The 211,630-nt window shown below is 46.0% G+C and overlaps 1 protein-coding gene across 2 annotated transcripts; it reads right to left on the bottom strand.

Annotated features, from left to right (window-relative positions):
* Nucleotides 1-15,288: 15,288 nt before the first annotated feature.
* LOC141092522 (T-kininogen 1-like) lies at nt 15,289-185,446 on the bottom strand. 2 transcript variants are annotated; one of them, XM_073578743.1, is made up of 10 exons: nt 185,125-185,446; nt 176,489-176,596; nt 137,086-137,173; nt 109,740-109,918; nt 95,005-95,115; nt 76,567-76,651; nt 67,776-67,921; nt 55,610-55,717; nt 44,623-44,715; nt 15,289-15,857 (listed from the first exon to the last, which is right to left on the bottom strand). In XM_073578743.1, the coding sequence occupies exons 1-10, from the start codon at nt 185,308-185,310 to the stop codon at nt 15,399-15,401; spliced, it is 1,563 nt and encodes a 520-aa protein (XP_073434844.1). In that variant the 5' UTR covers nt 185,311-185,446; the 3' UTR covers nt 15,289-15,398. The 2 variants fall into 2 exon arrangements, with proteins under 2 accessions (XP_073434844.1, XP_073434846.1); XM_073578745.1 differs by lacking the exon at nt 44,623-44,715.
* Between the last annotated feature and the right edge of the window lie 26,184 nt (nt 185,447-211,630).

Raw genomic sequence — 211,630 nt, 5'->3', positions numbered from 1 at the left:
GTCCCTATGTGCATACACTCTCCCCCCCCCAGGAATTCTAATTCCCTATATTACATCATGCAGTATAAATCCCTTCTTTTGATTTCTCATAGTGTATGGACCACTGTCCTCTGGCTTGTGTTGACGATACTGTGCACCTAACAGGGTGACGGTATTGGATATCATATGAGGCTGTATTGTCAGCGTATGTTCTGCTGATTATAAGTAGGGTACATCTTTTTGGTATGCTCCGTGAGTGGACGTCACCGGAAGTGGGGCATTTCTTTGGTGTGCTCCAGAGGCTACATTTGGCAGCGTATGTTCCCCTGACTGGATGTGGGGCACATCTTTTTGGTGTGCTCCGCTGGTGGATTCACCAGAAATGGGGCACATCTTCTTGGTGCGCCATGGAGGCTACACTTGTCAGCGCATGTTTCGCTGACCGGAAGTGGGGCATATCTCCTTGGTGAGCTCCGCTAGTAGACGTCACAGGAAGTGGGGCAGAGCTGTCTTGGGTGGTCCGTCGGTGGACATCACCGGAAGTGGGGCATACCTCTGGTGTGCTCCGTGTGTGGACGTCACTGGAGGCGGAGCTTGCACCTTAGGGGGCGTTCACTTTTGCTGGCGTGCGTTCCACAGGTCGGAAGTGAAAGTGATCAATGTTGGACGACCGGATGCCAGCAGAGCATGACCATTCATACTGATATGGGGAGTGAATATGTGTGCTGCACATGAGGTAATTGATTGCGGCAACAGGTGATAATGATTCTGTGTTATCTCACATGAAGCGATAATATAAATATGCCCTCTTTTCTCCACTCTCTGCAGACAGCATTGAGAGTAGGAGGATTCATGTCTCTCGAGTTATAGCACTATGGCACTTTATAACAAGTTAGTCCCCTGAAGAGTTACTTCGATGAAACGCGTTGGGACACCCCCCTAAGGGAAAGTGCAGGGCATGTGCAATATAGGGTGAGCTGTGGACTGCCCTTGTCAGGGCAGGAGTTTGGGGATCAGATAATGGTTAGCCCTTTAGGGATTTGACAGGGTAATGTCTTCCCATCGCTACCTTCCTGTGATTACACAGAGAATCCTTGGAGACTCTCGGCCCTTCATTTAATCTGGTGAGATTGTTCCTTTTTTCACTCATATCTCATATATTGTCATTTTTGTGGCCATAAATATATGTTTTTTCTTGGTCTAGGTATGAATATGTGTGTGCAATTGGCTACGGCATTGTGTGCTGATCTGTTAATTAATGCTGTATCCTTTGGATAAATTGTTGCCTGTTATATACCATTAGGTAACATTTTACATTCTGTTTGATGCATTTAGGTGGTTTCCTTTTTCTTGAGGGTTCAACCACCAACTTAGCATTTTTATTGATATCGTAACCCCTTTCTTTCATGTGACGTACTATCCCGTCCATGTGCCCTGGGACTTAATTCCCAGGGACGGGATAGTATGTCACAGCGATCAGCGGCGCCCACGTGGTGAGCGCCGCTGATCGCGGCCGGGTGTCAGCTGATTATCACAGCTGACACCCGGCACAATGTGTCCGCCCCCGACACGTTAACCCCTTGCACACCGCGATCAAACACGATCGCGGTGTACCGGGGTTAAAGGGTAGCATCGGCAGGGAGGGGGCTCCCTCCGTGCTTCCCTGAGCCCCCACAGCAGCGGAATGTGCAGCGCTGCTGCAGGGGGCTCCATCCCTGCAGGTCCCCGAATCCAAGATGGCGACGGGGACCTTCGGGGGCCTGCAGGGAGCTGGCTTCCTCATGCCTGCAAAGCGCAGGCAAGGAGGAAGCCTTGTGCAGTGCCTGTGACAGATCGCTGATCTGTCACAGTGATCTGTGATGTGACAGATCAGCGACCTGTCACAGGACAGTGATGTCCCACCAGGGACAATGTAAAAAAGTAAAAAAAAAAAGTGTAAAAATAATTTTAAAAATATCGCTAAATAAATTAAAAAAAATAAATATTCCCTAATAAATTCATTTTTTGGAAATAAAAAAAAAAACAATAAAAGTACACATATTTGGTATCGCCGTGTCCGTAACGACCCGCCCTATAAAACTGTCCCATTAGTTAACCCCTTTAGCGAACCCCTAAAAAAATAAAAATAAAAAAAGCAAAAAATAATGATTTATTATCATACCGCCGAACAAAAAGTGCAATAACGCGCGATCAAAAATACGCATATAAATATGCATGGTACTGCTGAAAACGTCATCTTGTCCCGCAAAAAACAAGCCTCCACACAGCATCATCAGTGAAAAAATAAAAAATTATAGCTCGCAGAATAAAGCGATGCAAAAATAATTATTTTTTATATAAAATTGTTTTCATTGCATAAAAGCGCCAAAACATAAAAAAAGACCAAAATGAGGTATCGCTGTAACCTTACTGACCCGAAGAATAAAAGGGCTTTATCAATTTTACCGCACGCGGAACGGTGTAAACACCCCCCCCAAAAGAAATTCATGAAACGCTGGTTTTTGTTCATTCTGCGTCCCAAAAATCGGAATAAAAAGCGATCAAAAGATGTCACGTGCCCGAACATGATACCAATAAAAGTGTCAACTCGTCCCGCAAAAAATAAGACCTCACATGACTCAGTGGGTCAAAATATGGAAAAATTATAGCTCTCAATATGTGGTGATGCAAAAACTATTTTTACAATAAAAAGCGTCTTTTAGTGTGTGACAGCTGCCAAACATAAAAACCCGCCATAAATAGTAAATCAAATCCCCCCGTTATCACCCCCTTAGTTAGGGAAAAATAATAAAATTAAAAAATTTCCATTTTCCCATTAGGGCTAGGGTTATGGTTAGGGCTAGGGTTAGGGCTAGGGCTAGGGCTGAGATTAGGGTTAGGGGTGTGTTGGGGTTAGGGATGGAGTTAGAATTGTGGGGTTTCCACTGTTTGGGCACATCAGGTGCTCTCCAAATGCAACATGGCGTCTGATCTCAATTCCAGCCAATTCTGCGTTGAAAAAGTCAAATGGTGCTCCTTCCCTTCCAAGCTCTGCCATGCGCCCAAACAGTATTTTACCCCCACATATAGGGTATCAGCGTACTCAGGACAAACTGCAAAACAACTTTTGGGGTCCAATTTCTCATGTTACCCTTAGGAAAATAAAAAATTGGGGGCAAAAATACCATTTTTGTGGAAAAAAATGTTTTTTTTATTTTCACGCCCGGGCGTTATAAACTTCTGTGAAGCACTTGGGGGTTCAAAGTGCTCACCACACATTTAGATACATTCCGTGGGGGGTCTAGTTTCCAAAATGGGGTCACATGTGGGGAGTTTCAATAGTTTAGATACATCAGGGGCTCTCCAAACACACATGACACCCGCAGACCATTCCATCAAAGTCTGCATTCCGAAATGTCACTACTTCCCTTCCGAGCCCCGACGTGTGCCCATACAGTAGTTTTCTCCCACATATGAGGTATCAGCGTACTCAGGACAAATTGGACAACAACTTTTGGGGTCCAATTTCTCCTGTTACCCTTGGGAAAATAAAAAAATTGGGGACTAAATGATCATGTTTGTTGAAAAAATATGATTTTTTTTATTTTCATGCCCGGGCATTATAAACTTCTGTGAAGCCCTTGGGGGTTCAAAGTGCTCACCACACATCTAGATAAATTCCTTAGGGGGTCTAGTTTCCAAAATGGTGTCACTTATGTGGGGTTTCCACTGTTTAGGTACATTCGGGGCTCTCCAAAGGCAACATGACACCCGCAGAGCATTCCATCAAAGTCTGCATTCCAAAACGTCACTACTTCCCTTCCGAGCCCCGACGTGTGCCCATACAGTAGTTTTCTCCCACATTTGGGGTTTCAGCGTACTCAGAACAAATTGGACAACAACTTTTGGGGTCCAATTTCCCCTGGTACCCTTGGGAAAATAAAAAAATGGGGACTAAAAGATCATGTTTGTTGAAAAAATACGATTTTTTTATTTTCACGCCCGGTCGTTATAAACTTCGGTGAAGCACTGGGGGGGTTCAAAGTGCTCACCACACATCTAGATAAGTTCCTTAGGGGGTCTAGTTTCCAAAATGGGGCCACTTGTGGGGGGTTTCCACTGTTTAGGTACATCAGGGGCTCTCCAAAAGCAACATGACACCCGCAGACCATTCCATCAAAGTCTGCATTCCAAAACGTCACTACTTCCCTTCCGAGCCCCGACGTGTGCCCATACAGTAGTTTTCTCCCACATATGGGGTATCAGCGTACTCAGGACAAATTGGACAACAACATTTGGGGTCCAATTTCTCCTGTAACCCTTGGGAAAATAAAAAAAATGGTGACTAAATGATCATGTTTGTGGAAAAAATACGATTTTTTTATTTTCACGCTCGGGCGTTATAAACTTCTGTGAAGCACTGGGGGGGGTTCAAAGTGCTCACCACACATCTAGATAAGTTCCTTGGGGGGGTCTAGTTTCCAAAATGGTGTAATTTCTGGGGGGTTTTCACTGTTTTGGTACATCAGGGGCTTTCCAAACGCGACATGGTGTCCGATCTCCATTCCAGCCAAAAACGTCAAATGGCGCTGCTTCCCTTCCGAGCTCTGCCATGCGCCCACATAGTGGTCTACCCCCACATGTGGGGTATCAGCGAACTCAGGACAAATTGCACAATAACTTTTAGGGTCCTGTTACCCTTGGGAAAATAAAAATTGGGGGTGAAAAGATCATTTTTGTGGAAAAAATATGATTTTTTAATTGTACCGCTGTATGTTATAACCTTCTGTGAAGCTCTTGTTGGTTCAAAGTTCTCACCACATATCTAGATAAGTTCCTTTGGGGGTCTAGTTTCCAAAATGGTGTCATTTGTGGGGGGTTAACTCTGTTTTGGTACATCAGGGGTTTTCGAATCGCGACATGGTGTCCGATCTCAATTCCAGCCAAAAAGTCAAATGGCGCTGCTACCCTTCTGAGCTCTGCCATGCGCCCAAATAGTCGTTTACACCCACATATGGGGTATCAGCGTACTCAGGACAAATTGCACAATAACTTTTAGGGTCCTGTTACCCTTGGGAAAATAAAAATTGGGGGTGAAAAGATCATTTTTGTGGAAAAAATATGATTTTTTTATTGTACCGCTGTACGTTCTAAACTTCTGTGAAGCCCTTGTTGGTTCAAAGTTCTCACCACATATCTAGATAAGTTCCTTGGGGGCTCTAGTTTCCAAAATGGGGTCACTTGTGGGGGGTTTCCACTGTTTAGGTACATCAGGGGCTCTCCAAATGTGACATGGCGTCCGATCTGAATTCTAGCCAATTTTGCATTGGAAAAGTCAAACGGCGCTCCTTCCCTTCTGAGCTCTGCCATGCGCCGAAACAGTGGTTCCCCCCACATATCAGGTATCGGCATACTCAGGACAAACTGCACAATAACTTTTGCAGTCCAACTTCTGTTACCCTTGGTAAAATAAAAACAATTGAACCTGAAGTATTTTTTTTGTGAAAAAAAATTAAATGTTCATTTTTTTAAATATTCAAAAAATTCCTGTGAAGCACCTGAAGGGTTAATAAACTTCTTGAAAGTGGTTTTGAGCACCATAAGGGTTGCAGTTTTTTGAACGGTGTCACTTTTGGGTATTTTCTATCATATAGACTGCTCAAAGTGGCTTCAAATGTGATGTGGTTCATAAAAATAAAATGGTGTTGCAAAAATGAGAAATCGCTGGTCAACTTTTAACCCTTATAACTTCCTAAGAAAAAAAAATTTGGGTTACAAAATTGTGCTGATGTAAAGTAAACATGTGGGAAATGTTACTTATTAAGTTTTTTTGTGTGTCGTATCTCTGTGATTTAAGGGCATAAAAATTCAAAGTTGGAAAATTGCGAAATGTTCAAAATTTTTGTTTTTTTCACAAATAAACGCAAGTTATATGAATGAAATTTTACCACTAGCATGAAGTACAATATGTCATGAGAAAACAATGTCAGAATCACCAGGATCCATGGAAGCGTAACAGAGTTATTACCTCATAAAGGGACGGTGGTCAGAATTGTAAAAATTGGCCAGGTCATGAACGTGCAAACCACCCTTGGGGGTTAAGGGGTTAAATCACATTTGGGTGACACATATTATTTAGTCCTTTTAATTTACATATTAAAAGTTACGTTTTCATTTCACCAATTAGAAAAATTACTTATAAATTTACGGTAGAAATTAGCAAAACCCAAATACTTCTGGAGAGTCTTCAAAGAAGTGGGCTGAACCCAATCATAAATGGCCTGTACCTTGGCCGGGTCCATTTCAATAGCCGACGGGGACAAAATGATTCCCAAAAATGAAATCCTCTGTACACCAAAGAGGCACTTCAATCCCTTAACATACGGGGAATTTTCACTCAAAATCCGGAACACAGTCCAGACATGTTCCACATGAGAATCCCAGTCACTGGAAAAGATCAAAATATCCAGATAAATGATCAAAAACTTATCCACAAAGTCCCGGAAAATATCGTTCATAAAAGATTGGAAAGACAGAAGGGGCATTAGTGAGCCCAAAAGGCGTCACCAGGTACTCAAAATTTCCCTCCCAAGTATTAAACGCCGTCTTCCATTCATCCCCGTGCTTGATGCGAATAAGATTATATGCCCCCCTGAGGTCAAGCTTGGTAAATCAACAGGCACTTTTAACTCTGGAAAATAAATCAGAAAACAGGGGTAACGGGTACTGACATTTAACATTGATTTTGTTAAGGGAACAATAGTCAATACAAGGCCTTAATGAAGCATCTTTCTTGGCTACAAAAAAAATCCCAGCACCTAAAGGTGAAGAGGATGGTCTAATATGACCCTTCTCCAATGACTCCTTGATATAAGATCGCATAGCATCATGTTCGGGTACCGATAAGTTGAAAAGCAGACCCTTGGGAAATTTACACCCGATCAGTAACTCAATTGCACATAACTCCTCTGAGGAGGCAAATACGCCCACTTAGGCCGGTTTCACATTCGCGCTTTTTAAGCGCACGCACGGCCGGGGGTAGCTCCGCCCCCGAGCCGGCTCTCTGCCCGGCGTGCCCGCCCCTTCCTTGTAGCGCCGCCTCCTAGCGGACAGCGGCGCCTGCGATCGGCGCACCCTATCTTTAGCATAGGGTGCGCAGATCGTGCGCAGGCCGTGCGCTAGTTGCGCTTTGACCTGCGCTGCGCACTTTTGACGGTGCGCCGTGCGCGCCAAAATCAAACTTTTCGGATTTTGGCGCGCACGGCGCACCGTCAAAAGTGCGCAGCGCAGGTCAAAGCGCAACTAGCGCACGGCCTGCGCACGATCTGCGCACCCTATGCTAAAGATAGGGTGCGCCGATCGCAGGCGCCGCTGTGCGCTAGGAGGAGGCGCTACAAGGAAGGGGAGGGCACGCCGGGCAGAGAGCCGGCTCGGGGGCGGAGCTACCCCCGGCCGTGCGTGCGCTTAAAAAGCGCGAATGTGAAACCAGCCTAACTCTCACTAAATACATCAGAAAAATCATCCAAAATAATCAGGAATATTATGAGACTGAGGAGAGGTGGAGAAAACAGGAGTGTCACTAAGAACACACTGACAACCCCAACTCACCACAGACACAGATTTCCAATCCAAAACAGGATTATGAGTTTGCAACCAGGGAAAACCCAGAACAATAGTATCATGCAAATTGTGCACCACCAAAAATTTACAATTTTCTTGGTGGTCCGGAGCGACACGCATTATCACCTGGGTCCAAAACTGGGGTTTATTCTCCGCCAAAGGAGTAGCATCAATACCCCTCAAAGGGATAGGAGTCCGCATGGGTATCATGGGAAAACCACAACATTTAGCAAAAGTCGAAATCCATCAGATTCAAAGTTGCTCCTGAATCTACAAAAGCCTTAGCGGAAAATGTAGACAAAGAGCAGATCAGAGTAATTGCCAAAAGGAACTTAGGCTGTACACTGCCCACGGCAAATGTGTGAGCAAAACATTTTTCTCATTTAGGGCAGACAGAAATAGTATGAGAGGCGTCTCCACAGAAAAAACATAACTTATTACGCCTTCTAAACTCCTGACGTTGCGCCCTAGACGAAACCCTATCACATTGCATGGGTTCAGACGTTCATTCAAAAGGCGGCAACGCCTCTCATGTAGTTCTACGTTCACATAAACGCCGATCAACTTGAATGGCTAATGACATAAAATAGTCAAGACCAGAGGGAACAGGAAATCCCACCATAACATCTTTTACGGTTTCTGCCAAACCCTTCTGAAAGAGAGCTGCTAGGGCATCGTCACTCCATTTAGTAAGGACCACCCATTTTCGGAATTTTTGACAGTATAACTCTGCAGAATCCTGATCCTGGTTCAATGCCAATAAGGTTTTCTCAGCTTGATCAATAGCATTAGGTTCATCATACAACAACCCCAAGGCTTGAAAAAATGCATCCACATTAGTCAGAATAGGATCTCCAGGTGTCAGAGAAAAAGCCCAATCCTGGGGATCGCCGCGCAGCAAGGAGATGACAATTTTAACCTGCTGCACAGAGCTCCCCAATGAGTTAGGCTTCAAGGCAAGAAATAGTTTACAATTATTCTTAAAATTCAAAAATTTAGACCGATCCCCAGAAAACACATCAGGAGTAGGGATTTTTGGTTCACAGCAGATGATTGAGCGAGATAGGCGGCAATTCCCCGCACTTCAGCAGTGAGCTGCTCAACACGATCAGACAATTGCTTAATCTCCATTAAAGAAAAAATCCTCCTACGGCCCCAGAGAAAAAGAGGAAAAAATATATAAAAAAATTCTGACACTTTTTTTTTTTTACAATTCTTTCCTTCTTTTGAGTACCCTAGAGTCTGCGGTTAGGCTGGTGATTCGGTTATGATTGGGTCACCGAGGAGGAGAGCAAGACCAGGCTAAGCCACAGAAAACCAGAGAGGTTGGTAACTAAGCGGATTGCAGACCCCTGATCCTATCCACACAACTAGCAGTAGCTGTGGAGCGTGCCTACGATGATCCTATATGCCTCGGCACAGCTGGAGAGCTAAATAAACCTAAAGCAAGAATGGGGAAATCTAAACTGCCCCAGAGCAGACCCCAAAGGAATAGATAGCCCCCAAACATATATTGTCGGTGAGACAAGATGAAAACACAAACGCAGGTAGGAAAATAGTCTGAGCAAACGATGGGGCCCACACTGACTAGACAGGACAGGAAAGGAAAGACACTCTGCAATCACGCAAAAAAAGTCCAACACGTCTGATAGAAAAATACTGAAGTCGCACGACTTCGCCCACTATATCAGCTGTTATGAATGGGTCACCGAGGAGAAAAACTAAACAAGCTAAGTCACAGAAAACCAGAGAGGTTGGTAACTATGCAGATTGCAGACCCCTGATCTTAACCACACAACTAGCAGCAGCTGTGGAGCGTTCCTACGATGAATCTAGATGCCTCGTCAAAGCCGGAGGACTAAATAAGCCTAAAGCAAGAAAAGGGGAAAACTAACTGCCCCAGAGCAGCAGACCCCAAAGGAATAGACAGCCCCCACACATGTATTGACGGTGAAACAAGATGAAAACACAAACATAGGCAGGAAAATAGGCTGAGCAAACGATGGGGCCCAAACTAACTAGAAAGGACAGGAAAGGAAAGACACTGTCTGCAATCTGCCCAAAAAAACCTACAAAAATAATGTCCAACACTTCTGATAATAAAATTAACCCTGAAGTCACTAGACTTCTCCCACTATATCAGCACTCTGAAATATTCTGAGACAGAGCAAAAAAGAGGCCAATCTAATAAGGGACAAAAAGCAAATTGGCAAATACAGATAAATAAGAGTGGAAATTCAGCACAGCCCCAGCTGGGGCTGGCTGACCACACAAAAAACTGAATAGACCAACAAAATCAAGTGTGAACATTAGCAGAAACACTTAGCTTGAGATGACTGGAACAGAGCTGAAAACCAAGACCTGAAAAGCCAGAAGGAATCACCAGCACCAGAATAGGGCGTCGGCTGTCTTAAATCCAGTCTGAGATTCCAGAGATCCAATCGTTATCCTCATCATTAGGTGGCAGATCTCTACTAATTAAATCAACCTCACTACCTCCTGTTACCACCAGAGGGAGCCCGGAAGGAGAACTCACAACTGGTAGACCAGAAAATGAGTTCACAACAATCAGCACTCTGGTATATTCTGAAAGCAGAGCAAAAAGAGGCCAATCTAATAAGGGACAAAAACAAACTGGCACAAGCAGTAACATATGGATGGTGATCCATCACAGCCCCAGCCGGAGCTGGCTGACCCACACAAAACTGAAAGAGACAAAACCAGAGCAAATGTGAACAATAGCAAAAGAACAATTAGCTGAGCATGCAGGGACTGAGCTGGAAACTAAGACCTTAGGAGGCAGGAAAAAATCACCAGCAGGGATAGAGGGAGTCGGTTGTCTTAAATCCAGTCTGAAACCCCAGATCTCCAATCGTCCTCCTCATTATCAGGTGGCAAGCCTCTGTTAATCAGATCAGCTCCATTACCTCCAGTAACCACCAGAGGGAGCCCAGAAAGAGAACTCGCAACTCCTCTGTCAACATGACCAGCTCCACTATCTTCAGTAGTAACCAGAGGTAGGCCAGAAAGCAAATTCACAACAGTCGTGGTTTATGCTGTATGCTAGAGTGCACACCGTGTCAACGTGTATGAAGGCAGAACAGGCTCTCTATGCATGTGCTGTAACAGTGACACAGCTGCGAAACATGCAGCTGCAGCGCTGATCAGCTGTTCAGCCGGTGCGATCCAAGAAACCCGGTCCCCGTTGCAAGTGCTATAGCTTGCCGAATAAGTGGGGAACCAAAGATATTTGCCCAACTCTAATCCTGACTTCCTCTGCACTGACACCAAGGGGAACGCCACCATCACCATCACTTGAAAGGGAATAGTAATTGCGAAGTTGACCCCTGCACACTCACAGCTGTGCGCTTATCCATTGAATCAGTGCTGCAGGCGCTGGGCACTGCCACCACCACTATTGACACCCAGTATCTGACTCTCTGCCCAATTTACTGGGTTCCCTTTTGCACTGCACAGTAATCAACATGCATATTTGTTGTGAGTTCATTTTCCCCTTCACCGTCGATGTCTGATGAACTCCCTCTTCTGGTGAAGGAAGGTATTGAGGCTGATTACCAAACACCTGATCTGGTAGCTGATGACTGGGTAACAGGAACTTCTGACTGGATATAAGGCAGCCGACGCCCTTCTGAGTCGCTGGTGATTTCTCTGCTGGATTCTTGGAGACCAGTCTGATTCCTGCTTCCTAAAGATAAGTTTTTGCTCTGCTATTGAACTTATTAGTTTTGTTTTGTTTACCTTGTTTTTTGGAGTACAGCCATCCCCGGTCGGGGGTGTGCTGAGTTCCATTTTTGTCTCTGATCAGTTTGTCTCTTTGCTCTGTCTTCAGAATTTACCTGAGTGCTGATATAGTCATTTTGAAGTCCTAGCGACTTCAGGGCCTGTTTTTCCTATCAGACGGTTGGGACATTTTTTGGTAGGGTTTTTTACAGATTGCAGACAGCAGCTTTTCTATCCTGTCCTTTTTAGTTAGCTTGGGCCCCATCGTTTGCTCAACCTATCTTTCTATCTGTGTTAGTGTTTTCATCTTGCTTCACCATCATTATATGTTGGGGGCTGCCTATTGCTTTGGGGTCTGCTCTGGGGCAGTTTAGATTTCCCCTTTCTTTAGGCCTATTTAGTTCTCCGGCTGTGATCGAGGGGTCTAGGGCATCGTAGGAACCCCCCACGGCTACTGTTAGTTGTTGTGGATAGGATCAGGGGTCTGCAATCCGATAGCTACCAACCTCTCCAGTTTTCTGGACTTAGCTTGTATTTTTGTCTTTTCCTTTTTCCTCCTTCGGTGACTCATTCATAACACATATTGTCACCCTAGATGTGACAGAGTGTACTCTTCTGGGGATTAGGAGTTTGAGGAAGCTGGTAAGCTTGATACTAGTGCACATACGAAGAAAGTGGTCACACAATGAAATTTACTGAGTGCAAGAAAATGAGGCAGAGCCAAAACCATAGTTGACCACAACTGTGCCGCTAACTATAGACCTGTCTCTAATCTTCCCTTCATCTCTAAACTCCTGGAATGCCTGGTTCACGCCCGACTTATCTGCTATCTCTCAGATAACTCTCTCCTCGACTCTCTACAATCCGTTTTCCGCTCTCTTCACACTACTGAAACTGCCCTCACTAAAGTCTCTAATGATCTTCTAACAGCTAAATCTATTGGTAACTACTCCATGCTAATTCTCTTGGATCTCTCTGCAGCATCCGACACTGTGGATCAACAGTTAGTCCTCACTATGCTCCGTTCCATCGGCCTCAAGGACACCGTTCTCTCCTGGTTCTCCTCCTAGCTCTCTAACTGCTCCTTTACTGTATCTTTTTCTGGCTCCTCCTCCTCTCATCTTCCCCTTACTGTTGGGGTTCCTCAAGGATCTGTTCTAGGCCCCCTCCTCTTCTCTTTGTATACTGCCCCTATTGGTAAAGCAATCGGTAGATTTGGGTTCCAGTACCATCTCTATGCTGATGACACCCAATTATACACTTCTTCTCCTGACATCACACCTGCCTTTTTGGAAAACACCAGCGATTGTCTTACCGCTGTCTCTATCATCATGTCCTCCCTCTATCTGAAACGGAACCTGTCAAAAACTGAACTCTTCGTGTTTCCTCCCTCTACTAACCTACCTATGCCCGACATTGCCATTTCCGTGTGTGGTTCCACCATTACCCCCCAGCAACATGCCCGCTGTCTTGGGGGTCGTACTTGATTCCGAGCTTTCATTCACCCCCCACATCCGATCACTGGCTCGCTCTTGTTATCTGCACCTCAAAAACATTTCTAGAATTCGACCCTTTCTTACTTTCGACTCTCCAAAAACTATTACTGTTTCTCTTATTCATTCTCGTCTGGGCTATTGTAACTCTCTACTAATCGGTCTCCCTCTTACCAAACCCTCTCCTCTCCAATCCATCCTGAATGCTGCAGCTAGGATCATATTCCTCACCAATCGTTATACCAATGCCTCTACCTTGTGCCAGTCCTTACACTGGTTACCCATCAAATCCAGAATTCAGTATAAACTTATTACCCTCACCCACAAAGCACTCCATGGCTCAGCACCACCCTACATCTCCTCCCTCGTCTCAGCTTACCACCCTACCCATACCCTCCGTTCTGCTAATGACCTGAGGTTAACATCTTCAATAATCAGGACCTCCCACTCCCGTCTCCAAGACTTTTCACTTTCTACGCCCATTCTTTGGAATGCACTACCCAGATTAATACGATTAATCCCCCACCCCCACAGTTTTAAGCGTGCCCTAAAAACGCATTTGTTCAGACTGGCCTATCGCCTCAATGCATTGTGTGGCTCATTTAAAATTTTTTACTATAACCAGATTCCACGCATCATGTTCTCACATGCTTAATGCATTTAATAGCCCTCTGTGTCTGTACTGTTACATATTTAGACTTTTAACTGGTTCATGCAGCAACAGGAACACCCGATTCTTACACTATGGTTGGTCCAAACAATAAAAGCAATTGTTACCATCCACCTTTCGTGTCTCCCCTTTTTCCTTATAGATTGTAAGCTTGCGAGCAGGGACCTCATTCCTCTTGGCATCTGTTTTGATCTATGTGTTTATTGGTATGCTGTAATGTCTATTGTCTGTAGAAATCCCCTGTATAATGTAAAGTGCTGGGGAATATGTTGACGCTATAGAAATAAAATGATTATTATTATTATTATTATTATTAATAACTGTTAATATGAATGTAATGTGTGGGTTCACATTCAAACTGTGGTCATTAACAGAAAAATGTAGTTTTATGATGTAAAATTTGCCACAGCAAATACACTACCTTATATATTGCAGTATTTTTCTTGCCATATTTCTTTTTGATGTGACTATAGGAGAACCTGGAGAGCAGTAAAGGTACAAAATCAGAATCTGAAAGAGTAGTCAGGGAATGGGCCATGGTCTATAACTGGAAAAATCACTAAAACAACTGTGGATGGAGCCTGAAATACAGCAGGGCAGTAAAGGTGAAAAAAAAAAAAATCAGAGAACAGTTCAAGGTCTTTAATAGGAAAAAGCACTAGGACAGTAGGAGCTGAAATCTAAATATGTAAACCAGGCAAGTAGAACTAAATTAGTATGGTGAGGTGCTGTCCTATTTGCCTAGACAAGCAGCTGATGACTCAAGGTGGACAGCATATGCACCCATACTGCTAGACTGGATGGCATGCCAAGTCCCCGCCAACCTAGTCTCAGTGGCTGGATGTAAATTGCACCGACCAGATATTCTAGTCTCAACATCTCCCCCATCACCAGTGCCACCCACAGAATGAATGTGGCAGCTCCTATGGCAAATTTTGCGGGAGCAAGTCTAGGAGGAGATATGATACCACTATTATACCTGCAGCGCTACAAATGGGGATACTTGTCATCAAACTTTGCAGATGACTAGTTATGGGTGGAAGAAGTGTTTATTGTGGTCTGGGCCAAATGAAGAAAATTAAAAAAAATTAAATGACTTCAATCAGAGAAGATGTCACCTCTGAGTCTTTGGTACTTGTAACAGCTGTGTATTTTGCATACAGCTGTATCTGATCCATCTATAGACAGTGGCCTTTAAAACTTTGGCAAAGCCCCTGATAACTTATACATAATTCTCCCCTGATCTCTTCCGTACCATGTAGATATCATGACCCTACAAAGTTATCATGGAAAATCTAAGGTATTCTTATTGTTTAAGTCATCTGTTTGACTTCACAGGGTATTAAAAATGGTCCAATTTATCCCCTATTCTTGAATTGTGAAAATAGGAACTCTGTATGCTATAAATTAAAAAATACTGGATAGGAACTTGCTAGACTTGTACCAAAATGCAACATACATGCAATAATTATTACAGTCAAAATGCTTCACCAACGGCAGCGTTCACACAGGCTTCAGTCACATCAGCATTGTTTAATTCTGTTTGACATCATACATGAACAAAAAAATTAATGGCAGTGGCAAATTCTTGCATGCCAGACGCTGTTGGACATTACATGACGAGGATTGATTATTCTTTGGTCTGCTAGGTTAGCGTCATGAGGGCAGGCATTTTACCAGACAAAATAGTGCAGCATTTGTCAAGCATTTTTTGTTAGACCTGCGACAAACTCGCCAAAACGAATGCAAGCAGTTCCTAATACCAAGCAAATTAAGTGCTATGTCACTCAAGAAACATTTGACAAGTTTCTTTATAATTTGCAGGATTTTATTTTTTAACTATACCAGCAAAATTTAAAGGCGGCAATAATACAGGTAACATTTTTTTGTTGTTTGCATACTGCATTGTTACTAATTCAGCTTAAAAGGTCTTCATCGTTAAAGGGTAGAACTTGTTTAGGAGCTAGAGGCTCATTAATTTTTCTTTCTTGATCTGATGAAGGTGTTGAGTCACCAAAAGCAAGCAAAAGATCATCATTGCTAAATGTTTTTGCTGTAGGGTTGCCAGTAATCGGGCTTGGGTACCACACTCTTCCAGGACATCTTGGGACAATATCAGTAGGCAAATTTCCAGGCTTTTGAGTGGCAGGTATTGTTTGTTGCAGAGGAGCTTGAGTAACTTCATTTTTGCTGTTTTCTTCTGAAGAGTCTTGAAATGTGTGCTTATTTTTTCCTTTCTTGCATTTTTCTCCATGTTTGTTCCCTTTATTATTATGCTCATGTTGTCTTTGTGGATTAGATCTTTCATCATTCTCTATGGGGTTAGTTTTGCGACTCATACGTAGAGGAGACAGGCCACCAATGCGTACGGCTAACTGGAAAGCAAGTGGAAAATTTAAAATTAAATTTTTTAATCTATTTTATATCTTTAGTTTCAAAACAGGCAGCCAATTTATTAACCAGAGTATCAGTGCCGGAAAATTGAAAGCGACTTTAACCCCTTTCCGACATTAGGCATAATAGTACATCCATGCCGGACTCTCCCTGTTTGTTGCGGGCTGTGGCGCTGAGCCCGCACCTTTCCGGGCACATGACTGCTGATCTATACAGCTGACATGCGCCCGCATCCACCCCTACGTGAAGCGCGTAACTAATCCCGCCCATCGATGACCCCATCACATGATCGCGGGTCAGCGATAGGTCAGCATGACAACAAGAGGTCTGCAGCAGTTGTCATTGCCTGATTGCTATGAGCGCCGCCCCGTGGCCGGCGCTCAGAGCAAGTGAGCATTTCTGCTACAAACAGGCGATCTGATTATCGCCTGTGTGTAGCAGAAGTGATCAAAGTATTGCATCTTCTAGTCTCCCATGGAGACTATTGAAGCACGCAAAAAAAAAAAAGTTTGTAAAGATATGAAAAAATATGAAAAAAAAAAAAAATTCAAATCACCCCCATTTTATCCCATTCAAAATAAAACAATAAAAAAATCAAAAACAAATATACGCATATTTGGTATCGCCGCATTCAGAATCGCCCGATCTATCAATATAAAAAAAGAATTAACCCGATCACTAAACGGCGTAGCAAGAAAATTTTTTAAAAAGAAGCCAGAATTACGTTTTTTTGGTCGCCGCTGCATTTCAATAAAATGCAATAATGGGTGATAAAAAAATTGTTTCTACACCAAAATGGTATCAATGAAAACATCAGATCAGTTCAAGTCTATGGGTGTGTGTGAAACAAGTCCGCAATTGGAAGTCATCTGAGTCCAAGCCAATTACCGCGGACACATGCAATGGAGAAGATAGAGAAATTAATGTTTAACACGTTTCCTGCAGCGGTGCTCCAGGTGCGCCGAACGTCTGTGGAGAAAATCCAATCTACCCGAAGATTTCATCCATTTTAAGTTTATGCTTAGAACATACAACACTGCCCTTCACCTCTCCAAACAAACCTATTTCAACACCCTCATCACCTCACTGTCCAATAACCCGAAACGTCTCTTTGACACTTTTCATTCTCTACTCAATCCAAGAGTACAGGCCCCAACCACGGAGCTCCAAGCTGACGATCTGGCCAATTACTTCAAAGAAAAAATTGACCAGATCCGACAGGAAATTATCTCCCAATCACCTCATACCATGCACCGTCCTCCCTCTCCCACTGCATCTAACTCACTCTCTGATTTTGAACCAGTCACAGAAGAAGAAGTAAGCAGGCTCCTTGCATCTTCTCACCCAACTACTTGCACCAGTGACCCATTTCCGTCACAGCTCCTCCAGTCCCTTTCCCCTGCTGTCACCCCTCACCTAACTAAAATATTTAACCTCTCTCTCTCTTCTTGTATTTTTCCCTTCTCATTTAAGCATGCCATCATACATCCACTACTTAAAAAACCATCCCTCGACCAAAACTGTGCCGCTAACTATAGACCTGTCTCTAATCTTCCCTTCATCTCTAAACTCCTGGAACGCCTGGTCCACTCCCGTCTTATCCGCTATCTCTCAGAAAACTCTCTTCTCGACCCTCTCCAATCCGGTTTCCGCTCTTTACACTCCACTGAAACTGCCCTCACTAAAGTCTCTAATGATCTGCTAACAGCTAAATCAAATGGTCATTACTAGAGTTGAGCGATACCGTCCGATACTTCAAAGTATCGGATCGGAATGGATCGGCCGATCTTTAAAAAAAGTATCGGTATCGCCGATTCCGATACCGGAAGTCCCATTCAAGTCTATGGGACTTCCGGTATCGGAATAAGAAAAACCCTGTTTTTGCCTTGTACAGCCTCTCTGGGGTCTGTACGGGCCTTTCGGGGGGCTGTGCCGGCCTGCCAGGGGGTCTGTGCAGGCTCCGGTGGTCTGTGCCGGCCTGCCGGGGGGCTGTGCCGGCCTGCCGGTGGTCTGTGCAGGCTCCGGTGGGCTGTGCCGGCCTGCCGGGGGGCTGTGCCGGCCTGCCGGGGGGCTGTGCAGGCTCCGGGGGGCTGTGCCGGCCTGCCGGGGGGCTGTGCCGGCCTGCCGGTGGTCTGTGCAGGCTCCGGGGGGCTGTGCCGGCCTGCCGGGGGGCTGTGCCGGCCTGCCGGTGGTCTGTGCAGGCTTCGGGGGTCTGTGCAGGCATCGTCCGATGGGACTACAAGTCCCATCGGGCGATGCCTGCTACCATGACAGTGATTGACACATTAGCCAATGATGGGACAGTAGTAGTCCCATCATCCGGCTAATGTGTTGAATGTAAAAAAAAAAAAAAAAAAAAAAAAATTACATGCTACATACATGCTACATACATACAACATGCATACTACATACATGCTACATTCATACTACATACTACATACATGCTACATTCATACTACATAAATACTGCATGCAACATACATACTACATATATATTACATACATACTACATGCATGCTACATACATACTGCATGCTACATACATACTACATGCTACATACATACCACATATATACTACATACATACTACATGCATGCTACATACATACCACATACATACTACATACATACTACATGCATGCTACATGCATGCTACATGCTACATACATACTACATACATGCTACATGCATGCTACATACATACTACATGCTACATACATACTACATATATACTACATGCATGCTACATACTACATGCTACATACATACTACATATATACTACATGCATGCTACATACATACTACATGCATGCTACATACATACTACATGCTACATACATACCACATACATACTACATATATACTACATGAGAAACTGGGTCTGAGCAGAAAAAGTAAATTAATGTGCATGCAAAATGTGATTGCATATGAACACATGACCTTTACACAGAGAAAACCAAAAAGCAAAACACAAAACAAATATCCTGGAATATCCCACGCAGCAATGGCATAAAGTGAGACTAGGGACTTTTTTTTTTTTTAAGTGGCGGAGGAATACAGTGCGGAAGGATACCTACCTTCCGTCATTGGATTCCTGCAGCCCGTAGAGAACGGCAGCATCATCTGATGCTGCAGTTCTCTACCCAAGATCGTCGTGGGACACACTCGTGGACTGCTTCGGATCGTGGGTGAGTATTTTTGTGGTTTGTTATGTTAATATTTATTCCGGAAAAGACAATGGCTTCGGGGAACAATGTGACAAGTATTGGTAAGTATGTTACTCTATGTTATATGTACTGTATGTCTATGTATGTATTGTATGAATGTATTGTATGTATGTAGTATATATGTGGTATGTATGTAGCATGTAGTATGTATGTAGTATGTATGTAGCATGCATGTAGCATGCAGTATGTATGTAGCATGCATGTAGTATATATGTAGTATGTATGTAGCATGCATGTAGTATATATGTAGTATGTATGTAGCATGTATGTAGTATGTATGTAGTATGTATGTAGCATGTAGCATGTATGTAGTATATATGTGGTATGTATGTAGCATGTATGTAGTATATATGTGGTATGTATGTAGCATGTATGTAGTATGTATGTGGTATGTATGTAGCATGTATGTAGTATGTATGTAGTATGTATGTAGCATGCATGTAGTATGTATGTAGTATGTATGTAGCATGCATGTAGCATGCAGTATGTATGTAGCATGCATGTAGTATATATGTAGTATGTATGTAGCATGCATGTAGTATATATGTAGTATGTATGTAGCATGTATGTAGTATGTATGTAGTATGTATGTAGCATGTAGCATGTATGTAGTATATATGTGGTATGTATGTAGCATGTATGTAGTATGTATGTAGCATGCATGTAGTATGTATGTAGTATGTATGTAGCATGTATGTAGCATGTATGTAGTATGTATGTAGTATATATGTAGTATGTATGTAGTATATATGTAGTATGTATGTAGCATGTAGTATGTATGTAGCATGCATGTAGTATATATGTAGTATGTATGTAGCATGTAGTATGTATGTAGCATGCATGTAGTATATATGTAGTATGTATGTAGCATGTAGTATGTATGTAGCATGTAGTATGTATGTAGCATGCATGTAGTATGTATGTAGTATGTATGTAGTATTTTTTTTTTTTTATTTTTTTTTAACATTTAACACATTAGCCGGATGATGGGACTACTACTGTCCCATCATTGGCTAATGTGTCAATCACTGTCATGGTAGCAGGCATCGCCAGATGGGACTTGTAGTCCCATCGGACGATGCTTGCACAGACCCCCGGACATCAGCACAGCCCCCCGGCAGGCCGGCACAGCCCCCCGGCAGGCCGGTACAGACCCCCACAGGGTGCACAGACCACCGGCAGGCCGGCACAGCCCCCCGGCAGGCCGGTACAGACCCCCACAGGGTGCACAGACCACCGGCAGGCCGGCACAGCCCCCCGGCAGGCCGGTACAGACCCCCACAGGGTGCACAGACCACCGGCAGGCCGGCACAGCCCCCCGGCAGGCCGGTACAGACCCCGGGCAGTCCACACACCCACCCCGGCAGGCCGGCAGAGACCCCCGGCAGGCCCGAAATGACGGCGCATCATGATGCGCACACACCGCGCATCATGATGACGTCAGGCTGTCAATCAACTTTGAACTTCCGATTCCGATGCCGAATTCCGATATTGAAAAAATATCGGAAGTCGGTATCGGAATTCCGATACAGCAAGTATCGGCCGATACCCGATACTTGCGGTATCGGAATGCTCAACACTAGTCATTACTCCATGCTAATTCTCTTGGATCTCTCTGCAGCATTCGACACTGTGGATCATCAGCTCCTCCTCACTATGCTCCGTTCCATTGGCCTCAAGGATACCGTTCTCTCCTGGTTCTCCTCCTATCTCTCCGACCGCTCCTTTACTGTATCTTTTGCCGGTTCCTCCTCCTCTCATTTTCCCCTTACTGTTGGGGTCCCCCAAGGATCGGTTCTAGGTCCCCTCCTCTTCTCCTTGTACACTGCCCCTATTGGTCAAACAATCAGTAGATTTGGTTTCCAGTACCATCTCTATGCTGATGACACCCAATTATACGCTTCTTCTCCTGACATCACGCCAGCCTTTCTAGAAAACACCGGCGATTGTCTAAACGCTGTGTCTAATATCATGTCCTCACTATATCTGAAACTGAACCTGTCAAAGACTGAACTCCTGGTGTTTCCTCCCTCTACTAATGTACCTATACCCGACATTGCCATTTCTGTGTGTGGTTCCACTATTACTCCCCAGCAACAGGCCCGCTGTCTTGGGGTCATACTTGATTCCGAGCTTTCCTTTGCCCCCCACATTCGATCACTGGCTCGCTCTTGTCATCTGCACCTCAAAAACATTTCTAGAATTCGACCTTTTCTTACCTTTGACTCTGCAAAAACTCTTACTGTTTCTCTTATTCATTCTCGTCTTGACTATTGTAACTCTCTTCTAATCGGTCTCCCTCTTACCAAACTCTCCCCCCTCCAATCTGTCTTGAATGCTGCAGCCAGGATCATATTCCTCACCAATCGTTACACTGATGCCTCTACCTTGTGCCAGTCATTACACTGGCTACCCATCCACTCCAGAATTCAGTATAAACTTATTACCCTCACTCACAAAGCCCTCCATGGCTCAGCACCACCCTACATCTCCTCCCTTGTTTCAGTATACCACCCTACCCGCGCCCTCCGTTCTGCTGATGACCTGAGATTAGCATCCTCAATAGTCAGAACCTCCCACTCCCGTCTCCAAGACTTTACACGTGCCGCACCAATTCTTTGGAATGCACTTCCCAGGTCAATACGATTAGTCCCCAATCCCCACAATTTTAAGCGTGTCCTGAAAACGCATTTATTCAGACTGGCCTACCACCCCAACACATTAACCTAATCTATCCCTGTGTGGCAGAGCCAAAAGTTTTACCATAACCAGGTTCCCCGCATCATGTTCCCACATGCTTTATGCCTCTATTAGCCCTCTGTGTCTGTACTGTTACACACTTAACATTATGACTGGTCCATACAATTCAGGGTAACTGTTACCACCCACCTTTCGTGTCTCCCTCTTTCCTCATAGACTGTAAGCTTGCGAGCAGGGCCCTCTTTCCTCTTGGTATGTGTTATAATCTACTGTATGTGATTATTGTTATGCTGTAATGTCTATTGTCTGTACAAATCCCCTCTGAAATGTAAAGTGCTGCGGAATATGTCGGCGCTATAAAAATAAAATTTATTATTATTATTATTATAATTTATTATTATAATGTTTACATCTTCCCCGCACCTGTGCTGTGATTCTCTCAAGCGAGAGAATCAGATCCCACTAAAGTGACACTCGGATCAAACTGACCAAGTATGATGTGTCCCCCACCATGTTTCACAGTTGGGAAGGTATTCTTGGGGTTGTACTAATCCTTCTTCCTCCAAATACGGTAAGTGGAATTGATGCAAAAAAGTTCTATTTTGGTCTCTTCAGACCACATGACCTTCTTCCTCTGGATCGTTAGATGGTCATTGGTGAACTTCAAGCAGGCCTGGACATGTGCTGGCGTGAGCAGAGGGACCTTGCGTACCCTGAAGGATTTTAATCCATGATGGTGTAGTGTGTTACTAATGGTAATTTTTGAGACTGTGGACCCAGCTTTCTTTGGTCATTTACCAAGTCCTTCCATGTATTTCTGGGCTGATTCCTGACCTTTATCAAAATTATCCTTACCCAACGAGGCGAGATCTTACATGGAGCCCAGACCGAGGAAGACTGACAGTCATCTTGTGTTTCTTCCATTTTCTAATAATTATGAAAACAGTTGTTACCTTCTCATCAAGCTGTTTGCCTATTGTCCTGTTGCCCATTTCAGCCTTGTGCAGGTCTACAATTTTGTCCCTGATGTCTTTAGACAGCTCTTTAGACATGGCCATGGATGAGAGGTTGGAGTGTGATTGATTGAGTGTGTGGACTGGTGTCTTATACAGGTAACAAGTTCAAACAGGTGCAATTAATAGAGGTGGGAGTGCAGAGTAGGAGTGCTTCTTAAAGAAAAAACTAACAGGTCTATGACAGACAGAATTCTTGCTGGTTGGAAGGTGATCAAATACTTATTTAATGCAATAAAAAGCAATTGAATTATTTAAAAATTATGCAATATGATTTTTTGTTTTTTATTTTAAAAATTGCAGACCTCTCCATTCTTTGTAGGTGGGAAAATGTGCAAAATCGGCACTGTATTAAATACCTTTTTTCCCCTCTGTATACTATATATACATACAGGCTCGTACACACATATACTGCATTATATAAACACACAGACACATTATTCTTTTGCATGTTTGTCCAACTTAAATGTTTCAGATCTTCAAGCAAATTTAAATATTAAACAAAGATAACACATATAAACACAAAATGCAGTTTTTAAATGAAGGTTTTTATTATTAATGGAAAAAGAAATCGAAACCTAATTGCCACCCCCCTAAACCATAAATTAACTGTGGGTTATCACATCTTTGGGAAGCCGAGTTCAAACTCCCTAGCCACACCCAGACCTGATTACTGCCACACCTGTACTCAATCAAGAAATCATTTAACCCCTTAACGACCAGGGGTATTTTTGGTTTTACATTTTCATTTTTCCCTCCCCTTCTTTCCAGAGCCATAACTTTTTTAATTTTCCGTTTATATGGCCATGTGAGGGCTTATTTTTTGCGGGACGAGTTGTACTTTTAAATGACATCATTGGTTTTACCATATCGTGTACTTGAAAATGGGAAAAAAATTCCAAGTGCGGTGAAATTGCAAAAAAAGTGCAATCCCACACTTGTTTTTTGCTTGGATTGTTTGTTAGGTTCACTAGATGCTAAATCTGACCTGCCAATTACGAGTTCATAGACACTAAACATGTCTATGTCCTCTTTTATCTAAGTGGTGAAAAAAAATTCCAAAGTTTGCTAAAAAAAAAAAAAAAAAAAAAAAATTGCGCAATTTTCCGAGACCCGTAGCGTCTCCATTTTTCATGATCTGGGGTCGGGTGAGGGCTTATTTTTTCCGTGCCGGACTGACGTTTTTAATAACACCACACTTGTGCAGATATGTTCTTTTGATCGCCCGTTATTGCATTTTAATGCAATGTCTTGGTGACCAAAAAAACGTAATTCTGGCGTTTTGAATTTTTTTCTCGCTCCGCCGTTTAGCGATCGGGTTAATGCTTTTTTTTATTGATAGATTGGGCGATTCTGAACGCGGCAATACCTAATATGTGTATGTGGGATTTTTTTTTACTGTTTTATTTTGATTGGGGCGAAAGGGGGGTGATTTGAACTTTTAGTTTTTTTTAATTTTTTTTATTTTTAAACATTTTTTTTTTTTACTTTTGGCATGCTTCAATAGCCTCCATAGGAGGCTAGAAGCATGTGCAACCCGATTGGCTCTGCTACATATGGGCGATGAGCAGATCGCCCATATGTAGCAGATTTACTGCTGTGCTTTCAGCGCCGACCACCGGGTGGCGCTGAAAGCCTTATGCCTGGAACAACCATAGAGGTCTCATAGAGACCTCTGGTTGTCCAGGCAACTTGACGCCGACCCCGACACGTGACGGGGGTCGGCGATGACGTCATTTCCGGCCCGGCGGCCGGAAATTCTATTTAAATGCCCGCTGTCAGCTTTGACAGCGGCATTTAACTAGTTAATAGGCGCGGGCGGACGGCGATTCCGCTCGCGCCGATTGCGGGCACATGTCAGCTGTTCATAACAGCTGACATGTCCCGGCTTTGATGTGGGCTCAGCGCCGGAGCCCTCATCAAAGCAGGGGAAATGTCTGATGACGGACTGTGTCCGTCATTGGACATTAAATAGAACCTTCCTGGCAAAGTGAAGTCCAAAGAAATTCTGGAACAAATGTGAAAACAAAGTAATTATCAAGCCATTTCTAAAGCTTTGGGACTCCAGCAGACCACAAAGAGAGCCATTATCCAGAAGAGGGAAAAACATGCAAAAACATGTAAAGAGTGGCTGGCTGACCAGAATTAACCCAAGAACGCAGCGATGACTCATCCAAAAGGTCACAAAAGATGCCACAATAACATCCAAAGAACTGCAGGCCTCACTTGCCTTAGTTAAGGTCAGTGTTCATTGTGGCACCCCTGAGGGTTCAGTCTCCACAGAGGTACTGCACTTCACCCAGAGGTGTGGTACCCCATTACCAGGTAAGGAGGGGGCACCTCACAGGACTCTAACACCTGCACCCAACACACACCCTTTAGCAGCAGGGCACCCTGGATGTACTCTACGGGAGGAGGATCTCAACCCTGCCTGGGTAGTAAAGGATGTTGGGAGGTGGGTGGAGATTGTAGGTTCAGAGCGGTAGAGTAGGGTTTTAGTTAGAGCAGTCTTCCCGTAGGGGAGGAAGTGGACAGACGTGAGTGAAGCAGCTCGTGCACCTTAGCCACAAGCCACAGTTATCTTCACCAGAAAGGCAGCCATAAGGGAGCAAGGGAACGCAAAGAGGACATTACCTCACAAGGTCCGCGGCTGCTGGCCTGGGACACTGACTGCAGCGCTGGTTACTTCTGGCCAGAAACCACAGGTGGCATGTTGAACACTTTATTACAAACTCTTTCTTTTTCCCCTGTAAATATTCCCCTTTTATTGGAAGACCAGGGCCACGGACTGGGTCACCGCTGCTGTGACACTGCCACTTTAAGAAGCATCCCGGTACAGTTTCCCCACCGCCCGGACGGGCGCACCATAGCGACATCACAATAAGAAAGAAACTGGGCAAAAATTGCCTGCATGCCAGAGTTCTAAGATGAAAACCACTGCTGAGCAACATGAATAAAGGCTTGTCTCAGTTTTGCCAGAAAACATCTTGATGATCCTCAAGACTTTTGGGAGAATACTCTGTGGACTGATGAGACAGAAATATAACTTTTTGGAAGGTGTATGTCCTATTACATCTGGTGTCGAAGTAACATCATTTCTGAAAAGGAACATGATAACAACAGTCAAATATTGTGGTGGTAGTGTGATGATCAGGGGCTGTTTTGCTGCTTCAGGACCTGGAAGACTTGCTGTGGTAGATGGAACCATGTATTCTGCTGTCTACCAAAAAAATTCCTGAAGGAGAATGTCCAGCCATCTGTTTGCGACCTCAAGCTGAAGCACACTAGAGTTATGCAGCAGTACAAGGATCCAAAAGACACCAGCAAGTCCACCTCTGCATGGCTTAAGAAAAAGAAAAATAAGACTTTGGAGTGGCCTAGTCAAAGTCCTGATCTTAATCCGATTGACTTGCTGAGGCATGACCTTAAAGGCAATTCATGGTCAGAAACCCATCAATATTACCGAATTACAACAATTCTGCAAAGATGAGTGGGCCGAATGCCTCCAGAAAGTTGTAAAAGACTCATTGACAGTTTTCACAAACACTTGATTGCAGTTGTTGCTGCCAAGGGTGACACAACCAATTATTAGGTTTAGGGGCAATCACTTTTTCATACAGGGCCTTCTAGGTTTTGATTTCTTTTTCCTTTAATAATAAAGATCTTTATTTAAAAACTGCATCTTGTGTTTACTTGTGTTATCTTTGTCTAATACTGAAATTTCTTTGGTGATCTGAAACATTTAAGTGTGACAAACATGCAAAAGAATAGGAAATCAAGAAGGGGAAAACACTTTCACACAACTGTACACATGCACATACACATATACTATGTATACAAATACTCATACACACATATACTATGTATACACACAAGCATATACACACATATACTACAGTATATATTCACAGGTATTCACACATACTGTATATACACAGCCAGGTGGGCTATGTGACATCGGCGGCCGTGCCCGCCGATGCCCCTTTAGCGACGGCGCCCGCCGCAGCTCCCTCTCACCTGCGCCCTCCGGTTCGCGCGTTCCTCCGCGCTGCTTGCCGCTCTGCTGCGGGTGACCGCGGCGGCCTTAGGCCGCGCACGCGCGTTCCCCCGGCTTCTTCCGTTGGCAGGGGGCGTCGCTAGGGGAGGGTCTGTAGGGCGCACTTCCGGTCGCCGCATATATCAGGCGTCCGCTCTATTCTGAGGGCGCCTGATGATTGTTGTGACTCGCTGCACCCATCGGCCCTACCTTCTTCTGTGTACCCTGCCTACCCTTGCTGTTCCTTTGTCTGCCCTGTTCCTGGTCCGTGTCTGTCTGCCTGCCTCCTTCCTGTGGTCCTCGCTGTACCTTTCCTGTGGGCTCCCAGCCTCTTTCTACTGCCTCCACTTCGCTACTCCTGCTCTGTCTGCCAGTCCTCCGAGTCGTCCCTGCTGGCTCCGGCTGTCGCGGTTCCGCCCCCTGCGGTCTTGCCCCTAACGATCCCTGTATAGGGGTCGGTCTTCACCAGGCGTGCTCGGCCCAGGGGCTCCGGATCCGTGATCCAGAGGGTCCACTCTTGGACGTAATAGCCAGAGGCGTCACAGTATCATCAGGCCATGGATCCCGCCGGTGCCGCAGCCGCCACACAAAAGGAATTGCTGTTCCTTCGTGAAAATCAGAACCGGATAATGTCCTTTATGAAGTCTATGGACACCCGGTTGTCCGCCCTGCAGACCTCTGACCCCGGGCACGCTCCTCTCTTAGTCAGCCTTCAACAGGAGCTCGCGCAGCAGCGCGACGCCCAATCCCACATCTTGGGTTACATGGCATCCGTGGATGACCGATTGCTGGCCCTGCAATCCTCTGCTGCCGCTGCAACTTCCTCCCCGGATGTAGCCCCTACTCCGGCTCCCCGTCTGGGTAAACCCCCCAGGTACGGTGGAGATCCCAAGTTATGCCGGGGTTTTTTAAATCAATGCAGGCTACATTTTGAGCTTGCCCCCCTTCAGTATCCTACTGACCGCGCCAAGGTGGCATTCGTTGTGTCCCATCTTGAGGGTGAGGCTCTGTCCTGGGTGAACCCCTTGTGGGAGAGAGATGACCCCGTAGTGCTAAATTTACAGACCTTCTTAGAAACCTTTCGCAAGGTGTTCGATGAACCGGGTCGCTTAGCATCCTCCACTGAGGCCCTTTTTAACCTCCGCCAGGGTTCCCTCACAGTGGGGCAATACGCCATCCGCTTCCGGACCCTCTCTTCTGAGTTAGGATGGAACAATGAGGCTCTAGTGGGAGCCTTTTGGAGAGGCCTCTCCAGCAAGATCAAGGATGAGCTTGCCGGGCGAGACACCCCCACCACTCTGGAGGACCTTATTTCGCTGGCCACTCGCATAGACCTACGCTTTCAGGAGCGCGCTAGAGAGGCAGTCGGAGAGAGAAGGTCCTTTAGGTTGTATCAGGCTCCTGTCCCCCGTTTCCCTGTATCTCCTGTTAGCGCCGCTCCTGAACCTATGCAGGTTGATCGGGTCAGACTGTCCGAGCAACGCCGCAGGGAGAGGATGACCAAGGGCCTCTGCCTGTACTGTGGAGGGGCCAACCATTTCGTGCGTTCCTGTCCAGAGAAGCCAGAGCGGTCGGGAAATGCCTCCACCTAGGTCAGGTAAGAGAGGACCCCCTAGGTGATCAAAATTCCTCTCTTCCCCTTACTCTTTCAGCTTTGCTAATTACAGGTCGGGGGCGTGGGTCTGTGGAGGCGTATGTGGACTCGGGTGCTGCCGGTAATTTCATCCGCCAGGAGGAGGTTGACAAATTCCAGATTCCGGTGTTGGTATTGAAGAACCCTCGCGCTATTTCCTCCGTTGATGGTAAACCCTTACCCGGACTCATCACCATGATTACCGTCGAAGTAGATCTTCAAATCGGAGCTCTCCACCTCGAAAAGATAGCCTTTTATGTCCTGCCACAATTAGCCCATGCGGTTCTCCTAGGACTGCCCTGGCTCAGACGGCACGAACCTGTGATTGACTGGCGCTCTGGGGAAGTTCTCCGTTGGGGGCACTCCTGCCAGGAGCACTGCCTACGGGCCCTCACGCGTCCTCGTCCATGCTCGAAGCCCGCCGACCTCCCGGGCTTACCCGCACCCTATCACACGTTTGCCGACGTGTTCAGCAAGAAGGAGGCGGATTCCTTACCCCCTCATCGCTCCTATGACTGCCCCATCGACCTAGTTCCTGGTGCCACTCCTCCCAGAGGGAGAACATATCCTTTGTCCCCAGCAGAGACCTCGGCTATGTCGGAATATATACAGGAAAATCTGGCCAAGGGATTCATCCGAAAGTCCTCGTCCCCTGCGGGCGCAGGTTTCTTCTTCGTCCGGAAGAAAGATGGGTCCCTGCGACCCTGTATTGACTACCGGGGCCTGAACAACATCACGGTCAAAAACCGGTACCCGCTCCCGCTGATTCCTGAACTCTTCGACCGCCTGAGGGGGGCCAGAATCTTCACGAAGTTGGATCTGCGGGGAGCTTACAACTTAATCCGAATCCGAGCGGGGGACGAGTGGAAGACGGCCTTCAATACCCGGGACGGCCATTATGAATACTTGGTCATGCCGTTCGGTCTCTGCAACGCTCCAGCGGTGTTTCAGGAATTCGTAAATGAGGTGTTCCGAGACCTACTCTATTCCTGCGTAGTGGTATATCTGGACGATATCCTCGTTTTCTCGACCGACCTCTCCTCCCACCGGAGAAGTGTACGCATGGTCCTGCAGCGCCTTCGAGAAAATCGTCTTTACGCCAAGATCGAGAAGTGCCTCTTCGAGCAAACAGCGTTACCCTTCTTGGGGTACATCATCACGGATTCCGGTCTTAAGATGGATCCGGACAAGCTGTCCGCGGTACTCCAGTGGCCTCGTCCGGTTGGCATAAAGGCCATCCAGCGTTTCCTCGGCTTCGCTAATTATTACCGGCAGTTTATACCCCACTTCTCTACAGTCACCAAGCCCATTGCGGTCCTGACCCGTAAGGGGACGAAGCCTAACGTCTGGCCCTCTGAAGCCGAGGACGCCTTTCTTGCCCTGAAACGCTCGTTTGCTTCTGCTCCGATTTTACACCGTCCTGTGGCCAGTAGGCCCTTCATTCTGGAAGTTGATGCCTCCTCCACTGGAGCTGGGGCGGTTCTCTCCCAACAGGCTCCATCTGGACGTCTTGTCCCCTGCGGGTTCTTCTCCAAAACCTTTTCTCCGGCGGAGTGCAACTACTCCATTGGGGACCGGGAATTATTGGCCATTAAAATGGCGCTGGAGGAATGGCGATATCTGCTCGAGGGGGCAGTGCACCCCTTTACTATCTTCACGGACCACAAGAACCTGGCCTACCTGCAATCTGCCCAGAGACTCAACTCCAGACAAGCCAGGTGGGCTCTGTACTTTTCCCGTTTTGAGTTCAAGCTCCATTTCCGGCCCGGCAGTAAGAACATCAAAGCCGATGCGCTTTCCAGGTCTTTGCAGCCTCCGGAGAGGGAGGAGGATCCATCGTATGTCATCGAGCCGGCTAAAGTTATCTCCGTGGCCCCCGTGAGTTTCTCTAACCCTCCGCCTGGCAAGACCTTCGTCCCTCCAAACAAACGCCTGGAAGTACTGCGCTGGGGACATTCTTCCAAGGTTGCTGGGCACGTTGGGATTAAGAAAACTCTTTTGCTTCTTTCCCGGTATTACTGGTGGCCCTCTCTCCACCAGGATGCTAAGGACTTTGTAGCCTCCTGCAGGTCTTGTGCTCAGAACAAGGTTCCAAGGACTCTCCCCTCCGGCCTCCTTCATCCGTTGCCTGTCCCAGAGGCTCCTTGGCAGCAAATCGCCATGGATTTCGTGACTGATCTCCCTCGCTCGGCTGGGTGTACTACCATCTTAGTCGTCGCTGACCGCTTTTCCAAGATGGCCCACTTTATTCCCTTGGTCGGACTGCCATCTGCCCCAAAGTTGGCCGAAATCTTTATCCACCACGTGTTCAGGCTCCATGGCCTCCTTCTGCGAATCGTGACCGATCGAGGGGTCCAGTTTACTTCCCGATTCTGGAGGGCCCTCTGTCGGCTCCTGGGCACGTCTCTCGACTTCTCTTCAGCGTATCATCCTCAAACCAACGGCCAAGTGGAACGGATTAACCAAATTCTGACCACCTACCTACGCCACTTTTCTAACGCCCATCAGAATAATTGGGTCTCTCTTCTACCTTGGGCAGAATTCGCTCATAATAATCATTCCAGCGAATCAACGTCCAAGACACCGTTCTTTGTGGTAACTGGGCTAAATCCTGGGGTTCCATTGCCCTTTTCCGCATCGTCTGGAGTTCCTGCAGCAGACACTCTCGCCAAGGAGTTTTCGCAAATTTGGAAGGAGACCAGAGAGGCGCTCGAGCTAGCCAACGTCCGAATTAAGAAACACGCGGACAAAAGACGAAGGGATCTACCCCCGTACCAGCCCGGGGACAAAGTCTGGCTTTCTACCAAACATATCCGCCTGAAAGTCCCTGCTTACAAATTAAGTCCTCGGTACATCGGGCCTTTTGAAGTACTTGGGCGCATTAACAAGGTAGCCTACAAATTGAGGTTGCCGGCATCACTCCGGGTCCCTAACGCCTTCCATATCTCGCTCCTTAAACCTGTGGTCTTGAATCGGTTCCAACCAACCTCCATGTCCCCTCCCTCGCCAATTTGTTCTGACAATGTCTTTGAAGTAAAGGACATCCTGGCTATGAAAAGGGTCAAAGGTAAGACTCTTTTTCTTATCGACTGGAAGGGTTTTGGCCCAGAGGAGAGGTCCTGGGAGCCCCGAGAGAATGTCGATGCCCCCCTTATCATGAAAAGATTTCTAACCAACCTCAGAAGGAGAGGGCATATGGGAGGGGGTACTGTGACATCGGCGGCCGTGCCCGCCGATGCCCCTTTAGCGACGGCGCCCGCCGCAGCTCCCTCTCACCTGCGCCCTCCGGTTCGCGCGTTCCTCCGCGCTGCTTGCCGCTCTGCTGCGGGTGACCGCGGCGGCCTTAGGCCGCGCACGCGCGTTCCCCCGGCTTCTTCCGTTGGCAGGGGGCGTCGCTAGGGGAGGGTCTGTAGGGCGCACTTCCGGTCGCCGCATATATCAGGCGTCCGCTCTATTCTGAGGGCGCCTGATGATTGTTGTGACTCGCTGCACCCATCGGCCCTACCTTCTTCTGTGTACCCTGCCTACCCTTGCTGTTCCTTTGTCTGCCCTGTTCCTGGTCCGTGTCTGTCTGCCTGCCTCCTTCCTGTGGTCCTCGCTGTACCTTTCCTGTGGGCTCCCAGCCTCTTTCTACTGCCTCCACTTCGCTACTCCTGCTCTGTCTGCCAGTCCTCCGAGTCGTCCCTGCTGGCTCCGGCTGTCGCGGTTCCGCCCCCTGCGGTCTTGCCCCTAACGATCCCTGTATAGGGGTCGGTCTTCACCAGGCGTGCTCGGCCCAGGGGCTCCGGATCCGTGATCCAGAGGGTCCACTCTTGGACGTAATAGCCAGAGGCGTCACAGGCTAACCATAATTATTGTATGGACTTGTTGCTTTATGTTTTATTTTGTGCCAGACAAGGGCTGAATTTGAGTTTCCTGTGTTGTAGTTTATGTGGACTGAAATAAACCATCTGGACTTGAGATAGAAATGGTTCCTGTGATACCTCAAATCGCTCCCAAGTGAGTAGCATAGTTACACACTGAATACTACAGTTGTGCTCAAAAGTTTACATACCCCGGCAGAAATTTTTGCTTTCTTGGCCTTTTTTCAGAGCGTATGAATGATAACATCAAAACTTTTTCTCCACTCATGGTTAGTGGTTGGGTGAAGCCATTTATTGTTACACTACTGTGTTTTCTCTTTTTAAATCATAATGACAACCCAAAATATCCAAATGACCCTGATCAAAAGTTCACATACCCCATTTCTTAATACAGTGCATTGCCCCCTCTATCATCAATGACAGCTTGAAATTCTTTTGTGGTAGTTGTGGATGAGGTTCTTTATTTTCTCAGATGGTAAATCTGCCCATTCTTCTTGGCAAAAAGCCTCCAGTTCTTGTAAATTCCTAGGCTGTCTAGCATGAACTGCACACTTGAGATCTCCCCAGAGTGGCTCAATGATATTGAGGTCAAGAGACTGAGATGGCCACTTGGTAGTGGAATGAGGTATCACAGGAACTGTTTTCTATTTAAAAGTCCAGCTGGTTTATTTCACTCCTCATAAACCGCATCACATGAAAACTTAAATACAGCCCTTGTCTGGCACAAAGTGAAACACAAAGTAAAAAGTCTATACAATAATGCAAGTTTGCCTGCTGCAGTTAGAGTTCAGCTGTTTAGTTCTTAAGCAAAGACAAAAAATCCTGGAAGTCTATACACCTCGACACACTGATCATGTGTAAACAGGCCCCATTTTACAATGTGAACCACACCCAGCGGTGAGCAGCTGTCCTGCCCAACTCTTCACTGCTCACATTAAACCCAGCCCTGTAACGGTCGATTAACCACTCTTAGCACTATGTATACTAGATCATTACTCCAGGTTTACATCACAGAGGACATCCACCTCTGTGATACATATCTATGATGCACTGTGTCTGGCAGCCACCTTACAATATACACAGGCTCATATACACACATATAAAATATATACATATGCACTATATACACACAGTAATATAGATTTATAAGTTATATATATATATATACACATACACATACACACACATAAACATACATATACACTGGCACATACACACATATGCTAATTATACATACAGGCACATATACAGTCATATGTTAAAGTTTGGAGTTTGGGCACCCCTATTAATGTTAACCTTTCTTCTTTATAACAATTTTGGTTTTTGCAACAGCTATTTCAGTTTCATATATCTAATAACTGATGGACTCAGTTATATTTCTGGATTCAAATGAGGTTTATTGTACTAACAGAAAATGTGCAATCTGCATTTAAACTAAATTTGACCGGTGCAAAAGTATGGGCACCTCAACATAAAAGTGACATTAATATTTCGTAGATCCTCCTTTTGCAAAAATAACAGCCTCTAGTCGCTTCCTGTAGCTATTAATGAGTTCCTGGATCCTGAATGAAGGTATTTGTGACCATTCCTGTTTACAAAACAATTCCAGTTCAGTTAAGTTTGATGGTCGCCGAGCATGGACAACCCGCTTCAAATCATCCCACAGATGTTCAATGATATTCAGGTCTGGGGACTGGGATGGCCATTCCAGAACATTGTAATTGTTCCTCTGCATGAATGCCTGAGTAGATTTGGAGCGGTGTTTTGGATCATTGTCTTGCTGAAATATCCATCCCCTGCTTAACTTCAACTTTGTCACTGATTCTTGCACATTATTGTCAAGAATCTGCTGATACTGAGTTGAATCCATGCGACCCTCAACTTTAACAAGATTCCCGATGCCGGCATTGGCCACACAGCCCCAAAGCATGATGGAACCTCCACCAAATTTTACTGTGGGTAGCAAGTGTTTTTCTTGGAATGCTGTGTTTTTTAGCCTCCATGCCTAACACCTTTTTGTATGACCAAACAACTCAATCTTTGTTTCATCAGTCCACAGGACCTTCTTCCAAAATGTAACTGGCTTCTCCAAGTGTGCTTTTGCATACCTCAGGCGACTCTGTTTGTGGCGTGCTTGCAGAAGCGGCTTCTTTCGCATCACTCTAGCATACAGCTTCTCCTTGTGCAAAGTGCGCTGTATTGTTGACCGATGCACAGTGACACCATCTGCAGCAAGATGATGCTGCAGGTCTTTGGAGGTGGTCTGTGGATTGTCCTTGACTGTTCTCACCATTCTTCTCTGCGTTTCTGATATTTTTTCTTGGCCTGCCACTTCTGGGTTTAACAAGAACTGTACCTGTGTTCTTCCATTTCCTTACTATGTTCCTCACAATGGAAACTAACAGGTTAAATCTCTGAGACAACTTTTTGTATCCTTCCCCTGAAAAGCTATGTTGAATAATCTTTGCTTTCAGATCATTTGAGAGTTGTTTTGAGGAGCCCATGATGCCACTCTTCATAGGAGAATCAAATAGGAGAACTACTTGCAAGTGGCCACCTTAAATACCTTTTCTCATGATTTGATACACCTGGCTATGAAGTTCAAAGCTCAATGAGGTTACAAAACCAATTTAGTGCTTCAGGAAGTCAGTGAAAAGTAGTTAGGAGTGTTCAAATCAAGAAAATGACAGGGTGCCCATATTTTTGCATCGGTCAAATTTTGTTTAAATGCAGATTGCACATTTTCTGTTAGTACAATAAACCTCATTTGAATCCAGAAATATAACTGAGTCCATCAGTTATTAGATATATGAAACTGAAATAGCTGTTGCAAAAACCAAAATTGTTTTAAAGAAAAAAGGTTAACATTAATTGGGGTGCCCAAACTTTAACATATGACTGTATATATATAGCAGCACTGTGGCTCAGTGGATAGCACTGCAACCTTGCAGCGCTGGAGTCCTGGGTTTGAATCCCACCAAGGACAACATCTGCAAGAAGTTTGTATGTTCTCCCTGTGTTTTCGTGGGTTTCCTCCGGGTTCTCCGGTTTCCTCCCACATTCCAAAGACATACTGATAGGGAATTTAGATTGTGAGCCCCATTGGGGACAGTGATGATAATGTGTGCAAACTGTAAAGCGCTGCGGAATATGTTAGTGCTATATAAAAATAAAAATTATTATTATATATATATATACACATACACAGGCTCATGTACACAGTCGCATACAATTGTAGGGATGTGACTCGCTCAGGTGCAGCGGGAGACAATTATGAGGCAGGTTTTCCCAAAGTCCATGTGGTTTATTAACTTCATAAACCCACAAGGCAGCGTAACACTGAAATGTAACCTTCACTTCAGGCAATGGAACAGAAATGTCCGTGGCTTCAGACTCGGACTGAGAGTCTCAGCACATGCTGGGAGCTGTAGTCCTCCCCATATACACTCTCTGTAGTGTCCCACCTGGACACATGGAAGTCTGTCCATACTCAGACAGACTCCCTCCACTCTCTCACATGTGCCAAACACCTAAATTACATAGCCCTGTAACCACACCCACAGGTGATCACATGGCTATGACATCACTAAAGGTTGTATTGCACATACAGGCTTCCCTGACACAGTGTAACAGAAAGATCAGCAGTACCTCTGCTGATCAATACACCCTGGATCCTGCATCCCAAGGCCACCCACCTTGAGACCCATAATGGTCATTTAGGACCCTGCTCCTGTTACCACACTGAATGTGCCTGTACACCCGTCCTGGGACACCCTCACAGCGCCCCCTAGCTGACATAGTGGTCACTACACCACATACCTCCCCCCTCTGTTCAAACTTGTGGGGTTGAACACATGACATCACCCAGGTATCTTGAGACCTGGCACCCATGTCACCGTGCCCTACAAGTCGAGAGGACCATCTCCATCTGTTTCTGTAGTCAAACTGCCTCATATTCACGTTAGGCCTCCCCCGCCCCCAGCGGTCAGTATCTCGGCCTTGGGCTTTGGCCTTCCCGTCAACGTCCGTCAGTGTGATCAGACACTCTTTAGTCTCCACCTGTTTGCATTGCGCTCCGTCACCCGACCTTTCTCTCACTGGCCGGCTCTCCCAGTTCACACGGTCATGAGTCCCACGTCCAGCTGGGCCAACTGGCTGGTCTGAGTCTGACCCTCTGTCACTATGTCCACCACCGGGTCTCGTGCCTATGTTACTACGATTAGAACGGCCACTTGCGGACTCTCGACGTTCTTGCCTTCGACTACCTGTCCTTTCATTCCTTGGAGGATCCCTTCGGGTCCTTACACCTTGGGTTGGAGGTGGATGCCACCTGACATTCTCTATCTGCTCATTCATCTGCAGCCGATCCTGTCTTAGCTGCTCAATCTCCTTCAGGTACGCTACCCGATATTCCAGGAGCATGCGAAGCGTCTCAATGCTTTCCACCGAACCAACCACAATGACAGGAACCATGTCATCTTCAACAGCGACTTGGATTTCACCAGCAGGTGGGATCCTCACTCTCTTCACACTGGATCGATTCACCATCTCCTGAATCACCTTTCCAAGTCTGCCAACGACTTTCCCTACCAGATTTCTGGGTACCGGAATTATGTCTTCCACAAAGCCCAGCCGACTTTGAGCTTCCCTTGCAAGCTCCAGACGTCGAGCAGCTTTCCTATTATGCTCCACGAGCATCTGTTTCGTGCGGAGACATTGTAGGTGCATCTCCTTCAGGACAGCCACCCTTCTCTCTGTGTCTTCCGTTTCTGCCAGTATCACCAACTGGTCTGTTTCTGGTGCCCAGCTCACACTATAGGCCTTTACTGCCTTTTTAAAGGTCTCATGGACACCTTCGCTGGCACACGCTTCTCGCACGTTTTCGGGTACCTCCATCACGCACTTGAAGGTCATGGACTTGCTCTCATCCTGGACAGATGGCTCTGGGTTCCCCACGGACACTTCCCTCAAGGTATCTGCCAAGACCGGGTGACTGTCTTGTGCAGCTCTTGGCTCACCATCTTCCTGAGATTTACAGTCTTCAGGACCCTTTTCCAAGATGGGCTTTGGCAGTTCTGCCTTGCTATCAGTCGGGCACGGCCGCTGTACGTCTTCGTCCATCCACTTCTCCTGCAGAAGACCTTTTACTACTCCACTGAGTTCTTGCAGAACTTTATCTCGCTCCTCTGCCAGGTAGCGACGCTCATCCTCTCTCCTGAGAATCTCCTGTTGATGCTTCTCTTGGGCCTCTCTGAGCACCTCCATATCTTCCAACAGGGTCTTGTTCATGGTTTTACAAGCGGACAGGTGACCTCTGAGCTCAGAGACTTCCTTCTCCAGCTCATCCACTCTGTGCTCAGCTGCTTGCCTTAGGACTCTTTCCTGTTCGACATGTTCTGTTACAGTCTCCTTTATCAGCTGTATCTCACGATCTTGTTCTCTTTTGTCCATCACGTGTCGCACCACTACCTCTTTAATTATATCGTTAAAGGGTACCACTGGGTCAGTCACCCCAGTCGAGTGAACCCTCCAGTTACCGTCCAGCACCAATGTGTCTAGTCCAGTCGTCTCATCCCCCAGCCCACCATCTGTCTTATCACGAGACGTCAGGTCCGTCAGTTGGGCAGATGTACTTCTTCCTCTGGTCAGTTCTACCTCTGACCTGTCCATGTCAGGAGCCGTCACTGTCTCCGTGTCCGCTGGCCCCACAGTCGAAGCATCTCCATCATCCGACCAAATGTCATCAAACAAAAGAAAGTCCCGGCCCCTCTCCCAGGCATAGACTAAGTCCCGTGGTATCCCTCTACCTTGGCACTCACCACCTTTGGTCCCCTCAAACACTACTCTGTCTACTGCGTAGTTCACCGTGACCCCGTGTTTACAGCGAACCCTGATGTTTTTCTCGGTCAGAGAGAAAACGAGAGGAGTTCCTGTCAGAGTCACCTGACTCTCTGATTCCAGCCCACCAAAGGCTCCTTCCCGGTGCAGCATCACTGTACACACCTGTGGCCCATCATTACTCCCCGGAAAGGATATTCCACATTCTGAAAAAGACCTGCACATACACTGCGGTACTCCAGACATACCTACTGAGTCACCCAGTGCAGTCACTTCTTCACACTTGGCCCCTTTCTGGACCACCACCCCGCTTTGGGTTGCCACCCCAATTTTGGTCACCGCCCCCTTTTGGAACTCCACCCCTTTTTGGGTTACCACTCCAATTTGGGTCACTGCCCCCTTTTGGGACTCCACCCCTTTTTGGGTTACCACTCCAATTTGGGTCACCGCCCCCTTTTGGGACTCCACCCCTTTTTGGGTTACCACTCCCTTTTGGGTCACCGCCCCCTTTTGGGTTACCACTCCCTTTTGGGTCACCGCCCCCTTTTGGGACTCCACCCCTTTTTGGGTTACCACTCCCTTTTGGGATTTCCCCATGTCCGTCCTGCAGAACCTCTTAGGCCACAGTTCACACCACACAGTTTGTCTCTCACGATACCAGACAAGTCCTTGCTGGCACCACCACAGCTTCTGCTGTCACAAACCACCGGCACCTCCAGCTGCCGTTCACACACACACAGTGGCTGGTGTCACTGCAGCTCCTGCTGCGCCATCTTCGTGGACCCGCCGATCCACCGGAAGCCGCTTGTCACCTTCGTAACCCCGCCGGGTTACTGAAAGCCGCTTGTCACAAAGATAAAAAAGCCACAAAAGTGCGCCCATAGGGCCTTACCAGTGCAGGTATAATGGGTTATGCAGCAATAATACAGGGTACTCACCCTTAATAGTTGTGTAAAGCCACAACTACTGTATCCGCTTAGTCACATGCAATAAAGCTGCAGCAGGATGGTGTAGACAGACAGCGTCTGCTGCCAATGCTCCCAGGGCAGATCCCAAAAAAGGAAAAACACCAGGACCCTGTGCTGCGAGACCTTCGTGACCCCACTGAGCCACAGCAAGCACCTTCAGGTTTTGCAGAGGAAAAGAAAAAAAAAACAAAAACACATGCACAGTCTCTCTTGTCCTGTCCGTGTGCTGTTCAGGACGTACCGTCTCCGCCTGAGACCATCCAACACACAGGCGCACACCGGGTGCTATTCAGGGAGCAGCCCTACTCCCAGGGTTTCCCAACACACCGGTCTCACCAGGTCCAGGGGCTCAGCGAGTGCTCTTCAGGACATCCGTCTCCACCTGAGACTGCCCAACACACGCCTCACCAGGTCCAAGGTCATAGCACGTGCTTCAGGGCTCTTCCCAACACTGACCCTCCAGGACCTTGCTCACTGACCCCTCCAGGAACACAGTCTCTCACTGACCCTGGTCAGTGCAACACAGACTCCTGTCTGTTACCTGTGTCGGCCACACAGGTTCTCGGACGCCTCTTCTCCTCAGAGGTATCCCACAAATATTAATAGTCACTTTCTCTGACCTCGGTCAGTATTACTCACGGTTGTCAGACCGTCTGCTCTCCTGGCTCAGAATCGCCAGCATTGCCACACGTGCTTCTGGGAATCGCTGCCCGCGTTCTCCACCAATTGTAGGGATGTGACTCGCTCAGGTGCAGCGGGAGACAATTATGAGGCAGGTTTTCCCAAAGTCCATGTGGTTTATTAACTTCATAAACCCACAAGGCAGCGTAACACTGAAATGTAACCTTCACTTCAGGCAAAGGAACAGAAATGTCCGTGGCTTCAGACTCGGACTGAGAGTCTCAGCACATGCTGGGAGCTGTAGTCCTCCCCATATACACTCTCTGTAGTGTCCCACCTGGACACATGGAAGTCTGTCCATACTCAGACATACTCCCTCCACTCTCTCACATGTGCCAAACACCTCAATTACATAGCCCTGTAACCACACCCACAGGTGATCACATGGCTATGACATCACTAAAGGTTGTATTGCACATACAGGCTTCCCTGACACAGTGTAACAGAAAGATCAGCAGTACCTCTGCTGATCAATACACCCTGGATCCTGCATCCCAAGGCCACCCACCTTGAGACCCATAATGGTCATTTAGGACCCTGCTCCTGTTACCACACTGAATGTGCCTGTACACCCGTCCTGGGACACCCACACAGCGCCCCCTAGCTGACATAGTGGTCACTACACCACACAATATATATGCGCATAGACACATACACTCACTGGCCACTTTATTAGGTACACCTGTCCAACTGTGTGTTAAGACTTAATTTCTAATCAGCCAATCACATGGCGGCAACTCAGTGCATTTAGGCATGTAGACATGGTCAAGACAATCTCCTGCAGTTCAAACCGAGCATCAGTATGGGGAAGAAAGGTGATTTGAGTGCCTTTGAACGTGGCAAGATTGTTGGTGCCAGAAGGGCTGGTCTGAGTATTTCAGAAACTGCTGATCTACTGGGATTTTCACGCACAACCATCTCTAGGGTTTACAGAGAATGGTCCGAAAAAGAAAAAAAATCCAGTGAGCGGCAGTTCTGTGGCCGGAAATGCCTTGTTGATGCCAGAGGTCAGAGGAGAATGGGCATACTGGTTCGAGCTGATAGAAAGGCAACAGTGACTCAAATTGCCACCCGTTACAACCAAGGTAGGCAGAAGAGCATCTCTGAACGCACAGTGCGTCGAACTTTGAGGCAGATGGGCTACAGCAGCAGAAGACCACACTGGGTACCACTCCTCTCAGCTAAGAACAGGCATCTGATGGCTACTTTCAGCAGGATAATGCGCCATGTCATAAAGCTCGAATCATCTCAGATTGGTTTCTTGAACATGACAATGAGTTCACTGTACTCAAATGGCCTCCTCAGTCACCAGATCTCAATCCAATAGAGCATCTTTGGGATGTGGTGGAACGGGAGATTCGCATCAGGGATGTGCAGCCGACAAATCTGCGCCAACTGTGTGATGCCATCATGTCAATATGGTCCAAAATCTCTGAGGAATGATTCCAGCACCTTGTTGAATCTCTGCCACGAAGAATTGAGGCAGTTCTGAAGGCAAAAGGGGGTCCAACCCGTTACTAGCATGGTGTACCTAATAAAGTGGCCAGTGAGTGTATATATATATACACACATACAGATATATGCTATGTATATACACAGAAATATTCATATACAGTGGGTACGGAAAGTATTCAGTCCCCTTTAAATTTTTCACTCTTTGTTTCATTGCAGCCATTTGGTAAATTCAAAAAAGTTCATTTTTTTCTCATTAATGTACACTCTGCACCCCATCTTGACTGAAAAAAAAACGGAAATGTAGAAATTTTTGCAAATTTATTAAAAAAGAAAAACTGAAATATCACATGGTCATAAGTATTCAGACCCTATGCTCAGTATTGAGTAGTAGTAGTAGTATTTTGAGCTAATACAGCCATGAGCCTTCTTGGGAATGAGGCAACAAGTTTTTCACACCTGGATTTGGGGATCTTCTGCCATTCTTCCTTGCAGATCCTTTCCAGTTCTGTCAGGTTGGATGATGAAAGTCGGTGGACAGCCATTTTCAGGTCTCTCCAGAGATGCTCATTTGAGTTGAGGTCAGGGCTTTGGCTGGGCCAGTCAAGAATGGTCACAGAGTTGTTCTGAAGCCACCCTTTTGTTATTTTAGCTGTGTGTTTAGAGTCATTGTCTTGTTGGAAGGTGAACCTTCAGCCAAGTCTGAGGTCCAGAGCACTCTGGAAGAGGTTTTCATCCAGGATATCTCTGCAATTGGCAGCACTCATGTTTTTTTCAATTGCAACCAGTTGTCCTATCCCTGCAGCTGAAAAACACCCCCATAGCATGATGATGCCACCACCATGTTTCACTGTTGGGATTGTATTGGGCAGGTGATGAGCAGTGCCTGGTTTTCTCCATGCATACTGCTTAGAATTAGCACCAAAAAGCTCTATCTTTGTCTCATCAGACCAGAGAATCTTATTTCTTATAGTCTGAGAGTTCTTTATGCGTTTTTTAGCAAACTCTATTCGGGCTTTCATATATCTGGCACTGAGGAGAGGCTTCCATCGGGCCACTCTGCCATAAAGACCCAACTGGTGGAGGGCTGCAGTGATAGATGACTTTGTGGAACTTTCTCTCATCTCCCTACTGCATCTGTGGAGCTCAGCCACAGTTATCTTCTGGTTTTTCTTTACCTCTCTCACCAAGGCTCTTCTCCCACAATTGCTCAGTTTGGCTGGACAGCCAGGTCTAGGAAGACTTCTGGTGGTCCCAAACTACTTCCATTTAAGGATTATGGAGGCCACTGTGCTCTTCGGAACCTTGAGTACTGCAGAAATGCTTCTGTAACCTTGGCCAGATCTGTGCTTTGCTACAATTCTGTCTCTGAACTCCTTGACCAGTTCCTTTAACCTCATAATTCTCATTTGGTATGACATGCACTGTGAGCTGTTAGGTCTTAAGGCCCCGTCACACACACAGCGAGATCGCCAGCGAGATCGCTGATTTTGTGACGCCACAGCGATCTCGCCAGCAATATCGCTATGTGTGGCATGGTTCAGCGACCGGCCCCACTGCCGGGTATCGCTGATCGCGCTCCAATGTCCTGGGCCGTTTTTGATGATTGGTCTCCCACTGGCCAGCGCGCATCGCTGCGTGTGGCAGCGAGAGACCAGCGATCAGCGACGCTGGGAGCTGGTTTCCAATGTAAACAGTGGGTATCTAAGAGCCGCACGGCTCTTAGTTACCTGCTGCTTACCTTGGAAATCAGCGTGCATGCTGGTTTCCAGGGTTAACGGCGGGTATCTAAGAGCCGCGCGGCTCTTAGATACCCGCTGTTTACCCTGGAAACCAGTTGCTTGCTGGTCCTGATCGCTGGTGGGTCTGTCTATGTGACAGCTCACCAGCGATCAGCTAACTATGTCCCAGCGATCCAATCCACGTCGGATCGTTGGTGGGATCGCTGGGACATTGATAGGTGTAACGGGGCCCTTATATAGACAGGTGTGTGCCTTTACAAGTCAAGTCCAGTCAGTTTAATTAAACACAGCTGGACTTAAATATGAGTGTCTGTGCAAAGGACACAGGCTTATGCACAAATACAGTATACACAGGTTCATATACACGGACACATATACCACATATACACAGGCACATACACACATACTGTATATACACAGGCTCATATATACTGTACATATATACAGTACAAGCACATGTTTTATGTTGAAACAAACAGATTCAAGAAGTATAATTAATTACATGTTTCATCATAAGCTGCAGAAAACTCCCTGTAGTTTGTGTCTTGTACCTCCTCTCCTGCTATGTTCTGTGTGGCCAGGAGGAGTGGACTGGATGTGGAGCTGTACCACCAACATTTTCCTGCTGTCCTGCTATCAGTGGCTGCAGTTACTGCAGCCTTCATTCTCTCCTGACCACTGAGTCCCGGTCATCTTCTCCCCTGTGTCACCCAGGGGTAGGGGCGGAGTTTATGCAGAGCTACAAGGGAGCATTTCAACAGGAATTACCTCTCACTGCTTCCATGGTCCATCAGGATATTCAACAGCTTCCGATAAGCCAATCTGACCATGTCCAATATGTATTTCAGAACTTGTGTGTCACATGGTGACAAGGGACTTTGGGCATCTACCCAATCACTCAAACTAGTGGTGCCTTAGTCTACTATCCCTGTCCTTTTGGTTATCCAGGATGCTGGAAACGCCGAGGTCTCATACCTAACTATGCTCCTAACTTAACCTTCATGGACTGAAGTGCATAAAAAAGACTAACCAAACAGATAGGGATAAAAGAAAACTACAATGATACAAATACACACAAAGCAACAGAGTGGGAAAAAGGGGAGGTATAGGAAAGGGAAACCAAATGTGAGAAGATGAGGATAAACACACAAACTAACTCCATGCACAGTCTCCAGAAAAACTTCACCTGCCAACTCCAAACACTGAACTTTCTCTTTCACCCCTAAACTAGGAAGTAGAACTATCACTGGCAACTCCCAAGTGCCAGTGCAGAACAGCTGAGACAATTCAGGATGGAGAACTCCAGGACATCAACTGAACTGAATAACCCTTGCCATGACCGAGTAAAGAAAACCTGCACTGTTTAATAGGATGGTGAAGCAGTTCTAATAAGTGCAGTAGTTTGTGTATTCCGACGTCATTATCTTCTGGTCCCTCTCTGTTGCGGTATCCCAGTGACATCATAACCCTTTTCTGGTTGACAGGGCCTCCTCTCCCTTTCGGCCCAGATCTTCAAACTTTCAAGACCTTCAGTAAGAAAATTAGCTGGCAATCAATGTTAAAGAAAAATTAATCAAGAAATAATAAACTTACTAGTTGGGATTCTTCTTTTTTACAATGAGGATCTGAATGAACTTTAACTGTCTTATCTGTAACTTTTATTTTAGTTTCACAAATCAGTTGAGGCTAGAAGTAAGCAAAAAAGAATATTAGGAAGTAACAGGTATTAATAAGTAGGTTTTTATGTTTATTTGTACAGCGACATGAAGTAATCCATGTAAAACTGGGAAGGTAGTAACAGAGAGATAACACCTATCCATATGTCCTATATGGGCTAGAACAGAGAGCTAATCTGTAAGTGCTCATGCACATGACTGTAACAATCGGACGAGTGCCATCTTTTGTTTTGCCGAATAGCACTCATCCCCCATGTTATTCTATGGGGCTGTGCAGATGTCTGTCCAAGGAAAAAAAAATCACAGTAAGCAGAAACTCATTCATGTCTATGGGTCCATGGAAAAAATTAGACTGCATTCGGGTGACACCAGAGTGTGGTCCGATTTTTATGGATTGACAGAATGGAGAAGATGGAGAATGTTTTTTATTCTCCAAATCTGAGAAAATTGGATTACACTCTGCTCAAACACTGATCAGATTTTGATCAAAGTGTGATTAGCATAATCGGACCGATTTTCTCTGATCGAAGAAAAACGGTCGTGTGACCCTAACCCAAGAGTGATTCTGGTGAACACCATTTGAATGACAGTTGCAGGGGAAATTTATAGACAGAATTGTTTTTCCTAGTAATGACTGCTGATCATGTGCCATAATAGTGCAATCTGATGTAATGATCGTCATCAATTGAAACAGTGAAATTGATGTCATTTGTGGGGGCGGTGCTGGTAGCTAGTTTTCCTGCACGTTGGATCATCTTTTTACAACGTTCACTGGCAGTGCATTCTCTTGTAGGCTCATTACTTCTGATTAGAGGCTATGAGCGAGTGCACAGTAGCAAAAATCTAATAAGCATATATTCTGCTTCATGGCCAAACAGTAAGTGTGTGGGCGCTCAGACTGCCAACCCATGGAGTCTGTTGACTGTTACTCACGTTTAGTGATGTTCGCAGATAGTTTAAACTCGACTGAAAAGAGCACGTTTGAAGAGTCCAGTAGAAGGTTTATTCTCGGCTGAATCCTTGCATAATGCATGTTACAGTAGGTAAAACGAGATTTTCCTTTTACAGAGCTGTATAAACGTGTGTCTCCAAGATGGAGAAGACTCAAAAATGGAGAAAGGAGGGGTTACAGAAATGAGAGTCACATGCAAGGGGGGAGGAGAAAACCTCTAAAAGGAACAGATCTATATACAGCAATGGAAACAACAATATGGTAAAATACAGTACTGTCTGATGATTCAAAATCATGGGACATGACACGCCCCGTCTGAAATCATTAGATTTCATGATGATTCAACTTGACATGACATGTTACGATGATGATCAACGGCGTCCTAGACGCCTGGAAGACAAAAAAAGAAGAAACACAACATGCAAATAAACTGTAACAGTTGTAAGTCCAATTCTTGGTTGATGACGTGAAGTCCTCAACGGATGGATAGTCCAAGTCCATAGGAGAACCTATCTTCAGATTGGGAAAGCCGCAACGTGCCAACACTTCCACCAACCCAAACAATCCAAAGATGAAGTTCAAGTTCTTGACAGTTAAGGGTGTATGTCGGTATGCTCTCCATCGTGAGCTGTGTCCAGTAGAAATATCTTTTATGTGATGTCCTCCTTTGGTAGAAGCAGTACAAGTTCGGTGACTGGGCGAAGGAGAAGTCGTGATGAACCACCTTTTTTTACCTTGACTTCCATCTTTCGGGTCTTTCCATCCTCACTGGGCATAGCCTTGGTGATAAGACCCATTGGCCAGTTGTTGCGATGAGCTTCTTTGTCTTTTAGGAGGACGAGGTCTCCTTCTTGGAGGTTAGGTTTTGCTGTCTGCCATTTGTGACGGCTCTGGAGCAGATGCAGGTATTCCGTCTTCCAATGGTGCCAAAACTCATTAGACAGGTGTTGTACCTACTTCCACTGACGTCTGTACATGTCCTTGTGGTTGAAATTTCCAGGAGGAATTGTGGCGGTTCCAATTTTCTGTGCAAGAAGAGTTGCTGGTGTAAGGATCATTGGGGCATCAGGGTCTGACTATACCGGCACCAGCGGTCTGGCATTTATTATTGCAGACACTTCCGCGAGGAAGGTGACCAAGACTTCATGGGTCCAGCAGTATTAAATCAAGAATTCTTTGTGCAATTCCAATCATGCGCTCCCAGGATCCTCCCATATGCGATGAATGTGGAGGGTTGAACACCCAAGCGCACCCATTGTCGGTTAAGAAATGATCAAGCTGAAGTTCTTTGTAGGCTCCTATGAGACTATTGTTCAGGTTGAGTTCGGTGAGGAGCATGTTATTGAGAGAAATACCTTCATACTGGGCACTGGAGTCAAACACCACTCTGATTTGATTGGGTTTGCGAGGATGGTAGACACCAAAGAATGGAAGATACCAGCATTCTTCTCCTTCCTTTAGTTGTGGAGCAGGCTCTGCATGATCTCTATCAAAGATATTCTGCATGAAGTCGAGGAAATGTTTTTCCATCTCTGGTTTCTTTTTTAAAGTTCGTTTTAAAGATGCAAGTCTTGCAGTTGCTTGCTGCAGATTGTTTGGCAAACTTGTCCTTGGAGAACGAAAGGGTAAGGGTGCTGTCCAGTTGTTTGAGTCATCCTGGGTGAATTCCTTGTTCATGACCTTAATGAATTCTTTGTCCTCTCTTGCTGGTGCCAACTTGTTAGTTTCATTTGTAGAATCAAACACTGTTGACTTGAAGTTTTCGTCACAGGACCAGAATATATTCATGTTGTCATAGGTTTCTAGCTGCCGCTTACAGTCACTCAGTGTTTCTTTCACCCAGTAGTGATGTGGGCATGGTTGACAATATGTACTGTGACCATTTGGCAAGATATGAGTCTTACATGAGCAAATCTTTGTAGTCCTCTTCATCTTGTCTATACAGACGTTGCCTATGATAACCTAGCCTAGATCAAAGCGTTGAGCAAATGGAGCATCATGTGGTCCATTGATCTGCTGACGTACCTTATGCAGTCGGAGAATGTCTCTACCGAGCAGGATCAGGATATCTGCACTGTTGTCAAGAGCTGGTATCTTGTTGGCTATCGTCATTAGATGAGGGTGATGAAGAACAACCTCTGGCGTTGGAATCTCCTCTCTATTGGATGGTATCTGGTTGCACTCGACGAGTGTAGGCAGAGGTATCTCTACGTTGTTCTCAAGTGAAGATACTATAAGTCCATTGGCTCTTCTCCCAGAGACCTCTGTGACACCACTGCAAGTACCCAAGGTGTAGGGGTAAGCATTTCCTTTTAAATCAAACAAATCAAAGAGCTCTGACCTTGCAAGTGATCAGTTGCTTTGATCGTCCAGGATGGCGTACACCCTTGTGCTCTTTTCGGGCTGACCCTTAGGATATATGTTCACCAGGCATATCTTTGCACATGACTTGTCCCAGAGGTCTTCTCCGTAAACTTCTGTGCATGAAGATGATACCTTGGTCGTACTTGCTTGCTCTGTTTCCTCCACCCCATAACTTGTGGTGGGTATGGAAGGTGTGAACTGAGCAGAGGTAGGCTGGGATGTATGGAGTGCTTGCACGTGGTCCTCACTGTCACACTCCAAACACTTAATAGGAATTTTACAGTCATTAGCAAAGTGTTCAGTAGAAGCACAACATCTGTAACATACACCAAATGTCTTTAGAAGTTCCTTGCGCTCGTGGAGCGGCTTCTTTCTGAAGCCCATGCACTTCTTTAGGGGATGTGGCTTCTTATGAATGGGACACATACGATTAAGATCTTCAACCTTGTCCCCTGTGTTGCTCTGGTTTGGAGCTGATGTAGGTGTGGGAAGGATGTCGGTCTTTTTCGCTGGCACTGGGTCTCCTTGGCTTTTCAGGTTAGTACGTGGACCCTCATAATTAGGAGGAGTTGGACCGGGTCCGCTGGGTTCTACATAGAAAAAACTCGGGTCGGTCTTACACTCTGCGATTTCCTTGATAAATTCACAGAAGTAAGAAAATGGAGGAAAGGAGACTTGATTGGCTTTTTTGTACTTTGATCCAATAGTGGCCCACTTCTCTTGCATATTGTATGGCAGCTTTGAAACTATTGAGTTAACGCCCCGAGCGGTATCCAGGTAGCTAAGACCAGGTAGGTGCGTGTCTGCCTTGGCTAAGTGGAGCTCTAGGAGTAGGTCACTGAGCTCTAGGAATTTTGAGCTGTCCTTGCCAGATATTTTGGGGAAATCCTGTAGACGCTTAAACAGTGCATTCTCTATGGCTTCAGGACTGCCAAAGCTACGTTCTAGTCTTTCCCATGCAGCCATGAGACCAGCTGCTGAATTACTGATGTGGACGGATCTGAGCCTCTTAACCCGCTCCGTGGATTGAGGTCCGAGCCACCTGATTAGCAGATCCAGCTCTTCAGCAGCAGTGATGCCAAGGTCACTAATTGCGGCTTTAAAGGTATATTTCCAACCAATTCTCAGGCTGGTCGTCGAACCTTGTGAGACCGGTGTTGGTGAGTTCTCGGCGTATCATTAGCCTCGCAAAATCGGCCATGTCTGTTCTTTCTGACTTTGGAGTAACATTTGCCGGCTGAGTGATGCTGTTAGCGTGGGTCTTAGCTTCTTGGTTCAAGAACATGGAAAGATACGGAGTGGCGTAGGCGTTTAGACCAGCAACTGGTTTGTGGCATATGATCTCTGTTGTATGCGGGACTGGAACCACACAGTTATCAGGAGCACAGTGCCTTGTCGGCATGTTAGGTTGCATGTAGACGTTGGCGTATGGCACTGGCTGAGGTGTAGGGTCAGGCCGTGTACTGACACATGAAGAAGGTTCGGGTTTGAATATTTGTGGATCATTTGACTGACCGTGAAAGCTAGAATCTGCAGACGGATCAACGTCCTGATGCTCTAGAGAGAGATGGGTGCTGACGGGAATGTTGTTGGTGGTCAGGGGTTCATTGGTTTGGCTCAGCACGTAATTTCTTGTGCGCTTAAGTGGGTCTTCCATGTCGAGATCGTACAAATTGATGCTGCCTCCTTGACTCCCACCCAGAAGACCTTTAGCTTTGCCACGGCTGCTGCATGTTCGTATTCCTTCTGCAGGACTTCTATTTCCGCCTTCTCGCATGCATATTCGGTATCCATCTCTGCTTTCTTGCGTGCGGATTCAGCTTCCATCTCTGCTTTCTTGCATGCGGATTCAGCTTCCATCTCTGCTTTCTTGCGTGCAGATACTGTTTCCTTCTCTGCCTTCTTTTGGGCGAAAATGGCTTGCACTTTCAAAGATTCTGCTTCGGCACGGGCTTTTATGAACTGCTCACTGAGGGTTGAGTACCTTGATGAGCTTGACTTGATTGAGTGCTTTGAGCTCCTAGCAGACCTGGATCTGTGCGATGTCACTTCTGACATTTGTGGGATTTTTGCTTCTGTTTTGTTCACAATGTCGCACACGGTGCTATCTCGTTCGGCATTGAGCTGTTGGAAGACCTCGCATTCTTTTAGCGATTCTGGCGTATTTAATTTCCGTAGCGTTGAGATGTATTTTCTGCAAGTGTCTTTGTAAGCCTGGTATGCAGAGTACAATTGTTCAAGGGCTCCCTCTGCTGGTAACTCATGAGAGGCATATTGGGAGATGCTGTTAATGTGACTCTGCAGTCTTTGCCATAAGACGGATATATTACAAGAAAGTTCATGTTTAATGACTTCAAGGTTCTCTATAGCTTTCAGTGACGGCTTAGTAGAGCGCCTTGGTCTGTTAGTGGCCGAGTCCTCATATTCAGATATTGCAGACTTTCCTTCAGCCTTTGTAACTCACAGGCAGATGGGATCTGTGTAATATGATCTGCTACAGTCTCTACAGGGTGAAGGCTGGGGGAGGGGCTGTGCTGCACACAGGCTAATGGAATCTATATGGTGTAAGCCGATCTTCTAATGCCTGTTCTGACTTGTAGAAGCTGGAGACCATTAAGTAAGTGTGTGGGCGCTCTGACTGCCAACACATGGAGTCTGTTGACCGTTACTCACGTTTAGTGATGTCCGCAGATAGTTTAAACTTGCCTGAAAAGAGCACGTTTGAAGAGTCCAGTAGAAGGTTTATTTTCGGCTGAATCCTTGCATAATGCACGTTACAGTAGGTAAAAAGAGATTTTCCTTGTACAGAGCTGTATAAACGTGTGTCTCCAAGATGGAGAAGACTCAAAAATGGAGAAGAAGGGAGGGGTTACAAAAATGAGAGTCACAGGTGAGGGGGGAGGAGAAAACCTCTAAAAGGAACAGGTCTATATACAGCAATGGAAACAACAATATGGTAAAATGCAGTACTGTCTGATGATTCAAAATCATGGGACATGACAGCATATGTCAGAATTGACAAGCGAGGCATGCTCAGTAGAGCAGGGACTAGCCCAGCCCATGAAATGGAGATCACTGATTATGCTTCATTTCAGGGAGGCCACAGCCTCTTCCCCTGATGGTGACTGATTTGATTATCCCAGCATGAGCTGACATACTCAAATATAGCATCATCCAAGAGGAATTAGTAAAAAAAAAGCAAACAATTAGAGTAGTGACTGGTATGGATTTTTTAAATAAAGTGTATTTGTAAAGAGATTAGATTATGACATTAAATAGATAGGCATTTAGGATTAAAATGAATTTTAGTTCCGGACTACCACATGAATGTTTCTGGATATTGAGATAGCTTACTAATCTTTCAGTGCTGCTTAAAGGGAGTCTGTCACCCCCAAAATGCAATTTATTGTACTTATAGTCTCCAGAAAAAGTGCTACCCAAATTGAATCCCCTGCCCTGCACTTCCGCATTAACACTACAGGGGCCAAAGAGGCGTACACACACAATGTCAGTGCAGGTGTGCTGTGATCTCTCTCGTCTGTAATGGCTACTTGCTGCACACAGTATAACACTGTAGCAAGTGGCCACTGCATACTGGAGAAAGGGATAAGATCATGCCTGCATTTACATTGCGTGTGGGCACTCGGCTCCTGAGTTTCAATATGGACGTTAAGGGTATGTGCACACGCTGCGGATTCTGCTGCGTTTCCGCAGCGTTTTTGGCTCTGCAGAAACGCAGCAGATTCTGCTGCGTTGTACAGTACCTTTATTTCCTATGGAAATAAAAAAAAGCTGTGCACATGCTGCGTTTTTTTCCGCGCGGTTTTGCTGCGGTTTACAATCCGCAGCATGTCAATTGTTTGGTGCAGAAACGCTGCGGTTTTACACCTCATCCATTATGAGGTGTAAAACCGCAGGGCAAAACCGCAGAAAAAACGCAGATAATCCGCAGATAAACCGCAGAAAAACCGCAGCACTTTGTCCTGCGGATTTCCTGCGGTTTTCTCTACAAAATCCGCAGAGACTAAAAACTACGTGTGCACATACCCTAAAGGCCGAGGATTCAATTTGGGCTTATGAGTGGTGTTTATCAAGTAAAGAGTATGGGTGCAGCATGTTGATTGAAAGGGTGAACAGTACACTGAAACCTGGGCCATGCCATTGTTGGGCACCGAGGGACCCTATTAAATATATGAAATAAAACCATTTTTCTGTCCAAATAAAGAAATAAAATCTATTCTGTAGCTATCTATTCTGACAGACTGCTTTCTTTTTAACAGTTCGGTAAGGGGTGCTGATAGGCCTGTATGTCTTGGTTCTCTGGGTTCTCGGATTAGGAGATTTTAGGGTTAACTCAGATGGCCTCTTTTGGGGTCCTGGGAGGCTTCTTATAGCCTCATTGTGGGGCCATCCTTTGTCGTTTATACTCTGACCCTTGGCTGAGTGTGTCTGACCCTGTTGTGCTTGTGCTTCGCACCTGAATTATCGTGTGTCTGTCTGGTTTTGATCTGGTTCTGATCTGGTTCTGTCCCTGTTGAGGTTTTCTGTCTGCTGCCCTTGTACTGTTGTTTGCCCAGCTCAGTTTTCTTACTTATTGGCTACGTCCTGACTATTCTTTGATTATTCCCTCTGTACTGCGCCACTCTCTCCGTGTATGACCATTTGGCTGTCTGACCTGATATTTATCTCTCATACCCATGCCACATACATGCACTGCTGCCGGCTCCCAGTGGTGCCTTTCGGTAGCTCCACCCCCTGGCTGACAGGCAGTCACGTGCCGCAGGTCCTGCTGGTGTGCTACACTCCTCAGCATCTCTCTCCTCTTCGGCTCCGGCTGACTGCGCTCGTCCTGGGCGACTGATCCACGGCCCATTGTGCCTCTGGGTGAGTTAACATTACCCCTCCGTTCCCTAAACCTCTGTCTGTATCTCTGCACTATCACAGCAGGCGTCACTACTGTAACGTCCGTGACGCTGTATTGTATCCTGGTCTGCAGCTTACAAAACAAACACTGACACACCCAAATCTCAGCTCAAAGTTTAAATATGAATCATGGACATGGACTACTTCCAAAACCCAGAGTGGTTGGAGAGATTTGCGCCACTACAAAACCTGCAAATCTTTTAAAAAATAAAAGCCCATGTTGAGTTTTCCTAAAATCTGACTCTCTTTTATTCTGCATTCTAACCACAGATGTAGTCGTGTAGCTAGTCACTGATGCAGCGCTCACAGCAGCTCATTCAAAGGTGGTTCTCAGCCTGGACAGTCGCAATCTTGGCACCGTCCAGGTTTAAAACTGTTTATTCCCTAGACATGGATGACGGCTTAGGACAGAACGACGGACAGATAAGGGATATTGTTCTTTATTTTTGTTTTATTACAGAAGACGATGGCTTCAGTGGAATGAGTGTAAGGCGAGTATAACTGTGTTTGTTATTTTTAAATAAAAATGGAAAAGTGTAGTTTGTTTTATTTCAAATAAAGGACTTAATTCCGGCTTTGTCTTTACCATACAACTATAGGATTAGTAATGAATAAATGTCTTATAGACTCATCTCCGTTACGAATCCATGACATCAACCCCACAAATATGAACCCCGCTTACCACCGTTACAGGGCAAGTGGGAAGAGCCTGGCAAAGCACCAGAATTGGTGCATTTAATAGATGTGCCTTTTCTGGTAAGCTGCAGGTTGCTATCTTTAGGGGGGCCAATATCCATGGCCCCTCACCAGCCTGAGAATACCAGCCCTCAGCTGTCTACTTTAGCAAAGCTGGTTGTCAAAAATGGGGGGAACCCCACACCTTTTTTTAAATTATTAATTTAAATAATTAAAAAAAAAAAGAGTATAGGGATCCCTCTGGTCTAGATAATCATCCTTGCTGAAGCTGACAGCTGAGGGTTGCATCCCCCAGTTGTGAGTTTTGCCTGGCAGGTTATCAAAAATACAGGGGAACCCATGCCGTTTTTTAAAAAAATATTTATTTACAACGTGGGCACTGGCTGATGAATACTTCCATCAGCCACCGCCTGCTCTCGCTGTTTTTAGTGGCAGCAGGCGTTGTTTGATGGGAGCAGTAGTCCCATCATCTGATAACAATGACCGGAGGTAAACTTTATACCTCCGATCACAACTGTTGGCTCACGCTGTCTTTTGACAGTATGAGAACCACGGCTGACTGTCCGGCAGAGATGATTTTACTGCTGATCAGAAGTGGTGTTTGCTGTGCTGTCATGTACATGACAGCATGGCAAATACTGGATGTTTGGCCCCCTATTCAAGTGAATGGGGTCTGGGTTCGGGTCTGCATACTGTTCTGGTACCCGAACCCTAGCTTTTTGTAACTGGCCAAACCCGCCGGACCCAAACATCCAGGTATCAGCACATCTCTTCCAGTGAGTAGTGACCAGCATCAAACTGGTCTATTTAAAGGGAACCTGTCACCTGTTTTGGCCATTATAAGATGCGGCCACTGCCTTTCAGGGCTTATCTACAGTATTCTATAATGCTGTAGATAAGCCCCCTCCAACCTGAAAGATAAGAAAAATAGGTTTTATTATACTCACCTGTGGGGAGGTCCGGTCCGATGGATGTCGCAGGTCCAGGTCCGGTGCCTCTCATCTTCTTGTGACATCGTCCTCCTGCTTGCTTCATTGCTCCCAGCATCCCACTTCTGTGCAGGCGTACTTCTCTGCCCTGTTGAGGGCAGAGCAAAGTACAGTACTGCAGTGTGCAGGCGCCGGGAAAGGTCAGAGAGGCCCTGCGCTTGCACTCTTCAGGACATTCCTCTGTCCTCAACAGGGCAGAGAAGTACTCCTGTGCAGAAGTGCAATGCCGGGAGCGATGAAACAAGCAGGAGGGCGGCGTTGCAAGAAGATGGGAGGCGCCGGACCCGGACCTGTACCCATCATACTGGACCACATCGGACCGCCCACAGGCGAGTGTAATAAAACGTATTTTTCTTATCTTGCAGGTCAGACCGGGGGCTTATCTACGGCATTATAGAATGCTGTAGATAAACCCTGAAAGGCATCGGCCGTATCTTATAGAGGCCAAAACAGGTGACAGGTGCAATTTAAATTATTCCAATTATTCCTTCTTTTTGGGATGGTTATTGATTGTGCAGTGAGAATTTCATTTAGCAAAATCTCCCCTCCTTCTTGGACATTTCTGAAGTTTAGGACATCTAGCCATGGACCTTTCTTACTCTCTTTCTGCGTCCATTAAAATCTGCCTTTCTGAAGTCCAACCTGAAAGTCTGAGTCCTCATAGGTCTTCCTCATTTTGTAATCCAAGACTTGAGGATCGCATTATTGCTACCTCCTAAATTTCCAACCACCTTTACTTCTTCAACCATTTCCTCCCTGTTGGTAATTATGTTTTTTTTAACACCACCATATATGCCCATTTTGTAAAAGTTTTTTTTGGAAGTGTCCAACTGTTTTAATAACATATATGATATATATTACCAAATATGTAATTAATTCATTACAAAAGCATTTTTTTGTCATCAGCTGTAAGCCAAATTGCAATGGGTTAAGTTACTTTTAAAGAATCTGCGTAAATGAATATTTACAAGTTAACTTACAGAGAAGTGGGTAAAGGCACATTCGTCTCCCAAAATGGAATAGTCAGTCTTGGAACAATTAGTTGCTTTTATTGTAAAAGTGACCATGTATAATTCTCCTTTAAAACCCTAGAGAGTAAACAATACATTTAGTTAAATTAACATAACAATATATTTTTACTAACAGTTTTTCAATATCATTACCGTATGTTTACAGATGCACCTAGAATAAAACACTTTTATCTGATTGTGTTTATAATATCCATTTTGTTCCATATGCTATTAATTCAAATCACAACTCCAAATCTAGTGCTGAGTCCCTCTCGTACCGTCTCCCTTCTCCATAATATTCATATTTATCACAAAGTCTCAGGTTTGCCTTCTGGTTATAACCTACCGTATAAATCATTTTTTTTTTATTTGATTTTTTTAAAAGTTTTTTTGTCTATTTTTTTTAATTCTCAATGTCATTATCTATATTTAAAAAAATCCTAAAATCTTTAATATTTCCCACTGTTCACTTATCCTCATAAACTTTGTTTAAAGAAATGAAACATAGTCCCTATAAGAAGGGAAAGTAATACTACTTATCATTATGACTCTTATTTTTTGGCACTGGCTTCAGAGGTGCTGAGCAGCTCCTTGTGCATCAAGTATGTGCTGTTGAAGTGCCTGCCCTCCCATGCTGGGGGTGCAAGTCAGATTCTCTGTACATGACTGGGCAAACCCTGTGTTAAAGACTAATGAGGGCACCAAGTGGAGACTCCTGAGTGTAATCAGAAGCTGTGGCAGGAGATTGTAGAAGAGGAAACATTTCTTTAGGGCTGACGTTCATGGCTGGATAAAGTGTGGCAGTCACTGTGGCAGCCATAACCAGGAAACAGCCGCGATTATAATTAAAACCTGTTGGATAGCCACTGAGATGGTCTATTGGAGAGTCGTTGTGACAGCATGCAAAGAAAAAAAAAACTGTGTGATCCCAGGTTACAGGGCGGAGTGTAACCCGGATGAATTTTAGAGTGTGGCTTATTCAAGCCTTTTCTTTATTGAAGCAAGCTAGTCAGTGTCTGGGGTCATTGGCGATGGGCTGGGTTTATTGTTGCCAATGCAAGAGAAAAGAAATGTCAAGAAGCCAAGAATGGTTAACAAGGTTTTCAATCTGGACAGCTGGTTGCCATGATTTTGGAAGTTGCAAGATAGAGCCCATCATTAGAGGTGCTGCTGGATCTGTAGATTGCTCTGATTACAGATATGCTATCCTGTGCATGCTGCAGTAAAGGATTAAGCCTCATTGAGAAACCACCACAAATAACGTGCCTCTTTTGCTGGGAAATAGTCACCTTCACTGAATCCTGCATCTTTGTTCCCTTTAGGGTATGTTTCCACGTTCAGGAAACACTGCGGACTGGACGCTGCGTACTGTAATACATTCTATGACATTCACTAGTGCGCATGTTCCTGGTGTGGTCGCGCTTTCAACATCACGTCCGGTATCTGTGGATGACGAGTGCGGTTCACTGAGACCACGTGTGTCTCCTGGGAGCCACATCACCATCTTGACACCGGTCCTGTTGCTAGACGCCGCTTCCACGCGCCGGCCACATGCACCGATGATAGTGAACCGGGGCAGCATACATAAGAAGCTCAGGAGGGACACTCATTACACCAGGACCCCATAAGGAAGCTACCGCGAAACGCACGTAGGGGTGCGTGTTCGCACATGGACACCAGCACGGGTAAGGGATAAAGCCCTTTATGCAACTTCCCTATCTCCCTTTGGTTTTCCCCTCCTGTATCCTCACTATGGCAAGCTATGTTCATGGGGTTTATTATTGTGATACCATGTATGGGTGGGAGTAATGGGAACAGGTGCTCACATTGTGTCCTCCATTAGTTTGGGTTATTGTTTGTACTGGCAATATGGACATATCGACATTGTTTGGACATGTGTGGGACCTATAGGGCATACTAGGTGACCTTATTTGTTGTGAGTTCATTTTCCCCTTCACCGTTGATGTCTGATGAACTCTCTCTGCTGGTGAAGAGAGGTAGTGAAATTGATTGTGTTGATAAGAACCTGTCATCTGAACAGGTGGAGACTGATTGGACACCCGGAATCACTGAGTGGATATAAGGCAGCCGACGCCCTACAGGGGTGCTGGTGATCCTTTCTGCTCTGAGCTCTTGCAACCAGTTAGTCCTGTCTACTGAAAGCTAAGTTTTTTGCTCTCTTATTTTTCCATGAGATTTTGTCTGTTTGCCTAGTGTTTTGTGTTCAGCCTGCCTTTGTTGGGACGGGCTGAGCTCCATATTTGTCTCTGATCAGTTTATCTCTTTGCTCTGTTTTCAGAATATACCTGAGTGCTGATATAGTGATTTTGAAGTCTAGCGACTTCAGGGCCTTTTTCCCTATCAGACGGTTGGGACATTTTTGGTAGGGTTTTTTGCGGATTGCAGCCAGCATCTTTTCTGTCCTTTCCTATTTAGTTAGTTGGGCCCCATCGTTTGCTCAACCTGTCTTTCTGTCTGTGTTTGTGTTTTCATCTGCTTTTCACCGACAATACATGTTGGGGGCTGTCTATTGCTTTGGGGTCTGCTCTGGGGCAGTTTAGAATTCCCCTTTCTTTCTTTAGGCTTATTTAGTTCTCCGGCTGTGAACGAGGGGTCTAGGGCACCATAGGAACCCCCCACGGCTACTGTTAGTTGTGGTGAATAGGATCAGGGGTCTGCAATCTGATAGCTACCAACCTCTCCGGTTTTCTGGGCTTAGCTTGTGTTTTTGTTTTTTCCTCCTTCGGTGACTCATTCATAACAGAATCACCAGCCATACCGCAGATTCTAGGGTACTCAATAGCAGGAAAGAATTGTAAAAAGAAAAAAAAAGTGTCAGAATTTTTTTTTTTGTGTGTAGATTTTTTCCTCTATGTCTTTGAGGCCGTAGGGGGAATTTTTTCTTCTCAATGGAGATGAAGCAATTGTCTGATCGTGTGGAGCAGCTCGCTGCTGAAGTGTGGGGAATTTCCGCCTATCTTGCTCATTCACATGTTGCTGAGCCAAAGATCCCTACTCCTGAGGTGTTTTTTTGGGATCGGTCTAAATTTTTGAATTTTAAGAATAATTGTAAATTATTTTTTGCCTTGAAGCCTAACTCATCAGGGAGCTCCGCACAGCAGGTTAAAATTGTCATCTCCTTGCTGCGCAGCGATCCTCAGGATTGGGCGTTTTCTTTGAAACCTGATGATCCTATTCTAACTAATGTGAACGCATTTTTTCAAGCCTTGGGGCTGTTGTACGATGAACCTAATGCTATTGATCAGGCTGAAAAGGCCCTGTTGGCATTGAGCCAGGGTCAGGATTCTGCAGAGTTGTACTGTCAAAAATTCCGAAAGTGGGCGGTCCTTACTACCTGGAATGATGGTGCCTTGGCAGCTCTCTTTCGGAAGGGTTTGTCAGAAACCGTAAAAGATACTATAGTGGGATTTCCTGTACCCTCTGGTCTTGACGATTCTATGTCATTAGCCATTCAGGTTGATCGGCGTTTGCGTGAATGCAAAACTGCACAAGAGGTGTTGCCACCTGTTGAACAAATGTCTGAACCTATGCAATGTGATAGAGTTTGGTCTATGGCGCAACGTCAGGAGTTCAGAAGGCGTAATAAGCTGTGTTTTTTCTGTGGAGATGCCTCGCATATTATTTCTGTCTGCCCCAAACGAGATAAACATTTTGCACACACATTTGCTGTGGGTGGTGTTCAACCTAAGTTTCTTCTGGCAATTACTCTGATCTGCTCCCTGTCCACATTTTCCGCTAAGGCTTTTGTGGATTCGGGAGCAGCTCTGAACCTGATGGACTTGGATTTTGCTAAACATTGTGGATTTCCTATGACACCTCTGCGGACGCCTATCCCTTTGAGGGGTATTGATGCTACTTCTATGGCGGAGAATAAACCTCAGTTTTGGACCCAGGTGGTAATGCGGATCGCCCCAGACCATCAAGAAAATTGCAGATTTTTGGTGTTGCATAATCTGCATGATACCATTGTTCTGGGGTTTCCCTGGTTGCAAATCCATAATCCAGTTTTGGATTGGAAATCTGTGTCTGTGGTGAGTTGGGGTTGTCGGTGTGCCCTTAGTGACGCTCCTGTTTTCTCCACCTCTCCCCAGTCGCATGATGTTCCTGACTATTTGGCTGATTTTTATGATGTATTTAGTGAGAATGAGTCTGCGTCTTTGCCTCCTCATAGGAGTTATGACAGTGCAATTGAGCTGAGCCCTGGGTGTAAATTTCCCAAGGGTCGACTTTTCAATTTATCTGTACCCGAGCATGAGGCTATGCGATCCTATATTAAGGAGTCGTTGGAGAAGGGTCATATTAGACCATCCTCTTCACCCTTAGGTGCTGGTTTTTTTTCGTGGCCAAGAAGGGTGGTTCATTAAGGCCTTGTATTGACTATCGTTCCCTCAACAAAATTACTGTTAAATATCAGTATCCGTTACCACTGATTTCCGATCTATTGTCTAGAGTTAAAGGTGCTTGCTGGTTTACCAAGCTTGACCTCAGGGGGGCGTATAATCTTATTCGCATTAAGCATAGGGATGAATGGAAGACGGCGTTTAATACTTGGGAGGGAAATTTTGAGTACCTGGTGATGCCTTTTGGGCTCACTAATGCCCCTTCTGTCTTCCAGTGCTTCATGAATGATATTTTCCGAGACTTTGTGGATAAATTTTTGATCATCTATCTGGATGATATTTTGATCTTTTCCAAGGATTGGGACTCTCATGTGGAACATGTTCGGACTGTGTTCCGGATTTTGAGAGAGAATTCCCTGTATGTCAAGGGATCGAAATGCCTTTTTGGGGTACAGAGGATTTCATTTTTGGGATTTATTTTGTCTCCGTCAGCTATTGAAATGGCCAAGGTACAGGCCATTTATGATTGGGTTCAGCTCACTTTTTTGAAGGCTCTCCAGAAGTTTTTGGGTTTTGCTAATTTTTATCGTAAATTTATAGCTAATTTTTCTGGTATTGCCAAACCACTGACTGATTTAACTAAGAAAGGTGCTGATGTGCTGAATTGGTCTCCGGAGGCTGTTTCTTCCTTTCAGGAGCTGAAGCGAAGGTTCACTTCTGCTCCGGTTTTGCGGCAACCTGATGTCTCACTCCCGTTTCAGGTAGAGGTGGACGCTTCTGAGATTGGTGCAGGAGCTGTTTTGTCCCAAAAAGATCCGGTAACATCTAAAATGAATCCCTGTTCTTTATTTTCCTGAAAGTTCTCCCCATCTGAACGTAACTATGATGTGGGGAATCGGGAACTGTTAGCCATGAAATGGGCATTTGAGGAGTGGAGACATTGGTTGGAGGGAGCTAGACATCAAGTCGTGGTCCTTACTGACCACAAGAATTTGATTTACCTGGAGTCGGCCAAACGCTTGAATCCTAGACAGGCTAGGTGGGCCTTGTTTTTCACACGTTTTGATTTTGTGGTCTCTTTTCTTCCAGGCACTAAGATTGTCAAGGCAGACGCCCTCTCTAGGAGTTTCTTTGCTGATTCTCCTGTTGTGACCAAGCCTGCTACCATCTTAGGTGAGGGGGTAGTTCTTTCTGCCATCTCGCCCGATTTGAGACATGCTCTGGAAGAGTTTCAGGAGGACAAACCTGAGCGTTGTCCCACTGGAAAATTGTATGTTCCTGACCAGTGGAGGAAGAGAGTGATGTCTGAAGTTCATTGCTCTGCATTGGCTGGTCATCCAGGTATTTTTGGTACTAGAGATTTGGTGAGTCGGTCTTTTTGGTGGCCCGCCTTGTCTCGTGATGTCAGGAGTTTTGTGCAGTCCTGTGGGACTTGCTCCCGGTCTAAACCTTGTTCTCGCTCTAGTGGGTTGTTGATGCCTTTGCCGGTGCCCAGGAGGCCATGGACCCATATTTCAATGGATTTTATCTCTGATATGCCTGTCTGTCAGAGAATGACTGTTATTTGGGTGATTTGTGATAGATTCTCTAAGATGGTCCATCTTGTACCACTCCCGAAGTTGCCATCTTCCTCAGAGTTGGTGCCCTTGTTTTTGCAACAGGTGGTTCGCTTGCACGGGATTCCTGAGAACATTGTATCTGACAGAGGAGTTCAGTTTATTTCTAGATTTTGGAAGACTTACTGTTCCAAGCTGGGAATTCAGTTGTCCTTCTCCTCTGCGTTTCACCCTCAGACCAATGGGCAGACGGAGAGAACAAACCAGACTTTGGAGTCGTATTTGAGATGTTTTATTTCTGCTGATCAGGATGATTGGGTTTCATTTTTGCCCTTGGCCGAATTTGCTTTAAATAATAGAGCTAGGTCTGCCACTTTGATGTCACCTTTTTTTTGTAACTTTGGGTTTCATCCTCGATTCTCTTCAGGGCAGGTGGAGTCTTCTGCCTGCCCAGGTGTTGACACTGTGGTGGAGAGAATGCACCAGATCTGGGACCAAGTGGTGGATAGGTTGTCTCTCTCCCAGGAAAAGGCCCAGCGGTTTTCCAACCGTCATAGGACCATTGGTCCCCAGTTTAAGGTGGGTGATATGGTTTGGTTGTCATCAAAGAATATCTCTATGAAGGTGGCTTTTCCAAAGTTTAAACCTAGATTTATTGGACCTTACAAGATTTTGGAGATTCTTAATCCTGTCTCTTTTCGATTGGCTCTTCCTGTTACATTTAAGATCCATAACGTGTTTCATAAGTCTCTGTTAAAGAGGTTTGTTGAGCCAGTAGTTCCTGTGGTGGCACCTCCTGACCCTGTATTGGTGGAAGGTAATGTGGAATATGAGGTTGAGAAGATACTGGATTCTCGCCTGGCTAGACAAAGACTCCAGTATTTGGTTAAATGGAAGGGTTATGGCCAGGAGGATAATTCTTGGGTCCCTGAATCCGATATTCATGCCGAAAGATTGGTTCGTGCTTTTCATCGGGCCCATCCTGATCGTCCTGGTGGCGTGGATGAGGGTTCGGTGACCCCTCCTCAAGGGGGAGGTACTGTTGTGAGTTCATTTTCCCCTTCACCGTTGATGTCTGATGAACACCCTCTGCTGGTGAAGAGAGGTAGTGAAATTGATTGTGTTGATAAGAACCTGTCATCTGAACAGGTGGAGCCTGATTGGACACCCGGAATCACTGAGTGGATATAAGGCAGCCGACGCCCTACAGGGGTGCTGGTGATCCTTTCTGCTCTGAGCTCTTGCAACCAGTTAGTCCTGTCTACTGAAAGCTAAGTTTTTTGCTCTCTTATTTTTCCATGAGATTTTGTCTGTTTGCTTAGTGTTTTGTGTTCAGCCTGCCTTTGTTGGGACGGGCTGAGCTCCATTTTTGTCTCTGATCAGTTTATCTCTTTGCTCTGTTTTCAGAATATACCTGAGTGCTGATATAGTGAGCTGTCTATTGCTTTGGGGTCTGCTCTGGGGCAGTTTAGATTTCCCCTTTCTTTCTTTAGGCTTATTTAGTTCTCTGGCTGTGAACGAGGGGTCTAGGGCACCGTAGGAACCCCCCACGGCTACTGTTAGTTGTGGTGAATAGGATCAGGGGTCTGCAATCCGATAGCTACCAACCTCTCCGGTTTTCTGGACTTAGCTTGTATTTTTGTTTTTTCCTCCTTCGGTGACTCATTCATAACACTTATCCTGTGTACAGTGCTCATGATGTGGCACGCTGTTTTCTACTTTGGTGCTTTCTGACCCGTGTCAAATAGCTCTGTGTTTGTTTGTGATCTTTTGTAATAATTGTGACCGTAAATGTTCCTAAATATTTGTATCATTAAAAGCAGTTTTATATTGATAGCTTTGGATTGACTTATTATGGTTTATATGCTCCATTTTTTCTTTGTGTTTAATATGGTTAGTACCTAGCAGCACCCACTTTTGCAAGTATCACAGCTTGTAAACACTTTTTTGCAGCCAGCCAAGAGTCTTTCAATTCTTGTTTGAGGGCTTTTCATCCATTCCTTCCTGCTTGGAAAATTCATCCATTTCTGTGAAATTCCTAGGTCGTCTTGCATGCACTGCTATTTTCAGGTCTAGCCACAGATTTTCAATGATTTTCATATCAAGCGACTGTGAGGGCCATTGTAAAACTTTCAGCTTGCGCCTTTTGAGGTAGTCTATTGTGAATTTTGATGTGTGTTTAGGATCATTATCCATTTGTAGAAGTCAAACTCTTTCAACTTCAGCTTTTTACAGATGGTGTTATGTTTGCATCAAGAATTTGTTGAAATTTAATTGAATCCATTCTTCCCTCTACCTGTGAAATGTTTCCCATGCTATTGGCTGCAACTCAACCCCAAAGCATGATTGATCCACCCCGATGCCTAATGGTTGGTGAGATGTTATTTTTCTGAAATTCTGTGCCTTTTTTTTCTTCATACATACCTTTGATCATTGTGGCCAAAGAGTTCTATTTTGACCTCATTGGTTCACAGGACTTGTTTCCAAAATGCTTCAGACTTGTTTATATGTTATTTTGCATACTTCTGGGGCTGAATTTTATGGTGAGAACACAGGAGAGGTTTTCTTCTGATGACTCGCCCATGAAGGCCATATTTGGGCAGGTGTCTCTGAACAGTAGTACAATGTACCACAACTTCAGAGTCTACTAAATTTTTCTGAAGGTTTTTTTAGTCAAGCTGGTGTTCTGATTTTTCTCTCTAGCAATCCTATCAGCACATCTCACTGAAATTTTTCTTGGTCTTCCAGACCTTATCTTGACCTCCACTGTTCCTGATAACTGCCATTTCTTAATTACATTTCAAACTGTGGAAAGGGCAATTGAAAATGCTCTGCTATCTATTTATAACCTTCTCCTGCTTTGTGGCTCCAAGTAGAAGATGGCCTACTGTATAGAAAGGTGCAGTTGGTATGGCAGTTGGGGATCACCTGGCAAGTGGTGCTCCCAGAGAAGATGACCGACAGTAGAGGAAGCCCGTCAACAATATCAGAGCTGCAAACTGACTAAGCCCCTGGAACAGAGAGCCCCCACACAGACCATCGTGACTTCTGCCCCCTTGGAGTTATTGATTATTGATTACTTGACTGTAAGTCCAGTCCATCTCAGGTATGAACATTGTCTGGTGATGACCGACCACTTTACCAAGTTTGCTGTGGTGACTCCAACCTGGGATCAGTGTTATGATTGGGTCACTGAGGAAGAAAGCAAGACCTAGCTAAGCCACAGAAAACCAAAGAGGTTGGTAACTAAGCAGATTGTAGACCTCTGATCCTATCCACACAACTAGCAGTAGCCGTGGAGCGTACCTACGATGATCCTAGATGCCTCGACACAGCTAGAGAACTAAATAAGCCTAAAGCAAGAAAGGGGAAATCTAAACTGCAGACCCCAAAGGAATAGATAGCCCCCAAACATATATTGTCGGTGAGACAAGATGAAAACACAAATGCAGGTAGGAAAATAGCCTGAGCAAACGATGGGGACCACACTAACTAGACAGGACAGGAAGGGAAAGACTCTGTCTGCAATCACGCAAAAAACCCTGCAAAAAATGCCCAACACGTCTGTTAGAAAAATACTGAAGTCACTAGACTTCGCCCACTATATCAGCACTCTGGTATATTCTGAAAACAGAGCAAAAAGAGGCCAATCTAATAAAGGACAAAAACAAACTGGCACAAACAGTAACATAAGGATGGAAATTCAGCACAGCCCAGCTGGGGCTGGCTAACCACACAAAACTGAAATAGACAAAACCAAATCAAATGTGAACAATAGCAAAAGAACACTTAGCTTGAGCATGCAGGTACTGAGCTGGAAACTAAGACCTCAGGAGGCAGGAAAAAATCACCAGCAGGGATAGAGAAGTCGGCTGTCTTAAATCCAGTCAGAAACTCCAGATCTCCAGTCATCCTCTCATTATCAGGTGGCAGTCCTTTGTTAATTAGATCAGCTCCGTTACCTCCAGTAGCCACCAGAGGGAGCCCGGGAAGAGAACTCGCGACCCCTCTATCAATATAACCAGCTCCACTACCTTCACTAGTAACCAGAGGTAGGTCAGAAAGCGAATTCACAACAGATTAGACTGCCGAGTCCACCACACAGGCTATCTGTCAAGACTTCATCCGAGTGTATGGTTGCCCGAAGAGGATTCATTCTGACCAAGGTACATGTTTTCAAGGCCGAGTGATGGAGGAGTTACATTGTCTGTACCAGATTGAAAAAAGTCATGGATGATGCCTTATCATCCTTAAGGGAATAGAGCATGTGAACGCTTCAAATCGGACACTAATCCAGATGCTGAGAACATTGGAGGAAGACCGGAAGGTATGATGGCCTGAGTATGTAGCTGAATTGGTCTGGGTGTACAACAACTGAATGCACAGCACAACCGGATACACTCCGTATACCCTGCTGTTCAGACGGAAAGGATGGGAGATTACAGAACTGGAACTGGATCCAGAAGAGGACTGTCATGGTCAGGACAGGGTTAATGTCCTGCTCTCTCAGGGTTAAACCTTTGCTGGCCTCTCTTTGGATCTGGGAGGGGTATTTATACCCACTTCAGACTAGGATCCCTGTCAGCTATACTTTCGGTTTAGTCTGTATGTTTGACCCCTTGAGTGTGTGTGCACGGTTGCTTCAGTTTACTTGCTGTCTATGCAGGACACTGCTTGTTTGATATCTTGGTTTTCTGACACCTGGCTTCCCCTTTGACAATCCTTGGTCTTCCCCTTTGGCACCTCGTGATTTCCTGGTTTTGATCTCAGCTGGTTTGACTACTCTCCTGTATTTATCGTCTCCTCTGCACCCCAGCGTCTGGCTCTGCCCCCAATCACCTCCTACTATGTCACATGGTTCAGGTCCTGTTTGTACCTGGTGTGCTTCCTGTCGTTCTGCTCTTAGTTCCCTGGCTGCAGTGTGCAGGATTCGCTGCAGCAGTTACCCTGTCATGTGGTTCAGGTCCTGTTTGTCCTCGGTGAGTTCTCTGCGGCTCTGCTCCCGACTCCCTCGCTGCAGCATGCAGTCATCTCCGCAGCAGCTATACCTGGGAGTCATGACAAGGACTACCCATGGACTAGGTTGTCTTCCTGGGTATGAGAACATCGACATCGGCTGCAGACTCTTCATCGACTGGTGCAGACCAAGTTCCGGGAACTCGAGCACCACCAAGCGCCACCCCTTCGCGGGACAGGACTTAAGGCAGGAGATCATGTGCTTGTCCGAGACAATTGGCCTCGAGGCAAGTTGGAACATCGATAGGAAAAGACCCCATATCGGGTGAAGCGTTGAGTTGGAACTGATGGTGCCAGTGTATGAAGTTCATCCCGAAGGGGAAGAAGGGCGACTACTTGAGTAATCCACCATTGCATGTTGCATCCCTGTCTGTCTCGGGACCCTGTTGAGGAGGAGAGGGAGTCAAGCCCCACTGGATCACTTGCGACGGAGGACCTTAAAGACATGATAAGTTCGATTACTGGACTGTTGTTACAATTTTCCCTTTTCAATTTAACTGTTTTCTCCCTACAAGGAGTTCCTCTATTGTTCTAATTAAATTGTTAACCTGTTAACCCTTGCTCTGCCTCCCTTGTGCCACTGCATCCCGCAACCTGCTTACACATGCACAGTACTACCACAGATATGGGTTGCGGTGTACACAGAACGACTTTTTGCAGCGTGCACATTCAGAATCTGTCCCTCACTCCAATTGCGTCCTATCCCTACACTAATAAGAGCAGAATGGCGGCGGCACTCGTGATCCAATCTTTATATAGGCCGGGTTACATGCTGCGTTGGCCAATAACTGTGATGGCTGCGGAAGTGCCCACAGTCTAAAAGCATGTTGATTGACTGTGCTGCAGTTTTTCAACAAGCTTTATTAGACTGGCAAACCCGAACAGGAAAACAGACATACAGTAAAAAGTCCATGTTTGGAGTTTTGAAATGGGCACTAGGTGTCTGGTATGGACCCCGAACTTTCCAGGTAGGGTTCGCTTATTCCTAATTAAGAACCATGTGTGCATCTCTTTTTTGCACACTTCATGCTTGCAGGCTTGGTTCAAAGCTGACATATAAAAATGCCAGATTTGATAAATTTATGGATGTTTTGAAGTCCTGAACAGGGGATAGCCCTTATCGATGTTCATATGTTATTACAGAACATATGGAAAAGGAATGCCAACAAAATAAAAGATGAAACTCAATATATCTACACTGACCTTTTTCATCACACTATCAACAAAGGAGACACCATAAAGTTCTGTGTGGTTGCTGTTGACATTGTATTCATCCATGACTTGTACTAATAATGTCCATAACTCGGGGTCCTCAGAATCCACCACCACCGGGCAATTAATACAGACCCCTGTGGATAAAAATTACATAACTAACATTTGAAAGTTAACCCACAACTCAAAATATAATTTCACAAGGAATTAGATGAAGAAAACACCTCTGTATTTAAGATGACCTGTCACCAGGTCAATTATGGCCAATTTTTGCTCTTATTTTTGTCCTGCACCCCTAAGTATTCAATTTTATTTATTTTTTTAAATCCTCCATACGACTATAGAGATATGGAGGACATATACATTTTTATGCTATTTATAAGGGTTTTACAGTGAACAAAGTACTGTACATTTTAATCACTAGATCTTGAAATAATAATAAGTTTCACAATTGGATGTATTAAAAAAATGGTCCTGTGCTGAGTTAATATTATAAATGTGCCCCTGCTACGTACTGTGTAATAGCTGTGTCTCAGGGTGCAGGAACACGGTTAGATATAACACAGTTCCTGGACAGGGAAGGACGCAAAAGAGAGTATACAGACATTACAGCATGGGATCGAAGCTGCTGGTTTCTATAAAGTAAAACATTTCCCTTGATGTTTAAAAACTTGTTTTACCTCACAGAAAGAATCTCCTTTGATCGCCTCCTGTTCTGTCTGTATACTCTTTTGTTTCCTCCCCTGCCCAGGAGTTGTGGTATATCCATCCATGTTCCTGCTTGGCCAGACATGGTCATTACACAGAGGCTCATTTATATGATTATCTTGGAGCAGGAACATTTTTTAACACATCCAATTGTGGAACTTATTTTTACGTAAAGATTTAATAATTAAAATGTACCGCCGTTAAGGGGGCGTTGCTCACAGGTTTCTCTTGGGGTATGTTTTAGGGTTGCTCTGGGTTATTACAATGTGAGCACTGCCCCCTTAGTAAAGAACATAAAAATTATAATATTGGAAACATTAAATAAAAAGGCTCATATCTCCAAACCCATATGGCACATTATTTATTTTTGTTAAATGATATAGTACTCAGAGTAGACTCATGAATAAAACAGGAAAAAGTGGAAAAAAGCACAGAGATTTTAGAGTTATAAAAATACATTTTGCCTTGATTGCTTCTGTAGGGGTTCAAGAAAGTGTTAGACTGTTTTGAAATGTCACAATATTAAAAGGGGCTGCCCCATTCCAAATATTATTAGCCAATAAGCTCAGTATATAAAATAGCAAACTAAGCTTTTACTCATCTGACACAGTGATTGGTTGCAGCACTGTAGACATTACGCTACGGCTGCTGCCGTTCTACAAAGACTGGAGCAAAGATGCATCAGTGGACCCAGGAAGGCTGACTATAACTCATTTTGTTATTTTATATGTCACAAAGTTTCTGGGCTAATAATATTTAAAACCAGCACAGCTCCTTTAATTAAAACTACATATTGCAATAGTAAGTATTTTTTAATTGATTTGTATAAGGCCTCTTTCACACATCAGGTTTTCGCCGTCAGGCGCAATCCGGCTCTTTTGACAAAAACCGTATCCGGCGAAATGCAATGCCGGATCCGGTTTCCCCCCCATTGACTTGCATTAGCGCCGGATCGCGCCGGATGGCCATGCGTTTTGTCCGGTTTTCGCCAGATCCGGCAATGTGTCGCAATCCGGCATCTGGAAAAAATGGCTACTGTAACGTTTTTTGTCTCCGGCGAAAAAGCTGGACCCACCGGATCCGGCGCGTCCGGCTTTTTCACACAATGAAAGTCTATGAGCGCCGCAATGTGCCGGATCCGTTTTTTTGGGTCTGAGCATGCTCAGTAGCTCTGCCCACAGCACACATATATAAAACCATGACAGCCACACCCAACATGCCACCCAGGACAGGAACCAGGCGCAGGAGAAGGCACGAGAGAACTTCACCACCATCAGCACCACCACCACCCCAAATGGAGCAAAGCGACCATGCTGAACAACCGGAGGGGAATCCACCAGCAGATGAGAGACGGTAATTATCAAATCCCCCATTCCTCAAAACTAGGGCCATGGAATATCAAGATATTCATTGGCCCTTTGTTTCTCTTTATTCAACAGCCACCCAAGAGATGCAGCAGCAGCAGCAGCAGCAGCAGCAGCACTGGCAGCAGCAGCACCACCCACAGGCATGGAGTCTGGCCAGCAGGAGGACACCACATCTTCTTCTGGGAGCACTCCCTCGCATCGTCAGCGTTTGATGGTAAGTTTTTATTTCCAAAATCCATCATCTCTGCAATATATGTCTATTCATTGGCTTTTATTTCAAAACAGGAATCACAAGCTGAAGAGGAGCTCCCAGAAGAAGAAGGAAGGGGTGGACAGACACCTGGAGTGGGCTCACAACTGGTAAGTTTTTTTCATCAAGCGCAGAAACACAATATCACACTACACACAACACATAGAAAACAATGTACCGCAGACATCACACAGCAAACAAATATGCCAACATCCAAACACATAAATTTTTTTCTTTTCTTCTCTAGTCTTCCCAATCTGGTGCTCGGCCAAGAGGTCCTCGCAGTGCCTCCCAGGGTCGTCGGCGACAGCAACGCGGCTGTCACCAGCGTGTAAGTATAATATTTAAGTTAAATTTTGGTACACTTTTTATTTCATGTCTTAAAGTGTGGTGCCTAATTTTGCTATTTTTCTCTTTTACTTTAACAGCCTTCACAGCGTGCTCCCGACTCTGACGGTGAGGATGGAGGAATTGATGTTGACCAGCTAATTGATCTCGTCAGAGAAAGGGAGCCGCTATGGAATATGGCTGACCGCCGCCATGCTGACCTGATAGTTACCCGACGGCTCTGGGAGGAAATCTGTTCGCTCCTTGTGGACCGCTGGGAGGACCTCGATGCTCGGGCCCAGATTAAAGAGCGTAAGTATATACAGTACCGGTTGCTTGATGTAAACCAGTGTTTCCCGAACTCCGGTCCTCGTGGTCCCCACGGATCATGTGTTCAGGATTACTGTTTACTATGGAAATCCTGAAAACATGACCCCTGGGGACCATGAGGACTGGAGTTTGGGAAACACTGATGTTGTATACTAACCACTTTGTCCTTTCTCGTTTCAGGGGAGAGAATTGTGAAGCGGTGGCGGTCTGTGAGGGATTGTTTCAAGAAGGAGTTCAATAAAGAGATGCGGGCCCCGAGTGGATCTGGAGGACGCAGGAGCAAGTACAAGTACGCACGAGCCCTGTCGTTCCTCCGGGATACAATGGTCACCAGAAGGTAAATATTACACACCACATGTAAAAAAAAAATGTTTAGCTGTAAAATTTTTTGTTTCAGCCAGGGCCATGCCATGTCACTATTTTAATTGTTTTTTTTTTCTCTTTATTCCACTGCATGGTGAGCAGCACTCGGGAGCCTGCACGGTTGAACCCTTCTGAGGCGATCCCTGAGGAGACCGGCACCGAGGGACACTTCGACCGCCCCGGTACATCTGCACCTTCCCAGCCTTCCCACACATTAGACCCATCTGTCCCATCCACCAGCGCAGGAGCATCGTGGCCGATAACATTACATGGATCTGCTGGTGAGGAGATCGCTTTCCCTTTACCCCACCCTTCTGCCCCTGCCACCTCTAGTACACCTGCGGGTACTGGGCGGCAGCGGCAGAGGGGTCAGGAAAAGACTTATGCGCCAGAGTTCTTGCATCTGAATGCATCTTTCCAGAACTGTCTAAAAGTCTTGTCAGAGCAAATCTCCGCAGGCTTTCAGCAGATCAACTCCAGCATTCTGGAGGTGAAGACACTTCTGCAAACCATGCATTCAGAAGCAAGATCTTCGCCAAACCACACCTTTTTCAGGTCTTTTGTGGAGCGCATGGAAACGCTCTCTCCTAGCCAGCTAATGCTTGTAATGCATTCGTGCCACGGGCTCTCCAGCACGTTACCTCCCAACCTCCTCCTCCCACCCCAGTAGTTACTCCACCTGCACCCCCTCCAGCCACTTTCCCTCCTCCCCTCCTATTACATACCAGCCACCTCCCCAGTACCAGCAACCTCCCCATTACCAGACATCTCCCCACTTCCAGCAACCTGACCTGTACCAAACTCCTTCCCCGTACCAAACTCCTTCCCCATACCACTTTCCATCCACATCATCTGCTCCTACAGTCCCTGCCCAACCCTCCACTCCACCACCCACCACCTCTTCTGCCTCCCACATGTCCACCCATTCTCTAGCTTTTTCCACACCTTCACCTCTAACTGTTCCTTCCCCACCACGATCCCAGTCCTCTTTCCACACTCCCAGTGTCGAAGTGTCCCACAGCCCCTCCAGCAGTATTTCCACCCCACACTACCCAAATTTATAAAAATGTGTGTTTTTAAATAAATGACCAATTTTCTGGTTTAAAAGGTTTATTAAAAAAGTTTTTAAATTTCAAAAAGTATTCTAAAAAAAAAAATTTTCAATTAAAGTTTAATTATTGTTTTACACTGGTTGTCTGTCATTTCTTTCTGCGGCGAAATATGGTAAAAAAAAAGGTTAAGTACAGGGTATTTAAAAGGTTAAAAGGTTTTCAAAACCAGGTATATAACTGTAGGTAAAAGGTAAATAAATTTTACCTTTTTGCCACAGTTGTGTTCCTGGTTGTGTTTGAAGCAAAGTATTTCACCAAAAAAGTTGTGTATCTTGTTGGTGACTTCCTAACAATGTACACAACTTTTGTTAAAAGGTGAAATACTTTGCATAAAACACAACCAGGTACACACCTGTGGAATAAAGGTAAAAATAGTTAAACCAGGACAAGATAGCCAACTTTGGTTGGCAAAGGTATATACTGTTGGTACAGAAGGTACACAAGTTTGGTTAGGGCACAAATCTTTCATACTCTGTCATCTTGCCAGTCTATTCTGCCTTGAGGCGACATAAAGGATTGTGCAAAATTGCCCCTCATTACTGAAACCGTCACAGAACTTCTAGTGGTAATGTTCTGGTAATCTTGCAAGGTGGTTTCTTCAGAGGTGTCCTCAATGGAAATGGGTTCCTTGCAGATAACAAAATTGTGGAGTACCACGCAAGCTTTGATCACCTCGTCAACAGTTTCTGTCTTGAGGTTGATCGCAGTCAATAGGACCCGCCATTTGGCTGTCAGAATACCAACGGTACATTCAACCATTCTTCTTGCTCTTGTGAGGCGGTAATTAAAAATGCGTTTTGTTCTTGACAATCCTCTGCTACCGTACGGTTTCAAGGGGTGTTCTGACAGCTGGAAGGCTTCATCCCCTACACAGACAAATGGCATAGGTGGACCAGATGCTTGTGGCAGCGGTCTAGGGGATGGGAACTGGAAGGTGTTTCCATACAGTTTACGCCCCATGGCAGACAGTTTGAAAACTTGAGAGTCATTTGAGCGGCCATAGGCCCCAATATCAACAGCAATAAATTTGTATTCCACGTCAGCAATGGCCATGAGGACAACTGAAAAATATTTCTTGTAATTGAAATATTCCGATCCCGGTCCGGCTGGCTTTACAATGCGGATATGTTTCCCGTCCACAGCGCCCAAGCAGTTCGGAAACTGACATATCTGTAGAAACTTTTCTGAAATTTCAATCCACCTCTCTGTTGTGGGCTCTGGTAAAAACTCTTCAGCTAAGGAGTCCCACAGTGCACGGCATGTGTACTTCACTATTCCAGATATGGTGGAAATCCCGAGTCTGTACTGGAAATGCAGTGACGAAAGGGATTCTCCAGTTGCAAGAAATCTGTGGGGAATTAAAAAACAATCAATTAGGTTAAAATACCAGCATTACATACGAAAACTAAGCTATAACACATGGAGATACAAACTACCACCAACAAGATTGCAGTGAAAGTGTGCGCTGATGCGAGCATATCCAATAAATGTGGCTTACCTTAAAGTCACCATCAGACGCTCTGCGGGTGAAACAGAGAAGTGGCAATAGGTGTCCGATTTTCTTATGAGGTGTGCAATGCGCTCCACCAAGTAATCAAAATTCTCCATTTTCGTCCGAACATATCCAAAAAATTTCTCCGGGTTTCGTCTAAGGTCCATGCAGAGTGTAGAATAGATCCCACGCGTCATTCTCTTGGCTGTGATGGGGTGGATCCACAAACGTCGTCTACGATGCCTGATGCGCTGCTGTCTCGCTCTCTCATTCTCCAGAACAATCACCCTCAAACGATTCGCCTCCGCTGTAAAATCCGCCAAATTCTTCAAAATATTTCCAAGCACAACATCCATCTTTGCCAGTCACTTGCTCTTCTCTCCAACCTGCACTTTCTCCTCTACAACCTGTCAAAGAAGGGCTGTAGGAACACGGTATATATAGTTTTCCAGTAGCCAATCCCGTTCGGAAGGCCACAAGGGGCCTTTTTAAAAACCGGAACCGGCGTAATCCGTCAAAAAACGGATCGAAAATCAGATGAACCGGATGAGATGGATCCGGTTTTGGCTGTCATGCGCAAGACGGATCCGGCAGATAACCGGATCCGTCACATCCGGTTTTACAAAACATTTGCCGGATCCGGCGCTCCGGCACGACGCCGGAACGCGCCTGACGGCGAAAACCTGATCTGTGAAAGTAGCCTAAGAGGTCAAAATCACATAACATATACAATCCAAAGATTTGTCTCTGTGAAGAATACAAACAAGCTATCAAGACAATGACCAGTTTTTCAAATCGAGTATAAAAAAACAAGCCTACACCCTTCCTTCCCTCCTTTCCCCTCTCAGAACAAAGGAACAAAAGAAATATCATCTCTATGTTGAAATTGATTAAGAGAAATTGTTAAATGAACATGTTCTGAGAGCTTGCAATATCATCAAAAGTCAACCCAGAGTATGCATTGAAAACAAGACTGCATGGTTTGTCTCATAGTCAATGGATAGATAGCAATAAACTTTCCTCTATCATTGAACAAGTATTTCATTCTTATACTCGCAAGATTTCTATCTAATTCATCTTAAAAATAAACTACAGTATATTGTGATTTTAATTAGGGAAAATGATGATGGTAAGTCTTGAGTCCAACAATACCAAATTCTCTTGTGGGCAGCTGCCATTCGTGTGTATAAGTTGCACCTATCTTGTTGGTTTACTAATAATAATCTTTATTTTTATATAGCGCTAACATATTCCGCAGCGCTTTACAGTTTGCACACATTATCATCGCTGTTCCCGATGGGACTCACAATCTAGATTCCCTATCAGTATGTCTTTGGAATGTGGGAGGAAACCAGAGTACCTGGAAAAATCCCACGCAAACACGGGGAGAACATGCAAACTCCTTGCAGATGTTGTCCTTGGTGGGATTTAAACCCAGGACTCCAGCTCTGCAAGGCTGCAGTGCTATCCACTGAGCCACCATGCTGCCCACAATGAGTTAGAAGGTTTAATTAGAACATTAGCAGAGATATTCTAATATCATGCCTAATTTTAATATGAAAAGCATAACAAAAAGATTAAAAAAACCCCTTTAACTACAAATGCAGTCCATCAATAAATGAATCGCACCAACAAGAGCACAACTCGGACTTTGGATGTTCCTGTCTTGTGCCACTGTCTAGAGATACTGCTTACTTCCTTACTCGTAAGGAAACAACCACAACCAAGGGTTGAATACATGGCTCAATTTTTATCTGTACATCTATCTAGATGTTATGGGCTCACTTGATGAGGTGGATTTTTAAGCTGTAGGTCATAGAGAGCAAGACAGACCAAAGGCAATGATGCAGGAGAAAAGGACAGCATGAGGATCATAGAGAACCAGGACAGCAAAGTAGGCAGAACAGCAGGTGGACAAGTGAAGCTAGAAGCATTACATGCTGCTGGAGTGCAGGCTTACACAGGAATATTAGAGAAGTACATGCTGTCCTGTACTTGCAGCAGAGATATAGTTAATAACAGAGACATATGACATATGCAATCAGTAACTTTTAGCAGGAATATAATTAATAGCAGGGATATATGCTATCAGGAACTTGTAGAAGAGATATGGTTAACAGCAAAGATGTATACAATCAAATACCTTGTGATTGAAATGCGGTTACTCACTGGAACACAAGATCTGAGAATATGGGGGCAGCATAGAAGTAGCAGAGACAACAAGTTATAATCAGGTACCTTGCTTGCAAAGCTAAAGGTGTAAACAGCTTCAATATTAGCAGAGATAAGTTCATTATTTGGTAGCTTCTAGCAGCAGAGTTGTAGAGTGCAATAGCATCAGGATTCATAGGACTGAGCTAGGAAGTAGTTGCTGATTCGACACCTGGTTGGAGTTGAGTGAAGTGGATGATGAAGAATATTTATCTAAGGCCGGGGTCACACTTGCGAGAAACTCGCACGAGTCTCGGCACCGGAGTGTGCGGCTGCATGTATTTCTATGCAGCTGAGCGCTCCAGTCCAAGTTCCGGCAGAGTCGGATATTGAGACTCGTGCGAGTTTCTCGCAAGTGTGACCCCGGCCTAAACCACATTGTAGCTTGGAGCGATGCTTCCTGATTACTCAGGCAGCTGGCATCTGTCTGATACAGCCTTTACAGAGCTAGTGTGATGCTGTCAGACATTTTTGATGGGTTACCAGAATGACCTAATGGGGTTTAGTGAATAGGGAGCTGGCCATAGGAAAAGGGAGCAAAGCCTGGCTTTCGAGCCAGGACAGGTGAGTAACACTATTTATGTTAAAAATGGCATTAGACTAATCAATACTTCACTCTTACCAGTGTCTGATTTGCATTCCAGGAAAGGATAATTAACATTGCCATCTGGAGTTACATGCACATGGGCAGTGCATTCAAAGCATTCCTGAAGAAAAAAAACAATTGAAATTATACTTCCCTAATGTAAATACACAAATATCATTAGTCATGAATGAAAATTGATCTTTCGTGTGTAAATATGTTTTTGAAATTGTAAAATCAATTTCCAGTCCCATCCTGCTAAACTGCATTAATAATTATGCAGGGTGGGCCATTTATATGGATACACCTAAATAAAATAGGAATGGTTGGTGATATCAACTTCCTATTTGAGGCACATTAGCATATGGGAGAGGGGAAACTTTTCAAGATGGATGGTGACCATGGCGGCCATTTTGAAGTCACGCCATTTTGGATTCAACTTTATTTTTTCCAATGGGAAGAGGGTCATGTGACACATCAAACTTATTGAGAATTTCACAAGAAAAACAATGGTATGCTTGGTTTTACCATAACTTTATTATTTCATGAGTTATTTACAAGTTTATGACCACTTATAAAATGTGTTCAAAGTGCTGCTCATTGTGTTGGATTGTCAATGCAACCCTCTTCTCTCACTCTTGACACACTGATAGCAACACCGCAGAAGAAATGCTAGTCTAAGGGGGTCAGATTCCTTGTAGGAATGCTCGGACCTGACACCCATAAAGTGGTGGTGCACCATCTTGGCGGAAATTCTCAGGGAACATGCCATCTTCAGTGCATAAAGAGGGCAACACATCATCGTGTAGCAATTTCAGATATCCAGTTCCATTGTTGTTTCCATTGATGAAGAATGGCCAAACTATCTTTGTACTCCATATACCACACCATACCATCAATTATGGGTGTCAGGTCCGAGCATTCCTACATGAACAGTTTCCTGGAAAGTGGATTGGTCATCGTGGGCCAGTTGAATGGCCACCAAGGTCTCCCGATCTGACCCCCTTAGACTTTTATCTTTCTGGTGATCTGAAGGCAATTGTCTATGACCTCCAATCTGTGGGGGCCTGTCAAAAGTGGGGTGCCACTGGTGGGGGAAGTTGACCCTGGAAGTAGTTCTAATCTCAGTGAGTCAGCAGAAGGGTGAGACTCTGTAGTTTGCACCATATGGGTATTTTGCTCGGACTGTTCTATATGCTATTGTTTGTTGGTGGTTCAATAAATTATTGCCACACTGTTTTACCCTCACCCTGTGTTGTCTGAGTAGCGTTCTGCCCACGGGAAAAGAGAGTGGGTGTTCAGTAGTATGAGCCCTGGTCCATTCGGTTTCAGCTAGTGGACTAGCTCACCTGCTGACCCCCGTGTCTTCACAGGGAGCATAGGAATGACTAATCTAGGTTTCATCTCATCATATGGGAGCAAAGTCCTTGTCTTATAGCTAATTATATCTGCAAAATTAAACAGACCAATGTGAGCCCATGCTCCCATTATTGAGGGAGTCAAGCTTTCAGGGATTTGGATGGATTAGGAAGGAAGTAAGAGGGGAGTTTCTGTATGATAACTTGAATTTTTTGGAACAGGTCCTCCAAATGTCACTGCAGAGATTCCTTGGACCCAGGAATTTGTTTGGAGGAAGACTAAAACCCATTTCGTATCAGAGTTAGGGTGAGCTGGGTCAAGCCAAAGTTTTTAATTTTCCCTTCATTTCGTGTAGGCAATTTAGATGACCATCCTTGTATTCTGCGTAAGTAGCTCAGGATGATTAATCTAATATATAAAGCTGAATGTGTGTGTGTATGCATGTGTGTGTATGTATGTGTGTGTATGTATGTGTGTGTATGTCCGGGATTGGCATCCGCACCGTCGCAGCTACAGCCACAAAATTTTGCACAGTCACACGTCTGGACCCCGAGAGCGTCATAGGCTATGTTGTGAGGCGAAATTTTAACCCCGCGCGTTCCAATTCACCAATCAATTTTGCCTATTATTCTTATCATTTCTATGGTGTTATCATCCTTCTGTAAAGCTGGAAATAACACAATTTATTACCGTGCCAACACAGATCACCCTCTGACAGACTGCAGGGGGAGCCCAGTATCACACAGGATAGGATTAGATACACAGCTCAGCAGTCAGTATCACACAGGATAGGAATAGATACACGGCTCAGCAGACAGTATCACACAGGATAGGATTAGATACACAGCTCAGCACACAGTATCACACAGAATAGTATTAGATACACGGCTCAGCAGACAGTATCACACATAATAGGATTAGATACACGGCTCAGCAGTCAGTATCACACAGCATAGGATTAGATACATGGCTCAGCAGACGGTATCATACAGGATAGGATTAGATACACAGCTCAGCAGTCAGTATCACACAGGATAGGAATAGATACACCGCGCAGCAGTCAGTATCACACAGGATAGGATTAGATACACAGCTCAGCAGTCAGTATCACACAGGATAGGAATAGATACACGGCTCAGCAGACAGTATCACACAGGATAGGATTAGATACACAGCTCAGCACACAGTATCACACAGAATAGTATTAGATACACGGCTCAGCAGACAGTATCACACAGAATAGGATTAGATACACGGCTCAGCAGTCAGTATCACACAGGATAGGATTAGATACACTGCGTAGCAGTCAGTATCACACAGGATAGGATTAGATACACGGCTCAGCAGACAGTATCATACAGGATAGGATTAGATACACAGCTCAGCAGTCGGTATCACACAGGATAGGAATAGATACACCGCGCAGCAGTCAGTATCACACAGGATAGGATTAGATACACAGCTCAGCAGTCAGTATCACACAGGATAGGAATAGATACACGGCTCAGCAGACAGTATCACACAGGATAGAATTAGATACACAGCTCAGCACACAGTATCACATAGGATAGGATTAGATACACTGTGCAGCAGTCAGTATCACACAGGATAGGATTAGATACGCGGCTCAGCAGACGGTATCATACAGGATAGGATTAGATACACGGCTCAGCAGTCAGTATCACACAGCATAGGATTAGATACACGGCTCAGCAGATGGTATCATACAGGATAGGATTAGATACACTGCTCAGCAGTCAGTATCACACAGGATAGGATTAGATACACTGCGCAGCAGTCAGTATCACACAGGATAGGATTAGATACACGGCTCAGCAGACGGTATCATACAGGATAGGATTAGATACACAGCTCAGCAGTCAGTATCACACAGGATACGAATAGATACACGGCTCAGGGACAGTATCACTCAGGATAGGATTAGATACACAGCTCAGCACACAGTATCACACAGAATAGTATTAGACACACGGCTCAGCAGACAGTATCACACAGAATAGGATTAGATACACGGCTCAGCAGTCAGTATCACACAGGATAGGAATAGATACACGACTCAGCAGTCAGTATCACACAGCATAGGATTAGATACACGGCTCAGCAGACGGTATCATACAGGATAGGATTAGATACACGGCTCAGCAGTCAGTATCACACAGGACAGGATTAGATACACAGCTCAGCAGTCAGCATCACACAGGATAGGATTAGATACACAGCTCAGCAGTCAGTATCACACAGGATAGGAACAGATACACGGGTCAGCGGACAGTATCACACAGAATAGGATTAGATACACGGCTCTGCAGTCAGTATCACACAGAATAGGATTAGATACACGGCTGAGCAGTCAGTAACACACATGATAGGATTAGGTACACGGCTCAGCAGTCAGTATCACACAGGATAGGGTTAGATACACGGCTCAGCAGACGGTATCATACAGGATAGGATTAGATACACAGCTCAGCAGTCAGTATCACACGATAGGATTAGATACACAGCTCAGCAGACGATATCAGTAGTATGAGCCCTGGTCCATTCGGTTTCAGCTAGTGGACTAGCTCACCTGCTGACCCCCGTGTCTTCACAGGGAGCATAGGAATGACTAATCTAGGTTTCATCTCATCATATGGGAGCAAAGTCCTTGTCTTATAGCTAATTATATCTGCAAAATTAAACAGACCAATGTGAGCCCATGCTCCCATTATTGAGGGAGTCAAGCTTTCAGGGATTTGGATGGATTAGGAAGGAAGTAAGAGGGGAGTTTCTGTATGATAACTTGAATTTTTTGGAACAGGTCCTCCAAATGTCACTGCAGAGATTCCTTGGACCCAGGAATTTGTTTGGAGGAAGATTAAAACCCATTTCGTATCAGAGAGTTAGGGTGAGCTGGGTCAAGCCAAAGTTTTTAATTTTCCCTTCATTTTGTGTAGGCAATTTAGATGACCATCCTTTCATTCTGCGTAAGTAGCTCAGGATGATTAATCTAATATATAAAGCTGAATGTGTGTGTGTATGTATGTGTGTGTATGTATGTGTGTGTATGTATGTATGTATGTATGTGTGTGTATGTCCGGGATTGGCATCTGCACCGTCGCAGCTACAGCCACAAAATTTTGCACAGTCACACGTCTGGACCCCGAGAGCGTCATAGGCTATGTTGTGAGGCGAAATTTTAACCCCGCGCGTTCCAATTCACCAATCAATTTTGCCTATTATTCTTATCATTTCTATGGTGTTATCATCCTTCTGTAAAGCTGGAAATAACACAATTTATTACCGTGCCAACACAGACCACCCTCTGACAGACTGCAGAGGGAGCCCAGTATCACACAGGATAGGATTAGATACACAGCTCAGCAGTCAGTATCACACAGGATAGGAATAGATACATGGCTCAGCAGACAGTATCACACAGGATAGGAATAGATACACCGCTCAGCACACAGTATCACACAGAATAGTATTAGATACACGGCTCAGCAGACAGTATCACGCAGAATAGGATTAGATACACGGCTCAGCAGTCAGTATCACACAGCATAGGATTAGATACACGGCTCAGCAGACGGTATCATACAGGATAGGATTAGATACACTGCTCAGCAGTCAGTATCACACAGGATAGGATTAGATACACTGCGCAGCAGTCAGTATCACACAGGATAGGATTAGATACACGGCTCAGCAGACGGTATCATACAGGATAGGATTAGATACACAGCTCAGCAGTCAGTATCACACAGGATAGGAATAGATACACCGCACAGCAGTCAGTATCACACAGGATAGGATTAGATACACGGCTCAGCAGTCAGTATCACACAGGATAGGAATAGATACACGGCTCAGCAGACAGTATCACACAGGATAGGATTAGATACACAGCTCAGCACACAGTATCACACAGAATAGTATTAGATACACGGCTCAGCAGACAGTATCAGACAGAATAGGATTAGATACACAGCTCAGCAGTTAGTATCACACAGGATAGGATTAGATACACTGCTCAGCAGTCAGTATCACACAGGATAGGATTAGATACACGGCTCAGCAGACAGTATCATACAGGATAGGATTAGATACACAGCTCAGCAGTCAGTATCACACAGGATAGGAATAGATACACCGCGCAGCAGTCAGTATCACACAGGATAGGATTAGATACACAGCTCAGCAGTCAGTATCACACAGGATAGGAATAGATACACAGCTCAGCACACAGTATCACACAGGATAGGATTAGATACACTGCGCAGCAGTCAGTATCACACAGGATAGGATTAGATACACGGCTCAGCAGACGGTATCATACAGGATAGGATTAGATACACGGCTCAGCAGTCAGTATCACACAGCATAGGATTAGATACACGGCTCAGCAGACGGTATCATACAGGATAGGATTAGATACACTGCTCAGCAGTCAGTATCACACAGGATAGGATTAGATACACTGCGCAGCAGTCAGTATCACACAGGATAGGATTAGATACACGGCTCAGCAGACGGTATCATACAGGATAGGATTAGATGCACAGCTCAGCAGTCAGTATCACACAGGATAGGAATAGATACACCGCGCAGCAGTCAGTATCACACAGGATAGGATTAGATACACAGCTCAGCAGTCAGTATCACACAGGATACGAATAGATACACGGCTCAGGGACAGTATCACTCAGGATAGGATTAGATACACAGCTCAGCACACAGTATCACACAGAATAGTATTAGACACACGGCTCAGCAGACAGTATCACACAGAATAGGATTAGATACACGGCTCAGCAGTCAGTATCACACAGGATAGGATTAGATACACGGCTCAGCAGTCAGTATCACACAGCAGAGGATTAGATACACAGCTCGGCAGACGGTATCATACAGGATAGGATTAGATACACGGCTCAGCAGTCAGTATCACACAGGACAGGATTAGATACACAGCTCAGCAGTCAGTATCACACAGGATAGGATTAGATACACAGCTCAGCAGTCAGTATCACACGATAGGATTAGATACACAGCTCAGCAGTCAGTATCACACAGCATAGGATTAGATACACGGCTCAGCAGACGGTATCATACAGGATAGGATTAGATACACTGCTCAGCAGTCAGTATCACACAGGATAGGATTAGATACACGGCTCAGCAGTCAGTATCACACAGGATAGGATTAGATACATGGCTCAGCAGTCAGTATCACACAGGACAGGATTAGATACACAGCTCAGCAGTCAGTATCACACATGATAGGATTAGGTACACGGCTCAGCAGTCAGTATCACACAGGATAGGGTTAGATACACGGCTCAGCAGACGGTATCAGTAGTATGAGCCCTGGTCCATTCGGTTTCAGCTAGTGGACTAGCTCACCTGCTGACCCCCGTGTCTTCACAGGGAGCATAGGAATGACTAATCTAGGTTTCATCTCATCATATGGGAGCAAAGTCCTTGTCTTAGGGTATGTGCACACTTTGCGGTTTCTGCTGCGTTTCCGCAGCGTTTTTGGCTCTGCAGAAACGCAGCAGATTCTGCTGCGTTGTACAGTACCTTTATTTCCTATGGAAATAAAAAAAAGCTGTGCACATGCTGCGTTTTTTTCCGCGCGGTTTTGCTGCGGTTTTCAAAACGCAGCATGTCAATTGTTTGGTGCAGAAACGCTGCAGTTTTACACCTCATCCTTATGAGGTGTAAAACCGCAGGGCAAAACCGCAGAAAAAACGCAGATAAACCGCAGAAAAAACGCAGAAAAACCGCAGCACTTTGTCCTGCGGATTTCCTGCAGTTTTCTCTACAAAATCCGCAGAGACAAAAAACTATGTGTGCACATACCCTTATAGCTAATTATATCTGCAAAATTAAACAGACCAATGTGAGCCCATGCTCCCATTATTGAGGGAGTCAAGCTTTCAGGGATTTGGATGGATTAGGAAGGAAGTAAGAGGGGAGTTTCTGTATGATAACTTGAATTTTTTGGAACAGGTCCTCCAAATGTCACTGCAGAGATTCCTTGGACCCAGGAATTTGTTTGGAGGAAGATTAAAACCCATTTCGTATCAGAGAGTTAGGGTGAGCTGGGTCAAGCGAAAGTTTTTAATTTTCCCTTCATTTCGTGTAGGCAATTTAGATGACCATCCTTGTATTCTGCGTAAGTAGCTCAGGATGATTAATCTAAGGCCTCTTTCACACTTCCGTTTTGTACAATCAGTCACAATCCGCCAGGTTTTGAAAAAAAACGGATCCTCAATTTTTTTTTGAGGATCCGTTTTTTTCCCATTGACTTGCATTAATGGCGGATTGTGACGGATTGCTGTCCGTTGCATCCGTTTTTTGTGAGGATCCGCCAAAAGTTGCTGTCCGTCACCATCCTCAAAAATTTCAAAACGGAGCTTGTAACGTTATTTTCTCTGGCGGATCCTGCAAACACTGATTTAACCCGAATTTCTTTCTGGGTGCCGGACAAAAAAAAAATTCTCTCTCTCTCTCTCTCTCTCTCTCTCTCTCGCCAGCGATTCCTTTAAATTTCTTCATTTTCAGGATCCGTCTGAAAACGGATCCTGTGCCATCCGTTCACATCAGTTTAGAACGGATCCGCTTGTCTGCCTTTGTGGCGGATTATAACTGATGCAAAAAACTGAAGTGTGAAAGAGGCCTAATATATAAAGCTGAATGTGTGTGTGTATGTATGTATGTATGTATGTGTGTGTATGTCCGGGATTGGCATCTGCACCGTCGCAGCTACAGCCACAAAATTTTGCACAGTCACACGTCTGGACCCCGAGAGCGTCATAGGCTATGTTGTGAGGCGAAATTCTAACCCCGCGCATTCCAATTCACCAATCAATTTTGCCTATTATTCTTATCATTTCTATGGTGTTATCATCCTTCTGTAAAGCTGGAAATAACACAATTTATTACCGTGCCAACACAGACCACCCTCTGACAGACTGCAGGGGGAGCCCAGTATCACACAGGATAAGATTAGATACACAGCTCAGCAGTCAGTATCACACAGGATAGGAATAGATACACGGCTCAGCAGACAGTATCACACAGGATAGGATTAGATACACAGCTCAGCAGACAGTATCACACAGAATAGGATTAGATACACGGCTCAGCAGTCAGTATCACACAGCATAGGATTAGATACACGGCTCAGCAGACGGTATCATACAGGATAGGATTAGATACACGGCTCAGCAGTCAGTATCACACAGGATAGGATTAGATACACTGCGCAGCAGTCAGTATCACACAGAATAGGATTAGATACACGGCTCAGCAGACGGTATCATACAGGATAGGATTAGATACACAGCTCAGCAGTCAGTATCACACAGGATAGGAATAGATACACGGCTCAGCAGACAGTATCACACAGGATAGGATTAGATACACAGCTCAGCACACAGTATCACACAGAATAGGATTAGATACACGGCTCAGCAGACAGTATCACACAGAATAGGATTAGATACACGGCTCAGCAGTCAGTATCACACAGGATAGGATTAGATACACTGCGCAGCAGTCAGTATCACACAGGATAGGATTAGATACACGGCTCAGCAGACGGTATCATACAGGATAGGATTAGATACACTGCTCAGCAGTCAGTATCACACAGGATAGGATTAGATACACAGCTCAGCAGTCAGTATCACACAGGATAGGATTAGATACACGGCTCAGCAGTCAGTATCACACAGGACAGGATTAGATACACAGCTCAGCAGTCAGTATCACACAGGATAGGATTAGATACACAGCTCAGCAGTCAGTATCACACAGGATACGAATAGATACACGGCTCAGCAGTCAGTAACACACATGATAGGATTAGGTACACGGCTCAGCAGTCAGTATCACACAGGATAGGGCTAGATACACGGCTCAGCAGACAGTATCATACAGGATAGGATTAGATACACAGCTCAGCAGTCAGTATCACACGATAGGATTAGATACACAGCTCAGCAGTCAGTATCACACAGCATAGGATTAGATACACGGCTCAGCAGACGGTATCATACAGGATAGGATTAGATACACTGCTCAGCAGTCAGTATCACACAGGATAGGATTAGATACATGGCTCAGCAGTCAGTATCACACAGGACAGGATTAGATACACAGCTCAGCAGTCAGTATCACACATCATAGGATTAGGTACACGGCTCAGCAGTCAGTATCACACAGGATAGGGTTAGATACACGGCTCAGCAGACGGTATCATACAGGATAGGATTAGATACACGGCTGAGCAGTCAGTAACACACGATAAGATTAGATACACAGCTCAGCAGAAAGTATCACACAGCAGAGGATTAGGTACACAGCTCAGCAGACATTATCACACAGGATAGGATTAGATACATGGCTGAGCAGTCAGTAACACACATGGTAGGATTAGGTACACGGCTCAGCAGTCAGTATCACACAGGATAGGATCAGATACACTGCTCAGCAGTCAGTATCACACAGGATAGGATTAGATACACTGCTCAGCAGTCAGTATCACACAGGATAGGATCAGATACACTGCTCAGCAGTCAGTATCACACAGGATAGGATTAGATACACGGCTGAGCAGTCAGTAACACGATAAGATTAGATACACAGCTCAGCAGAAAGAATCACACAGGAGAGGATTAGGTACACAGCTCAGCAGACATTATCACACAGGATAGGGTTAGATACACAGATACACATGTTGTTTATCAAAAGGCTCTTGAATGAGTTGAAAATAAAATACTATCAATACTTGGGTAATCGTTTAGTTAATTTGTGTTGCAAATCTGTAGTGTTGAATATATGATGTGAAATCATATTATGTGCAATATAATCATTATAATTTGTTATAACTAACCACAGTTGGCTACTATGCCCAGGCAACGCCGGGCTCTTCAGCTAGTTCTCCATAAAGGTAGTATCTATGGATAAGCTTGTGAAATTCTCTGGAGAGGTAGATTTAGGATGAGTTTGGAGGCATATACGTAATTTAGCAAGAGTCTGTCCCTATTTTTGAAGAACACCATATTAAAATCTCCTCCAAAAATTATGGCAGAGTGCGGAAGGCATAATATCTTAAGCATAACTTTTCTAAGGAATTTTATTTGAGCTGTATTAAGAGCATAGATATTTCAAAGTATAATACGGTTTCCTCTGAGGGTGCCTTGTAGAATTATATATCTACTGTTGGAGTCTAGATGGGAAAAAGACAGCTGAATAGGGCTTGTTTTTGAGAATTACTACACATGCTTTCTTTCTGTCTTCTGTGGCAGAAAATACTTTTAGGGAAGTGATTTAGGGGAGAGTAAAAGGAGCCAGATTTGTTAAAGTGGGTTTCCTGTAAAAACACCACATCTACTTTAAGGGATTACATCTCAGTGAGAGTCTCTTGACACTTGAGTTATGCTTTTTAACATTTATTGAGATGCAGGTAATCATGGTGGATGTGATAGACATATACTTGCTGATGTAAACTCACCAGTATCAGAAGTAACAGATAGTCCTGGCAATTTTTCAGCTATTGTTATGTATACATAGGCTGTTGTACAACATTTTACAAAAAGAAATTATAACAACCCTGTATCATCATGTTAAATCAAATGGGAATCAATGGAAGAAATCTTTGCTGAGAGTTCTTATGGGGAATCATGTCCTGGGGCAGTGGGGTATGTTGTGCAGAGTTTGGTCTTCTATGATTCTTGTTATTTCACTGCCATATTGGAGGTGAGGTAGGCGATGGGGTTCCCAGTTCCCAATCTGAAATATTAGGAAGAAGAATGTCCAAAATCCTGCAAACGTTAGGGACATCTTTATGACATTTTAAGATAGCTGATCTACCCTCTATTATGGCTGTAAGTGAGAAGTGAAAGCCCCAACAGTATATAATTTGGCGGTCACTTAGGGTGGGTAGGAGGGGATATAGATGTCGTCTCTTCTGTAATGTTATCCAGGATAGATCTGGGAAGAGTTGGGATGGTGAACTTTTGTATTCCAGGTTCCGCATGTTTTGCACTATAGACATCATGGCTTCTTTAATATAAAAGTCATGTATACAGCATATGATATCTCAAGGTAGGGTTGTGGACCTTTTTGACCTGTGAGCCTATTGAGCTCTTTCCAGTTTGATTTTGTTAGAGTAAGGAAAGCCTAAGATTTTATTGAAAATGGATTCCATGATTTTCTGAAGATCCTCACTTCCTTCAGAATCAGGAAGACCTCCCAGACGGATGTTATTACATCTTGCTCTGTTATCTAGATCCTCAAGATGACGGTTGGCAATCCTGAGAACTTCAGCATGACAGCTTGAGGGTGTAAGCCTGAATTTGATATCCTGGCACATCACAGTTATCTCTCATCTTCAGGTGTTTTTTTACATCTGAAATTAGTGCTTTAAAGTAATCTTTTGTTGGTAAGTGTTGAAGGTATGAGTGTAGTTCTTCAATTGTCCCGAGGGTCTGACATTTCTATTAGGCCCGAGATAGGTGTGGCCCCCATATTTTCAGAGGGGTCAGCTCAGTGCCTGAAGGTAGAAGCCTCTTTAGTTATATGTTATCTTTTTGTTGATATGATTGCGATTTGCGGGACATGTTGTGAATAGGGGATGAGATTTCTGCTGTGTTGTCATTAACATCCTTTGTAGATGCCCGAGTTTCCAAAGTGCTATGCAGAATTGCTTCAGGGGCACTGGCAGTATGAATAGTCCTTGAGGATGTTCATCTTGGAGTGAGTAAATCTTTTTGAGGGATATCAGGATTCAAAAAGAAACCAGCCAGTGTGTTAAAGCCAGTTGTTGAAGAATGAGTGGAACCAGCTTTTTTCCCTGCGATCTTTCTCCCCATAAAAACTAGTAGATAGTTGGTTCTAAGCCTGTTCTGTTGCCAGGCATTTAGAGGCCTCAGCTCACGTGTTTATCTCTAATTCTTGGAGTTGCTACTATCCTGGTTGACTCTGGAGCCTCAGATCCTCAGCTCGAGTTGTCTCACTGCTGGATGAGATTGGAACGGGAAACCTCACCGGTCCAGACTGGGCAAGCAGGCACAGGAAAGCAGAAACTTCATGCCCTTAGGTAGGCCTCGATGTCAGCTGTGTTGAAGAGCAGCGGGAGTGGGCTTAGTAGGGTCCGGTCCACAGCACAGAGCAGGGGCAGGCAGTCTGGGAGGGAGACGGCCGTGGGATTAAGGCTGAAGGGTTCAGAGCTCACACATGTGCATCCAGTTCTCAATAGTCAGGTTGATTTCACAGCATTTTAGACCATTGGGGGGTGAAGAAAGAATAATTGCATTTATACCATTAACATGTTGTTTTAGGGTTAATAAGAAAATTAGACCTGACAGTTTGTTGGGCAATTTCTCCTAAGTGCGCCAATACCCTACATGTCGGGAACTACTTTTCAGTACAGTGAAAATCTCAGAAAGGAAGGAACAGATTATGGTTTGCGGGTTCCATGACCAACTGGAAAAGCCCCTGAGGTTTCATAACAGCAGAACTCCCTCATAAGTGACCCCATTTTGCACATTATCCCTCTAATTTAATTCATCTAAGGGTATAGTGATCATACTGACACCATGGGTGTGTCACAAAATGCTATACTATTGGGCCGTGAAGAAAAAATAATTACAATTTTAACACAAAAAATTTGTTTCAGCCTCAGATTTTACATTTTTGCACAAGGAAATGTATAAAAAATGTTACCAAAATTTCTCACACAATTTCTGTTGAACGTGACAATACCCCATATGTGAAAATAAACTAAAAGATTTCATGTGAAGAATGTCATAACATGGTGGGAAAAGGTGTTCAACTCACCTCTGGTAGTAGTGCATGCCGGGCACAACGCTGATGGTAATTGATGAATGACGGCGTTCATGGAGCTTGGCAACACGTTTCGCCTGCTCCTGGCGTCCTGTTCAGGAGCCGTGATACAATGAAAAACGATGAAAGCTAGGCCGTGGAAATCCACAGGGGACCATACACTAAGCCAGGAACTACCCAGGTCAGATAAGAAAAGTTGATTTATTCAATACTCAATGTGTTTCAGGGATGATCCGTCCCTTTCATCATTGTTCCGGAAACATGTCGTGTGTTGAATACATCGACTTTTCTTATTTGACCTGGGTGGTTCGTGACTCAGAGCATGGTGCCCATTGGATTTCCACCACCCACCTTTCATGGCTTTTCACAATGCCACATATGGGGCTGAACGATATTGGTAAGCCACAGAGCGAGACTCGGGAGGGTAGGAGTGCTATTTGACTCTTCTAAAGCAAATTATAGTAGAATAGTTTGCTGACTCAATATACAGAACCCCTAAGTGCCAGAAGAGCAGAATCCCCTCTGAAAAGACCTCATTTTAGAAACTGCACTCCTTTGGTAATTTATCTAAAGGTGTAGGGATGATTTTGACTTCATTGCTGTTTTACATTGTGCCCAGCATGTGTGGCGCCCCTGAGGGTTCAGTCGCCACAGAGGTGCTGCACCTCCTCCTGAGGTGTGGTGCCCCATCATCCAGGTAAGGTGGAGACACCTAACCACACTCCAACACCTGCATCCCACACAACATAGTAGTGTAGCAAAGCACCTTTGGTGGCTCCCTGCTTGGAACACGAAGAGTTCTGGGAGGTGGGTGGAGCTTAGTTGCACAAGTGAGCGGGAGATGATTAGGACTAGGTCAGTCTGTGAGAGAAGATCCCCTGAGTGGGATGGATGGAGGGAGGTGCTGCAGCAGTCTCCTGTGACCTGGAGCTGCTGGCACTGGAAAGAGATATAGAAAGCCTGATCCTCCATAAGGAAGAAAGATTTGTACGGAACGTAAGGAGAAGAAGAGAACTAAGGACTAGGGTCGGAGTGGAACCCTTCCTCTAGTTCTAAGCGCATGGCCGGGGTCCGGTCCCCGAGGTTTTATGGATACTAATGGTCCTGCAGCTGACACCGGAGGAATAGAAGTTGTCACCACTTTATTCCCACACAAGACTTGGGGGCACAACAGCAACGTGAGAGAGCCGGGACTTGGTAGTAAGGAGTCCCCGAAGCAGGCTACAGCTGTCTGCCGTACAAGTAGAGTTCAAAGGGACATCTTAAAGGAGGTACTTGGGTTTAACACACAATCACAAGTACTTCAATACAAGCGCTAGAAAGGAGACGTTCAGAGAAGGCATATGTTGGCGGAGTGTTGGAACGGAGTACTTCATCTTGCCTGGAGGTTGGCTGAGCCCCTGACCTGGAGGACACGGCACCGAGGCGGGCACCTGTATGCACAACAGACTGTGAGTAAAGCTTTGGAACTACTTGCCCTGGTGTCCTCCACTTATTCCTGCATCAACCCACTCAGCACTGCTACATCTCTGTGCTTAACACTGCACTGTTACACTCTCCTCACTATCTCCCCATTTACACTGCCCTGGGACTACAGCCCTACCTGTGGAGGGCTACAACATCATTGCTGCACCACACCATGTGTCCCAGAGAAGCAGCCCTGCAGCACTGGTCAAATTGACCAGAAACCACAGGTGGCGTCACGAATCATCCACTTATAAACTTTAATCAGCCACGCTTCACACCATTCCCTTTCACATGGATGCCCAGGGCCACGGACCGGGTCGCCGCTACTGTGACACTTCCCTCTGAGATACCGGCCCGGTACCAAGTACTCCACGGCCCTGGCGGGCGCTCCATTTGTGCTTCTGGAAACATGGACCCTGTAAATTAAGTAGCTACTCATTGCTTTAGAAATGCCAAACATGTGGATGCCAATTGTGGCCAATACACACTGTGGGTCTCAGAAGGGAAGGGAGCATTTCGATTTGGGAGTATAGAATTTGTTATATTTCTTTTGGGGAGTGAGGAGCCATAGCACCATTCCACAACCTTTGTGCTACCTGTAATGTGGAAGCCCCCTTCTATTTCCATTGACAGATGATGGAAATACGTTATAGTGGGAGCTTTTTTTGTGGATTGAGTTGAAGCTTTTATTGGGAACATTTTACATAACATTTTGGATCAAATTTATCCTGTGCTTTACTTTGAGCATTTATATCAATGTTTCCATCTAAATATTCAAATTATGTGATTCAGATGAAACCTCAGAAGGATTCATTCACGATAATGAGACAACAGAGTTATTCTGGACTCTGTCTGGCCTCTGTACAGTGGTCTCCTTTTTAGAGGAGCACAAAACTGTGGCCGACCGCGCTTTTATGAACGCTTAAAAAGACAGTCACTGCTGATCATAGGCCTGATGACATCCACAGTGTCTCCATCTGCTTCTTTATAAGGAATCTTCCCTCGTGGGTTCCGTCTGAATAACATATTTAAGAGATTTACACGGAAACCCTGATGTAAGCACAGGATACATGTGAGCAGAGCTTTACTGCGATCTTTGGGAGGCAGAATGAACCAATTAACAGCAGATCAATAATTTGTTCTGTTTACTTTTAACGCCATTTCTCATGCAGTATGTGATAACTTAATTCCTTGGGTCGGTGCAATTAGAGCAATACAATATTTATATAAATTTTTTATGTGACTGCTATCACATACTAGATAATGCTGTTTTTATTAAAAAAAAAGTTTTGCATTGCTATATTTTGAGAGTTATTTCTCTATATTTCTGCTGACAGTTGTTTGAAGTCTTGTTTTTCGTGAGACGAGTTGACTTTTTTATTGGTACCATTTTTGGGCACATAACATTTTTTGAGAGATATACCTGCTTTTTCTTGTCTAACTGAGCTGTATGGCAGCTTGTTTTTTGCCGGACAAGATAACGTTTTCATAAATACCACATTTTATTACACGTGACTTTTTAATTGCGCTTTATTTCACTTTTTGTTTGGTGGTATGATGAAAAAGCATCATTTTTTGTCACTTTTTTTTTACAGTGTTCACTGAAGAGGTTAACTATTGTGACAGATTTATAGCTCAGGTTTTTCTGGATTTGGCATTACCAAATGAGTGCTTTTTTTTAGTTTATTTTTGCGTTTTCATAAATATACCTATTTATTGGTATATTTTTTCATTTTGTGAGAAATATATATATATATATATATTTTTTTAAAATTATTTTACAATTTTTATTTATTTTTTTCTTAATCCTTCTATGGAACTTTAACTTTTATTACTCTGATCGCTGGTATAATTCATTGCAATGCACTAGCATTTGCAGTGCAACGCCTGCTGAGTGTATTGGGGGACACTCGCTTGGCACGGGATTAACGTAGACAGGCACGGTTTTGCTCAAATTAACAGTCTATGAGGTTTATTTTACACAGCATAAACCACACGGTAGGCCCTGTTGCAAGTCACAGGCCTACCACCGTCCATAATATTTCAACATATGGCTTTAACTTGCAGTCCCTAAACACGTCGTGCTGGGATCACTGTCCTTGTGACCAGGGCACTCCTGACAGTCCAGACCCTCAGAAGGTTGGTAGCTCCACCAGCGCAGGATCATCACAGACTCTGCTCACACATGGCCTCACCGGGTGCTATTCAGAACATCCGTCCCCCCTGGGACCATCCAACACACAGGACTCCAGGTCCAAAGCCTCCACCATGTGCTCTTCAAGAAGTTAGCAATTTCCAATACACAGGCCTCCAGGTCCAAGGCCTCACCATGTGCTCTTCAGGAAGTTAGCAACTTCCAACACACAGGCCTTCCAGGACCTTGCACTCTGACCACTCAGGTTCATACACTCCGCCATGTGACCAGATCTCAGACACATTATATATCCGAAACCACCCCATATGTGGGCGGTGTATGTGTGGCTAGCCGATCCTGCCCAGCTCTCGACTAGCCCTATAAGCCCCCCTTATAGGTAAATAAACTCATGGAACTACAAGTCTCAGCACAACAACATCATTTTTGGGCTTACAGCGCAGAGGACCTCTGCAACACATACCGGCCATTTACAACCATGCCGGTCACTGTTTCACCATCACAATCAATGAAACGCCTGCATGCATATCCTGAGAAGCACATACAGCGCCCCCTAGCTGTAACAGGGGTCACTGCCTTACACACTGCAATGCATTATACCTTTCAGTATTACACTGACAGATTTCCTTTTAGACTATCTGACCTGATCTAAACAGACTAATGTAGTTGGCAGACACCTCTGGTTTCCATAGCAATGATCAGGTGCCGATCCCAGCCTCCTAAAAGCTGCAATTGCTATTGTTTGCGGCATTTAAGGGTTAAATGGCTCCGGAACTCAGCTACAACTTAAGCCGAGCTCACAGCGGTGATCATGTGGGCACTGCCCTGTGCCCGCATGATCGCCATGACTTAAGTTTACGTCATAGGTTGTGAACCCCTTTCCGACCATGACGTAAACTTTCATAAAAGGGCATTAAGGAGTGAATGTCCTACTGAGTTTGTTTGCACAGGATATTGTACTTATGGGATCTGCTTTGGGACATGCACTTATGACCGAAATGTTTTTCTCCTTCCTGATTAGATGGCCAAAGGAAAAACCTGCATCTATCAGATATTTATTGCATATGCGCTGTTCAAAGTAAAAGTTGAATTTACCTCTTTTCTAATACTGTATTTAAGAGCAAATTCATATTGAAATATTTGCGCATTGCAATCAGTTAGAACAAAAGATCTTGAAGTGTTATGGGGCATTATAGAGAAAATAATGCAGAATTTTTTGCTGGTCTAATTTTTATATGTAATTCAATTATACTCACAAAAAAAGTGAAGATAGATGTATATAAAGGCAGCTTACAGTAAGGTCATTTTCACACTGTCAGCATTAGCTGCATTTTGCACAACAAATCCGCAGCAATTTAGAGTACAGTTCAAGTAAATGGGGTTTTTGATATGTAGCAGAAAAAAATCTGCATAGATATCTTGTGTGGATGTTTGCCGCAGATTACGTAATATGCAATTCCTTGTAATGTACAATGTTGAAATCCACAACCATGTCCGCTACAAAATCTGTATGTAACACAATACAGACTTTCTAAATTCAGCTAAATGGAGCTCACTTTGTCTCTTTCCCGGCATCTTTGTTAGAGGTAGTCATATTATTATTTCTGCATTTTATCATTCTTTTAATTTTCACTTACACCTGATTTGTCTGTTTTACATTCCTTGGAATTTCTGCTTGGGAAATTAGATTTTGAACAGTTTGTTTGTCTTATAATAAACCGTATTTGGTATTTCCATCCATACACCACCTGAAAATATTGAGAAAGAAAATGTCTTTAAATTACTAGTACATACATTTTAGAATTAATCAGATAATAAGAAATAATCATCAGTAAATAAAATATATCCATTCATCTCATATTTTACAGTTTTTCAATTTTGCTAGAAAATTCTGCTGATGAGCATATACCGGTCACTGTTTTGTAGGACAAAGCGAATGGATTTTTGCTAATTTTGAGTAGTTAAATCAGAATTAGCCACTAGAGGTTGCTAAAAACTCACTGATATTTTCTGATCTTCTATTGGTATCCTAACTAGCAGAAACCAATTTTTATTTACCCAGTTCATGCTTTGACAATTCTTGTAACTGTTTGCATGGCATAAAATACAATAACAGAAAAGATTTAGCAATTAGCTGGTCATAATGAGTGTCTGATTTGCTTTTGTTGGTTTTAGGCTTAAGCCCCCGTTACACACGGCGAGATCGCTAGCGATATCGCTGAAGCGACAACGATTTTGTGACGCAACAGCGACATCGCTAGCGATCTCGCTAAGTGTGACACGCGGAAATGACTGGCTCCCTGCTGCGATGTCGCTGATCGTGCGCGAACGTTCAGGATCATTTTTTGATCACTGGCATCACGCTGACCAGCATGCATCGCTGTGTTTGACGCCCCTTATCAACGACGAGCGACCTCGTTGGCGACTCCGAACTCATATAGATAGCGCTTGTCTGAATCGCTATTATAGACAGTGTGTGACACGGTACCAACGATGGCCGTGGTCGTTAGTGACATCGCTGATCGCTGATGCGTCGTTATGAAGATCGGCCTGTATGACTGCTTACTAGCGATGCACAAACGATCTTAGTCAGATCGCATCGTTGTCGGAATTGTTGGTGCGTCGCTACGTGTAACGGTACCCTAATTGTGACCTGTTTATCAAATCAGCAGGACATGATCGAACAAAAAAATGCACTTAATTTTTATCCCAACTGAACACTAAATGAACATTGAATATTGTTGGATAAAAAGCCTATTGGTGATATATGAAGATCACTGAAAATCATAAATACAGTAAACTACTACATTTCTTCTATTTACATGCATTATCTGAAAATATCCTTTTATATAGATGGGAATACCCCTTTAAATAACTATTTAACTGTGATAGGTGGCTTTATTATCCAAATTTTGAGGTTAATTTAAATTGACATTACTATTTTTCTTTTTAACATTCTCGGTTCTATGTGATTCTCTTTGAAGCTTGATATGCAGTAAGCCCAAGAATAGGTTTCCTTTCCATAATTGTAATTTGAGAAATATTGTGAATTATTGATCAAAAAAAGCTATACTGCAGCACAGACACTTTGTCACTGACAAAAGGGTGCTACTTGTCGCATTATATAGTCACAAGGAAACATGGAAAAATGGTGGTGACTAGTGTTGAGAGATACCACCCGATACTGAAAAATATCGTATCGGAATGGATCGGCCGATCTAAAAAAAGTATCGGGTATCGCCGATTCCGATCCCGGAAGTCCCATTCAAGTCAATGGAATAGAAATATCGGAATTAAAAAAAATCCTTTCTTTCCCTGTTGGTTAATTCTACATGGAGAAAAACAACTAATAATAATGTAGAATGTATTGTGGGAGGTGTAGGAGACATCAAAGCCATAGAGCTTTAGCCCAATCAAATGGAATCGCAGTACTTTTTTTTTTTTTTTTAAAGACGTTCGTAGTTACAAAGATATTGACTATGTTAAAGTCTTTAATTTTTTGTCAGATATGTATGTTTCACTACTTCCATGCTCTTCACCTTCTTTTTTACTTCTCCCACACTTTCTCCTTCATCATCTTCAGCAGCAGCAGCAGTATCTTCTTCTTCTTCTTTTATTCTTCTTCTTTTGTTCTTCTTTTATTCTTCTTCTTTTATTCTTCTTCATCTTCTACTTCTTCATATTCTTCTTCTTCATCTTCTTCCTATTCTTCTTCATCATATTCTTATTTGTGTCAGGCATTCCTGTAGTTATCTATAAAAGTTTGAAGATGTCACCTTCCGTTCAGCCTTTCACAAAAGATTTACAACAGGATTTGTCTGCGTTCAGTTTGGCCTGCAGTAGCAGGCCTTTTCCAGGGGCACCACGAGGAGGAACGGACTCACCCCCATACACTGCTTAGTCTTCTTCTGCTTAAAAATTAGGTAGTATCATTTGCTCTGATTGTTAGTCTTATGCTTCATGTTCTTCTGCTTTTGGTTTTTATGCTTCTTGGTCTTCTGTCTCTTGTTGTTCTGCATCTTGGTGGTTGTCTTCCTGTTCTTTGTCCTCTTGGTCATCTTCTTCAGGGTCATCTTTTAGGTATTCTTCTGTGTGGTCTTCAGGGTCGTCGTCTTCAGGGTCATTGTCAGGGAGATCCAGAGTGAGAATCAAAAACCATTTCCACAAGCTTGAACTTGGAAAAGTAGCAGAAGGTACAAGAAGGCTGAGGAACTGCCGAGAACGAGCTGACGGTACTGGAACCCGGTGGGGCAGCAGAAGTAACAAGTGCCAATGGCACAACTGTGGACCAGCTGACGTTGTTGGAACACGGTTACTAAGCAGGAGGTACCTGTGCTCCAAAGCACTACCAAGGACCAGCAGACGTTGCTGGAACTCGGATACCAAGAAGGAGGCACCTAGGCCAAAGGCACTGCCGAGAACCAGCTGACGGTGCTAGAACCCGGATGGGTAGCAGAAGCTGCAAGAGCAAATGACACTAGCGAGGACCAGCTGACGGTGCTGGAACCCGGTGGGGCAGCAGAAGGAACAAGAGCCAATGGGAGAACCGTGGAGCAGCTGACGGTGCTGGAACACGGTTACTAAGCAGGAGGAACCTGTGCTCCAAAGCACTACCAAGGACCAGCAGACGTTGCTGGAACTCGGATACCATGAAGGAGGCACCTAGGCCAAAGGCTCTGCCGAGAACCAGCTGACGGTGCTGGAACCCAGATGGGTAGCAGAAGGTACCCACGAAAAAAACAAAGTTGCAAGGCCATGAGCCGGCCGCAGTTACCGAAACCCACAGTCCTACAGGGGGTGCTTGTCCTATTGGCACTACGGAACCAGCCTTTTTTACCAGAACCCGCAGCCCACATAGGAAGCACCGAAACTGCAGGCACCATAGACTCGGCTAACCCAATCGCAACACGACAGGACAACGTATCGGTGGCAAAGTGACGTTGACACTACCCGGAAACAGCAGGCATGCTGGAACCAGGCTGGGCAGGAGGGAGTGCCCGTGCCAAAGACACTTCCGAGAACCAGCTGACGGTGCTGGAACCTGGATGTGTAGCAGAAGCTGCAATAGAAAATGACACTAGCGAGGACCAGCTGACGGGCTGGAACCCGGAGGGGCAGCAGAAGGAACAAGAGCCAATGGGACAACCGTGGACCAGCTGACGGTGCTGGAACACGGTTACTAAGCAGGAGGTACCTGTGCTCCAAAGCACTACCAAGGACCAGCAGACGTTGCTGGAACTCGGATACCGAGAAGGAGGCACCTAGGCCAAAGGCTCTGCCGAGAACCAGCTGACGGTGCTGGAACCCGGAGGGGCAGCCGAAGGAACAAGAGCCAATGGCACAACCGTGGACCAGCTGACGGTGCTGGAACACGGTTTCTAAGCAGGAGGTACCTGTGCTACAAAGCACTACCAAGGACCAGCTGACGTTGATGGAACTCGGATACCATGAAGGAGGCACCTAGGCCAAAGGCTCTGCCGAGAACCAGCTGACGGTGCTGGAACCTGGATGGGTAGCATTAGCTACAAGAGTCAATGGAACTACCGAGAACCAGCTGACGGTGCTGGAACCCGGAGGGGCAGCAGAAGGAACAACAGCCAATGGCACAACCGTGGACCAGCTGACGGTGCTGGAACATGGATTCTAAGCAGGAGGTACCTGTGCTACAAAGCACTACCAAGGACCAGCAGACATTGCTGGAACTCGGATACCGAGAAGGAGGCACCTAGGCCAAAGGCACTGCCGAGAACCAGCTGACGGTGCTGGAACCCGGATGGGTAGCAGAAGGTACCCATGAAAAACAAAGTTGCAAGGCCGTGAGCCGGCCGCAGTTACCGAAACCCACAGTCCTACAGGGAGTGCTTGTCCTATTGGCACTATGGAACCAGCCTTTGTTACCAGAACCCACAGCCCACATAGGAAGCACTGAAACTGCAGGCACCATAGACTCGGCTAACCCGACCGCAACACGACAGGACAACGTATCAGTGGCAAAGTGACGTCGACACTACACGGAAACAGCAGGCATGTTGTAACCAGGCTGAGCAGGAGGGAGTACCCGTGCCAAAGACACTGCCGAGAACCAGCTGACGGTGCTGTAACCCGGAGGGGCAGCAAAAGGAACAAGAGCCAATGGGACAACCGTGGACCAGCTGACGTTGCTGAAACACGGTTACTAAGCAGGAGGTACCTGTGCTCCAAAGCACTACCAAGGACCAGCAGACGTTGCTGGAACTCGGATACCATGAAGGAGGCACCTAGGCCAAAGGCTCTGCCGAGAAACAGCTGACGTTGCTGGAACCCGGCTGGGCAGGAGGGAGTACCCGTGGCAAAAACACTTCTGAGCAGCAACATGCGATGTTGAAGCCCAGGGGTCAATCAGGCAGCAGGCTGAGGCCAACTTGGAGCGAGTTTTATATTGGTTGTACAAAACTACTGATTGTAACCGTGATCCACTTTGGCCTCTGGCTCTACTGTCTCTAGTATTTCCCCTGGCCTCCAACCACGGCAGTTGCTGCTCTGCAGAGTTGTCTGCACAATCCACACTTGCTCCTGAGTTACTGGGGCTCAGTCACGTCAGTTGTTCCCCTGATGTGTGTCCAGCAAGGTGTCCTGCTCTGTCCACATTCCCACAACTATTAATGGGAATGGGGACAGAGCAGGAGACATTGCCGGACACACCACAGGGGATCAACTGACGTGACTGAGCCCCAGTAACACAGGAACAAGTGTGGATTGTGCAGACGGAACATCAGAGCAGCGACTGGCGGGGTTGGAGGCCAGGGGAAATAGTAGAGACAGTACAGGCAGAGGCCTAAGTGGACCACGGTTAAAAGTCAGTAGTAGTGTGATGTTGGAGGCAGCAGGAGACTTTGCCATCCGCACAGCAGGGGAACAGCTGGTGTTACTGAACCCTACAGACACAGGAGCGAGTGTTTCTATCTGTGCGGACGGCACTTCCAAGCTACAACTGGCTGTGCTGAAGCCCAGGATCAATGCTCCGAACAGGCTGAGGCCTACTTGGAGCAAGTGGAAAATAACATGTAGTGTGATGTTGGAGGCAGCAGGAGACTTTGCCATCCGCACAGCAGGGGAACAGCTGGCATTACTGAACCCCACAGACACAGGAGTGAGTGTTTCTATCTGTGCGGACGGCACTTCCAAGCTACAACTGGCTGTGTTGAAGCCCAGGATCAATGCTCCGAGCAGGCTGAGGCCTACTTGGAGCAAGTGGAAAATAACATGTAGTGTGATGTTGGAGGCAGCAGGAGACTTTGCCATCCGCACAGCAGGGGAACAGCTGGCATTACTGAACCCCACTAACACAGGAGCTAGTGTGTGTTTCTCTGTTAAGACGGCACTCCTGAACACCAACTGGCATTGTTGGAGCCCAGGATGAGGCATGGAGTTGGCTGAGGCCAACTTCCAGCACATTTTATAGAGGTTGTAGACTACTACTGATTGTAACCGTGCTCCACTTAGGCCTCTGGCTCCACTGTCTCTAGTATTTCCCCTGGCCTCCAACCCCGCGAGTGACAGCTCTGAAGTGGCGTCAGCACAATCCACACTTGTTCCTGTGTTACTTGGCCTCAGTCCGTCAGTTGATCCCCCGATGTGTGTCCGGCAAGGTCTCCTGCTCTGTCCTCATTCACACTACTAGTAATGGGAATGTGGACAGAGCAGGAGACCTTTACGTATACACATCAGGGGATCAACTGACGTGACTGAGGCCAAGTAACACTGGAACAAGTGTGGATTATGCAGACACCACTTAAGAGCTGTCACTGACGGGGTTGGAGGCCAGGGGAAATACTAGAGACAGTGGAGCCAGAGGCCTAAGTGGAGCAGGGTTAAAAATCAGTTGTAGTTTGAATGTGGATGGAGCAGGAGACTTTGCCGTCCACACAGCAGGGGAGCAGCTGGCATTACTGAACCCCACTAACACAGGAGCGAGTGTTTCTGTCTGTGCGGACGGCACTTCCAGGCTACAACTGGCTGTGTTGTAGCCCAGGATCAATGCTCCGAGCAGGCTGAGGCCTACTTGGAGCAAGGAGAAAAAGCGTTGTAGTGTGAGTTTGGAGGCAGCTGGAGACTTTGCCGTCCACACAGCAGGGTAACAGCTGGCATTACTGAACCCCACTGACACAGGAGCTAGAGTGTTTTTCTCTGCGGAGACGGCACTTCTGAACACCAACTGGCGTTGTTGGAGCCCAGGATGAGGCATGGAGCATGCTGAGGCCTGCTGTTTTTTGGCATGTGGAGGCAGCAGGAGACTTTGCCGTCTACACAGCAGGGGAACAGCTGGCATTACTGAACCCCACTAACACAGGAGCTAGAGTGTTTTTCTCTGCGGAGACGGCACTTCTGAACACCAACTGGCGTTGTTGGAGCCCAGGATGAGGCATGGAGCATGCTGAGGCCTGCTGTTTTTTGGCATGTGGAGGCAGCAGGAGACTTTGCCGTCTACACAGCAGGGGAACAGCTGGCATTACTGAACCCCACTGACACAGGAGCTAGAGTGTTTTTCTCTGCGGAGACGGCACTTCTGAACACCAACTGGCATTGTTGGAGCCCAGGATGAGGCATGGAGCAGGCTGAGGCCTGATGGTGTTGGCATGTGGAGGCAGCAGGAGACATTGCCGTCTACACAGCAGGGGAACAGCTGGCGTTACTGAACCCCACTAACACAGGAGCGAGTGTTTCTATCTGTGCGGACGGCACTTCCAGGCTACAACTGGCTGTGTTGTAGCCCAGGATGAAGCATGCAGCAGGCGGAGGACAACTTGCAGCTGGTTTTATAGAGGTTGTAGACTACTACTGATTGTCGCCGTGCTCCACTATGGCCTCCGGCTCCACTGTCTCTAGTATTTCCCCTGGCCAACAACCACGCCAGTTACAGCTGTGAAGTGGCGTCTGCACAATCCACACTTGTTCCTGTGTAACTGTGGCTCAGTCCCGTCTGTTGATCCCCTGATGTGTGTCTGGCAATCTCTCCTGCTCTGTCCTCATTCACACTACTAGTAATGTGAATGTGGACAGAGCAAGAGACCTTGCCGGACACACATCAGGGGATCAACTGACGGGACTGAGCCACAGTAACTCAGGAACAAGTGTGGACTGTGCAGATGCCACTTCACAGCTGTAACTGGCGTGGTTGTTGGCCAGGGGAAATACTAGAGACAGTGGAGCCAGAGGCCTAAGTTGACCAAAGTTACAAATCTGTAGTAGTTTGCATGTGGAGGCAGCAGGAGACTTTGCCGTCCACACAGCAGGGGAACAGCTGACGTTACTGAACCCCACTGACACAGGAGCGAGTGTTTCTGTCTGACACAGGAGCTAGTGTGTTTTTCTCTGCGGACATGGCACTTCTGAACACCAACTGGCGTTGTTGGAGCCCAGGATGAGGCATGGAGCAGGCTGAGGCCTGATGGTGTTGGCATGTGTATGGAGCAGGAGACATTGCCGTCTACACAGCAGGGGAGCAGCAGGATGAGGCATGGAGCAGGCTGAGGCCTGCTGTTTTTTGGCATGTGGAGGCAGCAGGAGACTTTGCCATCTACACAGCAGGTGAACAGCTGGCATTACTGAACCCCACTAACACAGGAGCTAGTGTGTTTTTCTCTGTGAAGACGGCACTTCTGAACACCAACTGATGCTGTTGGAGCCCAGGATGAGGCATGGAGCAGGCTGAGGCCTGATGGTGTTGGCATGTGTATGGAGCAGGAGACATTGCCATCTACACAGCAGGGGAACAGCAGGCATTACTGAACCCCACTGACACAGGAGCTAGAGTGTTTTTCTCTGCGGAGACGGCACTTCTGAACACCAACTGACGTTGTTGGAGCCCAGGATGAGGCCTGGAGTAGGCTGAGGCCTGATGGTGTTGGCATGTGGAGGCAGGAGACTTTGCCATCTACACAGCAGGGGAACAGCTGGCATTACTGAACCCCACTAACACAGGAGCTAGTGTGTTTTTCTCTGTTAAGACGGCACTTCTGAACACCAACTGACGTTGTTGGAGCCCAGGATGAGGCATGGAGCTGGCTGAGGCCAACTTGCAGCACGTTTTATAGAGGTAGTAGACTACAACTGATTGTAACCGTGCTCCACTATGGCCTCCGGCTCCACTGTCTCTAGTATTTCCCCTGGCCTCCAACCCCGCCAGTGACAGCTCTGAAGTGGCGTCAGCACAATCCACACTTGTTCCTGTGTTACTTGGGCTCAGTCCCGTCAGTTGATCCCCTGATGTGTGTCCAGCAAGGTCTCCTGCTCTGTCCTCATTCACACTACTAGTAATGGGAATGTGGACAGAGCAGGAGACCTTGCCGGACACACATCAGGGGATCAACTGACGTGACTGAGGCCAAGTAACACTGGAACAAGTGTGGATTATGCAGACGCCACTTAAGAGCTGTCACTGGCGGGGTTGGAGGCCAGGGGAAATACTAGAGACAGTGGAGCCAGAGGCCTAAGTGGAGCAGGGTTAAAAATCAGTAGTAGTTTGAATGTGGATGGAGCAGGAGACTTTGCCGTCCACACAGCAGGGGAGCAGCTGGCGTTACTGAACCCCAGTAACACAGGAGCTAGTGTTTTTCTCTGTGCAGACGACACATCTGAGCAACAACTGGCTGTGTTGAAGCCCAGGGATTATAGTTCAGGTGGTAGAAACATGAACACAACCGGAGACCCGGATACAGTTGCCAACCAATTATTTAGTCTGGAAGAGGACTGGCAAATTCTGGGGAGATCCAGGCCTTGTTCATTTTCAGAAAAGTAAGCCAGTCGACGTTATTGGAAGAAAGTCACGTGCGATGGTCTGTTAGTACACCACCTGCGGCACTAAAGATGCGTTCCGATAATACACTGGCAGTAGGGCAAGCCAGCACCTCCAATGCATACTGGCTAAGCTCTGGCCATGTATCCAGCTTAGAGACCCAAAACTTGAAGGGGGAAGAGCCATCTGGGAGTACACTCACAGGGCAAGACATGTAGTCTGTCACCATCTGACGGAAACATTGCCTCCTGCTGACTGGAGCCGTCAGTGATGGTGTAGACAATTGTGGCGGACACACAAAACTTTGCCACATTTGGGCCATAGTGGTCTTGCCTTGTGCTGAGGCGCTGCCTCTGCTCCCTCTTTGTGCCGAGTTTCCTCCACTGGGTCGACACACAGAGGTGCTTTGTAAAGCACTAACACCACTGCTGTTGGGTGGAATGGAAAACTTGATGGCCTGCACCAGTGTGTCTTGGTACTCCCGCAGTTTACGCTCCCGGTTCAACGTTGGTATGAGGGTTTGCAAGTTGTCCCGGTAGCGAGGATCTAGGAGGGTGTACACCCAATAATCAGCCGTGTAGAGAATGTGGGCGATGCGGCGGTCGTTTCTCAGGCACTGCAGCATGAAGTCAACCATGTGCTGCAGACTCCCAACTGCCAAAGAACCGCTGTCCCCTGCTTGAGACGTGATCTCTGCCTGCTCTGCATCACCCCACCCTCGCTGTACATACTGACTAGAGCTTTGTGTACCTCCCTCCTGTGGAGAGATGTCTTCCTCCTCCATCGACTCCTCCTCATCCTCCTCACAAAGTGTCCCCTGCCTAGGCCTTTGTGAGGAAGCACATAGCGCAGACTGTCCAGAAGCAGATGGCATTTGGGACTCCTCATCCTCCACCTCTTCCAAAACCTCCTCCCTTAGTGCTTGCAGTGTTTTTTGAACCATGCAGATAAGGGGGACAGTCATGCTGACTAGTGCATCATCTGCACTCGCCATCCGCGTGGAATCATTGAAGGCACGCAAAACGAAGCAGATGTCCTTCATAGAGGCCCACTCAGTGGTGCTGAAGTGTGACCGGCGCACATTGCGACTTGTTTGCGCCTGATGCAGCTGGTACTCCATGACTGCTGCCTGCTGCTCACACAACCGCTCCAACATATGTAACGTTGAATTCCACCTGGTGGATAGGTCACATATGATGCGATGTTCTGGAAGGCGTAATCGGCGCTGCAGAGCGGCAAGGCGCGATCTTGCCATGCTGGAACGCCGCAAGTGAGCGCACTCTATGCGGACCTTGTGCAGCAGTGCATCAAGATCCGGATAGTCCCTCAGAAAGCTCTGCACGACCATGTTGAGCACATGTGCCAGACATGGGATGTGAGTGAGGTTGCCAAGGCCAAGAGTTGCCATCAGATTTCGGCCATTGTCACACACTACCAAGCCCGGCTGGAGATTCGCTGGCAGAAACCATACGCCGCTCTCCTGCTTGATGGCATTCCAGAGCTCCTGCGCCATGTGGCTTCGATTCCCCAATGAAATTAATTTCAGTACGGCCTGTTGACGTTTGGCCACGGCTGTGCTCATATCGGTCGTAACAGGCTCCTGCTGCGCTGTTTCAGAGGAACTGGAGTAGGAGGAGGAGTCAATGTGTACAGACTGGATTCCTGAAGTCCGTGGAGTTGGCAGAACACGTAGAGCGCCACTCTCCAGATCTGTACCCGGCTCCACAACATTGACCCAATGGGCAGTGAGGGAAAGGTATCGTCCCTGTCCATGGTTACTGGTCCACGCATCGGTGGTCAGGTGGACCTTGCTACTGACGGCGTTTAGTAGCACATGTTTTATGTTTGCCTCCACATGTTTCTGCAGGGCAAGGACGGCTAGCCTGCTGAAATAAAACCGGCTGGGCATAGTGTGTTGTGGGACTGCCAATGCCATGAAGTCCCGGAAGGTGTCAGTGTCCACCAGCCTGAATGACAGCATTTCAAGGGCCAGTAGTTTTGCAATGCCAGCATTCAGAGCCTGTGCTCGGGGATGGTTTGCCGAGTATGGCCGCCTTTTCTCCCATGCCTGTGCTACCGATGGCTGCCGAGTGGCCTGGGAGTGTGAGGATGACTTGGAACGTGGTGCTGTGGGTGGAATGTCACAGGGTCTCCGGACAACAGTGCCAGAGGTTCTTCCTTGGCGATCCTGTGAGGAAGCCGAACCAGCTGTGTGTGAGCTGGAGGAAGAGGCCCCAACACGAGCTGAAGAGGTGGTAGGTGGTGCTGTACGTTGGCCTATGTCTTCAATGTGTCTGTGTAACTCCAGCTCATGCTTGGTCCGCACATGTTTCCACATATTAGTGGTATTGAGGTTGCTGACATTTTTCCCTCTTTTGACTCTCTGATGACACAGCTTGCATTTGACAAAGCAAATGTCATCTGCAACTGTGTCAAAAAAGGACCACGCACTGCAAGTCTTGGGAGCGCCCTTTTTGCCTTTTGAAAGTGGAATGCTCCTAACGGGTGCCGAAGTGGAGGCTACAGGCAACCAAGTCTGCCCCCTCCCTCTCTCTCCAGTTTTGGCCGTTCAGGGAATCTCTTCCTCAGAGCTGCTCCCACCACCTTCCTGTTCATCACGCCATGATGGGTCAAGGACCTCATCATCTACACTCCCCTCTTCAAACACCTGCTTCTCCTGGGTTGTCTCGCCAGCACCGTACGCAACAGAAAGTGGTAACTGAGTATCGTCATCATCTGATGCGTACTGAGGTGTGCTGACCATAGGCACTGGCCCACCCGCCTCTTCAGATTCAGAGGAACAAAGAAGTTGCGCATCACTGCATACTCCCTCTTCTTCACATTCTGGAATGCTGCTTGGCTGGCCCCCTCTTTCCAAACCAACAGATTCTGAGAACAGAAGTAGAGACTGTGATGGCTCCTGTCCAGGGGTCTCTGACTGCCTGGGCACTTTGGCAGGTGGTGAAGAGACAGATGGTTGCTCTTCGGTGCTCTGGCCCTGAGAGGATGTGGAAGTAATTGAAGTCGATGCGTTAGCTGCCATCCATCCGACAACGGCTTCAATTTGTTCCTCCCGCAGCAGTGGGGTACGGTGAGGTCCTACAAAGCTGCGCATAAAGGACTGTTGCCTGCTAAAACTGGGGGATGCTGACTCACTGGTGCCAACAGCAGGCACAGAATCCCCACGTCCTCTCCCTGCAGAATCCCCACGTCCTCTCCCTGCAGAATCCCTACGTCCTCTCCCTGCTGAAACTCCACGCCCACGGCCACATGCCTTACTCCCTGCCTTCTTCATCTTGCTAGACTGAGAAAGATAGGCAGTAAAGTACAAAGGGGGGCCTTAGTGTGCTTATTCCTGAATAGCTGGTTACAGGTATAAGAAACACTAATTTTATGAAGTGTGTGTGTCGACTACACTTTAATAGGAGATAATGTGGCCTACACAACTTTCAAATGTAGTGTTTGGTGAACTTTGTTGTTTTTTTGGGGGGGAAAAAAAACTAAAAGGATGTGACCAAAGATTTGAAAGTCAGAGTATCACCAACTTTCTGGAGCTATTACAATGCAGGCAGGTAATCTACAATGCAAAAGATGATGCTCCAAAAAAATTGGGTAATACTAATCTGGCTTCAGCCTAAGGGCACAAGCCAGAAAAAAGGCTCCTCTATCTACTCCTATGTAGTGTTTGCAACCAACCAATGTAGATGGATATGGATGGATGCAGACTAATAGGAGAAGAAAAAATGAGCTGCAATTAAAGAAATATATGTGTGAGGCAGTGACGCACGCTGAGCAGCCTACAACCAGACGTAGCTGCAGGACACACTACTCAGCGTGAGCCGCACTCACACACAGTCAGAGACCTCTCAGACAGCCGTGAACAGTGCAGCTAAGTGGGCACTAGCACTGACAGGCTGCAGAAAGGCTCCGCTGTGTACTCCTAGAGTGTTTGCAACCACCGTATATGGATACGGATGGATGCACACTAATAGGAGAAAAAATGAGCTGCAATAAAAGAAAAATGTGTGAGACAGTGACACGCTAAGCGGCCTACAACCAGACGTAGCTGCAGGACACACTACTCAGCGTGAGCTGCACTCACACACAGAGACCTCTCAGACAGCCGTGAACAGTGCAGCTAAGTGGGCACTAGCACTGACAGGCTGCAGAAAGGCTCCGCTGTCTACTACTAGTGTCTGCAACCAACGTATATGGATATGGATGGAAGTACACTAGATAGAATTTTTTTAAAATAAGCAGCTCAAAAAGAAAAATATGTATGAGGCAGCAGTGAGGCACGCTGTGTGGCCTACAACCAGACGTGGCTGCAGGACCCACTCCACAGCGTGAGCTGCACTCACATAGCCCTTGCAGACAGCTGTGAACACTGCTGCTAGGGAAAAGCAAGCTACAGTGGTGGTTTATGTAGCTTGGTTAATGCACAATATTGTTTTGAGAATCGCTATTTCTAACTGTCCCTCACAGTCTTCAACAGCTGCCTGTCCTTAACTGAATTCACAGCAGAGTGACCAGAAATGGCGGCGGCAGTGGCTTTTATAGTGCATCATGACATCATTTCAGCAGCCAATCACAGCCATGCCAATAGTTAACATGCCTACATGCCTAACAGGATGTGCCCACAGTTCTGAGGAATCCCATTGGCTGAATCAAAGCGAGCGGGCTGATAGCATTATGGGAACTTCCGATTCCGGTATCCGATATGCAAAAAGTATCGGAAGTCAGTATCGGAATTCCGATACAGCTAATATAGACCGATACCCGATACTTGCGGTATCGGAAAGCTCAACACTAGTGGTGACTCAATTTAGAAATATGATACACCATTTTCACCTTCCAGTGCCACATTGTTCCTCATTCACACACGTAATAAGCAAGAAATGACATGTACAGATATGTTCACGCACTGCAGAAATGAACTACTAAAAATGAAATAAAGAAAACACAGTATATTGGATTTTTTAGATAGACAAAAATTGCAAATACTGCAGCCAATCATTGGCCGCTCATTAGCTGCAGCTTTCGTGTGTTCATGTCAGGAGACCAGTAGTGGACCTAACGGGAGCAGGAGAATGACGCAGGACAGGAGACGGGTATAGATTTTTTTTTAGTATATGCCGCATCCTAGGGCCATCAATAAGGGGTTGTCCAGTAGTAGATGACCCTTTAATAAAAGTTATGTCATATTATACCGGAACACAGCACTTAGTGAAATTGAACTGTTTCCTACATACTTCTTTTAAAGCACTAGTTTTCTCTGTCTTCATCTGCTTGTTTTCTCATTCTGATCCTTATTCCTTCTCCCCTGTCTCATCCCCATAAAATATAATAAAATGGGTAATCTGACATCTCACTATGATGGCAATCCATCTTGTCTTGAATAAAATGGGTTTGAGCTGCTTTTCAGAGTGGATGGTAACTTCAGGAGACAGGAGAGAAGTAGTAGTGTGTTATAAATGGAGAAAAAAAAGCAGATTTCCCTGATAAGCTTTTTAAGAAAGCTTCTTCATTTACCTGTACTATTGATATAAGCAAAGTTTGAAGAAAGTACAGTTATCATTTAAGATATAGTATACCAACCTGGTGTGTAGCATTCACAATAGACTCGAAATCAAGGTAGAATGGATAATTTGCATCTGTGTTTATTTGCTCTATAGTTGAATGAACAAAGCACAGCAATTCCTTGTTTTCCTTATCAATGGGATGGATACACCCAAGACATGGGTATTCAACTGCTGTCACAGTAGACCACACTATTGCTAAAGGCAATCATTGAAATTAATTTATTAGAACAGGCACATAATAATAACTACAGTAATGATCATAATAGTTTTAAACTGTATTTACAGTATTGTTTCAGTATTGTCATGGACACGCTTTGTAGAGCAGCAGATCAATTTCACCTAACAAAATAAAGTTGCTGTTGCAAAGGAAAATATTGAGTTTCACGCAATCTTGAGGACTACAGCATTCTCTATAGTTAAACCTGTCAGCAGGATTTTGCAGGACATTGTCAGGTTAGTGCTGTTATACTGATTAAAATGATACCTGGGCCAAAGAAATCCTTCTTGTGGTTCTTGTGTAATAAGTGTTAGAAGTTTTCAGCTAATGATATGCCTGTACTTTGAGGTGGGACTGTGCAAGCAGTCTTAGCTTCCTGCTCTAAGCCAGAGAAACCAAGGAAAGAACTGCCCACAGGCCGCCCCGAAGCACAAACATGTTCCTCATTATAGAGACAGACTGTTTGCAGTTTTGTTGTGACCTGTGGGTAGGTATTTCCTTGGCTTCTCTGGCTTAGAGCTGGAAGATAAGGCTCTGCCTACAGTCCCGCCCCGAAGCACGAGAATCTCTTTAACTGAAAACTTCTAACACTGATTACACAAGAAGCACAGGATGGATTTCATCACCCCAGGTATCATTTTAATCAGTTTAACACTGTCAACCTGACAGTGTCTGCAGTTTACTTAGCACAATCCTGCTGCCAGGTTCACTTTAAAGTCAATCACTAGAGCTACTGTACACAAAAAGAAAGTCAATAGAAACTGCTGATTTTATCAGGACCAATCAATCATCTAACATGTATAGTGGCCTACAGACTATCCCCTGGAACTGTATTTGCCAACAGGCCCAGGAAATCCTAAAATGGTGGGTTATGGACAGAAATATCAGCAAACAATGATGTAGGGCATTGAAGGGGTTAATTAAAGTGTCTCAGACAGTCACTTATCTCTCCTTCGCCCTGGCACTTTTACTTGTCAGCCTAAATCCTATCCCTTCTTTTTCTATTTGTTGTCCTCATCTTGGGTTGTCCCAATAATCAAAACCAATTAATTACCTTGTAGCTGTAGTGGGATGGCCACAGTGACCACGCTCCTTGAGAATCGTTCATGTAATGTTGTACAGTGTAATGTGTAGTGTGTACTGTGTGATATGTAATATTATGCGATGTTAGGTATAATGGTCAATAATGTTGTTATAGTCTGCCCAGCACCAGACAGTGAGTATTGTAAGATAGAGTAAAGTCCAGAGTTTAGCCCCAAGAGAGGGAGGGGTTAGGAAGCAGGATCTGAAAGGACTTCCTGGTAGCCAGAAAGTGCCCAGAGTGAGCAGAGTAAAGAACCCCAGTCTAGTGTAGACCTCCAGACTAGTGTGAGCAGTGCTGCATGCAGTGGGTGTCCCTGTGGCAAGGGCCCAAAGCAAATAGTAAGAGGGGAGTTTTTAGTGTACCATAATACACCAACCAGACTAACAAGGTAATACAAACAGGGATAAAGGAAAATACCAATCATACAAATATACCCATACAAATAATAGAAGTAAACACCGGGAAGTGGAGAATGGCGTAAAACCAAAGTAGGAGAAGGAAAGGAATTAGCACACAACCAAAACCTAGCAATAGCCTCAGATAAGTCCACCGAACACCTTCTCAAACAACAACAGACCACCATCTCCTAACCATGCAGCAAAAAGCTTGGTCTGATGCATCTGCGAGAAAGTTCACATGCTCGCGGTGCCATCAGAAAGGTCCTGGGAGTTCCCAGCCACACTTCACCTAACTGACGTCAGCATGAGCGCGTAAGGAAAATTTCTAATGGCACTCCTGCTGACGTCAGTTAGGCTGCACCAAATCTGCTTCTGTGTGAAGACATCAGTCACACAGAGCTGTCTCATTCACACAGCAGAGGCTTTGTCACAGAACAGATTACATCAGTGACTGCCATCCCCTGTGCAGATTAGAAGCTGCAGACCACGATCACTGGCCATCACACAGTCTGTTCTCACTGCTGGCAGCAGCCTGGGACAGTGAGGGAAGGAATTACTGATAATGAGTTATGTATTGTAATCATGGAGTGGCCCAGAATACAGGACGATTTTCACTCCTCACTAGTTTCACTTTCCATAGATAACTGTTCAGTGTGTGTCTGGGGGAGGAGCAGTTCTCTGCGCTCTGCACTGAGGCTGCTGGAGGGGAAGAATTTGTTACTGTGTGATGAGGGCTGCTTCATGTGGATGGGGATGGCCAGTAGCTATGGAGGGTGGGGTTGTTGCTATAGAGGGCATATTTGGAGTAGAGTAGGAGGTTACGACTAGTTCTCATTTCAATGCCATAACACCCCCCCTTGGACGTTCTGTTCAGAATATCTAGAAAACCGTGCAAACTAGTGACAGAAAGTAAATTACTTATTGTCATAATTCTGCAGCCCAGATATGTACTGAGATTATGTGAAAAGCCCAGACAACCCCTTTAAGGTCAAAATAGGCTGGGTCATGAAGGGGTTAAAGTGTGCATAAAGGATGTGGGTCGAAAAGGAGTCGTGTTGGTCTCTGGAAATGTCGGCAGCGGGCCTGCGGTGACTCTCGGGATGAATGTACTGAAAGAAATCAGGACTCTCCAGATCAGTGAGCCGCAAGAGGCCTTTCTGGACCATTGGAGCCCGCAAACACCTCAGAGAAAGGTATTTCAGCAACTGATACAGGCTGTCCAGGCCCAGGAAACATCAAGCAAAGGGAAAGTTCTAGGAAAGGTGATAGTTCCTGCAGCTGCTAAACTCATTCTACCACCCTGTCAGATTGAGCGTACGTTGCCAATACGAGCCTGTATTCCTCTCGAGGGGGTGGAAGTGCAGATAGAGCCAACATTGATGGATCAGGTACACCCAGGGCTCCTGGTCGCTTGGACATTAGCCACATTCCATAATGGTAACATTGTGGTGCGGTGCGTCAACCTGGGAGAAGATAATCTTACCCTCCCGCTTAAGAGTGAAGTGGTCCATGTGCAGGGGCGGGCTGGGCTGGGTGGCAGGGAGGCAAATGCCCCCCGGGCCACTCACCCAGCAGCTGTGCAGGGCCAGCCTCCTGATTGTTGCACACAGCAAACTGTGTGTGGCCATGTCTGCTGTGCTGCACAGTACTGTCTGTGTGATGCAGCTGGCAGCAGGGTTTGTGTCTAGCAGATCGAAGTTGATTTCTTCAGGTAATGATGTCACTGGAAGGGGCGGGGCCTCCTTCAGTCCAGTGACGATCCGATAGCAGGAAGAGAAGCTGTGTTTTGGCAAGGCTGCTGGAGAAGGAAACTGAGGGGCTGCAGCATGGAGCCCTGTGAGGAGAGGACTGAGGTGCTGCAAATGGGAGTGAGGACGCAGGACTTGGTGTGAGGACCATGAGGATGTATTTTGGAAAGGGGTTGGTGCTACTTGAGTGGGCCTGCAAAGGGAAGATTGTGATGAGGTGCTGTGTGGGGAATGGGGGGGATGATGAGGGGCTTCATGGGGAGAAAGGGGGGGTGATGAGGAGCTGTGTGTGCTGAGAAGGGATGATGAGGGTCTGTGGGGAGAAAGGGGATGATGAGGGGCTGTAGGGAGAAGGGATGATGAATGATGAGAGGCTGTGGGTAGATGAGGGGCTGTGTTGAGAGAAGGGGCTGTGGGGAGATGAGGGGCTGTGACAAGATGATAAGGGGCTGTGGGGAGAAGGGGGATAAGGGGCTGTGGAGAAAAGGGATGATGAGGGGCTGTGGGGAGAAGGGATGATGAGGGGCTGTGGGGAAAAGTGGGGATGATGAGGGCCTGTGGGGAGATGAGGGGCTGTGGCAAGATGATAAGGGGCTGTGGGGAGAAGGGGGATGATAAGGGGCTGTGGGGAGAAGGGATGATGAGGGGCTGTGGCGAGATAAGGGGCTGTGGGGAGAAGGGGGATGATGAGGGGATGTGGGGAGAAGGGATGATGAGGAGCTGTGGGGAGAAGGGGGGATGAGGGGCTGTGGGTAGATGAGGGGCTGTGGTGAGATAAGGGGCTGTGGGGAGATGAGGGGCTGTGGCAAGATGCTAAGTGGCTGTGAGGAGAAGGGGGATGATAAGGGGCTGTGGGGAGAAGAGATGATGAGGGGCTGTGGCGAGATAAGGGGCTGTGGGGAGAAGGGGGATGATGAGGGGCTGTGGGGAGAAGAGATGATGAGGGGCTGTGGGGAGAAGGGGGGATGATGAGGGGCTGTGGGGAGATGGGCTGTGGCAAGATGATAAGGGGCTGTGGGGAGAAGGGGGATGATAAGGGGCTGTGGGGAGAAGGGGGATGATGAGGGGCTGTGGGGAGAAGGGGGGATGATGAGGGGCTGTGGGAAGATGAGGGGCTGTGGCAAGATGATAAGGGGCTGTGGGGAGAAGGGGGATGATGAGGGGCTGTGGGGAGAAGGGGGGTGATGAGGGGCTGTGGGGAGATGAGGGGTTGTGGCAAGATGATAAAGGGCTGTGGGGAGAAGGGGGGATGATAAGGGGCTGTGGGGAGAAGGGGATGATGAGGGGCTGTGGGGAGAAGGGGGGATGATGAGGGGCTGTGGGGAGAAGGGGATGATGAGGGGCTGTGGGGAGGGGGGGCTGTGGCGAGATGATGAGGGGCTGTGGGGAGAAGGGGGGATGATGAGAGGCTGTGGGGAGAAGGGGGATGATGAGGGGCTGTGGGGAGAAGGGGGATGATGTGCTGTGGGGAGAAGGGGGATGATGAATGGCTGTGCGGAGAAGGGGGGATGATGAGGGGCAGTGGGGAGAAGGAGGGATGATGAGGGGCTGTAGGGAGAAGGGGGATGATGAGGGGCTGTGTGGGGAATGGGGGATAATGAGGGGCTGTGTGGGGGATGGGGGATGATGCGGCGCTGTGTGAGGAATGGTGGGGGTGAGGGCCTTCATAATGTGTGTGTGTATATATATACACACACACAGTGGGGGAAAAAAGAATTTAGTCAGCCACCAATTGTGCAAGCTCTCCCACTTAAAAAGACGAGAGGCTTGTAATTGACAACATAGGTAGACCACAAGTATGAGAGTCAAAATGAGGAGACAAATCCAGAAAATCACCTTGTCTGATTTGGCAAGATTTATTTTCCAAATTATCGTGGAAAATAAGTATTTGTTCATTAATAAAAGTTCATCTCAATATTTTGTTATATATTCTTTGTTGGCAATGACAGAGGTCAAACGAATTATCTAAGTCATCACAAGGTTGGCACACACTGTTGTTGGTATGCATTCCTCCATGCAGATCTCCTCTAGAGCAGTGATGTTTTGGGCCTGTCCCTGGGCAACACGGACTTTCAAATCCTTCCAAAGGTTTTCTATGGGGTTGAGATCTGAAAACTGGCTAGGCCACTCCAGGACCTTCATATGCTTCTTACGAAGCTACTCCTTCATTGCCCTGGGGGTGTGCTTGGGATCATTATCATGCTGAAAGACCCATCCATGTTTCATCTTCAATGCCCTTGCTGATGGGTAGAGGTTTGCACTCAAAATCTCACAATACTTGGCCCCATTCATTCTTTCATCTACACGGATCAGTCGTTCTGGTCCCTTTGCAGAGAAACAGCCCCAAAGCAAGATGTTGCCATCCCCATGCTTCACAGTAGGTATGGTGATGCTCTTTGGATGTAACTCAGCAGTCCGTCTCCTCCAAACATGACGAGTTTTGTTTCTACCAAACAATTCTACTTTGGTTTCATCAGACCATATGACATTCTCAGAATACTCCTCTGGATAATCCAAATGCTCTCTAGCAAACTTCAGATGGGCCCGGACATGTACTGGCAGGGGTACATGTTTTGCACTGCAGGATCTGAGTCCCTGGTGGCGTAGTGTGTTACTGATGTTAGCCTTTGTTACGGTAGTCCCAGCTCTGTGCAGGTCATTCACTGGGTCCCCCCGTGTGGTTCTTGGATTTTTGCTCACCGTTCTTGTGATCAATTTGACCCCACGGCGTGAGATCTTGTATGGAGTCCCAGATCGAGGGAGATTATCAGTGGTCTTGTATGTCTTCCATTTTCTTACTATTGCTCCCACAGTTGATTTCATGACACCAAGCTGTTTGCCTATTGCAGATTCAGCCTTCCCAGCCTGGTGCAGGGCTACAATTTTGCTTCTTGTGTCCTTCGACAGGTCTTTGGTCTTCCCCATAGTGGAGTTTGGAGTGTGACTGTTTGAGGTTGTGGACAGGTGTCTTTTATACTGATAACAAGTTCAAACACCTGCCATTATTACAGGTAATAAGTGGAGGACAAAGGAGCCTCTTAAAGAAGTTACTGTTAGGCGTCGGATTCCTGCAGCGACACAACAGGAATCCAGAGCCTCACATGCTGCTCTGCAGCAAGCCATTCCTGAGGCTAAGTCCCTCTGCTGCTCCACTGAGCATGCTCACGAGATGATCTCCCATTGGAGGTCAGGAGTCACATGCTCAGGTCCTTCTCCAGATCTGATTGGTCCATCTCAGAGATCTGGAAGGTCCCGGCAGCGCACGGCTATAAAAGGCCCGCATGGCCACTAGGCCATGCGCTAGTATAGACTTTACTTGCTAGATGTGTGAATGGTGATGGATGTATGATTCTGGTGACTGACTTATTAAGATTCCCCTCCCTCTGATATTACGCATGTGGATTGGGAACGAGAGAAAGAGTCAGCGCCAGTCAGTGGCAAGCCTTAGGCCACTGTGCACACCGCACCTCTACACTAGCGTCCGATCGTGCCACGCCTCACGGCACTATCATATAGCGGCTGTGTTTGCCGCTGCACTGCAGTCAGCAGCACTAACCGGTGTTCACGGTAGCGACGCCGCACGCACGGTAGGTCTAGACGGACACGACCTCAGCCTTGGGCCCGTGTCCTGTGACCGTATACCGGGCGTGCAATTTAGCTGAGACCTGTGAGTCTAACAGGCTCGGTGTTTATGTTTATGTTACAGCGCCTCTGTAAGCTAACAGAGTCCGCTCAGCGCACATCGGGTGGCGTTTAACCCATGCGCGTTATACCGCCATATAGCGCGCCTGCCATTACTTAGCAGCAGTGATAACCGCTTCTGCACGGTGGACCCCGAGCAGCGAACGCACTTCATTATTTATTTAGTGCGTTCTGCCGTTCCTAACAGTTACAGGTCTGTGAGAGACAGAAATCTTGCATGTTTTTAGGTGATCAAATACTTATTTTCCACCATAATTTGCAAAATAAATCTTGCTAAATCAGACAAGGTGATTTTCTGGATTTGTTTTCTCATTTTGACTCTCATAGTTGTGGTCTACCTATGATGTCAATTACAGGCCTCTCTCATCTTTTTAAGTGGGAGAACTTGCACAATTGGTGGCTGACTAAATACTTTTTTTCCCCACTGTATAATACGTATAGGACAGTGAGGACCTTCATACTATATATAGGGGCAGTGGAGACATCATATTGTATATAGGGGCTATGTAGCCATTTTGCTATATATAGGGAGCTCTGGGGTCCTCAATGTATTAAAAAGGGCTTTGGGGACCATCATGTTGTGTATTTAGGGCTGTAGGATTATCATTCTGTATATATAGAGCTGTGTGGGTACTCAGAGGACATTATTTGTTATAAAAGGGGACATTATTAGTTTTGTTAGGGGCACTCAGGTCCCATTATTTGTTTTTGTTGGGGGGGCATTATTAACTTTAAGTGGACACTCAAGGGTATTTCTTGCTGGAAGGGGGCACTCGGGATATTATATAAAATACAGGCCTTTGCACAGTAGGGGCATTAATACTTTCTATGGGACACTTTAATTTTTTGGGGAGGGAGTAATCCTAATAATGGCACAATTTTTTAAATATTGGGCTCAGTGCTCCACACCACAAGTGCACGCAGAGTAGGGAGTTTTTGTAGGTTGGAAATAGATGGCGACGTCTCTTTAAATGTGTTTTTGTTGTAATCTGTACAGACAAGCTGTGGCTGGAGGTCTGCGCCAGATGGAAAAGACTGGAAAAGTGAACAACCCGAATCAGAAAGAACGTCATGTGTAGAGTTGAGCGGAACGGGTCGAAAAATTTCAAAAGTCGCCGACTTTTGGCAAAGTCGGGTTTCATGAAACGAAACCCGACCCTAGGATGAGGTCGGCCACGAGGTCGGCGACTTACGCGCCAAAGTCGCGTTTCAAAAGTTTGTTTTGCGCTCTTTATCAGCCAATCAGGATCCACGGACACTGTGGGCAACGTGATGACATAGGCACGGGTCACCACCATCTTTCAGAAGGGCATGCAAGTGATTGGCTTGCTTTGGGGGGCGTCACAGGGGGTATAAAAGGGCGTGCACGCCGACCGCCATGCTAGTCATGCTGATCTCAGAATAGAGAGAGCTGCTGCTGCTGCTGATTTTGTAGGGAGAGCGTTAGGCAGGGAAGAAGACACCAAAAACTGCTTCTGCTGCTAGCGATTTTGCCTGTACAACACACCAGTCACTGTGTGTGCAGTGCAAGGGGAGGCTATATAGTGGTGTATCAGTGGTGTTGGTTGTTGGGCTGCCTTCTAAGGCTTCCTGACATTCCTGCATTGCTGTTTACCCACTGCTCCGCAAACTGCTTTTTTAAAAGCAATCCCAATTTTTTTTTTTGTCCTGCTGAGAAGAAAAAAAACCTGCTTCTGCTGCTAGCGATTTTGCCTGTACAACACATCAGTCACTGTGTGTGCAGTGCAAGGGGAGGCTATATAGTGGTGTATCAGTGGTGTTGGTTGTTGGGCTGCCTTCTAAGGCTTCCTGACATTCCTGCATTGCTGTTTACCCACTGCTCCGCAAACTGCTTTTTTAAAAGCAATCCCAATTTTTTTTTTTTGTCCTGCTGAGAAGAAAAAAAAACTGCTTCTGCTGCTAGCGATTTTGCCTGTACAACACACCAGTCACTGTGTGTGCAGTGCAAGGGGAGGCTATATAGTGGTGTATCAGTGGTGTTGGTTGTTGAGCTGCCTTCTAAGGCTTCCTGACATTCCTGCATTGCTGTTTACCCACTGCTCCGCAAACTGCTTTTTTAAAAGCAATCCCAATTTTTTTTTTTGTCCTGCTGAGGTACTGAGCGTGCATTTTTTCACACCATACAGCGGTGTACGCTCCTCACACAGTACCGTGTAACGGCTGTTATCACAGCCACAGTGAAGCTATCAGTGTGTCACTCTGTGAGAATAAAACGAGGACATGTTCTGTTCTTACAGACCTGCACTCTAGGGAGATTCCTATTCTGCCCAATTCTACATACACCTTGTAGTTTGTGATACACTAGCCAATTTCTGCCTGTGACATAGCGCTGTGATATTCAGTGGGCCTCACACAATCCATAAGTGTCCAGTGTCCACAAGTGTGTGCAGAAATTCAAAATCTCCTTATCCTCTAGTCACTTTGGTCACAGCTGTGCCATCGAGCCTGTGACAGAGCGCTCAGATATTCAGTGGGCCTCACACAATCCAAAAGTGTCCAGTGTCCACAAGTGTGTGCAGAAATTCAAAATCTCCCTTATCCTCTAGTCACTTTGGTCACAGCTGTGCCATCGAGCCTGTGACAGAGCGCTCAGATATTCAGTGGGCCTCACACAATCCAAAAGTGTCCAGTGTCCACAAGTGTGTGCAGAAATTCAAAATCTCCCTTATTCTCTAGTCACTTTGGTCACAGCTGTGCCATCGAGCCTGTCACATAGCGCTCAGATATTCATTGGGCCTCACACAATCCAAAAGTGTCCAGTGTCCACAAGTGTCTGCTGAAATTCAAAATCTCCCTTATCCTCTAGTCACTTTTGTCACAGCTGTGCCATCGAGCCTGTGACATAGCGCTCAGATATCAGTGGGCCTCACACAATCCAAAAGTGTCCAGTGTCCACAAGTGTGTGCAGAAATTCAAAATCTCCCTTATCCTCTAGTCACTTTGGTCACAGCTGTGCCATCGAGCCTGTCACATAGCGCTCAGATATTCATTGGGCCTCACACAATCCAAAAGTGTCCAGTGTCCACAAGTGTCTGCTGAAATTCAAAATCTCACTTATCCTCTAGTCACTTTGGTCACAGCTGTGCCATCGAGCCTGTCACATAGCGCTCAGATATTCAGTGGGCCTCACACAATCCAAAAGTGTCCAGTGTCCACAAGTGTCTGCTGAAATTCAAAATCTCCCTTATCCTCTAGTCACTTTTGTCACAGCTATGCCATCGAGCCTGTGACATAGCGCTCAGATATCAGTGGGCCTCACACAATTCAAAAGTGTCCAGTGTCCACAAGTGTCTGCTGAAATTCAAAATCTCCCTTATCCTCTAGTCACTTTTGTCACAGCTGTGCCATCGAACCTGTGACATAGCGCTCATATATCAGTGGGCCTCACACAATCCAAAAGTGTCCAGTGTCCACAAGTGTCTGCAGATATTCAAAATCTCCCTTATCCTCTCGTCACTTTTGTCACAGCTGTGCCATCGAGCCTGTCACATAGCGCTCAGATATTCATTGGGCCTCACACAATCCAAAAGTGTCCAGTGTCCACAAGTGTCTGCTGAAATTCAAAATCTCCCTTATCCTCTAGTCACTTTTGTCACAGCTGTGCCATCGAGCCTGTGACATAGCGCTCAGATATCAGCGGGCCTCACACAATCCAAAAGTGTCCAGTGTCCACAAGTGTCTGCTGAAATTCAAAATCTCACTTATCCTCTAGTCACTTTGGTCACAGCTGTGCCATCGAGCCTGTGACATAGCGCTCAGATATTCATTGGGCCTCACACAATCCAAAAGTGTCCAGTGTCCACAAGTGTCTGCTGAAATTCAAAATCTCACTTATCCTCTAGTCACTTTTGTCACAGCTGTGCCATCGAGCCTGTGACATAGCGCTCAGATATCAGTGGGCCTCACACAATCCAAAAGTGTCCAGTGTCCACAAGTGTCTGCTGAAATTCAAAATCTCCCTTATCCTCTAGTCACTTTTGTCACAGCTGTGCCATCGAGCCTGTAACATAGCGCTCAGATATTAGTGGGCCTCACACAATCCAAAAGTGTCCAGTGTCCACAAGTGTCTGCTGAATTTCAAAATCTCTCTTATCCTCTAGTCACTTTGGTCACAGCTGTGCCATCGAGCCTGTCACATAGCGCTCAGATATCAGTGGGCCTCACACAATCCAAAAGTGTCCAGTGTCCACAAGTGTCTGCAGAAATTCAAAATCTCCCTTATCCTCTCATCACTTTTGTCACAGCTGTGCCATCGAGCCTGTCACATAGCGCTCAGATATTCATTGGGCCTCACACAATCCAAAAGTGTCCAGTGTCCACAAGTGACTGCTGAAATTCAAAATCTCACTTATCCTCTAGTCACTTTTGTCACAGCTGTGCCATCGAGCCTGTGACATAGCGCTCAGATATCAGTGGGCCTCACACAATCCAAAAGTGTCCAGTGTCCACAAGTGTCTGCAGAAATTCAAAATCTCCCTTATCCTCTCGTCACTTTTGTCACAGCTGTGCCATCGAGCCTGTCACATAGCGCTCAGATATTCATTGGGCCTCACACAATCCAAAAGTGTCCAGTGTCCACAAGTGTCTGCTGAAATTCAAAATCTCACTTATCCTCTAGTCACTTTGGTCACAGCTGTGCCATCGAGCCTGTCACATAGCGCTCAGATATTCATTGGGCCTCACACAATCCAAAAGTGTCCAGTGTCCACAAGTGTCTGCTGAAATTCAAAATCTCCCTTATCCTCTAGTCACTTTGGTCACAGCTGTGCCATCGAGCCTGTCACTAAGCGCTCAGATATTCATTGGGCCTCACACAATCCAAAAGTGTCAAGTGTCCACAAGTGTCTGCTGAAATTCAAAATCTCACTTATCCTCTAGTCACTTTGGTCACAGCTGTGCCATCGAGCCTGTCACATAGCGCTCAGATATCAGTGGGCCTCACACAATCCAAAAGTGTCCAGTGTCCACAAGCGTCTGCTGAAATTCAAAATCTCCCTTATCCTCTAGTCACTTTTGTCACAGCTGTGCCATCGAGCCTGTGACATAGCGCTCAGATATCAGTGGGCCTCACACAATCCAAAAGTGTCCAGTGTCCACAAGTGTCTGCTGAAATTCAAAATCTCCCTTATCCTCTAGTCACTTTGGTCACAGCTGTGCCATCGAGCCTGTCACATAGCGCTCAGATATTCATTGGGCCTCACACAATCCAAAAGTGTCCAGTGTCCACAAGTGTCTGCTGAAATTCAAAATCTCACTTATCCTCTAGTCACTTTTGTCACAGCTGTGCCATCGAGCCTGTGACATAGCGCTCAGATATCAGTGGGCCTCACACAATCCAAAAGTGTCCAGTGTCCACAAGTGTCTGCAGAAATTCAAAATCTCCCTTATCCTCTCGTCACTTTTGTCACAGCTGTGCCATCGAGCCTGTCACATAGCGCTCAGATATTCATTGGGCCTCACACAATCCAAAAGTGTCCAGTGTCCACAAGTGTCTGCTGAAATTCAAAATCTCCCTTATCCTCTAGTCACTTTGGTCACAGCTGTGCCATCGAGCCTGTCACATAGCGCTCAGATATTCATTGGGCCTCACACAATCCAAAAGTGTCCAGTGTCCACAAGTGTCTGCTGAAATTCAAAATCTCACTTATCCTCTAGTCACTTTGGTCACAGCTGTGCCATCGAGCCTGTCACATAGCGCTCAGATATTCATTGGGCCTCACACAATCCAAAAGTGTCCAGTGTCCACAAGTGTCTGCTGAAATTCAAAATCTCACTTATCCTCTAGTCACTTTGGTCACAGCTGTGCCTTCGAGCCTGTCACATAGCGCTCAGATATTCATTGGGCCTCACACAATCCAAAAGTGTCCAGTGTCCACTAGTGTGAGCAGAAATTCAAAATCTCCCCTGTCCTATATACACCTTGTACCTTGTTTTACATTACTATATAGTTTGTTGGATTTTACCAAAAATGAGGAAGGCTGGTGGAAGAGGCCGTGGAATTGGGCGGGGGTTGGCAGCTGGTAATGATGGTGTTGGTGGTGGATCTGATGGTAGTGGCAAGAGCAAAATAGGACCGAATGCAGGAGGTGTTGAGCCTGCGTCATCGTCTGGCTCCATAAGGCTTCGAAGGCTTAGTTTTCTAGGAGTTGGCAAACCGCTTTTAAAGCCAGAGCATCAGGAAAAAGTTTTGTCTTACATTGCTGACTCAGCCTCCAGCTCTATCGCCTCCTCTTCTTCAGTTGTAAACAGTAAAAGCACTGAGTCGTCATTGGAGGCTCATGTTCATGAACCACACCTTTCCTTGTGTCCTTCACCCCAACCAAGATTGAAGGATGACGCAGGCCATACTACTGATTACTCCATGGAGCTGTTTTCACATACCATGCCTGGATTATCAAGTGAAATGGTGAATTACCCAGGCCAAGATGAATCTGACATGGAGTGCACTGATGCACAGCCGCTGATGGATGATTCTGCTGGTACATTCATTCAGAGCACTACATTGTCCTCACAGTGTACAGAGCCAGATTCTGACCCTGATGAGACTCAGGTGCCCCTTCCCGCACACTATACCACCATACACGGTGACACAGAGGAAGGTGCACATGACATTGAAGAGGAGGTGATGGATGACCCAGGTGTTGACCCAGATTGGCATCCATTGGGGGAAGAGGGTGCCGCTGCCAATAGCTCAGAAGAGGAGGAGGAGCATCCGCCGCAGGCATCGACATCGCAACAGCTGTTATCTGGCAGGCACGGAGCAGTCCAAAAACGGGTTACAAAAAGCCGAAAAGTTGCTGGACTGCTTGGCCAGACGGTCAAAATAGCACAGCGTGCAAGGACGCAAAATGTTTTCCATAGTAGAAAGAGTGCAGTGTGGCACTTTTTTGAACAAAATCCTAATGATCAGGCCAAGGTTATCTGTAAGAAGTGCGCAAACACCTTTAGCCGAGGGAAAAATCTGAAAAATTTGAATACCAGTTGCATGCTTAGACATTTAACCACCATGCACTTGCAAGCGTGGACACAACACCAAACCTCATGTGCAACTGATCACAACGAAGGTAGTCAGCAACGCTACATTGTTTCCCCCACTGTAAGCCCACCGGTTAGCACAGCAGCAAATGTTGAGGTGTCGTTGCAAGGCCACAGCAGTCAGGGAATCCCACTGTTATATCAACGAAAGACTGATTCTAGGCCATCAGAAAGAACACCAACTCCATCACCACCATCAACCCTCTCTCAGTCCACCCTGTCCACCGCTACTTCCACCATATGCAGCTCTCAAGTCCAGCTCACCCTCCCAGACACTATGAGTAGGTCAAGAAAGTACTCAGTCTCTCATCCGCGTACACTGGGTTTGAACGCCCACATTGCCAAACTAATCTCGTTTGAGATGATGCCCTTTCGGTTGGTGGAAAGCGCAGCTTTCCACGAACTCATGGCCTATGCAGTACCACGCTATGACCTACCCAGTCGCCACTTCTTCTCTCGCAAAGCCATCCCAGCCCTCCACCCTCATGTGAAAGACCGCATTGTCCATGCACTCAAGCAGTCAGTGAGCGGAAAGGTGCACCTCACAACTGATGCATGGTCCAGTCGGCATGGCCAGGGCCGTTACGTGTCCATCACTGCACACTGGGTTAATGTGGTGGATGCAGGGTCCACAGGGGACAGCGGTGGTGGGACAGTGCTGCCTAGCCCACGGTATAGGAAACAGTTGGCTGTAGGCGTTCGACCCTCCTCCTCCTCCTCCAGAAGCGAAAGCTCGTCCACAGAGCGCAGTCGTACGAGCACTCCATCTGCAGCTGCCACTGTTGCACACGAGGTGTCCCCCTATCGAGCAGCTAGTGGAAAGCGTCAGCAGGCAGTGTTGCAGATGATGTGTTTGGGCGACAGACACACCGCCGAGGTGCTGGCCGAGTACTTTCAGCGACAAACTGAGTCATGGCTGGGCAGTGTACATCTTGAGGCAGGCAAGGTAGTTAGTGATAACGGGCGTAATTTTGTGGCAGCCATAGCCCTTTCAAAACTCAGCCACATACCTTGCTTGGCTCACACCTTGAACCTGGTGGTGCAGTGCTTCCTCAAAAATTATCCGGAGTTAACAGCCCTGCTCCAGAAGGTGCGAAGACTGTGCACGCACATCCGCTGGTCGCCTGTACACTCCGTTCGTATGCAGAAGCTGCAGCGATTGCTCCACCTTCCCAACCACCGCCTCATTATCGACATTGCAACAAGGTGGAACTCCACCCTGCACATGGTGGAGCGGCTGTGCGAGCAGAGGCAGACCATAATGCATTTGTGGGAGGATACACGGCCAGGCACTTTGAGAGCAGACATGGAGTTGACCGGTGTGCAGTGGTCGAAGCTGAAAGACCTCTGTAAAGTCCTTCAGTGTTTTGAGGAATGCACACGGCTGGTAAGTGCAGACGACGCCATCCTAAGCATGAGCATCCCACTTATGCGTCTGCTCATGCAAACTTTGACGCACCTTAAGGAGCAGGCTTCTGCAGCCAATGTTGATGAGGAGGAAGAGGAGGAGGGAATCCTTGATGACATTCAGCCATTGTCTGCTCAGGGACCTCTCCTGGACGAGGTGGAGGAAGAAGAGGAGGAGGAGGAGGATGATGGGGATGATTACTTAGGGGAGGAGGATGCATCTCGTGGGGCAAGTGAAAATGTTGGCGTGGCAAGGTCTGGTACAGGGTTTGTGCGTGACTGGAGGGATGTGGATTTGCCAGAAAGTGCTCCTCCAACCAGCACTCGCAGTGCATCATTGACACCGGGAACATTGGCCCACATGTCAGATTATGCCTTGCAGATCCTAAAAAGGGACCCCCGCATTGCCAAAATGATGAACGATGACGACTACTGGTTGGCCAGCATCCTGGATCCACGCTATAAAGGCAAATTACAAAACATCATGCCACAGGAGAACCTTGACCTAATATTGGCTAATAAACAAGCAACTCTGGTAAATCGGTTGCTTGAGGCATTCCCAGCACACAGCAGCGGTGATGGTTCTCACACGAGCCGTACGGGCCGGGGGGCAGCTTGGCAGAGGTGTTCGTGGTGCACACAGCAGAAGTGGCGTTGGAGACAGGGGTTTCATGACAATGTTGTGGACTGATTTTTCAGTACCGCTCACACAACTGGTAATACTGCATCGATGGAAAGTGACAGGAGACAGCAGTTGTCAACTATGGTTACAAACTACTTTTCCTCCCATATCGATGTTCTCCCACACAGGTCATTCCCCTTTGACTATTGGGCCACTAAACTGGACACCTGGCCTGAATTGGCACAATATGCCTTACAGGAGCTCGCTTGCCCAGCTGCAAGTGTGCTATCGGAAAGAGTCTTCAGTGCAGCTGGATCAATCCTGACAGAAAAAAGGACCCGTCTGTCAACCCAAAATGTGGATGATCTAACCTTCATTAAAATGAACCACGCATGGGTTTCCAAGGATTTTGTCCCACCTTCCCCTGATGACACATAGGGTGACAGAAAAATGGCTTGCTTTGGTCCACCTCTTCCTGGGACTTGACCTATTTCACCTTTTGCATCAGCTGAATGTCCAACATCAACATATGCCACTTTCTAAAACTCCCTAACTGTGCTGCCCCCCCCCCAGCCGGGGTCACCACCTAGCGCACGACACCGTGCGAGTGCCGTTGCCCTGGACAGGTGGGTAGGCCGACTCTTGGGCGCGGGCACTGGCACAGGGTCCTTCATAGTGCAATCAAGTGTCTCTGACGGTGGTGGTGCACACCCGCCGTCAGACACACCGCCGTACTATGAGGGGCCCAGTGCCAGTACCGACGCCCACGAGTGGGCCCCCCTTGCTTGGGCAGGGCCCCAGCATTTGCAATCTTTACCTCTCCCTGCTCCTCCGCTGTGTAGTCTGGGCCGTCAAATCCATACTGTGCCTGACACCGTCTGAGCCTGCCTCCTGATGTATAGACATATATTTTGAATGTGTACGCTATCCATACATGTTATCTGGGGATACGGTACCCTTTCTAACCTTTGTGCAATCACGTGCAATCCATACTGGGCCTAACACCGTCTGAGCCTGCCTCCTGATGTATAGACATATATTTTGAATGTGTACGCTATCCATACATGTTATCCGGGGATACGGTACCCTTTCTAACCTTTGTGCAATCACGTGCAATCCATACTGGGCCTAACACCGTCTGAGCCTGCCTCCTGATGTATAGACATATATTTTGAATGTGTACGCTATCCATACATGTTATCTGGGGATACGGTACACTTTCTATCCTTTGTGCAATCACGTGCAATCCATACTGGGCCTAACACCGTCTGAGCCTGCCTCCTGATGTATAGACATATATTTTGAATGTGTACGCTATCCATACATGTTATCTGGGGATACGGTACCCTTTCTAACCTTTGTGCAATCACGTGCAATCCATACTGGGCCTAACACCGTCTGAGCCTGCCTCCTGATGTATAGACATATATTTTGAATGTGTACGCTATCCATACATGTTATCTGAAGATACGGTACCCTTTCTAACCTTTGTGCAATCACGTGCAATCCATACTGGGCCTAACACCGTCTGAGCCTGCCTCCTGATGTATAGACATATATTTTGAATGTGTACGCTATCCATACATGTTATCCGGGGATACGGTACCCTTTCTAACCTTTGTGCAATCACGTGCAATCCATACTGGGCCTAACACCGTCTGAGCCTGCCTCCTGATGTATAGACATATATTTTGAATGTGTACGCTATCCATACATGTTATCCGGGGATACGGTACCCTTTCTAACCTTTGTGCAATCACGTGCAATCCATACTGGGCCTAACACCGTCTGAGCCTGCCTCCTGATGTATAGACATATATTTTGAATGTGTACGCTATCCATACATGTTATCTGGGGATACGGTACCCTTTCTCACCTTTGTGCAATCACATGTAATCCATACTGGGCGTGAGAACGGCTGGCGAGCTGTTAAGCAAGCTACAGCACCTGTGGTTTGCACACGTAAGTTTTTCATTTTTTCAGGAATGACGGTTAGGCCTAATTCCGGAACTGCGGTTGACCTGCACTTACTGGGAAATCATTGTTCGCGGGTAATAATTGTAATCAGTGATCCCCATCACTAACGTTGTTCAGCGGGTTATCTGCACCTGTAAGCGACAAACGCTGGCCTTTTCAGTGTAGCGCACATGCAGCCACGGACATGTAAGGGCATGACACACCAGTTATTGGCCAATCTCATGTGCCAGAGCCTCACGTGTCCCTCTAGTAAGCCGGACTCGGACCGCGGGGCATGACGGAGTCTCGTTCGTTAACGGAATTAAGCTTGCAATGTGTGCATCTATTCTGTAGCTGGCATGGTTGAGGTTTCTCAGGTGGAGTCGAATTTAACCGTAGGCTCCACTCCTGGTGGTGCCCTTCTGGACATTCCTTTAAGGTTCAGCTTTGCAACCATACTGCCCACGTAAAACAAACACTTTGCCTTCATGAACGCTGTTTGGAGGGTCATGACTCGTGGGAATAACGCCGCCCAATCAGTTAACCTGCTAGAGAGATCGTTCGTTGCTCCCAAGCATGACATCACACTCCCTAGGAAGAAGGTAATGCCACTGTGGCGACCGTACTCCTGGGGGCGACACAAGTGCACTGATGCCCAGCCACTGCTCGATGAATCTGCTGGTACATTGACCCAGACCACTACATTCCCCTCGCACGCTACACGACCTGAATCTGACCCTGATGAAACTCAGGTTACCCTTCCCATATACAGTTCCATCTTACACGGTGACAAAGAGGAAGCTGCAGATGAAAGTGCAGGTTCGGCCCACCCGCCATCAGACACACCACCGTACTATCAGGGGCCCTGTGCCAGTGCCGTCGCCAACGAGTGGGCCCCCCCTGCTTGCTCAGGATCACAGCACTTGCAAAGTTGAAATACTGTGCAGTGAGAGGGAAGATGGGGACGACGAGGAGTCCAGACAAGTACAGGGATTCCCTAGCGAGGAGACTTATTTGATTGTTTTCAATGTTGGGACAGCAATTTTTGGGGAGCACTATACTCTGGAGAATGATAGATGGGGCCCACCATACACTGGAACATTCCAAAGGTGGACATCAGACACTGGAGCAGCATTTACAGGGCCCATTATACACTAGAGCATTAGAAATGGGGCCCATTATGTTTGGAGCATTATTTGGGCCCATAAGACAGTGGAGCTTCATCCATGGGGACCAACCAACATATACTGTAGCATTATGTGGAGCTCATCATATACTGTTTCAAACATTATATGGGACCAATGATTCTGTATGGAGAAATAGATGGGCCTCGTCATGAGATGTAAAAAGTGAAGTATTTTTCATTGTACTATACCGCTATTTCTCTGCCGTATCGGAGCATGATGAGTTGTGGTATGTGTTAAAGGGGCGCTCTTTCGCCCAGGGCACATGAAAACCTGCAGCCAGCCCTCCCCCCCACAACTTTAGCCAAATAACCCCCATTTTTCAGTGCGTAACTTGTATTGTGAAGTTAATTAAGGTTGACAAGCTTAAGTAAGAAGAATTGATGCTTTTGGCATTCAAATGGGCACTGTAGGTGTGTTTCCTGTCCTCCTCTCACTGCCGACTTTTATTCCCCATTGACTTACATTGGGTTTCGTGTTTCGGGACGACCCCGGCTTTTCCCTATAATCGGACGATCTTGCTCGACCCGACTTTTGGAAAAGTCGGGTTTCACGAAACGAAACTCGACCCTAAAAACCAAAAGTCGCTCAACTCTAGTCATGTGTTAGTTAAACTGTACTGTAATCATGTGTATGTTCCGTGGGACTGGTATTTACCAATATCCGGTTACTGTAAGGTTGTAATATTGCTCTTTTTAGTAGTGTTTTTATTTTTTTAATTTAGTAACAGCTTAATGTGTTTCAGTCATTATGTAGTAGAAGGTGTATGGTGGTGTCATTTGTCTTTGTATAGAGTGTCTTGTTATGTAGAGGTAATGGTCATATTATTATGTATTCGCTGTGTAGTGGTGATGGTAGTGGACATTGTGTAGTCGTATTGTTTGGTCTTTTGTAGTAGTCATTTTGTTAATATTGGTCTTTGCAGTGTGTGTTGTTGGCTAGCAACAGTGATATACTGTAATTACATATGTACAGATGCTATTTTATATGGATATAGTGGGGTCATATGGGGAAACATGCACTTTGGGGCTTGGACCCCTGGTCTTTTAGGACCCTAGCAACACCCTTACATACTGTGTGCTTACATATCCGTGTTTCTGGAGTTGTATGTTTGAAGGTAAGCTCAGTTATGGTACCATATCTAAGCAGTAAGCTTGGTTCTGGTACTGTATCGATGTAGTAATCTAGATTCTGGTACCATATGTATGCCGTAAGCTTGATATTGTTCCCGTATTTATGTAGTTGACTTAAGGGCATGTCACACTAAGAGATATCGCTAGCAATATCGCTATAACTAGTGACGTTATAGCGATATTGCTAGCAATATCGCTGTGTCTGATACTTACCTACGACCGGCTCCCCCGCTGGTTATCGCTGATCGCGCGAGAACGTCCTGGACCGTTTCTCGTCGTCAGCTTCCTGCGGCGTTTCCTGTGGAGAGACGAGCAACGAGCGTGGAGCCGGGCGGGAGGACGCAGGATCGCCTGGTGTGACAGGTAAGTAGCGACCCCCGTCCCCAGCGATGTCGCTGGTGAGATCTGCCTGTGTGGCAGCTCACTAGCGACCACTTAGCGATGTACCAGCGATCCTGACCGCGTCATATCGCTGGTCGGGATCGCTGGTACATCGCTAAGTGTGACAGCACCTTTAGTAATCTCGGTTCAGCTCCCATATCTCTGTAGTAAGCTCTGTTCTGCTCCCATATCTCTGTAGTAAACTCTGTTCTGCTCCCATATCTCTGTAGTAAGCTCATTTCTGCTCCCATATCTCTCTAGTAAGCTCGGTTCTGCTTCCATAGCTCTGTAGTAAGCTCAGTTCTACTCGCTTATCTCTGTAGTAAGCTCGGTTCTGCTCCCTTATCTCTGCAGTAAGCTTGTTTCAGTTCCCTTATCTACGTAGTAATCTTGGTTCCGTTCTTGTGTCTATATGGTTAGCTTGCTTCTGTTACATTATCTTTGTAGGCAGTAAGCTTGGTTCTACTCCCATATCTATGCAGCAAGCTATGTTCTGTTCCCATATCTATGTACCAGCCTGTCTTTAAAGCTTGTCATTGCTGCTGCTTTAATGCAGCGGCCAGAGATAAGCAGGGCAGAGGTGGGCCACCACAATTCGAGGGCCACTGCCTTGTGATTGCCCCCCAGGCAGAAAAGTGCCAGCCAGCCCCTGTCCATGTGTTAGGAATGCCAGAAGAGTTGGTGCAACCGGAAGCCGTACAGCTGGCAGTAATGCAAGGAGATCCATGGACCTTAACTGTTACAATGACACCGGAGCATCCGTTGGGAAACATGAAGGAGGGTCATCGAATCTTGAAGCAGATGCGGGCTGAATTGACGGGACTCTCGCCGCAACAGGTGCAGCAGGTGGAAGCTGTACTAGAGCGCTACCAAGAGGTCTTCGGTCTCCATGAAGATGACTTCGGGTGCACCCCGGCTATTTCTCACGAGATCCCCACAGGAAATGCTGTGCCAATCCGGGAAAGATATCCACAGATACCTCTTCAAATGTACAAGGAAGTGAAGGAAATGCTGGCTCACATGTTGCAAAGCGGAGTCATAAGGGAGAGTCAGAGCCCGTGGGCAGCTCCCATTGTTTTAGCTCAGAAGAAAGATGGAACCCTGTGCTTCTGCGTTAACTATAGAAGATTGAATGCTTGGATGGTGCAGGACTCCCTCCCATTACCCAGAATTGAGGAATCATTTTCTGCCTTGGGAAAGGCAAAGTATTTTTCGTCCATGCATCTGGCCAGCGGGTACTGGCAGGTGCCCATGGCTGAACACGACCAGCTGAAGACGGCGCTTATAATGCCCATGGGATTGTTTGAGGTTAAATAGCCTAACACTCCCGGGACGTTTCAGCAGTTGATGGAAAAAAGCTTGGGGGACTTGAAATTCGAGGCAACACTCATCTATCTTGAATATATCATTGTCTATGTGGCCACCTTTGAAGAACATTTCCGGCGGCTGGAGCAAGTGTTTAGTTGGCTGCAGAAGCAAGGCCTGAAAGTGAAACCCCGGAAATGTCACCAATTTTGCAAACAAATTGAGTACCTGGAACACATCATATCCGCTGAAGGAGTGAGGCCGTCATGAGAAAAGATAAGAGTGGTGCAAGAATGGCCCACCCCGAAAACAGTAAAAGACGTTCAGGCCTATCTGGAGCTTACCAGGTACTACCAAAGGTTTGTAAAGAATTTCATCCATCTTGCCAATCCATTGATGGAACTTCTAAAGGGAGTGCCATGTGGTTAAAAGAATCGAGCTATCCAATGGGGAAACAGCCGTGAGGAAGCTTTCAGAGCCTTGAAAATGGCCTTCACCAAGGCCCCAAGACTCGCCTACGTGGCTTTCTCTACAGCCTTTCATCCTTCACACTGATGGAATGATGAAAGTCTACATGGTCTGGGGGCTGTTCTATCACAAATTCAGGAAGGAATGGAACGAGTGATAGCCTATGCGAGCTGGTCTCTTCACAACTTGGAATGGACCAGGACAATTACAGCTCTTTCAAGTTGAAACTGCTGGCATTGGTGTAAGCCATGACTGAAAAGGTTGCAGAGTATTTGTTGTGGTCTGAAGTCCTGGTGTGCACCGATAATAATCCTCTGGTCCACCTGTAAAATGTAAAATTGGGGGCCTTGGAACAACGGTGGATGGCCCGCATGGTGAAGTATTGGTACAAGATCGCTTATCGGGCCGAAGCTGAGAATACGCATGCTAATGCTCTCTCGATAGTGACTCATGAGCGGCCTGAATGCAACCGAGATGAAGAATAGGAGGCAGAAGAGATTCCTGTTTTTGGGACCTTGCTAGCTCCTTGGTGGTGACGCAGGGACAGATCAGAGTGGCGTCTGGAGAGCAAGTGCTAGGATGGCCTCGGGATGACTGGGTGCAACATCAACAAGTAGACAAGGAACTTGCCCATCTGAGACAGTGGGTGGCCCTGAAGCAACTTCCCAGCCGGAGAGGGAGAGACGCTCTGTCCCCAGGGGCGCTGCAGATTCTGAGACAGTGGGAGAGGCTTCAGTTGGAAGACAGATTGCTTTATAGAAGAGTACAGCTCATGCGGGAATTGGGGGTCACAAGGCAAGTGGTGCTCCCAGAAAAGTTGATCCAGTGGTGGCTACAGAGGCCCATGAGAGAGGGGCTCACTTTGGTCTGGAGAGGATGTTCCAGTGGTAACAGAAGCTGGTGTATCACTCCTGACTGAAGACTGCAGTAGAGGAGGCCTGTTAACGATGTCGGAGCTGTGAACTAGCCAAACCTCCAAAGCAGAGAACTCCGATGCAGACCATCCTGACTTCTGCCCCCTTAGAGCTAGTGATGACTGACTACCTAGCTGTAAGCCCAGCACATCTCAGGTATGAACACTGACTGGTGATTACCGAGCACTTCCCCAAGTTCGCTGTAGTGACTCTTGACTAATAAAAATGTCACCATTATATGACATAATGTTCTGATACTACCCCACTTACCTTGTTATAGGAACTTACAAAAAAAAAAATATTTTGCTCATGGACATTCATTTGTTCATACTATATAGACAGCAGTCGGGTATGTTCCTCTTTTTTTTCACAGATTACCTCACCCATTCTCTCGTTCACTTTGGTCTTCTGGCACACGGTTGCTTTGGCCTTATAACATAATCATGATGAAACAGTTTATACTGTATGGAGATTTATATTAACAATAATGTTATCGACTGTTTGATATATGTTTGTCACCTTATGTTTTGTATTGATCATGAGGACTTGTTATGACTTTATGCTTTTGTTCCATGTTTATTGTGGCAGACTGACGAAGGCCAAGTGTAGGCCGAAACGTCTTTTTGTAGGACTGTACATAAATAAAAACTTCACTTAAAAAGGACAATTCAGTTGAGTGCCAAGTTACTTTATTATTATTCACTTGGGTCTGGGTAACCTACTTGTGCACCTTGTGGTAGTGCCACGCTATACTTGACGCTGTAGTGACTCTGACCCAGGACCAGACTTCTGAGTCAGCTGTGCAGGCCATCTGCGGAGACTTAATTCTGGTGTATGGTTGCCCGAAGAGGATTCATTCTGACCAAGGTGCTTGCTTCCAAGGTTGCATGATGGAGGAGTTACACCATTTGTATCGGATTCGGAAGTTGAGGACTACGTCCTATCATCCTCAGGGAAATGGAGCCTGCAAACATTTCAATTAAATGTTGATTCAAATGCTCTGAACATTGGAGGAAGATTGGAGAATACGGTGGCCTGAGTTTGTGGCTGAATTAGTCTGGGTGTATAATAATCGAGTGCACAGTACAACAGGATACACTCCATATGCTTTGCTGTTTGGGCGAAAGGGACGAGAGATCACAAAGCTATAGTTGGATTCGGAAGAAGACTACCCGCAGATGGTGGTGTCGTCCTTGGTCTGAGAACATCGATATTGACTACAGACTTTCGCCAGCTGGAACAGATGAAATTCCGAGAACTCCAGCACCATGAAACAACGCCTATGCGAGGGATATCTCTCAGGGCAGGAGATTGGGTGTTGATCCGGGACAAGCAGCCCCGGGGAAAGCTGGAACATTGATGGGAGAAGACTCCGCTTCGAGTGAAATGCCGAGTCAGTCCTGATGGGTCGGTGTATGAAGTTCAACCCGAACGGGATAGTTCATCGCAGTATGTTACGACCCTGTCTGTCACAGGGTCCCGAGGAAGGAGAGAGAGTGCCAAACATTGCAGAGGTGCCCACTTCAATGGTTCTCAACTGTGATGAGGAGGAGACACTCGCCTCCACCACAGACTTGAACGATCCACCGTCCACTGGTCCCAGGGAAGTGCCCAGGCCTGAAACAACAGAGGCGGCAGATTCATTGGACCAAAATATTCTCCTGCCTCCTATCAGTCAACCTGAACTACGCCGGTCGGAGCGAATGACAGCTGGAGTACCTCCCACTCGTTATGGACAAAACCAATTTATTTGGCAATAAATTATTCAAGGAGTGGAGAAATGTGAACGTCTGCTGAAGGAACTCTCGCCCATGGAATGGCGAGTTAAAGGAGGGTGGGAGTGTAAGGAGGACCGGGATGCGGGTACCTGTGCATTGCCGGGTCCGGAACTGTCGACACTGCGTCCAGTGTTGTCAAGTGGGGAATCGGACAGGACCCATGACTTGGTGAGAGGGGGTATGGTGAGACCGGGGAGAGAGCAGGAAGTGCGGGAAAAGAGTTCAGTTTCCTGCCGGCAGGGAGAGGAAGCAGAGGTATACCGTGCTCCGCAGTGAGAGAGTGCGGAGCCACTCCTCGGGACAGGTTACCTGAGGGCCTCTGAGAGTGAGGGAGCATGCGGACAAACAGTAGGCAGTGCTCGCATTGAGAAGTGAGTGCCAGGTGCAGGATTGGGAGGTGTTTTTCTCCTCCTTGGCAGGCGTACAGCTGAGCACGCACCGGGCAGAGACTTCTACTGCACTTCCCATCTCGGTGTTACAGATTGATGGACTAGAGGCCCAACAGGCAAAAAACGGTGACCGCCCCTTGCCACCAGAAGCTGAACCGTTTGTTGGCTGAGGACGCCGTGCCAGCTGTTGCCGGTATTGCAACTCTCATCGGACTGCATGTGGTTAAGGACAGAGAAGTCACGATAAGTAAATGTTTATTAATAAGACTGTTGTGTTATATTATAATTCTACTGTTAATTAACTGTTATCTCCTGCGAAGAGTTCACTATTGTTATAAATTAAACCGCACTGTGTTGGAGCTTGTTCTGCATTCTTTGCATTACTGCATCAGGGCACTTGCTTTCAGTGTCATCCAGTCACTTTTTAATGATGTTACTGTAAGGGGGTGGTCTTGCTATGGACAGTAAGAGATACGCTGGCACTTTAAGAGACAGCACCCCCCTTGGCTGGTGTGATGGTACATTCTGTCTCCCCTGCAAAAGCCTGTGTGTGTTGTTCTGCAAAGACTGGTGAGGGGAGGGGTTTGGCTCCTGTGTGGAGATTCTGAGCTGATGATGCTGCAGGGGCTGGTGTGCCTGCAGCTGTGAGAAGAAGACGCATAGCTTGAGGCTGACTGAACTTTTGAGATTGTGTAGACTCTTCTGGGGATAATAAAGGTGGCTGTCCTGTGTTACCGTGAGGAGCCACGAACGAAAACAAGAAAGGAATCTATAGTTTACAGGAGCATCTCCAGGACTGCCAAGCAGGAGAGGATCACGTTTCACAGAGCTTCTGGACAGACGTGCGCACCATCGTATAGGACTGCTGGGGGCCCCCCGGGACTGGACTGAGTCTCCGTTACTGTGAATTTAACCCAGTATGTGCACATGTTAGGGCCTAGGATAGGCTGCAATAGACAGAGCAACCATGTGGCCTGCGTAGCAGAGGCCAGTTAGGCTATAGTTAGAGTAGCATCATACTGCATTTACTGTGTTGTTTTTCCTGTTGGAAAATATATTGTTCTGTGATAGTTGGAGCACCGTGCTATTTGATGGCCCAGCTAAAGAATATCACTCTTGTAAATTGTCTTTTGTCATTACATACCCCTGGTTACTCCTTCCTATCACTATATTCCTTGCCTTTCAATAAATTTACCCTTTGCTGTTTGCACCTCTTCTTGTGTACCATAGTCTCCCTGCACGGTGGTGGCTTCCCCGATCATCGCTTCATTACCCAGCCACTGTATGGGGTTGTTATCCAGCTATGGTGTTGTGGTATTATTCAGTCACAATATGGTTGTGATATACAATCTGGGTAGGATGGTGTCAGAGCAACTTACTGTTAGAATTCCCAATGTCAAAAAAGGGGTCTGTTAATTATACAGCAAAACTGCAGTTCTCTGTGGGGCTGTTACCAATGAAAATGCTTTTATTGCTGTCATTGGCACAGCATGATTCCTGCCAGAATGCAGCCTAAAACCGATTGGACACAAAATATTAAATTGACAAAACATTCTGTAATCATCAATATATGTAACAAATAGTATATTAGTACACCTTATATAAGACTAAATGATGTACCTTTAGGATTGCTGCAATTTTGAGCCTCTACCCTTCTGACATTTAGGTCATCGTTGATCAGAACATGTGCTGAACATTTGGCTTGATGCTGCAAAAGAAATGTTTTATACCCATTGTTTCAATGTTATAATTTATTTGTATATAAATATTTGTATTTTAATATTTGTGCTAACATGCTGTGCTACAAAATTTAGTATAAATTACATTCTCTGAAATACAGCAAAGATTGTCATTGGCAGAAGACTGCAGTGATAAATTAGTTGCTTGAATTATTAAGCCACGTTCACACATTCAGTATTTGGTCAGTATTTTACCTCAGTATTTGTAAGCCAAAACCAAGAGTGGGTGATAAATACAGAAGTGGTGACGTTTTTATATTATACATTTACTCTGATTGTTCCACTCCTGGTTTTGGCTTACAAATACTAAGGTAATGTTCTGATCAAATACTGATTGTGTAAAAATGGCCTAAAAGCTCATGACATTGGAGTTGACGATGTGCGGTTGCCTCTACGAACTACTAATCCCCAATGAACTCCCAACCCACCTGAGCCGCAAATAACACCAGGACACCAGAATGGAATATAATGGCCACAGCAGCCTTTTATTTAAGTAACATACGACAGTTATAAATATAAATGCAACCTTGGGGAGGGTCCTTGAAGCTCTCAAATCTGGTGACCAAAACATAAAGAATACTTTTTGTGGACAAACACATACCATAAATTACTCCCAGCCGTTACCCCACTGGCTCGGGAGCACCAATACCCCATCGAGGTTGCATTGTCCACTTAATCCCTGGGGATCCGACCAACACTGCCGGAAGTCCCCCCAAATCACCAGACCCAAACCACGGATAATAACATTGAGGAATCCATATTACCACAGAGCCCCCAAAACCAATTTAGCACCAACTTCAAGGACCCCCTCCCCCCAAATGCCAACCGGACACCATGACCCGTGACATTGAAGAACATACCCCCAGACCAAATCCTGCACAAAATTAGGGCGGGCGGGACACTCCCTCGTGGCTCCGGAGCGCGAACTAAAGGTAAACGCCCCCATAAGCCTCCTAATATACCCCCTATATCCACCTCCTCCACCCCCTGGGATAATTAACCCCTTCCCTCCAACCCACTGTCATGAAGGGCCTCCACTTAGCCGCTGGGGGGGTTGTGCGGCTCGCTCCGGCCCCTGTCTTGACATTGGAATTGGCGATGTGCGGCTAGGTTGCCTCTACCAACCACTAATCCCCAATGAACTCCCAACCCACCTGAGCCGCAAATAACACCAGGACACCAGAATGGAATATAATGGCCACAGCAGCCTTTTGTTTAAGTAACATACAACAGTTATAAATATAAATGCAACCTTGAGGCGGGTCCTTGAAGCTCTCAAATCTGGTAACCAAAACGTAAAGAATACTTTTTGTGGACAAACACATACCATAAATTACTCCCAGACGTTACCCCACTGGTCGGGAGCACCAATACCCCATCGGGGTTGCATTGTCAACTTAATCCCTGGGGATCCGACCAACCACTGCCGGAAGTCCCCCCAAATCACCAGACCCAAACCACGGATAATAAAATTGAGGAATCCATATTACCACAGATCCCCCAAAACCAATTTAGCACCAACTTCAAGGACCCCCTCCCCCCCAAACGCCACAACGAAGGCAATTGAAAACCTCAATTGCCTGAGACCCCCCCACACCGAAATGCTATGGCCCTCTCAATACCGTCCTGCAGACCCAATGCCCACAAATCAATGCCCACGTCATTCAGATAAACACCATTAGCCAGCCCAAACTCCCCACTCCCTCTCTCCAGGTCAAAATGCTGAACCGACACCCCCCCATTCCTAACCAGGAAATTAGACACCGCCCTATTAACCTTTATCCTTGTCCTATTTAACTTGACAACCGATTTCGCATGCCGCCAAGTCTTTCTCGGGACAATCTCCGACCATACCACAATTAACCCATTAAAAGACAACCACAACCGTAGAAGATCGTGCTTAATATCCTTGACTAATTCACGAAAAGGATGAACTCCCAAATCATTTCCCCCTGCATGAAGAACTAAAATATCGGGGTCCTTATCAAGCCTAGTGCTATTCTGCACCTCCTGCAAAACTGTGTTCCAACCCATACCCCTAAAACCCAACCACCTGATTACTGCCACACTTCGTGAAAAACCCAGCTGCCACCCTTCTCGCCGAACGTCCTCACACTGAGCGCTCCAATAAACAAAGGAATGGCCCAGGATCCACATCAGCAAAGGAGTGCAACCTGTAATGACAAAAACCCACCATTAACCAACCAAAGTGCAAACAAATTAACCCAACATTCTCTGCCTAATGTAGCTCCACAAACAACGCCCCTGGGTGAACATACGACCTGTAATGCCCCGATTCCCACCATCCAATCCGCTGTATTACTTTTGATCCCAAGCCCCCAACCGCTGCTTCCGTAGCTGCTCCAATCCTGAAAGAGTGAGAAGCGAACCTAGACCCATCAATACCCAATCTGTCCAGACCTTTGCAAAAAACCACCACAAACTGGAACCTTGATAAGAAGGAACTGTCAGCATGACGCAGCAATGGCCCCTCGCCACTCTGTTGCCATGACCTGTAATCCTGCAAACAGCGCACCGGGCACATCAGGGATCCTGGCGCTCCCAAAACCACCCTTTTTCCCCTTCCCTCCTGGTCCGTTTTAGACCGCCTTATCCAAAACTCCAAACCATCGTCACCCCCAACCACGTCCCTATCCAACAACCCCCCCACCGGAATACCGTCCTGGAGATACCAACTCCCCCACCCTCAATACCCCCAAAAAGGCATGGGAAAAAGCAGCCCAAAAAAGAGAACACTCAAACCTTGACACACAAACATCGACCAACACTGCCCCCAACCATTCAAGAATGCCAAATGACAGAGGACGCCGGAAATCCGCCATATTGCCCCGACATCTGAACCCCTTGATGGCCTGGCAGACCAAAAAACACTTGGTCAAATCAACTTGACCCTGCAATTTAAATCCAAAAGTTAAACCGGCCCTAACCTGCCCTACCCTAGACACTGACCAACCCTCTTCCGCCCCAAAATCCAGCCACGCCAGAAACGCGCCAGAGGTGCCATACGAACGTGTCCCCAACCAGTCTTCCCAAGAACTCCAAACTGACTCGTAGATCGACCAAGTACCATAAGACAGAGATGCCCATATTAGAGGTTCTGCAGCCCCGAGACCACCTTCCAAAGCTCGGCTGGACACTCCAGACCCGCTTCCTCTGCATCCGGGGCCAAAGTCCGAAAACGCTCCCATTGCGAACGAGACAAAGAATCAGCAATGGAATTCCTAATACCTGGCACATGAGAAGCCGTCACATGAGCATTAACCGATAAACAAGTTAAAACTAACTTGAATCACCGGAGGAGAGGACGCAGTCAAGATGTTAACGGAGCATACCACTCCCATGTTGTCACAATTAAAACGGACTCTTCTATTCCGAAACTCCTCCTTACACAGGTTCACCGCCACCAATATGGGAAAAATCTCCAACAAAGCAATATTCTTTAGCTGAAACCACTCGTCAGGCCACGCAGCCGCGCACCATTGGCCCTTAAAATATGCCCCAAAACCCACTCCACCAGGCGCATCCGTAAACAGATCCAACTCCTCATTTACAACTGCCGTCTCCATGAGCAACGATCGTCCATTGTATTGCTCCAAAAAACTGTCCCACACCTCCAAATCTGCCTTATGTTCACTGGTAAGTCAAACAAAATTATGTGGGGCCCGCACTCCAGCCGTAGTGCTCGCCAACCGCCGAGAAAAGACCCTACCCATTGGAAAAACGCGACAAGCAAAATTCAATTTACCAAGTAGTGACTGAACCTCTCTCAATGACAATTTCTTCACCCGTCTAGCTCAAGACACCTCATCCCGCAACGCCTTCACCTTATCCTCCGGTAAACGGAACTCCCAAGCCACCGAATCAATCACGTTTCCCAAAAAAGACAGGCACGTACAAGGCCCCTCCGTTTTTCCTGGAGCAAGCGGTACGCCAAAACGCTCAGCTAACCACTCCAAGGCCCTAAGCAGCCTCTCACAACATCCTGAGTCGCCCGGACCGATACACAAAAAATAATCTAGGTAATGAATCAAAGAATCAAAACCCGACATATCCCAGACAACCCATTCGAGAAAAGAACTGAACGCCTCAAAAAACGCGCATGAAACCGAGCAGCCCATTGGCAAACACCTATCAACAAAAAATCCCCCCCCAGTAACAGCCCAACAATCTAACACTCTCTGGATGAACCGGGAGCAACCAAAACGCCGACTCGATATCTGTTTTAGCCAAAAGTACCCCCTTTCCACACCTCCGGACCCACTTTGCCGCCTCATCAAAAGACGCATACACCACCGAGCACAGTTCCGGCTAAATTCCATCATTCACCGACCTACCACGAGAGAAAGACAGGTGATGAATGAGTCTAAACTTATTCGGCTCTTTCTTCGGCACCACCCTCAGGGGCGAAACGACCAAATCCTCAAACGGAGGATCCTTAAACGGCCCCGACATCCTTCCCAAGTGAACTTCCTTTGCCAACTTTTCCGACACCACCCCACCATACAGGTCTGCTGACCTGAGTTTCTTCAGCCCCCATGGTATCTCAAAAGGAGGGTCAGGAATTCTAAAACCGTCCCTGAAACCGGATAACAACAGATCGGAAAGGCACTGGGAAAGGCACTGGGAGATCGGAAAACCAGGGGAAGAGTCTTGAGGAGATCATTTGCACATTCCCAGTGCCTTCTGGGATAAGTGAAGAGTCTCCGCGAGCTCAACGATCACTGGGTTTTGGCCGTTTCAGCTGAAAAGAGGAGATCGGAAAATCAGGGGAAGAGTCTTGAGGAGATCATTTGCACATTCCCAGTGCCTTCTGGGATAAGTGAAGAGTCTCCGCGAGTTCAACGATCACTGGGTTTTGGCCATTTCAGCTGAAAAGAGGAGATCGGAAAACCAGGGGAAGAGTCTTGAGGAGATCATTTGCACATTCCCAGTGCCTTCTGGGATGAGTGAAGAGTCTCCGCGAGCTCAACGATCACTGGGTTTTGGCCGTTTCAGCTGAAAAGAGGAGATCGGAAAACCAGGGGAAGAGTCTTGAGGAGATCATTTGCACATTCCCAGTGCCTTCTGGGATAAGTGAAGAGTCTCCGCGAGCTCAACGATCACTGAGTTTTGGCCGTTTCAGCTGAAAAGAGGAGATCGGAAAACCAGGGGAAGAGTCTTGAGGAGATCATTTGCACATTCCCAGTGCCTTCTGGGATGAGTGAAGAGTCTCTGCGAGCTCAACGATCACTGGGTTTTGGCCGTTTCAGCTGAAAAGAGGAGATCGGAAAACCAGGGGAAGAGTCTTGAGGAGATCATTTGCACATTCCCAGTGCCTTCTGGGATAAGTGAAGAGTCTCCGCGAGCTCAACGATCACAAATTTTGGCTCATCTTTCATCATTTTTAAGAAATCTCAATATGGAAGAGGCCAGGAGCCATTTGGTGAGCTGCATTTCCTGCTACATGTTCACAGACTTACCAGTGGAAAAGCCAAACTTCACATGCCACAAATGCAAGCTTGTGTCCCTGTTGGAGGAAAAGTTGCAAAATCTTGAAGAGAGGTTAGCTACTTTGAAGATCATTAAGGAAGGTGAAGAGTCTTTGACAGAGCAGAATTATCTCTCCATGTTACAGAAAGAGAAGAAATTCGAAGTGCACCTGAAGAAACAGAGGAATGGAGACATGTGACCCAGAGAAGCAGGAGGATCAGGAGGCAGTCAGCACCCATACTGCTCAGGAACCAGTACCAGGCTCTCACGCAGGAAAACGATGAAGAAATACATCAGGATAAGACTTTCCCCACAAGCAGCAACCTTGTACGCCTTCAGAGTCCTCCTGGATGGAGAAAGAAAAATGTTGTGAAGAAGAAACGGAGAGTGGTGGTCATGGGGGATTCCCTGTTGTGAGGAACAGAGGCCGCTATCTGCAGACCGGATATAACCTCAAGAGAAATGTGCTGTCTTCCAGGTACAAAAATTAAAGATGTGTCTGACAGGATATCAGGACTCTTTAGACCTACAGATGACTACCCATTCCTGCTACTACATGTGGGGACAAATGACACCACAAGAAACGACCTGGAAACCATCTGCAAAGAGTTTGAAGACTTAGGCAAGAAAGTGAAAGAACTGGGAGCGCAGGTCGTCTTCTCTTCCATCCTCCCAGTGGATGGCCATGGAACAAGGAGGTGGAATAAGATTCTGCAGGTGAACAACTGGCTATGTCGATGGTGCCGTCAGCAACGATTTGGATTTATGGATCACGGAGTGAAATACCTTTACGATGGACTACTTGCTAGAGATGGGGTGCACCTTACGAAGACTGGAAGACATGTATTTGGAAGTCGCCTTGCTACACTTGTAAGGAGAGCTTTAAACTAGAACAACAAGGGAAGGGAAGCAAAAGACCAGAAAAAGCCATACACCTGACAAATGCTATTGAGAACTCTGCTATTAGAAGTGGAAAGGAAGAACAAAGACAAAAGAATCTAATTAATAAAAATTTTGGAGAAAGAGAAACCAATCACAAACTAAAATGTTTCTATACCAATGCACAAAGCATGGGCAACAATCAAGGAGAATTGGAACTACTAACACAGGAAAAGAAATATGATGTAATTGGAATCACTGAAACTTGGTGGGACAATACACATGATTGGAATACAAGACTAGAAGGATACAACTTATTTGCAAGAAACAGACTTGATAAACGAGGAGGAGGTGTAGCATTGTATGTTAGAAACGTGTATATCTGCACAGAGATTGAAGCTTCAGAGACTGGGAGTTCTGTGGAAACTGTTTGGGTAAGAATACAAGGACAGAACAATGGAAAGGACACCATTGTAGGCATTTACTACAGGCCGCCTGTGCAAGCTGAAGATATGGATGAACTCTTTATGCATCAAATGGCCAAGTTCTCCAAAAATATGACATAGTTGTCATGGGAGATTTCAACTATCCAGACATTTGTTGGGAATCTCTCTCAGGCAAAACTAACAGGTCAAGGAAATTCTTGTCCTCTCTTGCTGACAACTTTATCTTCCAAAAGGTAGGGGAGAAAACAAGGGGAACTGCTAACTTGGATCTAATCCTTATAAACAGGGAGGAAATGGTTGAGGAGGTAAAAGTGGCTGGGACCCTAGGAGGTAGCGACCATGCTATTTTAGAATTTTGGTTAACTAGAGGAGGAAGACCTGTGAAGACTCAGACATCAAGATTAGATTTCAGAAAGGCAGATTTTAAGGGATTCAGAAAGAGAATTGGAGGGATCCAATGGCTGGATATCCTTAAAGACAAAATGTCCAGGAAGGATGGGAAATCTTGAAAAATGAAATTCTCAAAGCACAATTGCTAACAATTCCGAAAAGAGGGAAGAATAGGAAGCATTTAAGGAAGCCAGGATAGATGAACACAGAACTTAAGCACATACTTAAAAGGAAGAAAAAAATGTTTATAAAATGGAAAGAGGGAGGCATATCTAAAGAAGAATATAATGCTGTCTGCAGAACCTGCAGGGCACAAATCAGATTTTCTAAAGCTGACAATGAATTGAGGCTTGCAAGAGATGTCAAAAGCAATAATAAAGGATTTTGGGGATATGTCAAAAGTAAAAGAAAAGTCAAAGATCCTATAGGATTTTTACAGGATGAAAATGATGAAATGGTAAGACAGGATGTTGAGAAGGCCGAACTTTTAAATTCCTATTTTGCATCTGTTTTCTCTCAGAAAGGAAATGTAACATCAACTATTCTTCACTGTCCTATTAAGGGAATAGAAGAATCCAGGATATCTATAAACAGAAAGATAGCGAGGAAACACTTAGATAACCTAAATGAATTCAAGTCTCCAGGTCCAGATGAATTACACCCCAGAGTACTGAAGGAGATAGCAGAAGAAATTTTTGAACCCCTCTCCATAATCTTTGAAAATTCTTGGAGAACAGGAGAAGTTCCAGAAGACTGGAGAAGAGCAAATGTTGTTCCTATCTTCAAAAAGGGGAAGAAGGTGGACCCAGGCAACTATAGGCCGGTGAGTCTGACTTCTATACCAGGAAAGATCTTTGAACAAATTATTAAACAACATGTATGTCAGTACCTGGATAAGAATGAAGTGATTAAACAGAGTCAGCATGGGTTTGTAACTAATAAGTCATGTCAGACTAACTTAATTTCCTTCTATGACGGAATCACTGATTGGGTGGATCAAGGAAATGCTGTAGATATAGTATATCTTGACTTCAGCAAAGCATTTGACAAAGTATCTCATACAATCCTTATTGAAAAAATGACTAAGTATGGAATGGACAAGGCAACTGTTAGGTGGATTCATAACTGGCTTAGTGATCGGACCCAAAGAGTGGTCGTAAATGGCTGCACATCCAGTTGGAAGAATGTCTCAAGTGGGGTACCACAGGGCTCTGTCCTGGGCCCTGTATTGTTCAACATCTTCATCAACGATTTAGATGAAGGAATTGAGGTTAAACTGATTAAATTTGCTGATGACACAAAGCTAGGAGGGATAGCTAATACTAGAGAAGAGAGAGAGAGGATTCAAAAAGATATAAATAAACTGGAGCAGTGGGCAGCAACTAACAGAATGGTTTTTAACAGGGAAAAATGCAAAGTACTACATCTGGGCAATAAAAATGAAAAAAGCATATACAGAATGGGAGGAATAGGGCTAAGCAACAGCACATGTGAAAAAGACTTGGGTATACTAATAGGTCTCAGACTGAATATGAGTCAACAGTGTGGTGCAGCAGCAAAAAAGGCAAATGCAATTCTAGGATGTATTAACAGAAGCATACCGTCTAGATCACGTGAAGTCATTATTTCCCTCTACTCCTCTTTGGTCAGACCTCATCTGGAATATTGTGTCCAGTTTTGGGCACCACATTTTAAAAAAGACATCAACAAAGTGGAGCAAGTTCAGAAAAGAGCAACCAGAATGGTGACCGGTCTGCAAATCCTGTCTTATGAGGAAAGGTTGCAGGATTTGGGATTGTTTAGTTTGCAAAAGAGAAGACTGAGAGGAGACTTAATAGCTGTCTACAAATATCTAAAGGGCTGTCACATTGTAGAAGGATCAACTTTATTCTCATTTGCACAAGGAAAGACTAGAAGCAATGGGATGAAACTGAATGGGAGGAGACACAGATTAGATATTAGAAAAAACTTTTTAACAGTTAGAGTGATCAATGAGTGGAACAAGCTGCCACGAGAAGTGGTGAGTTCTCCTTCAATGGAAGTCTTCAAACAGAGGCTGGACAGACATCTGACTGGGATGATTTGGCGAATCCTGCTTTGAGCAGGGGGTTGGACCAGATGGCCCAGGAGGTCCCTTCCAACTCTGCGATTCTATGATTCAACAGTTCTGCCTTCACACCATCTGGAAACCTATTTAGATAAGGGGCCATCGTGGCCAGTTTCACTGGTGTCTCCCCCTTTGGAATTACCACTCTCTGCTTTTCCTTTCTGCTTCCTAAAGCATCTGGAAGCACCAAGCGAGGTTCCACTACAATGGGAGCAAAGGTGCTTGAATTTGCAGCTCGCCCTGAATTTACACTGCCCATCATTAAATTGCCAGCAGAGACCCTGTTTCTGGGTGCCCGACTGCCCCGACTGACCGCCTGCCCCTTGACCACCGCTTTGCGCATTTGAAGACCCGCCCCCCCTCCGGCAGGAAAGGAATGGCTGAACTTAGTCTGTGTCATAACCTTCAACCACAGACTTATGTCTTTCCGATCCCACCTCATCGCCGGATGAACCGCCTTCCTCTGCCTAAACTGCATGTCGTAACGGAGCCAAGCCTGACCCCCGCATACCCTATACTCCTCCCCAATCGAATCTAAATAACAAAAAAATGGAGAACAGTTCTCAGGCGCCTACTCACTAATCACGCTAGCCAAAATTGCAAACGCCTGGAGCCAATTAGCGAACGTTTGCAGAATCAAATGCCATCTCCGTTTTTCCTCCTCTTTTTTGCTATCGTCCTTCTTTCCCTTATCCAAATTGAACTTTTCCAGTGGTAGCAGGGAAAAATACTCAATGTACTCATCCTTCCAGATCTTTTCCCGCACCTCCTTTTTAAGATGAGCACCCAGTGGGCCCTCAAAGCATACATACACCTCCCCATGGGCCCTATCATCTAAATGGATCCGACATTCCTTCTCTTTTTCAGTCTGAACTGAAACAGACACAGAGTCCGCTCGGCCCACTGAGACCCCAGTAGCCGCCCCCGACGGGCCGGCCCCTCGCTCCTGCGACCCCACCCAGGTGGCTAAATGCACTGATGGCTCTCTAACTACTTCCATCCGCTCCAACAAATCCCGCATGGAAGCTAAAATCTCCCCAAGCCCCCCGATTGTTGACGGGCCCTGTTCCCCCACTACCTGTCCTAATGCCACCGGCCACCCCCTACCCCGCTCCCGACTGCAGGGGACCTCACTAGTGATGATGACAGACAAGCCAAAGAGCCATACTCACAGGGCTGCAAGGACGCTGTGTCTCCTCCAGCCGCCATTCCCGAATCCCGCTGTGCGTCAAAACTGTCCCCAGAGGTCCGATACTCGCCGAAACAGGCTCTCTTGACACCGCTGCACACCTGGGCCACTCTCTTCTGAGATCTTCATCGCTCCGACACCCGCTGAGGCCAGTGGGCTGCACAGGCACAGGGGCTGCCACCTGTAGCCACCCACCGCCCGCACCCCCCAGCGACTGTCTGTCGCTCTGTCCTTGGTCCTCCCCCACCGCTGGTCCAGTCAGGGGGCCCACATCACAGGGCACACTCGCCCGCCCCAACCGCCGGGGGCTGCCGCCTGATAATCCACCCATGCTGGCCCTCTCACTGCCACCACATGCCGAGCAGGCAGGCCGCCCGACTCCATGGCGGCCTGCCGTGACATCATCCATCCGCGCCGGCCCGGCGCGTGCAGGCCCCGCCTCCCGATCAGGCCTGGGAGAAGGCCGAGCAACCGCCGCTGCACCCAGGCCGGCCTTTGGATTCCTCCCGGCCCGGGGCCTGCCAGCACGCCTACCAACAGGCACTCGAGCTGAAGGGTCCCTGGAGGGGCTCCGGCGCTGGGTGGTTGGCGCAGCATCCGGGGACAGGCGCTCTGGAGACCTCACCCTCCGCCTTGCACAGGGAGAAGCAACGGCGGCCGACCCGCCGCCTCCCCCGATGATCCCGGCCACCTGCTCCTCTAGCCATCCATCAGGCTGTGCCTCTGCTGCCGCCCGCAGCCTCTCCAGGACCGCGGATATGGACTCCATGCTTGTGGACAATCCCTCGTGGCTCCGGAGGGGGAACTAAAGGTAACTGCCCCATAAGCCTCCTAATATACCCCCTTTTATCCACCTCCTCCTCCCCCTGGGATAATAACCCCTTCCCTCCAACCACTGTCATGAAGGGCCTCCACTTAGCTGCTGGGGGGGTTGTGCGGCTCGCTCCAGCCCCTGTCTTTGTGTGAACGTAGCCTAAAGATGATTTCACACATTTTGATTGTTATGTCTTTGGTGCTGCTCCCATTTGTTGTCACAAAAAACTTTCCAAAGTCACCAAAATTGTCCTTTTTGTATCCTTCACAGTTTCTTTAGTTCCCATACAGTGTCATCATGTATTTTCTTTATTAGGTCACGTGCACATGTTGAGTATTTGGTGAGTTTTTTTCCTCAGTATTTGTAAGCCAAAACCAGGAGTGGAACAATTAGAGGAAAAGTATAATAGAAACATGTCACCACTTCAGTATTTTGTATCCATACCTGATTATGGGTTACAAATACTGATGGAAAGTACTGACCAAATACTGAACGTGTGGACGTGGTCTTAAATGGCATTCATTGCAATTCATAATTTTCTCTGGTTTTCCCACTTAGGGCTCTTTCACGCATCAGTTTTTATGGTATGCGTGCTATCTGTTATTTGTGTGGATATATCACAAACCCAGTCTGCAAAATGCCCCCACCAAAGAGTGGAAATAGGTCCTGCCATGCTGCCAATCAAACTTGCCAATGCAAGTCAATGGCACCATAGATAAAAAGAGATTTAATTTATGTGATGTCAGTATTTTACTATTTAATAGCTAGAAGAAGCTAAAAACAAGAAAAACAGATGTATCACATAGAGATGAGTGAACTTGTTCAGAAAACATTTGCTAATCTCAAATTTGGCACAAACGTAGCACATTCGGATTCGTGTTCGGTTTCACAATTATTTCTACTCAAAGTCTGCAAAATTCGGTCACAGTTCGGTAAATTATCGCATTTCCACTACTGCTTATGTTATTACTTTGACTAGGAAAGTGTTGTTGCATGATGATCCGGGGGTACGTGTTTGATGACGGGTGGGGGTGTGGAGAGGTTAGAGGAGCATGTGGAGAGGTTAGAGTCCTTTTGTTCTCTTAACTTTATGTGTGTTGACTCTGGCAGCCAATCAGGGTGCAGAAACCATCCACAACGTCATGACACAAGGTCTTCTGTGATTGGCTGCTGAAGTCACATGTCCCTGGACATATAAAAAGCAGACATCTTGTTTTGCTGGTGCCATTTTCTCAGTGTCATAGTGCAGAGAAACCGCTCCTGATAGTGCGGCAAGTGAACTTGTCAGTTAGCTAGATAGGATCCTGTCCTGTGTGAAATCTATCTTCCAGCATCTAACTAGATTGTACAAAAACTGTGTGGCAGTCTCAGGAGGCCCCATTTGCTAATACTAATCATTTGTGATAAAACTGTGTTTCAGTGAAATATCAAAAGGCCAGATTTCCACTTAAAAATCGTTAGGCCTCATATTGGGGTGCAGCCACGAGGCGCAATTAGCTAGTCCAAATTGTTTGTGATAAAACTGTTTTTCAGGGACAAATCAGAAGACCAAATTTCCACTTTAAAATAGTTAGGCCTAATACTGAAGTGCTGCGAGGAGGTCCAATTAGCTAATCCAAATCGTTTGTGATAAAGCTGTGTATCAGAGACAAATCAGAAGGCCATATTTCCACTTAAAAATCGTTAGGCCTAATATTGGAGTGTAGTCAAGATGCCCAGTTATAAGCAAAATGAAGCATCAGGTGAAATGCAAAAATAAGAAAACTGTGAAGAATATAGGACTGGAGATACTGTATGATTCTACACCACAAAATGAAATCATATAAAGAAAAGGTGTGAATAACCAAAATACACACAATAATAAATTTAAAAGTAATATTTTATTTAGAACTCAATAAAAAAAAGTGTAGTTAGTAAAAGTATCATAGTTAGCCGTAAGATGGCTCCACCAGTGGTTTACAGGCAAAGCAAAACAAGGCCCCTTAAAAAATTGTGAGGAAAGAATGGTTGTAGATGATGAGGAAAAAGCTAATATATTAAACACCTTCTTCTCCACGGTATTCACGGTGGAAAATGAAATGCTAGGTGAAATGCCAAGCGACAAAGAAAACCCTATATTAAGGGTCACCAATCTAACACTAGAAGAGGTGCAAAACCGGCTAAATAAGATTAAAACAGATAAATCTCCGTGTCCGGATGACATACACCCACGAGTACCAACAGAACTAAGTAAAGTAATAGACAAACCATTATTTCTTATATTTAGGGACACTATAGTGACAGGGTCTGTTCCACAGGACTGGCGCATAGCAAGTATGATACCAATATTCAAAAAGGGCGCTAAAAGTGAACCTGGAAATTATAGGCCAGTAAGTCTAACCTCTATTGTTGGTAAAATATTTGAAGGGTTTCGGGGGGATGTTATTCTGGATTATCTCAATGAGAATAACTGTTTAATTCCATATCAGCATGGGTTTATGAGGAATCGCTCCTGTCAAACCAATCTAATCAGTTTTTATGAAGAAGTAAGCTATATACTGGACCAAGGTGAATCATTGGACATGGTATATCTTGATTTTTCCAAAGCATCTGATACCGTGCCACACCAGAGGTTGGTACACAAAATGAGAATGCTGGGTCTGAGGAAAATGTGTGTAAATGGGTAAGTAACTGGCTTAGTGATAGAAAGCAGAGAGTGGTTATAAATGGTATATTCTCTAACTGGGTCGCTGTGACCAGTGGGGTACCGCAGTGGTCGGTGTTGGTACTTATTCTCTTCAACATATTTATTAACGATCTGGTAATAGGTTTGCACAGTAAAATATCAATATTTGCAGATGATACAAAACTATGTAAAGCAGTCAAAATAAGAGAAGATAGTATTCTGCTACAGATGGATCTGGATAAGTTGGAAACTTGGGCCAAAAGGTGGCAGATGCGGTTTAACATTGATAAATGTAAGGTTATACACATGGGAAGAAGAAATCAATATCACCATTACACACTGAACGGGAAGTCACTGGATAAATCTGACATGGAGAATGACTTGGGGATCCTAGTTAATGGTACACTTACCTGGAGCAACCGGTGCCAGGCAGCGGCTGCCAAGGCAAACAGGATCATGGGGTGCATTAAAAGAGGTCTGGATACACATGATAAGAGCATTATACTGTACAAATCGCACATGGAGTTCTGTGTACAGTTTTGGGCACCGGTGCTCACAAAGGATATAATGGAACTAGAGTGAGTACAAAGGAGGGCAACAAAATTAATAAAAGGGATGGGGGAACTACAATACCCAGAGAGATTAGCAAAATTATGATTACTTACTCTAGAAAAAAGACGACTGAGGGGCGATCTAATAACCATGTATAAGTATATAAGGGGACAATACAAATATCTCTGAGGATCTGTTTATACCCAGGAAGGTGATGGTCACAAGGGGGCAATCTCTGCGCCTGGAGGAGAGAAGATTTTTCCACCAACATAGAAGAGGATTCTTTACTGTTAGGGCATTGAGAATCTGGAATTCCTTGCCTTAGGAGGTGGCGATGGTGAACTCAGTCGAGGGGTTCAAGAGAGGCCTGGATGTCTTCCTTGGAGCATAACAATATTGTTTCTTACAGTGATTAGGCTCTTTAGAAGGACGTAGGTCTTGGGATTTATTCTGATGGCATACAGGCTGAACTGGATGGACAAATGTCTTTTTCGGCCTCGCTAACAATGTTACTATGTTACTGGCCGAAACACGCGTTGGGGAGGGCGCACTGCTACAGACTATTCCCGGCCATCTACCAGGTATATCAGTGATGATTATTTCTTTCTTTCATGCTTGTAATTTAGTACTGACACTGTTCATTAGGCCATTTGGGAATGTGCAATATTATGGGATAATATTGTGATCTATTACATCATTGATGTATATATTATTCAAGTTTCCTTTTGAGTAGCATGTGCGCCCCTTTTTCGTGTGTACATGTGGTTTTGCCTTCGCTTCCTTCCCTCCCTTCTCCTTGTATTTGTTGTGTACTTAAAAACATTTTCTATTTTGTATAATATGCTGTTGGGATTTTTTGATCGTGGTTTTGGTTGTTTTGTTTTGAGTATGACTAAAGCAGACACTGTCGGCAGTGACTTAGGCTACTTTCACATCAGCAATTTTTTGTCATTCACGGCAGATCCGGCAGTTTTTCCGTATCTGCCACGTAACAAGTCACTTACAGCAACATTGCGTTCAGCTTTATTCATTCCCTATGGGATTTGCGGACATGTGCGGCACTTGCGGTTTTGCCGCGATCCGGCAAATGTGTTACTTGCAGCAATGGAAAAAAAAATCGCTGCTAGCAGTGTGTTTTTTGTCTCATCGCAAGTGCAAAACCACAAGTGCCGCACATGTCCGCATGTAGCCATCACTACCTGTCTCTGCACCTTGCTAGTTCATCCCTATCTTTCCCTCTCTGACCTAATACTACGCTATAGATTAAGTTCACAGTGAGAGTTTTTTCTGCATTTTTTTCTGCAGCCAAACCTGATTTTTTGGCAGGAAAGAAGCTGCGGCAAATACGCAGGTTTAGGTGCGTTTTTGGTGTGTTTTTCGTCGCGTTTTTGGTGCGGTTTTTTTCATGCGTTTTTGTGTCTCTTTGTGCATGCTAATAAAGTTGAGTGCCCCCAGAAAAAAAAAACTTCCTGTAGAACCGTACCTCTTTTGAAAAGCCGGCAATTCAAGTGGTGCTACAGTAAAATTACACTGACAGGTTAGAATAGCATAGATGGAATAAATATATACACATAGATGGAATGAATAGATTAGATAGATTACCTGTGGTAACCTCTTCACAGGCATTTTCCCATGGTCCAGAGGTCACTTCAGTTCAGACTGTGAGGGAGCGCAGGCTCAGTGACGTCACCGCTAGTCACTCAAGTGGCGCCGGCAGCATCTTATTCATTCATCAGTGGTTTACAGCCGGGGCGGTCGCATCTTGGCACCGTTCCGATTGTAAACTGTATATGGCCCAGATATGGATTATTGCGTGGGACAAAATTATGGAACGGTATGGTATATTGTTGGCTTATTATTTTATTTTTTTTGCTGGAGAACGAGGGCATCGCAGGAATTAGGTGTTTAATAAAACTGGGAAAGCTGTTTGGTGTTTTATTTCATTAAAAGACTTTACTTTGGCTGTGTCTTTATTTAACCTTTAACAACTATAGGATTAGTCATGGAAAGATGTCTTATTGACACGTCTCCATTACTAAGCGGTGGGCTTGATGTCACGTGACAATACAAAGGTGACACTAACCCCACAAATATGAACCCCACTCGACACCACTACAGGGCAAGTGGGAAGAGCCGGGCAAGGTGTCAGAATTGGTGCATCTAATAGATGCGCCTTTCCTTGGCGACTACGGGTTGCTGTTTTTAGGCTGGGGGGCAATATCAATGACACCTTACCAGCCTGAGAATATCAGCCTCCAGTTGTCTGCTTTAGCAAGGCTCGTTGTCAAAAATGGGGGAGGACCCCACGCCATTTAATTATTTTTTTAAAAAATGAAAAAAAGTGTGAGGAGTGAGGACCCCTCTATTCTTGATAACCAACCTTGCTGAGCTGTCAGCTGAGGGTTGCAGCTCCCAGCTGTGAGTTTTGTCTGGCTGGATATCAAAAATAGGAGGGACCCCATGCCGGTTTTTAAATTATTTATTTACAGCGCAGGAGCGGCTAATGAATATTCCCATCTGCCGCTCCTGCTCTCACTGTAATTAGCGACTGCAGGTGTCGGATGATGGGATCAGTAGTCCCATCAGCTGACACCAGTAACCGGAGGTAAACTTTATACATCTGATCACAGCTGCAGGCTCCTGCTGTCATTTGACAGCGTGGGAACCGTGGCTCTCTGACCGATCAGAAGCCGTGTTTGCCGCGCTGTTATGCATGATTGGGGTTCGGGTCCACTCTGCTGGATGACAGACTGAATGGAATCATCATTCAGCCTGCCATCTATGTAGCAGAGCCGAGTGAGCTCACATCCGGCTGTCCCTGACTTTTCTGCAGCAAATATGCTGCAAAAAAGTCAACCTGCATATTTGCAGCATTTTTTCAACATCCAATGGGTGAAAAATGCTGAAAAAATGCTGAAAGAAGTGACATGCTCTATATAAAAAAAACACAGTGCAAAGTACAAAATCCTGATGACAAAAAAAAACTATTTGTGTATGAGATTTCTGAAATCTCATAGGCTTTACTGGTAATGTAAAAAGCAGCTGAAAATTAGCGTAAAAAAGCAGCAAAAAAACGCTGCTAAAACACCCTATGTGAACATACCCTTAAGCTTTACAAAACCAATTTAATAACTTAAATATTCCTATGATAATGAGGGCTCCAGGTACAAGGACACTGATCAATCCTCGCCCCTCACGTGTCACGAGCTCCCGCAGGCACAGTGCTCATCATTAGGGAATCTCTGCAGATGAATTATCAGGTAAAAATGAAAAACAAAAACAACAGCACCGGACCCCACAGCCGAGCGCGTCCCAGGCCCCTATGTTATGTCACAGGCCGATGAATCTCAGTGTATCGCAGAGGGGCGATGTATGCTGTAAATATTCTACTACCATCTTCCTCTTACATTTGTCCACCTTTGTTCTGTGACACACTATATGATTTTTGGTTACTTTATTTGTACCTCATATCACTGTTTACAACTTACCATTTTTCCTTTGTTGCATTTCAATTGTGGGTTCTATTTATGTTTAACTATATTCATCATGTATGACTATTTACTTTGCCTGTAAACCACTGGTGATGCCATCTTATTGCTAACAATGATACTTATACTAATTATGCTGTTTTTTTATTGAGTTCTAAATAAAAATGGAACTACACTTACTTATGGTTGGGTTTCTAAGACCCTCCATGACAGCACACAAGAGGTTGCCTCCCCATCCAAATTAGGGACAGGAAACAAGAGTTTAAATAGCCCTCCTCTTTCTCTACTCCCCAGTGTTTTCCTGTCCCTATTAGGAATGAAGAGGTTCTGTGTGCTCTGTGGATGGGGCCGGCGAGATCCCGGAGTTTTCTTACCTGACAGCCGGGCAGCCGGGGTCGATCATTCCGAACCTTCCTCCCCGGACGCTGCTCCTGCCGCTGGCGGGACCCGCACCATCCTCCGGCGCTCTGGCAATGCTGGATGGTGAGTCGGGCTGGGGGTCTCCCGTAGCTCCCCAGCCCAGGATCCGCTCCCCCCGTGCGCCGCATGCTCGTCTCTAACCGAGCGGCATGCACCGGAAATGACGCTCACCGCCGGCCCGAAGGCGTGACGTCACTTCCTTCCTGCATTCCACAGTGGAACGCACCGCGATCTTGGCGGGAAATTTGAATTGAAAAAAAAAAAATGAAAAAAAAGAACAGGTGGCGCCAGGAACTGAGGGGGAGCGATCTCATCCGATTGGATGAGATAAGGAAATGCTAGATCTCGGTTCCTATTTAAGGACCCTGATGGAAGACTCCATAAGGTAGGACTAACGTCTGCATGATGGATGCGTCTTCCCTGAAAGCTGCTTCTGCAGAGCCCAGCACAAACCCTGGCCCAGTGAGTACACTTGGAAAAGGTTATATACCTTTTTGGTTTGGGACCCATCCTTAGGGGCCCCCCTACTTTTCTCTTTTTCAGGGAGACAAGGATCCTACAAGGATCCCTATTAGGGACAGGAAAACACTGGGGAGTAGAGGAAGAGGAGGGCTATTTAACCTCTTGTTTCCTGTCCCTAATTAGGATGGGGAGACAACCTCCTGTGTGCTGTCGTGGAGGGGATTAGAGAAATATTACTTTTTCATTTATTATTTCAAGAGGCCCAGTTAGCTAATACAAATTGTTTGTGATAAAACTGTTTCAGGGAAAAATCAGAAGGCCAGATTTCCACTTTAAAATTGTTAGGCCTATTATTGGGGTGCAGTGAGGAGGCCCATTTACATAACCAATTCATTTGTGATAAAACTGTGTTTCAGTGACAAATCAGAAGGCCAGATTTCTACCTAAAAATCAAAAAATCATTAGGTATAGCAGTGTTGTTCAGGCACAGTATTTAAGAAAACATATATGCTGTATACTGGCAGCTATGGGCCTAAGGTTGTGAAACAGCAGATTACTAGAGGGGAAGCCTATATCTATCTATCTATCTATCTATCTATCTATATATAATATATATATAAAAATGAGTGTATGTATGTGTGTGTGTATAAGCCATGCCCACTCAACATAGCAACCAATCACTAAGCATCTTTCATTTCACCAGAGCTGTTTAAAAGAAGCTGAGCTGTGATTGGTTGCTATGAGCAACAGTTTTCCTTGTAGACAGTTGTGGTACCTGAGGCCTATTATTCTTATCATTTCTATGGTATTGTCGTCCTTCTGTAAAGCTGGAAATAACGCAATTTATTACCGTGCCGACACAGACCACCCTCTGACATAGTCTGCACAGGGAGCCCAGGGGGAGCCCAGTATCACACAGGATAGGATTAGATACACAGTTCAACAGACTGTATCACACAGGATAGGATTAGACACACAGCACAAGTATCACACAGGATAGGATTTGATGCACAGCTCAGTATCACACAGGATAGGATTAGATACACAGCTCAGCAGACTGTATCACACAGGATAGGATTGTTGCACAGCCTCTGGATACCCACAGTTGCAGTAGAAAACTTCACAGAGCAGATTACAGGTGATAACAAGCTTTTACTTCTCAGAACATGAGGTAAAGGAAAAATGCATAGTCATTCAGCTCTGCATCAGGAAGACGTAACAAAAAACTGAAAAGTACAAGAGAGACTTTTTCTTTTATAATACATTAAGCAAGGAAACTTTACACAACATCGTCATCTATTGTCAGATCAGCATAAAGTCCTCCTTCACACAAACAAAGACGTCCGCAAATGTTGCATATACCAACACCCTTTCTCAACAGTAAGGACTTATTCAATCAAACCTAATTTCTTCATTAGCCTCTGATGTTTTTCAGCATTCAGTGCCTTTGTGAAAATGTCTGCTGTCATATCTTCAGTTGGATAATATTCTAATTTCATGATTCCTTGTTCCTGATGATCCCTCAAGAAATGATACTTCACATCAATGTGCTTGGTTCTTGGGTTAACTCTTTCCATCTGAGCAAGAACAAGACATCCTTGATTATCCTCATTTATTTTTGTTGGTTCCAATTGTGGTTGTCCTTGGTCTGTTAGCAATTGTCTTAACCATAGAACTTCTTGACTCCCATGTGCTGCTGCAAAATATTCTGCTTCTGTGGACGACAGCATTTCTATTGATTGTTTTTTACTAGTCCAACTAATTGGTCTGCCTGAGAGAAAGAAAAGATAGCCACTGGTAGACTTTCTGCCAGTTGGATCTCCAGCCCAATCTGCATCAACGTATCCAGTTAAAATGCATTTATCACTTGTAGGCATTTTCAGATTAACATTGCTAGTTCCTTTCAAATAACGTAATACTCTCTTCATGGCATTCTAATCCGCTTTATTTGACTTGGACAAATTTCTACTCAGAATTCCTACTGCTACTGTGATGTCTGGCCTTGTAATAGTCGCTAGATACAGTAATTTTCCTATTGCCATTCTGTACTCTTCATTATTTGGTAATACATTTTTCTCACTATTCATCTCTTTAAGATAGTTAGTTTCCATCGGAGACTTTGCTATTTTTGCATCCTTCAATCCAAATGTTTCGGTTATGTCTTGAATCATGTGATTGTGATTAAGTAGGAAACTTCCATTTTCTTCTCTTTCTATCTGTATTCCTAGGTACTGTTTCACATTTCCCAAGTCTTTAATCTTGAAATGTTGATTCAGGATTTTTAGTATGCCCTCTTTATCCCTTTCTTTTTCAAAACAAACTAAAATGTCATCAACATATATGAGTACATAAATCCATATGTCCATTAGTCTTTTTGTGTACAGGCAAGGATCAGCTCTGCTTCTTTGAAATTTTTCATTTGTGAGCATTTCCGTGATTTTATCATTCCATGCTTTAGAAGCTTGTTTTAAATTGTATATACTTTTCTGTAATTTGCAAACCATATTTGGGTTACTTTCATCTTTGAATCCTGGAGGTTGTTCCATGCAAATATCTTCTGTTAAACTTCCATTCAAAAATGCTGTCTTTACATCCAGACGTTTCAGTTCCATTTGTTCTTGCTGCAACTGCAAACAAAGTTCTTATTGTAGTATGTTTGACAACTGGAGCAAAAGTTTCATCATAGTCTTCTCCATATTTTTGAGAATAACCTTTAGCTACGAGTCTTGCTCTGTATCGTTCAGCTGTGCCATCTGTTTGGTACTTTACTTTAAAAACCCATTTACCTCCTATAGCTTTTCTTCCTGCTGGTAATTCTGTGAGTGTCCATGTCTTTGAGTCATGCATTAATTTTATTTCTATTTCTGCTGCCGCTATCCATTTATTTGCTTCTTCTTCAGGAAGTCGAGATATGTTTTCCCAAGAGGTAGGCTCATAAATTTTACTTGTACTTGCCTTGTATGAGAGGCATATTGGTGGTTTTCCATTGTTTTCTCTTATTGAACGTCTTGGTTTTGTGTCTGTTTGTAGTTATATCTCTTCACTTGCAGTATTCTGTTTATCAATTTCAACTTCTTGTTCATCACATATTCCTTCAGCTATATCACTCCTGTTTTTCTAATTTTTTGTTTCCAGTGAAATCATAGTGTCTTCATTTAGATCCACAATGAATGTCACACTGTTACTCACTGTAACTGTCTGTTTTGGGATCTAGGATTCTATATCCTTTGCAATTTTCACTATATCCAACAAATATTCCTTCTATGGACCTATTTTGAAGTTTGGAATGTTTTTCTGTTGGAATGAATACAAAAACTTTACAACCAAAAACTCTTAAATGATTCATACTTGGTTTCATACCTTGTCACAGTTCATATGGGTTATTTTCGGTATTCTGGAAAAAAGTCAGTTTTGTAGATATGTAGTTGTCATTGCTGCTTCACCCCAATATTTCTATGGTAGTGTGGAATCTGTCAGCATACACCTTATCATTTCAGTCAGAGATCTGTTTTTCCTTTTTGCTATTCCATTTTTTTTCAGGAGAATATGGATCAGTCTTTTGATGCTCTATACCATTTTGTCTTAACTAGTTTTCTATTTCGTGTCCTGTAAATTCACCTCCATTATCACTTCTTCAAATGACAATTGGCTTCCTCTGAAACTTGTTATTCGACTTTGTCACATAGTCTACTAGTCTATTGAAAACTTTGCTTTTGTTCTTGATCAAGTATGTGACTGTGTATCTTGAGTAGTCATCTATAAAAGTCACCATATATCTATTGCCTCCTGATGTAGTCACTTTCATGGGTCCACATACGTCGGTATGCACCAAATCAAGTGGTCTTGTGCTTTTTGTTTCACTTTCTTTAGGAATAGATATCCTTGTGGCTTTAGATTTTATACAACATTCACATGTTACGGTAATTGAGCAATCAGATATAAATAGTTCCTTTGTCAATTCTTTACTTTGTAGCTCCATTATACTTTAAGGATGTTTGCGTCCTAGACATCTATGCCACATGTGAATATAATTCTTGTGATCATGTGTACACAACTTCATCTGTTCCTTTAATGTGTCTAGATGATATAATTGTTCATCTGCCTTGACATTTGTTATTACCTTATTTCCTGCTAGGATTCTACATTCATCATCTTTGAATTTTACAGTAAAGTCCTTTAGCTGTTAAGATGCTTTACAGATAACAGTCCTTCTAATCCTGTAACATATAACACATCCTGTACAGAAAAATATTCAGGATTGAGAGTCCTCAGTAGTTGATACCTTTTAATGGCTAACTGAAAAGATGGTAATACATTGCAAGCTTTCGAGACTACTCAGGTCTCTTCATCAGGCTAGACTAAGAGACTAGATGAAGAGACCTGAGTAGTCTCGAAAGATTGCAATGTATTACCATCTTTTCAGTTAGCCATTAAAAGGTATCAACTACTGAGGACTCTCAATCCTGAATATTTTTCTATCTACTGGCTAACACGGTACAAAGATATACATCTTTCCTACATCCTGTACAAGTATTTTTGAATCATGGCCAAACTTGTTAGAACAGTTTAGCATTCCTTGTCCAACACCATCTGCAGTTATTTTGCTTCCATCTGCAAGATAAATGGCTTCCTTCTTATTTAAATCAAGTTCAGTAAATAAATTTTTATTACTTGTCATGTGACTTGTTGCTCCTGAGTCAATAAGCCAACGCAATGATGATTTCTTCAGTTACTTTAAATGAGCCATTCCAATTATTTTCACATGAATCAGAAATTGTGTTTTTCACCTTCTGTGTATTCTCTTTATGGTGTAATTTCTGTTATTCTGCTTTCCATATAGTACAGTCTTTCTTTAAATGTCCTTTTTTCTTACATCTGAAACATTCTCTTGTCTCTTTATTATTGAGTCTTTTTGATTCTGTAGCATTAAGAGCAATTCCATTATCTTTTTCAGTAGAAGAATCATTTGTTTGTTCTTTCCTTCTTTGATATTCATCTATGAGTCTGGTCTTCACAAACTCTAATGTAATGTCTGTTTCAGGTCTTGTCTCTAGTGCATTTATTAAAGCAGTATATGAATCCGGTAAACTGCACAATAATATTGCTGCTACATAGCTTTCCTTAATATCTTCACCAATTGATCTCAGCTGTGATATCACTTCCATAATAGAGAATATATGCTTCTGCATGTCATTGTCTGCACTTAGTCTCATAGTGTAAAGTTTTCTTAGCAGAAATAACTTGTGATTTAAGCTGGGTCTGATGGTAGCTCTTGCTTGCGTATATTTTCTATCCCATGTCTGATTATCTTCATCAGGTCTATCTGTAGTGATTACTTCCCATAAATCATCTTTAGACAATAACATCTCCACTTTGAACTTCCATAACTGATAGTTCTCATTATTCAGCTTAGCTACTGTGAGTTTTAGCTCTGTGCTACTCGTCATCTTTAATTTGTGTTACTTGTTTGGAGAGAGTTGTACTGAAGAATTCTTCTGCATTCGCCAGGGTCTTGCTGAGAGTTCAGGTGTCCTGGGTGTCTGGGGTCCTCAGTGCCTGGTATCCTCGGTGCCTGGGCCCATAACCTGTTACACAGCTTCTGGATACCCACAGTTGCAGTATAAAACTTCACAGAGCATATTACATAGTAAAACAACTTTTACTTCTCAGAACATGAGGTAAAGGAAAAATGCACAGTCATTCAGCACTGCATCATGAAGAAGTAACAAAACACTGAAAAGTACAAGAGAGACTTTTTCTTTTACAATACATTAAGCAAGGAAACTTTACACAACATTGCCATCTATTGTCAGATCAGCAGAAAGTCCTCTTTCACTCAAACAAAGAAGTCCACAACTGTTGCATGTACCAACAAGGATTAGATACATGGCTCAGCTAACATTATCATACAGGATAGGTTTAGATACACGGCTTAGCAGACTGTATCACACAGGATAGGATTAGAGACACGGCTCAGCAGACTGTATCACACAGGATAGGATTAGAGACACGGCTCAGCAGACTGTATCACACAGGATATGGTTAGATACACAGCTCAGCAAACAGTATCACACAGGACAGGATTAGATACACAGTTCAGCAGACAGTATCACACAGGATAGGATTACATACACAGCTCAGCAACAGGATGTGCCAAAGGAGAGGACATTTTCATTCCAAAAATTCCACTCATTCCATCTGATTTGCACTTTGATTTTAATCACTTCCAGTTTCCACTTTGACTGGCATTTGCAATGTCCATTAACAAGGCTCAGGGACAGTCCTTGAAAGTAGTAGGAATCAATTTGAAATCTCCATGCTTTCCTCATGGTCAACTTTACAAGGCCTGTTCAAGAGTTGGAACTGCCAAAAATCTGTTCATCTTTGCACCAAAAGAAAAAAACAAAAATGTTGCTAATTAAAAGGCTCTTGAATGAGTTGAAAATAAAATACTATCAATACTTAGGAAATCGTTTAGGTAATTTGTGTTGCAAATCTGTAGTGTTGAATATATGATGTTATATGATGCAATATTATCATTATAATTTGTTATCATTAACCACATTTAGTTACTATGCCCACGCAACCCTGGGCTCTTCAGCTAGTACAACATAAGTGGGAAAAAATGAGGTCAAGATGGAAGGGTGAATAGGCTTGGTGTTTGATGTGTATGTGGGTTAGGTGTTAATGTTAATGAAAGCTCAACTCAACAATTATGTTGTAGCTTCCCACACAGACACAAAATGATGCAACCATGACAAGCACTGCTTCCTCAGCTCCAACTCTGCCTGTGGTCAGCACCGGCCACGAGTGTACAGTTCGCAGGAGCGGCAAGGGTTGCTAGGCATGGCCCTTTATGGAGACAACAAAAGATGACCCAACTCATTTTATCTGCCACATTTAAAAAAAAAAAAAAAAAACCTCAGTAGAGGTAAAAATTGCAATAATTTGACAACTACATGCCATAGTGTGGGAATCTCACTGCAATAAAATGCGGATTACCGGCCTCGCCAACCACCGGTCGTCCCATCAACCACATCTGCTGATTCTTCCTCCTCCATCACCGTGCAAGTCTTCTCACACATGTCTCTGGCTACAGAAACTCCACTTGTTTATCCCCTACAGTTGGGGTGAGTGAGAGCTCGTTAGCTGTTATGGAAGTGGACATGACTGCTGTTTTTGTGTCACCTAGAACAACACATTTTTCTCAATCCACCAGAACATCTCCTCCTGCACTTCACTCACAGTATAGCAGTTTGCACTGTTCTCGATACGCCACCCTCTCTCATGATAGCAGTCAGCTCTAGGTCCTGCAGTTGTGGTCAGGTAAAAGATTGTTTCCTCCTACACATGCCAAAGCTAAGAGCTTGAACTCCACCATCTCCAATCTGTTGGCTTTAGAAACACAGAATCATAGAATCGTAGAGTTGGAAGGGACCTCCTGGGCCATCTGGTCCAACCCCCTGCTCAAAGCAGGATTCGCTAAATCATCCCAGTCAGATGTCTGTCCAGCCTCTGTTTGAAGACTTCCATTGAAGGAGAATTCACCACTTCTCGTGGCAGCCTGTTCCACTCATTTATCACTATAACTGTCAAAAAGTTTTTTCTAATATCTAATCTGTGTCTCCTCCCATTCAGTTTCATCCCATTGCTTCTAGTCTTTCCTTGTGCAAATGAGAATAAAGATGATCCTTCTACAATGTGACAGCCCTTTAGATATTTGTAGACAGCTATTAAGTCTCCTCTCAGTCTTCTCTTTTGCAAACTAAACATTCCCAAATCCTGCAACCTTTCCTCATAAGACAGGGTTTGCATACCGGTCACCATTCTGGTCACTCTTTTCTGAACTTGCTCCAGTTTGTTGATGTCTTTTTTAAAATGTGGTGCCCAAAACTGGACACAATATTCCAGATGAGGTCTGACCAAAGAGGAGTAGAGGGAAATAATGACTTCAAGTGATCTAGACTGTATGCTTCTGTTAATACATCCTAGAATTGCATTTGCCTTTTTTGCTGCTGCATCACACTGTTGACTTATATTCAGTCTGTGATCTATTAGTATACCCAAGTCTTTTTCACATGTGCTGTTGCTTAGCCCTATTCCTCCCATTCTGTGTATGCTTTTTTCATTTTTATTGCCCAGATGTAGTACTTTGCATTTTTCCCTGTTAAAAACCATTCTGTTAGTTGCTGCCCACTGCTCCAGTTTATTTATATCTTTTTGAATCCTCTCTCTCCTCTAGTATTAGCTATCCCTCCTAGCTTTGTGTCATCAGCAAATTTAATCAGTTTACCCTCAATTACTTCATCTAAATCGTTGATAAAGATGTTGAACAATACAGGGCCCAGGGCAGAGCCCTGTGGTACCCCACTTGAGACATTCTTCCAACTGGATGTGCAGCCATTTACGACCACTCTTTGGGTCCGATCACTAAGCCAGTTATGAATCCATCTTACAGTTGCCTTGTCCATTCCATACTTAGTCATTTTTACAAAAAAGGATTGTATGAGAAACTTTGTCAAATGCTTTGCTGAAGTCAAGATATACTATATCTACAGCATTTCCTTGATCCACCCAATCAGTGATTCTGTCATAGAAGGAAATTAAGTTAGTCTGACATGACTTATTAGTTACAAAGCCATGCTGACTCTGTTTAATCACTTCATTCTTATCCAGGTACTGACATACATGTTGTTTAATAATTTGTTCAAAGATCTTTCCTGGTATAGAAGTCAGACTCACCGGCCTATTGTTGCCTGGGTCCACCTTCTTCCCCTTTTTGAAGATAGGAACAACATTTGCTCTTCTCCAGTCTTCGGGGACTTCTCCTTTTCTCCAAGAATTTTCAAAGATTATGGAGAGGGGTTCAAAAATTTCTTCTGCTATCTCCTTCAATACTCTGGGGTGTAATTCATCTGGACCTGGAGACTTGAATTCATTTAGGTTAGCTAAGTGTTTCCTCACTATCTTTCTGTTTATAGATATCCTGGATTCTTCTATTCCCTTAATAGGACAGTGAAGAACAGTTGATGTTACATTTCCTTTCTGAGAGAAAACAGATGCAAATAGGAATTTAAAAGTTTGGCCTTCTCAACACCCTGTCTTACCATTTCATCATTTTCATCCTGTAAAAATCCTATAGCATCTTTGACTTTTCTTTTACTTTTGACATATCCCCAAAATCCTTTATTATTGCTTTTGACATCTCTTCCAAGACTCAATTCATTGCCAGCTTTAGAAAATCTGATTTGTGCACTGCAGGTTCTGCAGACAGCATTATATTCTTCTTTAGATATGCCTCCCTCTTTCCATTTTATAAACATTTTTTCTTCCTTTTTAGCATGTGCTTAAGTTCTGTGTTCATCCATCCTGGTTTCCTTAAATGCTTCCTATTCCCTCTTTTCGGAATTGTTAATAATTGTGCTTTGAGAATTTCATTTTTCAAGATTTCCAATCCTTCCTGGACTTTTTTGTCTTTAAGGATATCCAGCCATTGGATCCCTCCAATTCTCTTTCTGAATCCGTTAAAATCTGCCTTTCTGAAATCTAACCTTGATGTCTGAGTCTTCGCAGGTCTTCCTCCTCTAGTTATCCAAAATTCTAAAATAGCATGGTCGCTACCTCCTAGGGTCCCAGCCACTTTTACCTCCTCAACCATTTCCTCCCTGTTTATAAGGCTTAATTCCAAGGTAGCAGTTCCCCTTGTTTTTTCCCCTACCTTTTGGAAGATAAAGTTGTCAGCAAGAGAGGATAAGAATTTCCTTGACCTGTTAGTTTTGCCTGAGAGAGATTCCCAACAAATGTCTGGATAGTTGAAATCTCCCATGACAACTATGTCATATTTTTTGGAGAACTTGGCCATTTGATGCATAAAGAGTTCATCCATATCTTAAACTTACACAGGCGGCCTGTAGTAAATGCCTACAATGGTGTCCTTTCCATTGTTCTGTCCTTGTATTCTTACCCAAACAGTTTCCACAGAACTCCCAGTCTCTGAAGCTTCAATCTCTGTGCAGATATACGCGTTTCTAACATACAATGCGACATCTCCTCCTCGTTTATCAAGTCTGTTTCTTGCAAATAAGTTGTATCCTTCTAGTCTTGTATTCCAATCATGTGTATTGTCCCACCAAGTTTCAGTGATTCCAATGACATCATATTTCTTTTCCTGTGTTAGTAGTTCCAGTTTTCCTTGTTTGTTGCTTTGGGCATTAGTATAGAAACATTTTAGTTTGTGATTGGTTTCTCTTTCTCCAATATTTTTATTAATTAGATTCGTTTGTCTTTGTTCTTCCTTTTCACTTCTAATAGCAGAGTTCTCAATAGCATTTGTCAGGTGTATGGCTTTTTCTGGTCTTTTGCTTCCCTTCCCATGTTGTTCTAGTTTAAAACTCTCCTTACAAGTGTAGCAAGACGACTTCCAAATAAATGTTTTCCAGTCTTCGTTAGGTGCACCCCATCTCTAGCAAGTAGTCCATTGTATAGGTAATTCACTCCGTGATCCAGAAATCCAAATCGTTGCTGACGGCACCATCGACGTAGCCAGTTGTTCGCCTGCAGAATCTTATTCCACCTCCTTGTTCCATGGCCAGAAATGAAGCCTTTCCGCCTGGTGGATACAGACGGTTTCAGAAAGTTGATGGCCATTGCAGTCCCCCAGTACCAGTTGGCCAGTCGCCATTACTTCTCTAAGAAAAATGTGCCTTCACTACACCAGCATGTCGCAGTCAACATTACCCATTCCCTGAAAAAAATCTTTGTCTGCGAGGGTGAATTTCACAACTGACTCCTGGACAAGCAAACATGGGCAGGGGCATTACATCTCACTGACTGAGCACTGGGTGACTCTTGTGGCTCTGGAGGCAGGCGGTCAAGGGGCTGCTCCACAAGTCTTTGAATCCCCAAGGGTTGTGGGACAAACCTCTGTATCTAACACTTCCTCCACTTCTTCTGGCTCCTCCACCTCTTCTAGGGCCTCCACCTGTGCCCTCAACCTCTCCCTTAATCAGACACACATTCCAACAGTGAAGATAGAATCCCGCCCACCTCCATACTGTGCAGCCATGGCTCACCGATATCAGGAAGTGTTCAAATTAATATGCCTTGGAGATCTAAGTCACACAGCTCAAGAGTTGTGGAGAGCTATCCAGGCTGAGTTAGAACAAAGGGTGTCTTCACTGAATCTGGAGCCAGAGAAGGCAATGTGGCAGCCCTATGCTGGAGCAGCCTCACACACGTGCCTTGCATGGCTCACATTCTCAACCTGGTGGTACAGCAATTTCTCTGCCACTATACCAGCCTGGATGTGCTGCTGCAGAAAGCATGGTCACTGTGTGTTCACTTTTGGCAATTCCACCCCGCAGGTCATCGACTTGCATCTCTACAGAGGTCTTTCAGCATACTGGTTATCTATTTGATTTGCGATATTCAAACACAGTGGAATTCCACTCTGCACATGTTGCAGCGACTGTGACAGCAGCGACATGCCCTGGTGCAGTATGTCCTTTTGCATAGCCTGAGCCAACAGAGATCGGACATGGTGCAAATCATGCTTGTGGAGTGGGCACAGATGAAGGACCTCTGCACCCTTCTACACAGTGTTGAGATGGCTACTAAGATGGGTAGCGCTGACAATGCCATCATCAGCATTTCTATTACAATCATCTACATGCTGGAGCACACTTTTAATAGTCTGTATGAAGAGGTGGTGGTCCCAGAGGAAGAAGTGGAAGCAGAGGAGGATGTAGTAGGGATAACAATATCTTAAATTTCTGGACTGTTATTGCACTTGCGGGTGCCATGGGAGGGTGGCTTACAGAGATTGTGGGGGGCTCATGGTACCACAGCAACTGTTAGTGAAGGTACAGGAGCCGAGGAGCAAATGAAGGATGAGGTGATGGACGCGCAACAGTCTAGAGATGAAGAGGATAATGATCCCCTCTCTGTTGTCCATTGTTAGCAGGATGGGACGGAGGAAGTAACCTTGAATGTTACCCCACCACCAACACAGCATGGACTTGGACCTCATGGAAGTGCCTGACACATGAGCACCATCTTCAACTTGATGCCCGTATTCTTAAGATTAGAAATAGTGCTGACTGCAGGGTTACCCCTCTGTTAGATCCACGGTACAAGAGTATATTTAGCCAGATGCTTCTGTAATAAGCAAGTGCTGGGATGCAGTAACACAAATGCTGCAGAGCAGAGATTAACTATATTTAATTATTCAATAGTAATAGACTCCTCGCAGGGAGATTGCAGGGGAAAAGGGGTACAAAAACTAAACTGATAAACAGTTGTTTAACTAGACAGTCTTTTGATAACAGTTTCACTTATTGTGGCTCCGCAGCCCCTCACTCTCTGAATGTCCCATGGGTAGTAGAATGCTGGCGGTGGTCGGTGTTGTGTCTTCAGGCATCCCAGCCCAACACACGGTCCTGCTTCTGGTGGCAGCGGGCGGTCTCCGGATTTGCCCGCTGAGCCCCTAGACCATGTAACTGCAGAGCAAAATGATAGAGCCTTGCACAAGGTTCCGCTCAATGTGTGTCTCTGAGCAGCCGCCATCACTTGAATGGCTGCTCTGCACATCTCTGCTTGGCATGTGCTCCTCTGTGTGCCAGCCGACACCCGGACGTCCGCGCTGCAATGCTCTGCCTGGTGCGCGTTACCCTGCACGCCCGCCGATATTAGTAAGTCTCTCACACAGCCGCCACGTCTCCGCACGCTGTTGCCTAATGTACCCATCTCTGCAGCTGTGATCCGCACCTGCTCAACGTTCTGGCAGGAAGACCCTCTCTGTTCCCTCGCAGCACCTTTTTGCTTACTGTCCCAGCACAAGGAGGTGTGGCCCCAGCAGTTCCGGACCCGGCACTCCCATCTACACTTCCCCCGGAAAGGAATGTGTGCATGCTGGAATTTCAAAACACACTTGTAGGCAAACTTATGGGTGGTATTCCTCAAGACAGGAGTGAGGCACACATTGTGCATTCCAGTTCTAGACATCCAACCCTAGGAACGTCAAGGTGTCATCTCCAAAAAATTAGCAGAAGCAGCAGCATAAATGGCATAAACATTTTTACACATTGCTTTTAGACCAGCCTGTGTACCTGCAGAACAGTGTACAAGTCTGACACGCTGTGAACAACTGGAGATAATGATGCAGGAGTATCTGGAGCTCAATATCAATGCCATAAGGGGGGTGTTTGGACCCTTTTACAATTTGGTCTTCAAAAATGGAAGAGTGGCCTGAGCTTGCCTGGAGGTTTTGTCATGCTCGGCAGCCAGTGTTCTCTCAGAACGTATCTTCAGCGCTGCTGGTGGTGTCCTGACGGATAAGCACATCCGGCTGTCCCCTGAAAGACTAGACCACCTAACTTTTCATCAAAATGAGCAAGACATGGATCTTCAATTACTTTTGCATCCGAGTCGCAGACTGGGCAGACTAGGCGATGGTGTTGTTATTAGTGTCATGCATTTATCTTGCATTATTGCAGTCTGTGCCATCTTTGTTGTGGCTTCTGTGCTTGCTGTTGTTACTACTACTAATGTTACTATTTTTTGAAATGTGGAGACTCCAAACTGGGTCTCCATCTGGTGGTTTGCATGTAGTAGAAGGTGTGTCAGATGCCTATTATGCTGTTTCTACTTTGAGGAAATTGATGCCACTTTAGTTGTGTGTGACAATAATTTTTTGAAATGTGGAAAATCCAAATCAGGTCTTTTTCATGAGTGTTACCTGTAGGAGTTGGGCTCCCAGACAGGCAGGTCTACAGTTACTTTCAATCAACTACTTGTGTTACTATCCTTACATTATTATACAATTAGTATTCTATGACATTTATGTTTGAGCCCTCTGAGTGTGGTTGGAATAACAACAAAATAATTGAAGGTGTTGCATGAGGTATCAGGACTCCCAGCTAAGAAGGCTTGCACAACTCGCTTTGTAAGGGGTGTACCGGGACCATGTGCTGCTCACCCCTTTTACTATATATATATATATATATATATATGTTGTCTGTGTAATGTTGTATTTATAATTGTATGTTATCTAGTGGATAGGGAAAGTGTAGTACCTAAATTTAGCCACAAGATGGGGTACATTATAGTTCTAGGTATAGCACTGTACATAGTATGGTAGGAAATCAGCATAGGAGTTCCACATAGTAGATAGCTAATGTATGAGGCGTCTGCTGTGTGGTAAGCAAGAAACATTTCCAGAATCTAGCACTGTACATAGTATGGTAGGAAATCAGCATAGGAGTTCCACATAGTAAATAGTTAATGTATGAGGTGTCTGCTGTGTGGTAAGCGAGAAACATTTCCAGAATCTAGTCAGAAAGGCCAGGGGTGCCTAGATAGTCCAGAAGGGCTTAATGCCCTGGACAGCACAGCAACCCCACAATATTCAAGACAAGAGCACAGCCATCCAGGGCCAGTGAGGCAGAAGTACAGCTTAGCAGTAGTGGATTCAGCAGTGAAGGAGCAGAGGCTGAAGGAAGGCCAGGACAGTACAGGGATGCAGGTGGCTTCATAATGTGGCAACTTATCGTATGGGCTGATGCACTCAGATCCGGGGCAAAACGGCTGAGGGACCTCCCGAAAGAAAGTTTGGACAGGGAGAGCGCTGCGTTGCCGTGTGAGACGGTAAGACTCCGTAATGTACTAAAGGCCATAGGAAGAGCTGCAGGAGAAGTCACAACTGTTGTGAATTTGCTTTCTGGCCCACCTCTGGTTACTAGTGAAGATAGTGGAGCTGGCTGTATTGACAGAGGGGTCGCGAGTTCTCTTTCTGGGCTCCCTCTGGTGGTGACTGGAGGTAATGGAGCTGGTCTGATTAACAGAGGCTTGCCACCTGATAATGAGGAGGACGATTGGAGATCTGGAGTTTCTGACTGGATTTACGACAGCCGACTCCCTCTATCCCTGCTGGTGATTTTTTTCCTGCCTCCTGAGGTCTTAGTTTCCAGCTCAGTCCCTGCATGCTCAGCTAAGTGTTCTTTTGCTATTGTTCACATTTGATCTGGTTTTGTCTATTTCAGTTTTTTGTGGTCAGCCAGCTCCGGCTGGGGCTGTGCTGAATCTCCATCCATATGTTACTGCTTGTGCCAGTTTGTTTTCATCCCTTGTTGGATTGGCCTCTTTTTTGCTCTGCTTTCAGAATATACCAGAGTACTGATATAGTGGGCGAAGTCGTGCGACTTCATTATTTTTCTATCAGACGTGCTGGACATTTTTTGCAGGTTTTTTTGCGTCAGTGCAGACAGTGTCTTTCCTTTCCTGTTCTTTCTAGTTAGTGTGTGCCCCATTGTTTGCTCAGTCTATTTTCCTACCTGCGTTTGTGTTTTATTTATTATTATTATTATTTATTGTTACATTGTTACATGTAAGGAGGGGTATACATAATAAAAACAAGTACAATAATGTTAAACAATACAAGTCATAACTGGTACAGGAGGAGAGAGGACCCTGCCCGCGAAGGCTGACAATCTACATGGGATGGGTGAGAATACAGTAGGCGAGGGTAGAGCTGGTCATGCAGCGGTTTGGTCGATCGGTGGTTACTGCAGGTTATAGGCTTGTCGGAAGAGGTGGGTCTTCAGGCTCTTTTCGAAGGTTTCGATGGTAGGTGAGAGTCTGATATGTTGTGGTAGAGAGTTCCATAGTAGGGGTGATGCGCGAGAGAAATCTTGTATGCGATTGTGGGAAGAGGAGATAAGAGGGGAGTAGAGAAGGAGATCTTGTGAGGATCGGAGGTTGCGTGCAGGAAAGTACCCGGAGACGAGGTCACAGATGTATGGAGGAGACAGGTTGTGGATGGCTTTGTATGTCATGGTTAGGGTTTTGTACTGGAGTCTCTGGGCAATGGGGAGCCAGTGAAGGGATTGACAGAGGGGAGAAGCTGGGAAATAGCGGGGGGACAAGTGGATTAGTCGGGCAGCAGAGTTTAGAATAGATTGGAAGGGTGCGAGAGTGTTCGAGGGGAGGCCACTGAGCAGGACGTTGCAGTAGTCAAGGCAAGAGATGATGAGGGCATGCACTAGGGTTTTTGCAGATTTTTGGTTGAGGAATGAACGGATTCGTGAAATATTTTTCAGTTGAAGTCGGCAGGAAGTGGAAAGGGCTTGGATATGTGGTTTGAAGGAGAGATCAGCGTCAAGGATTACCCCGAGGCAGCGAGCTTGTGGGACTGGGGAGAGTGGGAAGCCATTTACTGTAATTGATAGGTTGGTTGGGGGTGGTCATGTGAGATGGGGGAAAGATGATGAATTCTGTTTTGTCCATGTTAAGTTTCAGAAATCTAGCGGAGAAGAAGGATGAAATAGTGGACAGACATTGAGGGATTCTGGTTAGTAGGGAGGTGATATCTGGTCCAGAGGTGTAGATCTGTGTGTCATCAGCATAGAGATGATACTGAAAGCCATGAGATTCTATGAGCTGTCCCAGGCCAAAGGTGTAAATGGAGAAGAGCAGGGGTCCTAGGACTGAACCTTGTGGGACTCCGACAGATAGGGGGCGAGGTGAGGAGGTGGTGTGTGAGTGGGAGACGCTGAATGTCCGGTCTGTTAGGTAAGATGAGATCCAGGATAGGGCCAAGTCTGTGATGCCAAGGGATGAGAGGGTCTGTAATAATAGGGAATGGTCCACTGTGTCAAAGGCAGCCGACAGGTCCAGGAGGAGGAGGACAGGGTAGTGTCGCTTGCTCTTGGCGGTTAAGAGGTCATTGGTGACCTTAGTAAGGGCAGTTTCAGTGGAGTGGTGTGACCGGAAGCCAGATTGTAAGCGGTCGAAGAGGGAGCAAGAAGAGAGATGGGAGGACAGTTCAAGTAGACGTGTTGTTCCAGTAGCTTGGAGGCATAGGGGAGAAGTGATATAGGGCGATAGCTAGATACAGAGGATGGGTCAAGAGAGGGCTTTTTGAGGATAGGTGTAATGGAGGCATGTTTAAAGCTTGAGGGGAAAACACCAGTTGTTAGTGATAGGTTGAAGAGATTGGTTAGGGTTGGGATGAAGACTGTGGTGAGGTTTGGGATGAAGTGGGATGGGATCGGGTCAAGTGCACAGGTGGTGAGATGTGATCTTGAGAGTAGAGTGGAGAGTCGATCTTCTGTAATGGTGGAGAAGTTGGTTTTGGAGGTGGAGGGCTGGGAGGTCGGGAGGAAGGGCTCTGGGGGTTGTTGACCCCAAACTGTCTCTGATGTTATCAATCTTCTGCTTGAAAAATGAGACAAAGTCTTCAGCTGAGATGAGTGGGGAGGGAGGAGGTGCTGGGGGACGGAGGAGAGAATTGAAGGTGCTGAATAACTGTTTAGGGTGATGAGACAGGGAGGATACGAGAGAAGAGAAGTAGGTTTGTTTAGCTGTGGCGAGTGTGGTCTTGAAAGTAGTGAAGGACTGTTTGAATGCGATGAAGTGCTCGTTGGAGTAGGATCTTTTCCATCTGTGCTCAGCAGCCCTGGAAGCTCTCCTCAGTTCTTTGGTCAGGCTGGTGTGCCAGGGCTGTCTGTTGATTTTGTGAGCTTTGGCATGTGTAAGTGGGGCATCAGATTCCCAAAGCTAAAGCTATTGTGGTGTTATATAGAGCAGCAGCGTCATCCGCATTGTGTAAGGAACTTATATCTGTGAGTGGGAGAAGGGATTCCGAGAATGAGTGTAGGTCAAGGTGTTTAAGATTTCTGCGAGGGTGTGAAAGTTTGTGGGGTGGGGATTGTAGACATGGAGTGGAGAGGGAACAGAATGTGAGAAGGTTGTGGTCAGAGAGAGGAAGAGGTGAGTTAGAGAGGTTAGATAGGGAGCAGAGGCGGGTGAAGATGAGGTCCAGTGTGTGGCCATCTTTGTGGGTGGCTGTAGAAGACCATTGAGTGAGGCCGAAGGAGGAAATGAGAGATAGAAGTTTAGTGGCAGCTGAGAGGGAAGTGTTAATGGGGATGTTGAAGTCGCCCATGATGATAGTAGGGATGTCCGTGGAAAGTAAATGAAGTAGCCAGGTGGTGAAGTGGTCAAAGAAGGTGGTGGCTGGCCCTGGGGGGCGGTAGATGACAGCCAGTTGGAGGTTGGAGGGGGAGTAGATGCGCACAGAGTGCACCTCAAAGGAAGGGAGGGTAACAGAGGGTGGCAGTGGGATTGGGGTGAAGGAGCAGGTATCTGGCGAAGAAGGAAAGTTTGGTAGTAACAAAAAGATCATGGATGTAGGAAAGCTTGTTGCAGACAGAGCGAGCGTTCCACAGAGCTCCTGTTAGTGGGACTGGGGAAGCGGGGGCTGGGTGAATGGGTATAAGGTTGGAGTGGTTATGGAAGGTTGTGATAGAGCGTGGATGGGAGGTAGAAATGACTGTGGGAATGTGGTGAGGAGGACCAGGATTTGGAGAGATATCACCAGCAGTGAGAAGGAGCAGAGAAAGTGTTAGCAGGTGGGAGCAGGAGAGGGCATGAGGGGCTGTCTGTGTTTGGAGACAGAGGATTGCATGTTAAGGAACAGTTTTGAGGAGGAGGTGAGGTGGATGGGGAGGATTGAAGAAGAGATGAACAGTTCCTTACTAGGAGTAGGGATTAGGGGAATTAGCAGAAAGTGAAGGATTATAGGGGTGAAAGTGAAAACAAACAGAAACATTGTTTACAGTGACTGTGTACAGTTACTTTCAGTTCCCTTCTGGTTCAATTCTGGTTTTAATTCTAAAATTTATCTTCACACTTCTAGGACACACTTATAGGAATCACACTGTAGACTGAAGTCTATGCAGACTTGAGCTATGCAATATATGTACAACTAAGTGCAGTCAGGTGTGAAGCAGAGAGGAGTGGTCTCTGCTCATCTTGGCCAGACAATTAAGAGTGGACCAGATGCATATGATCAAGCCAGAGTAAACAAGGTCATAAATAACACTGGGGTAAGCTGGGGTTAGCTGGAAGGTATATCATGTGAATGCTTGGTGTAGAGGCAAGTCTATGTGCAAAGCTGGGTGATGTACTATGTGCTCTTCATAGACAGACAGCAGGAGAGCATGAGAGCTGGGTGGATGAACATACCATGTGAATGCTAGGTGCAGAGGCAAGTCTATGTGCAAAGCTGGGTGATGAACTATGTGCTCTTCCTAGACAGACAGCAGTCGGTGAGACAGGCTTCATCTTGTCTCACCGACAATATATGTTTGGGGGCTATCTATTCCTTTGGGGTCTGCTCTGGGGCAGTTTAGATTTCCCCTTTCTTGCTTTAGGCTTATTTAGCTCTCCGGCTGTGTCGAGGCATCTAGGATCATCGTAGGTACGCTCCACGGCTGCTGCTAGCTGTGTGGATAGGATCAGGGGTCTGCAATCCGCTTAGTTACCAACCTCTCTGGTTTTCTGTGGCTTAGCTTGGTCTTGCTCTCCTCCTTGGTGACCCATTCATAACACACAACCGTACAAAAGGGCAGGTCACTCACCATGTGGCAGCTGACTTCGGAGGAGTATTGGACACTATTTTCATGTGATGGGAGGCCAGGGCACTGATACATCGGTGTCCTCGGCCGTGACTACGGCCCTGGCCCTCCCTCACACCTTAACAACCAGGTCCTCATTGAAACTCCAATTCCAAGCTTTAAATACAGGGCCAGACCCTGATACCTCATGTGTAGCCCATAGCTGACTGCTTGTGTGCCATTATAAAAGGTTCTACTTGTGCTGTTCCTGTAAGTTATGCTCTTCAGTTTCCATGTATTTTATTAATTCCATTCTATGCATAGCACTATTCCTACATGTCACTCTGCTGCCTTTTCTGTATAGCAGCCTGTAGCTAATTAATTCTTATGGCATTCCTTCACTTCCAGTTCAAGGGTCATGTCTTCTTCCTCCTAGCAGCCATTTAATTTCTAGTTTCACTTGCTGTGGGAGAGACACGCTTGAACCGGGTTCGGAAAGGCATCAGTTTTTCGACCTCTTGCTGCTGACACTTGCAGCCATACTTGGTGCTACATCTTGCTGTACCTTGTTTACACTGACATTTCTGGAGAAATTACTGTATTACCGAATATTCGCTGTATGTCCAGCAATGATAATATCCTGGTGATAAAACGTTAATTGCAGATAAACAACAGCACACAGCCTAATAAGCAGAAGAACTGAATTCTATATTTTAACTGCTTTATCAAGCTGTGCTCAGATTACATAGCAAATAGCTGCAGACCTTAAAAAATGTTGGCATGTTTGTTCTTATAAGAATTTACCTGGTTTATAACAGGGTTAGAACAAGCAGGTGAGACAACATTTTGGCTTGGTTTTACTGTTGCAGAGGCACCCTAGTCTCAGTGCTTGCTTGCTTGCACACATTTCTAACGTAAAAAAATATAAACCTTTACACATCATATTGGAAAGGAATAAATTATGGATTAAATAAAAGTGAAATCTTACTGTATAGGTTGGTAAACATTCCTGCCATGATTTGCCAGTCTTCACTTCACAAGAGCCTTCTTGTGCTTCATACTCAACAAAATAATGAATATGACCATCTTCTTCAATCTGAATGGAAAACAAATGATAAGAATTCACATAAAAAACTATTCAAATGTATGTTGTTAACACAGTTGTGTTAATTGTGTGCATATTATCATCTTATTTGTCATTCTTGTTAATACAAATGTCTCCTAAGACTTAAAGGGTCATTTCCAAAGTATTAAGTTACTCTCTCAGTGGGTCCGACACCTGAGATCGGGCCACTGGAATGCATGAATTGGTCTCAGGAAAAGTAGAAGTGGAGCCAGCTCACTCACAGGGCTCATTTAAAAATCAGCAAACTTTTATTGGGTTATCCTTTAAAAATTGAAGATTACAAACGGACATCTCAGATGATACAGCAATGACAGAGGGTGATCTGTAATAAGGCCATACGCGTTTCAAGTAACACAGCTCTTGAACCAGTGTTCAAGAGCCGTGTTGCTCGAAACATGTATGGCCTTATTACACATGCAAAACCATGCATTTTTTTGTGCAATTTGCTGGAATAATTAGCAGTCGCCATGTTGCGTTTGGAGAGCTCCTGATATGCCTAAACAGTAGAAACCCGCCCACAAGTGACACCATTTTGAAAACTAGACCCCTTAGGGAACTTATCTAGATGTGTATTGAGCATCTTGAACCACCAGGTGCTTCACAGAGGTTTATAACGTTAAGCCGTGAAAAAAAAAAATCACATTTATCCCAGATAATTCTTTTCTAGCTCCAAATTTAGCATTTTCATAAGGGTAACAAGAGAAATTTCTCCATACAATTTGTTGTGCAATTTCTCCTGAGTGTGCAGATACCCAATATGTGGAGGAAAACAACTGATTGGGTGCATGGCAGGACTTGAAAGAGAAGGCGCACCATTTGACTTTTTGAATGTAAAACTTGCTGGAATAATTACCGGTTGCCATGTTGCGTTTTTCACCCCCTGATGTGCCTAAACAGTGGAAACCCCCCACAAGTAACACCATTTTGGAAAATAGACCCCTTAGGGAACTTATCTAGATGTGTATTGAGCACCTTGAACCCACAGGTGCGTCACAGAAGTTTCTAATGTAGAGCTGTGGAAATAAAAAGAATCAAATTTTTCTAAAATAAATCTTTTTCAGCTCCATATTTTGTATTTTCATTAGGGTGGCAGGTGAAATTTCTCCATACAATTTATTGTGCAATTTCTCCTGAGTACACAAATAATCCATATGTTGGGGAATGTTACAGTTGGGTGCACGGCAGAGCTTGGAAGGGAAGGAGCGCCATTTGACTTTTTGAATGTAAAATTTACTGGAATAATTAGCGGATGCCATGTAGCGTTTGGAGAGCCCCTGATGTGCCTAAACAGTGGAAAAATTTTGGAAATTATAACCCTTTGGGAATTTATCTATAGATGTAGTGACGATTTTGACTCCATAGGTGTTTTCCAGAAACAAGCGGCATTGGATGTTGCTGAGTGAAAATTGCAAATTGCCGTTGTAGTGACCAGTACGTTATGCCCAGCTCCTGCTTCTGGAGACACGCACCTGTAAATTAGGTGGGCTCTCATCACTATGGAAATCCCAAACATGTGGTCGCTAATGTTGTTTAGGCAGACTGGGGCTCAGAAGGGAGGGGCATTTGGATTTTGGGAGTGCAGAATTGGCTGAATTTATTTTGGGAGCATGAAGCCATTTAGCTTTTCCAGAGCCTTTGTGCTACCAGTAAGATGGACTATGAAGAGAAAAGAGCACTACTGGAATATATGCACACCACACAGAAGCACCGTTTGAATTTTTCAACGCAGAATTGGCTGGAATTGAGATCATATGCCATGTCGCGTTTGGAGAGCCCCTGATGTGCCTAAACAGTGGAAACCCCCCAATTCTAACTCCAACCCTAGCCCAAACTCTAACCCTAACCCTAACCCTAATGGGAAAATGGAAATAAATGTATATATTTTTTTATTTTTCCGTAACTAAGGGGGTGATAAAGGGGGGTTTGATTTACTATTTGTGGTGGGTTTTTATGTTTGGCAGCTGTCACACGCTAAAAGATGCTTTTTATTGTAAAAATAGTTTTTACATCACCACATTTTGAGAGCTACAATTTTTCCACTTAGAACAGCACTGTGTCAGATCAGCGATCTGACAGACACTGCACAGGTTTCCTCACTGCCTGCTCTCAGCAGGCACTGAGGAAGCCGCCTCCCTGCAGGAGACCCTCCGAGCACCGCAGCACATCGCGCTGTCGGGGGGCTCAGGGAAGCACGGAGGAAACCCCCTCCCTGCCGATGCTTCCCTAATCCCCCTGTACACTGTGATCATATTTGTTCTCAGTGTGCCAGGGGTTAATGTGCCATGGGTGGTGTGTGACCGCCCCTGACACATAATGCCGGGTGTCAGTTGTGATAATCAGCTGACACCCGGCCGCAATCAGCGGCGCTCCCCCTGGGGGCGCCGCTGATCGCTATGACGTACTATCCCGTCCATGGGAATTAAGTCCCAGGTCACATGGACGGGATAGTACATCTAAAGCCAGAAAGGGGTTAAAATCACACCCAATATATATTGTTTTTGATTCAATACCTGTGGTAAGATATGTGGCAAGATGCATGGAGACATACACCATTTTTCAGACGGTTCTGATCCATTACCAGCTTCACCCCGTGGCCATTTTCTGCTTTTGGTTTTTGTTCCCCTTCTCAAAGCCATAACTTTTGTATTTTTCCATGAATATGGCCATGTGAGGGCTTGACAAGTTGTAGTTTTGAACAATACTATTGATTTTACCATATCATGTACTGGAAAATGGAAAAAAAATGTGGTGAAATTGCAAAAAAAAAAAATCAAAATCCACAATTGTTTTTTTTTTTTTAATTTTGTTTACTAGGTTCACCAAATTCTAAAACTGACCTACCATTATGATTCTCCAGGTCATTACGAGTTTACATATAGTAGGCACGTATAGGTTCTTTTTCATTAAAGTGGTGAAAAAAAAATCCTAAGATTGGTAAATAAAAAAAATGCATCATTTTCCGAGACCTGTAGAGTCTCGATTTTTTTGGATCTTGGGTTGGATGAGGGCTTATCTTTTGTGCTCTACATTGACGTTTTTATTGATACCAGTTTGGTGCAGATACCATGTTTTGATCGCCTGTTATTGCATTTTAACCCCTTACCTACAATGGACGTAATATTCCGTCCATGTGACCCTGGACCTAATTACCATGGACGGAATATTACGTCACCACTCAACGTGGTGAGCGCCGCTGATCGCGGCCGGGTGTCAGCTGATTATCACAGCTGACACCCGGCACAATGTGTCAGGGGCGGTCACGGACCACCCCCGACACGTTAACCCCTGGTACACCGTGATCAAATGCGATCGCGGTGTACCGGGGGTTAAAGGGAAGCATCGGCAGGAAGGGGACTCCCTCCGTGCTTCCCTGAGCCCCCCACAGCAGCGAAATGTGCAGCGCTGCTGCGGGGGTCTCTTTCCCTACAGGCCCCCGGATCCAAGATGGCGACGGGGGCCTTCGGGGGCCTGTAGGGAGCTGACTTCCTCACTGCCTGCAAAGCGCAGGCATGAGAAAGTCTGCAGAACTGCCTGTGACAGATTGCTGATCTGCCACAGTGATCTGTGATGTGACAGATCAGCGATCTGTCACAGGACAGTGATGTCCCACCTGGGACAAGGTAATAAAGTAAAAAAAAAAAAAAAAAGTGTTAAAAATAATTTTAAAAAAATCACTAAATAAATTTGTAAAAAAAAGAAAAAATATTCCCCAATAAATCCATTTCTTCAAAAAAAACAAAAAAAAAACAATAAAAGTACACATATTTGGTATTGCCGCGTCCGTAGCGACCCGCCCTATAAAACTTTCCCATTGGTTAACCCCTTTAGCGAACCCCTTAAAAAATAAAAATAAAAACGAAGCAAAAAATAATGATTTATTATCATACCACCGAACAAAAACGCGCGATCAAAAAGACGCATATAAATATCCATGGTACCGCTGAAAATGTAATCTTGTCCTGCAAAAAACGAGCCGCAATACAGCGTCATCCGCAAAAAAATAAAACGTTATAGCTCACAGAATAAAGCTATACAAAAATAATTATTTTTTATATAAAATTGTTTTCATTGCAAAAAACCGACAAAACATAAAAAAAGACCTAAATGAGGTATCGCTGTAACCGTACTGACCCGAAGAATAAAACCTCTTTATCAATTTTATTGCACGCGGAACGGTGTAAACGCAACTCCCCAAAAGATATTCATGAAACGCTGTTTTTTGTTCATTCTGCGTCCCAAAAATCAGAATAAAAAGCGATCAAAAAATGTCATGTGCCCGAAAATGGTACCAATGAAAACGTCAACTCGTCCCGCAAAAAATAAGACCTCACATGACTCGGTGGGTCAAAATACGGAAAAATTATAGCTCTCAATATGTGGTGATGCAAAAACTATTTTTACAATAAAAAGTGTCTTTTAGCTTGTGACAGCCGCCAAACATAAAAACCGCCATAAATAGTAAATCAAACCCCCCCCGTTATCACCCCCTTAGTTAGGGAAAAATAATAAAACTAAAAGAAAACGTATTTATTTCCATTTTCCCATTAGGGTTAGGGTTAGGGCTAGGATTAGGGCTAGGGTTAGGGTTAGGGCTAGGGTTAGGGCTAGGGTTAGGGTTAGGGCTCAGATTAGGGTTAGGGGTGTGTTGGGGTTAGGGTTGGAGTTTTAATTGGGGGGTTTCCACTGTTTGTGCACATCAGGTGCTCTCCAAATGCAACATGGCGTCTGATCTCAATTCCAGCCAATTCTGCGTTGAAAAAGTCAAATGGTGCTCCTTCCCTTCCAAGCTCTGCCATGCGCCCAAACAGTGTTTTACCCCCACATATAGGGTATCAGCATACTCAGGACAAATTAGAAAACAACTTTTTGGGTCCAATTTCTCCTGTTACCCTTCGGAAAATAAAAAATTGGGGGCAAAAATATCATTTTTGCGGAAAAAAATGATTTTTTTATTTTCACGCCCAGGCGTCATAAACTTCTGTGAAGCACTTGGGGGTTCAAAGTGCTCACCACACATCTAGATAAGTTCAGTGGGGGGTCTAGTTTCCAAAATGGGGTCACTTGTGGGGAGTTTCAATAGTTTAGGTACATCAGGGGCTCTCCAAACGCACATGACACCTGCAGACCAATCCATCAAAGTCTGCATTCCAAAACGTCACTACTTCCCTTCCGAGCCCCGACGTGTGCCAATACAGTAGTTTTCTCTCACATATGAGGTATCAGCGTACTCAGGACAAATTGGACAACAACTTTTGGGGTCCAATTTCTCCTGTTACCCTTGGGAAAATAAAAAAATGGGGACTACAAGATGATGTTTGTTGAAAAAATACGATATTTTTATTTTCACGCCCGGTCGTTATAAACTTCTGTGAAGCACTGGGGGGGTTCAAAGTGCTCACCACACATCTAGGTAAGTTCATTAGGGGGTCTAGTTTCCAAAATGGGGTCACTTGTGTGGGGTTTCCACTGTTTAGGTACATCAGGGGCTCTCCAAAAGCAACATGACACCCGCAGACCATGCCATCAAAGTCTGCATTCCAAAACGTCACTACTTCCTTTCCGAGCCCCGATGTGTGCCCATACAGTAGTTTTCTCCCACATATGAGGTATCAGCGTACTCAGGACAAATTGGACAACAACTTTTGGGGTCCAATTTCTCCTGTTACCCTTGGGAAAATAAAAAAATTGGAGACTAATTGATCATGTTTGTGGAAAAAATAAGATTTTTTTATTTTCACACCCGGGCGTTATAAACTTCTGTGAAGCACTGGGGGGTTCAAAGTGCTCACCACACATCCAGATAAGTTCCTTGGGGGGTCTAGTTTCCAAAATGGTGTCATTTGTGGGGGGTTTCTACTGTTTTGGTACATCAGGGGCTTTCCAAACGCGACATGGTGTCCGATCTCAATTCCAGCCAAAAACGTCAAATGGTGCTGCTTCCCTTCCGAGCTCTGCAATGCGCCCAAATAGTGGTTTACCCCCACATATGGGGTATCAGCACACTCAGGATAAATTGCACAATATCTTTTAGGGTCCTGTTACTCTTGGAAAAATAAGAATTGAGGGTGAAATGATCATTTTTGTGGAAAAAATATGATTTTTTAATTGTACGGCTGTATGTTATAAACTTCTGTGAAGCCCTTGGGGGTTCAAAGTTCTCACCACACAGCTAGATAAGTTCCTTGGGGGGTCTAGATTCCAAAATGGTGTCATTTGTGGGGGGTTTCCACTGTTTTGGTACATCAGGGGTTTTCCAATCGCGACATGGTGTCCGATCTCAATTCTAGCCAAAAACGTCAAATGGCGCTGATTCCCTTCCGAGCTCTGCTATGCGCCCAATTAGTCATTTACACCCACATATGGGGTATCAGCATACTCAGGACAAATTGCACAATAACTTTTAGGGTCCTTTTACCCTTGGAAAAATAAAAATTAGGGGTGAAAAGATCATTTTTGTGGAAAAAATATGATTTTTTTAATAGTACCGCTGTACGTTATAAACTTCTGTGAAGCCCTAGTGGGTTCAAAGCTCTCACCACTATCTAGATAAGTTCCTTGGGGGGTCTAGTTTCCAAAATGGGGTCACATTGGGGGGTTTCCACTGTTTAGGTACATCAGGGGCTCTCCAAACGCAACATGGCGTCCGATCTGAATTCCAGCCAATTTTACATTGAAAAAGTCAAATGGCGCTCCTTCCCTACTGAGGTCTGCCATGCGCCAAAACAGTGGTTCCCCCCCACATGTCAGGTATCAGCGTACTCAGGACAAATTGCACATTAACTTTTGCAGTCTAATTTCTCCTGTTACCCTTGGTAAAATAAAAAAAAATTGAACCTGAAGTATTTTTTTTGTGAAAAAAAGTTAAATGTTCATTTTTTTTTAAATATTCAAAAAATTCCTGTGACACCTAAAGGGTTAATAAACTTCTTGAATGTGGTTTTAAGCACCTTAAGGGGTGCAGTTTTTAGAATGGTGTCACTTTTGGGTATTTTCTATCAGATAGACCCCTCAAAGTGGCTTCAAATGTGATGTGGTCCCTAAAAATAAAATGGTGTTGCAAAAATGAGAAATCGCTGGTCAATTTTTAACCCTTATAACTTCCTAACAAAAAAAATTTTTTGGTTCCAAAATTGTGCTGATGTAAAGTAAACATGTGGGAAATGTTATTTATTAAGTTTTTTGTGTGCCGTATCTCTGTGATTTAAGGGCATAAAAATTCAAAGTTGGAAAATTGCAAAATTTTCGAAATTTTCGCCAAATTTCAGTTTTTTTCACAAATAAACGCAAGTGTTATTTGAATGAAATTTTACCACTAACAAGAAGTACAATATGTCACGAGAAAACAATGTCAGAATCACCGGGATCCATGGAAGCGTTTCAGAGTTATGACCTCATAAAGGGACAGTGGTCAGAATTGCAAAAATTGGCCCGGGAGTTAACATGCAAACCACCCTTGGTAGTGAAGGGGTTAATGCAATGTTGCAGCCACCCAAAAAAAAAAATGCAATTCTGGTGTTTTTATTTTTTTCTCATTACGCCATTTACCAATCAGATTAATTATTTATATATATTGATCGGGCGATTCTGACCGCGGTGATATTAAATATGTGTATTAGTTATTTATTTTTTGTTTTATTTTGAATGGGGCAAAAGGGGGGGTGATATAAACTTTTATATTTTTTATTATTTAAAACATTGTTTTTACTTGCTTCATTAGTCTCCATGCAAGACTAGAAGCTGTGATCATCCGATGCTCACTTGCTGGGCGGTGACCTCAGATCCTGCAGATCCCGGGTTGTCATGCCAACTCATCAGTGACCCGAGGTCATGTGACACGGCCGCCTTAGGGTGGGGTTTGTGACGTGCTTCTTTGCGGGAGCATGATAAATGCCGCTGTCAGAGATTGACAGCGGCATTTAACTTTTTAAGAGCATATAAGAGCCCACATCAAAGGCAGGGACACTGCCTTTGATGTATATGTAAGTGAAAGATAGTGAAGTGGTTATCTATGGAAATATAAGGGTGTGTGCACACGCTGCGGATTCTGCTGCGGTTCCACAGCGGATTTGGCTGCTGTGGGTCCGCAGCAGTTTTTGCTGCGGTGTACAGTACCATTATTCCCTATGGGAATACAAAACCGCAGTGCAGACGGTGCGGATTTTTCCTGAACGTCTAAATTGTCCCAGCAAAGGTGAAAAATATATTAATGACTTTGTATAAGAACTAATTTCATGGAAATATTACTTAAATTATAAGACAACAGCTACAAGATGGATGAATACTATAACAAACAGCATGAACATCCTTATAGCAGATAGTAGTAATAATAATCATCATCATCAGACATGACTTCTAGCAGTCAGTAATGATGCAATCATTCATATATAACGTTTCTTTATCACTGAAAATATTGACTAACATCAATCCAGCTAGTGAATGCTCTAACATCAATATTTCCTGTTAAAACAGAAATGTTAGCTTAGTTTATGCTTACCAACCTTTATTTTGGCGTCTGTAGTCCTGTATAAAATCAACTGATTCCTATCTTCTTTTGCATCATTGAAATATCTCAGAGCCGCATCTACTGCACTGAAAACATTCTGGTCATTACAGTCGGCATCAATAACGGTGGCAGAACTGAGATGACAATGGAAGAAAAGTAATAGAATGGGCAGGAACCACATTGTTGCCACAGATTCCTCTGACTTGTGATTAGTAGGTAATAATGAAAAGATTGTTTTAATGGGAAGTCCAGGCAATAGTGGGGAACTCAAAAATAATCTACAAAAAGCTGCCTTTCCAGACACAATGGCACTAAACTTTGACTATAAATATTGCCCAACTTTAAACTTTGTAAATAGTTTTCAACCTTTGCACCAAAAAAACCTGTCCTTGGTGTTTGTGTAACTCGAAGGTTTGAATTTGATCACATGTTGTATCTGGATGTAACAAAACGTTGAAACAAAAAATGCATTTGTCTCCCTATATGGAAAACTAAAGGGTTATTTATTTACGATAATGAAAGTTATCACCTATTTTAAGGATAAGTGATATATTCATGTTCATTGGGAGAGGTCTGTCCAGGGATGTACATGGAAAGCATGGGGCCCCATAGCATAAGTCCTAATTGCCCTCCTAACGAAAAAAAGTGGGGTCACAGAAGAGCATATCTCACAACTTTGCAGCCCTAAAAAATCATTTTCCTCCCCTAGGTTCCCCTTTCATTTCCCCCATAAAGTATGATGCCAACAAAAGTGCCCCCAAAACACAGTATAATACCTCCATGATGAATTCCTCCACAGCGCTTTCCACACACACTATAATAATAATAATAATAAATTTTATTTTTATAGCGCCGACATATTCCGCAGCACTTTACATTTCAGAGGGGATTTGTACAGACAATAGACATTACAGCATAACAATAATCACATACAGTAGATTACAACAAATACCAAGAGGAGTGAGGGCCCTGCTCGCAAGCTTACAGTCTATGAGAAAAGAGGTAGACACGAAAGGTGGGTGGTAACAGTTGCCCTGATTGTATGGACCAGCCATAATGTTAAGTGTGTAACAGTACAGACACAGAGGGCTAATGGATGCATAAAGCATGTGGGAACATGATGCTGGGAACCTGGTTATGGTAAAACTTTTGGCTCTGCCACACAGGGATAGGTTAGGTTAATGTGTTGAGGCGATAGGCCAGTCTGAATAAATGCGTTTTCAGGACACGCTTAAAATTGTGGGGATTGGGGACTAATCGTATTGACCTGGGAAGTGCATTCCAAAGAATTGGCGCGGCACGTGTAAAGTCTTGGAGACGGGAGTGGGAGGTTCTGACTATTGAGGATACTAACCTCAGGTCATCAGCAGAACGGAGGGCGCGGGTAGGGTGGTATACTGAAACAAGGGAGGAGATGTAGGGTGGTGCTGAGCCATGGAGGGCTTTGTGGGTGAGGGTAATAAGTTTATACTGAATTCTGGAGTGGATGGGTAGCCAGTGTAATGACTGGCACAAGGTAGAGGCATCGGTGTAACGATTGGTGAGGAATATGATCCTGGCTGCAGCATTCAAGACAGATTGGAGAGGGGAGAGTTTGGTAAGAGGGAGACCGATTAGAAGAGAGTTACAATAGTCGAGACGAGAATGAATAAGAGAAACAGTAAGAGTTTTTGCAGAGTCAAAAGTAAGAAAAGGTCGAATTCTAGAAATGTTTTTGAGGTGCAGATGACAAGAGCGAGCCAGTGATCGAATGTGGGGGGCAAAGGAAAGCTCGGAATCAAGTATGACCCCAAGACAGCGGGCATGTTGCTGGGGAGTCACACACAGTATGATGACCCTACTGTACCACCCCCGCAAAGTATGGCGACCTCAACACAGTATGATGCCCCAACTGTGACCACAACACAGCTCTCCTCACAATTTGATGGCCTAACACAGCCCTCCCATATAGTATAGTGTTCCCCCACACAGTTTGATGGCCCCAACAGAAACCTCCACACAGTATGATGGCCCCAACAAAACCCTCTGCACTGTATAATGGCCCCATCTGATCCTCCAAACAGTATAATGGCCTGCCACATAGCTCTTCAAACACCGTAATGGCCTCATACATAAATCTGAAAACTTTATAATGGTCCTTCACAAAGCCCAGCAAACAATATACAGTGCTGTGCAAATTAATTGGGACAAAGCATTTTTTTAAGTAAAATCGTAAGTTTGTTACCAGTCAGTGATTCAAACCAGTTCAAAGCAGTTAAAACTGGTTTGAATCACTGACTGGTAACCAACTTATGATTTTACTTAAAAAATGCTTTGTCCCAATTAATTTGCACAGCACTGTAATTGCCACCCACATAGCCAGCAAACAGTATAATGGCCCCCACATAACTCTCCATGTAGCATAAAGGCTCCCACATAGTCCACCAAACAGCATAATTGCCTACCACATAGCCCTCCAGACTGTACAACCGTCACCTACATAAAACTGTATAATGGCCCTCCAAACAGTATAATAGCCTCACTCATAGCCCTCCAAACAGTATAATGGCCCTTCACATAGCCCAGCAATCAGTATAATGGCCCCCCACACATAACCCTCCATATAGTATAAAGGATCCTGCAAAGCCACTCGCCTCTTATTGAGGAGAAATGTATTCCTTCTCTTGTTGGTTATCATCACACCTTCTCTGGAGATACATATATTTTTCTCATGCCTGTTCTTATTGAATATTGAGTTATTGTTTTATATTATTTTAACTAATACATATATTAAAAGTTATATTTAAAACTAGCTGAAGAGCCCGCCGTTGCCTGGGCATAGTAACCAACTGTGGTTAGTTAGAACAAATTATAATGATTATGTTGCACATAAAAACATTTCACATCATATATTCAACACTACAGATTTGCAACACAAATTAACTAAACGATTACCCAAGTATTGATAGTATTTTATTTTCAACTCATTCAAGAGCCTTTTGATAAACAACATTTTTGGATTTTCCTTTTGGTGCAAAGATGAACAGATTTTTGGCAGTTCCAACTCTTGAACAGACCATGTAAAGTTGACCATGAGAAAAGCATGGAGATTGCAAATCGATCTCTACTACTTTCAAGGACTGTCCCTGAGCATTGTTAATGGACATTGCAAATAGCAGTTGATCTGGAAACTGGAGGCGTTTAAAATCAAAAAACAAATCAGATGGAATGAGTGGAATTCTTGGAGTGAAAATGTCCTCTCCTTTGGCACATCCTGTTTCTGAGCTGTGCATCTAACCCTATCCTGTGTGATAATGTCTGCTGAGCTGTGTACCTAATCCTCTCCTGTGTGATACTTTCTGCTGAGCTGTGTATCTAATCCTATTGTGTTGCTGACTGCTCAGCCGTGTATCTAATCCTATCCTGTGTGATACTGACTGCTGAGCAGTGTATCTCATCCTATCCTGTGTGATACCATCTGCTGAGCCGTGTATCTAACCCTATCCTGTGTGATACTGACTGCTCAGCCGTGTATCTAATCCTATCATGTGTGTTACTGACTGCTCAGCTGTGTATCTAATCCTATCCTGTGTGATACTGACTGCTGAGCCGTGTATCTAATCCTATCCTGTGTGATACTGACTGCTGAGCCATGTATCTAATCCTATTCTGTTTGAACTGGAAACTGGAGGCGTATTCTGTGTGATACTGTCTGCTGAGCCGTCTATCTAATACTATTCTGTGTGATACTGTGTGCTGAGCTGTGTATCTAATCCTATCCTGTGTGATACTGTCTGCTGAGCCGTGTATCTATTCCTATCCTGTGTGATACTGACTGCTGAGCTGTGTATGTAATCCTATCCTGTGTGATACTGGGCTCCCCCTGCAGTCTGTGTCAGAGGGTGGTCTGTGTTGGCACGGTAATAAATTGTGTTATTTTCAGCTTTACAGAAAGATGATAACACCATAGAAATTATAGGAATAATAGGCAAAATTGTTTGGTGAATTGGAACGCACGGGTTCAAAATTTCACCTCACAACATAGCCTATGACGCTCTTGGGGTCCAGATGTGTGCAAAATGTTGTGGCTGTAGCTGCGACGGTGCAAATGCCAATCCCGGACATACACACATACATACATACAAACAAACAAACATACACACACACATTGAGCTTTATATATTAGATTTATTCTATACCTATTGCTGCTATCCTAATATTTGATTTGGTATTATTGATGTGTGAATATTTCCACTATTGCTGCAAAATGTTAAATATATCAGCATCCAGCACGCCAATACAGTTAAAAATCTGATGACTGGGCGGTGCTAGCGCTAGCATTTGGCCCCCCCAATTCAAGGACCCATGTGGTTTGCCACTTTTGGCAGTATGCCTCTGGGTCTGTCCCAAGAAATACTGAGTGTTGTACGTGTCTGTTTCCATCAGTCCCATCGAAAACAATTGAAGAGGTGGCCTTTGAATGATGGGAATAACCCTTCAATTACTGCTGGGATTTGTTAGGCAATCCCTGTATGTGTTGCGGCTGTCAAACAGCCATGAGACATGCAGCTGCTGTGACTTGAACATATTTTTCGAGCATGCTAGACACTTGGTTAGCACACGAGCATGGTCGGATAACGACTTATCCGAGCACGTTCGCTCATCACTATTGTTCACTTATAGAGTTAGTACTGTAGACTTCTCTTTTTATGACACTTTTTGAGTTGAACATTTAAACTAAAGAATATGTTTTACCTACAGGCTCTTCAAGGGGTAGACCAGGTTTGGGGTTCAAGTCTTCAGTCACTCGGCGTGACTGCAGACTTGTGAATCCTCAGAGCGAACACTGCAATTAACTTGTATTGAGCATGGCTGAGCACATCTAGTTGGCACGTGGCTGCATGGGTATAAATTGCATACTTGTGGTCAATATCCCGCCTGCTCCTGATGCCGACACCAGAGAATCCTGTGAGGATTCACAGGTCTCTAGACACTTAGAGTGACTGGAGACTTGAACCCCAAACCTGGACAACACCTTTAATATAGCCTAGCATTTCCCCATGATGTCTTGTAGCAATAAACAGTGTCTTTATTAACTATTGTAGAAGCACGTCAACGCCAATTGGTGCGACATAGTGTTAGATGAACTCCAATTCACTGGAAAAGTCATATTAAAATGTGCAGGTACTGGCAGCCTCCCCAAACAGCCATCCAAAAATGAAGCAAACTTTGAACCTCCCACAATCAGTTAATCATTGTAGCAACATGAAGAAACAAGTTACCCACATAAAGCAGTGTTAAGGCTCAAGAGTGAAAAAACCTATATAAGGTCAGGTTGAGGTGACCATATCGAAAATCGGGCCAGTTGAGACCGCATATTGTGGACGTTACTGACTCCATGTGTAGCTTTGTGTGCTCATCATAATTGCGACTGGGCGCATTATTCTGGTCTTTTAAATTGACCAAAGTAGTGCATGCTACCACACATACCATTGGTCCAGGGGAAAAAATTGGCCATGTGCACTGGCACACTGATTGTAATGGGTTTGTGTGCTCTCTGTGTGCGGTCCGTGGCGCACACAGACAGCAGATGGACCAATTTTATGCTCATCAGAACAAGCCCTAAAAATGGAGAGATACTGTGAAATTATGGGAAATTGATGGCAGCTCCGAGATGTGACTAAATTTTGTGACTTTGTTAAAGAAGTATGCGCAACAGCGCAGACAATGAGGAGACAATGGTACTTAAACCATCAACTATTTACTTGATTAACACAATTAACCCCTTCACCCCGAAGCCTGTTTTCACCATCCTGAGCAGGCCAATTTTTTCAATTCTGACCACTGTTACTTTATGAGGTCATAACTCTGGAACGCTTCCATGGATCCCACTGATTCTGAGACTGTTTTTCATGACTTATTCTACTTCATGATGGTGGTAAAAAAAATTTTGATACGACTTATGTTTATTTGTGAAAAAATCGGAAATTTGGCAAAAAATTTTAACATTTTGCAATTTTCACATTTTTAATTTTTATGCCCTAGAGCAGGGTTCCCCAACTCCAGTCCTCAAGGCCCACTAACAGGTCATGTTTTCAGGATTTCCTTAGAATTGCCCAGATGATAATTGCATCACCTGTACAAGCCAAGGGAAATCCTGAAAACATGACCTGCTGGTGGGCCTTGAGGACTGGAGTTGGGGAACCCTGCCCTAGAGACTAATGTTGCACAAAGTAGTTAATAAATAACATTTCCCACACAAGTTGTAAGGGTTAACAGTTGACCAGCGATTTCTCATTTTTACAACAAAAGTTGCACAACCATTTTTTTTAGGGACCACCTCATATATGAAATGACTTTGAGGGACCTATATGACAGAAAACACCCAAAAGTGACACCATTCTAAAAACTGCACCCCTCTAGATACTCAAAATCACATCTAAGAAGTTTATTAACCCTTCAGGTATTTCATAGGAATTAATAAAATATGGAATGGTAAAATAAACATTTAACTTTCTTTCACAAAAAATTTCCTCTAGACCAGATTTGGGCAAAGTGTGGCCCGCGGGCCACATTCGGCCCACGATCCGAGACAGCAGTGGGGCTGAAAACCTGAGCTCTGCTCCCGCCCGCTCGCTGTCTCCCGCAGTCAGCATTGGTGGAGGAGGGGCCTCTGGCCACTTCCTCTACCAATCAGTGTGTGAAACAGCTGACGCGATGGCGTCATCTCATTGTGTCAGCTGTGTACAGCTGGAGAGTCAGTGTATCGGAGACAGCAACAGAAGCAGAAGCAGGGTGCCTGGTAACGGGACGAGGTGAGTATATGGTGTTTTTTTTTTCATGTGTATGAATATGGGGGTGAACATGGGGATTCTATGGGGGTGAACATGGGGATTCTATGGGAGTGAGCATGGGGATCCTATGGGGGTGAACATGGAGATTCTATGGGGTGAACATGGGCACTCTATGGGAGTGAACATGGGGATTCTATGGGAGTGAATATGGGGATTCTATGGAAGTGAACCTGGGGATTCTATGGGAGTGAACATGGGGATTATATGGAGGTGAACATGGGGATTCTATGGGGTGAACATGGGGATTCTATGGGGGGAACATGGGGATCCTATGGAAGTGAACATGGGGATTCTATGGGAGTGAACATGGGGATTCTATGGGGGTGAACATGGGGATTCTATGGGGTGAACATAGGGAATCAATGGGGGTGAACATGGGGATTCTATGGGGTGAACATAGGGACTCCATGGGAGTGAACATGGGGATTCTATGGGGGTGAACATGGGGATTCTATGGAAGTGAACATGTGGATTCTATGGGGTGAACATGGGGATTCTATGGGGTGAACTGTCACGCGGCGGCTGCCGCGCACTCCTCTCCTTGCCTTCTCCCGGCCGCAGCTTACCCGTCCTCCGGTGTCCTGCTCCCCTCTGCGCCGGCTGCCGCGGTCTTCTCTGCGGTCCCCCCCGGCTCCTCTTCTCCGTCCGGCGGTCTCCTCCGTCCGGTCTTCCGGACCGCGCCGGGTGCACGCCCCCGCCCCTCCTGCTCGGCGGGCGCGCACACATACTGTGCCTGGGCACGTGCGCGCCTCCTCCTCCTCCTCCTGAGGACGCGCGCCTGCTCCTCCTCCACTTCAGGTCACGACCCGGAAGCCCTCCTACTAGCCCCTATATCTGGCCGCCTCTTCCTGCCAGCGGTGCCTGAGTATCACTGCTTTTCCCTAGTGATTCTGGCCGCCCTCTATGCACGCTGCCGCGTCCTGTCCATCCGTTGCTCGTTCACCTCTTCCATTTTCCTCTCTCCTAGGTCCTGTGTCTCCAAGCCATGCCCGCCTGTGCTGTGTCTCCTAGCCGTGCCCGCCTGTCCTGTGTCTCCTAGCCGTGCCCGCCTGTCCTGTGTCTCCTAGCCGTGCCCGCCTGTCCTGTGTCTCCTAGCCGTGCCCGCCTGTCCTGTGGTTCCCAGCCGGTACCGTCAGTCCTGTATCCCCAACTCGGTTCTAGCTGTCTGTCTGTCGTTACTCCCAGGGTACCAGCTGCCGTGGTAATAGTTACCCGTGGGCTTGCCCCAAACGCTCCCTGTATAGGGGGTGGTCCACCTGGTCAGCTCGCCCCCGGGAGGTTCTTTGCCACGGTCTAGCGGGTCCACCCCAGGTGTACCTTACAGAATACTCAGGCCATGGATCCCGCTGGTACCCCGACCCCGACCCAAAAGGAACTTTTGTTCCTTCGTGAGAATCAGGCGAGGATCATGTCGTTCCTCAAGTCAATGGAGTCCAGACTTTCATCTCTGCAAACCTCCGATCCGGGGATTGCCTCCCAAATCTCCGGCTTACAGCAGGAGCTTGCTCAGCAGCGCGACACCCAGGCCCATATTTTGAACTACATAGCCTCTGTAGATAACCGCCTTCTAGCTCTACAGACGGCAGCCGCTGTCCCTGCACCTGCGGCAGCTTCTCAGTCCTCTCCCCGCTTGGCCAAACCCCCACGCTATAGTGGAGATCCCAAACTCTGTCGGGGGTTCATTAACCAGTGCCAGTTGCACTTCGAGCTGGCATCCCTGCAGTATCCCTCCGACCGGGCCAAGGTGGCCTTTATGATTTCCCACTTAGAGGGTGAGGCATTGGCTTGGGTGAATCCTTTGTGGGAGCGAGATGACCCGATAGTCTCCCAGCTCGCAACCTTCTTGGAGACATTTCGTAAGGTCTTTGATGAGCCCGGCCGTCTGGTCTCCGCCACCGAGTCCTTATTTTGCCTTCGCCAGGGTGCTCTCTCTGTGGGACAGTACGCCATCCAGTTCCGTACGTTGTCTTCTGAACTAGGATGGAACAATGAGGCTCTAGTAGGGGCTTTTTGGCGTGGCTTGTCGCCCCGAATCAAAGATGAGTTGGCAGGCAGGGATACACCTACGTCTTTGGAGGATCTCATCTCGCTGGCAATGCGAATTGACCTGCGTTTCCGGGAGCGTTCCCGCGAGGTCGCCAGGGAGAGAAGACCCACTCGGTTTTCTCCTCCGACACGCAGTCCTCCCCGCTCTCGGCCTTCCACCTCGGCGTCAGCCCCTGAACCTATGCAGGTTGACCGACTCAGGCCCGCAGAGCTACGCCGCCAGGAGAGACTCACTCATGGCCTTTGTCTCTATTGTGGCAGTGCTTCCCACCTTCTACGTTCCTGCCCTGTGAGGCCGGGAAACTCCTCCGCCTAGGACAGGTAAGAGAGGCCTCCCTAGGTGCCTTCGACACCTCTCTACCTTTGACCCTTCCTGTTTTGTTTATCCAGGGATCCAAACGTTTCTCGGAGTTAGCCTATATTGACTCAGGGGCTGCTGGAAATTTTATCCAACTCGAGGTGGTGAAGAGATTGGGGATACCTGTTAGGTCCTTGGAGGTTCCCCGGCAGTTAGCTTCAGTCGACGGCATTCCCTTGCGCGAGACCGTTACTCTGGTCACTGAAGAGCTGGAATTACAGATCGGGGTCCTGCATCATGAGAGAATAGCCTTCTTCGTGCTGCCATCTCTATCCCACACCTTGCTCCTGGGTCTTCCGTGGTTGAGGATGCATGAACCTGTCCTGGATTGGCGGACCGGAGACATTCTTCGCTGGGGCTGCGTTTGCCAGACTAGATGTCTTCGTCCAGTACAACCCCTCAAATGCTCGTCTCCTGTCTCGGGCCCTGCGGATTTGCCCTCGGCCTATTGGGCTTTTGCGGATGTCTTTGATAAGAAAGAGGCAGAAGCTCTTCCACCGCACCGGCAATATGATTGCCCCATCGAGATTGTTCCCGGCTCGACTCCGCCCCGGGGGCGAATCTATCCGTTGAGTCCACTCGAGTCCCAGGCCTTGTCTGAATATGTACAAGAGAATTTGGCCAAAGGCTTCATCCGAAAGTCATCTTCTCCCGCTGGGGCTGGCTTCTTTTTCGTCAAGAAGAAGGACGGGTCTCTCCGCCCCTGTATTGACTATCGAGGTCTTAACCAGATTACCATCAAGAACAGATATCCTCTACCTCTCATCCCCGAGCTGTTCGACCGGCTACGAGGGGCGCGAAACTTTTCTAAATTGGATCTCCGTGGAGCCTATAATCTTGTCCGTATTCGCTCCGGAGATGAATGGAAGACCGCCTTCAACACCAGGGATGGACACTTCGAGTACCTCGTCATGCCCTTCGGGTTGTGCAACGCCCCCGCAGTCTTTCAAGAATTTGTGAACGACATTTTCCGAGACCTTCTGTACTCCAGTGTGGTTGTGTACCTTGACGATATCCTGGTCTTCTCTCCCGATCTGTCCACCCACAGAAGAGATGTCCGCCGAGTACTGTTCCGATTGAGGGAGAATCGCCTGTATGCCAAATTGGAGAAGTGCGCCTTTGAACAGTCCTCCCTTCCATTTCTGGGCTATATCATCTCCGACTCCGGCCTGCGTATGGATCCGGTGAAGGTGTCTGCCGTGCTCAACTGGCCACGTCCCCAAGGGGTGAAAGCCGTTCAGCGATTTCTCGGCTTCGCAAATTATTATCGGCAGTTCATCCCTCATTTTTCCTCATTGGCCGGCTCTATCTCATCTTTGATTCGTAAAGGAGCCAACCCGCACGTCTGGACCCCTGAATCAGAGAAGGCCTTCCTATCTCTGAAACGAGCATTTGCCACGGCTCCCGTACTCCATCGTCCTGAGGTCAACAAACCGTTCGTCCTCGAAGTGGATGCATCAGCAACTGGAGCTGGAGCGGTTTTGTCTCAAAAATCTTCCTCCGGTAAGCTCGTTACGTGCGGCTTCTTTTCCAAGTCCTTCTCCACCCCAGAGCGGAATTATTCCATTGGGGACCGAGAACTGCTGGCCATCAAGTTAGCTCTAGAGGAATGGAGATACTTATTGGAGGGCGCCGCACATCCCTTCACAATCTTCACAGACCATAAGAATCTAGCTTATCTTCGGTCTGCACAGAGACTCAACCCACGCCAGGCCAGGTGGTCTCTGTTCTTCGCTCGATTCGATTTTGATCTGCATTTTCGCCCAGGCAACAAGAACCTCAAAGCTGACGCCTTGTCCAGGTCCTTCCTTCCCGCAGATGTCGAAGAGGAACCCACGCATATCTTGGATCCATCCCGGCTCATCACGGTGGCACCACTTTCTCTTCTCTCACCCCCACCTGGCAAGACTTTTGTGCCGGAGAAGGACCGAGGACGAATCCTCCACTGGGGACATGCTTCCAAGCTGGCTGGCCATCTCGGGCTTAAGAAGACACTTCTCCTGGTGTCCCGCTACTACTGGTGGCCGACTCTTCCCCAGGATGTCCGGGATTTCGTCGCCTCCTGTCTCTCCTATGCCAAGATCAAGGTGCCTAGGCAGCTGCCTTCTGGTCTTCTACACCCGCTTCCAGTACCCTCGTCCCCTTGGCAACACATTGCCATGGACTTTATTACGGACCTGCCCCACTCTGCCAACTGTACTGTCGTCCTAGTGGTGGTTTTCTAAGATGGCACACTTCGTCCCTCTTTCCGGCTTGCCATCGGCCCCAGCCTTGGCGAAGATTTTCGTTCAGCACATCTTCCGTCTTCATGGACTGCCCCAACATATTGTTTCTGACAGAGGAGTCCAATTCACCTCTCGCTTCTGGAGAGCCCTATGCAGATCAATGGATATCACTCTCGACTTCTCCTCATCTTACCACCCCCAGTCCAACGGTCAGGCTGAACGGACAAATCAGTGCTTGGTGAACTACCTCCGGCATTTTTCCAATGTCCACCAGAACGACTGGGCTGAACTTCTCCCGTGGGCTGAGTTCGCCTATAATAACCACGTCAGTGAGTCTTCGGGCAAGTCCCCTTTCTTTGTCGTCTACGGGCAACATCCTGGTGTACCTCTTCCGGTTCCCCCTGCCTCGGGTGTACCGGCGGCTGACCTTCTGACCGGGGAATTCTCCAGGATCTGGCAGGAGACCAAGGCCGCTCTCGAGTTGGTACGTAACAGAGTTAAGAGACACGCCGACAAAAGACGCCTGGATGCCCCGCCATATCACCCTGGTGATAAAATTTGGCTGGCCTCCAAGTTTATTCGCCTCAAGATCCCTTCCCATAAACTGGGTCCCCGTTATATTGGACCTTTTGAGGTCTTGTCCCGTATTAATGATGTCTCCTACAAACTACGGCTTCCTGCCTCTCTCCGTATCCCTAATGCCTTTCATGTGTCTTTGCTAAAACCAGTCATCTTCAATCGTTTCCTTTCTAAGGCCCCTCACTCGCCTCCGCCTGTCTCCGCAGACGATGTATTTAAGGTTAAAGATATTTTGGCCATGAGGAAGCAAAAGGGGAGAACCTTTTTTTTGGTTGATTGGAAGGGCTTTGGTCCCGAGGAGAGGTCCTGGGAGCCCCAAGAGAACATCCAGGCCCCTCGAATCTTGGCTAAATTTTTTTCCGGACTGCGGAGGGAGGCGCGTAAGGAGGGGGGTACTGTCACGCGGCGGCTGCCGCGCACTCCTCTCCTTGCCTTCTCCCGGCCGCAGCTTACCCGTCCTCCGGTGTCCTGCTCCCCTCTGCGCCGGCTGCCGCGGTCTTCTCTGCGGTCCCCCCCGGCTCCTCTTCTCCGTCCGGCGGTCTCCTCCGTCCGGTCTTCCAGACCGCGCCGGGAGCACGCCCCCGCCCCTCCTGCTCGGTGGGCGCGCGCACATACTGTGCCTGGGCACGCGCGCGCCTCCTCCTCCTCCTCCTGAGGACGCGCGCCTGCTCCTCCTCCACTTTAGGTCACGACCCGGAAGCCCTCCTACTAGCCCCTATATCTGGCCGCCTCTTCCTGCCAGCGGTGCCTGAGTATCACTGCTTTTCCCTAGTGATTCTGGCCGCCCTCTATGCACGCTACCGCGTCCTGTCCATCCGTTGCTCGTTCACCTCTTCCATTTTCCTCTCTCCTAGGTCCTGTGTCTCCAAGCCGTGCCCGCCTGTGCTGTGTCTCCTAGCCGTGCCCGCCTGTCCTGTGTCTCCTAGCCGTGCCCGCCTGTCCTGTGTCTCCTAGCCGTGCCCGCCTGTCCTGTGGTTCCCAGCCGGTACCGTCAGTCCTGTATCCCCAACTCGGTTCTAGCTGTCTGTCTGTCGTTACTCCCAGGGTACCAGCTGCCGTGGTAATAGTTACCTGCGGGCTTGCCCCAAACGCTCCCTGTATAGGGGGTGGTCCACCTGGTCAGCTCGCCCCCGGGAGGTTCGTTGCCACGGTCTAGCGGGTCCACCCCAGGTGTACCTTACAACATGGGGATTCTATGGGAGTGAACATGGGGATTCTATGGGGGTGAACTTGGGGATTCTATGGGGGTGAACATGGGGATTCTATGGAGTGAACATGGGGATTCTATGGGGGTGACATGCAGCACATGGGGAGGCTATGGGGGTGACATGCAGCACATGGGGACCCTATCGGGTGAAATGCTGCACATGGGGAGGCTATGGGGGTGTCATGCTGCACACGGGGAGGCTATGGGAATATCATGCTGCACCTGCGGAGGCTATGGGGGTGACATGCTGCACATGGTAAGGCTATGGGAAAGCTGTATACTGTCATGCAATATATGGGGAGGCTGTGTGGGGCTCAAGCAGTATATGGGGAGGCAGTGGGGGCCTCATGCCATATATGGGAGGCTGTGTGGGGCCTCAATCAGTATGTGGAGAGAGTGTGGGGCTCATACTGTATATAAGAAGGCTGTGTGAGGCTCATGCTGTACATGTGGAGGCTGTGTGGGGCTCATGCTGTACATGGGGAGGCTGTGTGGGGCTCATGCTGTACATGGGGAGGCTGTGTGGGGCTCCTGCCATACATGGGGAGGCTGTGTGGGGCTCATGCCCTACATGGGGAGGCTGTGTGGGGCTCATGCCGTACATAGGGAGTCTGTGTGGGGCTCATTCAGTACATGGGGAGGCTGTGTGGGGCTCATGCCGTACATGGGGAGGCTATGTGGGGCTCATGCCGTACATGGGGAGGCTGTGTGGGGCTCATGCTGTACATGGGGAGGCTGTGTGGGGCTCGTGCTGTACATGGAGAGGCTGTGTGGAGTTTGTGCTGTACATGGGGATGCTGTGTGGGGCTCATGCAGTACATGGGGAGGCTGTGTGAGGCTCATGCCGTACATGGGGAGGCTGTGTGGGGCTCATGCTGTACATGGGGAGGCTGTGTGGGGCTCATGCCCTACATGGGGAGGCTGTGTGGGGCTCATGCCTTATATACATGAGGAGGCTGTGTAGGGCTCTTGCCATATATAGGGTGGCTGTGTGGGGCTCATGCCGTATATAGGGAGGCTGTGTGGGGCTCATGCCGTGTATAGGGAGGCTATGGTGGGGTTCAAAGATATATAGATGGTGTCAGCATACTTAATTATGCTCAATATTAAGTGATACAATTAATATTAATAAATTAATATTAAGTAGAATTAACTTCAAGCTATTAGCTTCGGCCCTCCACAACAGTCATGGTCTCTCATGTTGCCCCTCGGGAAAATTAATTGCCCACCCCTGCTCTAGACCTATTTATTTTTACTTTCACAAGGGTAGCAGGAAAAAATGGACTATACTATTTGTTGTGCAATTTTTCCTGAGCATGCCAAAACCTCATATGTGAGGGAAATTCACTGTTTGGGTGCACAGCAGGGGTCGGAATGGAAGGCGCGCCATTTCACATTTTGAATGTAAAATTTGCTGGCATAATAACAAATGCTAGTATATACCGGTAATTTTGATCTGGCAGGGTTCAGGTGATTCTCTTGCTGACTTCATGTCCATCCTAAATAATAACAAGTACAACATACTGTACACATGACGTATCATGCTGATCCAACATAAATCAAATTTTTTGATGTAAACATCAAATATTACATGATGAATATACTTCAAACTGATATTTATCGCAAGCCTACCTCCGTTAATATACTTTTACATGCTTCCTCAGCTCATCCCTCCTTCATGATTAACTCAATTTCAACAGGTTAATCGGTTCGTCTGATATAGATTTTGAAAAGCAAGTTCAGGATCTTAGGACACATTTTCCACGATACAATCAACACATGGCATCGTGCCAAATATACATAATGACACCAACTTTATATTTGTCCAAACAAATGACAAATAATAAGCAAATTTGATTTATAATCAAAATTTCATGCACAGGCAGATGCTATGAGACAAAGTCTCACTAAGTCTTCGTTGATACTGATCGTGGATCCTACATTTTCAAAATATCATCCAGAGAAACCACAAATTAGATTCCAGAGATCAAATAACCTTTGTGATCGATTAATCAGGAGCCATTATCAAGCTAACAATCCTACAACTTTTCTTGATAGCCACCCTCCTTCTGTAGGATACTCACCTTGATAATGACATTGTGGTCACATGAGACCCCCATTTACAGCTAATTATCTGCGCTTTCAGCTAAACCCACATAGTGGGACTCTCAGAAGTAAAGCTGGAGTCACACATAGCGACTTACTAGCGATCCCGACAACGATATCAACGTGTCAGGATCGCTGGTAAGTCGCTATGTGATCGCTGGTGAGCTGTCACACAGACAGCTTCACCAGCGATCAGGACGCCGAGGTGAGGAGCGAGCCCGGGAGCAGCGGACAAGTGTGCCTGCTGTTCCAATCCCCCACCCGCAGAGGGCGCGCCTGCATCCCCGGCCTCTCCTGGCAGTGTCCTGCTGCCTCCTAGTCCCCAGCGTGCGGCGGCAGGTACATACTCTGCGGGCTCCTGGTCCCCAGCGGGAGGCGGCGGCGGCACCTGTAACTCGCTGGTAACTAACGTACACATCGGGTATCCAAGGGACGCGCGTCCCTTGGATACCCGATGTGAACGTTCGTTACCAGCTGATCGCTGGTCTCCCGCCTGTCACACGCAGCGATGCGTGCTGGCCAGCGGGAGATCAGCGATGAAAAAAATGTCCAGAGGTTTCTTGCAGCGATCAGCGATACCGGCAGGGGGGCCGGTCGCTGATCGCTGTCACACACAGCGATCTCGCTGGTGAGATCGCTGTTGTGTCACAAAACTTGTGACTCAGCAGCGATCTAGCTATCGAGATCGCTATGTGTGATGGGGCCCTCAGCCTTGGAGCCTTCAATCCTTCTTACAGAGGAATCTAGCTCTGTGGTATGCTTCCTGACCGTAGGGCGCTTTAGTTTAATGGCCTCCATCACTGTTAACTGTTTTATGTGGGACAATTCCTCAAAATGTATCCCACTACCCCACAAGTCCAACACTCAATTCTGTGCTTGTGTGTTTGGCGAATAGGTCTGTAACGCTGTTCTCCAGGTACCCCCTCTCTAGTCGCTCTTCAAACCGGTGTACAGGATTTAATTCTGGAGTAGCTGCAGGGTTTTTTGTTATGCTCCATAGCTCCCCTGATCCCTTGCATTTCCTGCCATAATTCACTGGCCCAGTCTGGCTTCACGGCTTTGGACCATATCCACCACAGTTGGTGCCTCTTGTTTTCGGACTCTAGCTTCTGCTCTGACTTCGAAGAAGCTCATGTTGCGATTGTAGCACAGACTTTATTTCAGGGCATGCCTCAGGAGGGTATCTCTTTGGCTCACAACTAGCTTGCCCTTTAATACTTCATCTACGGAGTCTAGTCCCCTATATTCACCTTTGGTTTTCTTAATGATGTTGTGGTAACTAGCAGGTACGCAGGATGCAGTGACGAGCAGGAGGCAGAACAAGGGTTAAACTCAAGTTTTATATATGAATATAGGCTAAAGCTGACAACGAGTTTTCCACGCAAGGAAGTAAAACACAAATACACAATCTCAAACAGAATAAACAATACGGGGCGAGAGGTGACCATTATGCGGCCACGGACTGGGCAACTAAGATCCCTTGGGGGCTAGAACGGGGAAGCGAACAACGGAGTGTCACTTATCGTTCTCTGACGTCCTGCAGAGTTGGTGTATGAGGAATGTCCTGGCGGTGCCTCAGTCAACGTGTCCAGCCGAGGAAGCGTTGCTGGAGAGTCTGGAAGTCCTTGCGCTCCGATACTGCGGGGTGTACACGGGCCCCGCGTAGCTCTCCTGATGCCGGGACTTCCGCAGTGAGGAGCGGAGGAGACCGCAGGTCCCGATGAGGAGGCCGCAGCCGCGGAGGGGAGCAGAGTAGAGGCGGCTGTGGGTCCCGATGCGGAGGCCGCAGTCGCGGTGTGAGGCAGAGTGAAGGCGGCCGCGGGTCCTGATGTGTAGGCTGCAGCCGCGGTGTGAAGCAGAGCGGAGGCAGCCGCGGGTCCCAGTGACGAGGTCGATGGCGGCTGGCGGACTGCCCGCTGAGAAGAGCCGTCTAATGCACGGGGGTGCCGCGCCTGAGGGCGCACCGTGACCCGCGTTCCACAGCAGCTCAAGCAGAGGCCCCTGCTCCGGCGGGCACATAGTCAGGACCCTCTGCTCGGTCAGGTCGGGTTCTGTCTCTTCTCTCTCAGAAATGCTGACCCACACCTGATGGGAGAGGTCCGCTCGGCTCCTCCCTCCTATGTCTCATCTCTCTTCCAACCAGTGTCCCTTATTTACCTGCACCGCTTGTTTTATAGTTGACCCACCCCCTTTTTGCCTGGTCAAAGGTCGGTCCTGGCCTGCAATCATTACCCCCGGGAACATGGGTGACAGTCCTCTTAGTTCCTGGACCCACTCCCCTACATTCCCCCACAATTTTCGCTCTCCAGTCCACTGGTGAGGGTCTTAGGGGGTTCGGGCGCCTTTTGTGGCGCCGGATTTGCCTTTGCCATATAAATTGGTCCTGTTCGTAACGTTCGGGGGCTTTCCTGCTGTTGACCGCTAAGAGAGTCGTAGGTCAGATGGTGCAGTGGAGTCCTCAGGGGTGATGGAAGGTGGTTGGGTAGTTGAGGCCGAAGGGGTGTCGGCTTCCGGCAGTTTGGTATTTGCTGTTAGGTGGACTTCATCTTCTTCTTCATCCCAGACTGCTGGTACTTGGTCTTGGGCTTCAGGAGGGTTCTCAGACCGCTTGGGGTCTGTTGATATACAGGGCCGTAGCATGTTGCGATGCACCATTCGAGTAAGTCGTCTTCCTCCTTTTTCAGACTATTTCGTATACAGGTCCATTTGTGCCTACTCGGCATAGTACTCGGTAAGGATCCTCTTGCCACCGGTGCTCCAGCTTGTTCTGGGGGTGTCGCTCCCGTATGAGGACACAATCTCCCACTTGGAATTCTGTGGGTTGTGATGGGGGTTTTCCTTGATGTTCCAGCTCTCGGAGCCTCGTTTTTACTAGTCTGTGTAGAGTTTGTAGTCGATACCGGTGGTCTCGGACCCAGAAGGAGACCCCTGTCCATGGACGTTCTTCTTCAGGGTCTAACTCTACTTCGGTGATTCCTTTCCCTTCCCTGCCAAAGAGCAGCGAATACGGAGTGCAACCTGTGACCCGATGGACACAGTAATTATACACCCAGACTAGATCAGGGATATACTCAGGCCAATGGGTTTCTCGATCATCCTCCAGGGTACGTAGCATCTGGATGAGGGTACGATTGAATCGTGCGCAGGCCCCGTTTCCCTGAGGATGGTATGGTGTGGTCCATACTTTTTCCATTACTTTTTCCAGGAAACAAGCACCCTGATCTGAGTGAATTCGTTGGGGACACCCATAGACTTGAATAAAGTTTTTACAGATGGCATAGGCGGCAGTTTCCGCCGTTTGGTCTCTGGTGTGTGTCACTACGTCAAACTTGGTCGAATGGTCTACCATTACCAGGCAGTGCTTGTAACCATGGTGAGCTGGTCTGATGGTCAGGTAGTCTATCATAAAAAATCATTTATCTTTTTGCACTTTTTGGCAGGATGCAGCTAGAACCCTTTATGTTGGCTTGGTTCTTTGTGTGATGCATGTATATATAGTGATATAGTGCAGAGCAGCCCGCCTGCTAACACTATGGGCGTGATCAATAGGCTGCTCAGACACTTTTGCACCACATTTATCAGTGTGACTTATGCCTTATGCAAGCCTCATCTGTGTGCATTTTTTCCACTGGGCAGCGGGACCATAATTGGTTACTGGCTGTCCTCATCAGTGGAATGCACCTGTGCTGCCCCAATCTTTATCAATGGGGTTCTGCTGCATCCTGCCAGTGCATCAGTTAGGGTTTGGTGAGTTACCTTTCAAATGATTTTTTATGATGATTTTTTAGGATTTTTTTCTTATTAGTGTCAGGTAGTCTATCATCAGCAATTCTAGGGGCGCCGTTGTCATTATCGTCTGTACAGGAGCTCTTTGTTCCGGCGGTTTAGTCAATTCGCACTGACGACATTTCCTGCAGATCTCTTCAACCTCTGTTTTTAATCGGGGGTGGTAGACTATTCGCTGCAGCCACTGGAAAGTATTTTGAGCCCCAAAGTTGGCCCCGTTCTCATGTGCCTCTCGGGCAATTTCAGCCAGTCGAGATCCTGGTACTATCACCTGCCAGGTGGTCGTCAGTTCCACCGGCAACTTTACTTTTCGATACAGCAATCCATCTTTGATCACCAATCTCTCCCACTGGTGTAGCATTAGTAAAGTGTCCGGAGAGAGAGCCCTTCTCTGGGTGTCACTGGGTAGCTGTTCCGAGGACACCCATTGACGTAAGAGGGTGATTTCTCCATCTTTTTGTTGCAGTCGCACCCCCTTGTCTCTGGACTGCTCCAGGATGCCATCCGTTGGCCCCTTACGGGACTGCTCTTCTACAACTGCTACCATCCCGGCAGAGCCCGAGGAAAATGGTATTTCTTCTCCTTCCAATTCCCTGTCCCGACTCCGGCCCGGTGCCGTTTGTCGGATTCTGGAAAGGGCGTCTGCGTCTACATTCTCCGCTCCTCATTTGTAAACTATCTTATACTTGAACGTTGCCATTCTGGCCACCCAGCACTGTTTCAGGGCCACCAATTTGGCATTCTTGAGAAGGGCCAGTGGATTGTTGTCTGTGCGCACTAGCACCTCGGAGCCTGCCAGGTACTCCGTGAACTGCTCCGTCATGGCCCACACCACCGTGAATAGCTCTAGCTTAAAGGAGCTGTAGTTATCTGGATTTCGATCGGAGTCGTGAAGGGACCGACTGGCGTGGGCGATCACCTTCTCCCTTCTGTCCTGCATCTGGGACAATACAGCCCCAGCCCGTGCAAGCTCCTGTCGGTATGTAGGATAAATGGTTGTGAAAAATCCACGTAAGCCAACAACTGGGCCTCCGTAAGTGCTGCTTTGAGATTTTGGAAGACTTCCTCTTAAGACTCTTGCCATTGAATCTTCCAGCTGTTGGCGCCGGCCGGGGTTCCTTTCAGCAGATCTTACAGTAGCCGGGCCCAATGGGCAAAATTCTATGCAAAACAACGGTAATATCTGGCCAGATCCAGAAATGCCCTCACATCCTTTACTGTCTCGGGGGTAGGCCAATCCCGTATCACAGCGATCTTTTCCCGAGACGGTCTTACGCCTTCGGCGAAGACGACATGCCCCAGATACTCAATCTCCGTGCGGAACAGATGGCATTTCTGGGGCTTCACCTTCAACCCGTATTTCTGTAGTTGGCTGAGCACCTGGCCTAGGTGGTCCTCAAACGTGGCGGTGTAGATGATAAGGTCGTCCTGGTAGATTAGGGTGGCCTTGAAATTCAGGTCACCCAAACACTGCTCCATTAACCATTGAAAGGTCCCAGGGGCATTGGCCAGGCCCAAGGGCATCTGATTGAACTGAAATAGCCCCATAGGCAGGATGAAAGCTGCTTTGGCCGGTCCTGTTCTGACATGGGTACCTGCCAGTATCCGCTGGCCAGGTCCAGGGTGGACAAGGATTCCTCTATAGGGGTAAGCGGATATGAGTCTTTGATGATGCAGGCATTTAGCTTAAGATAGTCCATGCAAAAACGCAATGTGCCATCTTTTTTCTGTACCAGCACGATGGAAGCGGCCCATGGGCTTTGACTTTCTCGGATAACCCCTTTTCACAACATTTGGCCCAAGAGTGTCTTCACCTCCTGATGTAGCTGCGGAGGAATCTGCCTGTAGCATTCTCTGATAGGGGCCATGCCTTCTGTGGGAATTCCATGAGTAATGGCTGTCACGCAGCCAAAATCATCTTTGTGGCGGGCAAATAGCAAATAGGTCCCTGTATTGGACTAGGAGAGCCTCCACCTGTTACACCTGGGACTGGCCTAGTCCAGAGAGTTCTACTCACATGTGTTCCAAAATTGCTCGGCCCCCTTGAGCAGGTAAGGGCCCTGAAGTCTGGGTTGAGTTTACAGTCACGGCCCAGGGGTCCCCCGGGCATATCCCTAACTGCAGCGCTGGGGGTGGCAACACCACCTCCAGTGGCTTCACCACCTTGGCCATCTCGCTGCGGGGTCTCACGATGATATCTTGGTCTTCCAGATTGACGCAGAGTATGAGCACTGTCCCCTTCCTCACGGTAGCCAGGGAACGGGTCGCCAGGAGCCCTGAGGGTAACTGTTCGGGAAACGATGGCTGCACCTGCACCTCCACTCCGTCCAAGGGTACATGGGCTTGGGCGGGCAACGAGATCACTGTTTGGCCAGGTGGTAATACGAGCTGTGCTGCCATGGGCACGATCACTTTGCCCAGCACTTCCCCCTCCCGGCAGGTCTCCTGAACTTGCGCCCCACGCATCAATTGTTGAAAGACTTTTCCTTAGGGGGTGTGGGTGCTCCACTTTTTCAGAGTCTCTTGGGCCGGTTCACTGAGAAGGAGGCTGCTGAATTATTTTAGTACGTTCATTCCCAGGGTGATGGCGGGTCTGTCGTCCGCCTCCCCTCGGGTCAGGACCACACCTCGTCGGCCCAGTTCTTTTCTGCACATAGAGACCTGCATCCATGCTACTCCGACGACTGGAATCGGTAACTGATTGGCGGCCAGCAGCTTGATTACGGGACTCCACTGGGGCCTTATGGCCTTGGGAAAGTGCCGCTGGAAGTAGGTCTCTGGCATAGTTGTGACTTGTGAACCCGTGTCCACCAGACAGTGCACAGCACGGCCCTCAAACTCTGCCCAGATTATTGGACACTTTGCTACTAAATCCCAGGGACTTACACCACCCCTTTGGGTGGGTTCTGGCTCCAAGCGGCGTCCCCCCAGCTCGGAGCCCTTTAGTTTTAATGGCCGACGGGATGGGTTCTCCCGCGCTGTGGGCACTCCTGGACGAAGTGTCCCAATTCTCCACAATCATAGCAGGCGAGGGATCGGGGAAACCGGCTTAGGCTAGGGCCGCGATGTTCATAACTTCTTCGCCCGGCCTCGGCCGGCTACCCGTGGCCTCGGCCTTTTTATTCACTTCAGTCAATTCACCTTTGATACTTCGTCGCTCCCGCGTCATGTCCTCCACCTATTGGGGTTCACCCACGGCGTTTACAGAAGCTTTGGTACTCTGGATCCTCCCTACAGGGACTGTCACCCCCTGCTCATGTTCCCATGTGTGTGCCTCACTCCCTATGTCTGAGAAGGTCAGGTTTACTCATACCAGCTCCCGCAGGGCCTGTTTCATCAGGGCATCCCATAGCCCGGTCACTAAAAGGTCACATAATGTCACATCTACTGGCCCCATGCCGACCCCATTTTTCCTTTCAATGGCTGTATACAGTTCCTGTAAAACATTCACATATTGCGTCACCGTCTCCCCCTCTTTTTGCATGCGACTAAACAACCAGGAGCTGCAATACCCTGGCAAAGGTGTTCCCGCTACCCTGCGGGTCGTAACACTACCGAGTCCCAGGCTTCCCCGACCAATGCCATAATGGCCATTTCGGCCTCCAAGTCAGGGGTCATCGGGTGCATCCTCAACAACCCCCACATCCACTCCGTCCAGCTTCAGAGCATAGTATTGCTGCCCGTGAACTTTGGCAAGTTATTCAACATAGCCCCCAACGATATGCTAGACCGTGGACCACTCCTCTCCCCTTGGTCTGCCACCTACACGCTGGTAGACTGCATCCTGCCGACTACGCCAAAATGTGGTAACTAGAAGGTACACAGGATGCAGTGACGAGCAGGAGGCAGAACAAGGGTTAAACTCAAGTTTTATATATGAATATACAGTAGGTTAAAGCTGACGAGTTTTCCACGCAGGAAAGTAAAACACAAATACCCAGTCTCAAACAGAATAAACAATACGGGGCGAGAGGTGACCGTTATGCGGCCACGGACTGGGCAACTAAGGTCCCTTAGGGGCTAGAACAGGGGAACGAACAACAGAGAGTCACTTATCATTCTCTGACGTACTGCAGAGTTGGTGTATGAGGAATGTCCTGGCGGCTCCTCAGTCGTCGTGTCCAGCTGAGGAAGCGATGCCGGAGAGTCTGGAAGTACTTGCACTCCGGTACCGTAGGGTGTACACGGGCCCCGCATAGCTCTCTTGATGCTGGGCCTTCCGCAGTGGTGAGTGGAGGAGACTGCGAGTCCCAGTGAGGAGGCCGCAGCTGCTGCGGGGAGCAGAGTAGAGGTGGCTGCGGGTCCCGATGTGGAGGCCGCAGACGCGGTGTGAGGCAGAGTGGAGGTGGCCGCAGCCGCGGTGTGAAGCAGAGCAGAGGTGGCCGCGGGTCCCGATGTTGAGGTCGCAGTCGCGGTGTCAAGCAGAGCGGAGGCGGCCGCGGGTCCCGGTGACAGGGTCGATGGCGGCTGGTGGACTACCCACGGAGAAGAGCCATCTAATGCACGGGGGTGCTGCGCCTGAGGGCACACCGTGGCCTGTGTTCCACAGTGGCTCAGGCAGAGGCCCCTGCTCCGGGCATGTAGTTGGGGCCCTCCGCTTGGTCAGGTCGGGTCCTGTCTCTTCACTCTCAGAAGTGCTGACTCACGCCTGAGGGGAGAGGTCCGCTCGGCTCCTCCCTCCTATGTCTCGTCTCTCCTCCCGCCCAGTGTCCCTTATTTACCTGCACCGCTCGTTTTATAGTCGACCCGTCCCCTTTTTGCCTGGTCAAAGGTCGGTCCTAACCTGCAATCATTCCCTCCGGGAACACGGGTGACAGTCCTCTTAGTTCCGGCCCAGAAACACGGTCGGTCCTCTTTCCTGGACCTACTCCCCTACAATGTGAGCCGCTACTTCTTGCAGAGCATTCACATATTGAGCAACAGTCTCTCCCTCTCTCTAAGCCCGATGGAAGAGGCAAATATGGAGATTACCTAAATCAGTCGTATCGCCATGCATGTCCTCTAGAACCATTATCACCCTATCTACATTATCACTGACTCTTGGCTCTCTGAACATGACAGCCAGTTCAATTTGGTCCTCTCCCAACATGACCATCCAAGGTCTGCAAGGCTATCTCCACCTGTAAGGCAGGGGCCAGAGGGTGCACACATAACATACCCTTTAGACTTTCAACCCAGTCCCACATCATTAAATTGTCACCAATAATTTTGGCATATTGCAAAGCATAGCTCCAAGAGGAGGCTGCCCCCTGTGGGTTCAGTTGCCGTCTGATCTGCCATTTCTGCGCTTCACTGTTGCATCCTGCCAACTACGGCAAGTATTAAATGGTATGCGGATGCAACAGTGCAAACAATAAGGAGACAGTGATACTTAAACCAACAGCTATTCATTCAATCAACACAATTAAAGAGTTGACTTCGGCATGATATAAGTATTGCATATAGTGAAAACTGAAACAAGTTATGTTACAAGAAGGATACAATAATTCAGATGTACTGGATATTGACATAGTGCTATTTGCACACTACCATTAATAATAATAATAAATTTAATTTCTATAGCGCCGATATATTCCGCAGCACTTTACATTTCGGAGGGGATTTGTACAGACAATAGACATTACAGCATAACAATAATCACATAGATTATAACAAATACCAAGAGGAATGAGGGCCCTGCTCGCAAGCTTACAGTCTATGAGGAAAGAGGTAGACACGAAAGGTGGGTGGTAACAGTTGCCCTGATTGTATGGACCAGCCATAATGTTAAGTGTGTAACAGTACAGACACAGAGGGCTAATGGATGCATAAAGCATGTGGGAACATGATGCAGGGAACCTGGTTCTGGTAAAACTTTTGGCTGTGCCACACAGGGATAGATTAGGTTAATTGTTATGAATGGGTCACCGAGGAGAAAAAAAACAAAACAAGCTAAGTCACAGAAAACCAGAGAGGTTGGTAACTATGCAGATTGCAGATCCCTGATCCTAACCACACAACTAGCAGCAGCAATGGAGCGTACCTACGATGATCCTAGATGCTTCGTCACAGCCGGAGAACTACATAAGCCTGAAGCAAGAAAAGGGGAAAACTAACTGCCCCAGAGCAGACCCCAAAGGAAAGACAGCCCCCACACATGTATTGACGGTGAAACAAGATGAAAGCACAAACACAGGCAGGAAAATAGGCTGAGCAAACGATGGGGCCCAAACTAACTAGAAAGGATAGGAAAGGAAAGACACTGTCTGCAATCTGCAAAAAACCCTACAAAAATAATGTCCAACACTTCTGATAGCAAAATTAACCCTGAAGTTACTAGACTTCTCACACTATATCAGCACTCTGAAATATTCTGAGACAGAGCAAAAAGAGGCCAATCTAATAAGGGACAAAAAGCAAACTGGCAAATACAGGTAAATAAGAGTGGAAATTCAGCACAGCACAGCCCCAGGCGGGGCTGGCTGACCACACAAAAACCTGAATAGACCAACAAAATCAAGTGTGAACATTAGCAGAAAAACTTAGCTTTAGATGACTGGAACAGAGCTGAAAGCCAAGACCTGACAAGCCAGAAGGAATCACCAGCACCAGAATAGGGAGTCGGCTGTCTTAAATCCAGTCTGAGATTCCTGAGGTCCAATCGTCATCCTCATTATCAGGTGGCAGATCTCTACTGATTAAATCAGCCTCACTATCTCTTGTTACCACCAGAGGGAGCCTGGCAGGAGAACTCACAACTGGTGGACCAGAAAATGAACTCACAACAGTTAACGTGTTGAGGCGATAGGCCAGTCTGAATAAATGCGTTTTCAGGGCACGCATAAAATTGTGGAGACTGGGGACTAATCGTATTAACCTGGGAAGTGCATTCCAAAGAATTGGTGCAGCACGTGTAAAGTCTTGGAGACGAGAGTGGGAGGTTCTGATTATTGAGGATGCTTACCTCAGGTCATCAGCAGAACGGAGGGCGCGGGTAGGGTGGTATACTGAAACAAGGGAGGAGATGTAGGGTGGTGCTGAGCCATGGAGGGCTTTGTGGGTGAGGGTAATAAGTTTATACTGAATTCTAGAGTGGATGGGTAGCCAGTGTAATGACTGGCACAAGGTAGAGGCATCTGTGTAACGATTGGTGAGGAATATGATCCTGGCTGCAGCATTCAAGACAGATTGGAGATTGGAGAGGGGAGAGTTTGGTAAGAGGGAGACCGATTAGAAGAGAGTTACAATAGTCGAGATGAGAATGAATAAGAGAAACAGTAAGAGTTTTTGCAGAGTCAAAAGTAAGAAAAGGTCGAATTCTAGAAATGTTTTTGAAGTGCAGATGACAAGAGCGAGCCAGTGATCGAATGTGGGGGGCAAAG

This window comes from Dendrobates tinctorius, unplaced genomic scaffold, assembly GCF_039654945.1.
Source record: "Dendrobates tinctorius isolate UK_male_01 unplaced genomic scaffold, ASM3965494v1 ptg000060l, whole genome shotgun sequence".
Classification (NCBI taxonomy): domain Eukaryota; kingdom Metazoa; phylum Chordata; class Amphibia; order Anura; family Dendrobatidae; genus Dendrobates; species Dendrobates tinctorius.
The sequence above is the reverse complement of the archived record's forward strand: the minus strand, read 5'-3'. Positions and strand labels throughout refer to the sequence as shown.

What these genes read in the sequence shown, in the direction of transcription:
- LOC141092522 (XM_073578743.1), bottom strand. Translation starts at nt 185,310, where the DNA reads ATGTGGTTCCTGCCCATTCTATTACTTTTCTTCCATTGTCATCTCAGT. An exon ending in AAATTGCAGCAATCCTAAAG is followed by an intron (nt 109,919 to 137,085) that starts GTACATCATTTA and finishes GATTGCCTTTAG; the next exon opens with CAATAGTGTGGTCTACTGTG. An exon ending in GTGCCTTTACCCACTTCTCT is followed by an intron (nt 44,716 to 55,609) that starts GTAAGTTAACTT and finishes GCTTACTTCTAG; the next exon opens with CCTCAACTGATTTGTGAAAC.